This window comes from Neltuma alba, unplaced genomic scaffold, assembly GCF_004799145.2.
Source record: "Neltuma alba isolate B1F8T4 unplaced genomic scaffold, ASM479914v2 tig00010370_pilon, whole genome shotgun sequence".
NCBI lineage: Eukaryota > Viridiplantae > Streptophyta > Magnoliopsida > Fabales > Fabaceae > Neltuma > Neltuma alba.
The window spans coordinates 1-254,828 of record NW_021635275.1 but is presented as its reverse complement, the minus strand read 5'-3'; the positions used below and the strand labels follow the sequence as shown (position 1 = coordinate 254,828).

At 34.1% G+C, this 254,828-nt stretch overlaps 28 protein-coding genes, 1 long non-coding RNA gene and 1 pseudogene across 43 annotated transcripts; 11 read left to right on the top strand and 19 right to left on the bottom strand.

Moving 5' to 3' along the window:
- The first annotated feature begins 2,647 nt into the window (after positions 1 to 2,647).
- LOC114756031 (uncharacterized) lies at positions 2,648 to 5,863 on the top strand. Its single transcript, XM_028944939.1, has 3 exons — positions 2,648 to 2,938; positions 3,772 to 3,928; positions 5,587 to 5,863. The coding sequence occupies exons 1-3, from the start codon at positions 2,765 to 2,767 to the stop codon at positions 5,718 to 5,720; spliced, it is 465 nt and encodes a 154-aa protein (XP_028800772.1). The 5' UTR covers positions 2,648 to 2,764; the 3' UTR covers positions 5,721 to 5,863.
- A 3,029-nt stretch (positions 5,864 to 8,892) lies between these two features.
- Positions 8,893 to 14,297, top strand: LOC114756086 (CD2 antigen cytoplasmic tail-binding protein 2 homolog). 2 transcript variants are annotated; one of them, XR_003741403.1, is made up of 10 exons: positions 8,893 to 9,106; positions 9,644 to 9,863; positions 10,997 to 11,122; positions 11,194 to 11,346; positions 11,641 to 11,767; positions 11,943 to 11,984; positions 12,394 to 12,705; positions 12,816 to 12,858; positions 12,946 to 13,072; positions 13,283 to 13,362. XR_003741403.1 is itself a non-coding variant. In XM_028945007.1 (10 exons), the coding sequence occupies exons 1-10, from the start codon at positions 9,030 to 9,032 to the stop codon at positions 13,871 to 13,873; spliced, it is 1,245 nt and encodes a 414-aa protein (XP_028800840.1). In that variant the 5' UTR covers positions 8,895 to 9,029; the 3' UTR covers positions 13,874 to 14,297. The 2 variants fall into 2 exon arrangements, 1 of the variants encoding a protein (XP_028800840.1); XM_028945007.1 differs by lacking the exon at positions 12,946 to 13,072 and adding an exon at positions 13,807 to 14,297 and having other exon boundaries at positions 8,895 to 9,106; positions 13,283 to 13,360.
- Positions 14,298 to 16,668: 2,371 nt separating this feature from the next.
- LOC114756089 (serine/arginine-rich splicing factor SC35) lies at positions 16,669 to 22,548 on the bottom strand. 5 transcript variants are annotated; one of them, XR_003741406.1, is made up of 11 exons: positions 22,389 to 22,548; positions 22,192 to 22,270; positions 21,742 to 21,821; positions 21,587 to 21,653; positions 20,955 to 21,026; positions 20,016 to 20,222; positions 19,682 to 19,877; positions 19,213 to 19,382; positions 18,808 to 19,016; positions 18,506 to 18,688; positions 16,669 to 18,413 (listed from the first exon to the last, which is right to left on the bottom strand). XR_003741406.1 is itself a non-coding variant. In XM_028945009.1 (8 exons), exons 1-8 carry the CDS (start codon positions 22,462 to 22,464, stop codon positions 19,377 to 19,379), a joined length of 783 nt encoding a protein of 260 aa, XP_028800842.1. In that variant the 5' UTR covers positions 22,465 to 22,548; the 3' UTR covers positions 19,044 to 19,376. The 5 variants fall into 5 exon arrangements, 2 of the variants coding, with proteins under 2 accessions (XP_028800842.1, XP_028800841.1); XR_003741404.1 differs by having other exon boundaries at positions 19,682 to 19,898; positions 22,389 to 22,547; XR_003741405.1 differs by having other exon boundaries at positions 19,682 to 19,898; positions 20,016 to 20,204; positions 22,389 to 22,547.
- Positions 22,549 to 25,142: 2,594 nt separating this feature from the next.
- LOC114756085 (potassium transporter 7-like) lies at positions 25,143 to 34,181 on the top strand. Its single transcript, XM_028945006.1, has 10 exons — positions 25,143 to 25,739; positions 26,491 to 26,719; positions 26,840 to 27,106; positions 27,312 to 27,362; positions 28,340 to 28,600; positions 31,244 to 31,296; positions 31,429 to 31,543; positions 31,639 to 31,893; positions 32,262 to 32,784; positions 32,959 to 34,181. Exons 1-10 carry the CDS (start codon positions 25,464 to 25,466, stop codon positions 33,479 to 33,481), a joined length of 2,553 nt encoding a protein of 850 aa, XP_028800839.1. The 5' UTR covers positions 25,143 to 25,463; the 3' UTR covers positions 33,482 to 34,181.
- Positions 34,182 to 35,085: 904 nt separating this feature from the next.
- Positions 35,086 to 50,419, bottom strand: LOC114756082 (copper-transporting ATPase PAA1, chloroplastic). Its single transcript, XM_028945004.1, has 17 exons — positions 49,948 to 50,419; positions 49,787 to 49,840; positions 48,422 to 48,575; positions 45,241 to 45,315; positions 44,815 to 45,092; positions 44,246 to 44,479; positions 43,636 to 43,734; positions 43,243 to 43,392; positions 42,542 to 42,688; positions 41,262 to 41,312; positions 40,998 to 41,167; positions 39,085 to 39,217; positions 37,990 to 38,087; positions 37,501 to 37,741; positions 37,019 to 37,222; positions 36,355 to 36,435; positions 35,086 to 35,655 (listed from the first exon to the last, which is right to left on the bottom strand). The coding sequence occupies exons 1-17, from the start codon at positions 50,347 to 50,349 to the stop codon at positions 35,422 to 35,424; spliced, it is 2,805 nt and encodes a 934-aa protein (XP_028800837.1). The 5' UTR covers positions 50,350 to 50,419; the 3' UTR covers positions 35,086 to 35,421.
- Positions 50,420 to 52,793: 2,374 nt separating this feature from the next.
- LOC114756041 (alternative oxidase 3, mitochondrial) lies at positions 52,794 to 55,834 on the bottom strand. Its single transcript, XM_028944957.1, has 4 exons — positions 55,392 to 55,834; positions 55,127 to 55,259; positions 54,004 to 54,488; positions 52,794 to 52,976 (listed from the first exon to the last, which is right to left on the bottom strand). The coding sequence occupies exons 1-4, from the start codon at positions 55,701 to 55,703 to the stop codon at positions 52,917 to 52,919; spliced, it is 990 nt and encodes a 329-aa protein (XP_028800790.1). The 5' UTR covers positions 55,704 to 55,834; the 3' UTR covers positions 52,794 to 52,916.
- Positions 55,835 to 67,436: 11,602 nt separating this feature from the next.
- On the top strand, positions 67,437 to 78,191 carry LOC114756039 (calmodulin-binding transcription activator 2-like). 2 transcript variants are annotated; one of them, XM_028944953.1, is made up of 12 exons: positions 67,437 to 67,539; positions 68,706 to 68,825; positions 69,538 to 69,653; positions 69,838 to 69,926; positions 70,260 to 70,302; positions 71,319 to 71,496; positions 72,061 to 72,380; positions 73,576 to 74,103; positions 74,653 to 75,344; positions 75,719 to 76,301; positions 77,123 to 77,443; positions 77,756 to 78,191. In XM_028944953.1, exons 1-12 carry the CDS (start codon positions 67,500 to 67,502, stop codon positions 77,867 to 77,869), a joined length of 3,144 nt encoding a protein of 1,047 aa, XP_028800786.1. In that variant the 5' UTR covers positions 67,437 to 67,499; the 3' UTR covers positions 77,870 to 78,191. The 2 variants fall into 2 exon arrangements, with proteins under 2 accessions (XP_028800786.1, XP_028800787.1); XM_028944954.1 differs by lacking the exons at positions 67,437 to 67,539; positions 68,706 to 68,825; positions 69,538 to 69,653; positions 69,838 to 69,926; positions 70,260 to 70,302 and adding an exon at positions 70,629 to 70,633 and having other exon boundaries at positions 71,387 to 71,496.
- Positions 78,192 to 79,632: 1,441 nt separating this feature from the next.
- LOC114756040 (tobamovirus multiplication protein 1-like) lies at positions 79,633 to 85,965 on the bottom strand. Of its 2 annotated transcripts, XM_028944955.1 has the most exons (11): positions 85,651 to 85,964; positions 84,493 to 84,583; positions 83,843 to 83,895; positions 82,592 to 82,684; positions 82,420 to 82,491; positions 82,223 to 82,295; positions 81,822 to 81,867; positions 81,387 to 81,450; positions 81,165 to 81,218; positions 80,936 to 81,013; positions 79,633 to 79,807 (listed from the first exon to the last, which is right to left on the bottom strand). In XM_028944955.1, the coding sequence occupies exons 1-11, from the start codon at positions 85,801 to 85,803 to the stop codon at positions 79,706 to 79,708; spliced, it is 879 nt and encodes a 292-aa protein (XP_028800788.1). In that variant the 5' UTR covers positions 85,804 to 85,964; the 3' UTR covers positions 79,633 to 79,705. The 2 variants fall into 2 exon arrangements, with proteins under 2 accessions (XP_028800788.1, XP_028800789.1); XM_028944956.1 differs by lacking the exon at positions 82,420 to 82,491 and having other exon boundaries at positions 85,651 to 85,965.
- A 3,510-nt stretch (positions 85,966 to 89,475) lies between these two features.
- On the top strand, positions 89,476 to 96,646 carry LOC114756064 (probable protein phosphatase 2C 9). Its single transcript, XM_028944973.1, has 6 exons — positions 89,476 to 89,887; positions 90,038 to 90,123; positions 91,118 to 91,357; positions 91,747 to 92,023; positions 95,903 to 96,057; positions 96,136 to 96,646. Exons 2-6 carry the CDS (start codon positions 90,088 to 90,090, stop codon positions 96,274 to 96,276), a joined length of 849 nt encoding a protein of 282 aa, XP_028800806.1. The 5' UTR covers positions 89,476 to 89,887; positions 90,038 to 90,087; the 3' UTR covers positions 96,277 to 96,646.
- Positions 96,647 to 101,397: 4,751 nt separating this feature from the next.
- Positions 101,398 to 105,504, top strand: LOC114756028 (uncharacterized). Its single transcript, XM_028944936.1, has 2 exons — positions 101,398 to 102,333; positions 104,873 to 105,504. The coding sequence occupies exons 1-2, from the start codon at positions 101,520 to 101,522 to the stop codon at positions 105,223 to 105,225; spliced, it is 1,167 nt and encodes a 388-aa protein (XP_028800769.1). The 5' UTR covers positions 101,398 to 101,519; the 3' UTR covers positions 105,226 to 105,504.
- A 2,173-nt stretch (positions 105,505 to 107,677) lies between these two features.
- Positions 107,678 to 110,023, bottom strand: LOC114756030 (metacaspase-3-like). 2 transcript variants are annotated; one of them, XM_028944938.1, is made up of 5 exons: positions 109,536 to 110,023; positions 108,764 to 109,094; positions 108,547 to 108,664; positions 108,260 to 108,442; positions 107,678 to 108,038 (listed from the first exon to the last, which is right to left on the bottom strand). In XM_028944938.1, the coding sequence occupies exons 1-5, from the start codon at positions 109,996 to 109,998 to the stop codon at positions 107,979 to 107,981; spliced, it is 1,155 nt and encodes a 384-aa protein (XP_028800771.1). In that variant the 5' UTR covers positions 109,999 to 110,023; the 3' UTR covers positions 107,678 to 107,978. The 2 variants fall into 2 exon arrangements, with proteins under 2 accessions (XP_028800771.1, XP_028800770.1); XM_028944937.1 differs by having other exon boundaries at positions 107,678 to 108,442.
- A 2,146-nt stretch (positions 110,024 to 112,169) lies between these two features.
- On the bottom strand, positions 112,170 to 116,762 carry LOC114756036 (uncharacterized). 3 transcript variants are annotated; one of them, XM_028944950.1, is made up of 5 exons: positions 115,816 to 116,762; positions 115,067 to 115,205; positions 113,786 to 114,988; positions 112,544 to 112,979; positions 112,170 to 112,434 (listed from the first exon to the last, which is right to left on the bottom strand). In XM_028944950.1, exons 1-4 carry the CDS (start codon positions 116,667 to 116,669, stop codon positions 112,587 to 112,589), a joined length of 2,589 nt encoding a protein of 862 aa, XP_028800783.1. In that variant the 5' UTR covers positions 116,670 to 116,762; the 3' UTR covers positions 112,170 to 112,434; positions 112,544 to 112,586. The 3 variants fall into 3 exon arrangements, with proteins under 3 accessions (XP_028800783.1, XP_028800782.1, XP_028800784.1); XM_028944949.1 differs by having other exon boundaries at positions 112,170 to 112,979; XM_028944951.1 differs by lacking the exon at positions 112,170 to 112,434 and having other exon boundaries at positions 112,878 to 112,959.
- A 2,005-nt stretch (positions 116,763 to 118,767) lies between these two features.
- Positions 118,768 to 120,516, bottom strand: LOC114756037 (7-deoxyloganetin glucosyltransferase). The gene is made up of 2 exons (XM_028944952.1): positions 119,947 to 120,516; positions 118,768 to 119,819 (listed from the first exon to the last, which is right to left on the bottom strand). Exons 1-2 carry the CDS (start codon positions 120,470 to 120,472, stop codon positions 118,879 to 118,881), a joined length of 1,467 nt encoding a protein of 488 aa, XP_028800785.1. The 5' UTR covers positions 120,473 to 120,516; the 3' UTR covers positions 118,768 to 118,878.
- A 3,275-nt stretch (positions 120,517 to 123,791) lies between these two features.
- On the bottom strand, positions 123,792 to 130,595 carry LOC114756038 (7-deoxyloganetin glucosyltransferase-like; annotated as a pseudogene).
- A 2,343-nt stretch (positions 130,596 to 132,938) lies between these two features.
- On the bottom strand, positions 132,939 to 134,650 carry LOC114756070 (7-deoxyloganetin glucosyltransferase-like). Its single transcript, XM_028944982.1, has 2 exons — positions 134,101 to 134,650; positions 132,939 to 133,972 (listed from the first exon to the last, which is right to left on the bottom strand). Exons 1-2 carry the CDS (start codon positions 134,624 to 134,626, stop codon positions 133,032 to 133,034), a joined length of 1,467 nt encoding a protein of 488 aa, XP_028800815.1. The 5' UTR covers positions 134,627 to 134,650; the 3' UTR covers positions 132,939 to 133,031.
- A 3,214-nt stretch (positions 134,651 to 137,864) lies between these two features.
- On the bottom strand, positions 137,865 to 229,243 carry LOC114756065 (7-deoxyloganetin glucosyltransferase). The gene is made up of 3 exons (XM_028944974.1): positions 229,056 to 229,243; positions 139,069 to 139,481; positions 137,865 to 138,943 (listed from the first exon to the last, which is right to left on the bottom strand). The coding sequence occupies exons 1-3, from the start codon at positions 229,217 to 229,219 to the stop codon at positions 138,003 to 138,005; spliced, it is 1,518 nt and encodes a 505-aa protein (XP_028800807.1). The 5' UTR covers positions 229,220 to 229,243; the 3' UTR covers positions 137,865 to 138,002.
- Positions 138,871 to 230,670, top strand: LOC114756077 (7-deoxyloganetin glucosyltransferase-like). Its single transcript, XM_028944990.1, has 2 exons — positions 138,871 to 138,917; positions 229,589 to 230,670. The coding sequence occupies exon 2, from the start codon at positions 229,591 to 229,593 to the stop codon at positions 230,473 to 230,475; it is 885 nt and encodes a 294-aa protein (XP_028800823.1). The 5' UTR covers positions 138,871 to 138,917; positions 229,589 to 229,590; the 3' UTR covers positions 230,476 to 230,670.
- Positions 143,958 to 145,577, bottom strand: LOC114756072 (7-deoxyloganetin glucosyltransferase-like). Its single transcript, XM_028944984.1, has 2 exons — positions 145,043 to 145,577; positions 143,958 to 144,954 (listed from the first exon to the last, which is right to left on the bottom strand). Exons 1-2 carry the CDS (start codon positions 145,548 to 145,550, stop codon positions 144,014 to 144,016), a joined length of 1,449 nt encoding a protein of 482 aa, XP_028800817.1. The 5' UTR covers positions 145,551 to 145,577; the 3' UTR covers positions 143,958 to 144,013.
- Positions 151,332 to 152,946, bottom strand: LOC114756078 (7-deoxyloganetin glucosyltransferase-like). The gene is made up of 3 exons (XM_028944991.1): positions 152,390 to 152,946; positions 152,243 to 152,296; positions 151,332 to 151,600 (listed from the first exon to the last, which is right to left on the bottom strand). The coding sequence occupies exons 1-3, from the start codon at positions 152,916 to 152,918 to the stop codon at positions 151,338 to 151,340; spliced, it is 846 nt and encodes a 281-aa protein (XP_028800824.1). The 5' UTR covers positions 152,919 to 152,946; the 3' UTR covers positions 151,332 to 151,337.
- On the bottom strand, positions 157,202 to 158,921 carry LOC114756079 (uncharacterized). 2 transcript variants are annotated; one of them, XR_003741399.1, is made up of 3 exons: positions 158,837 to 158,921; positions 157,924 to 158,594; positions 157,202 to 157,595 (listed from the first exon to the last, which is right to left on the bottom strand). It is a non-coding gene; the product is annotated as an uncharacterized LOC114756079 (long non-coding RNA). The 2 variants fall into 2 exon arrangements; XR_003741400.1 differs by having other exon boundaries at positions 157,924 to 158,597; positions 158,837 to 158,906.
- Positions 166,065 to 169,165, top strand: LOC114756067 (7-deoxyloganetin glucosyltransferase-like). The gene is made up of 2 exons (XM_028944977.1): positions 166,065 to 166,617; positions 168,091 to 169,165. Exons 1-2 carry the CDS (start codon positions 166,098 to 166,100, stop codon positions 169,044 to 169,046), a joined length of 1,476 nt encoding a protein of 491 aa, XP_028800810.1. The 5' UTR covers positions 166,065 to 166,097; the 3' UTR covers positions 169,047 to 169,165.
- LOC114756075 (7-deoxyloganetin glucosyltransferase-like) lies at positions 170,165 to 175,640 on the bottom strand. 2 transcript variants are annotated; one of them, XM_028944986.1, is made up of 3 exons: positions 175,092 to 175,640; positions 174,070 to 174,913; positions 170,165 to 170,496 (listed from the first exon to the last, which is right to left on the bottom strand). In XM_028944986.1, the coding sequence occupies exons 1-3, from the start codon at positions 175,612 to 175,614 to the stop codon at positions 170,490 to 170,492; spliced, it is 1,374 nt and encodes a 457-aa protein (XP_028800819.1). In that variant the 5' UTR covers positions 175,615 to 175,640; the 3' UTR covers positions 170,165 to 170,489. The 2 variants fall into 2 exon arrangements, with proteins under 2 accessions (XP_028800819.1, XP_028800820.1); XM_028944987.1 differs by having other exon boundaries at positions 175,110 to 175,640.
- LOC114756074 (7-deoxyloganetin glucosyltransferase) lies at positions 170,191 to 172,093 on the bottom strand. Its single transcript, XM_028944985.1, has 2 exons — positions 171,560 to 172,093; positions 170,191 to 171,471 (listed from the first exon to the last, which is right to left on the bottom strand). The coding sequence occupies exons 1-2, from the start codon at positions 172,062 to 172,064 to the stop codon at positions 170,531 to 170,533; spliced, it is 1,446 nt and encodes a 481-aa protein (XP_028800818.1). The 5' UTR covers positions 172,065 to 172,093; the 3' UTR covers positions 170,191 to 170,530.
- LOC114756076 (7-deoxyloganetin glucosyltransferase-like) lies at positions 177,709 to 178,968 on the bottom strand. Its single transcript, XM_028944989.1, has one exon. The coding sequence runs from the start codon at positions 178,871 to 178,873 to the stop codon at positions 177,989 to 177,991; it is 885 nt and encodes a 294-aa protein (XP_028800822.1). The 5' UTR covers positions 178,874 to 178,968; the 3' UTR covers positions 177,709 to 177,988.
- LOC114756069 (7-deoxyloganetin glucosyltransferase-like) lies at positions 181,537 to 183,473 on the bottom strand. Its single transcript, XM_028944981.1, has 2 exons — positions 182,737 to 183,473; positions 181,537 to 182,614 (listed from the first exon to the last, which is right to left on the bottom strand). Exons 1-2 carry the CDS (start codon positions 183,260 to 183,262, stop codon positions 181,674 to 181,676), a joined length of 1,467 nt encoding a protein of 488 aa, XP_028800814.1. The 5' UTR covers positions 183,263 to 183,473; the 3' UTR covers positions 181,537 to 181,673.
- LOC114756071 (7-deoxyloganetin glucosyltransferase) lies at positions 191,628 to 193,568 on the bottom strand. The gene is made up of 2 exons (XM_028944983.1): positions 192,968 to 193,568; positions 191,628 to 192,839 (listed from the first exon to the last, which is right to left on the bottom strand). Exons 1-2 carry the CDS (start codon positions 193,488 to 193,490, stop codon positions 191,902 to 191,904), a joined length of 1,461 nt encoding a protein of 486 aa, XP_028800816.1. The 5' UTR covers positions 193,491 to 193,568; the 3' UTR covers positions 191,628 to 191,901.
- LOC114756068 (7-deoxyloganetin glucosyltransferase-like) lies at positions 218,241 to 240,624 on the top strand. 3 transcript variants are annotated; one of them, XM_028944980.1, is made up of 4 exons: positions 218,241 to 218,245; positions 235,243 to 235,249; positions 238,520 to 239,017; positions 239,567 to 240,624. In XM_028944980.1, the coding sequence occupies exons 3-4, from the start codon at positions 238,537 to 238,539 to the stop codon at positions 240,520 to 240,522; spliced, it is 1,437 nt and encodes a 478-aa protein (XP_028800813.1). In that variant the 5' UTR covers positions 218,241 to 218,245; positions 235,243 to 235,249; positions 238,520 to 238,536; the 3' UTR covers positions 240,523 to 240,624. The 3 variants fall into 3 exon arrangements, with proteins under 3 accessions (XP_028800813.1, XP_028800811.1, XP_028800812.1); XM_028944979.1 differs by lacking the exons at positions 218,241 to 218,245; positions 235,243 to 235,249 and adding exons at positions 225,449 to 225,456; positions 232,766 to 232,780 and having other exon boundaries at positions 238,491 to 239,017; XM_028944978.1 differs by lacking the exons at positions 218,241 to 218,245; positions 235,243 to 235,249 and adding an exon at positions 225,443 to 225,456 and having other exon boundaries at positions 238,483 to 239,017.
- Positions 225,513 to 227,226, top strand: LOC114756066 (7-deoxyloganetin glucosyltransferase-like). Its single transcript, XM_028944975.1, has 2 exons — positions 225,513 to 226,038; positions 226,141 to 227,226. The coding sequence occupies exons 1-2, from the start codon at positions 225,516 to 225,518 to the stop codon at positions 227,109 to 227,111; spliced, it is 1,494 nt and encodes a 497-aa protein (XP_028800808.1). The 5' UTR covers positions 225,513 to 225,515; the 3' UTR covers positions 227,112 to 227,226.
- A 6,142-nt stretch (positions 240,625 to 246,766) lies between the features above and the next one.
- On the top strand, positions 246,767 to 247,733 carry LOC114756053 (uncharacterized). The gene is made up of 2 exons (XM_028944966.1): positions 246,767 to 247,071; positions 247,160 to 247,733. The coding sequence occupies exons 1-2, from the start codon at positions 246,875 to 246,877 to the stop codon at positions 247,731 to 247,733; spliced, it is 771 nt and encodes a 256-aa protein (XP_028800799.1). The 5' UTR covers positions 246,767 to 246,874.
- Positions 247,734 to 250,923: 3,190 nt separating this feature from the next.
- On the bottom strand, positions 250,924 to 254,572 carry LOC114756042 (uncharacterized). Its single transcript, XM_028944958.1, has 7 exons — positions 254,420 to 254,572; positions 252,688 to 253,550; positions 252,447 to 252,599; positions 251,828 to 252,233; positions 251,389 to 251,692; positions 251,159 to 251,228; positions 250,924 to 251,049 (listed from the first exon to the last, which is right to left on the bottom strand). Exons 2-7 carry the CDS (start codon positions 253,537 to 253,539, stop codon positions 250,924 to 250,926), a joined length of 1,911 nt encoding a protein of 636 aa, XP_028800791.1. The 5' UTR covers positions 253,540 to 253,550; positions 254,420 to 254,572.
- Positions 254,573 to 254,828: the final 256 nt, after the last annotated feature.

Genomic DNA, 254,828 nt, shown 5'->3' with positions numbered 1-254,828 from the left:
TAAAAAATATAATTACTAAAAAATCACAATAATAAATAAATAATTGTTATTTATTATTTTAAAACTTTTCATTGCATGTTGCTATATTGTCACTAGGACTTTCTAATAATTATATTTTTTACTTGAGACTTAATTATAATTCTCTCCTATTTAATTAGGATGTTCTGTGGTTGATTTTATTTTTAAGTAATTGGTGTTATACAAAGATGTTAGAAACATGTCTTAGGCACCGTTTGGGTGACACCCCAAACCATGGTTTGGGACCCAAACCATGGTTTGGGTGATAAGTCATCCAAACACCCACCCTATTTGCATAAATCATGGTTTTGGAAAAAGAAATTTTTTTTTGCTTTTGGAGAAAAAAAGAAGAGTGTGAGAGCTTATAGGATATGTATCTTGTTATTTTTTTTATAAACATATTTAATCTTATATTTTATAAATATATATACATATTAATTATTTATTAATTATATTATCTTATGTATTATTAATTATGTTAATAAAAAATATATTATTAACAATTTTATTCCTTCAAATTAAAATATATCATAAAATCTATTTTTTTCTGTAATTATCATATTAACTTTTGTCGTTTTTTTAGTAATTTGTATATATAAAAAGTGCTTCTGATAACAACTATCCAAATACTCTCACTTCTCAAAATCATTTTTTCATAAAATCTATTTTTTTCAGAATCACTTTTTCAAACCACGGTTTGGTTTCATCCAAACACACCCTTATAATAAAGTGTAAAAGTAATTTTTTTAAAGAGTGCCAAACACTTTTTACTTTAAATAAACAATTAACATATAGGCATACAAATATATCAATACTAGTTTCAAACCTAGAGTTTTATCCATACGTGATGGATAGGGTTGCCACCAAAATAATTTGCTAGTTAACATTAGGACTTGTTGGGAATATCCCTTTTTTTAAGCTAAGCTTGTTGTGAATAATTTATAAGTAATTTTTAAATCGTGAATAAAGAAATATCTTGATTTACATAAAAATGCCTATTATTTCTTACATAAAAATATTTATAAACACTTAAAATAATCAGATGTAAATAAGTCTTTAAAAAAAACTCGGTTGAGTTTGCCGGAAAAGCAAGAATTCAAGGAACCAGATTAGTATAAGGTCAAAAAAAAAAAAAAACCACATTAATAATGAGCACCTTGTAATCATGCCGCCGCTAATGCTTGGAAGCGGATCAAGAACTGTCAGACAAAAGTATCCGCTCAGTTATAGACACGCACAGCACCAATTTATGATGCTCCCTCCCTCCCATGTACGGACACACCAAACTCCAACACCTAATCATATGGAGGTCGGAGTTATGGGACTGCCTTTTCCTTTTTAAAATATTAATTTGGATTTAAATTGAGAGGATTTTAATAAGATTTAAAAAAAATAATTACAAAAAAGACTTAATAACAACCAAAATTACAAATAGAAAATGACAATTTTTTAGACTTATTTTATAATTATTTATTGACACCTCATTATAATTCTCTCTTTAGAATTTAAATCTGTTGATCTAAGTAGACTTATTTTTTAATATATTTTTTTTATTTACAAGATTTGAATTGGCAGTAAAATTTAGTCATTTGTAGTTGATTCAATTGCGGATACAGTTGATAAAAGTTATTTTTATACCAATCAACACGTTATATTATAAATATTATCCAGATCTTTATGCTAAGAAATTACTTTTGTTTCTATTTAAGGACCAAATAAAATATTACCATATTTAGATAAATTAAGAAAACTAGTTATTTTAAAAAACATGATTTGATTTTTCCAAAATATTATTTTAAGTTTCAATAATTATTCTTGGATGAAAACGACTTGATATGTATAATGAATAAGGATACCTCAAAAAAATAAATTATAAATTTAAAAGCCTAACTATTAAAGACTTGAGATGGTATTACCTCCTGTACTAAATATAATAGTTAGTTGACTAATTTAAATTGATTTAAAAATAAATTAAGTTAATTATTTGTAATAAATAGATATTGTTTTTTCTAAAATATCATTACTAATCAAATTTATTAGTTAGGACTATTATTATTAGAAAGATTATCTTAAAAAATACTCTCTCCGTTTCTTATTATAAGAGACGAATAACCGAATTACGTTGATAAAAAAAACAGTTAAAATTAGTTAAGAACAATTAATGTGTAAAAAGTATAATTTTTTTTCCAAAAATGCCCTCATTAATAAGGAGAGAGAGCATGAGAGAGAATAATAGTAAATTCTTAAAAGAAAGAGAAGTGGAAAGGAGAGAGAGTGTGAGTTGGAGACAATAAATATGGGTAAAATAGGAAATCAACACAAAAAAGTAGAGACAACTTTTAAGTATCTCTTATATTTAGAAACATACTATAAGCATCAAATGTCTCTTATAATAAGGAACGGAGGGAGTAAATAAATATGAGAGACAAATTGAATCAGGATCTTATATTGAGAATTAAAATAAAATTCAAACAATGTCTTATATTAAACACAGGAAGTAATATATTTAAAAAAAATTACACATATTTATTATAAATAACTAATATTTTTTCCCTCAAAATTTAAAACTAAAGTCCGGCGATTAATCATAATCAACGCGATCTTAAACATGGAAGCAAAAGAAAGCCCGTGTGATAATGGTAATCAAGTTTCCGTCTTTCCCTATCATCCTTTGTTGATCGGGGCGGGGATCAAGCTTCGAGGGCTAGTGTCCACTGGCATTCAGTGCGGTGGGTAGAGTAGAAAAATGGATGAGAAAGGGAAGGGAAGCGAGAGGTGGAGCGGAGCGATCACAAATCTGACGGAGATGTCTTCCAATTTGGATTCACTCCAAAAGCTTCTCCTCAAGAAAGCCGTCTTTGTTGACGAAGACACTTTTACCAGAGCCTCTCTTACCGCTGAACAATCCCGGACCATTAAGGTTTTGCTTTCTCAATCTGATAGCAACTGTTGCTCGTATTGCTTCGATTGAGGAGGATCTGCTGGGTATAGTGGGTCGAGCATATTTCAAACTTAGCTTCTTAATGGTTTATGATGATCCTAACTAGTTTAATCATTGTTTGAAGTCCGCTATTGACTTTGCTGTACGGATTAAGAAAGATATGTTGCATATATTGGGCAGCGTCTTTCAAATTTTACTTCCTCTTTTGTCTATAATTCAGTGTGGATTCAATTATGCTTTCTTTTCTCTTCTACCTGTTCATCGCTCTATGAAAAATTTGGCAATCTTAATGTGTGTTTCCTTTTTTGCTTGTGCTTGTTAAATAGGAGCTTCAGTCCCACACATGCTAAGCGTTTTGTGTGAGTTTATTGTTTTGCTTTCATGCGGAGTGTCTGAATTTTGGTTACTAGTCACTACCCGCCCACCACTCTACCTTGAACGCCTATGCTACCCTTAGGCCATCGGTGGTTGTGTTAGTTATTAAATATGCTCGTAAACCATGGCATTGCCCTGGCCTCACTTTTAATGAAGGTCAGTATGCTAGAAGAGATTAAAATGGCACATCTCCTTCTGGGATCAGTGATTGGTTTTATAACAATGATTGGTTTCAAATTGTTAGATTTTGCTATCCCAAATTTTATTGACATAAGGTGCTTTGATTCAGTCTGTTCTTGGTAGTTACCTGCGCATGTGCAATCAGCACTGTATTTTCCTGATATTCTGCTGTGTGAAATCAGTGATTGATCTATTGCTGTAGAATAGGAAGCCTTCCCTTCCCTACCCTCACATAATTCAGTGTAAATCGTCGCTAGGTTCTTCAGCAAAGAGTGGAAACATTGGAGAGAGAACTTGATGCTGCCATCACTGCTGCTGCTCATGCTCGTTCTGAAAAGCGCCAGGCTGAAGCAGCACAGAAAGCAGCTGAATTACGTGCACAAGAGATTACAAAAGAGCTTGAGAACACGACAAGTATGTTGAATTCAAACCTACCATTTCCCCCATTAATAATTTCGAAAGTGATTGCTTTTGGTTAGGATATTAGTAATTCTTTGAAAATATAGAGGAATTGAGTGACTCTTACTTTAACTATACCTTTTGCCTTTCCCCGTCAATAAGCATTATACAGGAGCCCTTTCGTGCTTAATTATAATGCTGAAATTGATATTCAAGAAATTACTGTGTGGACAATTTTATTGTAAACTTTGTTGAACTACTTATTTTTGCTTTATGTAAATGCTATGAATGTTGTTGGTATGGGGGAAGTTTGGTTTGAAGCTTACTCTTCATGTTAATTTTTATATTCAGCTCGAATCTTAGAAGGACAAAGTTAGACCACATTTGAATCTAAATTGTTTTATGCTCAGATTGAGTGAAAATGCACAGTTGGCTAATTTGTTTGGTTTGTTCATCAAGCATGGATCTTGGAGATATTGGGAGAGTAGTTGTTTTCCCCTCTTTGGATTCATAGATGACCTGACGTTAAGTACGTATAGAATGGAATTTTCTTTTAATGGTTGGCTTTGGCATTGGCATTTGGCCTAGGTTCTAAGAATTTCATCTCATGATAGTCCCATGGAGAGCTGCAGCTATAAAAATGATTATCAGTACTAGAGAAATAAACCATTTCTAGTGTACATTGGCTACAATTGAAATTGTTGATGATACAAATGTTACATTGCAAAGTGTTATTTGCTCTTGTGTTGTGCTTCTCTTGAACTTGTTTTTTTTTTGGGGGGGGGGGGGGGAGAACTTGCCACCTAGTTTTGATTGTTTTTATTTGAAATTCGGTGGCAGTGCAGTGACGATTCGGATTGATTTGAACATTTTTCAAGGAAGAAATTGGAACCTTTTTTTATCCATGTATTTTGCTAGTTGTATGTTCTCCACCATAACTGGAGAACTCAGCATTGTGTACTATCTCCGTACTAGGGTTTGTCCTATATTTCTAATATCTCCATACTTTGAGGTCGCTGCATTATGTCATTTATCCGATAGGGTATCGTTTACGCAGATTTAGCAATGAGCCCCAAAACTAACTTATCATATTTGAATATTCAAGTTTATCATCAGATCTATTCGCTTTTTTCCTTCGGATATAATTATTTGATGTTCGATACTCCTGGATTAAATTTGACCAAACCAATTCATTGTGCCTTGGCATTTCCCGTCCTAGTTTTTTCCTTTGGATACAATGATTTGATATTTATACTCCCAGATCAGATTTGAGCATTGTTGGGCCAATTAGGGGGCATCTCTTCCAACTGATTTCTTCATCAAACCAATTAATTGGGCATTAGCATTTTCCCTCCTAGTTCTTGATAACCAATTCCCCAGACAGATAAAGTATAAACCAACTTCATTCGAGCATGTCAACTTCATATTCGAGTTGCAGGAATATGCCTGTTCCTCTTTTGAGCAAGCTTTCAAACCTGAGCTATTTCTGAACTTCCTGCTTCGAGTCATATCTTAAAATTTCCATGGCTATCAGTTTCAACAAGTCCAATGTGGGATGGGGAGAATTGGGTGATCCAGTTATGGTTGAATTGTTTTCCTGTCGCAGCAGAAATCTGAAACAGTTGTGGCTGAGACATGAGCGAGAAGCTAATATTTTTTGAGTTCAATTGCAGAGGTGTTTGAGCTGCACATGGAAGAGCTGCGTGCAAAGCAAGAAGAAATATCGAAGCGTGATAAGGACATCAAACTCCTGGAAGCCATTATTCAAACACTTGGGGGAAAAGAATCATGTTCTGGTTCTGTGTAATTTTCTTCTTATTTCAGGATTTGGTCTATAGATCATTTTTTCCTTACCATGTAAATTGTATCATATGCGTATATAAAGATCATTACCCAATATGGTACATGATGTTTTCCTAAATAATGATCATTACCCTCAGTGAACGATAATTCAAGCCCATGTATGCTTGATTAAAAATAACTGAAGGATAATAGACTTGAAAGAGATGCTACTATCTAGTCAACTGGTACCTAACAAGACTTTGAATGATTTCAGAATTTTACTTATCTTGGAAAAGTGATGCCCGCCAAGCAAGACTTTAGATGATTTCAGGAAATTGGAAGTTTGGAACCTACATTTGTAGACGATGAGCTGAGTGTAAACTATTTCCATTTAAATCACAATTACTAAAATAGCTCTAGATGTCAGGAGGTCTTCCTGCGATGCAATATTCAAGATTATTTTAGGAAATTTAATTCCATACCTATACATAAGAATCCTAGATATGAATTTTCTATTACACAGACAATGAAAAATATAATGCATATTATAATTTTTTTTATTAAAAAAATGATAAAAAAAGAAGTTTGAAATTACTAAATCTCAAATTAGGATTGGTAACAACACTTTATTTGGAGCTGATAATATTAAATTTGCAAATGAAAACAAATTTTTGTTGACATTTTTTGTTTGGCATTTAGTAATTTTCATCTTCTTTTTTTTTTCTTTTTTTTTATATGACATTATGTATTTTAACAAGAATACAAATATAAGTTCCTATCCATATTTTTGTATTTCTGTTATACATATTACTATATGTATCAAATAATTGGTTAATACTTTTGTAATTGGTAAGGTTTAAAAAAAAGCTCTGATTTAAAAAAAGAAGGGATAATTAATCTACAGCTCCTTATAGTTTCAACTAATTTTGAATCAGGTCCTTATAGTTTTTTTTTCTTTGTATCAGGTCCTTATACTTTCACCTATTTTTAATTAGGTCCTTGTATTTATTTTTCTTTTTATCAAGTCCTTATAACTTCACTTTATTTTTAAGTAAATCCCTGAATTTTTTATTCTTTATTTTATAAATTCTAATAGTACTATTATATAAACATAAAGTAGTATGTATTATTTAATATTAGTTTATAAACAATAATATTCTAAAGATATTGAATTATTATAATGATTTTAATTTTTTCAGCAAAAAGATTAATTGTTCTAAAAAAATTTCCTGAATTAATTAATTCTATTACTTTTTTATTACATAATTATTAATTTAATTTAATTATTAATATTTTATATTTCAGTATTAATCCATTTAATTAAGCTTATATTTAATTAATAAATAAAAATTAAAACTATATGAACCTGATTAAAAATTTAGTGAAATTATAAGGACTTAATTAAAAAATAAATAAATACAAAGACCTAATTAAAAAAAGGTAAAAGTATAAGGACCTAATAAAAAGAAGAAAAACTATAAGGACCTGATTCAAAATTTGTTGAAATTATAAGGACTTACGGATTAATTAACAAAAAAAAAAATGCACTTCTGAAAGATACTGTAGTTATCTCTCTTCCTTGGTTAGAGAGTGAGAGGCAGCCGTCATCACTAACTGGCTACCAGACTTCCCCTTTGCTTCAAGCAACAATGTAGCTTCTCTAAATGCATTTATTTAATTATCCAATTACTTAAAGGGATCAAAAATCCTTTATTTCCAAAATTAAGGTTTGATTACTAAAGCCTTTTATATACACTTAAATAAAAAAATTTATATACTCTGTATTAAAAAAAAAATTATATACTGCTTGACTAGTGGGTAATGCAACGTATCATAATTGTTATATTATACTCTTCCGGTCCTTAATATAGGATTCAATGTTGGTTTTGGTCTTAAATATAAGACCTGTTTCTCTTATTTATTAATTTTCTCTAAATTATCCCTATAGATACTCCCTCAACTATAATCAAGTAGAAGAGGGAGAGAGGATATTAAGAAAGATGATTATGGTGTTTTAGGAAAAATGTGTCACTTTTTTTATAATTAACTAACTTACCTAACTTCCTTAATCTAATCAAATTAGTTAAATGGGTCTTATGTTAAGGATAAGAGAAGTATATAAATATAAATGCTTAGAATTATCCATCAGGGCCATCATTTTTATCAAAAAAGGATTTTTTTTTTTTGTTCTTTTTGATTTTCTATAAAATATCTTCGCTACTTCATAGATTGTAGGATAAATGGCTAAATGCTTACATTGTTGTCAAGTGTAGGAAAGTAAAGGTAAGTTATTTTTATTTTTACTACGGGCCAAGAGTTCAATGAAGTTATTACAATGGCAATTTTTCCATGTAATTCTAACTTCAAATAAAGTTCAAAGCTATCATGTATTACCTCCGGTCTAAGATTTCATTTGAATTTTATTTTGATTCTAATTATAAAACTTAAATTCACTTTGTCTCTCATATTTATACATTTATTTTTCAAAATAGTCCTTTTAATGATAGTAGTTCTAGCTAATATACTTGATTAGTAAGGATTTTTTAGGAAAGATAACTCCTATTTATTACAAATAAATAACTTAATTTTTTTTAATTTATTTAAATTAGTCAACTAATTCTTATATTTAGGATTAGAGGTAGTATATTATAAAAAAGCATAAACAAATTATCTTGATAGTGCCATTCCCTTATCAATGTGGGCCAAAATTGTTCCTTGTTGTAGCTTTTGGGCTTAGAATCAATTATGGGGCGATTTAAAAAATCATTATGGGCCAGCCTTGCCATATTTTTGTTGGGCCATTGTCCTCTGTCAAGGATTGGAAATAACGTTAGCCTAAATAGAATTGGAAACAAACTTGATCCATACTCAAGTATACAATTTATAACCATTTAAAATATTCTTTACATTTAACAAGTCAATTCTTATAATTTTCATTCAGTTAAAATTTAGACTCAAAATTATTTTTAAAATTTAGAAAAATAATGCTTTAAATGACTATATTATATGATGGCCAAAAAAAGACTAAATTATAGGTTTAGGGATTGAGTTTTAGGTAAAGACTGAGTTATAATTAAATTTAAAGCTATAGTAATTAAATGATTAATCTTCCCTTCGTACTATCATTATTATGCCTTGTTAACTTGATAATAAAATCGAGGCGGTGCAAATAAAATCATAAATCAGTATTTTAAAATTCCGAGGAGAGGAGAAGAAGAAATGGGATGAAGAGCGTAGTTTCGAGCTAGCACGAAGAAATCCGGCCAGGGCGTGTCGGCCTCTTTTCCAAAGAAGTTCAAAGTGTTGGAGTAGCTTAATTGCTTATTCAGCATCAATGGAGGGATCATCATCGCGCAGTAACAATAAACGTCCCTTTTTGGAAGAAGACGATGGTCTTAACAAGCCGCCTGCGTAATTTTCTGTTGCTTTCTTGTTGACCTCTCTTATTCATGCCCGAGTTGATGCCTGTTGGGAAAATATTGCTTCTGGTTTGAATTAATTTTCTGCCTGAGGTTCTTAGAAATTGTTCCATACAAATCCTACATGTTTCTTCTTCTGGTTATGGGCGTTCGAGGTGGCGGTTTTGCCTTGAGCCTTCACTGGCCAAAAGGTGGACTTTGGGTGAAAAACCCGAAACTTTGTACTTAGTACGGATTTTTATGCAAACTTCTTGTGTGTGCGCATTGGGTCGGGAAGTTGTGGAATTGGGCTTTCTTTTATCTCAAATACGGTTGTTCATTTCCAAATTTAGCTGCAGAAGCTGTGCTAATTTTTCTCTACCCTCAGTAGTTTTGTGTCTCGGCATCAGGGCCTTTTTGTTTTCTTTTTTAATGAAAAGGGTGCTAGAATTCGTTATGAGCTGGGGAACTAAATTTAATGATGCTTATATTAAAATTTATGTTAATCTAACCTAAACTGCGTAGATTCTTTTCTGCATTCGTTATGCAGGCAAAAAAGGGTTCGGTTTCCGAAGGGTAAGAAGGTGAGACCAGGGGATGAAGCAGTGGTGGACATAGGACCGGTTGAGGAGGACACAGATGACATGATGAATCCCCGTCGTGCAGCTAAAGAGCGGGCTAAACGCAGGAGTCAAATGACTACTGAACTCTTTAGTGAAGACAGTAGAGGTATAGCAAGTGACATCTCGGCTGCTGAAGTGAAATATGAGGTTTGTTACAACTTTTTTCTTGGGGGCCAATAGATGATTTTATTTCAACTTGACTTCATAGATGGCAGCCAATTTCAATTAGGCTGGCTGCATTGACAAATTCTCTCTCAGTAAACATGAACATAACAAATAATTCATTAATCTTTGAATTGGTCACAACCTTTTCTTGTTGGTCCTTGGCTGAGTTGTATTCTTCTTTATATCTATGTTTCACTTGGTACGCTGACATCGGGTGAGGTTGCATATATAGCGAAACACTGGCTCTAACTAACATATTCACATAACCCTTCTGATAAAAGAAGGGGTTTGATCAGTGTTTCCCTTTCTAAGTATCTTCAGGGAAAATGTTTATCTGATTATAGCACTGAAGCCTTGATTCGCTAGAATATGCCTGAGCTGTTTGTTGCTTTACCTTGTTATATTTAGACTGGTGATAGTGTTAACTATGTTATCTTTACCTTGTTATATTTAGACTGGTGATAGTGTTAACTATGTTATCATTTTTTGTTTGATCCTGTAATTTCATGTTCTGCCTTTGGAGTTAATGCTGCAAGCATAGACTATATTTGTTTTTCAGTGTTTGGATTTTAAACTGTTGATGCTTAAAGCAAACTTTTAGACGTTTAAGCTTAAAGCACCAGTTGGCAATAAGTATTGTCATGGTCCTCAAACTTCAATCATATACATCTTGTGTCTGCGAATGAGTCACCAACTGACTATATAAGGGAAAGATTTTTGCAACTCTGAACTCTGAAGTTCCCATGGATGATGGATGTGCCTTCGTTTCTTTAGGTGTTGACAACTTGATCAAGTGGTTGTTGGTTAATGGAATTTTTAATGATTTATTTTATTTGGCGAGCTAGTATGTTTAGTCTACTTGGCTTGCAATTTCTTTTACTGTTTGCAATCCCTTGGATGGACACTTATTATTTATTCTCTTGATGGATTTTGAATGCTTGGATTTTAGTGACATAAGCTCCCAAAGACTCACAAAAGATATCGTTTTATTATATCTTTGAATGTGGAATGATTCTTTCCTTGGTTGACACTGATGTTCATTGTAAATGTTAGCAGTTACATCTGTTACAAGGTTATGGAAAGGATAGCCAATGATGACTGATATATTTTGGTAGGATAATGAAAATTTTGTTGATGATGGGATTCAAATAGAACCTTTCAACCTAAGTAAAGAGAGGGAAGAAGGTTACTTCGATGCAGCTGGAAATTTTGTTGAATATGTCAGAGATAATGAGATTAAGGTGAGGTTTCCCCTCTTCTTTTGGCACTTCTGCACTTGTAACTATATTTTGATTACTGAGGATAATTTCAGGATGCATGGCTTGATAATGTTGAAGTTGATCCCAAATATTCTGCATTAAACTCAACGGTGACAAATGATGAAGAAGAGATCCAAGACCTTTCCTCTAAGGATATTGCGGTCAAAAAAAGGCGCATTGCAGATGCACTTGAGCCAGGAGAAACAGTAAGCCTGCACCCTGCACTTAATCATACATAAGTCATGAGTGTTTCTTTTTTGGTTTGACAACTTTTCCCTGTTGACGCATTAATGTATAATGGAAAATAGTTATGGTCAACATTCTGGAGATTCTTGGGGATACCATTCGTGTAGTGTTTGTCAGCCCTTGTTCTCTTCAGTTCTGATAACTTTAGACCATTGTGTTTGGGTAGAAATGCAGTTCAGAGGTAGTGCGCACACTGATAAGTAGTCTGTTGGCGTCATTTATTGCATCGGGTTATCTTATTCTTCTTCTAACAGGTCTTACAAGCTTTGCGAAGGTTAAAAGGTAATAACGACAGAAAGGCAAAAATGTCACCTCAGACTAAGATTTTATTTGACCAGCTGACAGAAGATGCCATGAAACTGATGGAGAATGGTGAATACAGTTAAGTTCGCTTTGGGCATTTTTATATCCTCAGATGTCCAGAACAGTTTTTCATTTGTTGGTTTAAGATCCTTTATGTTATCCAGATTGCTTATTAGATTTTCTCATCAGCTTCTTTAGGGGGCATATATCGGTACACAATGTTTAATTTTGGTTACTATTTTTTCCCCTGCAGATGTCTATCATGAAAAGCAAGAGGTTTTCCAGCGTGAAGCAGGTTATTGTTATATCAACAATGGCTTCATTTTGTTTTTGTTGTATTACCTTTAGTCCTTAATATAAGAGCTAATTTGACATTCATTTTGGTCCTAAATATTAGACCTCAATCCGCTTTGCCTTCAATATTTATCTACTTTGCCTCAAGTAATTCTTATAGTATTTGCATATATTAAGTTATTATCAATGGCTAATTCAAACATACATGATTAAAAAGGGTATTTTAGGGAAAATAATATTTATTTGCTACAAATAACTAACTTAATTAATTTCATTAATCTCTCCAAATTAATAAAATGGGTCTCATATTAGGGATCGGAGGTAATATCAAATTATCTATTGTTTTGTTCATTTCATGGCTTACGTTCCACATCCCATTCTCTCTGCAATGCTCTTGCTCCCTCTTTCAGAAGGATATGAGAAGCTGGCCCTCGCACGAGGAGATGGCACATCGTCTCATTCGGGTGGGGGGAATTCTAATTTGAATGGGGAGAAAGACCTGTTCTCTGATGGCATGGACACTGGTTTGGTCTCGGCAACAGTCCCCAGTACTTCCAGTGGTGCTTCCGATCCAAATGTCTCTACTACTACGGAAGTCTCTGGCAGTGGTGCAGATGAGTATGATATATTTGCAGATGATGATGATACTGCGGAACCATCTGCTCAAGAAAACAATGCCCCTTTCCAAACATCATCACATGCCCAAAATTGTGATTCTGATGGTAACTTCTTTTAAATTGTTTCTAAAATAGTCATCTGAAATGGAAATCATTTATCACTGCTTTTTTGTACGCATAAGTTTTTGCTTGACATTCTACGTTTGCTTTCTCAGGTGGAACATTGCAAAACGATTATGCATATGACGAGTCTTCTGGGTATGGCACTTCTTAAGTTTTCCTCCCTCTAAATTTTTGGAAATGACTCAACAAGTGATAACGAAGCAATCATCTTTTATATGACAGGAAAGGAAGAAGTGTTCATATGAACCTTATTAGGATTCAGCAGATCTGGCCTTTGTTACAGTTACCTTAATTATTTTATCATCAGTTCTCGTGCACTGAGACCAAACATGATAATTTGTCTGCACTAGTAATCAGCCTTCCATAAACATGTTAGGAAATTTTAAGCATGTGATCGTCTTTTTAACATCCTTTTTGGGTTCAATGGGAGCTTGTTCATGACTTTGATGTAAATAGAAAACGATCACCCAAGTTGGTCTGTTTGAATGAACCGTTCAAGAGGAAATACATTATGTTGTGTTAAAAGCTTGATCTAACGACAATTTATTTGATGGGCCAGGTACTACTACAGCAGCAGTTTGGGCTACTATTATGACCCAAATACAGGACTTTATTGCTCTGCAGCATCTGGGCAATGGTATTGTGCATTCCTCCTATTGTGTGCCTGTGTGTGTTTCAGAGTCTCACCTTTCATCCTGATATTGATGTCTTTAATTTTGTTTTTTTAGAAGAAAATGACCTCTTTAATTTGTTGAGGGGCAAGACAGCTTTTAATTCGCGAAATTAACAATTTCTATTTTATCTGTGTTGATGCTATAGATATGATTCTTGCTGGAATATGTTGAGGTGATCTGTTGTTTACTTCAAAGAACCACTTGTTAGTGATTAATGAAAGTTATTCATAATTCTTATTATGAAGGGATTCTGCTGCTTTTTATCAATAAATTAAGCCTGTTACATACGTTTTATGGTATGTTTAAAACAACTGTCTCCAATCAAACGAGAGTTCCAGTGCTATCGTTATTACTAATTTTTTTAAATTATAATTAGCACAATGACAATTTTCTTTCTGTATGAATTTAGGTACTCGTTTAATGAGGAGACTGGCACATATGATGAAGTTAAAGAGACTGCATCAAACGCGAGTTGAGGGGTTTCTTTCCCTGTGGAATGTGTATAGACCCTTGGAAGTACTCGTGTGGTCATTGGACATCATAGGGTTATGTACAGACAAAGAAGCACTGACTTGATCTCGGCACATATGTGGGAGTATCTTCTTTTTCAGAAGCTAGAGTTGTAGTGCTTATATGTAGAACCTTCCTTGAAACTGTCTGTTTATGTTACATTGTTCCATGTTGTATTTCTTTTACGTGGAAATGTTCACTTGGGAGTTGAGAGTTAGGAGCAATGAGATGTCCCCCCCTTTTTGACACAAACCATTTGTAATTCTGCAGGTTCTTAGTCATTCGATTGACACCCATTCTTGTTCCGATTAGAATATTCTTGTACGATTCTAATGATGTATTTCGTTATGGTGATTTGATGAATTTAGAGTTTTACTTTTCAAAATGGAATTCATGTGTTTGCTGGCTAGGTGTAAATAGATATCTGGCAGTGTCACCGCACGCATTAAGTGGGTTGAGTGAAATTTTTTCCTGAAAGTGGAGCCAACGAAGCGGAGGATTGGAGATGGAACTGTGGAACTGGGCTCCACCCATTCCCAGTTTTTCGATGTAGCATTGTGTAAGTCGCAGGCTATACTTTGCCTTATTATTTGACATTAATTCTGGAGTTAGCTTTCAAGAGTAAGACTCGTTAAACTCAATTCAGTCCATGTTTTTGTGGAGTAAAACTTTGACAATAAACTGGTTTATGAAACACATTTCCTGAAGAAATGACTGTTTACTTCTTGTTGGACAAATGATTATCATGCCCCAGGAGGGGATATTGATATTGTGAGGGAAATAAAGTTCAGCAGTTTACTTAAAATCTGCAATGTTTGACTCTTAATTATGAATAAGGTCGTTTGAAGGAAAAATAATCATTTATGGGTTTATCATTAGTCAAATATGCCACTTCGATTGCTATTATAAATCACTTTCTAAAAGAAACGAGTGATTCTTACGACAAGCAATCAAGTGAAATATTTTGTTTTGTTCTTTAAGATAGCTCATTTAATATTTGATGCAATTTTTTTCTCGATTCTCAATATATAATTCATAGTTCCTTTTAGTAGTAATTCATAGTTTTATTGTGAATTTGATTATTTTTCATTTTCATCCAAATTTAATAACTCAACTGCTTTCCTTTGTTGTGGTTAAATGATTGGAGTTCTTTATGATACGGTGGGAGTTGTAGAAATTCTTGGAATGATTGAAACTTGATGTGTGAGTGCATATGGATATATATATATATATGTGTGTGTGTGTGTATATATATATTTTGCAGCAACAAGGATTTGATTTTGGTGCTTATCATGAAAATGAATAGCTACTGCCTAATCATCAATATCTCTATATCTTCTAAATGTATTCCCCTCAAGCCAATGTGGCATCCTTTCAGCTCTACTCTAGAAAATTCCACTTGGGTCAGAAAGTGTGGCTCAGCTACATGACTTGCACAAAGTGTGAAGCATTCTTAACAGGAACGAAATCTCATTTCGCCATCATTTGCCAAGATCATATACCTTGGATTGCCTCCCAGCAACATCTATGGTCTTGACTAGATGACATGTAGCTCCTAAACTGATGTGTTTTTATGCCATAATGTTGCAGCAACCGAAAAGATGGAACACATGCCTTTTTCTTTTTGGTTGGACTCTCTCGTAAGAGTGCAGCCATGAACCAAGTTTTTTATGGAGGACGTACGCTTAAAGACAAGTTTATACAGCAAGTTCATACAAGATTATGAATGTCATGAAAATTTCGTGTCTTGTACATTCTAGTGTTCTACCTTCTGATTTTGTATTATCATCGTACAGCGGTTTCATTTGGGATTATGGTTCATACAAGATTTTAAGTGACATATCTATTCTCAAAGGCATTTAAGCATTGTTATTCCAACTAATGACCAAGGAAAAAGCCTATTTGAAAAATGATCTTAGACAAAATCATTTATTACTCTTATGAAGAGCATTATGAGGAAAGTAATTTTTCAATAACAACGCTACATCCCTTGACCAACGTTGTGACATTATGGTAAAAAATATCCTTAGGTACTTGATCTTTTTTTAAGATCCCTAAAAAAGCCAATTTGATAACCGATTGAGTTGCCAAAACTTCTTTGAAAAGATCGCATATTGCAGACCGGATTGCTAGACCTCCCCCCCCCCCCTTTATTACAGTTGCAAGCTTTTAGGTTAAATGCTTACAACGGTTCTGAACTCTTGCCTGCTCGTTGCTTGATTTAACGATATGCAACTTGTCACCCCCAGAAAGGATCATGTATTTCTATTGTGAAAAATAAAGCCCACGTCTCAAACCAAAACCATTTGACTTGTCTGATAATAGTAAAAATCTCAATACTTCTATTTTTACTACAGAGAAAATCAAACACCTCTTCTGAAAAAGAATGAAATCTTTTCAACTAATCCCTTTCCGTTAGACCTAAAATAATATTCTATGCATTACAAATAAAAATAATTCATCAGTAGTACTTCCTATAATTTGACCCACGTTAACTTTTGATTACCTTTAAGCGTTAAATAACTGATTTACTGACCAAAATTACAAACTAAAATAATTTAATTATCAAGAAGAAAAAACACGTACCAAATTAAACATTGAAAGAAAGTACAAGCACAATATGATTTTCTCCCAAAAAAAAAAAACTCACCATGATACTTGGGGGGTACAGAAAAATATTTAGAGGTACAGAACTTAACTATAACATATCTTACATAACACTAATACTTAAATGAGCGTAGTTTGGAAAGGAATAATAATCTAACTAGTAATTGGTTTTAACTAATACGATCATATGAATTCACGTATCATCAAGTGACGATTACATTAGCAGTTGACGAAACCACCATCACGAATCACTCTCAGATAAATATCACATGCATAATTTACAATTTACTATTTGCCAATTTAGACTATAAGAGGAGAACAACGGGTGTTCCAAATCTGACGAAATCGCTTGTCTTGCAGAAAACAAGGATAAGCAAGATCAATGCTGATACTAGAGGCCACGTGGAACAGACAAGACTAGGGCCCTGTGAGGGTCGCGTTAGTGGGGTCTATACTTGCAACACTAATACAGCACCAATTCACCATGGGAGGCAGTAATTATCCTACTCCAGTAGGAATGCTCCGACCAAATAGCACGAAAATTCCCTAATAAGAGTCGGTTGTCAATTCAATCCTAGCAGTAACCTCAAGCTATTAGTATCCGCTCCTCTAATTTAAAAAACAAAAAGGAAAGCCCTTTCTCTCGAGACGAACAATACACAAACCAGATTACCACAGAAATTTCATACCTAGAAGGCCATAACTGGACCACATCAACAGCAAACTAATGGAAAACCAATTGAATTAACTCCTAGTTTCTTTCTCAGAGCAGCGAGGAAAAAAGATTCACTCGTGGATATCCAAGCCAAAATCTTAATCTTCTCCATATGCTAGAAAAGAACACCAGAATATTTGTGAAACTATGGGCCCAGCCATTTGCACTCATGCAGATCAGCTTCATTATATTTTTGAACATTGAAGTGCTCAAGGGGGCAGAGAATATGGATATGAAAAGGGACCTTGATATCCACGATTGACTGAAACGGAGAATAAAAGCTAAGGAGCTTATACAAGGCAAACTACATCACCGGCCATGACCAGTACCGGTTTCTCACATTAAGCAACGAAAAAGCTCTAGTTCAAGCAATTAGCGATTGACAAATTCTCATATCATTCAAATCTTAAGCATATTCACAAAACGACAAGAAAGCAGATAGGCTAAAAATACAATACCAATCCAGCTTAAAATACAATAGGATTCTTTCTAAAAATATAATTCCAGTGAGGCAAATACAATAGATGAGCATATAACATCATTTGCATTAATTTTTTCAACAAAAAAACAACATAGATGAGCATATACAATACAAAATCTGATGGACCAAATGATTCAGATAGAGACGAAGAAGATGAACAAAACATTATGCATCTATTTTTCTCATCTCAATATATCAAAGATCAAGCTAATCAGCAATCAAGAATTTAAAATGCATTGCTAGATGACACATAATTAAAAAAGATCAAATACCCAAGATAACCATTATGCCTTTTCAGTTGCACGACATTATCACCCCACAACGTAGTGATGGTGATCATGAGCAAGAACTAATGCCAAAAAGGGCCACTGGAAAAGACAGGTAGCACTGCTAGAAAAGATAAGCATGCTACCACAATGATGATCCAAGGAAAAAAAAGAAGGCATTGAAACAAAACTACAAAACCGATCACCAGTTCAATGATAAAAATATTCATTTCAGGAGGCTCTGCAATCAACAGAAACCAGCTAGCCAGCCATCATCAACCAACTGCTAATACCATTGCAAACCCCGACCCCAGCAAAAGGGCAGCAACAGCCAGCTACAGGCAGTTATTTGTTAATTCTTCAAATTACTCACGAACACACGCATATCACACAAAAGATGCATCAGCCACCATCTCTGCTACAACGAACGTATCTCACTACATTAAGTAGCAGAAGTTATAATTGTTATCTATGCTAAAGAAGCTGATATCAAGTGAATCACCCCAAAAAGTAACCACGGATTTATTACCATTGTCCCCCATCGCTGAACTTGGAAATCTCACACCACAGCATATTAGGTTTAATATTCGGTATCCACAACTTATTGTTTAGTGTCTGCATCTGAATTAATGAATGCCAGGCGCATCTCCTATGGGGCATCCGCTACATCTCATTACAGGTTCATCTCGTGTCCATCACAGCAACAAGAATCCTTTATTATATTTATTTTGTCAGTGAAGACCAAACATGATTACCAGATCAAAGATCAGAATTCTCAGTGATTATGATGGATTTCAGAAGAGTAATAAGGAGCTAAACCAAAAATCTTACCAATCAAATGATCATTTGGGATATAAATCAAGTCAACTAATTGCTTGTCAAATCAGCATATCGGTAAAACAATCATACTCCTAAAACCAGCATATTCTCTTGCAACGAGCGTCAAATTCACGACCAACCATCAATGACATAGACACAGCATCAACAGCAACAATGCCAACATGAGCCTACCAGGCCCCCACCACTTTACCCGAACATAACTATAAAACCCAACAAGTTCATTATAATTCAGGAGAGCTTTATCAACTAAGCTTTAATTAAATCATGATCACGCTTCCCTATAAGTGGGCAGTAAAAGTGAAGAAACAGATTGTTAAAGTCGAAACAAACTAAAATGACAAAACCCTTCAACAACAGTACAATATTAATCGATTAACTACAAGGTCCAATAGTTACCAGATAGACCACTAGAAGACACATTAGGTCCAAATATAGTAACATTTTAACACCAAGGAAGTCCGACAAGATCATGAACAACGATCAAATGATCCAACATCATCAAAGCAGCTACAACTGCAAGCTCATGGTGTCTCCACAATTTTTCATCCGAAAACCCGTGCTCATTCCTGTAAAAAATAAAAAATAAAAAAGGTATATAGTAGAACAACAAAATAAACTGGTTCAGAATGTTCTCCTACAATAAATATTACTCACAAAGATGAGGACAAAACTTCAGCAAAAGTATTCAAGCATTTGCTATCAACTTCTCTAATGCAGAATAACACACAAGCAGTCTTTTATAAAACAATTTAGCCCCACATTATTAAGACATTGATAAAATTGCTTCTAGAAATCATAATTCTATTGAAGAACTTGATAGCAAACGTCTAATAATTGCACATTTTCATTAAGACATTTTACATACATCTCCATTAGAATTTCGAGGCGATGGGCTTCTTGAATCCCTGGGATGACCCCGTGGTGAAACACTGCGACTGCGAGGTGTAGGTGATCGTCCATCACGACTCTCAGGGCTTTCACCCCTTGGGCTCCTCCTTGGAGAACTACTTCTTTGAGGGGAAACACTCCTTTGAGGTGAAGGACTCCTTCGAGGACTAAGACTGCGTCGTACAGGGGAGCGACTGTTTTAAAAGCAACAATCATGAAAATTTCATAAAGTAAACTTAAAATATGTACAGAACTTCAAATTTTAATATTAAAAACAACTGGAATTTAAAGTAGTATCAAGGTCTTAAAACCTATCCACAGATCGGCTTCGGCTTCGGCGATCATCATCATAGCGATCCCTTCCACGACTCTTGTAGTAATCAGGACTTGCACTACGGCTCCTACTTCTGCGACGATAATCTCTGTCTCTTCCACGATACCTATCCCTTTCATACCTATCATAACTCCTGCTGCGACTCCTCTTCCTATAATCCCTGTCCCTATAATCATCACGATACCTGCAAATGATTAAGCAACCACTACAATTGATGTCTAGAAATATCACAGGAATGATGCAAAGACTAGATTCTATCAGTTCTTACACTTTAGGAATGCGATAACACATCATATGTGGAAACCCAAGATCATTTCGAACTCATCCTCTACACGATAAGTTTGTGCTATTAATTACATCAGCAAAATTGGAGGTTGAGGGGGGGGGGAATTATCAACCTAGTGAAAATTTCAGAAGTCATGAGGTGCTAAACCAAAAATCTCACCAATCATATGATCATTTGGATATATATCAAGTCACCTCAGCTAATGCTAGACGAGGTTCTTCCAGTAAACACTAAAGTGTTCTCTAACTTGACCATCAAAATTCTTACACAAGGGGGATCAATCTACATGATGCATAGCACGATCAGACACTAACCATTATCACATTTGACATATTAATATCTTATCATGCTTCCTCTAGGATCATAAGAGCAGCCCCTCAATTGATATTCTGACTTTATCAAGCTTGCTTCCTCTATAGCTGGGTGCAAACAAGTACCCTCATGCCATATTTTACCCATAATCTTAGACCACGTTTTTCCAAATAGAGAGAAAAGCTTGTTCATGAAACATCAGCAACACCACATCCTTTTAATATGAGCAGTGAAACAGCAAATAAGGTCTAAACTGGGCCACTGAGCACACAATTAAAAGCATAGACCTCCAGAAAACAGAAAAAAAATATCCAGCACCTTCTCCTGGGGCTGCGGCTCCTTGACCTGTACCTAGACTTGGGGAACGTTTCACTAATCTTTCCCTTGTGACTGTAAATAAAATAAAACTGAATTTAGTATTGGTTAACCACAACAAATCAAATCTCAAGTTATGTAAGACATGGGTAAGCAATGCCATATATTATTTGGAATTCAATCTAGATATGCAGCTCAAAAACAACAAAGCTACTGGAATGAAACACAATCTTATTAATGGATTGTCAATGTAAAATGTCTGGCTACAATATACGATGGGCATAATTGGGTCATCGTGTACTACATATTGAATTTTAAAATTGGCAAAAGCAGGCGAAAATAAGTCATTCTGAGATTGTTACCACATGCAACATTAAAATAAACCGTTCATAATGTGTGAAAACCTTTCTTCTCAATTCATTGGCTTTCCAGATGAGTATATAATGTATAGCACTTTATTTATGTATTACCTGATTAGAAACAATACCCATACCAAATCCATGAAAAATTGAAAGCAGTTCCTTAACGATAACATTATACCATAAATGTTGGAACAAGGCGTAGCAAAATTGTGCATGGATCAACAAACAGCAACCATTACAGCACTATAAAGTACAACAAAGCTCAGAACTCACATCCTCTCTGCATTAGGCCCATATTTTGCAAACTGAACAGTTATCTCGCGGCCATCGACCACTCTTCCTGTACCACAAAAATGTTAAAATTTCGCATTTTGCATTAATTAAAAAACAAAACCACAAACAGAAATCTTAATCAGAAAGTTTTATACCGTCCAGCCTGTCCACAGCCTTTTGTGCCTCGTCAGCATACTTATAACGCACAAATGCAAAACCCCTTGATTCACCGGTCCTTCACCACAGAAAAATTCAAAAGAAAATCAAAATTCCTCAGAAGGGACATACGTATTATTTTCACCATTAGACAACATAAGAACTAGAGACATTATAACACAACTCTGTAATGGTAACGGAAGAAAATTAAATAAAACAGTTCAATAGATTCATTGACAGGCCATAAACAATTATTGCCGTCAAGCAGCAATTGAAAAATAAAAGCTAGACTAAAGCTATTTAGATATCACTTCCAAGAGTAGCCAAAAATGAGAACAAATACAAAGCTGTCTTTGACAACGAAACCATATTAAAGACAAGAATTTCAAATTTTAATATATGCATGTTTTCTAGATAATTAAGAGTCAATATTAAAAAAAAAAAAGTACCTCCGATCTCTGGGAATAAAGATGTCGACGACCTTGCCATACTTATCGAACAGGGGAAACAGGTCATCAGCGGTTGTACCTGATCATAGAATACAGGGAACGATTAAAAATCAAGATTCTCACAGCACCATGACCACAGCAAAAACCTATGAAACACACAAACAACGGGTTGGGGGAAAAAAAAAGATGGAGCTTACGGAATGTGATATTGAGAACTAGAAGCGAATAGGTGTCGGTAATGTCCGGAGGACCCGACCTTCCAAAGTGAGACATTGTTGAAGGTTAAAGTGCAGAGGACCGAGAAGCCGGACGAAGAAAATATGAGATTAGATTAGGGTTTGCGGTAGGGAACGCAGAACTTTCTTGAAGAATGAGGAGCTTCCCGGGACCAAATTATATATTTTCATCGCATTGAGTAATTGCTCGTGTACTTTGCATGGAATTACTGATTCTGCCACTGTTTTAATTAAGTAATTGTTGTTGACAAAAAACAATATAATATATAAAATAATTCTTATATTTAAAATTTATATAATAAAATAAATTTAATAATAATTAATTATTGCTATATAACTGAATTTTTAAAATAAAAGGATGTCAACGTTATATATATTTATGTGTTATAGCTTCTTTTAATGGCATGTCTGCAATTGTAAGAAATTATACATTATACAATTTATTTTAAAATTGCATAAAATTGAAGAAACTAAATTAACTACTAAAAATAAATGCATATACAGATAAATAATTACAAAATAGTAGTCGTTATTGATTTTATGGGTTAATATAATTTTTGGTCATTTGAATTTACTTTTATTCTGTTGTTAGTCTCTTAAGTTTAAAATCATAGGTTTTGATTTCTTAAGTTTTTTTCCATTTAAAAAATTGATCCTTATAATTCAATAAAAATATAGATTATTTTACCTGTTGAGGGACCTATAGATAGATCAATAAATAGATTTGAAATAAAAATAATAGAAGGATGAATGAAATAATTAACCCAAACCATAAATAGGAGGAATGTAATGGTTTACATACACATTCACACACATATGGCGTCCAGCTTTTACAATGCGTATTGAACGGATTCCATATTGCACATTAAAGATAAAATACTACCTCCGGTCTTTAATATAAGACTCTGTTTGATTTTTATTTTGGTCCTAAATATAATACCCCAATCCACTTTGTCTCTCATATTTATACTTTTTTTTTTCAAAGTAGCACTTCTAACAATCATAGTTCTAGTCAATACACTTGATTAGCAAGGATATTTTAGGAAAGACAACACCTATTTAGGACAAATAACTAACTCAACTTACTTCTTTAATCTCCTCAAATTAGTCAACTGACTCTTATGATTAGGACTGGAGGTAGTATTAATTTAAACTTTTTAACAAACCACACTATTTATAATGAGTCTAATGAATATGATGCACAGTGTGATGCGATAATGCGATTTAACTTTCAAATATTTGTTTTTTATTACAATGAGGAGAAGGAAAAAGCACTATTTTAAATAATGGTTCATCCAAGAATTTATTGATATCATATTTAAAAAAAATGCCAAATCTCTTTATGAATTAACCTTAGAATATTATTTCTTCAAAGAAAGTTAGCATTAGTTTGGGAGGAAACAATTAATCCTTTAATTCTTAAAATTTTGACTCTCTTGTAATTTTTACTGACTCAATCCCCATAGAAGAAAGGGGCCAAGAGAGAAAAGAAATAAGGTTTTCATCATCTGTTCACAATATGCATATGTGATATAAATCTGAAGAATAGATATAGGCTTACCAAAAGAATGGATTAGGCTTATCAAAGCAAACAAAAATATTATTACCTCCGGTCCTTAATATAAGACCCCGTTTGACTTTTTGTTTGGTCCTAATTATAAGACCACAATCCATTTTTTCTCTCATATTTATGTATTTTTTTCCAAGATAGTCCTTCTAATAATGATAGTTCTAGCTAATACACTTAATTAGCAAGGATATTTTAGGAATGTCAACACTTATTTATTACAAATAACTAATTTAACTTACTTCCTTAATCTCTTCAAATAAGTCAACTGGGTCTTATAATTAGAACCGGAGGTAGTATCATTATCTTCCCATGTTTTTCCTCCCCGTCTTTCCCATTTTCTATTTTGATGTGATTTATGTGATGATTCTATTTGCTGAAGAATTAACAGAGCCAATTATTTTAGACGCCTCAAAGGAGAGGGAGCTTATTTGAAAATGAAACTGACATAAATCTTCTGTACGATGAACCCCAATAGTTGGTCAAACCTCAAGGTTTTTCATTTTCATTTTTAATTTAAAAATGATCAAAATATAAAAAACATGATAAAATGAAATTCAAATGATATAATTTTAGTTTATATAACTTCAATTGAAAGGAACATGTTTGGCAAATTGAAAGGGGGAAATTACCCGTAAATTTAAAACAAAAAATTAAATAGAAACATTTTTCTCAAATTTCATGTCCTAAATGATTTAATATTTGCAAGGCAAAATTTGTCATTTACAGATTAAATTTATAAGTTAATATTTGATATTTGCAAGTTAAATTACTTTATTTATAAATTAAATTTATAGATATTAATTTTTGTTGGCATATTAATAATAAACAAAATTTAAATAATTTATTAAGCTGCAGGTAATAGGTGTTGGCAGAAAAAAAAAAGCTAGAAAATATTGCGGTGAATACGGATAAAAGAAAGATTATCGTGTCAACTCAAACTGTCCAAAAGAACACTGGACTGGTTTGTCCAGATTTTTTACCACTCGTGTCTTGTGTTTATCTGTAAGATGCCAAAATTTCTAAGACCTGGAGGTACAGGCTGAATCTGATCAATCTCTTTCTACTTTTGTCTCTCTCGCCATGGAATAAAGTCGGAGTGATATATATATAGATGAGGTGAATCGGTGATGTGATTCCCTGCCACCTTGTTCGTGTACTGTCCGATCAAAATTTGACCTTTTTAACTCGAAAAGAAGCTACGGCCTACGAGTTGGACACATACACCCCCATGTCCGCTCCATTTTTGTCCTGGAGGGCGTAAGCGTGACCGCCAACTTAAACTGAATGCAATTATACCTCATGAATCCGACAATGGCACACTGAATCGCACAGACTTAACTGGTTTTGTCTCCCAGTTTTGCTTCAAATGGCAAAATCTGATATTTTATAGTTTTTTCTGTTCACTTTGATGTATTTGTAGCTGTTGTCACGTTTAAACCTTGCGATTGAGCTTTCTCTTCCCGGGCATGACGGTGGAGGGAGGATTGGAGAGTGGTGTGAACATTGGCGGGTCTTCCATGGATTCCATTGAATCCCGGTGGGTTTTTCAGGAGGAGGATGAATTGGAGGGTGAGTGCGATGAAGATGAATATGAGGATGACGCTTATTCGCGGCATTATACCATGTTGGATTCCGAGGACGAGGAGGACGATGAGCCGAGACTGGTTAGGACTGGCGCACGAATCGATCCCTTCGATGCTGAAGCTCTTGAGGTCTCTGGTACTCAGAGGAGTGACAATGAGGTAGTTTCGACTTCATTTATTTAATGTTTTCTTATGAATTGCATTACTTCCTTCTTTTGTGTGCCTTAACCTTTTTTCTTACTCTATTTTCTATGAATGTGGAAGTTCGCTAGGCATTTTGGGTGATGGAAAGGAAGTTAAAATATGAATAGCTTGTTTCGCTTTTCCATTTAAACTTCTGCGTCTTCTTAAAGCCCATCGGTTACTAATGAGCTTACTTAGTTAACCAATGATGCGTCTTTCTACGTCAGCAACACTCTTCCACATATGTTACTTGAGCATAGTTCGGTTAAAATTTCTGTAGAACTGGATAATGGATCTTCAAGAGACAGAGTGACCGGTTAATCTTTGCAGAATTGACACCTTACTCATCTTAATCTTGGAACTGTGTCATGTGAGCAATGAACTCATCTTTACCTTTATGAATCAGTGCTTACCCCGTCTCCTTCCGGAATCTTCTGATTTTCCCTTGCATCTGAAAGTTATCTCTTATGTTCATTTCCAAATAAGTCTTAGGCGTCGGTAAAACCTTTTAGTGAGTTCCTGGATTCTATGAATTTAAGGCTGTAGCTCGCTGATGCAGACTATTTTCCTCTATGTTTACATAGCTTGTTCTCAGTTTTTACTGGCCACCGCTTGAATTTTTTTTTTTTTTTGCTTGATTGACAAAATATGTAGCTGTAAATTCGTGTGGAATGATATACAGAGTGTAGCTTTTTACTTGTTATCTTCATTTTTTTTCCTAGAGCAGAATGTGGGTGTGGGAAGGAGTATTTATTTGGCTATTAAGACCCTCGGTCTTATCTTTGGAGATGTGGGAACAAGCCCATTATATACCTTCAGTGTCATGTTTAGAAAGGCCCCTATTGATGGAAATGAAGACATTCTTGGAGCATTATCACTTGTCCTGTACACCTTAATCTTATTTCCTCTATTGAAGTATGTCCTCGTTGTTCTATGGGCTAATGATGGTGGTGAAGGTATTATAGATATTGTTATTCTTTAATATTAGTCTTCAGTGATCTGTTATTTCCTCCCTTTCTTTCTCTTTATGTTTGGTCCTAAATTTCAATGTCATAGTTGTTTCCAAACCACTGCAGGTGGCACTTTTGCCTTGTACTCCTTGATTTGTCGTCATGCTAAGGTTAGTCTTCTTCCGGATCAGTTGCCGTTAGATGCTCGCATGTCATCAGACGCTCCCATATCAAAATTTAGGCTAAAGGTGCCAACTCCTGAGCTTGAAAGGTCAATAAAAATCAAGGAAAGACTTGAAACTTCACTGACTCTGAAGAAGCTTTTACTAGCATTAGTACTGGCTGGTACATCTATGGTAATAACTAACGGAGTTGTTACGCCAGCAATATCAGGTTATTATATGCTGTTATATTATGTATTTTTGTAACTTTTCCCAAACTTCTATATTCATGTGTATGGACTTTCAGCCTGTGCTTATTCCGCACTTGAAGTGATACTTTACTGCTTGTGTTTATGGCCAAGTCTTCTTCTTAATGATCCCACCTTTTATTTACCTCTTTATCTTAGTTCTTAGTTTATTTGCATTTGTCACTGCAGTAATTTCTTCTGTTGGCGGTTTGAAGGTGAGGGTAGATGCAATCAAGCAAGGTAATGCCTTTACCTATCAATCAACTCTTCAATTGTATTAGTTATCAATCCCTTTATTTAATGATGTTATCTGTAGGGACATCCGGAGAATTCAGGCTTACATTTCTTTGAACTGAGTTCTTTTAACCCGTGCTTTGTCAGTAATAGAATCTGTGGGTTTGACTTATTCAATTTTGTGTCATTGTGCAGGTTATAGAAATGAGCCAAATGAATTTTTTACTTATCACTCTTTAACTTCATATGCTACTTGCATGTTTATGCCTGATTAAACTGGCGGATTGCAAAAATTGGCTAAATGTTATGTCTGATTAATTTTTCTGATTTCAACTTTATTGAATGAAAAAGGGGCAACAAACATTGCCACTCGAAGGTTTAAAAGTTAATGATAAAGTATATGAAAATGATGAGTATCTAAAACTTTAATATTGAATAAAATACCTAGGAATAATCCTATTCTAATAAAAACCTATTAAGATGTGAAAAATACAGTTACCCTTAAATAAGATAATAAAAAACCTAATGAATGACGTCTTATAATCAAAAAATAATATTAAAAAAAAATGTTAAATTGCACATTAAATTTTCTGAAACCCCCGAAGTTGGGAACAAATTGGAGCTAGCGTTGCCAATCTTCTTCGTTTTAAGCTTTTTGTTATGCTTTTTGATCGTTTGTCTTCCTCTTCTCACTTTGTAGCAAGGGTCTTGGCTTTTGGGCATTCTCTTGTCAGTCCTTTTATGAGATATTGGTTTCACTAATTATTAGAATACGGTTCTAACACTTCTCTATATTATAATTTCTATCTACCAATTTGATTTAGGTGAATAGAATGCATTCTGTTTTCTTAGATTTTTTTTTGGGTGGTGGTTTTTGGGGGGGGGGGGGGAATGCATGTGACTAAGTTGATTGATGCCCTTATTCAGACTTCATTTTTTCATTAAGGAGTTAATTTCTTAAATCTTCTCCCTTGATTATGCAGATAAAGTGGTGATGATTTCAGTTGCCTGCCTTGTCATTTTGTTCAGTGTACAGAAGTATGGAACAAGTAAAGTGGGACTTCTTGTAGGACCAGCTTTGTTAATATGGTTTTGTTCTCTTGCTGGCATTGGGATCTACAATCTTTTCAAATATGACAGCAGCGTCTTGAGGGCATTTAATCCTATCCATATATATCACTTCTTTGAGAGGAATTCAACTAAAGCATGGTATTCTCTAGGGGGCTGTCTTCTGTGTGCATCGGGTAAACACACAAATGCAGAATTGTAGATGCTAGAGATGCAGTAATATGTATTTTGTCTCGCCTTAAATGTCTGTAGATTGTTTCTACTAGCAGGCCTTTCCCCCTCTGTTTTAATGTCCTTATATTGCTAGCTTTTATTATGTGATCAATGTCCAAGTTTTCAACAATTCTAACCATCTGATGTGGAATCGTCATAATTTTGAGGCCTACTGAGCCTGAATCTTCTGTTATGTGGTGTAGGAAAGGAAAGGTTCAGGTTAAAGTGCTTGACAGGATCATGAGTTGGTCAACTTTGATTGTAGTAATGAATTTAAAACTGAAGGATGAATGGATTGATGGATTATACTTTTTTTTTTTTTTGGGGGTACAATGGATGGATTATACTTTGAAGAAGGGGGAATGTTAATAACTTGAGGGGGATAGGAAGGAAGGGGAAAGAGAAGAAAACAAGGGGATAAAGCACAATAATGCCATACAATCTACGTAGCTGACCCCACCTGGTGGGATAAGACTACTTCTTCTTCTTCTTGTATTATCATCCAAGTCTATCTCACATGTGCTGCATGGTGGCTATTTATAGAAGCCACTGCTAAGGTTTCATTCTCAGGAAGGAAACATATAAACAAAATAAAAGGTTTCCTTCTAGTAGGTTTCCTTTGAGTGAAGGAAACATCTCTCTTGCAGCCCATTTAATACATGTAATGGTTAAATAATCCACTTGCTAAATAAAATAAAAACAAGAAGTAATAAAGTATAAAACTTAGATTTCCTTCTATACGAGGTTTCTTCGAAATATATATCATTCTTATATTCCATCATTGGGTGTCTTGTATGGTCTTGTCAAGAAAGGGGTTTGCCTTGATTATTTAAGTAAGAAATTGAAAACAAGACCTACAACTACATGAATAAACACTAGAAGAGTTGAGTGTTCAAACTTTTAATCTTGACTAGAAGAAAGATGTATGGATTCTTACTTGAAGAATCAAAAGATGGAGTAATCTTTTTTCCCCCTTTTATGGTGGAAAATAGTTAAATTCATATGGTTGCAAAGACTGACGGTTTGGTTTAAAGTTGAAAACTAAATATAAGTTTCTGGACTTTTTGTTATGTGTATACTTGGAGTTTATTAATAAGGCTTATTATATGGAAAATCAGATTGCTGTGAAACGGATGGTTAAGTTCTTACTAGACATGATGCCTGTATAATTTGTAAAACCTTTTCATTATGATGCCAAAGCTTCGGGGGCTGTTTGAGCTACAGATATACATGGTTGAAGTTTGAAGCCGTATAATTTGAGGACTGATAGAAAACAAAATACTCTTCCGGTCCTAAATATAAGACCTATTTTGTAGTGTAAATTACACTAAAAAATAGGTCTTATATTTAGGACCGGAGTAGTATTATGTATTTATATAGGTTGATATGCATCCATGCATGCATGCACACATCCATCCATACGTACCATGGATGCATATGAACATAGATATGTGCATAGCATAGTCCATGTTAAAGGCATAGCTGATACTCAGCTTCTTCACCTGACCTTGCAATAAAGTTTTGTTTTTTATTCTTTCAAGTGACTAGGTTATTGCTAATGATGACACAATACCCTGACATGTTTGTCTATCAAAAGGAGAACTTGTCTTTGTCACTATTACCAACCACCTGAATTTGAATTAGGCATATGGTTGGTCATTGTTGATCAATTGATGGTTGGAATGAGTCACAACCCTAATGACATGCTGCTAGAATGAATCACAATTAGCTAGGTTGAAATGAGTCACAACCATAACAAGTCACTGTTAGAAGGAACCACAATACGCTGGGTTGGAATGAGTCACAACACTGACGAGATGCTACAGGATGAAAATGATGGTGGTCTGGGTTAGAATGAGTCACAATCCGAATGAATTATTGCTGGAAAGGATCATAGCAGTATAGGTTAGAATGGGATAATGTTAATGAGCCACTGCTGCAAGGAACCTTTGACACATGAAGCCACTTTAGTAAATTACCAAGACCCTTAAGACATAATCTAGGGTCTTGTATCGTCATTACAATATGAATTTTAGGCTTGAACTTTTCTGAAGTTTCCATTTCTCTCTCACACACAGATCATGGGGAAACTTTAATGAGTGAATAATCTGAGCCACCTCTTAGTCCTTCACTGTGAATTTATGCTGATGATTAGTGTGGTTGGCTATGTGAACGTCCATATATTCAGGGTATTGGTGGAAAAGACAGACCTATGGATGTGTCAATGCAACGGTATTTTATCAAATTGATAATGACATGTTTTGCTGTTTCCTATTTTATACTTGACTTTAGGATGAAAAGATTTATATGATAAGCTTGCCCATGGTTTTGGGGGGAAAAAAGTTTCTGGCCCATAGCCCCGGTTTTCCACAATCAAAATTGAAGCGTAATTAGTAGAATATAGAGATTGTTCTTCACAGAATAAGCATTTGTGGAACTTGTGAACAGTTTTTACTCACAGTTAACATTAATGTTTGTTCTTTTTCATTGACCTCGTGTCAATTCTTGATAGTATTATGTGGTGAATTTGCAGCTGAATAACTATTGGTGGCATTTACGTGAATTTTTCAACTATTGCTTAACATTCTTACTGGTTCGTGTTGTAGGTTCTGAGGCCATGTTTGCAGATCTTTGCTACTTCTCTGTACAATCAGTTCAGGTAATGGAATATGAAAAACTAGTGTCTTGTAATGTTTATTAGAATCTCAGGGTTCTTTCTGCTATATCATAATTCCTTATCCTTCTTGTTTGATAATTTTTCTCTAATGGAATTGATGTTGGTTGCCTGCAGCTTACCTTTTTCTTTCTTGTTCTGCCATGCCTACTATTGGGTTATTTGGGTCAAGCTGCTTACCTGATGGACAACCATGCTGATGCTGGTGATGTTTTTTTCTCTTCTATCCCAAGTAAGTATTGATAATTATTCCTATTCCTTCATTCTTTACAGATGGCTTTCTGGATGATTTACAGGAGATTTTGTTGTACAATTATCTGTCTTCAGGTGGTGTGTTCTGGCCAATGTTCCTCATCGCTAACATTGCTGCAATGATTGCAAGTCGGACCATGACGACTGCCACCTTTTCATGCATAAAACAATCTATTGCGCTTGGGTGTTTCCCTCGCCTTAAAATAATTCATACCTCTCGGAAATATATGGGTCAGATCTATATCCCTGTTATTAACTGGTTCCTTTTGGCTGTTTCACTGGTGCTTGTCTGCTCTATATCCAGGATCGAAGAGATTGGAAATGCATATGGTAATTGCTTTGAGCTTTATTTATCTATATATATATATATATTTTGCTTATAAATAATCTGTCATTGGTAATAATGTTACAGTAAAATTGAGGTCAAACACTCAAACATCATCATAGAATAGTTAGCATTAAAATGATTTGTTTATGTGTAAGCAGATTGAAATTCTCTCCAGTAATTTCTTCGGAATGCCCTCTGTCATGGTTGAGAACTAAGCACACAAAGCACTCCTTTATTTCTTTCTTCTCTGCTTTCCCTCCTCCCCAAAAAAGAAAAGAAAGGAAGAAAATTGTTTTTACTTCTCATTTATTTCCTTTTTCTTGGGACTTGGCTTGCTTGTTATATCCTGCCACCCTTTTACAATTTTCAGGCATTGCAGAGCTCGGAGTGATGATGATGACATCTGTTTTAGTTACCCTCATAATGCTTCTTATATGGCAGACGCACATAATCAAAGTGCTCCTTTTTATGACAGTCTTCTTGGGATTGGAGTTGACTTATTTTTCGTCGGTTCTGTTGAGCATTACAGATGGAAGTTGGATAATATTGGTTTTTGCCATAACAATGTTTCTTATCATGTATGTATGGACTTATGGTAGCAAGCTCAAATATGAAACTGAAGTCAAGCAAAAGTTATCAATGGATTTGATGCGGCAATTAGGCTGTAATCTGGGAACAGTTCGAGCACCTGGCATTGGTTTGATTTATAATGAGTTGGCCAAAGGAATTCCATCAATTTTCGGCCATTTTCTGACCTCGCTTCCAGCAATACATTCCTTGATTATATTTGTGTGTATGAAGAGTGTTCCAGTTCCAGTGGTGCCCCAAAATGAAAGATTCGTTTTCCGGAGAGTCTGCCGAAGAAGCTACCATATCTTTCGTTGTATTGCCAGGTAGGAAGCTTAATTTTGTATTACTTCAGTGTAAATGTGAAACCAAAAGGCACAGGACAAATGGTATATCCTATGAAAAGTTTGGATTTATTGTCTACATGAATCATTACTATTCATATTACTTCAAGAAATAACGCATGCGGTTCCTTCACTTGAACTTTAACTTGCGTACAGGTATGGTTACAAAGATGTGCCGAAAGAAAATCAACAAGTTTTTGAGCAGATTCTGATTGAGAGCCTAGAGAAGTTTGTCCGTCAAGAGGCTCTCGAGCGATCATTGGAAAGTGACAGGGATGATAGCGATTCAGAGGATGAGTACTCTAAGGTTCTCGTTGCTCCCAATGGGAGTGTTTACTCTCTTAGTGTTCCTCTCCTGGCTAGCTACAATAATGCAAGCAAGCCTGTTTCCATAACCAGCACATCAGAGGTGAGCCCAGCATCTTCTAGTCTTCCTGCTTTTGATGCAGAGCAGAGTCTTCAAAGGGAGCTATCCCTCCTGCGTGTGGCTAAAGAATCTGGAGTTGTTTATCTTCTTGGTCATGGAGATATAAGAGCAAGGAAGGATTCATGGTTTATCAAAAAGCTAGTTATAAACTATTTTTATGCCTTTTTGAGAAAGAATTGCAGGAGGGGGACTGCAAATTTAGCTGTGCCCCACACACGCCTGATTCAGGTTGGCATGACTTACATGGTGTGACACAGTTCTGGAACCAAATAAAGCAAATGCCAATTTCTTTGGTGGCAGAGAGTGAGGCTTGGAAAATGCAGTTCGGAATGCGAAGTTTGAAATGATTGCTTGATGATTTCCGGCTAATTGAATTCCCTTACAGCCAAATACCTATCTAGCTTTGGGTCTGAAAATTGTTTTGACGCTTGCCTGGAAATGTGGGGTTGAAATAGGCGGAGACAAACGAATCAGAGTACCAAAAAAATCTTTGGTTGTTCAGTAGGTATCCTGTGAGTGTGTCAATTTTTTCCCAATTTTTTTAGTATTTGAAATAAAAATTTAAATGTGTCGGGTTTCAAAGGCTTAAGAAAGGTTCAGACAGGCTTACAACTCAGAACATTTATAAAAATGTCGATAAATTAGTCACCAATGGGATCCTCACTTTAGCCATGAAATTCAAATCCATTTCCTTGTAGGAGATGAAACCATACTTTACCTGCTGGGCTAACCTCTGAAGATGTGAATGGCTGTAATTTTACAATGTAGGATGAGCATGACATCAGTAATGGTCAGAGTTTTGTACAGTGGCATTTTATACCGTCTTATTTCGTTATCCTGTTTTCCGTGACAAGTTTCTGTAAAACTAAAATAGTTTAGCGGTAGAATCCATGGTATGTTCTGCTTGTTGGAAAAAAGATGGGATGCTTGAAGAAAAGTTATTTTGCTGCTACTTTCTATCCTTAATAAAAGTGCGAAACAACTAATTTGATAATATTAAAAAAAATTAGTCAGGTTGGGTAAATGTAACAAGTGTGTTGGTTTTTTTAAACTATATTATTTAACTATATACATTGAAACTATTTTTAATGAGAATTCTCTATAATTAATAGAGGTATCTTGAAGAGTGCATTATAAATTTGAGAATTAGAGAATTAAAATATTATTTTTATGGTTAAATATAACCTCTAAGTAGCTCTTGTATTAAGTAGATTAGTGATAATATATAAGTAATAAGGAGTGGAAAAAATCTAATAGAAGTTTAGCAATGAGACTTTCCCCATCTATCATTTCAATAATAACTATTAAATAAAAGCTATATTAAAGTAATAATTATTATTAAATGAAAATTATATTAGTAGTTATTATTATTTTAATAATAAGAATAAAACATCTATAAGTAATATTAATAAATGAATTCTTGGCAATCAATTTTTTAAAATTACTTGTAAAAAGGTATGCAAACAGAAATTGCAACTAATCAACATCTCTTTTAATTAATACGTTTATTCACCACTAATACAAACAGGTACTAACAATTCCTGTTTTTGTTATTCAATATTCTCGATTGTTGTACGACGAAAATCTTATAATGTAATCACGTAAAGTTTTAGTTCTTAAAATCAGCTTAAGAAGATGGTTGAGATATAACACACATCATCATCAAGAATAAATTGCTCATCCTTTGTGACATCATAGTAATTTAGATCTCTTTCATTAAATAGGAGAAAATAAATCTACCTTCCCGACGTGGCCAACTTGCCAACATCGCACAAGACAATTTTGAACTGTGATGAGACAGGCAAGATACACATTAGAAAGGAAGTAGGCTTACAAACTACTATCAAATCCATCAATGAGAACTAAGATAAGAAACGCTGGAAAGAATGAATATCTCATCTTCGGACAAATACCCTTTAAACTCATTCCTATAAAATAAAATTCCGGGTTTGGGGTCCTTCAGTGTCATATCCATAACATCACCTTAACTTTGGACCCCACAAGTAAGCATGCTCTGGTATGCGTCTCATTTCTCAGCTGACAGCTTCAAATTTTTTAATTAGTGGATAGGAACAACTATCAGATCTGTTTGTTCAAAAACAGAAGAATGTCCATATCTTTGCTGATCTCTGCCCAAAAGCAGGATGGAGAACCTGCGTTCTGTTTTCTGTTATCCTGCACCATCTATCACTTTACTGTCCATATTTTAATTTCTCTTTTTGGGCAAGATCAGTATCGGCATGGGTTTCGACCATCGGGGATGCCGCATGGATTTGTTTTTGCTTCGTGGAAAATCTGTATCTTAGAAGCAATGAGTTTGTCATAACCCCAATGGAACTCAAGCCCATGAGAGCCCCTGCAATTGACGGAGTCAACATGGTCCCACTTACTGGAAGTAACAATCCAGCTGCAATTGGAATTCCAACCTGCATGAAAGCTCTCGATTACCCAAAAATAGTCGATGACAAAAGAAAAAATAAAGCGGCGGTTATGTTTAAATTCAACAACCCAGAATGCAGACAAAAGATAGACATTTAAGCCCTCAAAGTTACTTTTGGCCATATTAATCATAAACTTAACCAGTTCCACGTTGGTACGACAAAAGTAAGAAAGATATCGCAAGTGACCTAACTCCTAGCTCACTAGGAAATAAGAACCATGTTAACATGAGACTGATGATACTTTCAGGCTAGCAGTTAACATATAGAGCTGAATGATAATTTTTATGGATTATATAAAACTTTCAAAAAAGTAGTTGAAGCTTAGACACAATTTCCCCACTTGGGATGGACTGATACTGATGCGAGACCTGAGTGGTCATAGGGGAATTTGAACCCATACCCAGGGAGGTGGGGTGCAAGCCTTATCTAGGTCCTTACAATTAGTAGTGCCAACTTGCTTTGTCGGCAAAAGGGAAAAAATGGATTGGAAAAAAAAAAAAAGGTGCCAACTAGCATTGGCAAGTCATTTCTAAATTCTAAGTTTTAACAAGTTGCTTTGTATTAAAAAGCAAATCTGAAATTCAATTTGTATTTAAAAAAAAACAAAAAAACAACAGTTGAGCCAATAGTACTCTTTCTATATATTCTGCATTGATATGATCAAGTTTCAGTTGCAGAACTTACAATATTGTATAGGAAAGCCCACCCAAGATTTTGTTTCACAGTCTTCATCGTAAGCCTGCTAAGATCCAATGCATCAAGCAGCTGCATAGATATAAATCATTTAGGAACGTAATATATATATATCCATTATAGGAAGCAATATTTCAGAAGGAAAAAACACTTGTTGTGTGCCTTATGCATTGCTCTGGTTCCTGACAAAAAGAAATGCAAACCCAAGAGGCCATGTGATGATGTGATAAACATCTCTCTTTTAGCACAAGAGAAAACTGCAGATTTAGATTGAATGCTCTGAAATTTATTATATTTGATAAGCAAGGAGGTATAAATATAAGAAACCGTGTTAACAAGTCTCCCACTGCAATCCTAGAAATTGTGCAAAATAATAAAATTGAAATAAACATGCAAAACACCATGAAGAAAATACATTTAAGATCAAACTATACTAATAATCTGAACACGATTACATCGAGATATCCAGCGCAAACATTTTCCTGTTATATTTTACCAAATAGTACTGCTATACAGAAACTAAAATTGTATAATGAAAAGGTAAAAATCAAACAAATATAATATGAATAACCAGCAATAATAAATAAAATTAATTTAATTTCAATAAACCGAAGAAACCTGTAATCAAACAGAACACAAGGTAAATACAAATTACCTGTGAGAGCCTGTTGCCCATCAGCACAATAGAAGACACCTCACTAGCAGCTCCAACACCTCCACCTAATGCAATACCAATATGTGACGAAGCCAAGGCAGCTGCATCATTGATCCCATCGCCAACCATAGCAACAACTTTCTGATCTTTCTGGAGTTCATTTATAAACTTCTTTTTGTCATCTGGCTTCACTCCAGATAGCACCTACAATTGACAAAAATATGAGATATCCAGTTATTCAATTTAAAAAAAAAATCCTGAAAAATAACAACGGAAGAAATATTGTGGTACAACAGGAACTTAACTTGAGAGTCTATGACAACTAACCTAAACTACCCACTCAATAGTGAAGCACCCATGTAATCCTTTTTATGCTTTATCAATAGTTATCTAAAGATATTGAGCATGTCACCTAAATATCAACATTACAAATGCACATATTTATAGAAGGGATATGTAGAGGTTTGTCTAGAATTTTTTACCTTCTCTCCAGGAATTCCAACAATAGATGCAACGTACTCAGCTGTACTCCTTTTGTCTCCCGAGAGCATATAAACACCGATTCCTTGTTTAGACAAAGCTTCAACAACATGTCTTGCATCTTCCCTTATCTGGTCTTCAAAATATATAAGCCCAGCTACAGTGTCATTTACTCCCACATAAACAACAGACTGACTTCTATGGTCCTCAACTTCTTGATGAATATTTTTGTTAACTCCCTGCCTGTGCAAAGGATATTACCGATCAGTGGTTGAAAATTAAACAATAAAAAACACAGAAAAATTCTTTCTTTTTTGTTTTGTACTTCCATAGAGTAATACAATTGAAAGTTCCTAGAACCATTGAATGAATTTTACTGCAAATAAACGTTCTCCCTTTACTGCAACCAATTGGAAATAGCATCCCCGTTCCAATTAATTAATGTTAAAGAGATCATGTGTGAATCAGAGGAACAACCATAACTTGAATACCTGATGAGCCATTCCAAAGTCCCAACTGAAACCTTATTGTTATTAATAATTGCTACTGCACCAGACCCAGGTTCTTCCAAATATGTCCCATCTTCTACCTGCGAAATTTGCAAATAAGCTGACAGTTGTATTTTGATCAATTTAAAAAGACAGGCAGAACAATCCGAATATAAAATGACATCTAACAATAATCTTCTACTTTACAATATCTACCAATGTAGTACTCTACCAATAAATTCTGTTCTTTAAATCGATCTCTTTTGGAAAAAAGATACTCCCTGTAGAAGAGGACAAAAACACTGCATTCTAAGCTATTGCTCCTAACTGGCATGTCCTCCACCAAACAAGGGTAACTGAACAGGTAAGACAGATAATGACCTTCAGGGGATCAACAGTGAGAGCATACTCCCAAATTCCACCTCTTCAGGGGATATCAAATTCCTCCAAATTTCACTTGATTAAATTACTTCAGAAAATTTGAAAATCCAATCGCTCTTAGGTCCATTAAATGCCTTCTCCTCTTAAATCATCTGATCCAAGGTAAGTACAGGAGACTAGAAGATAGAAAGAAGTGTCAAGAGTCACTTCAACTCAAAAGTTTAAGCTATCAAGTGAAGGACCGTGCATAGTTTATTATAATATCAAATATTCTCTCTCACAAAAAGGCCCTTAGAACTTGAAGTGTGAACAAAGCATAGTCCTATCTTACACTCACTGAAACTTTCCTGGCTATACACTGAAACTGAGTTTTAGTTAAAGAAATGGGGTCATCAAGGATCAAATTCTTAACTACTTTGTTACAAAGGCTCTAATACCGTGTCAAGGATTTAAGCTGTTGAAATCATGTAGAAGCCAGGATACGATGATCTCTAGAGTCAATCCCCCCTCCCAGTCTAGAAGTAAAATAAGATAAAGATAACATAAAATAAACTTCAAAAAGAAAACAAATATGACCAGCTAATGTATCATCTATGCTAACTGGGAGACAAGTTTCAGATCAAAAGCTAATTGGAAATTTTAAGTGTGCAAAACCAACAAAAAAGAATAATCATATTTGCAGTGAACCTTAAAAAAATCAAACAATAAGATGAACACCTTTGCATTATGACAATTAACTGCCTGAGCAGCTTCTACAATTGCTTTACCAACTGGATGTACTGTATTTGATTCTACTCCAGCAGCTAATCTCAGAACTTCAACATCTGACCACTCATTGTCTGCAGCTTGCCTACATTAACCATGTGATATGCCATTACCTTTAATTGCATACCTATTCTACCAAAAAATCATATAATTTCAGAAACTTGATGACATCTGACATAACGTTTCAGAATAACAAGTTTTTCCAAGAAATCATTACAAAAGTAAAAACATGGAAAACAATTAGATTTGAAATGCTCTTAATGCCATATGCATATTTATGTATATACATACTGATGGAATTGCCTGCGGTTTGCATTATTTATGGAATAAAATGAGGTCATCCCTATCCGATGCAAGGATTAAGGAGTATCTCAGTGAAATTACAGCCACGCAATCACAGAAATTATTGAAAATAGCAAAACAGAGAACACACCACCGCACTCAAGCATTAGTTACAGCCCTCTCTATATTGTCGGCATTAGTTACAACCCCCATCTCTCATTGCCAGCTCATTCCCTTCCCTTGTCTTTTCTTTCTCTGGTATGTTTTAGTCACCCGTCACATACAAAAGAAACGAGAATTATGGAATTAAATTAAAACATCTTTAGTTTTTTTTTTTTTTTTTGAGTAAAAAAGTGATTGGAGATAAAGCAACCTAACATATATAATTTTTCTAGGGCTTTGGATTCACTTAAGCTATGTGAGCCTGTAATACTTGGGAAGGCTAAATCAGAACAGCTGAAAATGATCTTTGAAGCCTATTCAAGAAAAGTCAATTTGATGAAAATTTAACGTGAATGAACGCTACTTATGCAATATCATTTCAATGCATCAGTTGTCTTCACGGCAGGGTTAAGGTTAATATAAAACTGAGGGTTCAATCAATGTTCACGCAGAAATTCAGGGTTTGATAACCATCTGAACTTGTTCTGTAAAGTGGAAATAATCAAACATATAAAGGAAAGGAGAAATCCTTGCCACTCAAATCCCAATTGCATATAATGATAAGGCCTAAACTAAGGCTAGCAATAAAATATTTGAGAAACCCCCACCATCTAGGACTCCTATCTTAGGCGGAGAAATGCTTAAGATAATCTTATCCTGAGAGCTAAACAAACTGGCCAATAAATGGGAATTAAAACCAAAAAGATAAATAAGAAATTGCTAAATTAGAAAAGATAAATAACATTTAGATAATTTGATTTCCTACAGTTTATAGTCGCATCATGCGAAAACTCATTCGCCATATTCTTTTCAGGGATGCATATTTAAACGTTTTAAGGCAATTAGCAAGACGATGCTAACTTGGTTGTGCTATCATGAGTTGAATTTCCAATTTCTGTTGTACAAGGTCTAGTTACACATAGATGATGGTGTTCTCAAGAGGCGACATAAGAGAAATCAAAATAGAAATTGTAGTGCTAAGCATGAATTTATTAAAAATTGATTATAAAACTGCTAAAAATCTAACTGTACTTGCATGATATTTACTGAACAGCCAAGCTTTTATTTTTGTTTTTTTGTTTTTTCCTTTTTAATTACACTGATAAATAAGGCAAGCTATTTAAAATTAACTAACCTAACTTATTATGTCTGTTACTTACAGTTTTTGATAGCCGTATTGCACTACTGTTTTTTTTTAAGAAAAAAAATATGCCCCTAAAAAGGGATAATACATGGTAGGAGTTCCAACTTTTATTGTTGATCTGTTCAATATCAAGGGTAATCAACATGAGAGGGATGTCTCGTAATTTTTTATTAAAATATAGTTCCAAACTGACAGCAATATGGGATTAAAATCAAAGTGAAAGTCAATATCTTTATAATAGTACTCTTCCCATATGAAAATTTGTGCCCCACTCAACCTTGAGTTTATGTCTTGTCCACTTGTATCAACAATCTTTGTCACAACAGGTCTACCAATTGTCAAGGTCCCTGTTTTGTCAAATACAACAGCATCTACCATTGAAAACTTCTCCAGAATGTTTCCACCCCGTAAAAGTAATCCTCTCGTGGCTCCCAAAGAAGTTCCAACCTGTTAAACACACAGCAACGTAATACCGTAAGGCTTAGTCTACACACAATGATGACTATGGGGATGAGAGATGCAGCCTCTTTGAAGATGTTACCAGCACAGCTGTAGGTGTGGCCAACCCAAGTGCACACGGACAAGCAACAACCTGTGTCAAATCACTGTAAGTAATTTCCAATAATATATGCCCAGATTCTCTTTTGAGCAGGGGAAAAAATATAGAATTGAGGACAGATTCACACCCTCCAAGAAAGAAAAAACCATAGAAATAAAGAATAATTAAAGAACTAATTAAGGTCTGATTACGTTCTCATAAGGAACGACCCAGCCAGCAAAACAAGGAAACACATAAAGGCAGTAAAGCCTCAAAATCAGGAAACAAATAAAGACATCAAAGCCAGAGAACATTCTTATGCCCAATGTGATTTGACTCAAATAATCACAAGTTAAATGTGATTCCCGGCAATGAATCAGTTAGCCGGACAAAGAGTTTAAGCTCATATTAACAGATATAGAAGTAGGTCCCTAAGTAGTTGGTACCCAAGACTGGAATGAATTTTCAGTTTTGAAGATTTGTGGACTCAACCAGAGAAAGTGGAATAGCTCCGGTACTTTTTCTTACTCATAAATAGATCAGGAATTTATCCAATAAATAGAGATAAAAAAAGCTTAAGCAATAAGGCTCCAATCCCACGTACTTAAAATTGGATAAGGCAAGGAAGTAACAAACAGATAAAAATAATGAATGAGTAAAGCAACAACCCACTTAAATCAGAAACAGAGGAAATCCAGAAAAGCTGTCTTCACATCTGGCAAAGCATTTGATCCATTAACGATAAGGTTCTACTCCCCACTCTATTGCAATTATAAATTCTTTATCTTTGAATTCTCTCCGACAACATATGAAACCTTTCATTCAAAAAACAAATAAATGGTATCTCCATTTTGTACAGCCAAAAATGGAATCATGAATTAAGAGCTTTGGAGCTTCAATTAAATAATATACTAATGTTGAAGAGCCACCCAATCTTACAGGAGGGCTAAGCAATGAACTTAATGTTACTAACACACTTATATGCTCTCCCACAGAAAATCATGTTGGGCTTAAAGCAAGTACCAAGCAAAAGCCTGTTACCAGATTGTGCTAAAATCAAATTAATGTCAGAAATTTGGGGAATAAAGGTTAAAACAAGTCCAATTCCATGTCAAAAAGCACTCGATCTAATATATGAAAGCATCATATCAGGGACAAAAATGGGCTTTACATTTTTAAGTTGCTGACATAGTATGAAAGAAGACAGTTACGTACTAGCTTCCTTATGCCTCAAAGGAGATAATTGGAATGTAAGACTCATTTACAACTTCTGAAAATCATACCAGAACACTGCAAGCAAGTTGCAATGCCAGAGAAACTGCACTTCCTTGATAAAGAGCAGCAGGAAGAATGCGCGTGCCAAACAGACTCCAGAATGTAAATGTGGCTGCAGAAGCTGCCATTACTCCATAAGTGAAGTGTCCAGCCACCTGGATGCAAAATAATGTTACAAAAATTAAGCAAAAGGTAAATAACGACAACAAATGTTGGGAATACCTATACCCAGCAGCAATCAAGCAAACAATGCGCAAATATACACAAACAAAAAATACTTGGCAGTTTGTTAATCAGCCAATACATTCAATTCGCACAGATGCATGCATAAAAATCAAGGAGAGGCCGTGAACACAATCCTATTCCTATCTCATTCACATAATATATGGAAGGACATACAAATGACCTTGAGAAATTATGAAATTCTACTCCAACCAGACACAACAGTAAACACCACGGAATATACAGGAGAAACAAAATAGATAAAAGAAAAAACACACCACATTACAATGTCTAGTATTAACAAAGTTTGGCCATTTTAGACATCTTAGCCAGACTGTACCTTCTTTCAAGATCGAGCCAGCAGGGATCAATAATTAAAAATGTAAACCAGATTTTACAATATGAACACCATGAATTTGACCAGACTCCTCAATGCAGAAACATGATATGACGGGCATAAAAGTGATAAAAGATTCAATAAGAAAACCTTGTCAGCCAAATGCTGAACTGGAGCTTCCTGACTCTGTGCTTCTTCAACCAGACGAACAATGTCTCCCATGGCAGTCTCACTGCCTGGTCTCTGCACCTCAATTGTAAGAGTGCCATTTATATTTATACTCCCAGCAGCAACCTGATTCTGCACATACAAAATCCAACACAGTTACAATTGAATTAATTGTAGTGCTGCTACAGATACGGGAAAGAGAATAGGTTGGTTAAATGACCCACAATAACATTAAAGATTTTTCATAACTAGTACAAATGCACCACGCTGATTGCGCCATAGACCCACATATAGATAAACAAGTAAGACTGACAAGTAAAGTCAAAAGCCAAATAATTTATTATTCAGATAAATATGTTGAGAACATAAGAATACCCCAGGTAGTTTTGTTGCTGGCAGAGGCTCTCCAGTAAAACTCGACTCATCTACAGTGCTTCTACCAGTTCTAACAATTCCATCTGCTGGAATACGATCCTAGATAGTAAGAGTATATGGGTTAAAAATATATCAACGAAGCCTAACAAACACTTTATGAATGCCACTCATTACAATTCAAGCACAATGTGATCTAACCAAAATTAGCAATAGTTTTGTTGCACAAACAGCATCATACTTGCTTTTAGTTCTAACTTATATTAGCCTTGCTGCCTTCCCCAGTATTATACGGATATAAAATAGAGCTTCTACTGATGGTAGTAGCTTTTGAAAGCAAAGTAGATTAAAACAGATGAGAATGCAATTTAAAAAGACAAATTCTTTCTGCACCTTTCCCCACATTTTGTCCCCATTTTCCACTTCCCATTGTTTGAGGACATGGAGTACACCACTGTCATGTCTTTATATTTATTAGACAATTTTAATGCGTCATAATAAGCTACTAATGGTCAGCCATGATGGAAAAATAAACAATAGCGGCTCCTGCTATGAAAGGGTGAAGGAGCTGCAGGGTTTTATCCTGACAAATTAAAAATTCTATATTACTTACTCCAGGAAGCACAAGAATTCGGTCTCCAACAAAAAGACTGTCAGAAGGAACTTCAACACTTGATTCAAGCTCCTTAGTGTCATTGTTAACCAGAAGGCGAGCCTTTGATGGCAATATACTAAGAAGTCCAGTCATATCACTGGTTGCTTTAATTTTAGCTCTCTGTTCCAGATTCCTTCCTAACAAGACAAATGCGATTAGCATAATTGGTTCCTCAAAGAAAGCCTTCCAGCCCTGCATAAAAAAAAAAAAAAAATTGCTATTTACCACATCCATGTTCATGTCAACTATTAATGCAAGCCAAATTACATATTTTCAAGGGAACAAGTATACTTTCACTTTGTAATTTGTTAAAATTCAGACGTATAATACCACAGGCGACCAAATGGTAGGTAAGCAAATCACAAGGGGAAAACGAAAACTGATTTTGGGCCAGAACAAAGAGGGGTAAAAATTTAATTTACCCGTTTATTTTAGAAAGGAATTTGTGTTACTAAATGTTATTTGCCAAGCAAATGCATTTAAAATTACAGTTGGGTAATAAGAAAATTTATCACGATTTATCTTACCAATTTCGGAAGCAAGGTAGCAAATAGGCTGACAGCAAATGATGACAAAGCCCCAAGACCAACCAATGTGTTCATGTTTGGTGCCTTTTTACGAAGGCTTCTTATGCCATCAAGAATAAGTTGACGCCCAGGACCAACCAATGTAAACAAAGACAGGGATAAGTGAAACCCAGTGGAATGAAATGCATGGATCCAAGGTGCCTTCGCTCCAAGGAAATGAGAAAGATGGCCAACAAGGCAGACAGCACATAGAGCCCAGGAAACAGCTAACTCTCGCCCTTAAACACCATGAAGAGAGAACAAGAAAGGCATTGCATCATTAACATCATGATTACAATCAAATGATCATAGGAGAGATTAAAGAAATATTATCAGCAACATCTTCCATCATTTTATATAAGCTCAAAATGCTCATCAGGTGTTTACCACTTTCTTTCAACTGTCTGTGCTTTTCCTCCATCTTCCTTTCAAAAACTTGGAGGAAACTGTCTCTTGCTGAATCTGCACTTCAAGAAAGCAGAATTGTCAAGCAATCATGATGAATGTAAACCTTCAATTTTGTTAAATAACTTAGTCACTCTAAAAATGTTAACTTGGAAAGAACACTTGAACAGCCAAGGCAAGGCTCAGATAATTTACTCCAGTGTTCTAGCTTGGCAAGGCATGACGATTTGGATAGGCAATCAGGTAGATGGGGAACCCTCCCCCAAAAGCTAGCTATTAAAACGGGACTTAGGCATCCCATATTATTTAAGTCCCCGTCAGATTTACTTTGCACAATATGTGAACCTAAGATCTAGCAGAAATTTATAACCTGGTAAAAGTAGATAGCTTGAGACTCTCATGATACTTCAACCTAAAATTTATCACCTATGACTACTTACTCCTAACATAAATCAATAAATCAGGCTACAGCAAACATATAAAGTATAACTTAATGCGCTCATCCAGAGTAGACCTTCACGACTAAACTAATGTCAGGAAGTTATAATTCCCCAACTGATGATACAGAAAAAGTCATGACACATGAAGATTAGAAGATTCAATACGAGTGACTCATAACATGTTGCAAAAACTTTCGAATGTGCATGAATTAGTATGCATAATTTAGTTCAATAGAGTAAAATAACTCATGAAAATTAGAAAGCAAAACTTTCACAGCACATAATATAATATTTTAAGTTTACATTTGAAGGTCATAAATTGCAGAAGATAGTATAAATAGCACAGTCATAAGAAATAAATACCTTCCATCCACATAGATAAATCCATTCAAGAGAAATTATATAAACAACAGACAAATAAGCCCTTTTTTATTATTTATTTCATTTATGTATTTTTTTTCTATATTTGCTGTATTTTACCCAATTATTATCTCAAAAACCCTTAAATAGATATAAAACTATAATAAAATAGGGATTCATCACGCAGACAGATCGCAAAATTGAATATTCATTATACCAACAGTATACAGCATTAACCAGGCAGTGGGTAACCAATTGGAAATCCAACGTCTAGCAAGCACACAACCTACTTTAGATGAAAAGTTCATAAACTCTTGACAACTAAAGGAGTTCTAGTTTTGAATATCAGCAAATTCTTCAAACGCAAGGCCTCCCAAGCACAGACAAGACTCCCCAATACCAACCACATTAGCTACAGAGACTGACCTACTCAAGGAGAAATTATAACATCAATAATGATTTTTTAAACCTAACCCATACATCTACAATGGTGGAGATAGGATTTGAAAACTGCTTGGTCATATAAAAGGTATCATGGTGAAACTTAAAACCTCTTGAATTAAGGCCATACCATCGACTCCAGATAAGACCTCTTCTGCACTAAAATGGTGAAATAATTGCATCACTTTCTACTTTCTGACCTGCCACTAACCCACCAAGCTTTACATAAATCAAATGAATTCCAAAGCACATGGTAAGTGGGAACACCCAAACTTATTTGAAGTAATGAAAACTTAATGAACAGCTACGGGATTAAAAATGTCAACATTTATGCTTTACATAAATTTGGCAATTCAAGCATGCCACAGCCACAAAACTTTGAAATGTTATTTAGATAATCTTTCCTATACCGTTCAAAATTTGAATTTTGTAAGAAAATTCAACTTCTGGTCATTTCTCAAACACTAGTTTTAGGATTTTCAACTGAATAAAACACGTCAGTCTTGAGAGTATGCTGAACCTTTACCACAGACATTAACCAGGACTCAGGAAAAATCACAGTCATTAGACATTATGAAGGGTGAATAAAAACAAGCAAGTGGACAAGATTAGGGCGTGTATACCATAAACATGAAAAATAAAGTTGGAACGCCAAGTCAGAATGGCAGTTCACAATTTACAAATAACTATACTTATAAATAACAGCCCAGCAAAAGAAAGCAATTGAATTGAAGAATGAAATTCCACTAAAAATGGGTTTTCACTCTACTGCTTACATGAATATTTAAAACTCTAAGTAAAAGAAATTATCGTGTCAGTCTAAACACTTCCAGAAGTTAATGAAAGTAAAAATAACGAATTCTTCCAGGGGCATAAATGTTTACAAAGAACAATGTCAAGAATTTCATAAAAGTCAAAATCGAGCACTTGCATGTAACAAATAATTGAACAACTGGATCAAGAATTCTAGCGGTAATGAAAATCTGACTTGAACATAAAGCCATCTAAAAGTGCCTTCAGAATTCTCATTACTTTGAACATTAAGAGTCCACAGAAATGCCAATGACATTATTAAAATGAAATCAGCAGGAATGTGACTAGATAATTTGATACAAACCACCATAAACAAACATAACCAAGCAAACATGCAATTTTTAACTATGAAGGTACCAATTTAATAAGGGTAGGCTAAAAGCTGCACCACTTGTGCGCTAAGGGTGTTGGCAGTTTCCATTCATTAATTGTTGGTGATATTAGTAATTTTGTAAATGTTGATCAAGGTGGTACATTAAGCCACAGGTTAAAATAACAGTTTATTTTACATGCAAAGGTGTTCAATACCTTGAAAACAAAGATTATGTTGCGTTTGAAAATCTTGCTCTCTTTTTCATAATACATATGCAGATTACCAATAGGTCACCTGGATAACATTCATGCAATCTTTCAGGGGAGGGAGAGGATTCCATATTTTCTCCAAGGGAGGTTGTCCGGGAGCATCTTAGTATGTCTCAAAGGATTAACTCAAGAAGAAAACTTCATGGAAAGTAAGGCATGAAGACATAAATCTCTTATTAAACAAGAAAAGTGATTTTAGAAAAGAAATAAAACACAATAAAGACAAGGACAGGATATCCTCCTAAGCAGAAAAACTACAGGACAACAGGGAACCTGAGAGCCAAAGAAACTACCAAATTGCATCATTTTAGCATCTTTCATTAATATATTAAAACACAATAAATTGATAACATTATCACATGCTTTAAGATCTATAAGGCCTGACCAACACAATTCTTTTTCTTCTGCTTCACATTGTATTTTATAAAGGAATATCCTCGTAAAGATGTCTCCCTATGTTAATAAGACTAAAAAGTGTAACGAAACTAAATGACACATTGAAAATATTGGTGATCATGAAGCAATACCCCGAAGGCTAGACTTGAAACCACAGCTAGTCAAATGCTCTGCTAGCGCCTCTCCTAATTGCTTTTGCCAATTTGGCACAGTTTTTGCTTCAGATACAGGCCAAACTATTGCTGTCTCTGTTGTTAGATTTACAGTAGCAGATGACACTTGAGGCTGTCCTTAAAACAACAGATAAAGAGCATCAATTTAGATACAGAGATGAAAAGCATTAAATGCTTTTGAATTGAAAGAAAACATAGCATTTTAAGAGCAATACATGTTTTCTTTCTTTTATCTTTGTTTTCTATTCATGTTGTTAAGTAAAAGAGAGTATCAGGGATATATAACCTTGAAACCCTGTTTCACATTTCCACTTAATTCAACTTAGGTTTAGGGCTACTTAGGCTGCATTTGGCAGCACGGATGTGGAATGTGAGAGATATTCTACAGGGGAAATAATCATTGATCATTTAAATGTAACTGCTCAATGGTAAGGAGCCCTAAATTTTTAAATTCACAACAAGCCAGAGTTCTTTACCAGGATTATTTGTCTGTTCCTTTTCTACCCCTTAGGTCAAGTGCCATCACCCTTTCTCTCTTGTTGGTGATATTTCCAGAAGGATTTATGATTTTACCAAAAATGTAAATGGCCTCATCAGAGTCCAGGGGCTTAAGGGTCATAAAACTGAAGTTGTATTGTAGAAGAAACATATAAATATTTTAGAATGGTAAATCGCCATGATTTGGCAATTTCCAAAGTCATAACATGGTAAAACACCACGTTTTTATCATAGTATTGATGCCAGATGCAAGACAATCCAATGACCTGGAGCAGTAATTTAGGGAGCTTTGGGCTTGTATGAAGTTCAAAGACGGCAAAATCCCAGGCCACAAGGTACAAGACCAATGTCCTTCTTACATTCTTGGATGGACACTGGACCAACATCATGGTTTCCAGGCTTCAGTAACCCAAGTAATCATTCAAAACACAATCAATCAGTTCCTCCCCGATAAGTTACATCTGCCACTATTTGCCAATGGATTCTCTGCAGTTACTCCTCAGTGCCCCCGCAACACTTTTGGACTCCATCTCCGCCAACTCATTTCCAAGCCATATTCTTATATGCAAGCAATTAAACATATGTGTGAATTTTAATTATGAATTCTGAAGTTTTAGGACCTGAGAATCCAATCTTGCTTTAAAATATCTAAGCAATATTTTGCCGCCATTACATTGTTCAATATAATGCATCCTTATCAAGATCGCCAAGTCCAATCAGTTTGCTGACTAAACTTAAATAACACCCGTAAGATGTGAATACTCCCCACATCTTTCCTTCTAAGACTGCAAAGCAATCAGACAAATTAAAACAGGAGCAACTTACTCGACTCTCTAGAATTCTTTTCACATTAGCTGCACATCCCCCACAGACCATTCCCTATCAGAAACAGCAGGATATAAATTTAAATTTAAAGTAATGAAAACATAAAAAGAAGTAATATCCACCTCAGAGATCACGTAATGGAGTGCGAGAGAAGCTCATACCGCAACATCGAGAATGATAACATCAGGCGAAAGCGCCGAAAGTTCTTTACCACCATCACCAACTAATTTGGGATTGGCGTCTCCCGAATCACCACCGGCGCCACCATCTCCACCACCACCACTCCCCCCTCCAAGCCCGCCATTTCCAGGGCCAGAAGAAGCAAACGGAGCAGCAGAGCTCGAAACACACCGAAAACGATAGGGCAGTCGAGTGACAACCGCACACAAGCTCCTGAGCGAGGGGGAAGAAGAAGCAAAAGAGCTGGAGTTGCGAATAGCATAGTTATGAGAAAGGCATTTAAGCCTGTGATGGAGAAGAACAGTGGGAATGCATTGACTAGAAGGCGCTCTGCAGAAATGGTGATTCAGAGCTCTGAAGAGCGCCATATGCGTGGAATCCATTGCAGTTGCAGAAAGTCCTTCTGCGCCTAGACACCACTATTCTATCCGCCCCCCATCTTCTGGTTCTGGGGGGCGATGACTTGGCGGCTTTGGACTTTTTGGTTAAAAAGGATGACATTTGCAATAGACAAAAAGGATTTCCAGTCGGGACCGTAGAACTATGTTTGAAATTTGGATTTTGAAATTTAACAATAATAACGCACAAATAGTAGTAATACAAAAATATACTACCTCTTGTATTTAATATAAGAACTTATTTAATTTTTATTTTGATACTAAATATAAAATTCTTATTTATTTTGTTTTTCATATTTATACATTTTTTACCAAGATAGTTTTTTTAATAATAGTAGTTCTAGCTAATATATTTGATTAGCAAGCATATTTTAGGAAAGACAATTTATATTTATTACAAATAAATAACTTAACTTATTTTTTTAGTCTGTTCAAATTAGTCAACTAGCTCTTATATTCAGGACTGGAAGTAATAATATTCACATTGAAACCTTAAATAAGATTGACTCTAATAAAAAGTGTGTTTATTAAAAAAAAATAGTAATACAAAAAAATATTGATACAAAAACAATGCACTATATTTATTTGTTATCTTTCATTTAGCGAAACAAATTTGTAGCTTTAGATCTATAACCTCCATCTTAAAAATTGGACTAGACTTAAGAATGCTTAGTTAATTTTAATTTATAAACATTTATCTTTAAGTATAAAATTCATTAATTTTAATTTTAACAATTTTGTGAAATTTTTCAAAAAAAAAATTATTTTATTTAACGTCATTTTAACACTTGTGCATCTTTACAAATGAATTTCATACGGTTTAAGAATTAAATTGCTAGATTAAATTACACAGAAAAAATATTACTAGATTAAATAATGAGGATTCAATTCAAACAAAATAAACTATAGAGCCTGATTAAAAATAGAAGTGAATTATAATTACTGTAGCCACTCCACATTCTGAAATATTAGTTGCATTATGAAACTTGCCCCTAAGTATAAATTAAGATTGTTTCAAAGTCTAAGGGCATGATAAAAAAAAATTTTGGGAAAAATTTGAATTTCTAAACAAATTTATAAAATGAAACAACAAATTTATATGGTAAAAGGACTTATATTTAATGATTTTTTTTGGAGCAGTTTCCTATTTTATAATATAAGATGTTTTGGATAAAGAATTATTTGCTCATTACTTTCGAGGATCACAAAGGTATTTTCTGAAATTTATACTTGTGTTTCAAGATGTAACGCTCCCAACTATAAGTAATGCCTGGCCCAAAAAACCATATTTAATGAAATTTATTAATTTTTATAACTTACTTTTAAAATGTTTTATAAGACATAATGGAGGAGTGCATATTGTTGAAAATACCTAAAACACTCTAAGCTGCATGCATTTTTTTTTTTTTACCTAGAAGCTGCATACATGTATTAAGATCCTTATTTTTGTTGGCAAAAAAAAAATTAAGATCTTTATTTATTGGGTTAATATAATAAAAGGAAACTTAAGAAACTAAAACTTATGATATAAAACTTGTGAAATCAAAATTAAAATGAAAACAAATTTAAATGATCGAAATTTGCATTAACCCTTATTTATTTATGTGAAAATCAACTGCTTCTTTTTTAGTTGATTAGGAATGTTCTTCATAATTAACAACAAAACAAACACCAATTTTTTTAATCCTCTTCAAATTCTTTTTTTGGAGAATCTCAGGAAAAAAATTTAAAATTATTAAATTTCAAATAAGAAATTTTTATAAAAATATGTTGTTACTTGTAAACTCGTTATTATCAAAACTTAGTAAAATATTGTTACGACTTAAATTTTAATAATTTTAAACATTTTTTTGTGTGAAATTCTTCCTTCTGTTTTTTGAAGCCCAACATAGTATTTCTTTTCCAGTTTTTTGTTGTTGCCAACTTCCTTTTGTAATTATAATAACGATGTCCGAGCAATGTATCTACACTTATATATTGATTTGAAAAATAAATAAATAATTCATGTTAAAGCTTATTCTCATAGTCTTGAAAATTTAATTTGCTGAAATTTGGCGAAAAAGATTTGCTGAAAATCCTTATTACAAAATTCATTGCTTAGAGCATCTAAAATTTATTTAAGAATTTAGGTAAAAGTACAACATATTTTTAGCAAGTTTTTCAACTGTATGCATTCAACTGATATTCAACTATATGTAAAATGAAATATATTTGCACATAATTGAGTTGAACGTATGTTGCCCATAAATAAAAAAGAATTGGACTGGTTAAAAATTTGTAACACCCGTTCAAACACTAGAGTCCTAAAATATTTTTGGACAATAAATTTTATAATGTAGAATTTTTTTTCCAGCAATTTCCCCTAATTATCAGGGCATGCATGGTAAAACCGTAAAAGACATGTTTGAATGTTTGATTTTAAAAAAAAAAAGAGATTTAAGGTACATTTGTTATTGATAATCAATCATCAACAACCAACAACTCTACACATGATACATCATTTAATTAACGTGAAAAAAAAAATAAAAGGGGTAATTTGGGGAAAAAAATACTCAATGATAGCCAAGGGGAGCTGGTGCCTCTCTCAATTCCTTTCCTTGATATTGTATATCCTGCATCAAGTAAACGATGACATTAACACAAAAAAAAAAAAAAACGATAACATTAACACGAAAGGAAACCTAATCCTAACAAGAAATTTTATAATAGACTCTATTTTTTAACATATAAATTATAAAATTGATCACAGCAAGTCCCCAGTACCTTTCACTGAGAAAGAGTATATATTATAAAATCTATATATTTTATTCAGGAAAAAAGTTCAAATTTTTTAGGAAAGGACAAATAACACATGGGTCCCAAAAGATTAATTTAATAATGGTAGGTCTCAGAAAATATTGCTGAGGAAATTCTGGGTTGCAAATATATAGAAATTCAAACAATAGTAAATATAAAAACCTTAGTTGTAAATAAAAAATTTAAATAAAAATTACTCCTAAAACGAACTTCAATATTTGTAATTTGTACATCTTATTTGTCAAAAAAAATTCAAGATCTAGATAACACCCCAAAATACCAAACACCCAATTCAACACAACTTTTTAAATGCTTGTTTGGAACGTTGATTGAAAATTTCAAAAGCAGCTTTTTTTAATCATAATTTTCAATATAAAATGTAAGTATATGAAGGTAGTTTTGTCTTAGTTTACATAAAAATACTTATAAGATCACCCCTAACTCTTAATTGAAGAGCCAATTAAAGGTTAGATTTTATCTTAAATATAAGATCCTAATCGATTTTATTTTCCATCTTTTTCAAAAATATTCCTATTAATTGCAAGGTGTTCCTACCGAAGAAATAATTCTAATCATCCAATGTACATAATTGAAGAGGATAGTTTCCGAAATCAACACATATATGTAACAAATAATTAACTTAACTAATTTTCTTAATATCTTCAAATTAATTATCTATAGCTTCTATGTTAATGACTAGAGCCAGTATTTACCTCTAATAATAAGTGCTGATATTAAGTAGTTCCAAACAAAACATCACTGACTCTAGTTCCTCAAAACCAGATCTCTCATAAATGAGAGGAAGGAGAAGGGTAGTGAAGATATGGACAAAAGAAGACTTACAGAAGCAAAGTGATTGACATCACGATGGTGAGCTTCATCAGCACGGATAACAGTAACAACGTCTTTAAGAGTGGCATCCTTAGGAAGCCTCCAATAATCAATAGCAATAGCAGGAGCAGGAACATTCTCCACCTTCCCACTTTCAATGGCCATCAAATGCTCAGTATAAGAATTCACAGCTTCCTCCTCCAAGTACCCAACGAACCTGTGAGCCACTTTTGGGGATATCACGTAGAACAGGAAGAAGGCATTGAAGAACACTCCCTGTGCTGTAATCACCAGTAGCCTCTCGTGCCAGCTTGGCTTTACCAGCTCCGCCATTGTCATTAAGTGCATCCTCTCGTTCTCTGCTTCTTCTAGCAGAGCCTTGATCCACCCTCCGCTGTGCTGGAACTTCCTCAGTGACTTCAGGTGCAGCATCATCCCTCCCACCATCCCCGGCACCCCCGCGATCGTTTCTAGCATCATAGCGTGGCACCGTATCGCTCCTGAAAATTTCATTCTTCACTTCATCAGCATTATAGCAGTCCAGTAATTATTCCAATAAGTTGTCATAGATGAGATATTATGCTTTAAATCAGTATTGACGGGTTTTGAGCTTCTAATGTGTCTCCCTTTAATGCCTTTTACAATACCTATAACTTCCCATATATTTTTTTTAATTTTGTTGTTTGATTATTAAATTCTATGTAAAATCAGTAACATTTAGTGATAAAATGGTGCGGTTTGGATTTTTTTATAATTTTTTTAAAAAAATCTTTAAAATTACACGGTTTTAATTTTTTTATTTTGGTCCTAAATATAAAATCCCAATCCACTTTGACTCTCATATTATTTATTTTTTTTAAGATAATCCTTTAATAATGATAGTTCTAGATAAACAAACCTGAGTTAGTAAGGATATTTTAGGAAAAAAACAACACATATTCATTACAAATAACTAACTTAACTAAGTTTCTTAATCTCTCCAAATAATCAACTGGGTCTTATAATTAAGATCAGAGGTATTACTTCTCAAATGAGTTCTGATCAACTTGCCTCTCTAAACTGGGATATAAAAGACAACTACACACACACACATATATATATATATATGCATATACTGAGACAGGAAAAAGAGCACAAACCTTAAAATACAGATGTGAGAGAACATTAAGGAATTTCACGGTCTTGAAAGCAAGTTTGTCCCCGAAAGTGGTAGGCACATGATGCTTTGTTATATCGATCGACAAATCTGCATGGTAAGTGTCCCATGGCTGCCAAACAAACACATATAATTACTAATCATTCTTAGTTAATTACTCAATTAATCACTGTTTTATACTTAAAAACAACAAAGTTTACAGATGTAAATATCAATCAAATAATTGTCGTTAACTATATAGTACCGCGAAACAGTTCCAAGGCCACTCAGTCCCGTCCTCTCTTTTAATCTTCGGTCGAGAAATCCCCCAGTAGCTTGAAACGGCGCCGTTTCCGTTCTCCTGCTTCTTCTCCGATACCGTTTTCTCCTGCTGCTGCGGCTCCTTCTCAGCCGGAGACGGCGCCAAGGTCGACGACATCCTCGGCCAGTAGCCATAGAGGTGGCGGAGTTTCAGCTCCGGCGCCGCTGATGCTGTCACAAGATGGCGGGTAAAGTTCTGGGATCCGCCGGAGACCAGAACTCGCGCCACCACAGATTTCACCAGAAAGTGCTTCATGATGATGATGATGATGAATTGTTTGTTGACCTACTATATGATTGTGATGAGCCACTTAGAAATAATGGAGACCTTTATATAGAAAGTTGGGAATAATGATTCCTTTCCGTAGTCCATTTTTTATTTACCATTCGGTGGGATGGAGAAGAGCCTCCATTATTGAAGGAAGGAAGGAAGAGTTGCTCAATTACTTTTAACAAAAAAACGCGCGGCGAAGGTGACGAGATCATCTGGACTGTTCCGAGATGGGTGAGCCGTTTGATGGGTCTTAATTTGAATTATTCGACGGCTGGGATCAAATGAAATATAATACTACTACTATTATACCACCCTGAAGGCGCACGTGGTGGGTTGGCTTCGTTGTTTCGCAATAGCAGGATGAATCCAGAATGGATTCAATCGATTATTTTTCTCTTGCCCTCAATTTTTGATAAAAATAAAACGGAAAATATGAAAAGTTGACTTGACTATGAAATTATGTTTATATCCTGTGTGATTAAATGAAATATTCCTCTAATCCTAAATATAAAACCTATTTTATAGTATAATTCACTCTATAAAATGAGTCTTATATTTAGGATTGGAAGGAATAATTAATATAATATAGAACAAAGGGTTTATGATAAATCGAATATGATTTACAGCTGAGATATAGTTCCCACGAAAAATATTGATATATAGTTCTCTTAATAGAAAAATAGACACCATTTCATTTATTTTCCAGCGAGTCCATGGCGCATTTTTACATTTTTAGAAATTAGTGATGGCCAAAACACAATTTCCCAAAGTATTTTTTGATAACATCCTTGTAATTTTGCTATTTTCAAAAGAGAGTAATCGGCCCTCTAATCTCTTTTATCTTTCACATTTGTCTTCTTTAAGATTATTTTTATTAATTGCATACATTAATTACAAAAGTTTATAATATAAAATTTCAGAATTTCTTATCTAATCCTTATATTTATAATCAGATAGAGTATTTCATTAAAAATTTAAGAAATATTTTTTTTAATGAAATTATCATCATGATGAAGGAGCAAGCTTACTAGAAGTTTCCTGGTGCTGGGGAAACGCGCATAATGTGGTGATCAGGTCAATTCAATCAAAACAAAATTGCAATTGGTCAAAAGTGCTGCCATGGGGTATGCTCGCGGCCAAAAATGCTGCTCGTAACGTTTGAAAAGTCAAGACATTTGAATTGACTTTTGGGGCTGCGCTGACTCCCCATCAATGGGAAATTGGGAACAGGAATGGTAAAGATGCTGCGAACTTGCGATTGATGAGGTTGGGGCGCGTCGAATGGTTATTGGTTTAGGGTATGTTTGGGTTATATTTTTATTTGAATTGATTTTTGTAGAAAAGTCAATTTAGTAAGTTAAAATTTGTTTAGATAATCAATTAAAAAAATGTGAAATATTAAATATATATGTATATTATAGTAATATGTAGATAATTTTAAGAGAAATATTAAAATTAAAAGTTATAAATATAAAAGGGAAAACCATTTCACAAAGTATCTAAATCTATATTCTTTCTCAATTTTCAATTTAGTATTGCCTGTTTTTCCTTTAATGAAATAATTTAATTTTGCTTGTTAGTACTGTTAACTTGTATACAAAAGGCACATTGTTAATGTGTATTACTGAGAAAAAATCTGAAAATACTAAAAAATTGGGGGAAAGTTCTCTTATTGAAAATATAATTGGTGAGAAGAATCTAAATCAAAATATAAACATATGTGTGTATAAAATTGCATAGTGTGGATACTCAATGTGTCTAAAAATTTATTAGTTACTTCTTACCAATTAAATTATTAACAAAAAATTTTCTCAATTTTCCCTCAATTTTATAAATATTATCTGAATAATAATGAATATTGAATGATAGATTTATTTTAAAAAAACGACTTCATTAATCTTGAAACCAACTCAAGGGATAAGTAAAAGCAGTCTCTCACTCACTCATGAGGACTCCATTCTTATGGTGCAGAAAGCAAAAGAAACAAAATACATAGCATGTAAAAAATTAGTCACTTTACCAATAGAGGGTTGGGTCTATTGAATACTAGTTCTTTATAACGTGGTGAACTAAAATTCGAATTCTCGCTGGGAGAGGTACTCACATTTAGTGTCCGACAGTGTTTCGAATATGATTGTCTCTAATAGAAAAATACATATACTTCAGCCAAAAAAAAAAATTAGTCACTTTAGAGCATAAAGCCCATTTACTTACATCGCCCATACAAACAAGAATTTTAAGTTTAAAGTTAATTTTTGCAGTCCGTTTGGGGCTCGCTAATGTAAATAGCAAACATACCCTTAGTGCAAAACGTCATTGGGTTTGCCTCTGCACAATATTTGTGTAAGTCAACAAAAAAATTACTTAAATTAACATTTGAAAAAGTCATTTGTATCCATGCTAATACATTTGGATAGACTTTTATTAAAAATATTTGACAAAAAAATTATTTGAGTGATAAGATTCAAATTCGAAAAAAGTCAAAAATTATCTTAGCTTTAAATTGTCTTTTTTCTTTTCAAATGAAAACTGAAATCCACTGAAACAGAGAGGACAGCAAAAAGAGAGAGCTATTTTTTTTTTTAAATATACAAGAGAAAGCCAATTTCTTTGACAGATTCCGTGTTGAAAAAAAGGAAAATCGCAACAACAAAAAAACCATAACAATTGCAAAATCATAAGTTGGGCTCGTTACAAAACTTTCATAGGTTTTGATGATAATTGGATTGTAAATTACAACAAATTTTTGATAAAATACCTGATTTGCAATCTCGTAATTTTATGGTTTTTTTTTTTTTCAATTTTCCCTTAAAAAAACTCAATTTCTGAACTTATCACTCCGCCCTAATCACAACTTTTTTTTCTTAATTATAGGTATATTCCTGTTGGATGAAATCTTACTTGTGTTACTGTTAATTGTTAAATACTAAAAGTTGACACTTCTTCTAATAAAAATTCAAATTTTAGTTCATCGGGTGACAAATTATGTTATGTTAAAATTGGTGCAGATTTTTTGAACCAGGCCTCTCTTTTTCTCTTCCCCTCCGTTGCTGTCTGCCGCCTTTTTTTATTTTTATTTTCTTTCTTTCTCAACTCTCCTCCAAGCCTTGCTACGTTGCATCTTCCTCCCTCTTTCTCCTTAACCTGAACACATCATCCATGACTGCGTCCCAAGGACAAAATGAAAAAACCCAAAAAAAAAGAAGAAGAAAAAGGTATACACACATGCAAATCTTTATTTCTGTTATCTTGATATAATTGATTTTATTGTTAACTCTTATCAGTTTTTCTCAATCATAAATATCCTATACTCATGGTTTTTTAATTATGACTAATGTAAATATGGATTATACAACATATAAGTTGCCAAAAAAAAATATCAAGTGTAAAAAATTACTACTTTCAGTCCTTGTTAATAATGTGCTATAAAATAAAAACCTCTTAACATATACAGTCATAATAGAAACTTTTTAGAAAAGAATAAATAAATACGTGTCGCAAAGTGAATTAGTATTTTATATTTATGATCAAATTAAATCTCGAACTAACTCTTATATTTAGAACGGAGGTAGTATTATGTTTATCTTAATCTAGACCATCCAAGTCTTGAATGATTCAAATTCAGTTTAACATTTTATAATTTTAAATAACCCATAGTAATTCATATTATGACTACACATGTTAAAGAGTTTCTATTGTAATACATATGATTAACAAATGTATTTTAAGACGAACAACATTTATTTATTACAAATAACTAACTCTAACAAAAAAATTTAACTAATTTTCTTAATATTTACAAATTGATTATTTAGTTTTTATATTCAAGACTAGAAGTAGTAATATTTTTTTACATTTGGTAATTCTTTGGTAATCCATATTTACATTAGTCATAATTAACAAATCATGAGTATAGGATATTTATGATTGAGAAAAACTGATAAAGAGTTAACAATAAAATCAATTATATCAAGATCATAGAAATAAAGATATGTCTGCATGTTTACCTTTTCGTTTTTTTCATTTTTTTTTCCCGGGTTTTGTTATATTGTCCTGGGAGCATAGATGAGGTGCTTAAGGACAAGGTGGGAGGAGGAGGCAATATGGTAAGGCTTGGCGGAAGCGGAATAAAAAAGAAAGCAGAGAAGCCCAGCCCAGATTTTTTATGGCCCTGCCTGTTTCCAGAATTTTCAATCGGACCCAGCCCAGCCAGTTTAGAAATGCTGATGGGCCCGAGTTAGAACAAAATATTTTGGGACAATATTTTAAATTTGAAACCAACAAAAACATTATTCAGAGAAAAAAGTATAAATAATTTTATTAGACCTAGTGCGCGTTTGGGTAAAACAAAATTATAGTTTAGAAAATAAATTCTTAAAAAAATTATTTTGAGAATAGATTTTGTAAAAAAATATTTAGATAAAGTGAGAGTATTTAGAAAACTATTGTCATAATCACTTTTTTCATATACTAATTAGTAAAAGAGATATAATTAATATGATAATTACATAAAACATATATTTTTATTTTTATTTTTATTTAAAATAATATATTTGTTGCTAACATAATAAATAGTATATATAAAATATAATTAATTAATAATTAATATGTGTATAATTTATTGCCCAAAACCGGGGTTTTCAGGCCAAATTATGGTTTAATAAAAATATACAATGTTTGAATCTTTTTAGACCAACCTATAGTTTGCGATCTAAAAATACTTTCGGCTAGTTTCCGATAAACACACCTCATCCCCAAACCTTCTTCATCTGATTATATGCAATAGTCATAATTACTTAATGTAAATTGTAAATTGTAACTTCATCCCAAAACCACCTTTATAAGATTAGTTACGGACATTAATGTTGCAGGTTGCTCTAATTGCATTGACCACTGCAAATTGTCAATGGCCTAAATAAGAGAAGTTACTAATGATCCTTAATATAAAAACTGCTTAATTAATTTAAGTAAATTAATAAAATTAATTAATTTAGCTATTTGTAATAAATAGAAGTTGATTTTTACAAAGTATCTCTTTTAATCATAACTATCCTTAAATGAAAACTTCCTAATATGCATATAATTAGTAGAGATACTTTAAATAATAAATTACAAATTTGAAAAAATAAAATAGATTGAGATCTTATATTTAGAATCAAATTTAATTCTTAACTAACTTTTATATAAAAAACCGATAAATTTAGAAAATAAAGTAGATTGAGATCTTATATTCTTAATATTCCTAACCTGGGATCCCGTAACAATTCTCCCATTAAACTTTGTTCTCCATCTCTAAATTATCTTTGTTTATAAAATTCGATCCAACGGCAACGGTCCTAAATTTTTGTTACAGCAAGATTACACACCTTCTTTCCATTTAAGCAAATGACTTTTTTTAGACACAAAAAAGAAGAGGAAGACTTTTTTTAATTTAAGCCAATGCAGAGTTAACAAGAGGCTTAAATAATATTATCATGCCAGCTTGTGAAAGCAACGTAGAAATCTCCTTTAAGTCTTAATTTCTTTTCTTAATTTATCCATTACGTCAAAAAGTAGACATTTTTATTCCTACGTTCCCAAATCAAGGAAACTTCACACCCAAAGCTTCAGATTTTTTTCTTTCAAAGAGTTCATACCCGACACGATTATAAATGTGTGGTTGAATTGATATATATTATTTTTTAAAAAAGAAATCTAGACAATGAATTCTATATTATGAAGTGAGTCAAACCATTTGTGATTTATGAATAGTATGATTAACACTGATGATTACATATATATTTTGACGTATTGATTATTACCTTGATCATGAAAAATTTGAATAAACCATATATAATGAAATTATTATATTTTTAAATTATAATTATTATAGTAAGATATTACACAAATTTTTTTAAAAATCATAAGTAATAAACACGACATTTTATACATTTTAAACCAGAAATTATCTTTAAATACAAACAAATAAATATTCCCTCATGTCTTCATTCCTTGTAATACATAAGAATTACATACAAATTATTTGGGGAAAAAAAACGTAAACTAGCTAATTTTTTTTTGGTTCCCCACCCGGTTCACCAGAGCTTTGCCCTGACTACGTCCGGATCCGACCCGCGTCGCGCACCTAGGTATGGTGGGTGAGTCTCCCAACGGGGATTTTCTGCATCCATGAGGAATCAAACTTGAGACCTCACTTAAGTGGAACCGAGCCGCTTACCACTCGGACCAACCCCGTTGGTAACTAGCTAATTAGATAATTAAAAACCTCAGCTATTTCGACTCTGCTTGTTAAGCGTATTTTTCATAATTTTATTCCAATGTTCTTTTTTGGTTAATGATGACGATAAAAATAGTCTTTTTCGTGATAATACCCGTTCTTTGAAAATTGATAATTTAGATTCACTACCTTATATACAAGTCAATTCTCAGTCATGCTTTTTTTTTTTTTTGAATTACTTTATCGCAATTCCCTTACAAAAATCTGACTTGTGATATGGAGGGTAAAAAGGAGACTTGTTTCAATTAGGTTTGCTCCACATGCATAAGTTGAAAATCAAACTCTTAATCACTTACTTAAGGGACAAACTTGTTAGGATTATGGTTTTTGATGATAACAAAGTTAGATAAAAGTAGTTCAGTGTGTTGATCATCATCTGATCGATCAAGTATTTATCGATAAGCTATCAGATATATTGTCAGTGCAAACCAGTAATATGACTGATATTTTGATCGATAAGTTGTTCGATAATCCGTTGATCGATAAAATGATCGATTATCGCTAACGTAGAAGTTATACAAGTTTATAGTTAATTATCGATCACTTGATCGATAATGTAAGATAATCGAACAAGTAACAGATAAAGAGAACCAAATCTAAAGTGCATTTATGGATCACATGATCGATAAATCAGTTATCGATGAAGACTTCAATAAATGGTAATACACTATACTTGCTCTGTACATTGATTTTGTCACCATTTATCGATCACATTATCGATAATTCATTTATCGATAATATGATCGAACATTGTTCGCTAACTCTCTGAATGCAGGTACTCATCGTAGCTACTAATCGATAACCTTATCGATCACCAAGTTATCGATCACATGATCGATAATCAGTGTTTTATCTGCTCATACTTAGTTCTTCTATAACCAAATTATTGATAACATTATCAATAATTGAACCTTTCTGCATAGTACTTTTTCATATAACATGATCGATAAACAGCTTCAGAACAAAATTTTTATTTCACAGTTTATCGATAACCTGATCAATCACTCACTGATCGATCACCTATTCGATAAATCCAATTAATCCTTGCTCTTCACAGAATGCTTTTCACATGGTATTTATCGATAACATTATCGATCATGAGTTTATCGATAATGTGATCGATCAACATGAACTGAAGTTTCATTTTTGTAACACTTGAATTATCAATAATCTGATCGATCAACAAGTATTTGATAAACTGTTCGATCATGTTACTTTTCCAGTTCTATTTCAATTAGCTATGATGGTTCTCAAATTCAACTCTCTATTTTCTTCCAAACTATTTTTAGCATGCATGATCATCTTGACCATTTTGCTAAGTGATTTATAATCAAAGTGACTCTGATCTTTCTCTGGTTCACATATCAGTATAAGTGTCTCTGCTGCATTTTATCGATCACTTGATCGATAAATCAATGATCCATCACTTGATCGATAATCTTATTTAACTAATTCAAAAAGCTTTCACTCTGATTATCGATAACCTGATCGATCAACACTTCGATCAAGAATGTCTAGATTGTTATTCTGCATATTTAACAGACTTTTTGATTCCACTTGAAAACAATGAATAATCATTTTATCATCTGTTCAGTTCTGCCTTAAGGTTTACATTGCAAAGATAAACTTATTGAAGTTAAAAGTGTTGTTGCAGATTACGAAGAGAAATCACAACGGCTCTTCAACGGTTGATTACGTAGTTTGTAACCTACTGTGTCAGAAGCCCAGAAGCATTAATGGCGGAACCGTTGTAACTGGGAAAACACGCAAACGGAGTCACAACGGCTAGAAGTTCTTCAATCTAACGATTACTTAACGACCTCAACTATAAAAGGTGCGAAAAAGCATTAATGAATAGAATTGAATACCAGAGCTACCATCTGTGATCATTTACTGTTGCATTCAATACTCTGTTCTTTCAATTTACTGAGCGTCGGTGTTTATCATCTATACACTCTGTAAGAGAGATTACTCACTCATCATTAATTACATTAGTGTGATACTCAAGAGTGTGGACTCTTGAGTGGGTTTGTAACCTTACGGGAAGTAAAGGGGAGTGATTGAGTGAATCAATTACTGTACTGAGGCGCCAAGAGCCCAATCAATCTTGGAAGATAGTGAAATACTCAGAGGTGTTCTGAGGACTGAACGTAGGTCAAGTGGTTAAGACCGAACCCGTATAAATCTTGTGTTTGTCTCGCTACAGTGAAATCTTCCTAAACTTACACTCTCTGTTTTCAATAGTATTTATTTTTAATTCCGCAATTTTTTTAACTCACCCAATTCACCCTCCTTTTGGGTGAGATTGCTACTAACAAAACTCACTTTATACCGACCTGAATTTGTAGATTTCTTTTCATAATTGACGCATATATTATATTTTTCGTAAAAGTTTCGAATCTTCCACTTAAGAGAGCGTTAAAGGAATCGTTTGGTTTTTTACTGCGGGGGGGAAAAAGAAGTACCTGGTTCGGTTAGAGTAAAAAAGAAAGTGTATAGTATCATCTGAGTAATAAAGTTTTGGCCAATATGTGAATATTTAGTTTTTTTTTAAGTGGTAAGTGGATATTTAGTTTTATGTGGTTACCATCACCTCCAATCAAATAATAACTGGACATGTTCTTTATTCTCAAAAAATACTCTCTTCGTCTGTTTTTATAAACAATACAGATTTTAGATAAAAAAGTTAGTTAAAAATAATAAATAAATAAAAATTAGCTTTCTTTAAAATATCTTTAGTTATGAGGAGAGAGTACAAGAAAAAGAATAAAAAAAATACTCCTCCGATCCTAAATATAAGACTCATTTTGTAATGTGTTTTATATTTAGGATCAGAAGGAGTATTATAATAAACAGAATTGTGAAAAAGAGAGAATGTGTGATTGAGAGAGATGATGGTCAAAGAAATGAGATAATAAATATACTAAATATTAAAATAAGTAATTAATAGAGGTAAAATAAGAAATTTGTTATAGAAATTTAAACAAGTTGTAAATATTGTTTATATTTAAGGACAAGAGCAGAAATTGTTGTTTTAAAAAGGGATGGAGGGGGTATCAATCTACTCATTAATAACCCTCCATTTGTTAACTAAATTAATATTGCAAACTCACTCACGAAATGCTTAAAGCAACAACATATGCCAGTTGATAGGTTGCCTGGAAAATATCTTTACGTCAAAGGAAGCTGTAGCTCAATGGAATTGGTCTTCACGAGGGCTTTACATAAGTTTGACGTATTCTAGAAACCCATTTTTTTTTTCAATTTTTATTTTAAAATGTCGTCTTTTTGGTTTTCTAAATGTTGCTGAATCATTTATCACTTCACCTAATTATGTTGATGTACTACATGCTGAATATAAAAACTACTTGATTAACTTGAGTAGTTTAAAAAAATTATTTAAATTAGTTATTTATAATAAATATGTGTTATTTTTCCCTAAAAAATTTTTGCTAATTAAATATATTAGCTATAATTATCATTACTACAAGACTACATTTGGAAAATGTGTGAATATGAGAGATAAAGTAGATTGGGGTCTTATATTTAGAACTAAAATAAAAATTAAACTAGTTGTTATATTAAATATGCGAGTTAGTATAAGAGTTGCATACCAATTTATAGATATTAAGAAAATTAATTAAACTAATTGTTTCTAAAAGAATATGTATTGTTTTTCTTAAACTATTTTTTTTTGTCATTTGCACTAGAAACAAGCTTTTTGATAAAAACTTGGGTTAAGATATGTTCAATACTCTTAAATATTTTACGGAGTGTATCTCGTATCCTAAATTATTTCATGATTTATCCTGAAATATTTTTTTAAATACAACCACCATACAAGTATTTTATGGTACAATTTTCTTCTTAAAGAATTACCTTTTCAACAAAAATTATGCCGTTAAAGTATTTTTTTAAGGATTAATTTTAACCTTACTGTTATTTCCTAAAAAGTCCATTAAATAAATATGCATCAAGCATCCTAATTAAACTCATCTATCAACTTTTATATTTAAGATTAGGGAGAGCATATTTTATAACTGTTAAATTTTCATTGCTTTTTTTTAGCTTATTTACTTTGGTCATCCAAATGGATAATGGAAGAAGAATCCGTCAACTTCCTTGAGTTTGGCTTTTAAGAAAGAGGAAAAAGATGTTACGTTTTATCAAAAACAAAAAAAAAAAAAGCAAAAAAGGATACCCTTCATATAAATTCATGAACATCAACATTTCTTTGAGCAGTAATAATCTAATTAAAAATTTTATTCAATTTGGGATTTTCTAATTAATTAGAGTATACTGCATAATTATTTAAGCAATTATTTCCCTTTTAGTTACATTTACGACCTAATAATTATATTTAACTGCTTCTATTTTATTACTAGCCTCAATTTAATGCATGATAATTTTTTTTGTTATTCGTTATTTGCATATATTAGGATATATGGTGATATTTTTGACCAGGAATATATGATGATATGGACAGAATAGGATTTAAAGGTATAATATATTATTTAGAATTAGAATTGGAATGTTCAAAAAAGTTATGAAATCTAGATCTAGATTCGTTTAAAATCATAATATACAAATTCAAATAAGTTAATTTTTATAATTAATCACGAAGACATAAACAATTTTATTTATTTTGTTTGTTATTGGCGCAGGCAGAATAAAACAGCTAAGTGCCTTTGTCTCTTTCATTTATTTATCGTATTTTGCTGCGATACTTGGAATTGTCGAACTTGGGCAGGTTGGCTACCATTTGACTGCTTCCTTATCTTTGACCCAATTAATTAATTAATAAGAAAACTTGAGATTTTTATTTATTTTTTATTTCACATATTAAATTATTAATTATTATTCCTCCCTTTTTTTTCATTAAAAAATCTGGCTATTTTTTTTAGTTTTATTCTCAATTGGTACTCATTTTTTAAATTTTATTTTAAAGTGGGCTAAATAAAAGAAAAATCTCCTATAACAAAATTTATTATCCGAAGTATTTAGGTACCTGAGTTCTCAGGTGGTTGCAATTTTAATAAATTTCATATATGTTTGGATAATAAATTTGCAATTGGGATTTTTCAACAATTTTCTCCCTTTTTGCCTAAAAGTAATTTTAAGATTTAGAATTCATGTCAATAAAATAGTGTTTTTTACTGTAATTTTTATTTTTTGAATATTTTAAGAGATCTGATGGGTTGATGAGCTCAGGATCCGTAGACAGGGACGATTCACGGAACCGATAAACAACAAATGTCCAGAATTCACTGGTCTTGAACACTATTTTTTTTTCCCTTTTTCTAATAAAATAAAATTAAATGAAATTTGCCCTCGACGTGTATTTGTTCCATTTCCGAAGGTTTCAGGTTCCGATTTTTCACTTTCGCACGTCACTTGAGATTTGAGAAGCTGACTGGAAAAAGAGAGGAAAAGAAAAACGGAACGGAATCCATTATATTCATCTCCTTCTCCGCGTTGATCTGTGAATCAGTCTTTTGGCCATGGCGGAGCGTGATTCTTACGGGCTGGGTCCTCGATTAGGTCAGTTTATTTTATTTTATTTTGTTTCTTTAAAATCATTTTAATAATCTTTACCCAATTTTCCCTTGGATTCCCCATTTTTGTTTTTGGGATTTTTCATTGCGGGGCTTTCCTTTGTTTCAACTTTCGATCCTAGAATTATGTTTACTTGACGAATCGATAGAGGAGTGATTACAAACGGTGCTCATTCGCGGTTGGAGCTCTAGTGTGGTCCGTTCGAGGTTGGGAAAGCCATAGGCAGTTTTGCTTTCTGGTCAAACCCTATTAGTTCAATTTATATATTAGACTCTGGAGGTGGAGAAGCGTCCTTAAATTCATTTAGACAGCATTATGGATTAGTTCAAATGAAGAAAATAGATCAATGCGCTGAAGAAAGTTGAATGTCGTTTTTTTTTTTTTGGGGGGGGGGGGGAATTCTGGCTGATGCTAATTTGCATCAGATTCAAGCGTGCCTACGGAATGTATGGCCTATAAGGAGTCCATTTACTTTAAGCGAGCTTCCTGAATTAAGCAGCTGGTAACAAATTTTTTGAAAGCTCTGGGGCCAATGTATCTTGCCCTGTATTATTTACTGCTCTACCCATAACGTCATGGGGGAAAGTATTCCTTAAGCTTGGCAGACACTAGTGGTGATGGAAGAATAGATTGACCCATAAAGATCAAAACTCTTGAGAGGCATACTTTGTAATCTGGCGACAAAGTAATTCCTCAATGTCAGTTCCTTTACGACGAGAGAAACTGAATCAAGGGCAAAGACAAAGTATGCAAAATTCCTTTTGTAGTGATTCTTACTAGGCATTCTTCAATAACTTCATTGGCTTGTAGGAAAGATTGATCGGAATTACATTTGCGAAAATTATAACCAAGGCCTGGCCTGATGGCTGAAACTATGAACCTACGAAGCAAAGTTATTAACATGCAATGATAGTTTTCACGATGATACATTGAGGTCAAATAAGATGATTTGGCCTACCATATGTAGCTCTTTAGTTTTTTTTTTTTTTTTTAAATTTGAGCATGAATTTAATGAATAATTGGTTTTTATATTTCTGATTAAAATTTTCGTTCTCCCAGCTTTCCTCATTATGTTTTACTTGTTTCTGTTCAAATCTGAAAGCTCGCTGGTATTACCAATACATGGCTAAATCTAAGTTTTCACTATGCAGATATTCAGCAATTACAATTTGAAGCCCAGCATCGTTGGTTGCGGCCTGCTGAAATTTGTGAAATTCTTCGTAATTATCGGATGTTTCATATCACATCAGAACCTCCAAACATGCCACCAAGTATGGTTTCTGCATCTGTTACTGATTAATTGATTGTTACATATAAAGTAAGCAATTCGTGTTTAGATGAGTTAAATTGTTTGTGACTGGATATCAAATCTAACTGATTTTGAAGATTCTCAATGAATTAAAGGGTAGTGGTAGCCCTATAGGTGCCGTCATTAGAGCTTGGCCACCACTTTCTTGCCCTCCTTATATATGACCAAGCAAATGATAATTGTTTTTGATGCTATGTAGTATTTCAAAATTTGCTATTTATGTTAAATTGAAGGTTTCTCGGTTCCCACTCCTGTAAACTTGAGATATTTAATTTCAATGATTAGAAGCAATGCAGGGGGAAATTAACAAAAAATTAATTTGGATGCTAAAGTATGCAGCTTAGCAATATGTCAAGTTGAGTAGTTCATATGATGTTATTAGTGGTTTCTGGTTCTTCTTCTGGCTGAAATCCTTCTTCTTGTTTGTAGTCAACCTGCTTACGTCTTTTTTAATTTTGGATAAACAAGGGACTTTAAGAGAGAACAATGGAATGACAGTGGACAAGTGATCCTCCCCAGTTGTAGGGAAAAGAAATGGAATAAGAAATAGCCAAGACTCTTTAACTCAAATGAGCTTTATAATCTCTTTGTAGATTCACAAGGGACATCTTATAACTCACTATTTATCATGCCCTAAAAGAGTTTGCTGCTTGACATATAATTCACTATTGCAGGTGGTTCGCTTTTTCTTTTTGATAGGAAGGTATTGAGGTATTTTAGAAAGGATGGACATAATTGGAGAAAGAAAAAGGATGGAAAGACTGTGAAGGAAGCTCATGAAAAGTTGAAGGTAAGCTTTTGATTTACCTATAACCTGGTCTGTGGTTAATCTAGTCCAGACAAGAATTTATCTTCTAGGCAGCCCTAAGGTAACTCAAATTGTTCTTCAGTCATTATAATCTTGTTAGAGAATAAGTCCTCATAACCTAATACAATGTTATACTAAAGTTTAACTTCCTTCAAGCAAATATTAGGTGGGAAGTGTTGATGTATTACATTGCTACTATGCTCATGGAGAAGAAAATGAAAATTTCCAGAGGCGAAGCTATTGGCTGCTTGAACAGTGAGTATGAACTAATTTTTGGCCAATTTTTTTAGTTGTTTCTCTAATTTACAGTTCATGGCGGACGGCTTGTCTATTTTGACTTGGTAGTTTCTCTTAGACCCCGATTAGTAGGTGGTGCAATAGTGCAGTTGTAGAGTTGTGGTTTTATGTTGTCTTGGTTCACCATGTAGATAACTGTGAACATGCTATTGGAGTTTCAAATATGAGCAAATTTTGAAGTTTTCAGCATAAATTTAGGGACAGGTCATAGTAAATTGAATATGCATCCTGTGGATGCGATCTGAATATACTGATCAAAATATGGTTTTATAATCGATTTGTTTACTGCAGGGATATGATGCACATTGTTTTCGTACACTACTTGGAAGTTAAGGTATTTATTTCTTTTAATTTTCTTTATTTTTACTGTTGTTCTTGTTTATTATTGCCTGTGGTACAGTTTTTTTTTTAAAATCTATTATTTCAATATAAATTTCACCCTGGGATATGTTATTGTTAATAATGGGTTGCAGGAGTTTTTCTTGGACAGTTGAAAGACCCAAGCAACCAATGTTTTTCTAAGGTTTAAAAACTGTAACTTAAATGTTTAATGCTGATCCTTTGCCAAGTGATTCATGAGTATTGTAACTTTGTTCGGTCACGTTCATAGTCAAGTGGCTGAAGTTCCAACCAGTGTTGGAGATCATGTGAATATTGATGAAATCGTGGAACCTGTGTTCCTTTGGATTATGTCACTGTGCTTTTACTATTAGTAGTAGCGTGTTATGGAAGGATTTATTTACTTTGTTAGTACCTGTAGTTTCTCCTTAGTTTCAAATTGGCCTCTGCATTTTAAAAGTTTTTAATACGTTCTTATAATTTTCAAATTTTGTGATCGAGTTCTTGTGTGTTGTGTGAATCCACCATAGAGCCATTAACAGGTTGGTTTATTTAAATCTTTGCCTATTTGGCAGCATCTACTGCTTTTGACCTCAACGACACTGTCTAAAGCATCTAGTGATTTATTTGACATAACAGTCCAATCTAGCATCTACTGCTTTTGACCTCAACGACACTGTCTAAAGCATCTAGTGCTTTATTTGACATAACAGTCCAATCCATACTGTTTGTTTGGTTCATGGAGAGGGGAGTGGGAAGGATTTTATTGTTCTCTTGTATTTTTTGCCCAGCGGGAAGGGATTTTAATACTGTTTTCTTTAGCTGATAAAGCTGTGTAGCCCTTTTTAGTCCTTTTTCTATCACTATATTGTACGTTGGTCAAGAATCTCTAAGTGGAAATCAATCAGAAAGCGTGTAAAATTGGCTAAAGTGGAAATTAGGATTGTGTTCTTGACTGATTTGTACGTTTGATAAAGTGTTAGCAGATAAATTTGGGTTCCATTCTCTCAGGGTCATAAGACAAGTGTTGGAGGAAAACCAGATATTGATGAGGTTTCATCAGATTCCCAAAGAGGCAGCTCTGCATCATCTGGTTTTTCGAGAACTTATAATAACGTGCCGTCAAGAAGTACAGATTCCATGAGCCCAACTAGCACTTTGACATCCTTATGTGAAGATGCTGACTCTGGTAGCACTTCTTTTTTAACTTTACTTTTAAGGCTATCTTTTGCTTATTCTTTATGACCTGATTTATGATGCACCAACATAGATGCAAGACACGCTCAAATAAAAATTGAAAAGACAGAGGACCTTAGAGAAAGTGATTTGGAAATAGTAAAATTGTGTAAAATATTACCAATCAAAATTAGGCACATGTTATGTCAGAGCTTCATAAGACATGACAGAATACATAGCGTTTATATATGTCAATCGTATTGTTAAGTTATGGGGAAGCTCAATTCACTTGTAACCCCTGAATGGTTGGCTTTGAGTTTCTGTTAGAGGATATTTACCAAGCAAGTTCTGGGTTGCGCTCATTTCATGTTTAACCAAGTATGACAAATAATCCTTCAATGGACAAGATTGGTGCTGGTACAAATAGTTCATATCTCCCGCATCCCTTTTCAGGTTACCATGCAGTTTTATGTGTTTGCCTCCCTTAAATTGATTATTGATGACTCGTGTTATTTAATCACTCATGTGTGAGCCTATTTGAGATTTAACATCTGAAAACATTTGAGAATCTTTCCAGGTGATCGTGCACAGACATTGATTTCTGGAGCAGACTATCTTTTACAAGTTCAGCAAGATAGACCTGGAGGCAGTGATGCTAGTACTTCTTTCATTGATGGCCGAAAAACCAATGGAATGGCCTTGCGGGGCGATGGCTCTGAACAACTTACAAATGGATTATCTACTGATCCGTCCCTTGTGTCATTTACTTCCATCCCATCCAATTCAATAGGAAACATTCTTGAACAAGAAAATACTGTTCCGGGTGACCTTTTAGGCATAAAAAATGTCCTCATCGGGTCAGCTGGGAGTTCTCAGACCCTCCAATCAGATTGGCAGGTACTATCTGCTTGCTTATACCATATCTGCCAATAGCATCTTCTTGGAAGTCTTTATTGTTTAGGATTGAGAACTCATCCTGTAAAATTTGGTAGATCAGATATACTGGTAATGTGTGCATCTTAGCGCATAAAACAATAGTTAAAATTAGATAGGCCTTTCCTTTTTGTCAATAGGCTACTCTGGAGCCATGATATAGGCTTTGCCACGATTTCCAGGTTGATTTCTTTTGTCAGAAGTTTACTAGATTTGCTAGGGTTGATGTCACAATTACAACAGTCTGTTCAATTAAACTAAAAAATTTGGACAGTTCCGTGGTTGCTAGTTTACATATTGATATATGAGAATTTTTAAGAAAGCCTTTCATTTGCTTCTCTTGAATGGAAGTTTTCTTTTCCCAGAATGTATTTTAATTTTAGGCCTAATTCTTCTTTTGATGATCGATTCAACCTCTGATCAAAAAGATATACTTTGGTTATATTTTATCTCTTCAACAAGTTTAGTAAAGAGCATAAGGACCCGATTGTTCTGATGGACAGAGAAGAATCTATAATTAGCTTTTCAGGAAATTGCCAAACGAACAATTTCAACAAAATCTTTCAATTTCTTATTTTCGATTTGGGCCAAGGGTTGAAGATTTACCCCATGGGTGATAGATGAGAAGCATGCCTTCATTAAGTCAGAATTGAGCCATCTTATATGGTGGGAAGGTATCTAATTTTCACAATTACGTGGTTGGCATCTGGTTATTATGTAGTTTCATTCGTCCTTGAAGGTCAACATATAATTGTTGAATGGCATGGTGCTTGGGAGGGTTCTGGCTTGGATGGCACTGTTTGTTTTTGTTTTGTTTTTTCTTGGAAGAGTGTAGGGATATCTAGAGTAAGGTGACATAGAGTAAGAAGGGAATCATGAGAGTTGGTGCTTGGTATTTTAAAATGTCTGAAATTTATAACACAGCGTATGTTCTCTCTAGAATATAAAATTCTCCCAGGGATTTTGTTAAGGTTGCAGAGTTGTGATTTTTTTCATATAATGAGCTGATTTCCGGATCAGCTAGTAATTGCTTAGTTGTTAAGAATCTTGGTGAGTAGCAGCTATTTATTTGCTTGGTCGTCCATTATCTTTTAAGTGCAATATCTGCAAGCTTCATACTTTAGTGTTATTCATTTTGCTATTTGAACTGTTGATCCAGATCCCTTTTGAAAGTAATCCAGGGCAGATGTCGAAAGAGCTTACAACCCAATCGCTGGGTTTGGAGTTTGGCTCTGACTTTAGCAATGGTTTGCTGCAACATGAAACACATGACCATGTTGCTTCTGGCTCTCTAAATTTTAACTGTCAGCAAAAAGAGGAGCCTGTGCCGGAAAACTTTCCAGAACAGCATACTGATACTCAATCTCAAATTTTGCTGAAATACAATTTTGGGAATGAAGGTCCCACAGAAGAAAGTATTAATTATGCCTTGACTGTGACGCGGCGGTCCTTATTAGATGGGGAGGAAAGCCTAAAGAAAGTTGACAGCTTCTCTCGATGGATTACTAAAGAACTTGAAGAGGTGGATGATCTCCATATGCAGTCATCACCTGGCATTTCTTGGAGCGCTGATGAATGTGGGCATGTGATAGATGATTCCTCATTGAGCCCCTCCCTCTCTCAGGACCAGCTGTTTAGCATAAATGATTTTTCACCTAACTGGGCTTATGCTGAATCGGAAACAGAGGTACTGCTCAAATTTTTTATATATCCAGAAAAGATTAGTAATGAAAGGATATATAAATATATATATATATATATGAATTCCAGATTTTATTTCAAGCAAATAACTTTAGCTTTTTCCCCTCCTTTTTTTGGCCATCCTTGGCCCATTATATACTATTTCTCGTTTCCTGTCTTTTCTCCTCCTGTATTCTTGGCGTTGAAATTGAATTTGATACATTTATTTCATGGAGGATGAGATGCATTGAGTCTTTTGCTTCAGATATTAGCTGCTGTTGTCCTGGTCATATTCATTTAATGTATGTGCTAGTCTTCTTATTTTCTTCTCTTTTTATTTTTTTTGGTCGTTTAATATGTGCTCTTTTAAAGTATTACTGGATGATCTTTTACCTTTTTTCTTGCTCCTATTTCATCGCTTTTTGTATCTTATTTGTGGAAATTTTTCTGTATATTTCACTATAGATTCAACTTTTTCTCTTTGGATCTTTGGTGCAACATCATAAAAACGCTGCTGTAATTTGACAGACAACTTACACTATCTATGATCACGCAGGTTTTGATCATTGGAACATTTTTGAAGAGTCAAACAGAGGTAGCGAACTGTAACTGGTCGTGCATGTTTGGGGAAGTTGAGGTTCCTGCCGAGGTTCTTGCCAGTGGAATTTTGTGCTGTCAAGCTCCATCTCTCAAGGTTGGACGGGTTCCCTTCTATGTAACATGCTCCAATAGGTTGGCTTGCAGTGAAGTGCGGGAATTTGATTACACAGAGAGCTTGGCTGAAAATGTTGATGTTTCAGATTTCTACGACAGTTCAACTGAGATACGGTTTCATCTGAGACTAGAGAAGCTGCTTTCTTCAAAATCAGCGCTCCCTTCAAATTACAACTTTGACAATGATATGGTGAAAAGAAACTCTATATTTAAGCTCATTGCGTTAAAGGAGGAAGAGGCTTCCTCAGACAGGGAAGAGCTGATGTCAGAGAAGAATGCGTCCCAGCAAAAGGTGAAGGAGTTAATATTTTACGGGCAACTTAAAGAGAAGCTGTACTCTTGGCTGCTTCGCAAAGTAATTGAAGATGGTAAAGGGCCAAATGTTTTGGATGAAGAGGGGCAAGGTGTGCTTCATTTAGCAGCTGCTCTTCGGCATGACTGGGCAATAATGCCAATCGTTACGGCAGGATTGAATATCAATTTCCGGGACGTGAATGGATGGACAGCTCTGCACTGGGCTGCATCGTATGGCAGGTTGGTAGTATGGATTTTGTTGCAAATAGTTCGTTTCCTAACAGGAATCGAGCTAAGAACTCTGGTTTTTGCTTGCAAGTGAGACACATTTTTGCCCATCTAAGATTTTACTCTATTTTCATCAAATTGAAAATTTTCTAGTGCAGGCTTTACATTGTTCTCCTTTGAAAATAAACTCGCTTGCTGAAAGTCATCCGAAAAAGTGATTGCTTTCTTCAGTTTAAAGCTGACGATGTTGGACATATAGGACATTCTTCATTTAGCATTAATTGAAAATAATTTTTCTTCTTTATACTAGAATCTTTCTCGAAGATGTTGTGCTCAACATGAAGAAAATTGGCTCCGTATTTAATATTTTACCCTCAAATGTTCAGGGAACGGACAGTTGCTGTACTTGTCTCCCTGGGTGCAGATGCTGGAGCATTGACAGATCCATCCCCAACGTTTCCCTCTGGAAGAACAGCAGCAGATCTTGCTTCTAGCAATGGGCACAAAGGAATCTCTGGTTTCCTTGCAGAGTCTTCATTAACCAGCCACCTTTCAACCCTCACAATGAATGATCAGAAGGGAGATGTTGGGCAAAGAGCTTCAGAAGTAGAAGAAGTACAGACAATTTCAAAACGAACAGCAACACCGGGGTTTAACGGTGATATGCCAGATACCCTCTCCCTTAAGGATTCCCTTACTGCTGTTCGTAATGCTACGCAAGCGGCTGATCGTATATACCAAGTATTCAGAATGCAGTCATTTCAGAGGAAGCAGTTAACCCAGTTTGAAGATGATGAGTTTGGACTGTCAGATCAGCAGGCTCTTTCCCTTATAGCTTCTAAGGCATGCAAGGCTGGATTTGGAGATGATTTAGCCCATACTGCTGCTGTGCAGATACAAAAGAAGTTTCGTGGTTGGAAGAAAAGAAAGGAATTTCTAGTAATTCGTCAAAGAATTGTTAAAATTCAGGTCAGTTGTTCTATTCTTCCCCCCCCCCCCCCAACAAGTTTTATACGTCAGTCTAAATATGATTGAATTTCTCTCATTAAATTTTTCACAGTTGTTTGACTCACCATTTAAATTGATTCTTTTTCCTGTCTGGGAATTATGGTCACAAAGCTGATGCTATTGTTGAGTTAAATAATTTCGGTTGTGTAAAAATTGAGAACTAAGGGTGCGAAACAATTATGCATTTTAGGGGTAACTTCCGCACCTTTCTTTCCCCTTCTCACAACTTTGTATTTGGGGTCATGTGTGGTTATCATTATTGAGGATTCTCTCCACAGTGTAGAATGTTAATTGGGCTGAAGTATTTTCTGTACCTGCTGTCTAAAGTACTTACGGTTTGGTTGCTGCTGCAGTGGCACTCATTTTTGATGAGATGAAATTTCGTTTTAGAGAAGGATGGAGAAGTGAAAAAAGTAGGGAGGATGATGAGATATACTCCTATCCCTTTGTTTATTCTGATGCCCATAATCCCACCTCCCCCGCACCCCCCCGCCCAAAAAAAAAGAAGAAAAGAGGCTATCCAGTGCGCTTATAAGTTAGCTAGTTATATTTTCCATGCGTTTTATATAGTCCTGATCCACATTGTTCATGGTTTGTGAATAGTTCAGCTTATTATGGATATTTTTTGGGTCAGCTTATTATGGATTTATCTTATCTTTATTTATTGATTTTCAAAAATCAACTTAGGAAATGTTGTTTGGATTCCTGGGAGTTATTTTTTCTGTTGTTGGCCCTTGTACAATCGGTACATTCGTCTGATTCTTGAATTTCATGGTGTCAAGGCCCATGTAAGAGGCCACCAGGTAAGGAAGCAGAATAAATCAGTCCTCTGGTCTGTGGGAATTTTGGAGAAGGTAATATTGCGGTGGAGACGCAAGGGCAGTGGTCTACGTGGCTTTCGACCTGATGCCAATAAAATCCCCAACCAAGAAAATGATACTGTGAAAGAGGATGATTACGATGTTCTCAAGGAAGGAAGGAAACAAAGTGAAGAAAGGTTCCAAAAGGCACTTACGAGGGTGAAGTCTATGGTTCAGTATCCAGAGGCACGGGCTCAGTACCGGCGTTTGCTAAATGTTGTCGAGGACTTCCGGCGAACCAAGGTATTCTTTTTAACATTTAGCATTTATATGAAGCCTAAAATCATAATTTTTGGCAAAATTGTTTTTGCTAATTTGATATCTGAGAGGCATCCATGCAGGCATTCCTTTGTTTCATGGGATTGAATTGTAATCTTGGCTTCCTTTGGTGCTTCCGCTCATGACTTTTTTAAAATTTTCCAAGGGAGCTACTTTATCTGATATGCAAATAGATTGGGCAACTGGGTTACTAAATAGGCTTTATAGGGTCTTTTGCTTTGAGACTTTCGACTATTATTTTAACAAAAATCTCCTGCTATTATTAAATTCTGACAGGCATGCGATATGGACGTGATCAATTCAGAAGAGACGGTCGATGGTGTAGAGGACCTTATTGATATTAACATGCTCTTGGATGATGAAAATTTCATACCTATAGCATTTGATTGATTCTTTCTGGTCACTACTCTGATCCTCTCCACTGTATATAGGTGGCCAGAATTGCCTTTATTTGGCATTGAGGAAGTCCTAGCAGTTGCTGTATATATATTATATATACACAAACATATATATGATCAAAATTACGTTGTTCAAAGGCTGGCTATGATTAGACTATCACATATATGGTTCAGTTTTTAGAAGTCCAGGTATTGTCCACTATTGAGATGTACTATGATCTCATGGATCCTGGTTTCATATGATAGGACTATTTCTATTTAAAAACTGGTTAAGGGATAACAACATAATACAGTATATAATTGCATTTTGTTAAGAAATGGACTTTGTTTAAGCGTGTATTTTATTTTTAGAGCTAACAGCGGTACGTTGATGAGCTTTTCTTTTCTACTCTCTCTTTTTTTTTGGGTGGAGGATTCAGGCTTAGGTGCAATAAATTCCCTCGAGTATTATTGGGTTGTTTTCGAGTTGTCTCTCAATATTTGACGTTATGACTGGGGAATGTGACATGGCTTGTATTTTAACCATTTCCTTCATTTCTGGGGAATTCACACAATGGAAAAAAATATTGAAAGTGAATAACTGGTATTCTGTTTTTGCTTTCCGACACTTTCGCCCAGAATTGACTATGATCAAAATCTTCCTTCAATCAACTATATTTTTAAAAACGTGTAATATTTAATTTATTTTAAAATGAGTCGGGTATGACATTATGAAATTTGAATATATTTAATGAATTATATTTGAATAATATTTTAATTGGGATTCGAGTATATTGAATTAAATAGGGAGTATTGTTATTAAATCAGATTTTAATTGGAGGTTCAAATGAATAAATTAATAATTAATTTTATTTATTAATTTTAAATTTGAATAGTATCTTAATTGGAATTTGAATATATTGAATTAAATAGAAAGCATTATTATTAATTATTAAATAGTATGTCAATTGAAAGTTTAAATAGAGAAATAAATAATTAATTTTGAATTTATACATGTTTATCCCAAGTTTCATACCTCTAATTCAAATCCCATTTGAATGAATAAAAAAAAAAAATCATATTCTTATAAGAAATGATATTGAGCTACTTTAGATAATATAATTTATTAGAATTTAAAATCTAATCAAATATTTTAGTCCATACATCGCACGGAGAGAAATTTCTAATTGAACTTAGAATATGTACTACTTTTGATTTTAATTATAAGATCTCATTGTAATTTACAAATGAGATCTTATAATTAAAACTGGAGTTGGTATATACTAACTAGAACTTCAACCTCATGCATGTCCAGAGCGTTACGCAAAGAAAGATACATGATGTGCTGTTCTCTTTTGTGTTGATTTTAGTAGTTTTCATATATGCAGTCCTTAATATTATAAGAGGTATTTTAAAATTTTCCGTCCACAATGCGAGTAGTCTCCAATGATTGGGTAGTTTAATCTTCAATCCTATCAATGAGTCTTCAAAAAGCCTTGTTTCTGATCAAAACCCTAAACTCAATGAAACCAAATTTCAGGAACTAAAATTGGTATTAATTCCATTATTAGTACTACTACTACTATTAAGAATATACCAATGCTGGAAACACACAAGGACACAATGCTGAGGGAGTTTATATATGCTGGTTTCTGGTTTGGAACCCCCCCCCCCCAAAAAAAAAAAAACATCCGCAAGCACATATGATCTCCAGAATTTATGTGGGAGACTACTGAAAGAAAAGAGGTAGGACGTTAGTGAGTAGACAACAGGCGGCGGAAGAGAATAGATATTGTTTAATTAGAAAAAGAAAAAGGAAGAGTTGTGAGGTGAAGGCGTTGTTGGGAAGTCATGTGATAATGGGTTGGTAGTGGTAATGATCCGTTATCTGTCTGGACGGCACCTTTCTCAGGAGGAAGAGCACCAAAGCAGATGGAATAATCTCCACCAGCTGCATCCCAAATAATAATAAAAACTAATCATAATCACCTATTAGAAATATAGAAATAGAAATTGACTAACCCTATCCTCAGTCAACAGCCGCCACTCAATGTGAAAAAAAAACACTCACATCTCTACTAACAAAATACGACCTCCGGTCCTAATTATAAGAGCTAGTTGACTAATTTGAGGAGATTAAGAAAATAAGTTAAGTTAGTTATTTGTGATAAATAGGTGTCGTCTTTCCTAAAATATCCTTACTAATTAAGTTTATTAGCTAGAACTACCATTATTAGGGAGACTATCTTGGAAAAAATACATAAATATGAGAGATAAAGTGGATTGGGGTCTTACAATTAAGACCAAAATAAAAGTCAAACAAGATATTATATTAAGAACCGGAGGTAGTAATAATTTAAGCAATTTGCCAAGTTGTTCGATTTTTTTTTTAATTGAAACTGAGCTTTTCCATTTAATTTCAAAGTTCAGGTAGGTATTCTACACTAATTTCATACATTAATTTTATAATCACGCTTTTTTTCATAGGATAATCATGCTTTAGTTTATGGAGGTAAAATGTAGATTTTTAGATTTTTTTTCCCCTTACCATACTATGTTCTTAAACTATTCCATTGACTAAACCTAATCATATTTTAACATAACAATGAGGTTGCCTAACTGTTTTAGAAGAGAAACCTGCATGTACAGTCACTTGATGAATGAAGCAATAAACGCTATAAAAGCATGAGATCCCCTACATTCACAAAATATAATATATATATATATACTTCTCCGGTCCTTAATATAAGACCCATTTAACTAATTTGATTAGATTAAGGAAGTTAGGTAAGTTAGTTAATTATAAGAAAAGTGATACATTTTTCTTAAAACATCATTATCATTTTTCTTAATACCCCCTCTCCTTCTTCTACTTGATTATGGTTGAGAGGGTATCCATATGGGTAATTTAGAAAAAATTGATAAATATGAGAAATTGGTCTTAGACTTAAAACTAAAAGCAACTTAACAATTGAGTCTTATATTAAGGATCAGAGGAATATATATATATATATATATATATATGGTGCATTCAAAGTGCCATATAAAAAAAAGCAAAGATAATAATGCTGAAACTTACCATGTAATAAACTAGGTTAAGAATGGGATGTTCCAAGACATCAAGATCTGCGCCCTTATTGAATGCAGAGAATGCAAGCTACAATTTCGAAGAGTGATAAATATGGTATCGTAAGAAAAAACACAAACTTTACATGTTATTGTAAGAAAAAACACAAACTCTATATGTTATTGTAAGACAACACAAACTTTACATTAGATAAATTGATTCCGAACTGAACAAGACTCACCATAACACATCTTATCAGAAAACTAGTGCAGCATATACATGTCACCGAGCCAACCTGTCAAGGAAAAGAAAAGTTAGGCTCAAGAATACTGAAAATCTAGGGAAAAAGATGTTTCACTTCTTTGATTTGCAGCACAGCTTGAAATTGATTAATATCATGAGAAATATATACTTGTTTTTCGAGGATTGAAAAATATAATGTAACTTGCATATTGATAAGAACCTCGTAAAGCTTATTTACACGGCCTCTGGATTCAAAAGGGAAGCGCAGCAACAGGATAAACAACCTACATCAACAATAGGGTTCAATGACATAGAGCAAGAGAAGTTTGGTTATCTTGGATCCCCTCCATTAATGGAGGAGTACACCAACGAGTGAGAAAGAGATAGGTGGTAAGTTTCACTGGAAGGAAGATTAGATCCTCTAAAATGACTTAAAAAATGAGTTTACTTCTACGGAATGCACAGTGATAGAAGTGGATTCCATGTGTCTTTCTCTCTCTTCACTTCGACTATATTTCACTTTAGAGGATCTCGATTGGAGGGTGGGACTTACCCCTATCTCTTGTCTCTCCCCACTTCACCCTCTAAGTCTATGGTAGTGAAGAAGATCTAGACTTAAATTTTGCTAGGTAGGTAGTGTGGGGGCTCAGCTTACCTCCCTCCATATATCAAGAACCCCAGAGCAGCAAAGAACGAAATAACTGGAAAAAAAAACATTGGAACAAGATTCAGCACGTTGGACAACTATAAACTAACGCTTTTGGCTTTTTTTTTTTTTTTTTGTGTGTGGCCTTTTTCATACTATCATTGTTTCAGATCATGTTCCAACAACATGCATCCTACTAGAAAGGTTTTGATGTTAGAAAACGTAAGAATGACTTGAATATATAAATTCATTACACGATAGTTTCAGATCATTCTAGAACAAGATTTGCCATACAACAGAGTTATAGGTCAGAATATTCATGGAAATAGAACTTCATTAACATTTTTTTTGAATGAGAACTTCATTAACATTAAGGTTAATTAAAATGATATTTGACTGTGATAAGTAACCTGCAAGGAAGAGTTTAGCAGATTCTGCTCCAGCAGGAGATTTGCTCACGCTCATATAAATCCAGATGCAAATCTATCATATTTCAAGACAAAAGATTGAAAAGGACAAAAACAATAATAATTTAATGATAAAGATGCTCCTTCTTCTAAGCCTTAACATGACTAACAAAGAAAACCATATTTGTGTCCTTGCTTGCCTGTATGAAGTATATAACTCCATTGATGATATAGTAAGAAGGCCTAAGTTTATCTGCTCGTAAACTTCTTGCCTGAAACAAATTTGAAACTCACGAACCAAATAAAACTTACAGGAAATTAATCACAAACGATTTTCATTGTAATCCTCCTAGAAGATAGTAGTAGATGTACCTGGCTATATATCTCAGCCCAGAACAGCACAAGTAATGTAAAAGTGGAGAAGAACAGAAGACCAGGAAGATCCATCAGCACCTGCTCTAACGCCTATGACATGATTGATTGTATAGAATAGTCAAAACATGATCTCAACATAATTTACGCAGTGGCGCTTTAATTTAGGGGGGAAAAAAAGTCAAATTGCAAAAACTCTCCACGTATTGTTTTCATCAAAGAGTTTGATAAATAGGGGATACATGAAAATGTACGTAAGTTTTTTCTTCTATGTATTGTACGTAAGTTTTTTCTTCTGTGTATTGTTAGAAAAATGAGTGTGTGATGGGTTAAAAGGAATGCATTAAGATCAAGTAGGTTCAGGCATATACTAATTGTCCTATCAGTTGTACTTAATGTACAGCTAGAAATAGACATACAAGGTGTCTACCTAAAGAAGTTCGTAAATCTATTCAGACTTATTATATTGTACCAGGGCAGGTTTGAAGCAAACGTTAAGGTTTCAATCATTTCAGCTTTCAGGCCAAAGCTTTAGCCCGTTTTCTAAGGTGCTTGGCCCATCACTTTTCATGCACAGCCTGGGAATTTGTTTTCTCCCAGCCCTCATTCAATAGTCAATGTTTAGTGGAGGATGAAAATCCTGCATGTGCACTGGCCATTGCGTCGGTGTTAGATGCACTAACATGTGATTGTGTGTTTGACTCAGCATTGATGTGTCAAGAAAAGTCCAAGCAGCCTTCATGATCTTCACTTGGAATGGATCGTGATCTGTTTTGATATTTATGGTTGTGTTATCGGTGTTCTTGTGTACGTCTTTTCTTTGATCATATATGTAATAGGTGTTCTTATTTATTTTGATCCCAGCAAGTAGTTTTCTGGTTTTTGTTTATTTGTTTAGAAGTTTAAAATTCCAAACATAAATGTATAAATTCTAAAAGAATACTAAAAGAATAAAATAAAGTTGTACAAAGGACCCATAAAATATGTGGAAAAAATTGACAGAAACAAATTTGGCCTCATTTTATTGCTTATGAATAGTGCAGCTTCGTATAAATTCGATATTTTTATGTAAAAGCGAAGCAAATAATATCTATATTATTTAAGATATATGCAACTCGTAAATTTTAAGACTTCCATATTTTTTATGGCAAAACATATTAAAAAAATTCAGGAGTCTGGGAAAAATATTTTTTTTCCCCCTCATGTCAAACACCATTAGAATGCCAAGTATTTGAGAATAGGAATACATACCTTAGGTCTAATGCAAAATATACTTCTTTGCAAACCGAAAAGGACAGCTCTTGCTGCAAAATCAATATGACATTAGATAGCTCAATAAACATGAGTTATCTAGCTGTTATAAACTACTACTCCCTCGAGTTCTTAATGTAAGAGCTGATAGAGATATTTGTTATGGTCCTAAATACAAGATTTTAATTCATTTTGTTTTGCAAATTTGTAATTTTTTCCTCAACTCTCCTTATGAATTGCCCATATTAAGAGTTGTTTCATCAATAGTTAGTTTTCAATACAAATGAGTAAAAGAGGTACTATAGAGAAACCATCAAACACTTGACTAACTTTTTAAGTCTCTGCAAATCATTTATATAACTCCTATATTTAGGTTTGGAGGTAGTAGTAGTTTGATATATAAACTGTTAAGTCTATAACTTATTTTTCAAAAATTAGTGATTGTGACAAGTAGCCTTCGAAAACAGCAAACTCATCACACATAAGTCTTTCTAAAATTTTTGGAAAAGGACTAATATGTAATGGGTATTTTATCTTTAGGGACTAATTCATATACTCACTAGCTTTTGTGGACTAAAGTTGAACACATACAACAATCTCAGGACCAAATTATTAATTCACTCTCATTAAAGAGATTTCACAGCTCTTACTTGCACTGATAAGAAAAGTCATTAGGTGAAAAGCTTTCTGTGTAGTCCATCCATGCTCAGGTATCCTTAATTGAATCCGCACCAATTGTACCTAACATAAAAGAAATCTCTTTGTATTGGTCACATCAAACTTTATGTAAAATGTGTCTATTTTTGGATAAATGCCCACAAAAACAATTAAAAAAAAAGTGGCTATAAAAGGAAATTACATTTTCAAGTTGGAGGTTTGTTTCTGATAAAGAACTGTGTTGACCTATGTTTTTAAAGGGAAAAAATTAGCATTTGAAGGTTTAAATTTAATAAAAATTATGTTCAACGTTACTGAGAAATCGTTTTAGAGAGCTGATAAATGAGCTGAAGAAACAATTACAATGACAATTTTAAGAAAATATATCTAGTAATTTTCCTAACATTTGGTCATCATTTTCTCAAAATTACATAGCAAATTAACTCTTAAAATCTACTAATACTTATGTTTGATGATTTCACCCGTGAAAGAAAATTTGATTTCCAATAATTTTTCAGGTCATCAATTTGTTCAATTATTAAATTCTATGTAAATGCACAAGAAATAAACCTTAGCTTGGATTGTTTTGGCTTTTTAGTAATCTTAACTTTATTATTTTAAAGTTAAATTTTTGGAAAAATTGTAAAAAAAGACCTTAGAACTGTAAAGACGCAGATAGGGACCTTTAACAACTTCACTTTGGATTTTGACAACTCAAAACCCAAAGTGAAATTGTCCAGGATTCCTATCTGTGTTTTTACAATTTCAAGGTCTTTTTTTATGATTTCCCCTAAACTTTTCAACTAAAATAACATGACGTGCAAAAATATTTTTAATTAAAAATCGGATTAATTATACTATTTTCCAAATTCACTTCTATAATGGAAACTTGTGATCTTGACAAAACAGAAGTGTTTCTTCTTTTTTTTTCTTTTGACCTGGACAAAACAAAAGTGTCAAAACCTTATAAAAGAGGACATCTCAATGAAATAGCATTAAACTAACAAAGCATCAAATGGTGATGAGAAACGATGAGTGTGCATCCTAAGCTCTGAGTTTCTCAATGCTCGGCTCGAAAGAATAACTTTCCAGGAAAGATGGCAGAAGAAACCACAATTTTCCCGAGAACATAACGAAAGGAAATTACTTACCAGAGCTGCGACAGAGACCAAGGCATAAGAAGCACATAAGACGTAATAAACTGGACTCTGGCGCTGATCTGAACAATAATGAATCTCATTCCACCACTCGATTAATGCTCCTCCTTCTTCAGAAAAGGCAAAGCTCTTCGTCTTCAGCGTCATTCTCGTCTGAGCTTCGAAGAGAAACACCGATTCGGGGAGGAAGAAGAAGAAGGAGGTGGTTCAGAGGAAACATCTGCCCTCGCCGACTGGGAGGACACGTGGCGACGTATCATCGTGTACAAGTGGAAGGTGGTAAGTACACGTGTGGCCCCAAAAAGGGCAAAATCGTCCGCCGGCCATAATCGTCAATTGCGCAAGACAACATGATTAGCTTTGCGTGTAAAAAGGGGCGTGAGTAAGCATATGTAATTTTAATTGTGATTCTAAACAGGGCTATATGTGTAAAATCTCTGTTTTGAAATCTAAATTCTTTGACCATCGTTCTAGAAGATTCTTTTTTTAAAAAAATAGAGTAAATATTATTTTGAGTCTATAAAATTTAAAGCAAATGGTTTTGGTTGTTACAACTTTATTTCATTAACTAAAAATGCTGTTTTAGGAATAAAATTTTTTTAAGCTAATTAAAACGAGGTTAAGGGGTTTGATGTACTTAAAAAGCACTTAAAAAAATACTTTAACATACAAATCCAGACATAACTCTTCTCACATATTCATTTTGTACTTTGTAAAATTATTTCTAAAAAACTAATTCAATTACTTCCTAACTTTTAGAAACGGAAATTATTAGTTTCAAATTTTAGAAAAAAAATCAAAATAAAGTGAAATTTTAAAGCTAACAATAATATTAATTTTAAAAAACAACAATATGAATTTAAAAAAAAGTATATTATTGATAGCTAGATGTCTTGCTTCCAACTCTAAATATGCATAAATATTTCGTTGGGAGAAGTTGTCACTTGGATTATCATTTTCTACTCGATTCAGATTAGCTGAATTCATTAAAAAGAAATGATACGGATGAGTGTTGATGATTTATTTTGCTTAAATTGTTTAAAATTTCATGAGTTTTTGTATTGTAGTGAATATGATAAATAAGGTTTTTTCTAAATAATTGATGTTTATAACAATTAGTATGGGCTTTTATTTTTTAATTGTGTTTTGTTTTAATTCTTATAATTTATTTTTGTATTTTCCCATCATTTCTATTTGCTCTACCGTAATGCTCAGAAAAATTATAAATTCTCTCGATAAGTGTTAATTTAGACCAAATTTTTAATCAGACAGGTTTTATAATTTTGCCAGTTAGCATTTCCCCCCCTAATTATATGATGGGTTTAACAGCATCAAGTCAGCCTCAGTAAAATTAATGCTACCTTCGATTCTTGATATAGAATTTCGTTTCATTTTTATTTTGATCTTAAATATAATACCCTATTTTATTTTATCTCTTATATTTATTTAATTATTTTCAAGATAATCTTTCTAATAATAATAATTCTAACTAATACACTTGATTAGCAAGAATAATTTAGGAAATACAACACATATGTAGAGCAAATAACTAATTTAACTTATCTTTTCAATTTACTCAAATTAATCAACTAGCTTTTATATTTAGGATCCGAGGTAGTACTATTTAGTTTAGCCCATACCTTTCCAATCCTTAATGTAGGATCTAATTGTTAAGTTAATTTTGATTCTAAATATAAGACCATTTTCTCATATTCATCAATTTTCCTAAATTGTCCCTATGAATACTCCATCAACTATATTCAAGTAAGTAAGGAAAAAAGGATATTAAAACAGATGATTATGATGTTTTAGGAAAAACATGTCATATTTCTTATAATTAACTAACTTATCTAATTTTCTTAATCTAATCAAATTAGTTAAATAGGTCTTATATTAAGAACCATATGAGTAATTCTTTTATTCATTTTTCTCAATGAAAAACCCAACGTGTCAAACAGAACAAATAAAGGGATAAGAAATCACGAAAATATTTTTTTTAAAAAAAATTAGTGTTTCAAGCAGAGCAAATAAAAGGATAAGAAATCACAAAAATAAACTATAACGGCCAAACATAAGTATGATTGAAGTATGAGAATCTAAGTGCTATTTTTCCTAATTTGTATGTTGACTATTATGTTTCTTAATTTTTTTTATCTTTCTATTAATTTTTTATTGAATATTACCTCTCTTCATAAATATAAGAGCTAATTGACTAATTTAAATAGATTAAAAAATAAGTTAAGTTATTTATTTATTTATAATAAATAAGTATTATCTTTTTTAAAATATTCTTATTAATAAGTTTATTGGCTATAAATATCACTATTAGGAAGACTATCTTAAAAAAAATACCACTTAGACTCTCATACTTCAATTATATTTATGTTTAGCCATTATAGATATCTTTGTATTTATTAATAAATATGAGAGATAAGATATATTAAAATTTTATATTTAAAACTAAAATAAAAGTCGAACAAGAATAATAATTTTTAATAATGTTGATGATTGTGACAAATATTGTTTTTTCTTTTAGATTTTTTTGCCAACTTTTTTAGATTGGGATGCTTGGTAGGATGATAATGACCCCCACGCGGTTGTGTACTTTAATGGCAGTTGACTTGACTTTTCATAAGGATGACTTCTCCGGAATATTCAAATGCTTTGTTTTACTGCAAATAAACTTTTTACTCGTACCCCAACAACCTTTACACATGTTGTGCTGGAAAAATTACTAACGAGGTTGTTAAATTTTTGGAAAAAGTTAAATTACATTGTGCCAATTTCATATTTGTTCTCTGGTCTTTAATATAACTTTTATTTTTCTAACAAAAGAAAGATGAAAAAATAACAAAAAAAACTAAAAATTACTAAATCTCAAGTCAGGTTTAATAATAACACTTTTATTTAGTGTTAACAATATTAGATTAACAAAAAACAATTGTTAAAATTTTTTATTTAACATTTAGTAATTTTTAATTTTTTTGGTCATTTTTTCAAAAAAGATTCATTTTATATAAATTGTATTGTAAAGTAAATTTTATATTAAAAAAATGATAGTAATAGTTTTTTTTGAATACATTTCTCCATAGCTAGTCCAATAGAATCCTAAAAAGATTTCTAATATAAGATTTAATTTGTAAGTTTAGAGGTAGCATTTTTTTTTTTTATTAAACATCTGTATTATACTATACTACATATGATCCTAATTATAATAACTAATTTAAGGAGATTAAAGAAATAAGTTAATTTAGTTATTTGTAATAAATAAGTGTTGTCTTTCCTAAAATATTCTTGTTAATCAACTATATTAGCTAGTACTACCATTATTAGAAAGACTACCTTGGGAAAAAAATACATAAATATGAGAGACAAAGTGGATTGAGACCTTATATTTAAGAACAAAATAAAAGTCAAATAAGGTCTTATATTAAAGACCGGAGGTAGTATTAGAAACTTTTTTTGAGATTCTATTAGATTCTAAATACAGGCATTTTTTTAGTTAGGATTTAAATTTTAATTTGCTATACTTACTACACCCAATCCCATTTTGGTTAGGAGTGATGAGATATTTTTGATAGGCATGTTATTGGGTGGGCATCTCTTTCAAAGAGAAAATATTATATTTGAGACAAGTGGAGTTCATTTTAATTTTTACTGCATTTTGATCATCACCAATGTTTTGATCGATGCGCGTTTACCCTGAAAATTGATCCATCCTATGGCGTGAAGTTCGTGGGGCTAGAGAGAGAAATGATGGCAAGAGACAGAGTTTCCAATGCGAGAATGGCTATTATGGGGGAGATTTTTATTGAGTAGGGTCCTTCCTTCAGTCTTCGGAGGCGAAAGCCAATCAATGCATTCAATTATCTCGTCTCTACCTTGAAGACCAAGTATGAACAAGAACAACCAATCCTCTTCCTAGCAGTAATTCTCGAACCAACAGTGACTCCACTAAAACAAACTTATGCAACACACACGCGCAAACCCGCAACTGCGAAGTCAATAAGGGGATCCTCTCACATTCTCGCTTTCATTGCAAACTTTCAAACAATACTTAGACGGTGGTTTTTCCTATTTTGTCACTCTTCACGCTCTTTCTTCCCGAAATTCTTGTCTGAATTTTCGGTGTCTGTGGAAATTATCTCTTCCTGTCAGTCCAATCGGCTATCCAAATCCTGCGCAGATATTTTCCCTCATTCTATTGGGAAATTCCGGGACTTGTGTTCGCGTAAGTCAGAATTTATGGGCTTTCTTTGCTGATAGAATTACTAGTCTTTTATGATCAGAGTTTTTCTGCTTATTTTGTAGTTTTTTAAAATCATAAGAATTTTGTGGGTTTCGCTGACGTAAAAGTTTTTATTCAATTTTGTTGGAGCAGAGGAGTTAGATGTTGAATGAGACGGAGAAGGTGAGGTGGGACTGACTTGTATGGATAATCTTTGTTGCTTCAACTCTGTTTCTAAGGTGAGTTTATCCTGGTTCTTATTATCTTTGTTGTTGTTAATTTTTGGTGATAAAAAATATCATTTAAATCCACGGACTGGAAACTTAATTTTTGAAATAATCAATATCCATGCACATGAAAATACAAATAATGTTTTGGAAAATTGCCATGAGTTTTGGAAGGGAGTGTGTGGCGTATGATCTAGTTTGATCTGGAGTTATTTGGACAATCAGTTAAACTCCAAATGATGGCATTTGCGACAGAAGGCGACATGATTTGCAGGCTCAAATGATGAATTAACTCTTTCCCGTCCTATGGTTACTTTTTCTTTGGCTACCTGGAATTGTTAGAAATATACTAGGTCATTAGTAGCATTAACAGAGAGGCAAAGGATTTTTCTTTTCTTTTCTTTTTTTGGGGTGGGGGGGGGGGTGTGCCGGTGAGAAACTAGTAAAATGACTATTTTTTATTCATATAAATGGTACTTGATTCTTCATTGATTATTCTGGGCTCAGAACTGCCAATATTATAAGCAGTCAGCCTTGATCTAATTATTCTGCTTCAAATGGCCTATTCTTGTATGTGTAATGCTGAAACTGTCTAGTTCATGTACTTGTTGACCTCGAATTTTTAGCCACTGTGTATCACCGTGCCTTCTGGTTTTTGTTTCTTCTACTTGGTGACATTTATTTTACTATTGTTGGTACTGATAGATACAGTTTATCTGGTGTCTGTGACACTTTGTTAGAGTTTTGCTGGCATCAATTCAATGATCTTTCTTATGTAACATGGCGTTTTTGAGCAGTGAATGTGTTTCTCCATTCTGTTTCTGATTGTGGCATAATGGAATGTTCTTCTTGTGTGGAACTCCTTTTAGTTGAAGTCAAGTCATATGTTCCTTTTGGTTATCAAAGATTCTTTTGTTCCCCCCCCCCTTTCTAATATATCTTGTCCAAATATGTCATACTTTGCTGACATACCTTTTGTCAATTTATGAAATTTCTATGTCTTTAGGTTCTTGGAGGGCGTTCTTCATGTAGCTCTGGCAAGGGCAGAAGCCATCAGGGCCCAGTCAAGTATGGCTTTTGCCTTGTAAAAGGGAAAGCAAGCCACCCAATGGAGGACTATCATGTAGCAAAATTTGTCCAGTTCAGAGGACATGAGATTGGGCTTTTTGCTGTATACGATGGGCACTTGGGAGACAGTGTACCAGCCTATCTACAAGAAAATCTCTTTTCTAATATATTGAAAGATGTGAGTAATTGAATCAAATTGAAGATATTATGGATTATTCCAAAGGAAAAAGATTATGACACTTTCTGTTGTATGTTGCACATCACGCCTAATGGATAGCTTATGAAAGAAGTGCACACTTAATAAAGCTTTATTTAGCGGATATTTTTGTGAGGCATAACCTCTTGTGTCTGGATAATATAATCATGGAAATTTGAAGCTCCAAATTGTTTTAAGAAATTTTTATTTCCTTGCTTATACCTTTTGGCGTCCATCATAAGATAATAATCCTTCTTAACTCTAGATCTTAAAGCAATCTTTATGATCTCTTTCCTGTTCTGAAAACTGTGCAAGTTCTGAATTGTTTGGTTTGAGAAACTGCACTCTTAAAATTGTATTGATTATTCCAGGAGGACTTCTGGACTGATCCGAACAGGTCAATTGCGAAAGCCTATCAGGCAACAGATCAGGCAATTCTATCTCACAGCGCTGATCTGGGGCGAGGTGGATCAACTGCAGTGACTGCAATTCTTTTAAACAATCAGAAATTATGGATAGCCAATGTTGGAGATTCACGAGCAGTTATGTCAAGGGGTGGGTTGGCCATACAAATGAGTATTGATCATGAGCCTAACACTGAGCGGGACAGTATTGAGGACAGAGGTGGCTTTGTCTCAAACTTGCCAGGTTCTTTAATAAACTTTGTGATCTATCACATGCCACTTAAATGTTTGATGCAGGATTTATAGTTTCATATTTTCACTTAGACTTGCTAACTTTTGTATTTGGGAAGAGTATGAGAGATGTGTGTTTAGGGTTTAAACGTTTGCTGCTTAAATGTTTGGTATGCATATATTGGGGGACATGTGCCCTAAGAGACCTGAACTTAAGTTGAATCAGTGATGAATAGTGCTTGACTTTGTAACCATGTTGGTTTTTAAGTAGATAGGACTATACCTTACAACTTAACGATAGATTCTCATCTGGTTCCTGTGTGTAATTCCTTTTTGAATTACTTATGCTTTTTTGTGCTCATAGAGGCTAAGAGATATGAGATATCTAGTTGTGTGTTTAGTAATATGAGATACTTAAGTGGGATGATTCTCTGATTCCAATAACTGGCCTTTGTGAGAGTGTTTTTCTCATCCCACTTGGGTGCCCATTAACTGGAATAAAATTACTAGCCAGCGACTGTGGAAATGGCTCACTATAGATGGTTCTGAGCAATGACAAAGTTGAGTGTCACAGAGTGTAGCTATTGGGATGCTGGCTCTTCAAAGGTGGCTTGTTGGTAACAATTTAAGTGGTATTTGATGCCTAATCTCATATTGCGTTGCATGAGATGCTTCATGGGTACCTGGGGGGCTTAGTTCTTCTATCTCTATAGTAGGCTTTTGCGAGTGGATTTCCCATCCACCTTAGGTGCCCATCAAACTTACTTTTTGCCGGTGTGGGAAATTTGACGAAGAAAATTAAATTGGTACACCAACTCTTAACCTATGCTTGACTATGTTGCCCACAATTTTCAATCAGGTAAATCACAATCTTTTAGAGTTACAAGTTGAATACCTACTCAAAATCTATGGATTGTGTTGTGGGTGTTTTGAGCTGCTTTTTACGAAGGGGCTGCCTTGTTTTGTCCTAGACCTCCCCTGATGCCAAATATAGGAAGGAAGATGGTGATTCTTACTATGATAATATGTACTGTTGATAAACGCCATCAACCTGCAATGCAGAAAAATGTGGGTAACATTCAGGCCATGCATTTTCATATGCTTCTCAAAATTTTGAATGGCACTTAACGATGTGCTTGTCAAAACAATGGGAGCAACTTCTAAGAATATGAAGAAAACTCTTGGTAGTGATGATGAAGAGCACATTTTTAATGAAACTTGTGAAGATTTTCACAAGGTAAGAATGAAAATAAGGCCATTCTTGAGTTAGGTAAAGAAAAGGATTTACAATGGGGTTAAGCCCATATATTCGGTGACTGTTTTGGATATTTTGAAAGAGTTTGTATGCTTTGGGTTCCTGAATGAGCTTTAGATGGGATAATCCTATTTCATATGTGAGGATGATCCTATTAGAAACTCGATTACATGAGTTAATGGTTGCAGGAAAAATTTAAGATGAACTCATCCAACTACAATCAGGCAAGAGAGAACTGCAAATCTCTTATAGTGCAGCTATGCTTTTTTGAGGTCATTGTAAAAATGCTCAGTGGTACAATCTGCTTCATTATTTTGAGATGTCAAAATCAGAGCTTCCACCCAACAGAATTGGAAGATGATACAAAGATGGTGCTTCAGCAATTGATGACCTTAGTTCAGGGTACAACTGAATTACAACAAGACTGGTTGCACTTGGAATCATTGAAAGGTACTCCGTTGCTCTCATCCACAAAATACAGTGCATGTTCCTGGGCACTCATATATGCTCCAAGTGCTGGTCAATGTGATACGGGCATGTCATGGGAATCCACTTGGCGGTTAATTGTATGACTTGGCTGAAGGAGAAGTCAATGAGCCGTCAGATAACCATGAGAAGTTATATCTTGTGCCCGGATTAGATTTACATATGTCACTATGTTTAGGACTTGAACCTTGAAACAACCATGCGTCGTCCTTGAAAATTTGGAAGTTTTAAATGAGGAAATACCAAGGTGGAAGATGGAATTAATTTTTACTGGGTTTTTGCCATCAATAGAAATTTGTAGAGTTTTCTATCATACATTAGGATCTTTTAAACTTCCTCTAGGATGAAGAATTTGGCAGGGGATGACCGTCTCCTGCTTTCAGTTGCTCTCAGCTGCATGCCGCATTCCTTCTTCAGCGGTGCTTATGGCCTATAAAATACTGAATGAGCATGATGTTAATGGACCAGCCATCCTAGGTGATCGTAGTCCAGAACAGTTGGATGGTGTCCCTATTGTTTTGGCTGGGTACATCATTGGCTTATTCACAGCTGGGATTAATGATTCTGGAGAAACTTTTGGAAGCTCCTCTTGCGTTTTGAGTTTGCAATTTGGTGGCTATGATGAACAAGTCACTTGGGACGATAGTGATGATGCATTGATGTCCAACATACAGAGAGATTTCTGATCTTGCAAGTGGGTATGGGATTTGCTTGGTTGATGCTGCCGTTGCTGGCTTTTGTTATAGGCTAGAAGATGGCTGTTTCGGTCCTTTGGTGAAACAAGCACAATGTTTGATGTAAAAGGAGGCCCTGTTTCTGACTTCTAATTTTAAACTTGAGGAAAGGTGATACTTGTCTTCTGGATATTGATGAACCCATGCTCGTTGAGCCATGGTCCAGTAGGGTTTGTGACAGAAAGACAAATAGAAGAGATGGGCATCCTTCAGAGGAATGATGAGGTTTCCCTTGCTTAGCTATCTTGCCGCAGGGTACATGGGTAGGAAAGAGAGAATTCCATCGGGAGAGACATGCTGTGAGATGGTGAGTTAAGGTGTAGGCAGAAAAATCATTTGGCTTCGGAGATCCTTGAATCTCTCTAGTGCTAAAGAATATCTTTCCTTTCTTATTTTTGTTTGCCTTTTCTCATAAGCGCTACATCTGCATCTTTCCAAGTCTGTTGACTTTTGGATAGAATTGCTTTTCAGTGGGTTCCGTCACAATAACACATGCAATATTCTCAATATTCTTCCTAAGCTTTCAACAGAGTGCACATTAATAAGATGTGAAATATCAAAATTAGCATGTAGTTCAATTTTCCCTTGCGCAAAATCAGTTTAAACTTTAAAACTCACTTGAGATGAGATGATCAAAGAATGCTTAATGCAATTGACACTTCGTATCTTATGTTTGAACCTTGTTATCTAAGTGTAAAAGGATTGGTATTTCTGAAACACTGTATACTTAAGTGAGCCAAGTAGTTCATTATCTAACCACCTTATGAGCACTAAAATCTAAATGAGATATATAGTGTAACTGACAGTCTTTCTCTATGAAATCATGGTGCATGTTGGTAGCTAGTGATCAACACCAGATTCTTACTCAAACTCCTGGGGATCACAAGTTGTCACAAGTCCTTTTTGCCTTCTCCCCACATGACTTGAGTATTAAAAGTCTGTTGTTACTTGTAATAAAACTATTTTGTTTATGTAATCATTAATTTTTGAGATCATTTGTTTATGGAGAAAGTCTCTGAACTACTCAAGTGGTTATTCTTAAACATATCATGCAAGCTTGAAATGTTTTGACAAGTTAGGTGGCCGGAAGGATATCCTAACATAATTCCAGTGTGCTAATAGTTTGAGGATGCCAAACTATCTTTACCATAATTTTATCCCATTCTTACTCATTGAGAGTCAACGCTCTATAACATAGAATTTCTACAAGGAAGTGGCCATTATCGCTATAACGTAGAATTTCTACAAGGAAGCCATTATCTCTATAACGTAGAATTTCTACAAGGAAGCCATTATCTCTATAACGTAGAATTTCTACAAGGAAGTGGCCATTATCTCTATGCTCCTTTTCAAATGAGTACTTGATTGAGAGTTTTGAATTTTCTAATAATTTCTTGATATGTTGATGTTACTTTAGGAGATGTCGCAAGAGTGAATGGCCAGCTTGCAGTTTCTCGAGCATTTGGGGACAAAAACCTAAAATCACACTTGCGATCTGACCCCGACATACAGCATGTTGATATTTATTCAGATACCGAGCTTTTGATCCTCGCAAGTGATGGCCTATGGAAGGTCTTTGTTTGTTAATTTTCTCTCTATCATTATTTCTTATATAAATGTATTTTCCCACTTAGTTTTCATTCAATCTAGGTTATGGCAAATCAAGAGGCCGTTGATATTGCAAGAAAGACCAAGGATCCACAAAAGGCAGCGAAACAACTAGTCGCCCAGGCGCTGAAGCTAGAGAGCAAGGACGATATCTCCTGCATTGTTGTTCGTTTCAAGGGATGAAAAAGAGATAGAGAGAGGTTTAAATAATAATCTCTCAATTTCAGGGTATAGAAAATGAAAACTTCTCATTTCATGGATGCAATTCCATAATCTAGTTTGGAGATCTCATGGTAATCCTGTTACCAACTTAGAGCTTTCTGCAAGACAGGTTTTCCTCTCCCTATTCTCCCTTTGTAAAATTGACGTTAGGTGGTGTCATTTTATTATTTCTAGTTTTCTCCTCCTCTATATGTAGATTCATGCCATTATTTTTCCTCTGTAATTTGCACTATGATTTGGAGCAGTGTGAAGATAACCATAATAGCCTTTCATTTGATTTATAAACCACCATGTTTATGATATAATTCACATGGCCCTTGCATGCTGTAAACATATAACCTCTTACTAGAAAGTGGAGTATAGCAATTGTTTCTTATTTGCTCCATTACTTGTTGGAAGTTTTTTCCTATCCCTTATGAGAAATAAAAGAGGATTCAGAACAAATCAATATATGTAAATCATAACCATCTGGTAGTGCTATACATAAATCCTGAAGCAAGTTAGGTTTCATTATAGGAATCATGAAGAATGAGAATTCTAATGCCGTTCCCATTGAACCATTGTTTATTTTTGCTCTTTTTTATAAAAAAAATAAATAAATGGAAAGCCTATTCTATTTGGAAACATTACTAAAATATTGGGTATAAGTTCATCCCACCTATGAGGAGATCAATCACTATTCCTACCTTTACATTACAATCTGTGATTGAAAACGCTTTCGCTGTTCCTATGCCGCTCTCTCGCCCGCCATCGTCACCCCTCTCTTCCTTCGCGTATCCGTGCTTGCCGTTGACAGAGAGATACTCTTTCCTATCACAAGTACTCCCTCCGTTCCTTATTATAAGAGACATTTGATGCTTATAGCATGTTCCTAAATATAAGAGACACTTAAAAGTTGTCTCTACTTTTTTGTGTTGATTTCCTATTTTACCCATATTTATTGTCTCCTATTCACACTCTCTCTCCTTCCCACTTCTCTTTCTTTTAAGAATTTACTATTGTTCTCTCTCATGCTCTCTCTCCTTATTAATGAGGGTATTTTTGGAAAAAAATTATACTTTTACATATTAATTGTTCTTAATTAATTTTAACTGTTTTTTTGATCAACGTAATTCGGTTATTCGTCTCTTATAATAAGGAACGGAGGGAGTATAAGATTAATGATTAATTTACATATATTAAAAATATAGTTTAGTTAATTATTTCTATAGGAAACGTAAGTTGATTTCTAAAGGCATCTCTTTAATAATTTATATTAGAACTAAAATCATATTTAGAACTAAAGTCGGCCCTCAATCAAATTCTAATGAGCCTAAATTTTTTCTTGAAAAAAATTTCTAAAATTCACAGTATATTACATTATGTTATTTCATCCTACTTTGTCAAATAACTAATAGTATCGTCGTTCGGTTTACACATTTTCACAATCAATATCCACCAACTAATGTTGTCGGTGGAGAAAATTAAAAATGATAATTGATAATTAATTCTCCGAGCCCCTCTCCTTGGAGGGAGTTCTGTTTTTTTAACAATCCGCAAAAATGAGAATGGACAACATGTATCTGTTTAATTAAACCAAATTAATAAGGGATTGGATATTTTGTATAGGAATTGATTAATGAGCTGTATTAGTCATGATTTGGTAAATTGATGTTTGTTTTATGTTAATGTCAGATATGATGAAATCAAATGTTATGCTTAAAATTTCTGCTCTTTAAATTATGTAATTTTTACATATACACTATGAGTCAAATAAAACTTTAATATTTATGATATTCATAGTCAATACTTATTCGTGTGCCTATTACAAATTGAGAAATATAATTTTGCTATTTTTTAGAGTTGATAGGCAAAATTGTATTTCTAGTATGATAATATTATATCTAATTCTTAATATAAGACCTAGTTAACTAATTTGTAGGAATTAAAAAATTTAGTTAAGTTACTTATTGGTAATGAATATCACCTGATGTTCCAAAGATACCATTATATAAGTTTTTTTTTAAAAAAATATAATACTTGATTGACATATTCATCCTTCCTACGACTCAAAGTTTCGCTTGGTAGCAAATATCTTTTAGCTAAGTCATCATTTTTCTATTATTTTTTTCAGTTTTTCTTTTAGAGATAAATCATAACACTATTTGATACTAAATATAATGGACATCATTAATAATGCCTCAAATCAAAACATATAACATACATATAGATGCATGGATGTCTTCTAACAAGTTGTATTCCTTCATTCTATTATGTATGATTTGGTATCAGAGCACATGCTTCTTTAGTAGATTGTATTTTTTTTTTCATTTCTTGTTATCTGGTATCGAACACTCTTACTACGATTTAATTTGAAATTGAGGCTTACCATTTACAAAGAACAAATTCATTATTATATTTCTTATCAAATTTCTCCTTTTACGTCAACAAGTATGGATATATTATCAATGTCAAAACACTTGCAATATATTAACTATAACAATGATGTTATTTTGTTTGATTTGTGGAAATGAAAGTGTTTGGTCTTCAACAATCTGTTAGTTACATAGCTGCACAATCATCTAATTTCATGATTAACCAACCTGAAGTGACAAAAGTAAAAATAATGATATTAACCCTTATAATATAATGGTTGATGACAAGCTATCATTTATTAAAGGAAAAATTTCACTGTAGCACCGCAGAAGACAGTTAATATCAAAGAGCCCTCAAAACTTTCTGAAACCTCACTGCAGGACCAAGGGACCAATCTGATATTAATTTTTAGAGTGAGATTACAATAATACCCCTCCCTTTTTATTTTATTAAAAATAAATATTTACCGGAGTTACTGTTCCGGCCACCGGAGGTCGGAGGTCCGGCCACCGGCGCTCAGGTGGCCGTCGTCGGGGTCCGGTCACCGGTGGCCGGAACAGTAACTCCGACGGGACCTCCGGTGGTCGGAGTTTTTTTGTTTAAAACAAAGTGGCCAAGGGAGGGTTTGAACCCAGGACCCCTTGGCACACTAAAAGACTTGTAACCACCAAGCCAAGCAACCCATTCAATCATAAAATGCAAATAAAACTATATATAACAAAATAAACGCAACAGTCCAAATGTAAGTGAACAAGTGAAATTAGACGATTTACAAGTGGAATTCAGAAATTTGCAACAAAAATTAGGCAATTTACAAATAACATAATAGAAGTCATAGCCCAAAATGCAAGTATTTAAGTGCAAATGAGCAAGTAAAATTTGAAGATTTACAATAAAAGTTTATGGATTTACAACCCAAATTTGACAAACACAAGAGAATTCACAACCCAAAATGTAAGTGTTTGAGTGTAAGTGAACAAGTGAAATTAGACGATTTACAAGTGGAATTCAGCAATTTACAACAAAAATTAGGCAATTTACAAATAACATAATGGAACTCACAATCTCAAATACAAGTGTTTAAGTGTAAATGAGTAAATAAAATTTGAAGATTTAAAACAAAAGTTTATAGATTTGCAAGTGAAATTCGACAATTTCACTTGCTCATTTGCACTTAAACACTTGCATTTGGGGTTATGACTTCTATTATGTTATTTGTAAATTGCCTAATTTTTGTTGTAAATTGTTGAATTACACTTGTAAATCGTCTAATTTCATTTGTTCATTTACACTCAAACACTTATTTTGGGTTGTGAATTCTTTTATGTTTGCCAAATTTGGGTTGTAAATCCATAAAATTTTATTGTAAATCTTCAAATTTCACTTGCTCATTTGCACTTAAACACTTGCATTTTGGGTTATGACTTCTATTATGTTATTTGTAAATTGTCTGATTTTTGTTGTAAATTGCTGAATTACACTTGTAAATCGTCTAATTTCACTTATTCACTTACACTCAAACACTTACATTTTGGGTTGTGAATTCTCTTGTGTTTGCCAAATTTGGGTTGTAAATCCATAAACTTTTATTGTAAATCTTCAAATTTTACTTGCTCATTTGCATTTAAATACTTGCATTTTGGACTATGACTTCTATTATGTTATTTGTAAATTGCCTAATTTTTGTTGCAAATTTCTGAATTCCACTTGTAAATCGTCTAATTTCACTTGTTCACTTACATTTGGACTGTTGCGTTTATTTTGTTATACATAGTTTTATTTGCATTTTATGATTGAATAGGTTGCTTGGCTTGGTGGTTACAAGTCTTTTGGTGTGCCAAGGGGTCCCTTGGCCACTTTGTTTTAAACAAAAAAACTCCGGCCACCGGAGGTCCCGTCGGAGTTACTGTTCTGGCCTGAACAGTAACTCCGGTAAATATTTATTTTTTAATAAAATAAAAAGGGAGGGGTATTATTGTAATCTCACTCTAAAAATTAATATCAGATTGGTCCCTTGGTCCTGCAATGAGGTTTCAGAAAGTTTTGAGGGCTCTTTGAGATTATTTGTCTTCTGCGGTCCTACAGTGAAATTCCCCCCTTTATTATACATGGAAAAGAAACATGTAATTCGAGTTTGGTGTGATAAGCATATTATATTGAGCTTGATTTGACCAGTGAGCTTAAAAGTGTAACAGCAAGTTAAAAGGATGATGACTAGATTATTAATGTGGTGTCATTTTATCTTATCACAATGATAATTATAATTTATAAATACGGAATGTTTGTTATTAATTAAGATGATTTAAACCAAATTAATTTTAAACATTGCAGATTTAATTTAATTTTAGATTCTAAATAATGTTTTTTATTTCAACATATGAGAAATTTAAAATAAAAATGATTTTTATGAATGTTGCTTTTATTTAAAAAATAACTCTATTATTTAAAAATTAAAACTTAAGTTAAGATGTTATTTTTAATCTTTTATATAAAAGGGTGCCTTTTAGGGTCAACAAATAATACTGTAAAAACAAGTGGTCATACCTAATTGGTTCAAAATTCAAAGATTTTAACACCCATTTCAGGAAAAAAAAAAATTTCAACCATATAATTAAGGAGCAAAATTCGTCAATAAATTGATTGACCTCGCCTCCAGATTGCCCCCTGAAATTCATTTGAACGGTCCAACGTTAGACCTCACGGCTCCAGTGGCGTATATGTACCAATCACTCTAACAACATGACCATCCACACGTTCATTTGATTTCCAGTTGTTCTTATTCATTCATCTTTAAATATCCCAATAAAATCAAGGAAAAATTGAACAAATAAACCAACGATTTCTTCACGATGTGGCTGACGGACGGCTCTCCGGTGACCTTCGCTCCGGTGCTCCTCCGAAACGTCGCGATTGCCTTTCTGATCTACGCCGATAAATTTCTCGTTTATTTGGCCAAGAGGTACAGACCCTTTCACGCACTTCGCTACCTTTTATTCTCTTCCTTCTTCTTCCTCCTCCGCTTCATTCCTTCTTTCTTCTTCGGTTTCCTCGTCCCATACGTAAAATCCTTCGCTTCCGATAACTATACTCTCACCCTGCCGACAAAAGACAACCGCGTTGCCGTCTATGGCGGAGGTGTAGGAGGAGGTTCTGGTATTGCTCGAGCCCTCTCACAGCTGTTGTCGATTGTAACCGACATTCCAGTGAGTTCAAGAAAGTATGAGGTTGTTCGATCTTTAGCGGAGAGGATTATTGAGGAGAATCACCTGGAGGGGAACGACTTGCTGCACGAGGTGAATCGTTCAGTTCTTTCGTCGGCGTTCGAGAGGACTTTAAGTCGGCTGGAGGCTTTGGTGGTAGAGAGCGGAGAATGGGGATGGGGAACCGGGAATGGACCGGGGGAGTACCCTTGGAGCCGGGTTACGAGAGCCGTTCGGACGGTTTGGGCTGTTCACTCCAGCCTGAGAGGACACTGGGAGGCGAACCGGTGGGATTTGATTTCGGCGGAGAAGCTGGCGTCTGAGTTGTTATGGCTTGCTCAGAAGTTGGTCGCTTGTGGCTCTGGAGATGAAGCTGTAAGACAGTGGGCGGCGGCGTCTAATTTGTCTTGGCTGGTTCTTGCGGCGGAGCCGCGGTTGCAAGGTTCCCTCGTCAAAGTCGCAGGTATTCTACAGTGCTAGCTTTCTTGCGCGTCCGAAACTTATTTTTTTAAAATCTATAATTTTTTTTAAATTTAAAGTTAAAAAGTATAAGGAAAAATCCTAAAAAAGTGAGTAATGAATTTCAAAATGTCAAATCAGAAATTATTACAAAAATGAGTTGTCATTTGCTTTTTAAATGTAGTCATTTTCTTTATAAATATAGTAACGAATACTGATTTGAAATTTTAAAATTCAGGTATCACTTTTTTAGGATTTTTTCAAAGTATAATCTAAATTACTTTATGAAGGAAATCAATTACACTAAAACTATGGGATTAAGGCAAAATATTACGCATAAACAAAATATAGGTGCTCATAAATATCCATCAATTAATGTATTTATTTATATATGATTTTAACAGTTTATATTATTCTTAACTTATAAATAATATGATTTAATTTTTAAATTTCATGCAATTCACAGCACTTATCTTACTCTATTATATGGGGCATATTACGTTCATCGGATGAGATATCCTCATATATTCAGAATTATATTAGGTGGTTGAATGCTCATGCATAAATATTTTTTATTAGAGGCAATCTTAATAAAGACATGATTGGCCGATTGGGCATTAAATATAGACAATTCTTTTATAAAAATTTGAATTTTGAGTTGTCATGTTGCCATATATTTCTTCTTGTTAGGCCCTACAAATTCTGTTTATGGATGATTTAGTGACATCCACCTTAGTTGAGTAGAAAATGGCCAAAATTTTTATCCTGTGTGGACTACAGATTCAAACCTAAGTTGTAATTTAGTGACATTCATAAAGTGTGGCTGTGTTTGTGACTTTAGGATTTTTTTTTTGGAGGGGGATTGGGACTTTAAGATTACGATATACTTAGGGGGTGTTTAGCAAATATGAAAAGTGTTTTTTAAAAACATTTTCTTACAAATCGAGATAAATTATTTTACATATTTATTTTGTATACCGTAAAAATATTTTTAAAATCATGGTTTTGATTCTATCCCAACACCATATTAGTTATAAATTTTCACTTGCCTTTTCAAACTGAGGTTGTTCTTGAAACAGTATCGATAGTTTAGAGTGAATAATATGCAGATATTTTTCTTTTTCTTTTTTTATATTATATTTTTGGTTTTTAAATATAAAATATTAATACAAAAAAAATAGAAAAAACCGTAATACTCAAATTCTGCCCACCTCTAACTGTAATTGAAATCGAAAGCACAAAATAAATTATTTTACCACTTTGCCGCTTGAGGCTAGTTCAGACATTAAGAAGGAAACTGGGGGTAAAAGACATTAAGGAAGAAAAGTTGAATATGATCAGAAGTTGAGGATTCAAACCCTTCTAATGTGGTAAAATAAACTAATTTATCTTATAAAGAAAAAGAGATACACTAAAACTATAATTTAACTGTGAGAAAATATTAGGAATCAACAAAGTATGATCATAAATGTTACTCCTCCGGTCCTAATTATAAGACCCAATTGACTTATTTGAGGAGATTAAGGAAGTAAGTTAAGTTGGTTATTTATAATAAATAAGTGTTGTCATTCCTAAAATATCCTTGCTAATTAAGTATATTGGCTAAAATTATCATTATTAGAAGGATTATCTTGAAAAAAAATGCATAAATATAAGAGACAAAATGGATTGGGTCTTATAATTAGGACTAAATAAAAAGTCAAATTGGATCTTATAATAAGGACCGGAAGAGTATTATATGCATAGCTATATGCCTGTATCCCATAAGATATAATTTACGTGTCCTGAATTAAGAATGTGAACAAAATATTTGACGACAAACTCTAAACTCTCAATTTTATTTGATGAAGAGTAGGTTAGCGCTTAGGTATACTATTCCTAACAACTTCATAATGCCCAATAAACTCTTGAGAAGGGACATCCAAGTTGGGTTGCCATTGACAATCGATGTACCTTCTTTTGTCTATAATATTTGCCCATTCCCATTTGGCTTTTGTTACTCACATATACGGCTATGATAAAATTAGTTGTCAATTCTTTACTTGACTTTTCAAACTGATGTTCTTGAAACAGCATCAATAATTTAGAGCAAGTTATGTGGTTTTTTTCTTCAGTTTTTAGATTGCAGGGAGTACATTGTTATTGTTGCATGAATAGTATAGTACTACTTTTGTTCCTAGACACGAGTTATTTGGAGATTCAATTTGGTTTTAAATATAAGATTCTAATTCATTTTATCTTTCATATTTATCTATTTTTTTTTAAGTAGTCTCTATAGATTGCATATGTTAAAAATTTTATGAAAAGATGGTTCCAATATATATGATTAATAAGAGTATTTTAAAAAAAATAATACTTATTTATTATAAATAATTAATTTAATTAATATTTACAAATCAATTATTTAGCTTTTATATTAAAAACCGGAGCTAATATAAATTTGTTTGGGTTTTTATATTACGTACGGACATGCCTATATAGAAAATGGTATCTTAAAACACCATTCCCACTGAACCGAGCCATTTTCATTTTAAACCCTGTAGCATTATTATTCATGGAAGCCAAAAGCATGGGACAAGACGCAACTAAGGAAGGCATCAAGACGGAGCCACACAAAGTGACCAAGCTAAAGATGTTGCAGACATGGCTGCCATTTTTGTGCAGAGCCAGCAATGGCACGGACGCACCAGTCCTGAGCCTAAGCGAGAGGTCCGAGTTGGAGAAAGTGTTAGAAGAAACCATTGAAGAGCTTGAAGACGAGCAAGCTCAAGAGCAGGTTCTGTTCCTCTGGCTTCAACATTTCACACGTTCTTCTTCTTCTGATTGGCCCAACCTCCATGGCTGCTACGCTCGGTGGTGCTCTGCTTCTCGCCGGCAATTAATGCTTCTCCAATAGAAGAAGAAGAAGAAGACGGAGTTGGATGGGATTGATTATAATGGGTTTCGTGCAATGAATGATATGAAAGCTGTTGTTGTTAATTGGTAAGGCTGCTGATAGAGACGGTATAGATTTTTTTAATTCATAAGCAGCAGCCAGGTTCATATTTTGATCAAATATAATGCATCTCAAATGTTTGATGAGATGATTATTCATATGATATTGCTACTAGTTTTAAGTTAGATTGTACAGAATTTTTAACCTATGTGCAGAGGTTTTTTTTTTAATTAATTTTTTAAAAGTTATAATAAGTATCTGAAAATTTTCAATTTTTGTAGATGATAGCTATTTTGCTGATGAATTCTAGCATATCAATATCTTTGAGTGAAATACAGTTATTACTCCCAAAAAAACAAGGTCAAAAACTCTTTTTTTTTTTGGTAGATGTCACTCCAATATGTTGCATAAAAGTGACGTTCACCATTGAAAAGCTAGTTTCACATCGCATAGCGAGATACATCATACATGCCCAACAAGCTAGTCCATTAACAAGAGAAAGAAAAGAGAAGTATGAGGTTGGACTATTAGTTTTGGTACATGTTCGAATTTGCAGGATATTCTATTTTGATGGTATTTTATGCCTTTAATAATATCTACTGTTTGCTTTGTGAAGAAGAAGAACATTCTCATTCGTATTAGTTGGCAATTGCATTGTATCCAACCCATCATCATGAATGAATGATAAAATATCAATATTTGGCCCAAAAAAAATCAATAATAATACTCGATTCGGTCCTAAATATGCAAACAAATTTATAGATATTAAAAAATATTTAAGTTAATCATTTATAATAAATATGTATTAATTTTTATTTTAAAATACCCTTTTAATCATTATCCCATTGTTGAAGACCATGTTAGGAAAAAATTTAAAAATTTAAAAAATCAAATAAATTGAGATTTTATATTTAAAATTTTTTAAAAAAATCCCAATTAACTCATACAATTATGAGCCAACTGAGTAATAATAATTAATAACCCCCTTCGAAAGGAGGCTGAGTTTGTCAAAAACTATCACGAAAAAAAAAAATCGGCCTAAAACCTGAGATTGGGCTGATTTTGCGTTTTACTTGGTGACCCAAGCACAACCCAAGTAGATTCATTTTAAGCCCACTAACTTGTTATTGCAATGTTGCCCGATAAACTACTTGCTTTTTTTCTTTTCGTCAAAATTATTAACTACTTACTAATCCGTGTAATTCCAAGGAATCCATGAATCATTGTTTTCTAGAATTATTTATAATTTTGACCCCTATCTCTTAATTAATCAATTTCGAAAAGTTATTCTCTCACTCACAAGTACTGTTGATTGATCAAAAGTTTCTAGAATTATGAAATAAAAAATACTAAAATATAAGTTCAGAAGTCTCTCAATGCAATGAACCGTCTTAAGTGAGAGACACAAGAATATGTGAATCACGTTTCCTCTCTCCAATAAATAATCTCTATCTATTTTATTGGATTACGTGCTTTTTATTAGGATAAAAGCTATGGATAATATTCGTAACGCAATTTTTTCAAAGGTAAAAGTAAGAAACTAATTTGCACCACTTCTATAACGCCAGATATTCCTTGAATAGCTGTACGTTCTTTTATAGATCAGACAAAGTAATTAAAGTTAAATTAGACAGAATAATTGAGGTCTTATTCATATTATTATGGATGGGTTAAATAAAAAATCTAGGGATTAAAAAAAAATTCGAGTATGGCTTCATTGAGATTTTAAAGTTGTTAAGATACTTATTTCGGATGAGCCGAGCCAATAGGATGAACTAAAAAAGTTCTACATCATGAACTATGTCTCGCGCACATCAACATCAAAGAAAATGAATAAAATATGAAAGAAAATACAAAGAAATGAAATGAAAGAAGGGGCCGGATTCTATTTGTAATGTATCTGAGCATTTAACATTCTGATTTTATAGCATATCAAAAAACATTCTGATTTTATTTTTTAGTCAAATGTAGTAATTTGATTTTATTTGTAGTGTTCTTACTTCTTAGCATCCTGGTGTTATTTTTTTGATACATCCAGCATCTTGATGTTATTTTTTTAGTTACATTTAGCACCCTTATCTTATTTATAGTTTAGGATGCTAAATATATTATAAATAAGATTAGAATGCCAGAAGTATAAAAAAATAAAACATTATAATGCCTTTTCTTTTGGCCAAAATAACATTATAACGTTGAATGCACTATGAATAAGATCAACCTGCTATATGCACCTTAGATATAGCATCATGTGTTGGATGGTGCATCTATTTTAATACCTTTTCATGCTTTGCCAAACTTGGATGTTGACTGACGCACACAGCGCATTTCTTGTTGTATTATGCGTGAGTGACTTGTATATGCACGCATTTAATTAGGATTTTTTTGTTTTTTTTTTATAGGGAGCCAAAATTCCACCCAATATACTACCTTCTATTCTTATTATGAGGATCTATTTACAACTTTACATAGTTCAACATACTTTATTAAAAGTAAGTTAATTTTTTTAAAATTACCCCCGACCAGGTTCACTTAATGCTTCTGGACAATGGTCTTACATTAAGGACCATGGAAAATGTCCTTTGTAAGGATCAGTGTGAGTATTTTCTTACATTTGTATGATAAAAATATATCTATTGTTCAATACAAGAAATCTCTTTTTATCCTTGCAATGCGGCAAATAAGATGATCAGATTGTCCTTTACCCTTTTGCATACTCATAATGTGAATATAGTCCGAGAAACATCAAACTCTTCAGATGATGATATGACGAGATCCTGAAATGCTCCACAAAAGACAAACTTCATTAACTAGGAAGAACATCAATTCACATCAAACTCTTCAGTCTAATGCTATCCAATGTTGGGTTTCCCCCACATTAATTCACATTTGAATCCTAACAAAGTGATTCCAGAGAATCTCGAATAAAGCATTTGACCATGTTAATATTGATGTCAAAACAGGGAGTAATCATGGAAAGAGAAAGGAAAATGCCAACCTGCGCAAATTTGGGACGAAACATATGTTGGAAAAAAGATGGAAGACAACTATTTCTCATAATCTCTTCAATTTCCTTCCCCATCTGTTCCATCACACCCCTATATGTTATATCAGGATATTTTCTGATGACTTTTGTGAACAGATAGGTCATAACACCATTCATTCCCTTCCCACGGAAAGCCTGCACATAGTTTTGTTCTCAATATCAGAACCTTGCTGATGAACAAGTAACTTCAATTATACTGCATAACAATAGCAAGATGAAGTGATGTTTAACAATCTTACTGAAGTATCAACAGCCATCTGATGATCTTCACAAGCACTAATACAAATTGCCCGTCCCCCATTTGGGTGCTTTCTAGAAGGTTCTGTGGAAGAAGGCTTGTTACCTCTCCATATGCATCTAGAAAACCACAGACAAGAAACTAAATTACATTGGTTTTCCCAAAAAGTCTCATGTTACCACTAGTTATGTCTCATTAGTCTCCAAAGTGTTACTCACTTTTCAGGGTCATAGACATGTGATAGATCAAGGATTGTTCCACTGTGACAAGCATCAACAATGGCATGAAGTGTGACACCCTGTTTGAGGGGCCAAACAAGGATGGAGTTTATATCATCGTCGAGAATCGAGCCTTCTTGCTGGAAATCAACTGGACAAATGCTTTCATCCATCCCATCTATCTCATCTTCATCGGAATCTGTGTGTTGAATGCCATGTCCTGAGAAGTAAAACACCAATGAGTCTCCTGGCTGGCAGCCTTCCACAAGCCACTTCAATTGTTCCAGTATGTTTTTCTTTGTTGGGACTAAATCTGGACACTTTTGCTCTTCTGCATTGTTGTTTCATCTGAGTTAGATTAATCTGTATGTTTCAATGTAATTATAAATTGTTTTGGGATCTCAGTCAGTGCTACTCAGAGAGACAAACCCAGAAACAATATTATCTTTTCTTATCAGCTGAACTAACTTTTTGGGATAACATAAGATTGGAAAAAATGAAGATCAAGTTGCTCATTTGTTCCTTTTCCCCATCAAAAGACAACATTTGATTAGGTATATCTTTGTACGAAAGATAATGAGCAGAGACAGAGACAATCAAACATGAGAAGCAATCCATGAAAAAAAGATGACTTACAATTATTAGCGGCAAAGATGGTTCAGAAAATCTAATAATGCATGAAGACAAATTACAAAGACAACCTAAGATGAGCAGAACCAAGATCAACCATAAGAAAAAGGGGAATCTTAAGGTAAAGGGTTCTAGAAGAAACCTGTGAGCTCATGTATGCATTCAATAGGAAAGTCAAAAACCTTCACCAGAAGCTCCCTTAAGTTGGCAACATCATTAATGGTTCCTTTGAGTCTGTACCTTCTTTTCCTGTAAGTAACTCCACAGAGAACCGCGCGCTTATTGCTTCGTCTGAATGAGAAGGAAGAGCGAATCAAAGAAAATGAAGAAGGCCTTTGATTCATAACATATGAACTTTTCCTAGCATTCTGTGAGATATCATCCGATTTCATGACATTCTTAGCAGCAGAAAATTTCACCAACCCCATTTTATTGCCACTATCTTTGTCTGATTGCCCATTTCCTAAACTTAAATTGATTGTTTTGCACCGAGGACAACGGTATTTTGTTGTGGTTGAGGGCACATGAAACTCTCCCCTACACTCTCTGCAGATGATTTGTGCCTCCCCATTATTAGGCTTTCTGCACTTCTTGTATTTAAACATAGCTTCCTTACTGTTTGTTGCTTAGTCTTCTCTTTATGGCTTGACATGGAGGCTGGAAGAAGATGTTTATATATATAGGAGACTAACTTGGACATGATAAAATGAATAAATGAAATATATATATATATATATATATATTCACGCGTATGGCCGCGAGATAGATATGTTCCGTACCTTAGCGCATGCAATTCTTTTTGATGATTATTATCCCTTCTAGACGTAATTATAAAGTGTCAACGGTATGTCTGGTTTAAGAATATTTTTGATACACTGATATGCTTAATAACGATTAGCTTGAACTTCTTATCTTTTATAGAAAATCTCAAATAATGTAGATTTCATGATATCTTTTGGAATACAGAATTTCCGAAAATTAAAAATGTTTCATAATAAGCTCCACATATTTTTTTATAGCAAATTTACTGGTCTTTTTACCGATTGACTAGTTTTTTTTTTCCCTTGACGGAATTGACTACTTCAATCTAATTCTTCATTGATTTATATTTATAAGAAATTTGACAAAGTTTTGTGTTGGTTGTCGGTAACCTAACATAACCCTTCTCATTTATCATCCGGGTTTAGAATCTACAATGAAACATAGGTGGAGTTACCTATTCAATCTAACTTTGGTAACATTATTTTATAACAGCACTAACATACTTTATATTGATTTTTTTCACATGAAGGTGCAGGATCAAATTCTAAAAGATGCTAAAGTGTGAACTCTAATTTGACTTTAGTTTAAGAATAATAAATTTGGAAGCGCAAAATTAGCCGTTCGTTGCTGGCAAACACAAGAGAGGAAGCTACAGGCTACAGGCTACAACTAGAGTATTCATCAGCAAAAATATACCAAAGATCTGATACTGTTTCTTTATTCTTTCACAGAGCAATTTCAGGAATTAGATTCTCTCGTTAAAGCTTCAATATTTCTTGATGAGAAGGAAACACAACTTTTCTTCACCACTCCCTCAAGCCTTCTCTTCTGCTTACATTAGCTTGTTTGTAGATTCTCATTTCCACTTGTTGGCTTTTATAAGCGCCAAAGAGTATAAAGTGATACTCTTCCGGTCCTAATTATAAGACCCAATTGACTTATTTGAGGAGATTAAGGAAGTAAGTTAAGTTGGTTATTTATAATAAATAAGTGTTGTCATTCCTAAAATATCCTTGCTAATTAAGTATATTGGCTAAAACTATCATTATTAAAAGGATTATCTTGGAAAAAAATGCATAAATATAAGAGACAAAATGGATTGGGTCTTATAATTAGGACCAAATAAAAAGTCAAATTGGGTCTTATAATAAGGACCGGAGGAGTATAATGCAGCTATTTCACGCGTTATTACAGATAATATTATTCGGATTAAAAAAAATAATATTAACGAGAGAACAAAAGGGACTTTGTCATTTAATTTTTGACCAGCGTGTTTAACGTGGAGCTCTGCATAAAGAATAGCCAAGTCATGTGATCTTTCAGAATTTTTTTTTTTTTTCATGGATTAGAAAAGCATCATTGGCTAACAACCATAGACTTGGTTCAAATACAATTTGATGAAAAGACAAAGCATCTAGTATAATAACAATTAGTTAAATTGATGTACAAGTGGTTGCCACGTGGCTATGCTCCATCCTGATTAAGAGTGAGTCCGCTCTCCATATTAAGGAAAAATAGACATTTGAATATAAATATTTATGGCTATATAAATATCGATTGCGTTAGGTGATTCTTTTATTTGACATTGATATATAACAAAAAAGTTAATATAATGTTTAATTTTTCAAATTTGTTTTCATTTTGAAACTATAGATTTTGATCTTTCGGGAGAAAAAAAAAATCCAACTGTTTATTGAAATATAAAGACTAATGTTTTAAACAAAAATAAACTTGAGAAACCGAAATTAAAATGAGAACAAATTTAAGGAATTAAAAATTGTATTAACCCAAAAAAACCAGCAAATTTATTTTTGACGAATTTGATTCAACAAGTTCCATTTTAAATTCTTCAATGATCTAATTCACGTTCGGTTGCCTTGAAAAAACAAGGGATTCATGTTTCATTATAGAGCAGTTATGATTTAGGCCAGAATTATGTCCGGAATTTTACTGGAAGTCTTGAGAATTCACTGGTGAAAACAGAATACTAAATTGTAACTTGAGACCATCAAGATAACAAATCTTGCCCAAAGTCGTAGATTATTGCATGAAATTGAGAAGCATATCAGAATTACTTGTGAAAGTTATAGAATGACCATATTTATATGTTACAACAAATTCTAAATTAGACCCCTAAAAGCAATTCTTTGGAATCTTGAAGCTTTGATCATAAACCAAACTGAAGCTTTCTCATGCATCCGTTATTCATAATAGGTTAGGATTATGAACTCACAGACCAACAACATTTTTGTTTGGTTGAGAAGGTGAAGGTTTAGGATCTGGGGAAGAGAAAAGTAATATAAATAATAGCTAACATAAAGCAGTAAGCAGATCCTTATAAATAGGATCAGAGGGAGGAGCATATAGAGAGAGAGTCACAGTAATTACTTGCCTATAAAATATCTCTGTACATAGAATAAAAATATCCGAATCAAATATGGTCAGAGTTCAAGGGTGATCTACGGTCCAACACATCGATTTGACCAGATATTTTGGCCTTACAAGCCAGGCACATGAATCCAACAGAATCTGGCTGTATTTCAGAATCAACAGCATCATAACCAAACTCTATACCACACCATACGCACGATGTTGTAATCTGAGGTCTTCCTGTTTCTTGAGATTCAACCTGTACTGGGGAAGCACAAGCCCCTTCTTCCATCGGTGTGCTGTTTGCCAAAACCGTTGGCACCTGAGGCAGAGAAAGAGAAGGCTGACTATTTGCAAAATCACACTTTGAAGTTTCTGTTTCATCAAACCTCAATTCTTGGGACCCATTCACGTCATCATGTTCGTGGTCAACACTGCAATATTGGTTTTCCCCCTGTCAATGAGCCATAACAAAAATAATTTTACAAGGCAGGATCAGCACTACCAGCCACGATTGGATCATCATGGTTGGGTGCGGAAAGTAACTAATTGTTGCGTTGGATCAGACGTTGGTGCTAAGATGCAAGATTCCAGCATCCTAGTTCTAATTCCCTTGGCCAGAAATGAAGGCATAAAGGAGATAAGAGAAATTCACTCGTTTGTAGTACATAAGCATGCGGTCCTAACCTATCTGTTCAAAGAACTGTTTAATCCCCCGCCCCAGCCCGACAGCAACCGCCCAAAATAAAATTGAGTCTCTTTGTAAGGTATATGAGAAACAGTACCAGTCTCAAATAGAAGCAAGGTACTTGTTACTCGAGCAATATCAATCAAAGTAAAGCTAATATGTCCATATGCTGACTAACTAGATGACAATGACTGCCAGAGTTATTCAGCAGGTTAAAGTTGAATAATATATGGATACAAAAAGAAAAATTCATGGAAACATAAATGCTGAGACAGCAAAACTACTTGGTCCCAAAGATTGTGCTCGTCTTGGAACCACAAAAAAGGCTCGGTGGTAATGCACATTTACATCAACAATCGAATACAAGATATCTCTGAACACATTTTAGAGACACAGACTCCATATGCATGTCAGCCCAAATGTCAATCATTGGCATATGGACACGTGCAAAAGTCCATATGACAATCACCTCTAGGCAAGACCCTCGTAAAATAACTGTAGCAATATTCTCAAGGTTTTTCTACATGTAAGAAACCCAGAGACTGAAGGTACTCAGAGGATATGACTTATACCTTATCTGAGAGTCCAGTGAGATGGGATAAGCAATCCAAAGATTGTATCACGGACGTAGATGGGGTTGGAACCTCAGATGACACTGTATTCTCTTCAGAAGTTGCCAATGTTGTCTCTTGGGTTTTAGGCATAACAGATACGTCTTTTGTGCCATCTAAGTCAACTTTGAACTCATTCTTACTTCTACCATCTACATCGTGGTTAAGTTGCTCCACAGTAATAGTGCCACCAGAATTTCGATTGTTTTCAACTTCATGGGTTATACCATTGCCAGATAAAGGAAGTAGAGGGCTTTGTGAAACTCCTTCTAAATCAACACACGACTGATCCAAACCATCAAAAGTCAACACTACATCATCTTTTGTCTTTGAATTCTCAAGTGCATCAACATTTTGCTCATTTACAGTTGACAAACCAATGGGATCCTCACAGGTCTCCATCTTAGAATCTATAACTTCGTCATCACCATCAGTTTTCTCTACTTCTTCATTCATGACTGCAAGTTTACAACCTTGGTGATTCAAGTTGCGATCCACATTTTTGTCATTGATGCTATCTTCCATTTGGTGTTCGCTGAGAGGAGACTCAACAATTTTGTCATGATCTAAGTTACCAACAGCAATTTCTGTAGTAGTAATTCCATTCAGTTTATCAGGAGAGGAAGCATGATTACCAAGGGGTTCGATTGCAGAAGTCTCCATAATAGAGTTCTGAGCAATTTCAATTAGCGCATCCATCTTAGAGATCCTTGAAGGCAAATCCTCCTTGATTGGAGACTTATCTCTCCTTTGAACATTTACCTGACCTGGTGACTCTTCAACTTTCCTCACATAGTTCCTGACATGGATCCCCACATGTCCATTGTAGCGACGTCTTTCAAGAAACACCTTATGGCAGAACTGGCACTCAAATTTTCCATCTTTGATTATAACTCCATCTCCAACAGAAGAACCAAGCCGATATCGCCTGGTTGTCCTTTGGTGAAAAGACAAAAGGTGCTGCAAGTATGAATCCTTCTCATCAAATGTCATGCTACATTTGTGACATTCAAACAGGTCATGTATTTGCACGTCTGCAAGATTCTCAATTCCCACTAAGGCCACTTCTTTCAATCGTTCATTACATTCAGAAGAACTGAGTAGAGCTGAGTCATTTGCAATGATCATCCTTTTATCCTGCTCCTCATGGGTAACACCTGCAAACTGCAGCCTATCCCATAAACTTCCCACTCATATACTATATAAAATAACAGATAAAACCGCTGCTAGATATATACTTACACTTTTAGTAGTCACCCCATGGTCCATCAGCATATTTTCACCTCTACGGCTGATTGGTAACTGGGCATCATTGTGACCAAAAAGGGACTGAAGATATGAAGAAACTTCTTTGCAAGATACAAATTGTTCTCCGCTAGGACTGTAAAATATCAAATGAGCTTGCAAGGCCTCACAAGATTTAAAAGAAAAAGAAAACATTCAGGGGTTTTAGGAAACAAATTTCATAGCTAGGAAGTTGGGTGCCTAAACATCCCAGAGGATAACAACTTTATTGAATTAATAATTCAGAGACTAGATTTTACTTCATCTCTATTCCTGTGTCTGCTTGATTAATTAATTTTGCACGGCCAGAAAATGTACGCCGCAAATAAACAGTAACTCCCCCCTTCTTGACTTGTATATCAGGCAAGACAGTTTCATTACAAAAAACAGACACTTCAGACTACTGTATTGCACACTGAGATTTGAGACCATGAACAAAAAGAATGAGAACAAATATTAAAATGGAATCACAATCTGATTTCGTTGAGAGTTTGACCACAGGTTCATATTCTTTGGATGCACTCTGCATCTCTCATTCGTAGAATTCCTGACAGTAACTTAATCTTGACATTTCAGAATGAAAACCAAAATATCTACTAGGTATATCCGGTTCATATGTTATTTAATGGCATGCAAATTAAATAAACACAATTCCTTAAACCAGATGCCCGAAGATCTAGTAGAGTAGAATAGGCAAAGACGATCACCTGATGTATCTGCGGCAATAAATCCACGCGCGACCATCTTTTCTCTTCAAACCCAGTAGAAGCTTCCAACCAACCGGCAGTACATCACCGAAGTCTTCGGCTTCCACAATCTTCCTCTTCTTCCTCCTACTACCCCATTGTCCCCCTAAATCCCTCAAAAACCCCAATAGCTCTTCTTCACTCTGCAACCCCTCAGTCCTTCTCCTCAACTCCTCAGAAAATGGATCCTCCGTATTCGCCAAAGCAGAAAGATCAATCGCGACACCACCCTTATTCACAATATCCATCTCTCTATAGCACTCCTTCAAATGCACCTTCACTTTGGGCTTCCTCCCCCTCTTCCTTTTCCTCACGAGCCCCATATCCTCGCTCTCCACCATCCCGACCCTTAACTCAGGATTCGGCACAACTTCGTGGGTAACAGAAGGCGGGGCCAGCTCAACTTGATCGAATTTAGGGTCTTCCCTTATCATTTGCTTCAAATAATCTATAATCTTGCGTTTCTCTAGGTTTTCCGGGTCGTCATCGGGGACAGGCGGGAGCTTTGGGGTTGGAAGAAGACCAGCGACGCGTCGACGGTGGCCGGTGGGGGAGTCGGAAGGGGAAAGGGGTTTGCGTGGTCGGGAGTAGGTCTGGCGGCGAGACCCGGCGCTCTCATTGAAGAGTGAACGGTCGACATTGGGGAAAACGAGGTTGCTGGTAGAACGGAGGTCGAAGGCGGAGAGTGAGCAGAGAGAGAGCGCATGGAGCTCAGACTGGGAAAGGGTGGTGGTGTCTATTCGAGGAAGGGACTCCAATTTTAGGGCTTGTGGCGGCGGAGCTGACGATGTAGCGGTGGTGGCGACTGTGGCCATTATCACCCTCCGGCGTCTGCAGTTGCCGCAGGAAGACTAGATGAAATGACGGATTTGCTCTAATCTCAAGCACAAATTCGGGAACCAAGGAAGGCAAGAAAACAGTTACGGCCTCACCGGAATCTTGACTGTTTTACTCTTCCCTGGCTATTTCTACTCTCGTAAGCAAGGGCAATCACTATTTTATCCTATGGATGAATTTAGTTACCCAGCGTTTTAAAAACTATTTTATCTTTTTTAAGTTCAAAATAAAAAATAAACTTTATCTGTTTATTAAAAAATTAGTTAAAAATAATAAATATGTAAGGTATGTATTTTTTTAAATATACTCTTATTAATAAAAATAATAAGTAAAACATGTAATAAATGAATTAAAGAAAAAAATAATATGTTAGGGGTAAAGTTAAAAAAAAAAAACTCATTAAATACTTAGATAAAAGTAAATATTATCTTATAAAAAAATAAGTCTTTTCAACAAAGTTTATCTTATATTTTAAACTGGATGGAGTTTTTTTATTATTTATTTTTCTTTTCTCTCATTTATTAAAAACACATTTTTGTTGGCCTTTTTGAGAGAAGTTAAAAATCCCGAATGATTTTCAATAATAAGTAGTTTTTAAAATCAATTTAAAATAATTATTGTTGCACTTTATTAAATAAAATTCTTCTCAAATATTTATTTCATATAATCAAAATTACTTCTTCATAACTAACAGAGTCACAAGGCAGAATTCTACAAAAAAACAAAGTATGAAATTATTAAAATCTAAGCAAGAAAATTTTATAAAAATGTATTCTTATTTGTAAATTTAGTTTTGTTAAAAACTATTAAAATGTTATTAAGTTTGATTTGAAACTTAATAATTTCAAATTTCTTTTTTTTAATGGAAATTTCAAATTTCTTCTAGATACAAACGAATTCTAGGTATAATTAATCTCTGTATAATATTTTATGCACCGTTGTACTTCTATTTTTTTTTCAAGAAAATTTCATTCCAAAAATACCAACAGTACATTGAACATTAATACAAGTAGAAATCCGACCAAAACAATCCCAAAAAGGACTATATGAATCAGGGGGGAAAAATTAACCAATGCCCGTATGATCATTTCTTCGTTTAACAATATCAGCTTTGCATTTTGTTTCTTTATGAACAGAATCACCTACTAAACTCAGCCATTAAATTCTATTGCAGACAATGTGCTGTCACAAGCCATTCATTGACTCACTAACCTTCTTTACCCCAAAAAAAAAAATTGTTCAGATTAATTTTAATATATTCTTAGGTGCAGGTGAAAATGTTTTTAGTTGCACTTGAAATATGTAAAATTCCTTACATATTGAAACAGAGAAATTTCAAAATAAAAATTTCCTTATATTAGGAATTAGAGGAAGTGCAAATAACATGTTACGCTAACCTTCTTTACCCAAAAAAAAAAACTTGTTGAAATTAAAAAATCAAAGTAAAATCTTATATATAAAGTTAGAGGATAAAAATATGATTTTATTTAATCTTATCACTAAAATCGAGGGGTGACATTATTTTTTAACTAATTCACCCAGATATAAAATTAATTAAAATTCTAAAATTTATTCTATCTTTTCAAAAAGTATCCCATAATTAATTGCTCAGTAATATTTTATATCAAGGGTTCTTGTAAAAAACCTATATTCATTGCTTCATACTATATTTTATCACATGTTAGGCCGTTAGCCACTAACTTTCTTTACGTAGCCGGTCTCATAACAGGAACAAGGACCAATCCAAGAGCTGATAAGTGATAACGGGGGCTAAATTGGGAAGAAAAAAAAACAGGTGGGGAGCGATAATCTATTTAAACTTTTTTATTAGTAAATTCTCAATTTCTCCCAAAGGTTTAGCGAGGTGGAAAGCACCCCTAGAGAGAGAACAGAACAGGCTATAACTTCTCACATAATGAAGAGTTGTTATACTGATCTTCATTTAAATCTCCCGTTAGTATATTTATAGAGGGCTGATCGTTTTTCCATCCTATCATAAGTGTTGAAGTACTTGTACGCAATATTTTTTAATACCGTAAAGAAACAGTAAAAATCTAACCAAATATTATAAAAAAATGTAAAAAAAGTTCTAGCTTTTTGACAGAAAAACTTCATAACCAAATATGTTGTAAAAGAAGTTCGCCCTTGGCTAGTGTACTATAATGGAAATATATAGGGTTACTGTAGTTAATTTCCTTGTAGCAGCACATCCTTGATCACTTTCTCCAAGTTGACGAATGAAGAACCGCCAGGTTGTGTGTTCTCTTCTGCAGTTTTCTTCCACTCTAAACATTTTTGTCTCATCTTCTTCCCCTTCTCTCCTTCCATCAACTCGTTCACAAGCTTCTCCACTTCTTCTCTCTTCACGTTATTGTCAATCTCAATCCCTATTCCCCACTCTTTGCACGCATATCTACAGTTCGTTTGTTGATCTGCAAAGAAAGGCCAACACGCCATAGGAACTCCTGCACAAATACTCTCAGTCATAGAGTTCCACCCACAATGTGTCAAGAAGCCTCCAATGGATGAATGGTTCAACACTTTTTCTTGTTCACACCAGTTTGCTATGAAGCCTCTTTCTTTAGTCTCACTCAAAAACTCAGAAGATAGAATCACTGAGCCACCATTCACAAGGTCAGGTCTTATGATCCACAAGAAGGGTTTCTTGCTATTGGCTAAACCCCAAGCAAACTCATAGAGTTGTTCTGGGGACATAACTGTGATGCTTCCAAAATTCACGTAAATCACAGATCTAGGTTCTTTGTGTTGTAGCCAATCAATGCATTGAGTCTCTTCTTTCCAGAGACTAAAATTTAGAGACGCCAATCGGTTGTTATTATGCGGTGTTTGGTTCAAAAACGAAGGGAGTGGGCCTATTGAGTAAAGAGGAGGTTGGTAAATGGAGGAAAGAGCTTTCACTGCCTCACCTTCAAGCTCATCAAATGTGTTGAAACAAATGGCATGGGCTTTGTGAGCTTTTTCCGTCACTTCATTGAAAAAGTCCAAGATTAAGTCATTTGGGTCTGTTGTTCTCACAAAGGAAGGCAGATCCTTCAGCTTGATATTTCTCATGCCCGGAATCCAATCTATTTCTTTCTCCAGGTACCCATTTGTCAGATAGCTCTCATCTGCACATTCACATGAAAAAAAAAATTATCATATCCCTTGAATTATGAAGCATACAGAGCATTGAACTAAACGCTACGACATGAAGAATAGTTAATCTGATATAGCAGTGTAAGAGTACAATAATACCTTTAAGAGGTATAAGGCCTCTTTCAGCTAGCTTTGGAAAGTGAGCGAGGGCCAGGTATGAATAAGTACTAGCAGGCCAATAGAGAATGATGGGGAGTTGAAGAGCCTGAGCAGCTTCAACAGTGAAGACCATGGCGGCATCAGAAACCAAGCAAGTGACTGGGGGGATGAAGCCATTAGAGGCTGAGCGATGGAGTTTAGTAAGAAGGTTCTGGAAGGGAAGGAGGAAGTTCTTTCTCACAGAATCACAGAGAGAAGCTATGTCCTGAGTGGCGTTATCATTTGCAGGAGGAGGAAGACCATCTGGGATGGTTTCAAATTGAAAATCTGAGAGTCCATCCAGGATTTTGACACCTCTTGATCTAAGTAAGCGTTTTTGGTTGAACTCAGTGTTGACGAAGGTTATGAAAAAGCCTCGAAGATGAAGAAGCTTCGCTAGTTTCAACACTGAGATGATGTGGCCTTGAACCGGACCTGGAGTCAACACAGCATGTGGTTTTGATCCTCTTCCTGCAATAGAATCCATTGTTGTATTTCAAACTCTCTCTCTCTCTCAATGCTGAATCTGGAGCTCGGGTTATAGGGATTAGGCAACAAGTGGATGAGGTTTTATAGAGCATATATAATGATACACACACCACAAACATTTGTTTTTTTGGTGACACACACACCACAAACATTGTCGGCAATGTTGAGAAGTCCAACTTGTGCCGAGCGAGAAATTAGGTTATCCGCAAATTAAACGTCAAAGAAAAATCGTTTGTAGAAGCGATGGACTTGGCTGAGAAATTAACACTACTTTCAACCCTTTTAGTGTCATCCTGGATATAAAACTCCGAACCATTTTTTCTATCATATTTATTTATTTATTTTAAAATAGTCCTTATAGTAGTTGTATTTATATATACTAAAGATCCTATCAAATGATAGTTTTAACTAATATATATGATTAACTAGAGTATTTTAAAAAACATAATTATTACAAATAACTAACCTAACAACTTTATTTATTTACTCAAACTAGTCAATTAATTGTTATGTTAAGTATCAGAAGTAGTATAATAATATTGGTTATGGATTTTGGATCTTGAATATTCGGTGCAATTTCGTATCATGCTTTGTATTCTATGATAAGGGGATTTTTATTTTTTGAAAAGAGAAAACTTACAAGTGTTGTATGAGAGAGCGTGAAGAAAATGTAGAAAAAACTGTAACACACCTTCCGGATGTTGACAAATCAAATGCTAGATTCATTGCACCATGAAAATTACAATTAATATTCATTAATAATTATAAAATTCAAAATCAAGACAAGAAAGCTGAAATGTCGTTTTTCAATTGCTCATGCATTATTTGATTTCTTGTTTTGAAAATAATTTTTTATTAAAAAAATTTTTGTTAAGTTTTCTAGGTTGTTTTAACAAAATAATAACATGTTTTTAAAAATTAAAAAATCAAAATGATTTTTTAGATATTTTATTATTTTCGTTTTTGCATTTTTTATTTTAAAAAATTGAAGAAATTTTCTCCGCGTCTCAACCACTGCCCGCCATATATCACTAGAGCCGGTAATATGGGTTGAACCCGCGGGTCCAACCCGCCAACCCGCCAAAAATGGCGGGTTAGGGTTAGTCAAAAGCCAACCCACCACTACCTTAAAAAACATAACCCGCACCGCCATAACCCTAACCCACGGTGGGTTGGCCCGCCAACCCGCGGGCCAACCCGCGGGTTAACCCACCTATATTTTTTTTAAAAAAAAAAAGATAACAAAGGCAAAAGTAAAGCAAATTTTTACTTCAAACTTTATTGTTATTAGATAAAGAAGGTTATCCAGTATTACTCATTGGTTTCATTGAAAAAAAATGTGTGAACTTGTGTATTATCATGTTGGAAAATTGGACAATCATATACTATTTGTATTTTATTGTGTTGTAATTTTTATTTGGATGTTTGTAATATTTTATATCATTTTTAGTATTTTTATTTTGTATCATATATAACTGCTAACATTTAAAAAAATAAGAAAAATTAAAAAAAAAGGCAAGAAAAAAAATAAAAATTCTGGCGGGTTGGTGGGTTGGCCCGCCAACCCACCTTGGCGGGTTAGGGTTGGCAAAATGCCAACCGGCCAGAAAACGGGCCTTTTGAACCCGCACCGCATAACCCACAACCCGCTACGGGCCAACCCGCAACCCGCGGGTTGGCCCGTTTTACCAGCTCTATATATCACTATCGGCGACGTCACCACCCTCTTTTTGTTGTTGTTTCTGATATAATTTGTTTAAAAACAACTCCAATAATTGAAACATGAAACAAGAAAGAACAACGTCGTCACTTTAATCCAAAACAGATCTTTACTTGAACAAAACTATTTCAACTGCAGTTATGGAATATATAATCCAATAATTGTTATCTTGAAGAAATAAGTTTTTATCATCATTTATTACAAGCAAATTTCAACATTGATACGATTTATACTGGACAAATCTGAACGTCGGTGTCTAATTTTTTTGCTTTTAATTTATTGCATTGGGAGACAAATATTGTGATGCATATCATGACTAAAATCTTTCATATTTGAGCCTCTTATTCATTTACACCACCTCCTTTTCTGTACCAATATGGCTCTGTTTGCATGAGGGTTTGACCACTGGTTAAGTAGCTTTTGAAGGCATAAGCACGATTGGCTTCTCAATCGATGTTTGATTTAGCTTTATCCAATCTCACTTATGGTCAAAAGCTGCAATTTTGAAGCTTGATTAAAGTAAGATCCTCCTGCTTATAGCTTATGAAATCCTACTTTTAAGGTGATTTGGGAGTACTGATCATCGTCTTCATCATGCTGGGAGAAGGAGAGTTCGCTGACTGGACCTGCTTCTTGTGTTGGTGGCCGACGGGATTGCTTGGGCACTGTTCACGATGAGCAGAACACAAGGGAGGAGCTGGAGGTCAACTAGATATGGAGCTGAGGGAACATGGATCTAAGAACCAGTGAGCATAAGTTTGGAGAGATGAAGAAGTCGATGACTGCTGTACTAACGGTGTTTAGTCTTTGAGCCGGAAGAAGAGAGGAGTTCCGTCAATGTTTGGAGGGAGTGAAAGGCCGACGTTTGTTGGGTATTGAAGCTTTAATCAAAAGGGGCTTCATTCTACTCCATTTTTTTTCTTCCGGCTGTACAGCTAAATGAGAGAGAACATCATGCAGCCAATTCTTTTTTCATCCAAAGGTACTTGTCATTGGGTATTGAACGTTCTCTTCACTATACTGTAATTTTTAATTTAAATATATTTTATTTATTAAATTTAAATTTCACTTTTTCCTATTAAAATAATTTAACATTATTATATTATGTGACTTGATAATTCTTTTTTATTAAATAAAAGTCATACTTATTTTGGTAATTTTACAAACTAAACTTACTTATTCAACTATAATCCATACACAATTTCTATTTCAACCAATTTAAATTTTTCAAAAGTTAATTCAAACATAAATCACATTAACCAATATAACTTTTATCCAATAACTTTTTCAAAATACAAATTAAAAATAAGTTACTTTTTCTATTGCCAATCCAAATAACGTATTATGGTCTTGAGCAATTGCTAAAAGCAAAGGGCCTGGAAAAGATAATGAAATAATTGCTATTCAGTTGACAAAACAAAATAAATATCTTTAAAACAAGTTCAATCCATGCACCAACGTGAATTAAAAATTAATCTTTTTTACTTTTTCAAGTAGTACCTTAGAGCTTTTTTTATTCCCTAAAAAAAAAACCTATGACTTTTTACTTACGAAGAAACTCTCGCACCACTAGATTACAAGTTCATTGACTAATACTTTAGTTTTTGGTTTTGATCATCACGTTTTTAATCATTTTTTCCAAATTGACGTAGGAAGAACCACCAGTTCTTGTGTCCTCCTCAGCAATTTTCTTGCACTCTAAAGTCTTCTGTCTCATCTTCTTCCCTCGCTCTCCTTCCATCAACTCATTCACAAACTTCTTCACTTCTTCTCTCTTCACATTATTGTCAATCTCAAGCCCTATTCCCCACTCTTTGCATGCATACCTACAGTTCGTTTGTTGATCTGCAAAGAAAGGCCAGCACGCCATAGGAACTCCTGCACAAATACTCTCAGTCATAGAGTTCCACCCACAATGTGTCAAGAAGCTTCCAATGGATGAATGGTTCAACACTTTTTCTTGTTCACACCAGTTTGCTATGAAGCCTCTTTCTTTGGTTTCACTCAAAAACTCAGAAGATAGAATCACCGAGCCACCATTCACAAGGTCAAATCTTATGATCCATAAGAAGGGTTTCTTGCTATTGGCTAAACCCCAAGCAAACTCATAGAGTTGTTCTGGGGACATAACTGTGATGCTTCCAAAATTCACGTAAATCACAGATCTAGGTTCTTTGTGTTGTAGCCAATCAAAGCATTGAGTCTCTTCTTTCCAGAGACTAAAATTTAGAGACGCCAATCGGTTGTTATTATGTGGTGTTTAGTTCAAAAACGAAGGGAGAGGGAGCTTTCACTGCCTCACCTTCAAGCTCATCAAATGTGTTGAAACAAATGGCATGGGCTTTGTGAGCTTTTTCCATCGTTTCATTGATCAGAAAGTCCAAGATTAAGTCATTTGGGTCTATTGTTCTCACAAAGGAAGGCAGATCCTTTAGCTTGATATTTCTCACACCTGGAATCCAATCTATTTCTTTCTCTAGGTAACCATTTGTCAGATAGCTCTCATCTGCACATTCACATTATAAAAAAAAAATTTATCATATCCCTTGAATTATGAGGCATACAGAACGTTGAACTAAACACTATGACATTAAGAATAGTTACTCTGATATAGCAGAGTAAGAGTATAACAATACCTTTAAGAGGTATCAGGCCTCTTTCAGCTAGCTTTCGAAAGTGAATAAGGGCCAGGTATGAATAAGTACTACCAGGCCAGTAGAGAATGATGGGGAGTTGAAGAGCTTGAGCAGCATCAACAGTGAAGACCATGCCACCATCAGAAACAAGCAAGTGACTGGGGGTATGAAGCCATTAGGCTGAGCGATGGAGTTGTAATGAGCAGAGTCGACGGCCCAGTGCAAGGTCCCATAATGGCCCATGAAGAGGATGACGCGACCAGGCCCAGGAGAAGCCACCGAATAAGGAGCGAAGCTGAGGGACCTACTAGAATCAGTATAAGGGATCAGAGTTTGTTAGGAGGGGGCAGGATTAGAACTGATACGGAATCTTCTCTCCCTGTGGTCATTTTCTCTCTCTCTCTCTATGGTTCCTTTCTGTTCTCTCTGATTATTCTTCCCTGTTGCTTTGCCGATTACGTTGATAGTTGCTTGATATATATGTATTGGCTGAGGTTACATTGTAACAGCCTCATCAATAGAAATATACATTCAGTCTTTCGATTTTGTGATCATAACAGATTTGGTGCTCTCGTTGAGAGAAAACGATGGCTGACAATACCAGACTGAAGGAGCTGCAAGCCGAACAGAGGAAAACCAATGAGTTTATCAAGGATGCCAAGGAGCGTTTCAGTAGGATCGAGAGTATGTTTGAGAAAATGATGCTACGCATAGATACCATGAATCAAAAGATGGAGTCCTCAGGAATGCAGTCCAGAGAAGGATCGCTTTCATCTGAAATACCAGTCGTACAGCCGGTAGCTTACGTGAGTAAGCAGATTAAGAAGGATTTTCCTCGCTTTAATGGGACTGATGCCTTGAACTGGATATTTAGAGCTGAGCAATATTTCAAACTCTATGAAGTGCCGGATGCGCAAAAGCTGATCATCACTTTAGTTCATTTCGATGGAGAGGTGTTGCCGTGGTTTCAAATGCTGGAGAAAAATAACAGAATCCCTACATGGTTTGCTTTAACAGCTGCTGTGGAGCAACAATATGGTCCATCAGAGTTTGATTGTGCCCGATCTCAGCTCTTCAAGCTAACCCAACGAGGTGCCTTGGACGACTACCATGAGAAGTTTATTGCCCTATCTAATCGGACGGAGGGTATTCCGGAGGCCGCCTTACTAGATTGTTATTTAGGAGGACTGAAACCAGAGTTGAAGCGAGAAGTACTAGTGCACAAACCCAATACGGTCCTCAAAGCAATGTCTCTGGCTCGTCTCTTCACCGAGGCCACTGACTACGGACCATCGTCAAAGCCACGTAGCGGGAATTACGGAGGGAGTAGTTATACGAGTAAACAAGTGAGTAATAACCCACAGAATAACACGAGCTCGACCATCAATGCTAGTGGAGGTAGTAAGACTAACTTGCCGCCCCTGCTACCAACACCGAACAGACCTTCGATCAAGAGGATTACACCAGCCGAAATGCAGGTGAGGAGAGAAAAGGGTCTATGTTATACATGTGATAAAAAGTTTTCCCCGTCCCATAAGTGCGCAAACAAACAGTTGATGATGCTGCAAAGCGAGGATGAACCTCTAGAAGAGTTTGAGATAGAAGCTGATGAAGCTCCTGTGGAAAGCATGTTACATCATTTATCGCTGCACGCACTGAGAGGTACCCAAGGACTAGCTACAATCCGTTTTAACGGATCAATATAGAGTACCAAGGTACAGATATTGCTTGACGGGGGAAGCTTAGACAATTTTTTGCATCCGAGAATAGTCCAACACCTACAGTTGCCTGTAGAATATACGACGGAAGTTTGGGTAGTAGGGGGACTGGACAAGAAAATAAGACAGACCAATCAGATGGTGACAGGGGTCCCAGTTCAGATAGGTGAGAATGTCATACCTCACTATGCTAGTCTTGCCCGTAGTTGGGGTGGATATGATTATGGGGGCTGATTGGTTGGAGACGTTAGGACCCCATGTGGCAGACTATAGTTCGTCCACCATTAAATTCTTGACAAACGGTCAGTGGGTGATATTAAAAGGATTTCGTGGGAGTTTGATTTCACAGGCAAACGTTCATCACCTTACCCGTCTACAACAGACCGATGCTTGGGCTGAATGCTTCATGGTTGAACTCATGGACCCTCACACTGTTGACATACCCGCTGAATGCTCCAAAAGCCCCACGGGTTACCTCCATCTTGGGGGCATGAACACAGAATTGAACTTATTCCAAGGACCCAACCAGTGAAGGTTCGACCCTAGAGATATCCAGTAAGCCAGAAGGCGGAAATAGAGAAGATGGTAGATGAATTGTTCACCGAGGGGATGATTCAACCCAGTAACAGTCCTTTTTCCGCTCCCGTTATATTAGTCAAGAAGAAAGATGGGACATGGCGATTTTGCATTGACTATCGAGCTTTAAACGCAATCACCATTAAAGATGCTTTCCCAATGCCCACTGTTGATGAATTAATCGATGAATTACATGGGTCTATGTACTACTCGAAGTTGGATCTTAGATTTGGATATCATCAGATTTTGATGAGAAAGCAGGACAGGGAGAAAACGACGTTCAGGACTCACCAAGGATTATATGAATGGATGGTTATGCCCTTTGGGCTCACCAATGCGCCTACAACGTTTCAAGCACTCATGAATTCACTCTTCCGCCCTTATTTGCGGCGCTTTGTACTCATTTTTTTGATGACATCCTAGTTTATAGTGCCACTTGGGAGGCATACCTGGGTCATGTAGAAATTGTGCTAGACACATTGGCCAAACACCAAATGTTCGCTAAAATCACCAAATGCACATTTGGACGATGCTAGGTTGATTATTTGGGGCACACTATATCAGAAAAGGGAGTGGAAATGGATGAGGCCAAGATAATAATAGCAATCAAGAATTGGCCCGTTCCCAAGAATGTTACACAGCTTAAGGGGTTTCTGGGGCTAAGTGGATACTATCGACGATTTATCCAGAGGTATGCTCAAATTGCAAGACCCTTGACCAAGCTGCTAAGTAAAGATGGGTTTCGGTGGACAAATGAGGCTCAACTAGCTTTCGAGGCTCTGAAGGAGGCGATTACCCATGCTCCAGTCTTGACCCTACCTGATTTTACTAAACCATTCGTTTTGGAAACGGACACTTCAGGGGTGGGTGTTGGGGTCGTGCTCAGCCAAGAAGGACGCCCTATTGCGTTTTTCTCAAAAAAATTATCACCAAAGATGCAAGCGCAATCGGTGTATGTCAGGGAGCTATTCGCAATCACAGAAGCTGTTGCTAAGTTTCTTCAATACCTTTTTGGCCACTATTTCATGATTCGCACAGATCATGCTAGTCTTAAGCACTTGGGGGACCAAGTGATCCAGACCCCAGAACAAGAGGCGTTCCTGCCAAAACTACTCGGCTATTGATTCGACATTGAATATAAACCTGGATGCCATAACCAAGCTGCCGATGCTCTGTCACGGTGTATGGCCATTATATCATTACAGACCACCTTCATGGACACGTTGTATGAGAAGGTGCATGCCTCAGTCTGGATTTGTGACATGAAGGACAAGATTGTACAAGACCCATCTGTTGCAGGTGATTATCAATTGAAACAAACTGATTTGTACTAGAGGAACCGACTGGCGATCCCTCGTGATGACTCTGAATTAATTAACATCATTTTATATGAGTTCCATGTGTCGGTCTTGGGAGGTCATGCTGGGTATCTCCGCACGTTTCATCGAATTGCCTGTTTGTTTTACTAGCCCAAAATGAGACAAAGTGTGCGCCAATATGTGCAAAGTTGCACTGTCTGTCAACAGGCTAAGGTGTCGCAACTACATCCAGCGGGGTTATTAGACCCTCTACCCATACTGAAACGAATCTAGGAAGACATTTCCCTAGATTTCATTGTCGGGTTACCACAAGTGAAAGGGCATGCTGTCATTATGGTCGTGGTGGATCGCTTGTCAAAGTATGGTCATTTTATTCCATCATCAGCTACTTTCACTAATCACACGGTTACAGAGGCTTTTGTTCAAAACATTGTCAAGTTGCATGGGATCCCCAACACCATTGTCTCTGACCATGACAGAACTTTCACGAGTTCTTTTTGGCGTCACTTGATGAAGTTGCAAGGATCTACACTCTGTTTTTCTTCAGCCTACCATCCTCAATCAGACGGTCAAACAGAGTCCCTCAACAAGAGTCTTGAGCTATATCTTCAGTGTTTTGTTCATGAGTATCCGCGGCAGTGGCTGTTGTACTTGCCTTGGGCTGAATACTGGTATAACACATCATTCCAGACGTCGATTGGCATGGTCCCTTTTAAGGTTGTGTACGGGAGAGATGCACCACCGGTGTTACGACATACCACTCAGGAAGACACACCGACAGATGTTCATCAGCAGCTACTACAAAGAGATGAAATATTAGAAACACTAAAAAAGAACTTGCGGCGAGCACAAGCCAAAATGCGATACTATGCTGATAAGAAACGAACTGATATCGAGTTTCAGGTGGGGGACTTAGTTTGGGTCAAACTTCAGCCCTACCGACAGCACTCTGTGGAACTTCGAATATACCAGAAACTCGCTTTACGTTATTTTGGTCCTTTCCGTGTTTTAGAGCACATTGGCAAGGTTGCTTACAAACTAGAATTGCCTACACATGCTAAAATACACCCGGTTTTTCATATCTCTCTTCTAAAGAAATTTGTCGGTGACAATTCATTGCAACCATCGATTCCCCTTCCTTTAGTGTCCATGCCGGAAGGACCTGTTGTTCAGCTTGAAGCAATTCTGGATACCCGCACTGTTCGTTATGATGACAAGTGGGTGAAACAATACTTGGTTCAGTGGAATGGTCCCACCCCGAACTCGTAGGAGGATAGAGACCGCTTGCTAGAATTATATCCCGCCTTGGACCTTAAGGACAAGGTCCCAATTCATGGGGGGAGTGATGTAATGAGCAGAGTCGACGGCCCAGTGCAAGGTCCCATAATGGCCCATGAAGAGGATGACGCGACCAGGCCCAGGAGAAGCCACCGAATAAGGAGCGAAGCTGAGGGACCTACTAGAATCGGTATAAGGGATCAGAGTTTGTTAGGAGGGGGCAGGATTAGAACTGATACGGAATCTTCTCTCCCTGTGGTCATTTTCTCTCTCTCTCTCTGTGGTTCCTTTCTGTTCTCTCTGATTATTCTTCCCTGTTGCTTTGCCGATTACGTTGATAGTTGCTTGATATATATGTATTGGCTGAGGTTACATTGTAACAGACTCATCAATAGAAATATACATTCAGTCTTTCGATTTTGTGATCATAACAGGAGTTTAGTAAGAAGGTTCTGGAAGGGAAGGAGGAAGTTCTTTCTAACAGAGTCACAGAGAGAGGCTATGTCCTGAGTGGCGTTATCATTTGTAGGAGGAGGAAGACCTTTGGAATGGTTTCAAATTGAAAATCTAAGAGTCCATCAAGGATTTTGACACCTCTTGATCTAAGGAAGCGTCTATGGTTGAACTCGGTGTTGACGAAGGTTATGAAAAAGCCTCGAACATGAAGAAGCTTCGCTAGTTTCAACACTGAGATGATGTGGCCTTGAGCTGGAAATGGAGTCAACACAGCATGTGGTTTTGATCCTCCTACTGCAATAGAATCCATCGCTGTATTTCAAATATCACTCACTCTCTCTCTCTCAATGTTGAATCAGAAGCTCGGGTTTTAGGGATTAGGCAACAAGTGTATGAAGTTTTACAGAGCATAATGATAAACACATACACCACAAATATTGTCGACATTAATGTTGAAAAGTCCAACTTGCACAAAACATCAAAGAAAAATCATCTGTAGAAGTGGACTTGACTAAGAAATTAATGGGATCCTGTTTGTCATCATCCCTTTAAAGATATTATTGAGGATGTAAGACTTATCTTAAACAGAATTGGCATGTCACTTTTCAGCATGCGTGTCGGGATGAGAATTGGATGGCTAACTATTTAGCGAAATACTCACATAACCTTATTAACTCTTTTTGGATCTTTGATCACCTCCTCCTTTTCATCAAGAGGCGGAAGGTGACGAGGGAGCTGAGTTTTTGTTTTTTGATTCTTTTGTTTAGGTTTTTGCAGAGATTTTTCTTTGCATCCAGCTTGTAATTAAAAAAAAAAAAGGATCCAGTTTGCGTGCTCGGTGGTGTGCTCATCACTTAAACGCGGCATTTAACTTACTTCCCTCAATATTTGCTGAATCAGTTTCAATACTCATCACCTTGATGAGTATCCTAAACTCATTAGATTTGAACTATCTATATCTTATTGGAATTGTCCAGATTTAAAATCTTTAATTAACTATTTTTAAATAAAAAATCTATTTTTTGAAAAAATGATAGTTAAGGGATTATCTTTATTTTAGATTCTATACATATTAAAATAAATATTTTAAACAAATAAAAATAAAAAAAGAAATCAATTGAAATGTCATTTTTCAATTGCTCAAGATTTTCATGGGGAGAATGAGACCCCAAAAAAAAAAGAATTTGAAAATTACAGGTTTATTTGATTTCTTGTTTTGAAAATAATTTTTTATTAAAAATTTGTTTGGTCAGTTTTCTAGGTAGTTTAAAAATAATAATACTCCTCCGGTCCTTAATATAGGACCCAATTTTTGAGTTAGTTTTGGTCCTAAATGTAAGACTCATTTCTCATATTTATTAATTTTCTCTAAATTACCCCTATAGATACTCCCTCAACCATAATCAAGTAGAAGAGGGAGAGGATGCATTAAAAAAGATGATTATGGTGTTTTAGGAAAAATGTGTCACTTTTCTTATAATTAACTAATTTACCTAACTTCCTTAATCTAATCAAATTAGTTAAATGGGTCTTATATTAAGGACCAAAGGAGTAACATGTTTTTAAAAATTAAAAAATCAAAATCATTTTTAGATGTTTTCTTGTTTTTTTTTATGGGAATTTCAAATTTCTTTTAGTGGGATTCACTTAGATACAAACGAATTCTAGGTATAATTAATCTTTATATAATATTTTATGCACCTATTTGACTACTCCCATAAAATAAGGCCTTTTTTTTTCCCTTTTTGCCCGAGTAAAACAAAGCCTCTTATAAGAATATAAAATTAGTACTCCGTTGCACTTCTATTTTTTTTTTCAAAGAAAATTTCATTCCGAAAAATCAACAGTACATCAAACACTAATACAAGTAGGAATCTGACCAAAACAATCTCAAAAAGGACTACATGAATCAGGGGGGAAAAATCAACCAATACCCGTATGATCATTTCTTCGTTTCACAGTATCAGCTTTGCATTTTTTTTCTTTCTTTATGAAGAGAATCACCTACTAAACTCAGCCATTAAAATCTATTGCAGACAATGTGCTGTTACAAGCCATTCATTGACTCACTAACCTTCTTTACCCCAAAAAAAAACTTGTTGAAATTAAAAAATCAAAGTAAAATCTCATATGTAAAGTTAGAGGATAAAAATATGATTTTATTTAATCTTATCACTAAAATCGAGGGGTGACAAATTATTTTTTAACTAATTCACCCAGATATAAAATTAATTAAAATTCTAAAATTTATTCCATGTTTTCAAAAAGTATCCCATAATTAATTGCTCAATAATATTTTACAAGGGTACTTGTAAAAAAAAACTATATTTATTGCTTCATACTATATTTTATTACATGTTAGGCCGTTAGCCACGAACTTTCTTTACCTAACTGGTCTCATAACAGGAACAAAGACCAATCCAAGAGTTGATAACAGGGCCTAAACTTAAACCAAAAAAAAAAGGTGGGGGACCATAATCTATTTAAACTATTTTATTGGTAGCTTCTCAATTTCTCCCAAAGGTTTGGCGAGGGGGAAAGCATCCCTAGAGAGAAAACAAAAAAGGCTCTAACTTCTCGCATAATGAAGAGTTGTTATACTGATCTTCATTTAAATCTCCCGTTAGTATATTTATGGAGGGCTGATCGTTTTTCCATCCTATCACAAAGTGTTCAAGTACTTGTACGCAATATTTTTTAATATCGTAAAGAAACAGTAAAAATCTAACCAAATATCATTAAAAATGTAAAAAAATCTAGCTTTTTGACGGAAAAACTTCATAACCAAATATGTTGTAAAAGAAGTTCACCCTTGGCTAGTGTACTATAATGGAAATATATAGGGTTACTGTAGTTAATTTCCTTGTAGCAGCACATCCTTGATCACTTTCTCCAAGTTGACGAATGAAGAACCACCAAGTTGTGTGTTCTCTTCTGCAATTTTCTTCCACTCTAAACATTTTTGTCTCATCTTCTTCCCCTTCTCTCCTTCCATCAACTCGTTCACAAGGTTCTCCACTTCTTCTCTCTTCACGTTATTGTCAATCTCAACCCCTATTCCCCACTCTTTGCATGCATACCTACAGTTGGTTTGTTGATCTGCAAAGAAAGGCCAACACGCCATAGGAACTCCTGCACAAATACTCTCAGTCATAGAGTTCCACCCACAATGTGTCAAGAAGCCTCCAATGGATGAATGGTTCAACACTTTTTCTTGGTCACACCAGTTTGCTATGAAGCCTCTTTCTTTAGTCTCACTCAAAAACTCAGAAGATAGAATCACTGAGCCACCATTCACAAGGTCAGGTCTCATGATCCATAAGAAGGGTTTCTTGCTATTGGCTAAACCCCAAGCAAACTCATACAGTTGTTCTGGGGACATAACTGTGATGCTTCCAAAATTCACGTAAATCACAGATCTAGGTTCTTTGTGTTGTAGCCAATCAATGCATTGAGTCTCTTCTTTCCAGAGACTAAAATTTAGAGACGCCACTCGGTTGTTATTATGTGGTGTTTGGTTCAAAAACGAAGGGAGAGGGCCTATTGAGTAAAGAGGAGGTTGGTAAATGGAGGAAAGAGCTTTCACTGCCTCACCTTCAAGCTCATCAAATGTGTTGAAACAAATGGCATGGGCTTTGTGAGCTTTTTCCATCATTTCATTCAAAAAGTCCAAGATTAAGTCATTTGGGTCTGTTGTTCTCACAAAGGAAGGCAGATCCTTTAGCTTGATATTTCTCATGCCTGGAATCCAATCTATTTCTTTCTCCAGGTACCCATTTGTCAGATAGCTCTCATCTGCACATTCAAATAAAAAAAAAAACATATCATATCCCTTGAATTATGAAGCATACAGAACATTGAACTAAACGCTATGACATGAAGAATAGTTAATCTGATATAGCAGTGTAAGAGTATAATAATACCTTCAAGAGGTATAAGGCCTCTTTCAGCTAGCTTTCGAACGTGAGCGAAGGCCAGGTATGAATAAGTACTAGCAGGCCAATAGAGAATGATGGGGAGTTGAAGAGCTTGAGCAGCTTCAACAGTGAAGACCATGCAGCCATCAGAAACCAAGCAAGTGACCGGGGGGATGAAGCCATTAGAGGCTGAGCGATGGAGTCTAGTAAGAAGGTTCTGGAAGGGAAGGGAGAAGTTCTTTCTGATAGAGTCACAGAGAGAAGCTATGTCCTGAGTGGCATTATCATTTGCAGGAGGAGGAAGACCATCTGGGATGGTTTCAAATTGAAAATCTGGGAGTCCATCAAGGATTTTGACACCTCTTGATCTAAGTAAGCGTTTATGGTTGAACTCGGTGTTGACGAAGGTTATGAAAAAGCCTCGAAGATGAAGAAGCTTCGCTAGTTTCAACACTGAGATGATGTGGCCTTGAGCTGGAAATGGAGTCAACACAGCATGTGGTTTTGATCCTCCTACTGCAATAGAATCCATCGCTGTATTTCAAATATCACTCTCTCTCTCCCAATGTTGAATCTGAAGCTCGGGTTTTAGGGATTAGGCAACAAGAGTATGAAGTTTTATAGAGCATAATGATAAACACACACACACCCCACAAATATTGTCGACATTAATGTTGAAAAGTCCAACTTGCGCAAAACATCAAAGAAAAATCATCTGTAGAAGTGGACTTGACTGAGAAATTAATGGGATCCTGTTTGTCATCATCCCTTTAAAATATTATTGAGGATGCAAGACTTATCTAAAACAGGAATTGGCATGTCACTTTTCAACATGCGTGTCGGGATGAGAATTGGATGGCTAACTATTTAGCGAAATACTCACATAACCTTGTGAACTTTTTTGGGATCCTTGATCACCTCCTCCTTTTCATGAAGAGGCGGAAGGTGATGAGGGAGCTGAGTTTTTGCTTTTTTATTCTTTTATTTAGGTTTTTGTAGAGATTTTTCTTTGTATCCGGCTTGTATTTCAAAAAAAAAAAAAGGGATCCAGTTTGCGTGCTCGGTGGTGTGCTCATCACTTAAACGCAGCGTTTAACTTACTTCCCTCAACATTTGCTGAACCAGTTTCAATGCTCATCACCTTGATGAGCACTCTAAACTCATCAGATTTGAACTATCTATATCTTATTTGAATTGTCTTGATTTAAATCTTTAATTAATTATTTTTAAATAGAAAAATCTATTTTTTTGAAAAAATTATATTTAAGGGATTATCTTTATTTTAGATTCTATACATATTAAAATAGCTATTTTAAACAAATAAAAATAAAAAAAGAAATCAAATATAGATCATCCAAATGAGATACGGATGATGTAGATTTGATGAGTTTACAATGCTCATAAAAGTGATGAGCACCGAAACTGGTTCTGAAATTAATGCTACCTCTAGTACTTAATATAAGAGTTAATTATACATTTAGTTTGATCATAAATAGAAAACCTCAATTTATGTCATTTCTCATATTTATTTATTTTTCAAAGCAGTCTTTATAGTAGTTGTACTTACACATATTAAAGATTCCATCAAATGATAGTTCTATCTAATACACATGATTAACAAGTGCATTCTAAGAAAGATAACACATATTTATTACAAATAACTAATCTAGCAAACTTTCTTAATCTACTCAAATTAATCTACTGATTCTTATATTAAGGAATATCAAAAGTAGTATGATAATATTCATTATGGATTTTGGATCTGGAACATTTGGTGCAATTTCGTATTATTCTTTGTATTCCAAGAGAGGGGATTTTTATTTTTTTGAAAAGAGAAAGCCTACAAGTGTTGTATGAGAGAGAATGTGAAGAAAACGTAGAAACAACAGTAAAGCACACATACCGGATGTTGACAAAATACACTCCAGTCTCATCAAAACATCTTATAGATTATCCAAATTAATTTTGGACAGTACAGATTTTATTTAAATTCTTAAATAATTTTTATTTTAATAAATATGTAATTTAAAATGAAGATAATATTATAGTTAAAAATTTAAAAAAAATAGTTTTATTATTTAAAAAGTGGAGATTAAAAATTTTAAATCTTTAATGTCTGCAAACATTAGAGTTCGGGTAATTCAGTTTTTACGACAACTACGACCACTCGACGTTGGAGGCTGCGGTGAGCTCCCACCGAATCCTGAATTTGGATGCTATTTTTGGTCTTATCTGAAGAAATGGATGAGGTTGAAATGAATTCGGCTTTATTTACGTGTGGAAAGGGACGAAGCCCAAAATGTTTTCGATTGCTTTTTCTTTTTCTTTTTAACGATTACAGGACGAAGACCAAACTGCTAGATTCATTGCACACTGAAATTTACAATTCATTCTCATTAATAATTATAAAATTCAAAATCAAGACAAGAAAGCTGAAATGTCATTTTTCAATTGCTCAGGATTTTCATGGGGAGAATGAGACCAAAAAAAAAAAAAGAATTTGAAAATTACAGGTTTATTTGATTTCTTGTTGTGAAAATAATTTTTTATTAAAAAATTTGTTTGGTCAGTTTTCTAGGTAGTTTAAAAATAATAATAACATGTTTTTAAAAATTAAAAAATCAAAATCATTTTTAGATGTTTTTTTTTTGTTTTTTTAATGGAAATTTCAAATTTCTTTCAGTGGGATTCACTTAGATGCAAACGAATTCTAGGTCTAATTAATCTTTGTATGATATTTTATGCACCTATTTGACTACTCCGATAAAATAAGGCTTTTTTTTTTTTTGCCTTTGTGCCCGAGTAAAACAAAGCCTCTTATAAGAATATAAAATTAGTACTCCATTGTACTTCTTTTTTTTTTTCAAAGAAAATTTCATTCCAAAAATATCAACAGTACATCAAACACTAATACAAGTAGAAATCTGACCAAAACAATCTCAAATATGAATCAGGGGGGAAAAATCAACCAATACCCGTATGATCATTTCTTCGTTTAACAATATCAGCTTTGCATTTTTTTTTTCTTTATGAAGAGAATCACCTACTAAACTCAGCCATTAAAATCTATTGCAGACAATGAGCTGTTACAAGCCATTCATTGACTCACTAACCTTCTTTACCCCAAAAAAAAAAACTTGTTGAAATTAAAAAATCAAAGTAAAATCTTATATGTAAAGTTAGAGGATAAAAATACGATTTTATTTAATCTTATCACTAAAATCGAGGGGTGACAAATTATTTTTTAACTAATTCACCCAGATATAAAATTAATTAAAATTCTAAAATTTATTCCATCTTTTCAAAAAGTATCCCATAATTAATTGCTCAATAATATTTTATATCAAGGGTACTTGTAAAAAAAAACTATATTTATTGCTTCATACTATATTTTATTACATGTTAGGCCGTTAGCCACTAACTTTCTTTACCTAACTGGTCTCATAACAGGAACAAAGACCAATCCAAGAGTTGATAACAGGGCCTAAACTTAAACAAAAAAAAAAAAAAAAAAAGGTGGGCGGCCATAATCTATTTAAACTATTTTATTAGTAAATTCTCAATTTCTCCCAAAGGTTTGGCGAGGTGGAAAGCACCCCTAGAGAGAAAACAGAACATGCTCTAACTTCTCACATAATGAAGAGTTGTTATACTGATCTTCATTTAAATCTCCCGCTAGTATATTTATGGAGGGCTGATCGTTTTTCCATCCTATCACAAGTGTTCAAGTACTTGTACGCAATATTTTTTAATATCGTAAAGAAACAGTAAAAATCTAACCAAATATTATAAAAAAATGTAAAAAAAAATCTAGCTTTTTGACGGAAAAACTTCATAACCAAATATGTTGTAAAAGAAGTTCACCCTTGGCTAGTGTACTATAATGGAAATATATAGGGTTACTGTAGTTAATTTCCTTGTAGCAGCACGTCCTTGATCACTTTCTCCAAGTTGACGAATGAAGAACCGCCAGGTTTTGTGTTCTCTTCTGCAATTTTCTTCCACTCTAAACATTTTTGTCTCATCTCCTTCCCCTTCTCCCCTTCCACCAACTCATTCACAAGCTTTTCCACTTCTTCTCTCTTCACGTTATTGTCAATCTCAACCCCTATTCCCCACTCTTTGCACGCATATCTACAATTCGTTTGTTGATCTCCAAAGAAAGGCCAACAAGCCATAGGAACTCCTGCACAAATACTCTCAGTCATAGAGTTCCACCCACAATGTGTCAAGAAGCCTCCAATGGATGAATGGTTCAACACTTTTTCTTGTTCACACCAGTTTGCTATGAAGCCTCTTTCTTTGGTTTCACTCAAAAACTCAGAAGATAGAATCACTGAGCCACCATTCACAAGGTCAGGTCTTATGATCCATAAGAAGGGTTTCTTGCTATTGGCTAAACCCCAAGCAAACTCATACAGTTGTTCTGGGGACATAACTGTGATGCTTCCAAAATTCACGTAAATCACAGATCTAGGTTCTTTGTGTTGTAGCCAATCAATGCATTGAGTCTCTTCTTTCCAGAGACTAAAATTTAGAGACGCCACTCGGTTGTTATTATGTGGTGTTTGGTTCAAAATCGAAGGGAGAGGGCCTATTGAGTAAAGAGGAGGTTGGTAAATGGAGGAAAGAGCTTTCACTGCCTCACCTTCAAGCTCATCAAATGTGTTGAAACAAATGGCATGGGCTTTGTGAGCTTTTTCCGTCATTTCATTGAAAAAGTCCAAGATTAAGTCATTTGGGTCTGTTATTCTCAAAAAGGAAGGCAGATCCTTTAGCTTGATATTTCTCATGCCTGGAATCCAATCTATTTCTTTCTCCAGGTACCCATTTGTCAGATAGCTCTCATCTGCACATTCAAATGAAAAAAAATTATCATATCCCTTGAATTATGAAGCATACAGAACATTGAACTAAACGCTATGACATGAAGAATAGTTAATCTGATGTAGCAGTGTAAGAGTATAATAATACCCTTAAGAGGTATAAGGCCTCTTTCAGCTAGCTTTCGAAAGTGAGCGAAGGCCAGGTATGAATAAGTACTAGCAGGCCAATAGAGAATGATGGGGAGTTGAAGAGCTTGAGCAGCTTCAACAGTGAAGACCATGACGGCATCAGAAACCAAGCAAGTGACTGGGGGGATGAAGCCATTAGAGGCCGAGCGATGGAGTTTAGTAAGAAGGTTCTGGAAGGGAAGAAGGAAGTTCTTTCTTACAGCGTCACAGAGAGAAGCTATGTCCTGAGTGGCGTTATCATTTGCAGGAGGAGGAAGACCATCTGGGATGGTTTCAAATTGAAAATCTGAGAGTCCATCAAGGATTTTGACACCTCTTGATCTAAGTAAGCGTTTTTGGTTGAACTCAGTGTTGACGAAGGTTATGAAAAAGCCTCGAAGATGAAGAAGCTTCGCTAGGTTCAACACTGAGATGATGTGGCCTTGACCTGGACATGGAGTCAACACAGCATGTGGTTTTGATCCTCCTCTTGCAATAGAATCCATTGCTGTATTTCAAATCTCTCTCTCTCTCTCCGTCTCTCTCTCTCTGTGTCTCTCTCTCAGTGTTGAATCTGGAGCTTGGGTTATAGGGATAAGGCAACAAGTGGATGAAGTTTTATAGAGCACAATGATACACAGTTACACGCACCACAAACATTGTCGGCAATGTTGAAAGTCCAACTTGCGCCAAGTGAGAAATTAGGTTATCCGCAAATTAAACGTCAAAGAAAAATCGTTTGTAGAAGCGATGGACTTGGCTGAGAAATTACCACTACCTTCAACCTTTAATACAAGAGTTTGTTAAACATTTAGTTTCATCCTCATTTACTCTCATATTTATTCTTTTTTTTAAAAAAATAATCTTTATAGTAGTTGGATTTGTACATACTAAAAATTTTATAAAATGATAGTTCTAACTAATATATGTGATTAATAAGAGTATTTTAAAAAAAATAACACATATTTATTATAAATAACTAACCTAACAAATTTTTTTTTATTTACTCAAACTAGTGTTATGTTAAGGGTCAGAAGTAGCATAATAATATTGGTTATGGATTTTGGATCCTGAATATTCGGTGCAATTTCGTATTATCGTTTGTATTCCATGATGAATTGATGAGGGGATTTTTATTTTTTTGAAAAGAGAAAACTTACAAGTGTTGTATGAGAGAGAATGTGAAGAAAATGTAGAAAAAACTGTAGGACACATACCAGATGTTGACAAAATACACTCCAGTCTCATCAAAACATCTTATAGATTATCCAAATTAATTTTGGACAGTACAGATTTTATTTAAATTCTTAAATAATTTTTATTTTAATAAATATATAATTTAAAATGAAGATAATATTATAGTTAAAAATTTTAAAAAAATAGTTTTATTATTTAAAAAGTGGAGATTAAAAATTTTAAATCTTTAATGTCTACAAACATTAGAGTTTGGATAATTCATTTTTTATGAAAACTATGAGCACACGATGTTGAAGGTAATGCTGAATTTGGATGCTATTTTTTGTCTTATCTGAAGAAATGGATGAATTTGGAATGAATTTGGCTTTATAGAGCATAATGATAAACACACACACACCACAAATGTTGTCGACATTAATGTTGAAAAGTCCAACTTGCGCAAAACATCAAAAAAAAATCATTTGTAGAAGTGGACTTGACTGAGAAATTAATGGGATCCTGTTTGTCATCATCCCTTTAAAGATATTATTGAGGATGCAAGACTTATCTTAAACAGGAATTGGCATGTCACTTATCAGCATGCGTATCGGGATAAGAATTGGATGGCTAACTATTTAGCGAAATACTCCTTTTCATCAAGAGGCGGAAGTTGACGAGGGAGCTTAGTTTTTATTTTAATATTCTCTTGTTTAGGCTTTTGTAGAGACTTTTCTTTGCATTCAGCTTGTAATTCAGGGGGAAAAAAAGGATCTAGTCTGCGTGCTCGGTGGTGCGCTCATCACTTAAACGTGGCGTTTAACTTACTTCCCTCAACATTTGCTCAACCAGTTTTCAATGCTCATCATCTTAAATTAATTATTTGATTTGAATTGCCCAGAATTAAAATATTTAATTAATTATTTTTAAATAGAAAAATCTATTTTTTGAAAAAATGATAGTTAATGGGTTATCTTTATTTTAGATTCTATACATATTAAAATAACTATTTTAAACAAATGAAAATAAAAAAAGAAATCAAATATAGATCATTGAAATGAGATATGGATGATGTAGATTTGATGAGTTTACAGTGCTCATCAAAGTAAAACTGAAACTGGTTCCGAAATTAATGCTACCTCCAGTACTTAATATAAGAGTTAGTTATACATTTAGTTTGATCATAAATAGAAAACTTTAATTTATTTTGTCTCTCATTTATTCATTTTTTTCAAAGCAGTCCTTATAGTAGTTGTACTTACACATATTAAAGATTCATCAAATGATAGTTCTATCATAATGATAGTTCTATCTAATCTACTAGTTTTTATATTAAGGAATATCAAAAGTAGTATAATAATATTGACTATGGATTTTGGATCCGGAACATTTGGTGCAATTTCGTATTATTCTTTGTATTCCAAGAGGGGGGATTTTTATTTTTTGAAAAGAGAAAACTTACAAGTGTTGTGTGAGAGAGAATGTGAAGAAAATGTAGAAACAACTGCAAATTACACATGCCGGATGTTGACAAAATACACTCAGTCTCATCAAAACATCTTATAGATTACGTGTGGAAAGCGACGAAGACCAATGTTGAAGCCTTAAAGGTCGTGATGAGCTCTCACCGAATGCTGAATTTGGATGCTATTTTTGGTCTTATCTGAAGAAATGGATGAGTTTGGAATGAATTTGGCTTTGTTTACGCGTGGGAAGCGACGAAGACCAAAATTTTTCCGATTACATTTTTTTTTCCCATTACAGGACGAAGACAAAATGCTAGATTCATTGCACACTGACAATTCATATTCATTAATAATTATAAAATTCAAAATCAAGACAGCTCATTTTTCATTTTCACGGAGAATGAGACCAAAAAAAAAAATTGAAAATTGCAGGTTTATTTGATTTCTTGTTTTGAAAATAATTTTTTATTAAAAAAATTTGTTTGGTAAGTTTTCTAGGTCGTTTAATAATAATAATGATATGTTTTTAAAAATTAAAAAATCAAAATCATTTTTAGATGATGTTTTCTTGTTTTTGTTTTTACATTTTTTTATTTTAAGAAATTAGGAAAATTTTCTTCTCGTCTCAACCACCGCCGGCCATATATCGCTGTTGGCGACGCCACCACCCGATTTTTTTTGTTTCAGATATAATTTATTAAAAAAAAGCTCCAATAATTGAAGCATGAAACAAGAAAGAACAACGTCGTCATTTTAATTAAAAAAAAAAAAACCAACATCACAGTTACAATCAAATATAAATACCTAAACAGATCTTTACTTGAACAAAACTATTTCAACTACAGTTATGGAATATATAATCCCATAACTGTTATCTTGAATAAATAAGTTTTTATCATCATTTATTACAGGCAAAATTTCACCACTGATGCGATCTATATTGCATAAATCTAAACGTGGGTATCTAATTTTTTTGTCATTAATTTATTGCAGTAGGAGACCAATATTATCTGATGCATATCATGACTAAAATCTTTCATATTTGGGCCTCTTATTCATTTAAACCAGCTGCTTTTCTATGCCAATATCAGCTCTATTTGAGTGAGCGTTTGAGTACTGGTTAAGTAGCTTTTGAAAGCATAAGCACGATTGGCTTCTCAATAGGATGTTTGGTTTAGTGTTTGTCCAATCTCACTTTTGATCTAAAGTTGCAATTTTTAAGCCCGATTGAAGAAGCAGGATCCTCCTGCTTATAGCTTATGAAATTGTGCTTTTAAGGCGACTCTGGGAGCACTGATCATCGTCTTCATCATGTTGGGAAAGGAAGAGTTCGCTGACTGGAACTTCTTCTTGTGTTGGTGGCCGATGAGATTGGTTGGGTAGTGTTCACGACGCGTAGGGAACACAGATCTAAGAACTAGTGAGCACGAGTTTAGAGAGATGAAGAAGTCAATGACCGCTGTATTGACGATGTTTAGTCATCGAGCCAGAAGAAGAGAGGAGTTCCACTAATGTTTGGATGGAGTGAAAAGCGACATTTGTTGGGTATTGAAGCTTTAATCAAAGGGGGCATCATTCTACTCCATTTTTTTCTTCCATCCAACTGTGCAGCTAAATGAGAGGGAACATCATGTAGTCTATTCTTTTTTCATCCAAAGGAACTTGTCAGTGGATATTGAACGTTGTCTTCACTATACTATAATTTTTAATTTAAATATGTTTTATTTATTAAATTTAAAGTTAACTTTTTCCTATTAAAATAATTTAATATTATTATATTATGTAACGTGATAATTCTTTTTCATTTTTTATTATTGAATAAAAGCCATACCTATTTTGGTAATTTTACAAGCTAAACTTACTTATTTAATCACAATCCAAATGACTTCTACTTTAACCAATCTAGCTTTTTCAAAAACCAATCCAAACATAAATTACATTAACCAATTACCGATATAATTTTTACCCAATCTAACTTTTTCAGAAGCCAAATTAATTTTTTTTTTTATTGCTAATCCATACAGGCACATCATGGTCTTGAGCAATTGCTAAAGCAAAAACCTGAGAAAGACAATGAAATAATTGCTACTCAGTTGACAAAACGATATAAACATCTTAAAAACAAGTTCTAATCATTCACCAACATGAATTAAAAATTAATCTTTTTATTTTTTCAAGTAGTAACTTAGAGGTTTTTTTTCCCTTTAAAAAAAAAAAAGGAATCAAGACATTTTACTTATAAAGAAACTCTCATATCACTAGATTACGAGGACATTAACTAATACTTTAGTTTTTGGTTTTGATCATCACATCTTTAATCATTTTTGCCAAATTGATGTAAGAAGAACCACCAGCTCTTGTGTCCTCCTCAGCAATTTTCTTCCACTCTAAAGTCTTTTGTCTCATCTTCTTCCCTCTCTCTCCTTCGATCAACTCATTCACAAGCTTCTCCACTTCTTCTCTCTTCACATCATTATCAATCTCAACCCCAATTTCCCAATTTTGGCATGCATACTTACAGTTCGTTTGTTGATCTGCAAAGAAAGGCCAACATGCCATAGGAACTCCTGCACAAATACTTTCTGTCATGGAATTCCATCCACAATGAGTCAAGAATCCTCCAATTGAAGGGTGGTTCAAAACTTTTTCTTGTTCACACCAATTTGCTATAAGGCCTCTATCTTGAATCTCACTCAGAAACTCAGATGATAGAATCAGTGAACCACCATTCACAAGATCAGGCCTTATGATCCACAAGAAGGCTTTCTTGCTGTTGGCCAAGCCCCAGGCAAACTCATTTAGTTTTTCTGGAGGCATGACTGTGATGCTTCCGAAATTGACATAAACCACGGATCTAGGCTGCTTGAGTTCTAGCCAATCAAGACACAGTGTCTCTTCTTTCCAAAGACTAGACTTCAAAGATAGCAACTGGTTGTTCCGTTGAATTTGGCTTAGAAATGCAGGGAAAGGGCCTATGGTGTAAAGAGGAAAGGAGAAAATGGTGGAAAGAGCTCTCATTGCCTCCCCTTCAATCTCGTCAAATGTGTTGAAACAAATGGCGGAGGCTTTCTGAGCCTTCTCCATTGATATAATGCTAAATTGCAAATAGAAATCATTTATATCTGTAGTCCTCAAAAAGGTAGGGAGATCCTTCAACTTGATATTTCTCATTCCTGGAATCCAGTCTATTTCCTTCTCCAAGTACCCATTTGTCAGATAGCTCTCATCTACACATTAAAGTCACCAAATATAATCAGACATTGAAGCACGAAACACACAAAACGTTGAGCACAATATAGTGTAGGTGTATATTACCTTTGAGAGGTATAATCCCTCTGTCAAGTAGATTTTGATAGTGCAAAATACCCAACAATGAATAAGCACTAGCAGGCCAAAGTAGAATAATGCGCAGTCCAAGTGCTTCAGCAACATCAACGGTGAAGTACATGGCAACATCAGAAACCAAGCAAGTGATTGGGGGTATAAGGCCTTTAGAAGCAGAATCATTGAGTCTTCCAAGAAGGTTTTGAAAGGGAAGGATACAATTCTTTATTATAGAGACACCAAGAGAGGGTAAGTCCTGAGAGGCGTTTTCATCCTCAGCAGGAGGAAGACCATCTGGAATGGTTTCGAATCGAAAATCTGGGAGGCCATCAAGGCTTTTGAAACTTCCAGATTTGAGCAAGCGTTTATGGTTGAACTCAGTGTTGATAAAAGTTATGAAGAAGCCTTTAAGATGAAGCAGCTTCGCTAGTTTCAGCACTGAGTTGATATGACCTTGAACTGGAAATGGAATCAACACAGCATGTGGTTTTGACTCCATTATTGTTTCTGTGTTTTCGCGTGTGTGAAGAACCAGTAAGAACTATGAAGTTTTACAAAGCAAAATGATGTGTGTGTGTGTGTGTGTGAAATGGGAGCCATGTGCTGTGGTCCAATTAATTATTAATACTGACAATTTTGTTGTGAAATGCAAGTTGCACTGAATTAATGAATAGCACCTAAGAGATGAGCGGTTCACATATCGATTCAAACTTAGTGATGAGCATCGATGAGTAGCTGAGAATTCAATGTCGTATTTGATCATTTTTTGAGACCGTTGTGGGCTTGGCAGGGTAGATGAGGCGTTTGGAATGAGTTGGGATTTTGGTTTGATTTTTCAAAGCTAACGAGAATCACAAGGGGCGGCGTACGTGGACTTCCTGAGGAATCTGCCATATTCTTTTAACGAAGAAGAAAAAATTGCTAAAACAAATTTTTTTCCCTACAAAATACTACATCCAGTTCTAATTATAAGACCTCGTTTATAGTCTAAAAACAGGATCTTATAATTAAAACCGAAGGTAGTACATTGCATAAGTTGCGCGTGCCTAAAAACCCGTGTCTTTAGATATATTTGACTGATAAATTTTGTGACGGGAGATTTTTCAACAATTTTTCCTTCAATTTTTTTAACAATACATTGTCCAAATAAATTTTATTAAAAAAATAGTTTGAACTATATATAACTAGTTCTCAAACACATCATATCATAAAGCAAAAAAAAAAATGCTTGCATGTTCATTATTATTTTTAATTTGGACAATTTTTTTTTTGGTTACAAAAATTTAAGTGAGTTGAGTCCCGGGAACTCACCAGGGTCAGGGCATGCCTCCAGGCTCAGAGAGTACTTATAGAGATACTTACAGATCGCTCACCAACAAGGTCCTCATATCAGCAGTGGGATTCAAACTCATAACCTTGTGGTTATGAGCCGACTCCTTATCAAGTGAAATAATTTTTTGTTGGTTAATTTGGACAAGTTAATCCTTGAGGAGCGTAAACCCACGCACCTATCACACACAACAACCCTATTTTTGGGTAGAGTAAGCCCATACACCCATCACACACAACAACCCGATTTTGGTTAGGGTAAGCCCACACACCAATCATTTTTTGAGACCGTTGTGGGCTTGGCAGGGTAGATGAGGAGTTTGGAATGAGTTTGGATTTTGGTTTGATTTTTCAAAGCTAATGAGAATCACAGGGGCGGCGTACGTGGACTTCCCAAGGAATCTGCCATATTCTTTTGAAGAAGAAGAAGAAAATTGCTAAAACAAATTTTTTTTCCTTACAAAATACTACCTCTAGTTATAATTATAAAACCTCATTTACAATTTACAAACAGGATTTTATAATTAAGACTAGAGGTAATATGTTGCATGCATAGAAAAGTTGCACGTGCTTAAAAACCCCGGTCTTTAGATGTATTCGAGTGATAAATTTTGTAACGGGAGATTTTTCAACAATTTTTTCTTCAATTTTTTTAACAATACATTGTCCAAATAAATTTTATTAAAAAGATATTTTGAACTATATATAACTAGTTCTCAAACACATCATATCATAAAGCAAAAAAATATGCTTGCATGTTTATTAATATTATTTTATTTGGGCAAGTTTTTTTTTTTTGTTGCCCACCCAGTTCACCGGAGCTTTGCTCCGACTACATCTGGATCCGACCCGCGTCACGCACCTGGCTGTGGTGGATGAGTCTCCCAACAGGGATTTCTGCATATGCATGAGGCTCGAACTCAAGATCTCACTTAAATGGTACCAAGCCGCTTACCACTTGAACCAACTCCTGTTGGTATTTTATTTGGGCAAGTTAATGCTTGAGGAGAGTAAACCCACGCACCCATCACACACAACAACCCTATTTTTGGCTGGAGCTAGCCCATACACCCATCACACACAACAACCCCATTTTTGGCCCATACACCCATCACACACAACAACCCTACTTTGGTCAGAGTAAGCAAGCCCACACACCCATCACACACAGCAACCCTATTTTGGCTACTTGAAATATAGAACTTGCAACCTTTTTGTAATAAGATGAAGTGTGGGGTGCCATTTAGAATTCGTTTGGTACTAGAAAAAAAAATGAGAGAAGGGGAGGGGAGGAAAAATTTTGATAAGCTCTATTTAAAAAATTTAAAAAAAAAGGTTAAAAACTTTTAATTAATTTTTATTATTCTTTTATATTACTTCTTCTCTTTATTAAAATTTCAAAACTTCACTTCTCCAATTTTTTAAATAGAACTTATTACAATTTTTCTTCCCCTCCTCTTCCCTCTATTTTCCTCATACCAAATAGTACCTTAAGCTATAAATTCTTGATCTCAAAAGTTTTATCTTGCTCAACTAAGTCCATATAAGTTTTGGTCCTGTGAATGGCACAATTTGGTTAGCTTCCAAATAAACAAAACGGCTCTCACCGGCAGCTTGATCTTTCAAATTATATTAATGCTTCTTCTATAGGATGCCATATTGGGCAATATGCTCTCCATGACTTCATCTTATAAGAAGAGCTCATTTTTTGATTAATTAACGACCGTCATTGATGAATAGCTGAACATACAAACCTAACTTCTTCCTTTTTTTTTGTTTTTATGTATTTTCATTCTTTAAAGAGGGACATTTTGGTCATTTAACAACATTTTAAAGAAAATCTCTAATTAAGTCTCACATCCTAGTTAGAAATTTATTAAAAATATAGGCCTGAATTTGAATTTAGATGTTTCAATTGGATTTAATTGAGATTCTATCAGTTATATATGTGATTATAATACAATAGGAATGAAAGCTGACAAAATAAGTGAACAAGTGTGTGTGTGTGTGTGAAGAATATATTTAGATCAGAGATCGATGACGATTTTGTTGGATTACTCCGACTTGCACCGCTGAAGAAGTTCAGATTTTAGAATGCATTATTTGGCTTATGTGTTTGGGTACTCGAAACTTGTACCAATGATAGAAAATGTTTGATTATTAGTTTAAGTTTTGCAATATATATAAATATATATGTGTGATTCCTTAGCTTTTGCTGCCCACTGTGAGACAGGATTCTTATTTTGTTTGTCTTCACATTCTATTCTCTACATTACTTTTTAATTTCTGCCCCCATCTGCAATTGAAAAATAAGAAAATTAAAGTAGATAAATTATTAATGGATTCTCAAATTTACAATAATGTAGTAGTTGATTAGGAGGTAGTTCAGATGACAATAGTGAGATTAGGTGCGGGTAATAATGAAGGATTCAATTCTGATAATGGCAAGATAAAGAATCCCTCATAATATAACCAAAAGAAATTTATAAAGAAGCAAGAATTAATTATCGAAATTACCCCAAAATTTATTTTTGAAAGAATGATATGTAAATCTCTCGCGACGGAAATATTAATATTTTAATTTCTACCTCATTAAAAAATGTTATTGATACAATATACGCCTTCAGGTCATGTCTATAAAACACTTATAGAAGGAATTTTGTTGTCCTTTTTATAAGGTATTATATTAATTATTTATTAATTTTTTCTTTTTGCCTCATTTCATAGTAAAGTATGAGACTTTTTGAAAAATATATTCATAGGTGCAAATTAAAAGGTTATTTAACTTTTACACATGAGTTAATAAATTTTAAAATATATCAGAAATTTTCTTTCTTTTTTTCTTTTGCTGCTCAAGCATATCCTCTTAAAGGAATAATCCTATTCAAAATACTATTGAGTATTAAATGTGAACACTTCTTTAAATAGAAATTTGTACTTTGGCTCGCTGTATCGCAAGAAATTAGCCTCTTTCCAAACTAGCCCTGTAGTAACCCACACCGTCGAACTCAACTCTCGTTGTTTTTAAAATTTTTCTTATTCACACTAAACAACCCAAATATCATTCTCCCTTTAAGTTTTTTTGCCTACCAATGCCGTCTCTATTGCGTAAATATTTGTACGAGATTTTGGAACGAATTTAATGAGATGGACTGCTATTTAATAATAGTTTTGCTTAATATTTCTCCTAAATTTAAAATTACATACTGTTGGCAAAAAAATAAATTTAAAATTACATTCAAATATAGAGGAGAAAACGTAACAAGGTTTTACTTTTTATATTAATGTGAACAATTTCATCTCGATATTCAGATAATGCTTGCTAATTAAAAATATGCTGAAAATTGTATGTTACCACTTAATATCATCTCAAATGATTTTAAAGTGAAAAATACAATCCGGTGAGAGTATTAAAATTTATTATTGTCAAATCTTTTTTAAAAATTACGTATATGATACCACAAAATCTATTTTATCCAAATAGAATACAAATTTGTGTACTGTTTTAATGAAATTATATTTTGCAAACATAACTCGGAAATTAAAATAAAAACAAAAGTGAAGAAGAAAAAGAAACAGAAACACATCACATAAAATAAAACTAAAGTAAAGAACCCAAAAAATAGGTTAGTAAAAGTTCTAATAAAAAATAGATAAGAAGAAAATAAAAATTGAATAATTGAATAAAATAACAAAAACGATAAATGCGTGGACTTGATGCATTTAAAGTAAATTATTAACTAGCATAATGAATACACGTATGAGATTAATTAATTTATTATATTGGGGTGGTTCAATTCAACAGTTCAAGATCAAATGGGACATAATATCAAAATTTTATGTTATTATATATAAAAATAATAGAATAATATAACATATAAATTCAAAAATTGTGCGAAACTGAAAATACATTTGATCTTAATTATAAGATTCTATTTGTAAACTATAAATAAGATCTTATAATTAGGATCAGAGATAGTAAATTTTTATGTACAGAAAGTATCAATATTCTGGAATGTTTTACTATTCTGTGTGGTTTATTTTTCAACTGCGTGTAAAATGAATTTTGCCCATAACTAAAAATATACTCCTCCGGTCTTTAATATAGGATCCAATTGTTGAGTTAGTTTTGGTCTTAAATATAAGACTCATTTCTCATATTTATCAATTTCTCTAAATTACCTTATGGATCTCCCTCAATCATAATCAAGTAGAAAAGGAAAGAGAAGAGAGGTATAAGAAAGTTGATTATGGTATTTAGGAAAAATGTATCACATTTTTTATAATAAAACTAACTACCTCTTTCTTAATTAATCAAATTAGTTAAATGGGTCTTATATTAAGGATTGGAGGAGTATTAAGCAAATGATGACATGTATGAACAAATTTTCAACAACAAAAACTGTCAGCAGCCGTAATATTCCAACGATGTTTACCAAAAGAATGTTAAAACAATGTTCTTAATATAAAAGCTAATTAAATATTTAATTTAATCTGACTCAAATTCATTCTGTATTTTTATTTATCTAATTTTTTTCAAAAACAATCCTTATAGTAGTTAAACACTTGTTAAAGGTTTCATTAAATAGCAATTCCAATACAGCAATACACATGTTTAGTAAGATAGTATTTTAAGAAAGATAAAATTATTTATTCAACAACTTAAATTAAATTTTCTCAATATCTGTTTAGATTGTCTTTTTCACCTCCATGTTTAATTTACAGAACCTTATCATAGGAACGGCCATAAACCAGAAACATCAGAATCTACAAATACAAAACCAACAGTTCCAAGCCTTTTTCATCTACTAAAACAATCCAAATACATGATACAATCATCACAAATCAGTTGATCAAAGAATATACACGCAAATTATAAAGCTATATTTTTTATTTTGTTCAAACATCATAAAAAAGGAGAGTTCCAATAGAGCAGCAAAAAAAAAAAAAAAATCATTTAAGGTTTTCTTAGACTTAATTTTTCATTTTGATAAGCACATCTTTTATTACTTTTCCAATTGTTGTAGGAAGAACCACCAGGTCTCGTGTCCTCCTCGACAATTTTCCTCCATTGTAAAGTCTTCCGTCTCATCGTCTTCCCTTGCTCTCCTTCCATCAAGTTGTTCACAAGCTTCTCAACCTCTTCTCTCTTCACATTTGTATCAATTTCAACTCCAATTCCCCAGTCTTGGCATGCATATTTACAATTTGTTTGTTGATCTGCAAAGAAAGGCCAACATGCCATAGGAACTCCTGCACATATACTCTCTGTCACAGAGTTCCACCCACAATGTGTCAAGAACACTCCAACTGAAGGATGGTTCAAAACTTTCTCTTGTTCACACCAACTGCTATGAGACCGACCTATCTTTAATCTCAGTTAGAAAGTCAGATGATAATATCACAGAACCACCATTAACTAGGTCAGGGCCTTATGATCCATAGGAAGGGCTTTTTGCTATTGGCTAAACCCCAAGCAAACTCGTACAATTGTTCTGCAGACATAACTGGATACTTCCAAAATTCACATAAACGACAGATCTGGTTCCCTTGAGTTCTAGCCAATCAAGGCATTCGGTCTCCTCTTTCCAAAGACTAGATTTCAAAGATGACAATTGGTTGTTTTGTTGAATTTGGCTTAGTAGAAAGGCTGGAAAAAGGCCTATGTGTAAACAGGAATGGAATAAATGGAGGAAAGAGCTTTTATGCATCACATTTCAAGCTCATCAAATGTGTTGAAACAAATAGCAGAGGCTTTATGAGCTTTTTTCACCATTTCAATAAGAAAATGAAACATTAGATCATTTGGATCTGTCGTCCTCACAAAGGTAGGGAGATCTTTTAACTTAATATTTCTCATACCTGGAATCCAATTTATTTCTTCCTCCAAGTACCCATTTGTCAAAGAGCTCTCGTCTGCACAATAGAATCAACAAAGGATGAGCCCTTAAAGCATCAAACATAAAGAACATTAAGACATGAATTACATGAAGAAACATAGTATAATACCTTTGAGTGGTACAACCCCTCTATCGAGTAGATTTTGATAGTGCGCAAAACCCAACAATGAACAAGCACTAGCAGGCCAAAGAAGAACAATAGGGAGTCCAAGTGCTTCAGCAGCATCAACAGTGAAGAACATGACAACATCAGAAACCAAGCAAGTGACTGGAGGGATTAGGCCATTAGAGGCAGATTCACTAAGTCTCCCAAGAAGCCTTTGAAAGGGAAGGAGACAATTCTTTCTGGTGGAATCACAAAGAGAGGATACATCCTGGGAGGCATTATCATCAGTAGGAGGAGGAAGACCATCTGGGATGGTTTCAAATCGAAAATCTGAGAGGCCATCATCAAGGCTTTTAACACCTCTTGATCTAAGCAAACGCTTATGGTTGAACTCAGTGTTCACGAAGGTTATGAAAAAGCCTCGAACATGAAGGAGCTTTGCTAGCTTGAACAATGAATTGATATGGCCTTGAAGAGGCAATGGGGTCAACACAGCATGCGGTTTCGGTCCATCTCTGGCAACAGAACCCATGCTGTATTTCAAACCTCTCTCTCTTTCTCTGTTTCGTGTGTGAAGCTTTAGACTTTAGTTGGCGATTAAACAGGTAAACAAATGTGAATTTTCATAAAGCAAAATCATATTATTATGGGAAAATTTCACTGTAGGACCGCAGAAGACAATTAATCTCAAAGAGCCCTCAAAACTTTCTGAAACTTCACTGCAGGACCAAAGGGCTAATTTGATATTAATTCCACAAACGAAATGATGCCACTGCCCCTAGTAGAAACTTATTTCCTTGAGGGAACAAGTGCGGAGAGCGCATTTGCAAGGGAAACTAGCCATTTGCAGAATAAATACATATATTCACACGTGGAATCAGTCCATTCACATGTGGACTGGTTCAACTGAAGCTGTGTCCGTGAGTGAACAAGTGCGGGAGAGCGCATTTGCAAGGGGAACTAGCCAATTTGCAGAATAAATACATATATTCACACGTGGAATCAGTCCGTTCACATGTGGACTGGTTCACCTGATGCTAAGGGTAGTGGCGTCATTTCATTTGTGGAATTAATATCAGATTGGCCCCTTGGTCCTACAGTGAGGTTTCAGAAAGTTTTGGAGGCTTTTTGAGATTAATTGTCTTGTGCGGTCCTACAGTGAAATTTTCCCTATTATATATATAGATCAGAGATCGGACATGTGAGCTCTGTTGAAAATTTTGTCGTATACTCCAACTTGCACTGAAATATTATTTGGCCTATGGGTGTGAGCGCTCGAAACTTGTGCCAACGACAGAAACTGTTTCATTAGTACACGACAGCTTTTGTTGCTGTCTGTGCGATAGGCTTGCCGTCTGTGGGATAGGATTCTTATTTAATTTGTTTGTCTTCATATTCCATTGTCTACGTTACTTTTAATTTCTGCCTCCATCTGCAATTGAGAAAGAAGAAGGTTAAAGTAGATAAATTGTTCATGGATTCTCAAATTTACAATAATGTAGCAGTTAATTAGAAGGTAATTCAGATGATAATATTAATATAGTGAGATTAGGTGTGGGTAATACTGAAGGATTCTATTCTGATAATGGCGAGATAAAGAATCCCTCATAATATATAACTAAAAGAAATTTACAAAGAAGCAAGAATTAACGACTGAAATAGTGAAATTACCTCAAAATTTATTTTTGGAAGAATGATACTACCTCCATTCCTAATTATAATGACAAACGAAATCTTATAATTAGAATTGAAGGTAGTATATATAAATATCTCATAAAAGTTTAGTCTTGATACTCCTCCAGTCCTATTTGTAAGTTTCAAATTTAGATAGGAATATGGTCTATTTTATAAGTTTCAATTTAAAATTTGCCTAACATTTAATTTATTTTTTTCAATTTTACTTTTAATTATTTATTCTCTCTCTGTCACACTCTCACTCTCTCTATTACATTTCTCCATACTTTTTTTTCTTTTTTTATTTATTATAAAGGCATATTAGAAAATAAAAATATATTTCTAACATATTTATTACTTTTAACTAATTATTGTTACCCGTGAATTAGTTATTTGAAGCTCATAATAAGAATAAGAGGGAGTCCTTATAAGTGGGAGTTTATCTTTTATAAAATATTATTGATTAATTATTATAATTATTTAAAAATGGAAATCTGAAGAAAATAGCAAAAACGATAAATGTGTGGGTTTGGAGCATTTAAAGTAAATTGTTAAATATCATGAAAAAATGGATGAGTGAGTTTAATTAAGGTGATTATATTGGGTGGGCTCAAAAGATCGAGATTACGTGGGAACATAATATCAAAAATTTTTTGTCATTGTATATGAAAATAATAGAATACTATAATATAAAAATGAAAAAAATTGTCTGGTCAAAAAAAAAAAATGGTGCGCATTTCCCATCCCGTGTATGATTATTGTGGGTGGCGGAGCCATTAAGGCATTAACAACACATTTTTGTCGCTTTTCTATTAACGGAGATTAATGCAAAGAAAATAATGCGAACTCTTTTTGGAAAAAAATTAGTAAATAGAACATGATAAATTTTCGTACTTAAAAAAATGTATTTTGAAAATGTTTTATATCGGTATTTTGATTTAGGTTATTTTCATTAATAAATTTTTTTATGAATGTTTTTTCAATTTATGAGAAAGAATGATATATGTAAATCTCTCATGAGAGAAATGTTAATATTTTTTCATGTCTACTTCATTAAAAAAAAAAAAAGAGTTATTAATACAGTATACTAATTTAGTCTTATCCGATATCCTACATCTTATTTATAAGTTTTCAATTTAGAGGGGGATATGGTGCATTTTATAAGTTTCAATTTAAAATTTGTCTTAATATTTAATGTATTTTGTTAATTTTACCTTTAATTATTTATTCTCTTTCTGTCATGCTTTCACTTTCTCTATCACATTTTCCCATACATTATTTTCTTTTTCTTTTTCATTTATTATAAAGACATATTTAAAAATAAAAGTATATTTTTAACATATTTATTGTTTTAACTAATTTTAACTAATTATTTGTTACCCGTGAATTAGTTATTTGAGACTTACTCCCTCCGTTCCTTATTATAAGAGACAAATAACAAAATTACGTTGATAAAAAAAAACAGTTAAAATTAGTTGAGGACAATTAATGTGTAAAAAGTATAATGTTTTTTCCAACAATGCCCCCATTAATAAGGAGAGAAAGTATGAGAGAGAATAATTAAATTATTAAAAGAAAGAGAAGTGGGAGGGAGAGAATGTGTGAGTTGGAGACAAAATAAATAGGGGTAAAATAAAAAATCAATACAAAAAAATAGAGATAACTTTTAAGTGTCTCTTATATATAGGAACATGCTATAAACATCAAATGTCTCTTATAATAAGGAACGGATGGAGTATAATAAAGACCAGAGTACTTATAAAAAGGAGCTTATCTTTTATAAAATATTATCGATGAATTGTTATAATTATTAAAAAAATGAAAATCTGAAGAAAATAACAAAAACGATAAATGAGTGGGTTTGGAGCATTTAAAGTAAATTGTTCAATATCATAAAAAAATGCATGAGGGAGTTTAATTAAGTTGATTATATTGGGTGGGTTCAAAAGATCAAGATTACGTGGGGACATAATATCAAAATATTTTTGTCATTATAAAAATTAAAAAAATTGTCTGGTCAAAGAAAAATAAAAAATTGTGCGCATTTCCCATCCCATATATGATTATTTTTGGGGGGCGGAGCCATTAACAACACATTTTTGTTGCTTTCCTATTAACGGCGATTATTGCAAAGAAAATAATGCAAACTCTTTTTGGAAAAAATTAGGAAAAAAATCCAATTAAAAATTTTATTAGCCCATAGAATATGATAAATTTTTATACGTAAAAAAATGTATTTTGAAAATGTTGTGCATCGCTATTTTGATTTAGGTCATTTTTATTAATAACATTTTTGATGAATTTTGTTTCCAATTTATGATCAGAAGGTACTCCCCTCTGATCCTCAAGAAAAATATAATTTATAAACATAATTTAGGGTTTAATTAAAAAAAGTGAAGAACTGATAAAGTCAAAGAAAAACATTGTATTACATTCGATTCTTAATATAAAATTTTGATAATTATTTAAAAAGATTAAAAAAATTAGTTAAATTAGTTGTTTGAAACAAATGTGTGTTGACTTTTTTAGATTATACTTATTTAATCATGTAAATTAAACTTATACTTGGTTGGAAATACTTTACAATCAAGAAGGATATTTTTGAGAATACATTACAAATTTAAAAGATAAAATGAATTGAGATCTTATATTTACGACTGTCAACTATTTTTTATATTTAAGACTAGAGGTGATATAGGTCATTTGTTCCCCTGTTTTTAACACTGCAAAGACACTAGTGCGCCGCGTTGCTTCTTTTTTAAAAAAAAAAAACAAAATAAACAAAAACTAAGTCCGGCACCCCGGTACACAACATAAAAATCAATCAACTAACTTAAAAAAATTAAAAAATATATACTAAATTATTTTAAAATGTTTTAATTTATTATTTTTTAAAATAATTTATCGAACTTATAGATTAATATATAATTTATTAATATACATTATAGTTATAAAAAAACTAATATAACTTATGTTATAATTAAATAATTTAGTAATTTAGTAATTTTGTGTCCTGTTTACTTTAGTCTTATATTATATTAGCCGGGCTTTACATCTCAATCCAGATTAATCTTTCCCGCAGTTTACATGCTTTGAGATAACTATGGTTGTATTCCCCAAATTTTTTTTTTTAAAAAAACATTTTAATTGTGTCTGGCATCACAAAAAAAAAAATTCAATATTAAGTCAGCAAATGATGTATACATTTGATTGAAGATACAAAGAGATGAGCAGAAAACAAAAATAAATACTCCTCCAGTCTTAAATATAATATCAACCAGACTAAACTAGCTAAAAATATACAACGACATAAAACAGAACAAAAATAAATAGCCTAACTTGCCAATACCAAGCAAGGGACATGCATCCAACTTTCTTGAAAATCCTCTTGAGAAAGACATTATAATTTCTCAGTTCTTTTATATTGAAAATCTAAAAGAGTTATTATTCTCTTGTATCTTCTCTGCGATGATTTGACGAGTACAAGTTCTTGCATCTGGAATTAAACCACACAGATTTAACAAGCCCTTCTAACCTGCATTGCAAAACTCTCTCATCAGTCACTATAGAACCAACATAATAACATCTATTCCACAAAAACAAATGTCTGATACTTTGTTTATAGAAACTACTTACTAATTGAAATAACTCGAAAGCCTACGTGCTATAATTGAAGCAAAAGCACTAATCTTAGTAATGATCCTGGGGATGACATTTTAATTGATATTGCCCAAAAGAGACAGATCAGATATAAATTGATATAAATCAAATAAATCAAAGTTTCACAACCAAATCAAATAATGCAGAAGACAAAATTTTTGCTTCAAACGATTAAAAACTATAACAAAGATACATAAATATACCTGTGCTTAATCCCCATGAACTAGGTTCAGTCCCTCCGTTGTCCAAAGAGGGCATTGGTGGAGAGAAAAGACATTGTCCCAAAGGATGACTATCACCACAGTACTTTTATGGCCGACGTCGCCACTAGCTAAGAAGAAGAAGCCTCGGCAGATATAGTAAAAGGAATGAGCATTCCTCTGCAACCCGCTGGACTAACTTCTCAATTTTGAGTATCATGTTTATTCTTTTCGTGGATCATTAAAAAGCCTAATCTTAAACTATCTTGCACACATGAGATTCTCTAAAATTTTATCTTGCACACATGAGATTCTTTCCAAAGTACATAAGATCTCTTTAAAGAGATCCATGGCTTCACTGAGCTCATAATTTATTAGGTCAGATTTTAATCCACTTCAGACCAACTTTATGATATGGGAAGAATCTAATAAATTAAATTAGATATATAAATCAATGTGACATAGCTAACTTCCGTGAGATAAAATCCCTTTTCCAACAGAGCTTTCACAACCCCATTGATAAAGAAAAATTGTTTCATTAAGGTAGTCATCGTATCTGACTGACAGCCCATAGCAAGAAAGTTAAAGAAAGCAAAATCCATTTCACCCGCACGGAAGTAGTAGCTCATAAAGCTGTTCAGACCAACCAAGGCATGGCGTGAATCCCTCAGATCCTGCTGGCGTGAAAAGTGAAACAACAATAAGAGTGGGATAACATCTCATAGCAGCAATTGATCCTACAATCTCAGTAATTTGAACGGTAGAGGGTGGATGACGCATATGAAGCAAGCAATTAAACAAATAGACATAATCTTCAATGTTTCGAGGATTTATAAAATAAATAAAAAAGGAAGTTGGAGAAAACGACCGAAGACACAGAGAGGTGCAGAGCAAAGAAGATTTGACGGAGGCATACCTTGTACCGCCACGCGACAAGGTCATCGTCGAATCCGAGCTGCAAGCCAGGGACGAGAAGATCACATAAAACCCTAGCAATCCGAACTCAGCCGAATCACTTCTTCTACGCCCATATTTATTTAATTTGGGTCGGGCCTGCTGGCCTGGTGGACCATTGAAACGGCAAGTCATGTGGTAACATTAACATTTTGAAGCAGCACACTAATCTACATGCAAAAATCATTAAAAGTTAGTTAAATTGGTAAGGAATCAACTGATAACATATAAGATTATGAATTTAAATCTTGTTATTGATATGATGATCTTATTGATAGCGATCTATAAGTGCCTCTGTAATCACTTTCTGAGTTTAGAAGTCTATCCTAATTCTGATGAGCCTTTGAGACCCAACTCGTTTAAATTTTTATTGTACGAAAAAAAATCTACACACCTAAACTTTTATTGTACCAAAAAAAAAATCTACACACAAACGGTCCGTCGTTTTGATCTTCACAGAAATGCTTGGTTCCCTCGTTATGATTTCTCTGTTTAATTGTTGTATGGTGATAAATAAAACCTTGTGATTCTTCATTTGACCTATCTAATAAATTATAAAAATATTATTACAAGATTAATTAAACAAAAAATATATATGTAAGCAGTAGAAAATTAATATGCATATATTACTTCCATAGATTTTTATTAAAATATTTTATAATTTTTTTATCTTATGCTATCTAACTATAATAATATCATAGTATTTATCATGTATAAGCTAAAATTATTTTTATATATATTTATTATTTAATATTATACTATTGCTAAAATATATTAATTCTTAACCATTGGATATTAATCCAATGGTAAAAATAATAAATAGAGAGAAGTGGAAAGAAAACTAAATGGAAACATTCTTTTTCGTTAAAATTGGGAGAGGAATCTCTTCATTTATTAACTCGGATCAATATTAATACATTAATATTTAATCATTTAAATATCATTATTAATTTACGATTCCTACTGTGCAATTTATTCTCAACATATAAAGACTTACAAATCAATAATATATTCTCATATAGGCTCTTTAAGTTCTAAATATTGATTTAAAATTTTTCCTTTGATTTTCGAAAAATTATTTCTTGAAATTTTGCAAATTTTTTTCCATTTAAAAAAAATGAAGAGTGAATTTTTTTATGGAAAAGTCTTCCTTCAGAACTTATAAATTAAACTATAAAGGTATAAGAAAATCATTAATATTATAACTGCTGACACCAAGCCTTCAAAATATTTTGATGATAACAAAAACTAAATCTGTATGTGACTTGGACTTCTTGAGTTTATCTCAAACATGTTGGGCATAAAATGGCTCTGTCAAGTGTCAAGCCCGAAATTTTTTTTTTTTTTAAAAAAAAAGGTATTGATCTCACGGAAACTGAAAATAATGAAAACTCGCAGCAGAATCAAGCAAAGCACTCTCATGTGCTCTAGTGATAGCTCTTTTTATTGAATTATTGTTTGTGAAAATGAAAGAGGCAGAGAATAGGCATAGAAAAATGAAATGAGTAACAATGACTTTTTAGTCAGGTGGCATGAATACTTTCTTTACTAAAGAGAGGTTACAAGTTTGATATTGCCTATAACTTTAGTCAATTAGTGCATATTGCATACTCCTCTAAATTAAAAAAAGAAAAAGAAAAGAGTAGAAGAGATATAAGATAAAGGACAATATATTGGTTAAGTTTTTTGTGTTCATTGTATTAAATTCTCTAATCACACATGAGTACGTAGATTTTAAAGAAAAATAGGACACATGACCAAGACATGCAGGTTCCAACTTTCTTCAAAGTACTCTAAAAAAAAAATTTAAGTTTTCAGTTCTTTTATGTTGAAAATCTAAACTTTTTATGTCATTTCTTTTGTTTTCTCTGCACGAATTTGAGTACAAGTTCCTGCATCTGAAATTAAAATAAACAGATTTGATAGATACATGTAAATCAAAGATATATATCCAGATTTGATGACCAATATAAGAGTATGAGAACCTTGTTAAGGTTATGGGAAACAACCAAATCAAATAGTGCAAAAGACAAAATTTTTATTTTAGACGATCAAAAGCTAGAACAATGAGATACATAAATATACTTGTGCATAATCCTCTTGGAAGAGATTCAGTCACTATATTATTATATCCAAAGATTGCAAACCTGTTTGGGATTCTGTTTAGAAACACCTATATAAGTTTGTTTTATATAAGTCGAAATAAAACTTTTTTCACATGTTTATTTTTTATTTTGTAAATTACAATTAAAAAATTACTTATAAGTCATTTGGTGGAGAGACCATCACCCCAATAATCATAATCGCTTGTTTATGGCCCACAATATTGCCCACAATGACTAGGAAGAGGAATCCTCAACCGTTAATACAAACAAAAAGATAAAGAAATTCCTTTTCTCCCTTGATTTAAAATATTTCATCTCTATCTCCCCCCCCCCAACCACCAGAGCTTGATTTTCTAAATTTTAAATATATGAAAATTGCATTCTTCTTCATACATTTACACATTTGAGAGTTTATCTGTTTTTCATTTTAGCTACTATAAAACACTTGAATATTGTTTGAAAATAAACAGAATCCACGGCTTCTCAATGGTTTGTTCTCTTTCAACGAGTACGATTAAGGTTTCACAACTAACTTTATAGTTAAAATCTTTTTCCCATTGCATCTTCATGGAATTGTAAAACTTTCCCAACTTTATAATGAAAGGAAAGTCCTGTAGTCAAAATGATCGCATCTGACTGCTACAAGCCCATCTCGGGCATCTTCCCAGATGTAGAACATATGAGCAAAAGCCATTTCACCCACCCGGCAGCAATAAACAAAATAAAATCTTATCTTTGCAAATTGATCCAAAAATCTTAATTAATTTGTTCTGTAGATGGTGGAGGAGGAGGCAAACGATGATACAAAGTCTAAGAGGGAAGGCAAATGGGAAAGATGGAGCTAATTAAACAAAGGGAAATTAGGGAAGGCACAGTTTTAGCTCCACTTCTTCGCTGATCTGTTAAAAAATTTAGATCTCCAGAAAAATCCAAGTTACAAACCAGCTGAGACGAGAAGAATAACACAGAAAGCTCTGGAAATTTTCCGACTTGCCTGTTGGCAAAACTCTTGGCATGCAGATGTAAATATATATATTATCTCTGGTTCTAATTATAAAACCATAATATTTTATAATTAGGACCGGAGGTAGTATACAGGCTTTTCACGAAGCAACTCAACGAAAAGTCAGACTAGCAGAATTATTGGAAGGGTAGGTTCATTATTTTGTTCTGTTCACCCTTATGCCAATCTTATGATTAGGGTTGTTCATGAGACGGATCGGGACCACGACAAGTTTGTTTCGGTTCTGTCCCGATAAACAGTAACTAGACAACTTTGTTGTCCCGTGTCCTGTCCTGTCTCAGTGTCGTTCCAATCCCGGTTGGGATAGGACAGAACCGAGACGACCCAATTTAAATTTTTTTATTTTTATTTTATTTTTTTGAGTTGTTGGATACAATAAAATCTGATTTTTTTTTCTAATTATAGTTTTTTGAGTTTAGCCCTTATAAAAACATTTTTGTTTTCCTTTTTATTTCTTTGGGCACCCTTAAACAAAAGCCCAAAAATATCGTATATAATAGTCATTAAAAACTCTAAATAAAAATTTTGAACACAATAAAAACTTGTTGGAAATTCTAATAATCAATAGTCTCAAATCATCAACAAATATAAAAACTCTAAATAAATAGGTCTGTAGTTTCATACAATAGTATCAAATCTTCAAAAAAAAAAATTATATAAATATGAACAAAATAAAAAAATAAACGGGACTGGGCCGGGATGACCCTGTCTCGGTCCCTTTTTCTGTCCCGTCAAATTTTGTCCTGTTCTGAAAAATTTCTGGATGGGCCCACCCTGTCCCAATAAAACCGGGACCAGAACAGGCTGACAGGGACGGGCTGGTGTTGAACACCCCTACTTATGATGTTGATGGTATGTTATTGGTATTTTTTTCACTGTTTCAAAATTGACGGAATGTTAAATTGAAAATGCCAAAGCCTCTGTTTTTAAGGTTCAACTAATTGTATGTGTACTATGCATAGAATAAGTCTAATTGTTAATATGATCATTTCACATTATATGATATTTTCCATGAAATAACCTACAAATGGTTTGAAAGTACATCCGGTTTTTTTAAAAGTCGTTTGGGTTCCATGTCTAGTTCCGGGTTTCACTACAAAAGTAAGGCGACTTTAATCTAGCTTGAGCCAAGGATAAAAATGCCACAACTTCGGTTTGGTTGGATTTTTATTTTGATCTTAAATACAATACCTCAATTCATTATGTTTTTCATATTTATCTATTTTTAAGATAATTTTTGTAATAATGATAGTTTTAGTTAATACACTTGATTAGTCAGGATATTTTAAGAAAAACAACATCTATCTATTACAAGTAACTAACTTTAATTTTCTTAATCTACTCAAATTAGTCAACTAACTCTTTAAGAGTTACTTGTAATAGATAGATGTTGTTTTTCTTAAAATATCCTTACTAATCAAGTGTATTGGCTATAACTACTATTATTAGAAGGACTATTTTTTAAAAAATAAATAAATATAAGAGACAAAGTGGATTGAGATTTATATTTAAGATCAAAATAAAAGTTAAATAAGATCTTCTATTAAAGATTGAAGATAGTATTATGGACTGGAGGTAGTATTATTTAACTATAAGGCCTAACACAGTGAGTATCTAGTTGAATTCTCTAACTATTTAGTTAGAAATTTGATTTTTTTTTTTTTACTGTGTGTATGAAAAGGTTCCTTTAACTAGTACTAAAACCTCTTTGAAAAGTGTGGCGGATATCTTGAGCATAAAGTTGGCATGTGATGAGCGTAAAGCTGCCCACTAGTGAACGTCGTTTTATATGGGTGCCGTATAAGACTCTTAAAAGGGTTCGTCGTCCTCCTGTTCTTGTCGTTTTTCATCAGCTTCACGTCTACTTCGTTCATCAAAAGGTGAATAGGATATATGACTTGTCAAATCAAGTTAGTGTTATTTACACCACCCAAATTGATTGGAGGGGAGAGGGAAATTTTAGTAAATCTAATTTTTAAAAAAATGAGTAAATGGGTGAGGAAAATTAATTAACAGAAAAGACTCATCAACATTTTTGTTTTTGCCAACATGATTCATCAAAATAAATTAGTACTTGTTTGGGCTTATTAACTACTGTATGTAAAGTAAGGACATTCGTTAAAATTAGGGGGTGATAAAGAAGACTTCTATAATTTTCTAAAATATTTTAACTTTTTTTTTAAAAACATTTTTAACCTTTAACAGGTGAGATCGCTGAATGGTGATCAAGAAATGAGCTTTGTTGGTTATGAATATTTTCACAATCTTATAATTTTAATAAAAAAGAATTGTATGCTATCTGTTCAAATTAAGATAGGAAAAATTGTAATAAGGTCTAATCCAAGAGAATTAAATACAAAAAGATCATTTGAAATTATCAAATTATTTTGAAGTCCTAAAAAACCTTATTGCAAGAGATTTTATTTGTTTAATTATCAAAATACTTTTTTTTTAAAGTATGCATTGACAATTAAAAGAGCAATAGTTAATAGCTTAAAGTGTAACGACTAACAATTATCACAGCAAGTATTAATAACACATTTGCTCAGTGTATCATAAAAATATAATATATGAGTTGTCAATATCTGTCGCAATAGTTTTTAATCATTACCCTTTAAGTTGTTAATGACTGTATTTTGAGTTGTCAATGCATATACCTTAAAAAAAAGATAAAGGTAATTTTGTAATTAAATAAATAGAATCTTTTACAATGAGGTCTTTTGGGATTTTAAATTAATTTAATAATTTCAAGAGACCTTTGTGTATTTAATTCTTTTAAGTGGGATTTTATTGTAATTTTGCCAGTAAGATATGTAATTTCTCTTGTATAAGATTAAGTACTTAAATCGATAAAGGGGGCAAATGGAATTTGGGGCTACCAGTATGCTGAGATATTAAACAGGTTGATGCCTAAAGTTTGACCAATTAAGTTAATTAAAGATACATAGGATTAATAATACTTAACTAAGTTTTCTTTCCGTTGTATCAAAAAAATAATAATACTTAACTAAGTGCTTGTTTTGGTTAACTTATTTAAATACTTATGAACACGTTTTATGTAAGTTAAAATAAATTTTTTATATATATTTATATCATGTTCTATAAATTATGACTGAAAAACTATTTATAAATCATTATAAGCCAGTTTTAAGTTGACAAAGTCCGGAGGAAAAGAGACACAAGGAACGACGTTGCTTACAACGGCAGTGGGGAGGCCTTCCTTTTAAAGATTGGAAAAATTACAATCAAGTTCCATGAAAGAGAAATCATTACTAAAAATCTCAATAACAAGCTTATCGGTCTATAATGACAAGTTCTATAATGAGAATAACAACCTCTAAGACTTATTTTTCAATTGTTTTTCTTACTTAAAACTTTATTGTAATTCTCCCTTAAATATTTGCCCGGGTTTGTCCAGTTGTCCCCAAATGGCCAAACCTTCCTCCGTCTTCGGCTGGATCCCGGCCTCTTTACAATTTTCAATTCCATCTCTATTATTAGATTAAAAAAAAAATAAATGGTTGGAATCTAGTATTTCATAAAAATATTACTCCTCCGGTCCTTAATATAGAACCCAATTCTTGAGTTGGTTTTGGTCCTAAATATAAGGCCCATTTCTCATATTTATCAATTTTCTCTAAACTACCCCTATGGATACTCCCTTAACCTAATCAAGTAGAAGAGGGAGAGGGGTATTAAGAAAGATGATTATGGTGTTTTAGGAAAAATGTGTCACTTTTTTTATAATTAACTAACTTACCTAACTTTCTTAATCTAATCAAATTAGTTAAATGGGTCTTATATTAAGGACCGGAGGAGTACTTTTTTAAATTTTAGTTACTCTATAATTATTAAATGTTTAAATTAAATTTTAATATTTTAAATTATTTATTTATATTTAATGTTATAATCATAAATTGTTAAAAATATTAAATCTCAATGTTTGCTGTGGCATCATTTTCCAAAATCTCTCTTTTTCTTCTTTTTTTATTTAATTTTATTTCTTTAATGAAAATTGAAAAGCAAATTGAGTCTTTTGAAGACGTGGGATGGTGATTGGAATATCACTATATTAGCGCGCATGATGAGGAGCAATGGACGAAGCAAAAATGGCAGCGAAGAAGCCTCATGTGGTGTGTGTTCCTCTTCCATTGCAAGGCCACATGAACCCTATGCTAACCCTATCCAAGCTCCTCCACCTCCATGGCTTCCACGTCACCTTCGTCCTCACCCACTTCAACTTCTCCCTCTTGCTCAACTCCAGAGGTCCCGATTCCGTCAAGGGCGTTCCCCGCTTCCGGTTTGAGGCCATCTCCGACGGTTTGCCGCCGGAGAACAGACGGGGGATTCTGAACCTGGCAGAGTTTTGCGTGTCGATGCCTGTAGAAGGGTTGCGTTCGTTCAGAGAGCTGATAGCCAAGCTGCAGCAGGGTGATTCGCCGGACGTGCCTCCGGTGAGCTGCATAATCTCCGACGGGGTGATGGGGTTTACTTTGAAAGCGGCGGAGGAGTTCGGTATACCTGAGTTCATGTTGTTTACTCCGAGCGGTTGTGGCATGGTGGGGTACCTTAACTTTGATGAGCTTGAGAAGAGAGGGTTTTTCCCGTTGAAAGGTAAGTAAGAAACTCTATCTTCAAAGAATCGGGTGAATTTCTCCGATCATCTTGCAGCAGAGAGACAGGAGTGAATGGGACCCCATGGAGTCCCCCACTCCTCGTCTCTTGAAGCCTTGTGATAGTGAGCCACATCATCACCTCTTCGCATAGGATTACGTGCATTACAACTTCAGGGGACCACGTAAGACTAATGAACGGGTTCTTGTCATAATTTTTCTCTCATTTTTTTTCTTTAGCTATTGAATTCATTTTAACGATTCAAATTTTAATTTTTTATAAATTATTTAAAAAAGTTTTAAAAAATATTTAGTGCATTTTAAAAGTATTAAAATTAAAGTTTAATATAGTTTGTAATCTATCATTTATTTATTTTTATAATTTAAGATTTTAATAATAGTTTTGGAAATGTTTAAATCTCAACCATTGAAATATTAATTTAAGAGTTAGAAAAAGGAAGAATAGGAAAGAAGAGGAGAAGGAAAGAGGAGATGTTCTAAACCACTGCTAACCTTCCCACTCAAGAGAATCAAACGGATTAATTAATTTGAATTTTATATTTTCTTACTTTTTATTGAGATTGAGCTTAAAATGATATTTTTGGTTTTAAAAAACAATATTATATTTAATTTTCACTTTAGTAACTGTAGTTTACTGGACTAATTATATGTATTGTCTATTTAGATATTGTATTTATTTGCAAATTAATACCTTTTTATTTGAAAATTACATACCACTATAGGTGGGGTTCATTGCTGTACATAGCACCATGCTTACTCGTGACTGTGATGTGCTTGCCCAACAAATTACAAGGGTTGGGCATCCGACATGATGGCCCATTCACAAATTATCACGTGTATATCTGTGCGAGATCTGCGTCTGATTCACCATGGTGAAGCCAAGCAACCACAATAAAACAATAAAATAAGAGAGAATTGCAATAAAATCTCATAAAAAAAAATAACTATCAAAAAATCGTAATAACAAGTGGGGAGTTGTCATTTCCTAGCATAAAACTTGCTATCACAAGCTTTTCAATTGTCATTAAGACTTTATAATAATTATGTTCATTTCCCGAGACTTTATTATAATTCTCCCAAAACATATCAATATAAACTACTATCTCTGGTCTCTAATATAAGATTTTATTTCACTTTTATTTTAGTCTTAAAGATAAGACCCTAATATACTTTGTCTCTCATATTTATCTATTTTTTTTTAAAGTAGTCCATTTTTTTTCTAATATACATGATTCTTATTGAGTTTATATATATATTATTAGCTTTAATCATTAGTTTAAGTGGATGTTATGTTTATTAGGCCTTGTGTGAGTTGATTAGTAATGGATATGTCACCGTAATAGAGTTACACAAGTTAATTATTGTTCTTTAGGCATGCTGCTATCTACTTTGAAGTCCCCTTATATTCCTTGTAGAAACTTATTATATATTGGGCAATTCTAATTGCTGCCAGATGAAAAGAATCTACAAGATGGGTATCTGGACACAGAAATAGATTGGATTCCGGCAATGAGAGGAATCAGACTAAGAGAAATTCCCACATTCTTCAGAACCACCAATCCTTCTGATATAATGTTCAACTACAACAGAGACTCAGTGTTCAACGCCATTAAAGCCAGAGGCGTCATCCTTAACACCTTCCAAGCCCTTGAATCAGAAACCCTAGACGCCATCACTTCCACCTACCCTAATCTCTACCCCATTGGCCCCTTACCATTGCTTCTTCAGAACCACCGAATTTCATCACCGTCAGCCGCCGCCGACGCCATAGACTTGAATCTCTGGAACGCAGAAACCAAATGCTTACAATGGCTAGACACAAGAGAGAAAGAATCAGTTATTTACATCAACTTCGGAAGCTTGGTTATTTTGAACCCTAATCAACTTCTAGAGTTTGCATGGGGATTAGCTAACAGTAACTGCAGTTTCTTATGGGTGATTCGACCTAATCTGGTTGAAGGTGGTGAACAAGTATTATCAGAAGAACGATTCAAGAAGAAGACTAAAGGAAGATGCATGATTGTGGGGTGGTGTCCACAAGAGAAAGTACTGAGTCACCCGTCGGTGGGAGGGTTTCTGAGTCATTGTGGGTGGAACTCGACGTTGGAGAGTATTAGTGAAGGTGTGCCAATGGTGTGTTGGCCGTTTTTTGCAGAGCAACAAATGAACTGTTTCTATGCGTGTAAGAGGTGGGGGATAGGGATGGAGATTGAAGAAGGTTATGAGGTTATTAAGAGAGAGAAGATTGAAGGGATCGTGAGAGAAGTCATGGAGGGAGAGAGAGGTAAGAAGATGAGAGAGAAGGCTTTGGAGTGGAAATTCAAAGCTCAGGATGCGACATTACCAGGTGGTTCTTCTTATGCCAGTTTCATCACTTTGGTTGACAAATTGAAAGAAGGCGTTCATTAAGCCACTTTGACGTATCTCAATTCTCAAGCATGACGGAAAAAACAGGCTAATTTAGTTTGCTATTGGATTAGTATATATTTAATTTTTAATAATATTAGGCTAAATTTGGGGTAATATAATTTTTGCCTTCAATTTTGCTTCATTTTGTTTTGTCCCTCAAGTTTTAAACTATAGTTTTTATCATCACAGGAAAAAATAATATAAGTTTTTATTAAATTATATAGACCAATATTATAAATGAAAGAACACTCGATGTATTAAAATCAATACTTTAAAATTTGAGAGACTAAAATAATCAAAGTGAAGGTAAATTTAAAAAACAAAATATTGTATTAACCCGCTAAATTATATACAATCTCCCTATAACTTTGAATGTGTACAGATCTATAACCCCAGTAACCTTTCTAATCTCTTATATTAATGTGGATAACTCTCAATTAACATTTTGAATTATCCCTGTGAGGAAAGGTTTATGCATGTTTAACATAATTTTTTTCCCCTTCACTCCCTTGAAGGTTCTCTCCTCCCCCCCCCCTCTTCTTTGGGAGATATCATAGACATAAGGGAAGGCGTATCTCAACTGTATTCCAATATATGAATTTTATTGGCACATCAATCAAAAGGGCTTTTTTTAGCATCACTTTCCCTCACGTTTTAAATTGCTCTGTAAAGAGACAAGCTAATATACGATCGTCAAGCTTTCTTGTGAAGAGAGGTACATCGTGATAGCTGCCTGTGACCTAACATTTATACTTATGCACACACGTGTTTATAATCAGTGGCCAAGCGAGACCTTACTCTAGGAACTGCAATCTAATTTTAGACAAGGTGCTAGAATTTAATTTTTTAAAAATTAATTACATGCCTTATAATAATGATCTCATGTTCCAAAAATTGTTGAATATGAACTAAAAAATAAATAATTCAAAAAAGAGAAAGTTGGTGAAAAATCACTCATATTTCAATCTGCCAGCAATTTTTCTCCATCTTATCTTCTAGATGACCCTTAAATTATGCTGATTGAATGAAATCTCATGCTAGATAAATCGATGCCAAATCTTACATATTTCAATCATAGTGATCAATGCATGTTCAGTTATGCCCTTTCTTCTTTGGGCTTCATGAAATGGAAGAGGAGTTATTATTGATGCATAAAATTGCATATAATTCAAGAGGTTTACGCTTATGCAGAGGAGGGATAAGCAATTACCGAATTAAAATATTACAAGATATAACTATAAAGATGACTTACAAGCCACATCAAAGATACGATTGAAATCAAACCTAATACTATATATGAAGTCTGATAAAGCTGTCCACACTTATAGCTGTGTAGTTATTCTAAATAAAGCTCTCCATATTGTGCTGTAGCAGATAATAAAAAGTTCTACCCCTGAAGAGTTTAGAGACATATACGCAGGAAAACAAAATAACAATAAGATTTCAGGATCTCATAAAATTATTTTTTTCCCCCATGTAGAACCTCAAATTTTCCTTTTGACCAGGACATGGTTGACCAATTTCTCCAAGTTGGTGTAGGAAGAACCATGAGGTGATGTGGATTCCTTTGCAATTTTCTGCCACTGCAAGACCTTGTGTTTCATCTCCATCGCTTTGTTCCCTTCCATCAACTCATTGATGACCCTTTCCACCATTTCTCTCTTCACATTCTTATCAAGCTCAACCCCAACTCCCCATTGGATGCAAGCATACCTACAATTAGTCTGTTGGTCTCCAAGGAAAGGCCAACAAGCCATTGGAATTCCTGAACACATGCTCTCTGTCATGGAGTTCCAGCCACAATGAGTCAAAAACCCTCCTATCGAAGGGTGGTTTAACACTTTCTCTTGTTCACACCAGCTAGCTATGAGACATCTATCTTTGGTCTCACTTAGAAACTCAGGTGAAAGAATTAATGACCCACCATCGACTAAGTCAGGCCTTATGATCCACAAAAAAGGTTTCTTGCTATTGGCTAAACCCCAACCAAATTCGTATAGTTGTTCTAATGTTATGACCGTGATGCTTCCAAAATTCACATAGATTACAGATTTGGGTTTCCTGGATTCAAGCCAATCGATGCATCGGGTCTCTTCATCCCAGAGATTGGAACCAATGGATTCCAATTGCTGGTTTTGCTGAGTTTGAGCGAGAAGCAAAGGGACAGGGCCTATGGTAAAAAGAGGAGGAAAGATAGAGGAAAGAGTGTCCAGTGCCTCACTCTCCAACTCACTGAATGTATTGAAAATGATGGCATCAGCAGTTTGGGCAGTTGGTAGCATGTTGATAACAAAGTTCAGAATGATGTGATCATTTGGGTCTAGAGAACTTAAAAAGCTAGGAAGATCTCTCAATCTGATGTTTTTCATGCCTGGAAGCCAGTTTAATTCAGTATCCAGGTATCCATTTGTCAGATAACTCTCATCTGTATCAATGAATGGAATCACCCAACGTTATCAATGGTTCATGGCCTATGAAAATAAAGAGCAAGTGTGAGTGTGTCTAGGGGGTACCTTTCAAGGGAACAATGCCCTTATCAAGAAGAGTACGGCAATGCCACATGCCCAAAATGGAAATTGCACTAACGGGGCTATATATAGCAATAGGAAGTCCAAATTCTTGAGCAGCTTTCACTGTAAAGGTCATGGCAATATCAGAAATCAAGCAACTAACTGGTGGAACAAGGCAATTAGAGGCATGCTCATGAAGTCTCCCAAGAAGCTTGATAAAAGGAAGCAGGCAATTCTTTGCTGTAGATTCACAAAGAGAAGGCAAATGTTGGGAGGCATTAGCGTCACTTGGAGGAAGACCATCAGGGATGGTTTCAAAGTGAAAATCTGAGAGCCCATCAAGAGCTTGAGGACCCCTAGAATTGAGCAAGCGTCTGTGGTTGTACTCTGTGTTCACGTATGTTATGTAAAAGCCTTTCGAATGAAGCACTTTGGCTACTTTCATGAGGCTGTTTAGATGGCTTTGAGCTGGAAATGGAATGATAACAACATGGGGTTTTGAATCCATGTTTTAGTTGAATATTCTCTTTGTCTGCTGAAACGCTTCGTTATATGAAGCTAGTTGGAACAGGTAACCAATAACGAGGGTGTGGGTGAAAGTTATAGTTGGCATGATGAGGCTAACGTTTTGAATAACTCTCTCCACAAAAAGCTAATCTTCTAGTTCCCTCCAGAAATGCATCAATGAATAGACTAAATACTAAAATAACTTAAACAAAACTCTCTCCTCCATATGCTATAATAGGATCAGATGAAAATGACATCACATATTATACGTCACTGCTTATCTTGAAGACATGTCTATTTCGGCCAGCCTGTTTTAGTTATTTGTCTTATCATACAGCTCAAGATGATGTTACAGTTATGGTCTTCATCGTGTAGTTTTTTTGTCTTGTTCGTTGTTTAAATCCAAGTGGGGCGCATAATCTTTCTGAGGTGAAGATAAATGGAATACTTCTGAGAGAAAAATTATTGGTTAATCGTGCAACGTAACACTAGTAAATGTTATTTCTATCGATTATGTGCATATTTTCCTTGTATTCCTCCCTTTGTCTCTTTTTATAAGTAATCTTAGACTATATCACGTAAATTAAAAAGTTATTTAAAGACAATAAATAAATAAAAATTAAATTTTTTTTCCAAAATATCTTTATGAAAGAGAGGCAAAGTATTAGAAACAGAACAAAAAATTATTATAATAAAAAGAATTATAAAAGAAAGAGAATGTGAATAGAGAGAGATGATAGTTTGGGAAATAAGATAATAAATATATAGGGTATTAAAATAAATCATTAACGAGGGCAAAATAGAAAATTTGTTGCAAAAATCTAAGACAAAATTGCAAATGCTGCTTATATTTAGGGATAAGAGAAAGATGGTAGTTGTTGCTTATAAAAAAGGATGAAGGGAATATCTAACAAAGGGTCACTCCAAACTTTATACTCCATCTAGGCCGTAATATAAGAATTAGATGTGTATTACTAAATATAAGACCTTAATATACTTTTATTTCTTATATTTGTTATTTTTTTAAAATTAATTTATTTAACCCATAAATTGATATATAATATAATGTTATGCAAGAGTATACATATTATATTTGTTATGATTAACTAATTTATCTGACTTTCTCAATCTACTTAAACTAGTTAACTAACTCTTATATTAAGAACTGAAATACTATTACCTTCAATTTTTAATATAGGTGCTAGTTAGATATTTAATTTGGTCATAAACAGAAGACCCTGTCTACTTCATCTCTAATATTTAGCTTGTAATTTTTGTAAATTAGTTATTTAGCTTTTATATAATATTTTATATAGCACACCAAATAAGTCCTAGGAAGAATGAACATTAGTTGGAGCCAAGTAATTAAAAATCATCAATATCAATCTTAAATATCAAGAAAGACTTAAAGAGAATTTGATGACAATAATTAGCTTGCCCCTGCTTCATGGAGACCCTCTATTAATTTAAATCTTAAACAAAATTGCAGCATATGCAAGAAATGTTATAGAGGTGGCCCTTAATGGAAAAATGCATCATATGATACGACGCACCAAACATTCACTAGAGGCCTTTGCAACTCCTTGTTAATGTAACATCATCTGTATATAGTGGGACCTACAACTCCATATATAAGCATCTAGAGTAATCAGGTCAGTTCAAATCTAAACAATCATAAATTTAAACAAGAACTTTGATATGCAGAATTTTTAAATTTATCACATCAACTGTGTGGCCCAAGACGAAGAAAAGACTTGAACTGAGTGAATCATTTCGAGTTCCATCTAAATCACTAGTTGCTACATGCTCGACACAACAATCCAAGCACTGGATAGCTTGAACGGATTTAAATGCACGACAATTGCAAGTGATGAATTGAAAATTCCCTTATTTGATGTTAAAAATCTTAGACTTTTGTTTTTAGCAGAACATCCTTGATCAAATTGTCCAAGTTGATGTAGGAAGAACCACCTGGTTTAGTGTCATTCTCTGCTATTTCCTTCCACTCTGAAATCTTCCGTCTCATTTGCTTCCCCTTCTCTCCTTCCATCAACTCATTCACAAGCTTCTCCACCTCTTCTCTCTTCACATTATGATCAATCTCAATTCCTATTCCCCACTCTTTGCATGCATACCTACAATTTGTTGGTTGATCACCAGACCAAGGCCAACATGCCATAGGAATTCCGGCACAAATACTCTCTGTCATGGAGTTCCAGCCACAATGCGTTAAGAAGCCTCTAATGGATGGATGGTTCAACACTTTTTCTTGCTCACACCAACTTGCTATGAAGCCTCTATTCTTAGTCTCATTTAAAAACTCATGTGGCAGAATCATTGAGCCTCCTTCTACTAGGTTTGGCCTTATGATCCACAAAAAGTGTTTCTTGCTATTGGCTAAACCCCAAGCAAATTCATGTAATTGTTCTGGAGACATAATTACAAGGCTTCCAAAATTCACATAAATCACTGATTTAGGTTCCTTGGTTTCTAGCCAGTCAAGGCATTGAGTCTCTTCTTTCCAGAGACTGGAGCCAATGGATTCCAACGAGCGGTGGTTGTGTGGGATTTGATGAGCGAGAAGCAAAGCGAGAGGGCCAATGTAGTAAAGAGGAGGAAAGACAGAGGATAGGGTGCTGAGGGCATCACTATCCAACTCCTCAAATGTGTTGAATATTATTGCTTGAGCTTTTTGGGCTCTCTGTAACTCAGCCATAAGGAAGTTTAGCAGAAAATTATTTGAATCTGTAACCTTCGCAAAGCTTGGAATATCTTTCAGTCTCATGCTTTTCATTCCAGGAAGCCAATCTAATTCAGTATCCAAGTATCCATTTGTTAGATAACTCTCATCTGCACCAATACAATGACCATTATAAGTTGTTGAAGATCCATTACTTCAAAAGAACAGATCAAAGAAAGCCACACATACAGAGCGCGCGCGCGCACAGATACAATGACCATCATAGTATGTTGCAGATCAATTACTTCAGAAGAATGGACCAAGAAAGACACACAAGAAACATGGTACCTTTCAAGGGAATTACACCTTTATTGAGGAGGGTCCGAAAGTGAAAAACACCCAAAAAGGAAACAGTACTGGCTGGCCAATAAAGAGCAATAGGAAGATCGAATTCATGAGCAGCATTCATTGTGAACGTCATGACAGCATCAGAAATCAAGCAAGAAACGGGGGGCACAACACCGTCGGAAGCAAGCTTATTAAGCCTTGCGAGAAGCTTTTTGAAAGGGATGAGACTGTTATTTTGCATAGAATTGCACAGAAAACTAAATCTTTGGGAAACATTGGCATCAGAAGGAGGAAGACCATCTGGGATGGTTTCAAATTGAAAATCTGGGAGGCCATCGAGGGCTTGAGCTCCTCTTGCATTGAGCAAGCGCTTGTGATTGTACTCAGTGTTGACGTACGTTATGTGAAAGCCTTTAGAATGAAGCACTTTGGCTAGTTTCGAGAAGGAAGTTATATGGCCTTGTAATGGAAATGGGGTGATAACAACATGGGGTTTTGACTCTTCTCCTGCAATCGTTGCCATGGTTATATTCAAGGCTTTTGTTTGAAGCTAAAGCTGCGGATTATAAACGATATGTATAAGAAGCTTCAGAGAAGGGTTCATCGATCTTTGAATAATTCTGAAAAAGCTATTAGTCCACGAAGTTCGTTGGTATTTTCTCGTGTGGAAAAGTATGTGGAAGATAAGTGGTGAGAAGTTGTATTTTGACAGGGAGGGTTCATCATAGTAGCCGGGAGATGCCAACATGGATTTTAATATCATCAATCAAAATTTTCTCTTTTGATAGTAAAGCGGTCAAGTTCAACGTAGATACTTATTTTCTTTTTGTGTCTTGCGAGGAAATTTAAGAGTTCTGAAACAATTTGGCTTTGGTTTGTCGTTTGTGTTCAGAACTTTTGACCAACGGTTTGGTTCGTTGAATTTATCGTGGCTTGCCCACAGGAAAACGACAAGTAATTTTACAGAATACTATTTTTATTTGAAAACCCATAATAATATTGTTGTTTTAAAAATATTTCAAACTTAACTCTTCAAAAAGTTAGTTAAAATTGGCTAAAAATAATAAATATATAAAAATTGAAAGTCTTTTCTTCAAAACAGCCTTATTAATGGAAGAGAGAGTATAAGAAAGAGAATAAGAAAATTATTATAATAAAGAGAATTATAAAAGAGAGGGAATGTGTAAGGGAGAGAGATTATATTAAAATTTAATCTTCTGAACATTTATTATCTAGGAAATGATATTTTGGAAAAAAAAATAAATATAGTAACTATTAAAATAAGTCTTTAATAGGGGCAAAATAAGAAGTTTGCTACAAAAGACAGCTTGTAAATGTTGCTCATATTTAGAAACAATAGGAGCAATGGAACATAGTGGTTGTTGCTTATAATAAGGGGTGAAAAGAGTAACTTTTTTTTTTATTATTAGAGGCTTGTATGTAATATCTCCATATTTTCAATACTATTACCACTCTAATGTGTTAATGAATGTACTTCTCCGATCCTAAATATAAGACCCATTTTATAGTACAAATCAGGAGTATTAGATTGAAAAAAATTTCAATTTTACCCTTATTAAAAGTTTTTTCTCTCTCTCCATTTACAAATCATTTTTATATTTCTATTCTTTCTCTTTTTTCAATGAGAATTAAATAAGGGTAAAACTATAAAGTAAGCATTACATATATTATAAATGACTTACATTTATGACCAAAACTTTTTCTTACAAGTAACTTATATTTATGATCAAATAGGCCGCCTTTAGCCCAATGTTAGTCGAGTTGGCTTGGTCAGATGCCAAGTCATCTTGGGCCATGAATTAAAATGGCCCATCACCAGCAAGTGTTGGTCCAAATAAAAAAGACTTGGGGACCTTAAGTATTATGTTCTGAGTTCGATTCTTGAGACAGTATATATGGAGAAAAATATTGTTGGAAGAGATCCTCTCTATGGTACCAAACAGTATTTTGATATACTAGTCTCTCACCGTTCGGGTGGGAGATATTGAGGGGGCAAAAAAAAAAAAAATCCCACGCAGAAAAGTGATATATTGGTGAAACTTGACTCCTCCACATTGAGATATCTTGCTTGGTTTCTGTTTTGTACGATTGTTTCTTTTGTCTTTCAGTCTGTTGAGATTAGTTAGTTGCTAATGCCTACTGAGAAGCAAATCTCCCAAACAAATAAAAAGAAACTTTGACTGAATCCATGAACCTTTTAATTAGATGTGGGAGGACATAGCAACAATCGGCAGACATGCTTTAATGCGGCGGGGCAAAGGAAAAAAAAGGGGTGGAGGTGTTAATTTTGAAATTGTGATATTTATTTATGTTCATTTCATCTTCCCGTTTGATTATTATTTAAGGTTTTACAATACAAAGCATTCTTAATTTTTTTCAACCTTCTTTTTATTTATTTTATCTATGCTTCCTTCCTGCTTTAATTTGCCGGCAATTGTTCTCCGTCTTATCTTTTACATATTTCAATCATAGTGATCAATGCATGTTCAGTTATGCCCTTTCTTCTTTGGGCTTCATGACATGGAAGAGGAGTTATTATTGATGCATTAAATTGAATATAATTCAAGAGGTTTATGCTTATGCAGAGGAGGGATGCGCAATTACCGAATTAAAATATTACAAGATAACTATATAAATGACTTACAAGCCATATCAAAAAATATGATTGAAATCGAAGCTAATACTATATATGAAGTCTGATAAAGCTGTCCACACTTATAGCTGTGTAGGTATTCTAAATAAAGCTCTCCATAGTGTGCTGTAGGAGATGATAAAAGGTTCCAACCATGAAGAGTTTAGAGACATATATGCAGGAAAACAAAATAACAATAAGATCTCAGGATCTCATAAAATTATTTTTTTCCCCATGTAGAACATCAAATTTTCCCTTTAACCAGGACTTGGTTGACCAATTTCTCCAAGTTGATGTAGGAAGAACCATGAGGTGCTGTGGACTCCTTTGCAATTTTCTGCCACTGCAAGACCTTGTGTTTCATCTCCATCGCTTTGTTCCCTTCCATCAACTCATTGATGACCCTTTCCACCATTTCTCTCTTCACATTCTTATCAAGCTCAACCCCAACTCCCCATTGGATGCAAGCATACCTACAATTGGTCTGTTGGTCTCCAAAGAAAGGCCAACAAGCCATTGGAATTCCTGAACACATACTCTCTGTCATGGAGTTCCATCCACAATGAGTCAAAAACCCTCCTATCGAAGGGTGGTTTAACACTTTCTCTTGCTCACACCAGCTAGCTATGAGACCCCTATCTTTGGTCTCACTTAGAAACTCAGGTGAAAGAATTAATGACCCACCATCTACTAAGTCAGGCCTTATGATCCACAAAAAAGGTTTCTTGCTATTGGCTAAACCCCAACCAAATTCGCATAGTTGTTCTAATGTTATAATCGTGATGCTTCCAAAATTCACATAGATTACAGATTTGGGTTTCCTGGATTCAAGCCAATCGATGCATCGGATCTCTTCATCCCAGAGATTGGAACCAATGGATTCCAATTGCTGGTTTTGCTGAGTTTGAGCGAGAAGCAAAGGGACAGGGCCTATGGGAAAAAGAGGAGGGAAGATAGAGGAGAGAGTGTCTAGTGCCTCACTCTCCAACTCTCTAAATGTATTGAAAATGACGGCATCAGCAGTTTGGGCAGTTTGTAGCATGTTGATATTTAAGTTCAGAATGATGTGATCATTTGGGTCTAGAGAACTTAGAAAGCTAGGAAGATCTCTCAATCTGATGTTTTTCATGCCTGGAAGCCAGTTTAATTCAGTATCCAGGTATCCATTTGTCAGATAACTCTCATCTGTTTCAATGAATGGAATCACCCAACGTTATCAATGGTTCGTGGCCTATGAAAATAAAGAGCAAGTGTGAGTGGGTGTAGGGAGTACCTTTCAAGGGAACGATGCCCTTATCAAGAAGAGTACGGCAATGCCACAAGCCCAAAATGGAAATTGCGCTAACAGGGCTGTAAATAGCAATAGGGAGTCCAAATTGTTGAGCAGCTTTCACTGTAAAGGTCATGGCAATATCAGAAATCAAGGAACTAACTGGTGGAACAAGGCAATTAGAGGCACGCTTGTGAAGCCTCCCAAGAAGCTTTGTAAAAGGAAGCAGGCAATTCTTTGCTGTAGATTCACAAAGAGAAGGCATATGTTGGGAGGCATTAACATCACTTGGAGGAAGACCATCAGGGATGGTTTCAAAGTGAAAATCTGAGAGCCCATAAAGAGCTTGAGGACCTCTAGAATTGAGCAAGCGCCTGTGATTGTACTCAGTGTTGACGTACGTTATGTGAAAGCCTTTAGAATGAAGCACTTTGGCTAGTTTCAAGAAGGAATTTATATGGCCTTGTAATGGAAATGGGGTGATCACGACGTGGGGTTTCGACCCTCCTCCTTCAACGGACGCCATGCTTATATGTATATATATCCAAGGCTTTGTTTGAAGCTGAGGCTGAGGATTAGGGGATAACTATATATGAAGTTTCTGATAAGGGTTCAATGATCTTTATATCATTCACCAAAGAAGCCATGATGAGCCCACAATTCTGAGATTTTCAAAAGTTGGCAGGCTTTCTTCCACATGGGAAAGTGAGTGGTGAAAAGTCGCATTGATATTCATCAGCAACCACAGATTTCAATATCATCAATCGATTTTTACTCTTTTGATAGTGAAGCGGTCAAAATTAAACCAAGGTAGTCTCTTCTTTCTTTTTGTGTCTTAAGAGGAAATTAAAGAGTTTGGGAACAATTTGGCTTCGGAATATTTGAAAAATGATAGAAATATTCGTTTGGTTGGTTGAATTTATCGTGATCTGCCCTAGGGACAATTTTTTTTTTTCAATTTGAAAACATACAATAAGATTGTTGTTTTAAAAATATTATAAAATGAATTATTTTTTTAAAAAACTTGCCCGTATACATCTTTTTCAAATTCTAATAATATTATTGAAATATTACACAGAAGAGAGATGAAGCGTGGATAGAAAATTAGAAACAGAGTCCATCATATCCTATACATATTGGGCACCTTCAAGAAAGAAGGCATGGTGCACCATATTATACCTGATACTCACGTCAGTTGAGATACCAGCCCCGACAATACTAGTTGAAAACTTAAGTCGGCATTAAAGAAGTCGAGGCACGGCACAATTAATTACTCGTATTAAAAACAGTAGTCCTCTTATTTTTAATATAAGATCTATTTAACTATTTGATTAAATTAAGAAAGTTAGATAAGTTAATTAATTATAAGAAATATGATATGTTTTTTTTAAAACTCCATAATCATATTCCTTAATACCTTCTTTCCCTCTTTTACTTGATTACGGTTAAGGGAAATCTATAGAGACAATCTTAAAAAAAATTAATAAATATGAGAAATAAATTTTATATTTAGAATTAAAATTAATTTAATAAGAGACCGATGAAAAAGTATCATTTCCCTTTGCTAGAGAGGAGAACATGCACGAGTTCAAATTCGGGAAGCGCGAAACCTATTTGGCTTTGGTTTGTCGTTTGTGCTCAGCGCTTTTGACTAACGGTTTGGTTCGTTGAATTTATCGGGGCTTGCCCGCAGGAAAACGACCAGTAATTTTACAGGATACTAATTTTTATTTGAAAACTCATAATAATATTGTTGTTTTAAAAATATTTCAAACTTAACTCTTCTAAAAATATTAAAAAAGAACAAATGCATATGACAATTAAATTCTGAAATTAACAAGATAGATAGTAAATTGGAGAATAGACTGAACGGGAAAAAAATACAAAAACCTTTTCTTTTTAAAGTGGGGGAATGGACAGTCTTCTCCCTCAAAGGATTTCATTTCATTGAACTATGAAATTAACAAGGTTTTAACTTTTATTAGAAGATGTATCTATGTTTAATACATGACAGCGTCTACAATTTTTAATTCCAATTTGTTTTTTTTAACTCCAATAATAATACTCATGCGCAGCAAGAAAAAATCAATTTTCAATTTTTAATTTCAATTCGTTTTTTTAACTCACTGTAGCCTGAATTGTATACATGCCAATAACACGTTTGCTCGACTTCAGGAAGTTACGAATAACAAGTGTGCAGGCGAAACTTATAGTTGGGATGAAGGTAACGTTTTGACGGCTCAACACACAAAAAACTAATGTCATGAAACAAAGTTAGGTAGCAGACAAAATATATAAAAGCAAATATCAAGATATGAAGGATTGAGGGCAAAAAAAAAAAAAAAAAAAGGAGATTCACCTAGAGATGCCAATATTTTGTTCATGATTTCTATTTATCGGCCTTCAAAAATTATAATGTAATCCTATAGTTATAAGAAAATAAAATAAAATGGTACAATATGTAATTTGTACACATAGACACAATTATACCAAATTCTAATTCATTTCTTTTAATCAAAGCATGAAGACAAATTAGATCAATTCTATAATCTTTTTTCAACATATTACATAATTTTCTTAAGAATCCATACATATATGCTTTTGCCAATTAAAAGAATTGAAAGTTCCCTTGTATACATAAGATTTAAGGTTGAAAATCCTAGACTTTGGTTTTGACCAGCACATCTTTAATCAAATTGTCCAAGTTGACGTAGGAAGAACCACCTGGTTTAGTGTCCTTCTCTGCTATTTTCTTCCACTCTGAAATCTTCTGTCTCATATTCTTCCCTTTCTCTCCCTCCATCAACTCAATCACAAGCTTCTCAACCTCTTCTCTCTTCACATTATTATCAATTTCATCCCCTATTCCCCATTCTCTACAAGCATACCTACAATTTGTTTGTTGATCTGCAACCCAAGGCCAACAAGCCATTGGAACACTTGCACAAATACTTTCTGTCATGGAATTCCACCCACAATGCGTCAAGAAGCCTCCAATAGATGGGTGGTTTAACACTTTTTCCTGTTCACACCAGCTAGCTATGAACCCTCTGTCCTTAGTCTCACTCAGAAACTCAGGTGATATAATCATTGAGCCTCCTTCAACGAGATTTGGCCTTATAATCCACAAAAAATGTTTTTTGCTATTAGCTAAACCCCAAGCAAACTCGTACAATTGTTCTGGAGATATAATTACAACGCTTCCAAAATTCACATAAATAACAGATTCAGGTTCCTTTGTTTCTAGCCAATCAAGACACTGAGTCTCTGCTTTCCAGAGATTGGAGCCAATGGATTCCAATGAGTGGTGGTTGTGTGGGATTTGAGTGAGAAGCAAAGGGAGAGGGCCAATGGAGTAAAGAGGAGGAAAGATAGAGGATATTGCATTGAGGGCATCATTCTCAAAATCTTCGAATGTGTTGAAAATGATTGCCTGAGCTTTTTGGGCTCTATGTACTTCATTCATAAGAAAGTTTAGCACAAGATCATTTGAATCTGTTGTCCTCACAAAACTTGGAATATCTTTTAGCCTCATATGTTTCATTCCAAGAAGCCAATCTAGTTTGGTATCCAAGTATCCATTTGTCAGATAACTCTCATCTGCACGAATACAATTGCCACTATAAGTTCTACGTTGAAGATCTATGACTTCAAAAGAATGGACCATGAACCACACACACACACAACTATAATAGAAGCAGTGACATAAACAAGATCTATACCTTTTAACGGAATGACCCCATTATCAAGAAGAGTGCGAAAGTGAAAAACACCCAAAAAGGAAGCAGCACTGGCAGGCCAATAGAGAGCAATAGGAAGTCCAAATTCTTGGGCAGCTTTCATTGTGAATGTCATGATACCATCAGAAATCAAGGAAGTAACTTTGGGCAGGACACCATCGGAAGCAAGCTTATTAAGCTTTGCAAGTAGCTTTGTGAAAGGGACGAGACTTCTATTTGGCAAAGAATCACATAGAGAAGGAAATCGTTCAATATCATTCGCATCATCAGAAGGAGGAAGACCATCTGGGATGGTTTCAAATCGAAAATCTGGGAGCCCATCAAGAGCTTGAGCTCCTCTTGAGTTGAGCAAGCGCTTGTGGCTGCACTCAGTGTTGACATATGTTATGTGAAAGCCTTTAGAATGAAGAACTTTGGCTAGTTTCAAGAAGGAAATTATATGGCCCTGTAATGGAAATGGGGTGATCACAACATGGGGTTTTGACCCTTCTCCTTCAACAGACTCCATGCTTATATCGATATCCAAGGCTCTGTTTGAAGCTGAGGCTGAGGATTAGGCAATAACTAAATATGAAGTTTCTGATAAAGGTTCATTGATCTTTATATCATTCACAAAAGAAGTTGTGAGTCCAAAGTTTTTGGTTTTTCAAAAGTTGGCCGGTTTTCTTCCACATGGGAAAGTAAGTGGTGAAAAGTCATGTTGATATTCATCAGCGACGGCAAAGACGAGTCAGAATATTGAGCGAAGCCAACACAGATTTCAATATCATCAATCGATGTTTACTCTTTTGATGGTGAAGCGGTCAAAATTAAACCAAGTTGGTCTCTGTTTTCTTTTTGCGTCTCAAGAGGAAAGTAGAGAGTTTGGGAACAATTTGGCTTCGGGTTTATGCTCGGAATATTTGACAAATGAATAAAATATTCGTTTGGTTCGTTGAATTTATCGTGACTTGCGCAAGGAACAAAAAAGTTTTTTTTCCCCAATCTGAAAACATACAATAGGACTGGTATTTTGGAAATATTATAAAATGAATTCTTTTTTAAAACAACTTACCCCGATATTTTTTTTCGAACTATAATAATATTATCGAAATATTACCCAGAAGATAGATGAAGCATGGATAAAAACAGAGTCCACCATATCCTATATACGTCGGGCGCCTTCTACAAAGAAGGCATGGCGCACCATATTGTACCTTGTACTCGTGTCAGTTGAGATACAGGGCAGGACAATATTTGAAAACTTAAGTCGGTATGAAAAAAGTCAAGGCATAGCACAATATAATTCCTTGTATTAAAAATAGTGTCATTTCTTCCTTTAAAGAGGAAAACACATACAAATTTGAATATTGGAAAGTGTAATTTTTCGGAAAGCTATTCCTCAACCGCTTCTGACTCAAAATGGATTAATGTGACATGAGGATATCCTGATTCCACCTGAAAAATAAGATCATCTCATTCTTGTAATTATTGGAGCATCAAGATTGAAATTGATTACCATAATCCCAAGGCCGGACTTATTGCTCCAAGGCCCTTGGTAAGTTTCTCTTAAAAGAGGGATTAACAAGTGTGTATGAATATATGGAACTTACACGGGAAAAATGATCGATGCCAGATCTTCAATATATACAACCAATGATGATCCAAATTTAATTATACCAATATTGCTTCTATGATTTTTCAGAAAAGGAAGAGAAATATAGTCTCTAAAAGGAACACAAAATAATTATAAGAACGAAAATATCATTGGTGAATGAAACTGCATACAAATCAAGATACCAAAAATGTTACAATATAATGATATCCATTACTAACAAACCTTAAAAATAAGACTGAATTAAAAGCTAATACAATTCTATGAGATCCGACAAAGCCAGACCACGCTTTTAGCCAACTAGATTCCAAAACAAAGTTGCCCTGTTGTGTCGTAGGCGATGGGAAAGGATTCCAAGCATATGCAGTAAAACAAACAAACTAGTTAAGATTTGAGGATTTGCATTTTGATGGATCAAGACTTGGCTGATCAATTTCTCTAAGTTAACATAGGAGGAACCAGTAGGAACAATGCCTTTCTTTGCAATTTGTTGCCACTGCAAGACTTTGTTTCTCATATCCTTTCCCCTTCTCTTCTTCCATCAGGTCATTGAGGACCCTCTCCAACATTTCTCTCTTGACATTATTATCAATCTCAATTCCTATTCCCATTCTGCACAAGCATACCTACAGTTAGTTTGTGGTCTCCATAGAAAGGCCAACAAGCCATTGGAACACCTGCGCAAACACACTCTATCATGGAGTTTCATCCACAATGTGTTAAAAACCCTCCAACAACTTAAGGGCGGTTTAATACTTTCTCTTGTTACACCAGCTTGCTATGAGGCCTCTTTCCTTGGTCTCACTCAGAAACTCAGAAAATAGAATTACTGAGCCACCATTCATAATGTCGGGCTTTATGATCCGCAAGAAGAGTTTATTACTGTTGGCTAAACCACAAGCAAATTCATGAAGTTATTATGGAGACATAACCGTGACGCTTCCAAAGTTCACATCATAAACTACAGATTTAGGTTTGTTGGATTCTAGCCAATTGATGCATGCGGTTTCTTCTTTCCTTAGATTGAAACCAATGGATTCCAAGTGACCCATCACTCTGGCCAATTGAAGCAAATAGGTGGGGCCTAAGTTGTAAATAGGAGGGAAGATGGAGGATAAAGTGTTCAACCCATCACTCTCCAAACACACGACGCCGAACAGGAGCTGAAACGGAGAGGACGCAAGCGGCGCTGAAATAAAAACCACACACACACACGCGAGGCGCGGCAGAAGCTGAACACGGAACAAACAACAACGGAAGGAGCTGGCGGCAGAAGTAAAAAACAGAGCAACAAGACGCGACACACACGTTGGGCGACGAAGCAGGGAGCTGACGGCGTGAACAGTGTTCGAACTTTGATTACAGCAACTCTTATGGCAATCCGTGGCTAAGGTCCCATAATTCTCTAATTCAACAATAATGGCAGGAGCTCGGATCATCAAAGAAGAGTTTTAGTTGCTTTAATTTCCTGTCTAATAATTGTTTAACAATTCTTAGGTCTTAGGATAGTTATTCTGATTATTAGAAAATTTTGTATTGTTAAATCTGATTATCTGTGGAGATTTTTGTGGCCGGATTACTGTTTAGCATTTGACATTGGGTTGTTTATAGCTTTGATTTCAATTATGATGTTGTAGTTATGACATTTATAGTGATTTTGGAGTTAATATATTTTGATTTTCTAAGGTGGCTTAGAATTTTGGATCATATTGTCTCTTGCTAGCTTTAGTTCTGTTATTTTGGATTTAAGAGTTCTAATTAAGCATTGGTTTTTAGCATCCTTAATCCCATTTTACTATTCTGGTTGCAGTTAGTAAGTTGGGATTTTAGGAAAATATTTTGTGGCAACTCGAGGTGGCTCGGTTGTTGGATTAAAAGCTTAATTATAATTCTTAATTCATTGTCTTAAGTCCCACATCTTTTAGAGTGATGATTGCCTGCGTTGTTGAATTGGAGGATTGATTATTATTAGTGTTATTTGTGTGTCTCATTTTCATTTCTTTTATCTTCATTTATTTCAATCATTTTTTATATAAAAAAAAAAAAGTATTTTAATTTCAATTTAATTCAAGGCATTTAGTTAGCAATTCCTCAAAATCAAAATCCTTTTTTTATAGTTTAGGTTATTTGCATTTATTTACTAGGGTTTAATTTCATTTTCGGCTTCTCAAAGTGAAACGACCCAGGTTGTGCACTATATTGCATTAATTCGGTTAATTTTTGGAGTAACTCCAAAGCGACAATCAAAGGGCAAGTTCAACTTCAAGTGGCGCCGTTACCGGGGAGCCAAGAAATTAGTTCCCTAGTAATTAAGTGTTAAGTAGCCTTGATTGGGGTTCATTTGTTGAGCCTTTTTAGTTTTCATTTTTGTTAGTTTTTTTTACTAGTTTGCATTTGTTTTTTGTTGTTTGTTTTTCATTGCTTGGTTTAATAGCAATCATGATCTACTCTCACATTCTCAATTTTTTGCAGGAAATAGTATGTGGAATGAAGCACCTTCTAATTCAACATATTCTCAAGAGATTGAAGAGTTGTTACAACAGTTGGACTCCTTCCAAGCTCAGCTAGAGTCTCAAACACCTAATCACATCTATGCTCATGACACCTCTTGGATGAACCATCCTCTACATCAATCACCTAACCTATCACTCCCACCTCACCAACCATACTCTAATTATATATCTCCACCGTATACATACCACCAAGAACCACATCCTTTTCCATATGAATATTACCACCAACCCCCGTCCCAATCCAAGTACCATTCTCTTCCCCAATCTCATGAACATCAATTCAATGAACCTGACCCATTTCTTACTATTCCTAAGAAAGATCAGATACGATTTTTAAGAGAAGTTTATGACCGCTTAAATTCATACTATCATGGATTACTTGAAGAAGCACGGATATCTGGAATCTCAAAGGAATCAGACGAAGAGTTAGGAGAATGTAAGAGTGCATTGGAGAAGATCTTGAGTGATATAGCTCAAATTGAATCTGAGAATGGGAAGGATGAATCAAAGTGCCCAGATTTACTCATACAAGAAGCTGAGATGAAGCATGAGCATCTACAAACTCATAAGGAATTGTGCCCTACATCAGGTAATATTGATCCTCTTCTTGAGGAGATTGATTCTTATGCTATAACTACTATTCCTGTTGAAGCTATTGATGATGTGAGTGATATTGAGGTGGATGAAGAAATTGTCTGTGAATCCCCTCATGTTTTTGAACATGCTAATACTCATCTTGTTGCTCTTAGTGGTAGTGATTTGGATGAAGATGCTGTTTTGTGTGATGATTCACATGCCAACTATGTTTCTCTTCCTAGTGTTAAAAGTGTTGTTATTGATAAGTATGAGAACATTGAGATTGCTAAATCTTGTTTGAGTGCAATTATTGATGACAAATGTGAGAATGATCATTGCCTTGAGAACCAAATGCACGATAGTTCCTTTGAGTCAGTGGCTTTTAGTGTTGTTGAGAAAGACTTGAAATTTTGAATGACAAAATTATGCATGTAGATGAGTCTTTTCAACAAGTTTTGTTTTGTGATTTGTCTCCTGATTTAGTTAGCTGTGTCAATAGTAGTACTCTGCATGAATCTTCTTCTGCTTCCACCCTTTTACCTTCCACCTCTTGTGAATGTGATAGTGATGTGCTGTACTCCAATAACTGTCAGTTGGATTCTTCAGTTTCCACGTCACATGAACCTAAGTGTTTTGAAACTTTAAATGATTGTTTGACTCCTACTAATGGGAGTATCATTGACTTTCTTGGATGCTGTAGCTACTTGAAGAGCCTAGATCATAAAATGTCTTTACTTTATTTGAAATCACTCGAAGTTTATATTGTTGGATTTGGTACTGCTGCTAGCTTGTTTTCTGTGCAGGCACATAATTGGAAGGGATCTCCTCAACACCAAACTCCACCATATGCTCTTGGACCTCTTTCAATTGACCCTGAGCCACCACCAAGAAAGTGCAATCATCAAGAGCAATCCTTTTTGCTAAATTTCATGTTTCTCATTATTGATGAGATTTTCTTTTTTAGGAGTCTAAGGCGCTTTAAGCACAAGGTTGTCTCTTTCCTCGCTTATTTTCTCTTAACTTTGTATTGATTAACTGTGCTTAACTGAATTATTGAAGAAGAAGATAAGTGTGGGGGAGCTATTCTAGTAGAAAAGTAACCTTGTTTTTGTTTATTCCCCTATTGATTCTCTTTTTCTCTTGTCATTACCTTGTCCTTGGATTTTGCATTGAGGACAATGCAAAATTTAAGTGTGGGGGAGAGATTGTTGTTGAGTTGAGCTATTTTAAAAAAAAAAAAAATTTTGCCTTTGGATTTGCTCATGTTTCCTAAGTATTGCTGCTATAGTTGCTCTTTTCTTTGCCTTATTGGTTGATTTTTGAATTGCATCGCATGATTTGAGAGTGATTCTTGCTTGGAAGTTTTGTTGCTGGTTTCTATGTCCTCTTGCTTTCATTCGCCTCAGTGCTCTGCACTGCTGTATGGGCGAGTTGCTGTTCTCTCTGTTGCTGACTTGACTTTTGTAATCCTCGGGCATCTCTTTTTAAAATCTTTTTGCACAATGCTTGTGAATATTACACGGCTGAGTTTGATTGCATTTAATTTAAGTGATTTCTGTTCTTAGTTGATTAGCATAGTAGAATGCCTTTAGTGCAGTGTTATTAACCTTGTTTCATAGCTTGATACTTAAGGAGGAAACATCTTGGAGAAAGCCTTGATGGAAGGATTGTTGAGCCATATATTTTCTCATCTTGTATGATTTTCATCTAGTTTTGGTTAACCTCTAGAACTTGTTTAGATTCTTTTTTTCAAAGCTGCATTAATACCTAGATTTGTGAAGATGATAGGGGCATTTATTTCTAAACCTTTACCCAAACACAAACCACTTCATTTAACCTTTGTTCACCCCTTTGAGCCTTCACTTTCATTCCATTCATTTTTTTAAGCAAGTGTTTTGCATAAGTTACATTTAGTTTTTCATTTCGAAAAGTATATCATTAATATCTATATCTTTGCCTTCTTGGGTTTGGATGCCAAAGAAAAAAAAAAGCAAAAAAAAAAAACAGAGAGAGATAGAAAAAGGCAAGAAAGAGAAGAAAATGTTTAGAAAAAGCCAAAAAAGAAAGTTATTAAAAAAAAAAAAGAAAAAATAAGTTGCAACAAATGAATAAATTTGAAATAAGGCATTCCATGGTGGTTTGAAGAACAAGGATTTCTGTTTCAAAAGGTTAAAATCTACATATTGGTGTTGTTTCATGATTGTACTTTAACTCACTTTGAGTTGATACTTTATTACTCATGTATTTCACTTGTTAGTCCATTCATTCATTTGGCCTTGTTTTTCGACATTACAACCCTTCAAGTCCCCTTGATCATGAACCTGAGGTATGTTAGTGGTGGAGATATTAGAATTTCTGCAAGCTTTTGGTAGGTGCTAATCTAGGTGGATTGAGTGAAATTTTTCCCATTTAAGAGATGAGTGAAACACTTGTACCCTATGTGAGCTCTATTATGTTTCTCTTCTTTTATCCTGCTATGTTTCTTGTGTTAATTTCTTTGCACTGAAGTATTCTACAAATGTTGATTGATTAGGAATAAAAGTTGCTTGAGTTAATTGCACATTCATGCTTAGTTAGTTTTATGTTTGCTTGCATTGAGTGTCTCTATTAGATTCTTCTTTAATGATGTTTTGCCCAGGAGTGCAAAAGGCTAAGTGTGAGGGAGTTGACAAACTCAATTATTTTTATATATTTTGATATCTTTTATATGGGTTTTGTCAACTTAATTAGTCACTTTTGACCTTAATTGATTGATTAATTGATTTAATATGTTTTATTTTGAATTATTATTTTATAGGGGCAAAATTGTCATATTTTGGTTTAATTGTGACTAATTGATTTTTGAGGACAATTAATGCTACCTTATCTTTGAATTTTTGCTTGCAGGTTTTTAGAAGATTTTGAAAATAAAAAAAAACTTAAAAAAATTAAAAAAGAAAAGAAAAGAAAAGAAAAAAATAAATTAAAAAAAGAAAATAATAAAATAATAAAAGGGGGAGCAAAACGCAGAACCTGCAAGCAAAAATTCAAAAATAAGGTAGCATTAATTGTCCTCAAAAATCAATTAGTCACAATTAAACCAAAATATGACAATTTTGCCCCTATAAAATAATAATTCAAAATAAAACATATTAAATCAATTAATCAATCAATTAAAGTCAAAAGAGACTAATTAAATTGACAAAACCCATATAAAAGATATCAAAATATATAAAAATAATTGAGTTTGTCACCCATCACTCTAGCCAATTGAAGCAAATAGGTGGGGCCTAAGTTGTAAATAGGAGGGAAGATGGAGGATAAAGCCTAAGTTGTAAATAGGAGGGAAGATGGAGGATAAAGTGTTCAACCCATCACTCTCCAACTCACTGAATGAGCTGAAAATCATGGCTTGAGCAGCTTGCGCATTTTTAAGATTGTATCTCGTCATCTTTATCATAAACTCATTATCTGGATCTTATGTGCTAAAAAAGCTTGGAAGATCCCTTTGTCTAATATTCTTCATGCCTGAAAGCCCGTTTAGTTCAGTATATATCCAAGTGCCCACATCTCAAGTAACTACTCTCGCCTGCAAATGGGCAATCATTTTTAAATTAAAGGTTCATTATATAGAAAGAATGATAGATGTGGTTATTTGATTAATTTTGTTATATTAAAGAGAAAAATATAATTCATTTAAAGAATAATAAATATTTATTTATTAATTTTGTCTCTATAATTAATGTTTAAATATAGTTCCTTGTATTTTTCTCTTTCTCTTTCACTACCTCATTTAATATGAGAAAAGTTAAAAAAAATTCAATTATTTCTTTTAAATCATAAAGAGAGGGCCTAAATCCTAAACAAACTACATGCTCGCATGTGGGGATAAAGATCTGAAGATGCCATTTGTCACAGATATAATCCAAGCGGCATAAAAGAGATGACAAGACAAGCCCAATATAATTAATTATTTATATTCAATATTGCTTTGATCACAACTTGGGCCCTTGATCCTCCACCTCAACAGAACCCAATGCAGAATGAAAGTGGGTGGGCAATAATAAATTATATTTTTCAAAGGAAATTAAGAAGACAACAAAAGTTGTCAAGCAATTTATTAAAAAATTCGTCGGCTGAAAAAAAAATAATTACAAATCTTCATAGCACCTGATGCGTGGATCTCTAGCCGCTGGTTTTGCTGAGTTTGATTTCAGCAATGTCAAATGCTTTTGTACACCACTTTTATTTAAATATTCAAACCTGTGGTGCCGCCATGAAAGAGGGAGAAAGAAGAAAATTCCACGTTATATCCACTCTTCCCTTTGGCCCTACAAGACCCTTTTCATATGCAAAGTTCACTTCATTCATTCAACAACATAGTTTAGGGGCCAAAAATTAAAATTTTCCTACATAAGAAATTGAAAATAAATATAAGTAACCAAACACACTAAACAATACATAGGACTTCCATGACGAATTACATCAATTTCTTTTTATGAGCACTTGATTAATCAGTTTGTCCATGCTGATGCAAGAAGAACCACCACATCCAGTGGCCTCCTTTGAAATTTTCTGCCACTCTAAGACCTTCTGTCTCATCTCCTTCCCTTTATCTCCTTCTATCAATTCATTAACAAGCCTCTCCACAACTTCCCTCTTCACGTTATTATCAATCTCAACCCCAATCCCCCACTCTGTGCAAGCATACCGACAATTAGTTTGCTGGTCTCCATAAAAAGGCCAACAAGCCATTGAAACACCAGAACATATACTCTCTATTATAGAGTTCCATCCACAGTGTGTTAAAAACCCTCCAATTGAAGGATGGTTGAGAACTTTTTGTTGTTCACACCAGCTTGCTATGAAACTTCTTTCTTTGGTCTCACTTAGAAACTCAGGAGATAGAATCATTGAACCACCATCCACAAGATCAGGCCTTATGATCCACAAGAAGGGTTTCTTGCTGTTGGCTAAACCCCAAGCAAACTCATGCAGTTGTTCTGCAGACATGACCGTAACACTTCCAAAATTCACATAAACTACAGATTTAGGTTTCTGGGATTCTAGCCATTCGATGCAATGAGCGTCCTCTTTCCAAAGATTGGAGCCAATGGAGTCTAAGACATGGTTATGTTGAATTTGATTGAGAACCAAATGGACAGGACCTATAGTGTAAATTGGAGGGAAGATCGAGGAAAGAGTACTCAGTGCCTCACTCTCCAACTCACTAAATGTGTTGAAAATGATGGCATCAGCCGATTTTTCTTTTTGTAACTCATTGACAGAGAATTTTAGCATTAAGTAATCATCTGGATCTAGTGAACTGAAATAGCTAGGAAGATCCCTCAATCTCATATTTTTCATGCCTTCAAGCCAATCCAGTTTGGTGTCCAAGTATCCATTCGTTAGATAACTCTCATCTGCAACATAATAGAATCGCAAAATATTGTTGAAGATTGATCATTTCAAAGGATAAACCAAAGAAAAGACACAAACAAACAATCAAGAACAAAAAAAGAAGAATGAGTAACATGAATTAATGCGTTACCTTTCAAGGGAATGATACCCTCATCAAGAAGAGTGCGACCATGCCAAACACCCAAATAAGAGATAGCACTAATAGGACAATAAATAGCAATAGGAAGTCCAAATTCTTGAGCAGCTTTAACTGTAAATGCCATGACAGCATCAGAAACCAAGGAAGTAACAGGAGGCACAAGGCCATTAGAGGCAGACTCTTGAAGCTTGTTAAGAAGATTTGTAAAAGGGATGAGGCAATTCTTTGAAGTAGATTCAGCAAGAGAAGGCAGATGTTGGGTGGCATCAGAATCAGTATACGGAAGGCCATCAGGAATGGTTTCAAAACGAAAATCTGGGAGGCCATCCAGAGCTTGAGGACCCCTCGTGTTGAGCAAGCGTCTGTGGTTGTACTCGGTGTTAACATACGTTATGTGAAAGCCTCTTGAATGAAGCAGCTTGGCTAAATTCAAGAAGGTGTTCAAATGGCTTTGTATTGGAAAGGGAGTGACCACAACGTGTGGTTTTGATCCTCCTCTTTCCATAGAATCCATCTTTCCACTTCTGATTTCTCTTTCCTTCACTCTATTGCAACACTCTCTATGTGTGAAGCTTTATTTATAGAGCCAGCGAGGATCGAGACTGTTTTTTGGTGAAAAGTGCAGCAAGACAGCTTCCTAGAACGTTGTTCCCCGCCCCCCCTTTTGACCTGATCCTAGAACGTTGTTATTGCAATTTAAAAGTCTGCACGACATGTGATGCGTGTTTCCCAAGGTTCATGGCTTTATCTCCAAGTCTTATCTGGAGGCCACATGCATATTCACTGATATCTGTGGGTGGTATTGTTATTTAAAAGGGGAAGAATTGTAAGTGTATGCTTTTTCATTTAAAAAAAAAAAACAGGAAGAATCATTTGAGATCCCAAACTAGAAATATTATAAGAAAAATTGGAGATAAAACCCCCGTTAAAAATTTAATTAGTAAATGGTCCATAAGATAATGAATTGCACAATAGAAGAGTTGCATATAATGAAAAATGGTTTGCACACAACATTATTTGGATAAAAAAGACTAACTTGCACATATAGAAGATGATTTGCAAATAAGAAAAATTTAGTTGTACAAAAGAATGTTCAGCTACACATTACACATTATAAAGGAGAAGATGATTGCACATAAGAGAAGATGAATTGTACATTAGGGAAGTCAAGTTGCACATAATGGAAGTTGAGTTGTACAAAATTCTTGGAGACTATTTTCCAATTACTTTCTCAATAAGGGATTTATCCCCATTTTTTCTAATATTATAATAAGAAATTCTTAATTAATGACAAATGAGCTGTTACAACATGTTATTATTTTCTGTACTAAAACTTGTCAATAAAAATTGTTTAGATGTTAGAAAATTTTAGTAAATATATATATCATCTTTAGAAGGTTATAATAAACCTTGGGGGGGGGGGGGGGAATTGTAGGGACATGCTGATTACTGACGATGATGTTATAATTTTTGCAGCGTAGTCGCGAGGGAAGGTGTCAAAGTTGGAGAGCGGTGAATTTCTCAAAGGCCAAGTTGCAGGAGGCAAACTTAGAGTTGTCATTCTCAAATTACTCCCTTCCTTACTAATGAGTTTATTGATATGTTTTATTTCTTAAATTTATAATTATTTTTTAAATTATTTATATTGATGAATGATCCCATATATAAAGTGAAAATTTTCATTAATAAGGAGAATTTTCAATGTAAATAGGGTATTTGAGAAAATTTAGCATTCATTTTTATATATAATTAATTTTCTTAGAAATAAATTATGTATTTAGTCCTTTAATTTTATATAGAGTTTCATTTTAGACTCTTAATTTTAAAAAGTACACTTTCTACCCTTTAATCATAAAATGATTAATAAAAAAATGATATTGAGATGTTGAATCTTAATAAAACATTATCCAATTTTAACATGTTAAGTTAATTTTCAAAATAACCATGATTATTATAAAAAATCATCATCAAGCTTAATGGTTTTAGAATTAAAGGATAAAAATATACTTTTTAAAGTTAATGAATTAAATTAAAATTTTATCTAAAATTAAAAAGGCATTTAGCATTTTTCTCAATGGCCTGCTTGGAATGACTTATAAGTACCTTTTCAATCATAATTTATGAAATACAAGGTATATATGTAAGAAAAATATTTATCTCAATTTTATGTGAAAGTGTTGATATGAGTTATAAATTGCTCATCTAAAACAAGCACTTAGGGGATGTTTGGATAAATAAAAGAGCACTTTTAAAAAAAAAATTTTTAAATGCAAATCGAGAGAGAACTCTTCTTACATACTCCTTTCATCTTTTTTTTATAAGCAACAACTACCATCCCTTCTTGTCCCTAAATATAAGTAACATTTACAAATTGTCTTAAATTTTTGAAACTAATTTTTTATTTTTCCCGCATTAATTACTTATTTTAATATTCAATGTATTTCTAATCTCATTTTTCAAACCATTATCTCTTTTCATTACACATTCTCTTTTTTTCATAATTTTTTTATTATAATAATTTTTTATTCTCTTTTTTATACTCCCCAATAAATAAGGGTATTTTGAAAAAAATTATAATTTTTACCTATTTATTATCTTTAATTAATTTTTTGATCTATATAATAGAGTCTTATATTACATATAAAAAAAAACAAAGGGAGTAGTTATTTTCGAAAAATTATTTTTAAAATTATAATTTGGTTCAACCAAAACACTCCTAATCCTCTAGCTTTGTTTTTTTGGAAAAATTTCATTTAAGGACCATTGTAGTCAATTAATATCAGTCAACCCCCAAAACATTTCAAATACATTTACCTTATAAAACTAATAAGAGAATTCACAATTTAAAATACAAGTATTCAGGTTTCTTATGAATCGTTGAATTTGAGTTGTAAATATATGAATTTTTGTTGTAAATCACTAAATTTCACTTGTCCATTTACACTCATACATTTATATTTTGAGTTGTGAATTACTTTGTATTTTTTGTGAATCACCAAATTTGGATTATAAGTCCATGAACTTTTATTATAAATCTTCAAATTTTTACTTGCTTATTCACATTTAAACACTTGTACCTGAGGTTGTGAATTCTATTATGTTACTTGTAAATTACCAACTTTTTGTTGTAAATTGCTGAATTTCACTTGTAAATTATTAAATTTTACTTGTTCATTTATTTACACTTGGACACTTATATTTGTTTTGTTATTTATATATATATTTGCATTATATGAGTAAATGGTTTGGTTAACGTGGTGGTTATATCATTTTTAGTGTGCCAAAGAGTCATGGGTTCAAACCTTCTCTTAATCACTTTATTTTAAAAAAAATCCTCTAAGCATTGGAGCTACAGTGACTGCCACCTGAGTACCAGTGGCAGAACCTCCGACCTCTGATAGCCAAAACTCCAGCTACAATTAATATTTTTTTAAAAAAATAAAATGAGGAGTATTATTGTAAATTTACTCTTAATTTTAATTTTCTTTTGGTCTAAAGGGGGTTGATTGAAATTTTGAAATCTTTTGAGGGTTGATTTATATTAATTGGCTACAATAGCCCTTAAATGAAATTCTCTCTTGTTTTTTCCCTGGCCATCAAGCATCCGTTATAATGAAGACAAATAAAAAGGAAACGACAAGGGGACAAATTGAAATTAAAAGTAGTGGTTATCATTGCAACAAAAAAAAGTAGTGGTTATCCTGTGGACCATGAAGTTGACAGGTTCGTAGAATGAGCCCGCGTCCACATGGCTGGGTGGATTAGGCGTCGTAAGGCTGTTAATTTAATTATTACACTTAATTGATTTGGTATGACAGGTCACTCTTTTGACGAAACAAAATTTTAATATAATCAGTTTTAAAAAAATAATCATATTACTTATGCACAATAAAAAAAGAAAAAAAACAGATAAAGAAGGTAAAATATATAATAATCTAATTTAAGAAGCTAAAAAAATGTAATGATAGAGAGGGAAGTTCTTCCTAAATTGAAAATTTGAAAGTTAGTAAAATAACAAAAATGCCTTTGTCTTTTTTTTTTTTAATAAAAAAAAGCTCAGCCTTGGTCAAAGCTTTTTTTTTTTGACCATGTGAGAATATATTGCAAGAAAGTAGTGGAAGTGAGATTTGGGCCAACAAGAAAAAAAGATGACCCTTAGGTCATCAAAGACTTCTTAATGTTATAATGCAAACAAAAATATAAGTTGACTCTTTTATTGTGACTCCAACTCATGACAACAATTTATCTAGGGATGACAACTCTTAATGGAAAAATAACAAGTCTAAATTTGATATTAACAAAGAAATTTTTTCTGATACATAACAAGAAATAACATGTATATTAATTAAAAATGACAATAATTTATTTGAAAATGACACGTTTTTACTGAAAAATAACACGTCTAAATTTGATATTAATAATGTGCTTGTTCCTGATACATAACATGAAATAACATCTGCATTAATTAAAAATGACAACAATTTATGTGGGAATGACATGTCTTAATTGAGAAATAATAAGTCTAAATTTGATATTAACAATGTGTCTTTTTCCTGATACATAACATAAAATAGCATGTACATTAATTAAAAATGATGATAATTTATTTGAAAATAACACGTCTTTACTGAAAAATGACACGTCTAAACTTAAGATTAACAATGTGCCGTTTCCTAAAACATAACATGAAATAACATGTGTATTAATTAAAAATGACAACAATTTATGTGGGAATGATATGTCTTAATTGAGAAATAATAAGTCTAAATTTGATATATCATGTTATGTATTAGGAAAAATGACACTTTTTAATTGAGAAATAACATGCGCATTAAAAAATATGTCTTAAAAATAACATGTCTTTACTGGAAAATGACACGTCTTTAGTAGAAAATGACAATAATTTATTTGGGAATGCACATGCTATTTCATGTTATGTATCAGGAAAAGACACATTGTTAATATCAAATTTAGACTTGTCATTTCTCAATTAAGACATGTCATCCTCACATAAATTGTTGTCATTTTTAATTAATGCACAAGTTATTTCATGTTACGTTTCAGGAAAAGACACATTGTTAATCTCAAATTTAAACGTGTCATTTTCTCGTAAAGACATGTCATTTTCAAATAAATTATTATCATTTTTAATAATTGTACATGTTATTTCTTATTATGTATAAGGAAAAGTTACTTTGTTAATATTAAATTTAGACTTGTTATTTCTCAACAAAGACTAGTTATCCCCAGATAAATTGTTGTTACGCGTTAAAGTCACAGTAAAAGAGTTAACTTATATTTTTGTTTGTATTACAAGGTTAAGAAGTTTTTTATGGTCCAATAGTCATCTTTTTTTGTTGTTGACCAAGGGGTAGTGGAATTAAATCCCACCCTCACCACTTTCTTACAATATATTCTCACATGGTAAAAAAAAAACAAAGAAAGCTTTGACCAAAAAAGCTCCACTAGCAACCACCACACCGTGCCGGCACTGGCCAGCCATGGATGAGGGCTGAGCTTTAAAAAAAAAAAAAAGGGCATTTTTATCATTTTACTGAAGTTCAAATTTCTAATTCGGGAAGGACTTCCCTCTCTCTCATTACTTTTTCTTAGCTTCCCAAATTGGAATATTATATATTCCACTTTCTTTATTTGTCATTTTCCCTAATAAAAATGTTATTAAACTAAATTAAATGTAACTCAGACTTCCCATATTTTTTCTATTTTATGTTTTAGAAATTTTATCTTAACCAAGTTGATTGAATATTTTAATTATTTTTGTGGATGTTAATAGTTCTAATATTCTAATCTTATTTATATTACATTTAACCTCTTAAATTATAAATGAAATTAAAATACTGATAAAAATAACATTAAGATATTAAATGTTATTAGAAAATAATATTAAAGTGCTAAATATCATTTTATAAAAAAATTAATTTTATAAAATTAACCTGTGGGTGTGGACCTAGCAAGAAATAATTAAAAGATCACATATAATTAGGACCGGAAGTAGTACTTCCGATCTTAATTATAAGATCTCATTTATAATCTATAAATAAGTTTTTATAATTAAGACAACACACAGACACACACACACATATATATATATATAGACATACACACTCACATACTATACTCCTCCCATATGGTAATCCCATACATAAGTGTTCATAATTTTTTTTTAAATTAAACCCCGTGGATATTCTTCTAATAATAATTAAGTAGGAGAGAAATTAAAAAAAATTAAACAACATACTTAAGGTATTTTATAAAAAAAATCATACTAACTACTTTAACTAACATTATTAATCTAGTTAAAATAGTTAATTCTTATATTAAATACAAGTTAAATATGATACTCCTTCCGTCTCATTTTACAAGCAACAATTACTGTTATACTTTTGTTCTTAAATATAAATAACATTTGCAAGTTATTTTAAATTTTTGTATCAAATTTTCTAGTTTGCTCACACTAATTACTTATTTTAATATGCAGTATATTTATCATTTATGGTCATCACACATTCTCTCTCATTCATAACTCTCTTTATTATAATAATTTTCTTATTTTCTTTCTTATACCCTCTATTTTCTATACATAAAAATATTTTGGAGAAAGAACTTTTAATTTCTACACATTTATTGTTTCTCACCAATTTTAACCAACTTTTTGGCCTACATGATGAAGTTTAAGGTTGCTTATAAAGAGAAACAAAGAGACTAGAACTGGTAAGCTGGTCCAACTAGCCAACCCATGAAAAATGATATGTTAGGGTTGGTTAAAAATCAACCTGTCAACAAACAAAATTTTTTAGTCCATATTGTCTAACCCACAACCTGCTGCGGGTTAGCCCATATTTATTTTTTTTTTATTTTTAATTATTATAATTATATTATTATAGTTTATATCCCATCTAAAAAATAAAAAAATTAATATTATTTATTTGGTGTTTTTAATCAAGTATCTGAAGGAAAAATAAAAATTTTATTATATTTGTTTATATTGTATAAAAAATATTTAAAAAATAAAAAATTTAAAAGAAAAAATAAAATAAAATAATAGTCGAGGTAACCCATCAACCCATCACGATAAGCAAGGGTTGGTTAAAAGTCATCTTAAACCTCTTAATCCTAACCTAACGCGTAACGAACCCCGCACTACCACCTCCAAGGGGGAGTATATAAGCTACCGAGAGGGGAATAGGCACCGAAGAATCAGGAAAAGATACAGGCCCCACGCAAATTAACGAGGAGAGGAAGGAGTGGGTAGGTCTCTTCGTCTGCGGGTCTAGAATGAAAAAATCAGACGAAGAGCATTTGGCAGATGGAGGGAGGCAGAATGGTTCAGGTGAGAGGAGGAAATAACTGTTCATCCCTAACTTTGGGTTCCACCCACCTTCAAAACATTTTTTAAGAATCAATTAAATACTTTTTTTTTCATTAATTAGACAAATACATAAGAAAAAGAGAAAACTTAGTTTTTAGGTTCAGCTACATATAGCACCATGAAGTATTTTTTAAGCATACTCAACATCCTAAAATATTATGTAATGTATCTAATATTTTGAAGTATTTTTTTAAGTGTATTTAATACCATAAATTCCGGTAAAAAAAACCATAAATTATATTTTGATGCATTTAGTATTTTAAAATATTTTTTAGATGTATCCAACACTCAAAATTATTTTTTGCTGCATCCAGTATCATAACTTGCTAAGTATAAAATTACATAAAAAAATATACTTTCGGATGTTGTGTGGGCACTTGAAAAATATTTCAGGACGTTAAATACACTCTTAAATTACTTTGATGTAGTAGATGCACATAAAAAAAATAGTATTAAATACTGCTTAACATCAGCTAATATTTTACATCAGTCGTTTAGTGATGCATATTTTTATATTTCCAAAGCTATTATCATTTTGTGCGTGACAGTCATTTTTAAAATTTATCAATGATTATCATTTTATAAATCCAGGAATTATTTGGTTAATCTCTTAAAATAAAAAATAAATTATTAAAAAAGTAAAATTTTAAAAAACTTAATATTTAAAATTTGAATAATAATTTTTGAAAAAATAATTATCACTGTAAATTAATTAATCTTAAATTAATGAAATTTAATCCTTGCATATGATTGTTTAATGATTTGGGGGTGCATGGGTCCCAAAAATAGGGATGAATAGTTGTTTCCACCTCTCACCTGAACGTTTTTGCCCCTCTCGATTTGCCAAATACTCCTCTTCTTATTTTTGCATTCTAGCTCTCTTTTCATTTTGCTGAAAACGGCACTGTATGCAAGCAGCGAACAGGCAGCGGAGGATAAGCACAGCGGAGGATAAGCGCAGCGGAGGAAAGCTAGACCCCTTCGTCTGCTCCCTCATTCTACTTCTGGTTGACAGCAGCAGATAGGAAGAACAACCTTCCATTTTTAATTTTATGAATTTGATTTTGGCAAAATAACCAAAAAATATATATTTGGTAAATTTTTAAGAGACAAATAGGTTATTGTCACTACTTCTATATAATGACTTTGACAAATCTCGTAATACTCCTCCGGTCCTTATTATAAAACCCCATTTGACTTTTTATTTGGTCCTAATTATAAGACCCCAATCTATTTTGTCTATTATATTTATGTATTTTTTCCAAGATAATCCTTCTAATAATGATAGTTTTAGCCAATATACTTAATTAGCGAGAATATTTTAGGAATGACAACACTTATTTATTATAAATAACCAACTTAACTTACTTCTTAATCTCCTCAAATAAGTCAATTGGGTCTTATAATTAGGACCGGAGGAGTAATATTTAATAAGTCAAAATATGTGAAAATGACTCATTTATTATTTTAAAATTCAATAGGTGTCATTTTTCCTTTGATTTTGGTTGTGTGTAACTAGTTTTTTTTTTTTTTTTTTTTGAGTTAGACTGACTATGAACTTATTAGTAGAGTAGATATTGTTTTCATTAATTAATTATGTTTAACTTTAATTTTAGTTACTTAATCATGTTTTAATATGTCTTATATGTTCGGTTACCTTTAAATGTGAATTGTGCATCTGGGTTTATCTTGACGAAAGAAATCTTAATTAGATTTTAGGATTGATTAACATGAGATTAAAATTTTAATATAATTTACAATTAGGATGAAAATATATATCCAAGGGTCCTATAGAACTGTTCAGGAGTGAATTTGAATTTGATTTCTTTAGCCTTATTGAGTAATTGTGTTAGAAATAACATTATTTGTTTAAGAGGAGATCATAAGTGGATTGACGTGCATTTATAACTACAAGTATTTTAGATCAACAAAATTAGCATCGCGATTGATTAATTAGGCGAAAGGATCCCCAGACTTCCTTTGTTGAGTGGATTCTTCAGAACCTCAACCCACTGAATAATAGTTAAGTCTGGAAGATTAAGTTTGGTTTGCTACGCTGAAAACTCTGGGACGCTCGCAACAAACGAATTTTTCAAGAGCACTCTTTTCCCGCAGACTCTATAGTTCGCTCTGTAAATGTTCTCACTGAACACACTCTTAGAGCTAGAAATATTTTGGATTTATTTGTAAGCAGGTGACTTCGTTTGTCTCCACACTCCCTCTTCGGTCTCTGTAAAGTTATCTGCTTTTTGATTAATATATACATACCTTTCTATTAAAAAAAAAAAATTAGGCTAAAGGAAAACCCATGAAGCTCGTAAGGGACTCCCAATATTACTGCACATGCATGCATACAATTCAAGACGCCGCCACTCTTCAAATACACAACCAAGCATATTACAATATGTCGATATACGTAACTTGGTGAAACTGAAACTGACGATGATGTTACAATTATTGCTGCGTAGTCGTGGGGGACAAGTGAGTCAAAGTTGGAGAGCGGTAAATTTCTTGGCCAAGTTTCAGGGGGCGAATTTAGAATTGTCATTCTGAAAAATGAGTGAATTACAATAAGTTCTCAAAAAAAACAAAAACTAAAAAAGAAATGACTTATAAACAACTTTTCAATCTTCATTTATGAAGTACGATGTACATATGTAAAAAAAATTTTGTCTTAATGTATGTAAGAGTGATTTTAAATTGTTCATCCAAACAAACACTTAGGGGTTGTTTGGGTAAATAAAAAAAACACTTTTAAAAAAAAATACTTTCAAACAAATCGAGACAAAACTTTCCTTACATATTTATTTTGTATATTGTAAAATTATTTTTAAAATTATAATTTGGTTTTCACCTTAACATCTCATTAACCATCTAGCTTTTTTTTTTTCAAAAAAAAACTATCTAACTTCCATCGTGATGAAGACAAATAAGTTAGATGTTTAAGGGGGAAAAGAAACGACAAGGGCACAAATTCAAATACTACCTCAGGTCCTTAACATAAAACCCTATTTGACTTTTATTTTGGTCCTAAATATAAAAGTCCAATCCATTTTGTCTCTCATATTTATACATTTTTTTTCAAATTAGTCATTCTAACAATGATAGTTCTAGTTAATACACTTGATTAGTAAGAATATTCTAGAAAAGACAACACTTATTTAGGACAAATAACTAACTCAATTTACTTCTTTAATCTCTTCAAATTAGTCAACTGGTTCTTATAATTAAAACCGGAGGTAGTAATTGTTAAAAGTAGCGGTTATCCTATCGACCACGAAGTTGACAATGAGCCCGTGTCTATATGGCTGGGTGGATCCGGCGTCGCAGGTCTATTAATTTAATTAATAAATTTAATTACTCTAGTTAAAAAAAATCCCTAATCAAATAAGATTTCAGTATAATTCCGTTTAAAAAAAAGCACTCACATTTAATAATTGATAATACTTCAAATAGGACTGTTCAAATAAGAGGACATAGGAAAAATCATAAAAATCGACCACGGAAATAGAAAAATTGTACATAATGACCTGTTTATAAAAATTATTGTTAAAACCTATATTAATATTGTCATGAGTCCTTATTTATAATTTTTCTATTTGGACGGGCTTTTTTATGATTTTCCTGAAGACGTATGTGCATAGCAAAACTATCATTAAGCTCAATTAAATATAAATCAAACTTCCAATATTTTTTCTACTTTATGTTTTAGAAATTTTAGCTTAACCTAGTTGATTAAATATTTTAATTATTTTTGTTGATGTTATTTTTTGGGTGTTTCTAATACTTTAATTTTATTTATATTGTATTCAATCTTTTAAATTATAAATAAAATTAAATTAAAATATAATATTAGATGCTACTCCTAGAAAATAATATTAAAGTGTTAAGTATTATTTTATCCGGAAAAAATGAATTTTATAAAATTAACAAAGGAAAGGGGGCGGGTACCTAGGAAGAAACAATTAAAAGATTGCATGCCCCAATTTAAAGGAGGCACGTACCTACAGATGAATATTAATGACCTTTGATTACTAGTATTCCTTCGGTCCTAAATATAAGACCCATATATACACTATAAAATAAGTCTTATATTTAGCAGCGGAGGAGTACTACGACAATATGCAGACTACTATATATCTATCTCTCTCTCTATTTATATAATATACTCCTCCCATCTGTTAATTATATATATACAAGTGTCCATAATTATTTTTTCAAATTAATTCCTTTAATATTCTCTCAATCATAATTAGATAGGAGAGAGATTGAGAGAATTAAAGAGAATACTCAAGGTATTTTTAAAAAAAAACACATCATATTAATTAATTTAACTAACACTCTTAATCTAGTCAAATTAATTAATTAGGTATTACATTAAAAACCAATTAAATATAATACATTACTTCCGATCCTTATTCTTTGATACACTGGAAAATAAAGCAAGTTAAACTAGCTAACTATAGGAGCTGCCCAAGATTCTTGACGCCGATAACTTGGAGCCCTTAACCGGCTATAAGTGCTTTCTTGGTGAGGCTGTCGGCGTCAATATTATCCTCTCGATCAATGAGCTTCAGCTTGACATTCCAATGACGACGAATCGTACCTTTTACTTCTATGATCACGTCTGCATGGGTTTCAGGCACCTTCATGTTGATCACATTTATGGCATCCAATTAGTCACTCATGAGGATTAGGTTCCTGAAACCCAGGTCCCATGCCCTTCTTAGCCACAGGAGGCATGCCCATATTTCAGCTGTAAAAGCATATCCTTCGTCAAGCCTATGATAGAATCCATCCGCGACAGATCTATCAGTGTGTTTCAGGATGCCCCCGCAGTCAACTATACGAGTTCAGTAAGAGTAGGCCCCGTCAACTTGTATGACTTGACGGCCTTACTCTTTAGCCTGTTTTCCCTTGTGGTGTTCTCCAGGCGTTTCTCAAAGCTTGGGAAGTTTCTTTGAAGTTGCTTTCATATAACCCATAATTGCCAATGCTCTAGGTAGTAATGATTCTAGCTTGGGGGTGAGGGTGGAGTGAGCCATCTCATTCCTTCATCTCCATAGCAGTTAACACACGATGATAAACACAGCTTTCCAGTCATCTGTCACTGTGCCTAAAGTTCCAAAAGGGTCTATTCTCATGGCAGTCTCTCAGCATATGAAGCTTATTCTCTAGGTGCTTATTGCAAAGGCTACAGACTCCTGCTGCATGCAGACCTCTTTTCCATTTCATCTTATTGGTGCCCAGCAGCCAGGAAAAAGATTTGCACCTATATGGTGCTTTTAGTTTCCAAATTTGGTCCCATTGTCCAGACGAAGGATGTTCTTTAGTCGTCAGCGAGTGGTAGGCAGACTTAATAGTAAAGTCTCCACTCTTTGACCATTTCCATCAAACTTTGTTATTTCCATCTGGATCTTTCCATTCTTGTAACCCATTTTTGACGTGCTGCCAGTTATTCCTTATCCCATGCTAGGTGTTAGAGCCTTGCTTGGTTAGATTAATCACGGACAAGATATCTTCGCTGCAAACGTACTTGCTACGGAGAACCTTAACCTAAAGGGAGTCCCACTTCTGGATGAGTCCCCATCCTAGCTTCATCATAAAAGCCTAATTTTTCTATTTTGCATGGCGCATTCCAAGCCCTCCCTTCTTTTTCCTCTAGGCAGACCATCTCCCAAGAGATTGTGCGCATTCCTTTTTGGTTCTCTGTCGCCCCCACAAGAAATCTTTTTTTTTTTTAAGAGCATGGCATGTTTTTTCAGGTAGATTGGCCGTCTGCATAGTATGCACTGGTAGAGCATTGATTATCAAGTTTATGAGGGTACACCACCCCGCTAGTAAAAGCTTGTGAATTTTCCAACCGTTTAACCCAGATTTGACTCTATCAATAACTTTGCTGAAGGTTTCATAGGTGACACAATCGTGGCGGAGGTGCACACCAAGATACTTCTCAAGGTTGTTAGTTTTTGTGAACCCCATCGCTGCACTGATCTGTGATGAAATATTATGGTTGATGTTGCTAGAGAAAAAAATCTTGGTCTTTACCTGGTTAACTTTCTCTCTTGATGCTTGGCAAAACAAGTACAACCATTTCCTGATCACCTCCACCTGACTCAAACTAGCCTGTGCAAAAATTAACAGATCATCAATGAAAAATAATTAAGAGATAGGAGGGCTATACATATTGAGTCTAATATGTTTCCATATCCCAGATTCCATTTCTTCCTGGTTGGGGTAGGCAAGTTTCTTCATACATATTACAAAAAGGTAAGGTGAGATTACACTACTAGAAAAAAAAAACTTTTAACAGCGGTTAACATGAGTTTTTCAAGGTGGTTTTGGAGCCGATGTGAATTCTGTCGACGTTGTAAGGAGAACAAAACACAGCGGTTTAAAACTACCATGAAAAATAACTTTCCAGGCGGTTTTCTAGTCAAAACGCCTTGGAAAGTGAACATTCCATAGCGGTTTTACATACCAAACGGCTGTCGAAAGACTATTTTTAACTGTGGTTATTACTGTCATTAAAAACCCCAAATTTTTTTTAATATTGCGTCAATTTCCTTGACAACCTCACTACAATTTACAAACCCAAATCAACCAGCAAAGATAGAAGAATATGCAGAACCATCTCAATACGTTTATCCTAACACTAACATCCAATTCTTATTCCATCACCAAACAATGAACTAGTTAATAATCAAACAATGAATTAAAATGTGATGAATGACTTAACTATTTCATATTTTCAAGATTTTCTAGTAATGTTGTTGTTAAAGTATCCTTCATCAAGTTGATTTCCTCCATGTCGTATGGCACACTATCTTGGAATACCTATAAATTAAAAATAACATAGTTACTAGTCAACTTGATCAAAAAAATGTGAAAAGAGTTGAAGAATTGTATGCAATGTAACCTATATTTATTTTGTTTAATTTCTCAGTCACCCCTGTCTTCATATCCAACCCTCTTAAGATCAACTGAAATAAATCTAAATTTTTCATCTACTTGCACAGTGTTACTATTAACCCACTTGCATTTGAAAATGGAAACTTTAAACTTGGTATTAGCTAACCTCCCATATATCTTCTATTACTCCATAATAGGACATTAATGCTAACATTGGGTTTTTATCTTTTGAAATAGCAAAATGCATAGCTTCGACTACTGTCATCACCCCACTATTCTGCATAGTACTCTTATCATCTTGGGTTTTGTGTAAGATGAATAACTATTTATGTCATATCCGCCTCAACACACAACTTCAAAACGAAGCCCTGCAACTAGCCTCTATATTGTCTCAGAAGGATTGCCATCCTTTAACACTTTTTGCTCAAATTACTCTGTAAATGACTTGTTATGCTCATTAGCTAGTTGTATATCATTCTTTTTTGGATTCAAATTCTTCAGCATGTTCTTGTGAGCATCTAAATAAGACAAAACTTCATCTATGGTATTAAAAATATATAGATGTGCCTGTATTACAACTTTACGAGACATGGCTGGACCTCATTGTGACACCGCATGTTCCCTTGCTTCTCCCCTGATCATGTCGAGAATGAAGAAGTCCAACTGCCTTTACCCTATCAAGATATGCGTTACAAAACTCAACCACCTTCTAAGCTACATATCTCTCAACAATTGATGCCTCAGGCCAATGAGAATTCTTAGAGTACCTTTTTAGGATTTTCATATATCTTTCAAATGGGTACATCCACCTTAAACACATATGGTCACAAAGTCTTATCTCTCGCACAAGGTGAGCTATCAAGGGGACCATAATGTCAAAAAATGATGGAAGAAAGTGCATTTCCAATTGGAAGAAGATCACATAACCTTTATTTTCTAATTCATCTAACTCAGCAAGATCAATGACTTTACTGCAAATAGCATTAAAAAACATACAACGTCTCATAATAGTGCTTCTCACATTATTTTTCATAAGGCCTCGAATAGTAATTGGAAGTAATTATTGTATCAACACGTGACAATCATAAGACTTCATTCCTGTTATCTTCAAATCTTGTATTGAAACAAGTTTTTTCAAATTAGAAGAATAACCTTGTGGCACCTTAATGCTATTCAAAAAACCACAGAAACTTATTTTCTCTTCCTTTGATAATGTGTACGCAGATGAGGTGTAAATAAGCCCTCTTACCCCCTCTTTCTTGTGGGTGGAGGAGTTTTTTTATTCCAATTTCGACTAAGTTCTGTCTTGCATTGATTTCATCCTTAGTCTTTCCACTTATATGTAAGTGTACCAATAAGGCTCTCACACATATTTTTCTCCACATGTGTCACATCTTGACTATGCCTCACATCAAGACTTTGCCAATATGAAAGACTGAAAAAGATAGATTTTTTTCATATATTCCTTTCACCGACAGTCTTCTTCTTCTTTCCATCGAAGACCACATTAACTCCCTCTACCTGATGATAAATTTCTTCTCCAGTTAATAGTATTGGAGCCATTTGATATTTTTGTGAGTCATTAAATGCCTTCTTCAACCTACGGTAAGGGTGGTACTAACTAAGAACCCTTTTGTGACCAAAGTAGATCTTCTTCCTTTCATGTTTAAGTTGCATATAGTGAGTACCTTCTTCGTATATCAGACATACTTTATGCCTTTTAACACTATATCCTGACAAATTTCTATATGTCAGAAAGTCATTTATCTTGGTGAAGATCATGGCACGTAAATTGAAGGTCTCTTGTTTATATGCATTAAACACATCAACACTTTCCTCCTATAATTTCTTTAGATCCTCAATCAAAGGTACCAAATATATATCGATATCATTTCCCTGCTGTTTTGGCCCCGAGATCATCAAAGATAACATGATATATTTTCTTTTCATACAAAACCAAGGAGGCAAGTTGTAAACTATGAGGAGCACCGATCAAGCACTGTGTGTGCTACTAAGATTACCATATATATTAATTTCGTCTGTACAAAACTCTAGTTGAAGGTTTCTTGTCTCACTACTGAATTGAGGAAATTTTTGATCTATTGCTTTCTATTGAGAAGAAGCTGCAGGGTGACAAAGTTTTTCATCACATATTTTCTATTAGAATGCCATATCAAGTTCTTTGTTTCTGTGGCATTAACAAATAAATGTTTAAATTATGGTATTATTGGAAGATACCACAAAACGTTTAAAAGAGGACTTTTGGTCATCTCATTATAAATGCAAACTTGGCCACGGAGCAAATTTTTAGGCCACGGCACAATCGCTAACAACAAAACAAACAGTTCAATTAACTCCAAAAATTCTAGGTTTTAAGGCCCCAAACTCAATACTGGCCGCCGCCGTTATTCTTCAATTCTGGGTGGTTCTTGTGAGTAGTGCTAGGGCTTGCTTCTTAGAGGAGATTGAGCTAGAAGTTGGAATTTTGAAGAGATTTGGGCTTCTTTCCTTAGTTTTTTCTCTCCATCTTGCATTCTTTACTGTTATTCCATTTTGTGCTAATGTATAAATATATTCTCAATTCCACGAGTATGTGTGATTAAATATTTTAATTCCAAGATTATTTTGCACTCTTGTATGTATTAAGTACTTATTTCCCCTTTATATTTGTGATTAATGATATGATTGTGTTGATTTTATCTATGCTTAATGCTTCTTGTTGATTGGCCACCAATGACATTGTTGGGTTCACTTGATTAATACTTGAAAGGGCTAGGTTGAGTGTAGAACTTGACTTTAATTGCGTGATAATTTGAAATTTGTGAGTTAGATGGATGCCTTTGTTAATGAGATAGAGATATACTCATTAACATCACATAGTCAAATAAGGTTTGCAATTAAAATTGGGGCTTAATTAATTAATCAAGAGATTGAGGAATTAATTGAGCCAAACACCTATTTGGAGACTTGAGAGAACACTCACAGGTAATTTAGTGTCCTTGGCTGACATAATATATAATTAAGAAAAAAATATAATGAGGATTTAATTGAGGATTTTTGAAATATAAGAGGAATAAATAATTCTAGGTTCCTTTGAATCATTAGAATTGAAAGATCACTTTTTTCTTAACCATACCAAAGGCCTTTTGATCTGCAAGAAGGGTTTCTTTCTGTTGGCTTGCTGAACCCTAGGCAAACTCATGATGTTGTTCGGGGGACATAACCGTGACGCTTCCAAACTTGACACAAATTAAACTACAGATTTAGGTTCCTTGGATTCTAGCCAATTGATGCATGTGTTTTCTTCTGTCCATAGATTGGAACCAATGGAGTCCAAATGTTGGCTGGTTTGAATTTCAGGCAAAAGCAAATGAATAGGGCCTATGGTGTAAATAGGACGGAAGATGGAGGATAAGGCATTCAACTCATCGCTCTCCAACTCACTGAATGTGCTGAAAATCATGGCCTGAGCAGATTGGGCTTTTTTAAGATGGTATCTTGTCATGTTTATCATAAACTTATCATCTGGAGCTTGTGTGCTAAAAAAGCTTGGAAGATCCTTGAGTCTAATGTTCTTCATGCCTGAAAGCCCGTTTAGTCCAGTATCCAAGTGCCCACTTGTCAAGTAACTACTCTCGCCTGCAAATGGGCAATCTTGTTAAATTAGAGGTCCATTATGGCCAAAAATAATAAAGTGTGTGCCTGAGCGTGCATGTGTATGGGTTACCTGTCAAGGGACTAACGCCCTTATCATGAAGAGTAAAACCATACCAAAGGCCTAAATAAGAAACAGCATTGATGGGATTATGGATAGCAATAGGAATTTTGATTTCTTGAGCAACTTTCACTGTGACGGTAATGAACATATCAGATATCACACAAGTAACTGGAGGAACAAGACCTTTGGAGGCAGATTCATGAAGCTTTTCAAGAAGCTCTGTAAAAGAGAGGAAGCAGTTTTGTGCTGTAGATTCACAAAGGGAAGGTAAGTGTTGGGTAGAATTAGCATCAGAAGGAGGAAGGCCATCAGGAATGGTTTCAAACTGAAAATCTGTGAGCCCATCAAGGGCTTGAGGACCCCTTGAGCTACGCAAGCGTCGATGGTTGTACTCTGTGTTAACACATGTTATGTGAAAACCTCCAGAACGAAGCACTTTAGCTAATTTGATGAAACTGCCTAGATGGCTTTGGATCGGAAACGGGATCATCACAACGTGTGGTTTTAATCCTTCCATTGCCACAAAGTCCATATCATCTTTGTGTGTGTGTTTATGGTCTATCTACCCAATGGAAGGCTTTGTAAGAAGCTAGACTTGGGGGGTGTATGTGTGGCCAAAAGTTATATTTGTGACCATGGAAGCTATCAGTCTACACGTTACCTAACTTTCTTAATTTGATTTTTTTAAGCGATATATGAGGTACTTATTTTTTTTTTAACAATGACACTATCAATTTTCTAGCAGATGTTGAGCACATATGATCATCTTCTGCTTGCAAATATTAACCTAATTATTAGTTACTACTTCTTCTGTCTTAAATATAAGATTTATTTTATATTATAATTTATATTACAAAATAAACCCTATATTTATAATTAGAGGTAGTATTAAATTATTCACACAAAAAAAGAACAAAGAATTCATGGGAAAAAACAACGTAAAAGGACAAAGGAATTACTAATAAACTATCAAGGTCAACAAGAACCATCATATATTAATGAATTTGCTATCCTAGAATACCTAGATTATGAATTAATCTGTGTATCAAAAAAGTTTATAAATTAATCTTCCCAGTCTTTCTCTCTCTCTTATACTCATTATGTATGGTTTCGCTTATGAAGCTGCCCTAATCAATGTAGATCAAAGAGAAAGTATGAGAGATGTGGTTATTTAATAATGCCAAAAATGCTTTTATTATTATCACTTATGCTTAATATAAAATCATTTTAATAACAAAAAATTCAACTATAAAATAGATATCATATCAAGAATCGAAAATAATAGAGTAAAATACTTTGACTACATTTCTAGTTTATATCAATTATAGATACCTCCCCTCTATTTTAAAAACATACAATTTAATCTAATTAGTTAACAACATTATGAATATTCTAAAAAGATTATTTTGAACTGAAATTTACATTGAAATAAATTTTATTTACTATTTTACCCATCATTCTAATAAATTCCTAAAATATATTTTTACAGTTAAATGAATTTTATTTTGTTAAGCTAAACATAAGAGATTTGATTAAAAAATTAACTAATTTTTTCAATAAATATATATATACTTGACTAAATATGTTTATAAATTTTTATAACAAAAATATGTTTAAAATTTTTAAATTATCAATTTAAATAATTTTTATAAAATCTTTCAAACTTATATCATTTAAACTTTACAATAAACAAAAACTATGTATTTAAAATATGTTTTTACAATATAAAAGGAATCAAAGTAAATAATTTTCAATGAATGTGATAAAATATTAAAATCATAAATTTTTTTATTCGGATCAAAATTAATAAATTTTATAATATATTACAAATTTTAAAAATACATGTGTTAGAATTATTTTTGATTTTATAAAGAACATTTTTTGAAAATACAAATGTCTAAATAATTATTAAGTTAAAAAAGTGCATTTTGCTCAAAAAGTAATTTAAAATCAAATTTTACAGTCAACTAACGGCTTAGGTGGATGGGAATGGAATCTTAAATATAAGAAAGAGGTTTATATAACATATATTTTAATTTGAAAAGAGGGTTTATATATGTTTTTAAAATAGAGGGAAAGTTTTGTAATTGAAATAAAATAAAAGGGTGATCAGTATATTTTACTTAAGATAATATACAAATTAATTAGTGCACTTGACTCTATGGCAAAAAAAAAAAAAATTTAATGTACAAGAGACTTATAATAAAGACAGTGATATTATTTTATTTTTGTGTAATTAATTGAATACTGCATGCGTGTTGTTACGTAATTTCCCACTATGAACAGTCTATGATCGGTGATCTATGCGGCAATGCCCGACGCACTATATGAGGGCCGGCTCTGCACATTATTCGCTGTGTCAGTTCAATGGGTAGGCGTACAATTATGGTTGAAAATGGCACACCAAAAGTCCCCATCAATTAATGTACGCCTCCTAGTACCTTTGAAGAGTCTTTTTTTTTGTCCTGAAAAAAAAAACCTAGAAGAGTTTGGTCTCGGTCACATTATTAGAACAAATATACCCCCTCTTATAACGCACATTTAACCACTTTATTAAAATTAAGGAGAGATGGTTTAACATATTAATTTTTTTCTAAAAATAAAATAAATTTTTTATTTTACTCATATAAATAAAAAATTTTATATTTGTATTACGTTCTGCCTCATAGTTAGTCATCGCTTTAAAGATATTGGGAAAACCTATAATTAATACTCCGTCAGGTGACTTATAATAAGCACAAAATTTTGTGTGCAGAGAGTGCCTTACAAATTGACCTAGGAGGCCTAAGTTGGCAAACGCGCAAAAAAAAAAAAAAAAAAAGAGAGAGAGAGAGTAGAGGGCCTAGTTCCAAAACAAACTACATATTGCTCGAATGGCGGGTTAAAGATCTCAAGACCTCATATAATCCAAAAGGCACATCAATGACTTTTTAACTGGTATGCTACATACTGTGAAAAAATATACTAAAATATTTACAGTTTTGAAAGTATTTATATATGTGCTACACTTAAAATTGTTTTTCATGTGAATGATTTTCAAATTTTGATGAATAATTTCTTCAAAATCAGTCATCGATATACGTGAAGTTATTGAAAATCATTTTTTAGGTGAACAATTTTAAAACTTCATCACCTGACAAATAAATTCTCACCTTCTCTCCTAATAAATGAAAATAGAATAATTAGCATAATGATTTATCATTTGTTTGAATGAAAAATCACGACTAAATAATGATAGAAAAGTATTAATAATTACATAACAATATTAAAACTAATCGTAAAATGAGTACGAGATATATATTAATTAAAAATAAAAAGTAATAAATATTTTACTACAAAAATTAATTTTATAAGGAAAAAATTATCCACCTTACTAATAGTAACTTCTCGTATTACACCTTGCCCTCCTTCTTATACGTTGTGGTCGTTGTTGTTGTATGTTAACTTCTTGAGATTCAAGTGCCTCATTTGTTTGTGTAGTTGGCGTGTTCAAATCAAACTATGGCGATTTATTTAAATGTATAGATTGTTGAAGAGTGACAAATATTTCATTTGATAGTCCAACATGTTCAAAAGCGAAAGCATTGTATTCAACTGAAAATAGTGTAGGATTATTTAATAAAGTCATTAATGATTGAAATTGAGAAGGATTAAGTGACAGAAAAATTAGATGAATTGGAAAATGAGGGGTATGTTATTCTATGTCAACTAGAAATGCACTTTCCTCTAGCATTTTTTGATATCATGGTATATTTAATCATTCATTTAGTAAGAGAGGTAATGCTTTGTGACCCTATATATCTAAGATGGATGTATCCATTTGAGAGATATATGAAAGTCTTGAAAGGTTATTCTAAGAATCCTTATCGACCTGAGGCATCAATTGTTGAAAGATATGTTACTGAGGAGGCTATAGACTTTTGCAGAGGATACCTATCTGGGGTGGAGGCTCAAGGTCGACATGATGATGGGATAAGTAAGGGAACTCAAGGGCTCAAAGTAAAGAGTATTGGCCATGAAGAATTGTTCCAAGTGCACTTATACATTTTAAATAATATGAAGGAAGTTCAACCATACTTAGATTACCATAAGAAGAGTTTAAAAGACAAATATCTGAAGAAAAGCAATAGGCAGATAGCTAATGAACATAACAAGACATTTATTGTGTGGTTCAAGGAAAAGTTTTGGAGAGACAAATATTTCTGACACAATAAAATGGTTAGCTTGGGGGCCTTGATTTGATGTCAGCACTTGAAGCAGATATGATATAAATGGGTATTCCTTCTACACAAAAGCTTGAGATGAGAAAAGTACTATGCAGAATAATGGGGTAATAGTAGTAGCTAAAGCGAGGCATTTCTCTAGCGCCAAAGATAAAAACCCTAAATTGGCGTCCATGGCCTATTATGGTGTAATTGAAGAGATATGGGAGGTAAGTTACACCAACTTCAAGGTTTCTATCTTCAAGTGTAAGTGGGTCAACAATAATGGTGTTCAAATAGATCAAAAATTTAGATTTACCTTAATTGATCTTCATAGGATTGGTTATACAAATGAGCCATTTATTTTAGCTAATCAAGCAAAACAAGTATTTTATGTCACAAATCTCGCCAATACCAAATTGTCAATTGTACTTCAAGGTTAAAAACAAAAAGACGGTGATCCAACTTTAAACATTAATGAGACACTACCTTTCACTACAAATCCACCTTTAACGAATGAAGTAGAATTAGTAGATGATGACAAATATGCTATTCAAAACGATTACTGTGAAGGAATATGGGATAATGCACAATGTAAGACCCTAACGAAAAAGTTATGCACTATAATAGAATTTTGTGTTTACTTTTGTTAGTTTTTTCATTAATTTTATTACAGTTAACTCAACTCTTTTATTATGGTTTACTAACAAGACATGGAGGATGATAATAGAAATGTGGACAATTCTGGTGAAGATCAAGTGAACGATGAACCTATTAGAAAAAAGGATAGAGGCACCACAAGAATGCTAAAGCTAGCAGTACATCACGAGAAAATTCAAAGGAAGCATGTGGATTTTGATGATAACATGAATCCAGTTGGTCTAAAGGCAGATAGGTTCATAAGCTACATAGGCCTTCTGGGTCAAAACAAAGTAAGCATTATGTATTCTAATTAGAAAGAAGTACCAGATAAAACGAAGAATACGATTTGGCAAGATATGTTGGTATGTAACTTCATGAACTTCTTATACTCTTAAATAATAGTTCTTACTATTAAATATTCTAATTTCATTCATTACACATGAATTTTATAGCAAACCTATGATATCCCTCCCATGGAAGAGATGAAAAAGCGGTGGCTAGACTAGGTACACGAGTGATAGAAAGATTTTAAGACAATTCTCACTTGTACTTACATTCGAAGGGCTAAAAAGGATGAAAACCCGTGTGATATTTACTCATATCTTGACAAAGACACTTATAGAAAATTTGTGACGTCACGTCTAGATCCTGAATTTTAGGTAAATTTCTACTCATTGAATATATCCATGTAAACTAGTTTCATTTTATTGAACTAACTTCATTTATATTTGTTTTTTGTAGAAATTAAGTGCTCAAAATAAAGACAAACAATCTAAAAATTTATATCAACATTACATGTCTCGTGTGGGTTACAGAAAGGCACGACAAGAAATTATGGAAGCTGATTTGCAAAAAATGGAAGAAGCTGCAAAGTTAGACCCCAGCATTGTTGTTCAAGCCCTCTCTCCTCCTTCTCGACATAGAATGTGGAAGCATGCGAGGACAAAGAAAGACGAATATATCAATCAAACTGCTGCTGCCATTGCTGAAAAAATTGTAAGTACTTAAATTCAAACAATCTAAATTAAAATAGTATTCATATTCTATTCAAATTGTAATTACTTATCATTTATTACTTGTATGTTATAGGATGCACTTAAGGAGTACAGCAGTCAAGATTCTTTTATTTTAAGTGGAAAGATGGACATCCTGGTAGCTGCAACTGGGAAGTTAGATTATCCTGGTCGAGTGAGAGGGTTAGCAAAGACAGTTGGTTTAACTCAATTCTTTGGTTCCGGTTCACAAAGCTCTACAGGCAAAAGTGTCCTAAGTGCTAAGCTGATGGACAAAATTTGAGAACAAGTTCGCCAAAAGATTATGACAAGTGATGAGGTCCGTCAATTCTTCAAAAATGAGTTTATGCCCAACATTCAAGAGGAGATGCGATCTTTGGTCTCAAGTATGCAAATTGGGCAAGGACAATTTCAACAACAAGAATGTACACCTCAAGTATAAAATTTCATCACAATTTAATTAATTTGTTTTGAATTTTACCAACATTATTTTCATTTAATTTCATTCTTTCATTTCTACCATGTACTCAGAATTCTCTAGCCTATGGAAGAACAAAAAGGAGCTTCAATCCACAATTGTCGTCAGCTCCGTTTGACCTTAGTCCCACACCAAATGATGGAGAACCTTGTGTTCTCTATTTAGACGACCCAAATATGCATGTTGTTGCTAATGCCATTAAATACACATAAGGGTCTAAAATTCATCATCAAAAAATTCTAGCAGACTCAGTTAAGGTGATGGTTATGGCTATTCGAGAGGAGGAGGTAGATGTAGACGTGTTGTTCCCTAATGACAAAGTTGGCAAGCTTGGCCAAGCAAAAAGATATTTCATTTTATGGCCTAAAAAACTCATTGACATCATATCTCCCATGGTACAAAACACACTAGCATTTTCTGATTTTTCTTTCATATGCTACTTATGTTACTTATCTTTATTCTATCTTTCTATTAGAATGTTGAAGATGTTACTAAATTTTTTTGTTTGACACAATTGTATGACATTTACGAATCAATTAACAAAGTCAATATACAAATGCCTATTGGGATTGTAGGGGAGCAAAGGACAAATCATTTTGGATTTGACCAGAAGGATCTCAAGGACTTTTTATCCATAGATCAGCTAGACATTGTATGGATTCAACTGGCAATAATGTGATTCTATTTTATGATTTATATTTTCTAATTACTCATTTTCAACTTATATGTGTAAACTAATTTTTGTTTCATATCAAATTGATGATGATAGATACTTTCACAACTTGTGCATTTCTACAAGAAAAGGACATTTGTATGGATTCATGTGTGTCCAGCCGTTTTGCAACCTTTGAAGAATAGTATTGATAAGCGGATGAGATACATGGATAATACCATTTCAGGCACTGGCTTCCCTTGTTATTTTGCTCCAATCATTGAAAAGTAAGTAGCTTATATTGATATTTGTTTATATATTTAATTTCTAATGAATCTTTACTGGTTTCCTTTCTTTTTATTTTTCAGTGGACATTGGTCATTGTACATTCCTTGCCTCAGAGATAATGTCATGCACTGGTTTGATTCATTGGGCCGTCGCTCAAATGACGAAATGAAATGTGTCTTCACCACGTAAGTTTTGTCCTCATATATTTAGTTTTCGTACTTCATTAAGTTGTTCTACTATCTGGTCATTTTTGTTTCGTCATAGGTCTTTCAAGACATATTATATACGAGGTGGGAAGCGTGAGGGGAAAAATGGCAAGACTATTTGGCACAAACCAAAAGTAAGTGTTTTCATTTTCAATTCTTATGTCACCAACTACATATATACATATTCATCTTTACTACTACTCACTTCGATTTTATTGCAGTGACATCTACAACCAGGTAGCGCAGAGTGCGAATATTATATTATACGTTTCATATATGAAATTATAGAGTCCCAATATATTAAAGATTTTGAGATGGTAATTAAACAATTTCATTATTTGCTTTTTTCTATAGAACTGTTATTTTTCTTTTTAATTTAGAATCTTGAGGCTTAATCTTACTTCCCCATCTAGCTACTCTAGGTTGGGGAATATGTATGAATGAATAGATGAATATTATGGCTATATTCATCTGTTTTGAATTTACGAGTATGTAACTTCTTTCTATGTCTCCTTTGTCCACGTCCCCCCTAAACAGACCAAAAAAGGCCTCTAGAACAGACAAAAATGACCCTTTTTTTTTAGTAGTGTTGGAGTTGCTCCACCGACTGGAACACTTACAGGAGCTCCCGTGTCAATCACTTTCATTTCTCTCATTAGACCATTGGTGGCACTCATAGCTATAGCTCTAACTCGATTATTTCCTAATGATTGCTATACTTCACAAGTCATATTAATTTGCTGACTAACAGTATCTCGACCCTTAACTACCAAAGAGTTGTAAATAATTAGGCATCTTTCCTGGGCAAAAGCTACATCCAGTATCAGACCAATTATTTGAGCGATACGTCCAAGCGTAGGATCGGACTTATGACTTTTCACTTATAAGAAAGTTCTCATATGACCAAGTTACAAGGTCATTGGCTCATAGTTTTTGTATTAGTGATATACAAGTCATCTTAATTAATTACCCACATTCTTTGAGTCATTGTGCGCATGTCTTCCAAAAATATCCCCATCATATTCTTTATCATCATCATTTAGTTATTAGAAGAGCATTGATTTATAGAAATGATACTACAATTTTCATCTGGAGACATAGGTCCCATTCAATATGAAGCATTGAGAATAAAAAATAAAAATAAAAATTGGGATTGAGAAAATTCATTAAAAGAGTATTTCGTATAAAGAATTGCTTATTACTTCTGATTAGGCAATCTCAATCACAATCCTTATCTTCCATTCGCAAAACCTCATAATAAACGAAAATGTAGATAACGTTGTATTAATTTTATACATATATAAGTGCTAGGTTGGCTTTATCCGAATTTCTCGCATCCAAATAGTAGGGTTAGGTTTTGTGCCTATGTTTTCCCTTAACGTGGATGCATGCATGCATGTGATAAGCCTAAAATGTAGGGGTCAGTGCTTCTGCTGTTAGAATTTAGAACATCGTTACTGATTCGCACGGTACACGTATGGCGCCCGTAGACACATATCATGGGACATGTGACCAATTTGGGCCTGTTATTGCTATTTTCATAACTTAAGTTCGAAAACTAGTTGGACGATCTTGCACGTACTTTCAACTTTTCATTACTGTTTCGATTGGTTTGAGGCTCAAAATAATTGACGATGAGCTATTGTCAAAAAGGTATAATAATTGATAGATGATATTTACTGGCCATTTTTTAAATGCATACTAGCCAAACACCTATTTAAAACCCTAAATAGATTTTAAACACAAACCATGATGATTTGAACTGAAACTCATTGGTATATGTATATATAACTTCTTCCATGTACTTTTTTTTTAAAAAGAATAAAGTTCCCCAAGATAATGGGTTTTTTTATTAAAATAATTTTCTAGCTCATGTATAAATAAGAAAACCATGCAGACCCATATCACACAGCGTAAGCCAACACATAGAGACAGAGAGATAAGAGGTTCATAAACACAGAGAGAGAGAGAGAGAGAGAGAGAGAGAGAGAGAGAGAGAGAGATCAATGGCTGCTTCGATATCTGAAGCTAAACCCCATGCAGTGGTGGTTCCGTACCCAGCTCAAGGGCACTTAAACCCAATGACGAAGCTGGCCAATATTCTTCATTCCAGAGGCTTCCATATCACCTTCGTCAACTCTGAGTTCAACCACAAGCGCTTGCTCCGAAGCAGAGGAACCCACGCCCTCGACAACTTCCCGGACTTCCGCTACGAGACCATCCCCGACGGCCTTCCTCCCTCCGACGCCGATGCCACCCAACACATCCCTTCTCTCCGCCGCTCCATCTCTGTCACTTGCTTCGACCCCTTTCTCAAACTTCTGGCTCGCCTTCAGCGTTCTGCTTCCGCCGGCCACGTCCCTCCCGTGACCTGCATCATTGTTGATGGGATGATGACCTTTGCCGTGAAAGCCGCCAACCTTTTGGAGATTCCAAGTGTCTGGTTTTGGACTGCAAGTGCTTGTGGTCTTGTGGGGTATGCTCAGTATCGCTATCTTGTAGATCATGGTCTTGTTCCGCTCAAAGGTATCCTTCGTCGTTTTTTCCACTTTCTGACGCATGTTGAATATATATAACCTTTAAGCTTTGTCCAGTTCTTAATATAAATACAAGAGTTAGTTTAACATCCAGTTCGGTTATAAATATAAAACTTAAATTTATTTTCTCTCTCGTATTTATTTATTTTTTTAATGTAGTTTTTGCAGTACTTGCACGTGTTAAAGGTTTTATCAAATTATAATTTTAGCTAATATACATTATTAATAAGAATATTTTGAGAAAAATAACATCTACTTATTAAAAATAAGTAAGTTATCTAATTTTTTTAATTTACTCAAATTAATTAACCAACTCTTATATTACTAACCGGAGGAGGACGCAATACATGTATAACCTTGACCTGCCACGTGTATATAGATCTTCAATGTTTGAGACTTCATAACTTCGTCGCATTCTATTTGACACCACGAGCAGTGACACAGTCATTTTTAAGGAAAAGCATCTAAAAAGAAAGCATTGGAATCGTACTCCCAGGACAACACGAGAAAATTTGTAGAGATTTCACGTGTAATCCTGAAATTGTGACATCACACTATGTTATGTATATACTCCTCCAGTCCTTATTATAAGACCCAATTTGACTTTTTATTTGGTCCTAATTATAAGACCCCAATCCATTTTGTCTCTTATATTTATGCATTTTTTTCCAAGATAATCCTTCTAATAATGATAGTTTTAGCCAATATACTTAATTAGCAAGGATATTTTAGGAATGACAACACTTATTTATTATAAATAACCAACTTAACTTACTTCTTTAATCTTCTCAAATAAGTCAATTGGGTCTTATAATTAGGATCGGAGGAGTATGTTAATTAATGTTGACCATACGGCGAGATACTAAAAACATACTATTCATCATTGAACCTGTCAAGAAACTGTGTTGGTAACTTTATGCAGGTGATGATTATCTGACAAATGGATTCCTGGAAACCAAAGTGGATTGGATCCCAGGAATCAGCAACCTTAGACTAAGGGACATCCCAAGCTTCATGCGAACCACCGATCCAGATGACATCATGCTCAATTACTTCATCGGAGAGATCGAAGCAGCTCAGAGAGCATCCATGATCATCATTAACACCTTCGACGAATTCGAACAAAACTCTCTCCACTATCTCTCCTCCATCTTCTTTCCTCCCATCTTTACCACCGGCCCTCTCTCTCTCCTCCTGCATCAAACCCCTCACAGTGACAGGCTTTCCTCCATTATTGGGTCCAACCTCTGGAAAGAAGACAACACTCATCACTATCTCCAATGGCTTGATTCCCATGAGCCCAACTCCGTCTTGTACGTCAACTACGGCAGCATCACCACCATGACCTCCGACCAGTTCGACGAGTTTGCGTGGGGGCTCGCAGCCAGCAAGTGCCATTTCTTGTGGGTGGTCCGACCCGACCTCGTCGTTGACGGTGGCGGGTCAGTGATTTTATCCGCTGAGTTTAAGGCTGAAACTGAAGGAAGAGGGCTCATAGTAAGCTGGTGCTCGCAGTAGCAGGTTCTGAACCACGAGGCGGTAGGAGGGTTTCTGATGCATGCCGGTTGGAACTCGACGTTGGAGAGTGTGTGTGCCGGGAAGCCGTCGGTGTGCTGGCCGTTTTTCGCTGAGCAACAGACGAACTGTCGGTATGCGTGTGTGGAGTGGGGGATAGGGGTGGAGGTGGGGCCGGTGGTGACGAGGGAGGAGGTGAGGATGATGGTGGTAGAGGTGATGGAGGGGTCATGGGAGAAGGGGAAGAAAATGAAGGAGAAGGCTTTGGAGTGGAAGAGGAAGGCGGAGGAGGCCGCCAGACCCGGCGGTTCTTCTTATCAGAATCTGGAGAAGGTCACTGATAATATGCTCAAGATTTTGAAACCCACTTGTTAAGGGATTGTTTGTTTGTTCTTAAATTTATGGGCAATTCCAGAAAGGTTATATTAATAAGGGCACTTTACTGAGTGCAGTCGGTTCTTTGTTATTACTTATAATCAGTGTTCTACTTATTATCATATCACTTATACACATGCATAAAAGAGAGGTTCATGCTTCTGTAGCTGCTATCTCTCTCCATTTTCACTGTGTGGTTTTTTTTTTGAATATGCATGGGTTGGGCCTGGCCCATTTATGTGTCTAAAGGCCCATGATTTATATGGACGTGGCCATTAGACCTCGAGCAACTTGATTTACCTGTTACTGTTACGTACACTGGAGAAGGACACCTGCATTTTTTTCATTTTGCTCTCTCTATTTCACTGGAGATGATGCGTTTAAGAATGATTTTTTAAATAAAAAAAAAGGAGAAATTCCATTAAAGAATGAAATTCTACAGGGCTATGTTAACCCCAAAAAAAAAAAAATCTCACGCATCACCAACTATAATTACAAGTTAGAGACGCTAAAGGATGTTTAAAATGTAAACAGCCCATCTAACGCGGTTGGATTGTCCTCTAATAAAGTGATCGATCTCGGCTAAACCCAATCCTTTTTTGTCATATATGATTATATTCACTTTCAATATATGATAATATCTCCAATAGAATTACTTATAATAAAAAGATACCTATTTGTAACCCAAAAAAAAAAGAATATATGATATTTCTAAAAATACCTTGATTGGTTTTGAAATAGTAAGTAACGAAGATTTTTCCCACTTGGGCAAGGGAGCAAAACTCCAAAAAAGTACTTTTGTCATTAATTAATCTTATGAAAATGTGATTCGTTTTTAATTTTTGAGAAAATCATTATAAAAAAAAAGGTTTGAAAATTGAAAAAGTGTAAATAGGGGCCTATTACAATATTAGTACGAATTTTGATAATAATCGATAAACAAATGATAACAATTTTTGTGAACGAGTCTTTGTATATAATTTTTCAATTTTTAACATCTTTTTGTTATGATTTTCTCTTTAATTGTACCCTAATGATTAACGATATCGCAAAGAGGAGGTCCCAAAACATATTATTTATGTGGCTCATAGCATATTAAAAGGCATGAGAGTATAAAGATATAGTTGGAAAGAATTAGTTAACGTTTTTTCTTTTTTTGCCGTAGAAAAAAATTAGTTGACATTACTTCTTTTTTTTTTTTTAACCAAAGGAATTCGTTAACATTACTAGATGACCTACAATTTGAATCGAATAATTTTTTTTTATATTCACAAACATCTTAGAATATATAACAAGAAAATACAACTAAAGATTGAGAGGTACTCACACTTAAACTTCTCAATTATATACACACATTTTAAATCAAACATTACTTCTAAAAGATGTTGCATATATCCAGGGCACAATGTGATGAGTTCCACATTGACATGCTGGATGAGATGTTTATCAGACAACTGTGAGATTCCCCAAAAGGAATGAACTCACCGTGTTAGTTTTTCTAGCCTTTTTCATAAGATCCTTGTAGTTAAATTATATGACTTAAAAAAACAGTTAAAATTAATTAAAAATATTAAATATGTAACAATCAATTTTTTTAAATATATCCTTATTTAATAAAGAGACAAATGAAAGAGAGAAATAATAGTAGTAAGATAAAAGAGAATGTCGTATATGAGAAAAAGATGAGAAGAGAGAACAGAAAATTAATTATAAGCAAAATTAATAAATAGCATTTAATGTTCAAATATCCCTAAATAGAATCTTATATTAAAAAAAAAACCAAACCAATTTAAATTTTGAGATCTTGTAAAAATCACTGAAATATTTAACCACTTTTATACATATATCAAAAGTCAAGCTCATCATGCATGATCCAAAATTCATTACTAGTTTCTTTCACTAGAAAAGTAAGTTTTGGAGGTCCAAAATTAATTGAGTTCACGACGAAAATGTTCTAAAATTATATACTCCTCGGGTCCTTAATACCGGACTCAATTTTTGAATTGGTTTTGGTCCTAAATATAAGATCTGTTTCTCATATTTATCAATTTTCTCTAAATTACCCTTATAGATACTCCCTCAACCATAATCAAGTAGAAGAGAGAAAGAGAATATTAAGAAAGATGATCATAGTGTTTTGAGAAAAATGAGTCGCTTTTCTTATAATTAACTAACTTAACTAACTTCCTTAATATAATCAAATTAGTTAAATAGATCTTATATTAAAGAATAGAGGAGTACCCAAAAAAAAAAGATCTCGAGCATTGCCACTTGTCAGAAACGAGTTCGTCACTTGATCCAAAACGAGTTCATAATCTGTTCTGCACCTCTCATTCCGGTGCATCAGGATTTGATTCGCTTAGTTTCCTCACACACAGGGAAGCATTTATGTCGATGTTTGTCGTCATATTCAGATACAAGATAGTAACCATATTTTTCTCCAAAGGACAATCATTCCCAAGATATTTAAATTGTTGCTTATCCGCCGTAAATGCAGAACCACTAAATATAATTGATATATTTTATACTTCTTTTAAATTTGTGTCAAACTTGTTTCTTTCTATATATGGAGATATTTGTTTCGCAAGCTGAAGAAATAGAGAATACACAGATGGGTTCCAACCAAGAGAGCAAGAAGCCTCATGCTGTGTTGATTCCTTATCCAGCTCAAGGCCATATCAATCCAATGCTCAAACTAGCAGAACTCCTTCTCTTTCGAGGTTTCTTCATAACCTTCATCAACACTGAGTTCAACCATAAACGCTTGCTCAAGTCAAGGGGTCTCAAAGTTCTTGATGGGCTCCCAGATTTTCGATTTGAAACCATCCCAGATGGTCTTCCTCCTCCTGCTAATGATAATGTTACTCAAGACATACCCTCTCTCTGTGAGTCTACCACTAAGAACTGCCTACTCCCCTTCCAGAACCTTCTTGCTCGGCTCAATGATTCTGCCTCCCAAGAGCTTATTCCCCAAGTCACTTGCTTGGTTTCTGATTGTCTCATGACTTTCACTGTGGAAGCTGCTGAAGCATTTGGTCTCCCTGTTGTTCTACTTTGCCCTGCAAGTACTTACTCATTCTTGGCTGCTGTGCACTATAGGAATCTAGTCGAAAGAGGCCTTGTACCACTTAAAGGTATTATCCTACTATTAATTTCTTCATGACATATATGTTTTAATCTTCGATCTGCTTCATCCTTGAAGGTCTCAATATATGATTTAGTGATTTGACGTGCAGACGAGAGTTATCTGACAAATGGATACTTGGAGAAAGAAATAGATTGGATTCCGGGTATGAGAAATATCAAACTAAAGGAACTTCCCAGTTTTGTGAGGACAACGGATCCAAATGATTTGATGGTGAACTTTATCATTAAAGAGATGGAAAGAGCTCAGAGAGCATCAGCCATTTGTTTCAACACATTCAATGAGCTTGAAGGTGAGGCAGCGAAAGCCCTTTCCTCCATTTTCCCAAATCCTCTTTATACAGTAGGTCCTTTCCCTTTATTGATAAACGAAAGTCCACAACACAACCCATTGCCATCTCTAGATCTTAGTCTTTGGAAAGAAGACACTCAATGCCTTGATTGGCTAGAAACCAAGGAACCTAGGTCTGTGGTTTATGTGAATTTTGGAAGCATCACAATTATGTCCCCAGAACAACTGTATGAGTTTGCTTGGGGTTTAGCCAATAGCAAGAAACCCTTCTTGTGGATCATAAGACCTGACCTTGTGAATGGTGGCTCAGTGATTCTATCTTCTGAGTTTTTGAGTGAAACCAAAGAAAGAGGCTTCATAGCAAACTGGTGTGAACAAGAAAAAGTGTTGAACCACTCGTCCATTGGAGGCTTCTTGACACATTGTGGGTGGAACTCTATGACTGAGAGTATTTGTGCAGGAGTTCCTATGGCGTGTTGGCCTTTCTTTGGAGATCAACAAACCAATTGTAGGTATGCATGCAAAGAGTGGGGAATAGGGGTTGAGATTGACAATAATGTGAAGAGAGAAGAAGTGGAGAAGCTTGTGAATGAGTTGATGGAGGGAGAGAAGGGGAAGAAGATGAGACAAAAATGTTTAGAGTGGAAGAAAATTGCAGAAGAGAACACACAACCTGGCGGTTCTTCATTCATCAACTTGGAGAAAGTGATCAAGGATGTGCTACTACAACAAAAAAAATTAGATACCCATGTTCAGATTTATCCAATATAAATCGTATCAATGGTGAAATTTGCTTGTAATAAATGATGATAAAAACTTATTTCTTCAATATAACAATTATTGGATTATATATTCCATAACTGCAGTTGAAATGGTTTTGTTCAAGTAAAGATCTGTTTAGATATTTATATTTGACTGTAACTGTGGTGTTGATTTTCTTTTTTTTCGACTAAAGTGACGACGTTGTTCTTTCTTGTTTCATGCTTCAATTATTTGAGCTGCTTTTAAACAAATTATACCTAAAACAAAAAAATCAGGTGGCGGCGTCGCCGACGGTGATATACGGCCAGCGGTGGTTGAGACAAGGAGAAAATTTTTCTAATTTTTTTAAATTAAAAAATATAAAACAAAAACAAGAAAACATCGAAAAATTCTTTTTATTTTTAATTTTTTAAAACATATTATTTTTTTAAACAACCACAAAATCTTACCGAGCAAGTTCTTTTATTGATAAAATATATTTTCAGAACAAGAAATTAAACAAACCCGCAATTTTCAAATTCTTTTTTTTATTCTCCCTATTAAAATCCTAAGCAATTGGAAAATGACATTTCAGCTTTCTTGTCTTGATTTTGAATTTTATATTTATTAATGGATATCAATTGTAAGTTTCATGGTGCAATGAATCTGGCATTTGGGTCTTCGTCCCTTTCCACGCGTAAACAAAGCCAAATTCATTCCAAACCCATCCATTTCTTCACATAAGAACAAAAATAGTATCCAAACTCAGCATTCGGTCAGAGCTCATCACCACCTTCAACATCGTGCGCTCATAGTTATCATAAAAACTATATTATCCAAACTCTAATGTTTGTAGACATTAAAGATTTAAAATTTTTAATCTCCAATTTTTAAATAATAAAACCATTTTTAATTTTTTAATTATAATGTTATCTTTATTTTAAATTATATATTTATTAAAATAAAAATTATTTTAAAAAAATTAAATTAAATCTGTACTGTCCAAAATTAATTTGGATAATCTATAAGATGTTTAGATGAGTCTAAAGTTTATTTTGTCAACATCCGGTATGTGTGCTGTACAGTTTTTTCTACATTTTCTTCACATTCTCTCACATACAACACTCGTAAGTTTTCTCTTTTAAAAAAAATAAAAACCCCCTCATCATGGAATACAAAGAATAATACGAAATTGCACCAAATATTCAAGATCCAGAATCCATAGTCAATATTATCCCACTACTTCTAATACTTAATATAAAGTTAATTGACTAATTTGAGTACATTAAGAAAGTTTATTAGATTAGTTATTTGTAATAAATATATGTTATCTCTCCTCAAATATCTTTACTAATTATGTGTATTAGCTAAAACTGCCATTTGATAACACCATTAGTATACGCAAGTGTACTTTAAAAAAAAAAGATAAATATGAGGGACAAGATGAATTGAAGTTTTATGTTTAGAATCAAATTAAATGTCTAATTAGCTCTTATATTAAAGATAATAGGTAGAATTAATTTATCAGTCAAAGGCCATCGCTTCTACAAATGATTTTTCTTTGACGTTTCATTTGCGGGTAACCTAATTGACTAATCTCTAGCGCACTATTATCCATTTCGGCTCAAGTTGGACTTTTCCACCATTGTCGACAATGTTTGTGGTGTCTGCGCATCATTATGCTTTATAAAACCTCATACACCTGTTGCCTAATCCCTATAACCCGAGCTTCAGATTCAACATTGAGAGAGAGAGAGAGAGAGAGAGAGAGAGAGAGAGAGAGAGAGATTTGAAATACAGCAATGGGTTCTATTGCAGGAGGAGGATCAAAACCACATGCTGTGTTGACTCCATTTCCAGCTCAAGGCCACATCATCTCAGTGCTGAAACTAGCAAAGCTTCTTCATCTTCGAGGCTTTTTCATAACCTTCGTCAACACTGAGTTCAACCATAAACGCTTGCTTAGATCAAAAGGCATCAAAATCCTTGACGCACTCCCAGATTTTCAATTTGAAACCATCCCAGACGGTCTTCCTCCCCCTGCAGATGATAATGCCACTCAAGACATAGCCTCTCTTTGTGACTCTATCAGAAAGAACTTCTCCCTTCCCTTCCAGAACCTTCTTACTAGACTCCATCGCTCCGCCTCTAATGGCTTCATTCCCCCAGTCACTTGCTTGGTTTCTGATGGCTGCATGGTCTTCACTGTTGAAGCTACTCAAGCTCTTCAACTCCCCATCATTCTCTATTGGCCTGCTAGTACTTATTCATACCTGGCCCTTGCTCACTTTCGAAAGCTAGCTGAAAGAGGCCTTATACCTCTTAAAGGTATCATTATACTCTTACTGTGCTATATCAGAGTAACTATTCTTCATGTCATAGTGTTTGGTTCAATGTTCTGTATGTCTCATAATTCAAGGGATATGATGATTTTTTTTTATTTCAATGTGCAGATGAGAGTTATCTGACAAATGGGTACCTGGAGAAAGAAATAGATTGGATTCCAGGTATGAGAAATATCAAGCTAAAGGATCTGCCTTCCTTTGTGAGAACAACAGACCCAAATGATTTAATCTTGGACTTTCTCAATGAAATGATGGAAAAATCTCACAAAGCCCATGCCATTTGTTTCAACACATTTGATGAGCTTGAAGGTGAGGCAGTGAAAGCTCTTTCCTCCATTTACCAACCTCCTCTTTACTCAATAGGCCCTCTCCCTTCTTTTTTGAATCAAACTCCACATAATAACAACCAATTGGCGTCTCTAAATTTTAGTCTTTGGAAAGAAGAGACTCAATGCATTGATTGGCTACAACACAAAGAACCTAGATCTGTGATTTACGTGAATTTTGGAAGCATCACAGTTATGTCCCCAGAACAACTGTATGAGTTTGCTTGGGGTTTAGCCAATAGCAAGAAACCCTTCTTGTGGATTATAAGACCTGACCTTGTGAATGGTGGCTCAGTAATTTTATCTTCTGAGTTTTTGAGTGAGACTAAAGAAAGAGGCTTCGTAGCAAACTGGTGTGAACAAGAAAAAGTGTTGAACCATTCATCCATTGGAGGCTTCTTGACACATTGTGGGTGGAACTCCATGACTGAGAGTATTTGTGCAGGAGTTCCTATGGCGTGTTGGCCTTTCTTTGGAGATCAACAAACCAACTGTAGGTATGCATGCAAAGAGTGGGGAATAGGGGTTGAGATTGACAATAACGTGAAGAGAGAAGAAGTGGAGAAGCTTGTGAATGAGTTGATGGAAGGAGAGAAGGGGAAGAAGATGAGACAAAAATGTTTAGAGTGGAAGAAAATTGCAGAAGAGAACACACAACCTGGCGGTTTTTCATTCGTCAACTTGGAGAAAGTGATCAAGGATGTGCTACATCAAGGAAGTTAATTAGAAATTTAGAATAATCCTATTTCCACTTTGGTTATGAAGTTTTTCTGTCAGACATAATACACCTTAGTTGGTAGCAGATTTAGAATACACACACACACAAGCGTATGGCCATGTTTCTGTTTCATCTTTTGATTTAGATCAACAGACAAATTTTAATTCCCATCAACAACCTTGGTTGTTATTGGTCTTCAAGTGTCATTTCCCTATTAAATTGGTCAAGAGGGATGGCTGACGTATAGACAAAGCATCTATTTAAATAGGGAAACTGATAATGAAAGATAAAGGAATATAATAACATTATAGAGGAAGAATAAGTTTAAACAACTAAGAAAATGGATGGAAACTCGCTAAAGTGGTTTACACAAACACACGGACCATTTCTAAATTTGTAAAGCTTAATGGTGAAATATTGAACTTCAATTATATAAGATGTTTTTTAGTTTGTTGCAGTATGAAATATTATATTTTTCATATATACTCTATATAATTATAAAAGATATTTAAGAGTTATCGACTCTATAGAAAACTGTGCAATATGAAGAGTAGTACAAGAGAGAGTAGAAAATATGATGGTGCAATGTTCTCTGTAAAAATTGGATAACTAATTTATAAATACTAAAAAAAATTAGCTAAGTTAGTTATTATTAAAAAAATGTGTATTGGTTTAATTTCTTAAACTATCATATTTAATCATATGCATTAGAATTATTCTATGGTGTAAATCTCTTTAATTTATGTAATCGATAGGAGTACTTTGAAAAAAAATTACAAATTTGGGAGCAAAATAGATTGTGATATTATATTTAGAACTAAAACAAACATTAAATTTATCTAATTCTTATATTTAAGATTGAACATAATAAAAGTTAATGTAATTAATTAAGGGAAAATTTGAAAACTACTCAAGTTTTATAACAATTTTACTTTTGCTAGCTTTTAATTATTTACATTTTAAATACATTTGAATCAGTTGAAAATAACTCATATATATTTGAATGGGAGGAAGTAAATTCTAAAAGTTTATTGGTGAGGAGAACTTGATCAATTTTATACACAGAAAATATTGATATTTGTAAATTTTGTACACACAGAATACTGGTATGTTGATTTATATATAGTGGACGCGGCAATATAAGGCAGATATTGCGTTAACTATATAGAGATGAAAATTATCTAAAAAAATTGGTTTTGTTGATAATGAAGTTATTATATTTGATGAGTCCAGTTTCTCTTTACTGTGTGCTTCTCTACTACGTCTTTATTGCAATTACCAATCATTCAAATAAAACTTTAACAATGCAGATTAATTTAATCATACTTTTAAAAACTATTAAATCCAAACGATTAAATTTAACAAAGTCTTCCAATGTAGAAACAAAACTTCAAAGGAAAAATGTGCAGAACTGGAGAAGGAATACAGTGTTTAAGTTATATACGGGCTGGGCTTGGTCCATATGTCTAAAGCCCATGATTGAGTCTGAAATATAGCTCAGTATATACAAGCGTAAAATTTAGCACAATAATTTATAATTAATGTTGTGTGTTTAGTTTGACCAAAAAATGTTATAATTAAAAGTAAGGGAAAATTAATTTGCCAGTACTTGTAATTTTATCTGATTTTAAATAAGGTCCTTATACTTTTTTTCTTTTTTATTAAATCCTTATTATATTTTTTTGTTTTGATAGAAGTCCTTCCGTTATAACACTGTTAGTTTAAGTTTATATGGCACGTCTTCTTGCTTAGCTTCTCCACCACTCCTTCATACAATCTGCAACTGATCAATATTTTCTCTCTCTTTCTGTAATCATCGTCTTCTTCCCCCCTCTCCTTCCCAACGACACACCCCCAATCTCCTTCTTAGCTACTCTTCCATTCTCACTCTCTCTCCTTTCTTTCTCTCTCTACATCTTCACCGCCATGAGAAGCTCTTCCAAGAGAAACAATTTCTCCCTTTTCCACATGCGCTCTATGTATTCATGAACTTGGGTCAAGAGCTTACGAACATTTATTTATGAAAAATTTCTCACGTACCATTTTGAAACTGCACATGTCTAGAATTAAATATCACCGATGACAAGGTTAGAGTTGGCTACATGGGTATAATAAAAAATACATGAGGAGAAATCCAACGTCATGATTAAATTAAGGAAATGAAGATACTACTAGTAGAGAGAAAGGAAGGAAAGAAAGAATGGAAGATGAGAGAGAAAAAAGAATGGGGACGCTGTGGGTGTCATTGGGAAAGGCGGGCAAGAATTGAAAGACGTTGATTGTGAAGAGAGAGAGAGAGAGAGAGAGAGAGTAGAGATTGCTCGCAATTGGGCGGAGGAGTGAGAAGGAAGTTGAGTAGGAAGAGAGATCAGAGAAGCTGAGTAATTAAGAAGAGAAGACGCGCCAATAAGCCTAAACTAACAGTGTTATAACAGAAGGACTTCCATCAAAACAAAAAAATATAATAAGGATTCAATAAAAAAGAAAAAAACTACAAGGATCTGATTCAAAATCAGGTAAAACTATAAGGATTGGCAAACTAATTTTCCCTAAAAGTAATTATGATTGGACCAAAATATATCCAGCATCTTGATCTTATTTTTTAAGTACATTCAACATTCTAATTTTTTTTAATGTATAATTTTATCCATGATCTTATTTTTTTTTATGCATATAGGATCCCGATATTAGTTTTTTTATTGCATCTAATAACCTAATCCTTAGGATACTAGATGTACTAAAAACAATAGTGAGATGCTAGAAGCACTGGAAAAAAAAAGATTATAGATAAAATTGTATCGCTAAAAAAAATTAAAGTATGGAGCTGACCTAAGAGATAAAATCAAAATATTGGATGCATATTTACCCTTAATAATTTAAATTTTGCTGTTCGCCCCTCCAAGTTGTTTCTTTTTGGGGAAAATCATTATAAGATCCTAAGAAATAAATATAACTAGAAGAAATTTCAATAACGCAACAAGCTACCAGCATAAGCCTATTATTATTTTCTGCATTACAACTTATTAATTTCTATTGCTCACTCATCGTAAGATTTTTTTAGTTATTATATTCAATTTCTCCCATTTTTTTCCTGGCTCTATCCCCCTAGCTAAGTATATAAGAATTCAAGTGCTAGCCTTTATCTTTGAAGATAGTTACATTATGCTAGCGCACCAAAAGATTCCAAGAAAGCCGGCAGTAAGAAAAGTAATACTTACAGTGAATTAGTTAGGTTGAAATGTTTTGTCGTTTTAGCCTTAAGGTCAAGGCACGAGATTGTCTGCTGGCCAAAAAAAAGGCACGAGATTGTGAAATCATACAGGGCACGAGATTGTGAAATCATATGAGACGAAGCTTGAAACGTAGCGTCCTTGCGATAACAGCGTTGAAGGACTGTCGATTCGGCGTCGTCCGTTTGTCGTCTAGCGCAAGAACAAGACAATTCCTCTCATCCTATTTATAACTCATTTTTAATATGTTTCACACAAATTAAAAAAAAATTTAAAATTTATTAACTTTTATTTAAAATTTAATAACTTTTTAATTTTATCCTTATTTAATATATATTATGCCCCATATAAATAAAATCAGTATAATGATAAATGAACGCTAAAATTATACATTTACATAAAAAATTTCTTTTAATACCTATAAATAAGATAAAATTTTTTTTTTTATTCTATAGGAATAAATAGAACGAGAGGAGTGTGTCAATTTGGACTTCGTCTCTGCTCCAAAATAATTGGCCAAAACAAAATAGACCCGTTGACGACACTGATTTTTCTTTTTTTCTCGTTTGACGTGATTTGGACGCCTCTATTATTTTATTTGAGCCCTAATGTATAACGTGACCGTGACTGATCACTGCCACTTCATGTATTTGAAAGATACTTCCATTATTCTTAATTTATATTTTAATATATTATTAGTTCAAACTTTCTACAATAGAAAGTATAACGTGTTCAAGACGATAATATTTAAATATATTAAATTAATGTTATTATTAGTTCTTAGGATCAAAATCAAAACTTGTGTAAAAATATAAGAATAATTTGTTAAACTCATATCAAGTCATTATGAAACTGTAAGGACCAAAACTAACTACTCCCCTGGTAAGAGGGATATAACTGATCCATATCAAGATTTAGCGGGGGAAAAAAGAAATTTTTGTTGAAAATCAAAATTTTCCTTCCTATTCATCCAAACATCCATCCAAAATTAAAAATATATTTTTTCCCTCAAAATCATGACTTGGACTGAAACTCAACAATACAACCTTTTTCAAAGTGTTTAGTTTAGCATCCATTTTGCTTAAAAGATAATCATTAATGTTGCGTAATTTTGTGAATGACCTTGCTCATCAAGCTTATCACGAGGAGTAATGTTTAAGCGTTTTTTTGATTCTCAATAGGGTTAATATAATTTTTATTTTTTTAAGTTTATTCTTATTTTGGTTTTGATTCATTAAGTTTTAAATAATATGGTTTTGGTCATTCAAGTTTCATTTCATTTAAAATATTGGTACCTATAATGTAATAAAAACTTGAACTATTTTACCTTTTGAGGGACCAAAACCAAAATGAAGGCAAACTTGATAAACTAAATATTTTATTAACCCACCTCAATATATGAAAATGGAGACAATATAGTATTTTTCTATTATTAAAATTGAGCACTTTCATAATAGCGTTTGGGTCATTTCTTTTTATATAATAAAAAAAAACCACTTTCATGTCTACAAACAATCACGAACGATTAAGGATTCATTCGAGTGCATATGTTTATGTTCTAATCATATGTAGAAATAGTATTACTACTGCTTTAGGAGATATTCATGCTGTCGATTAATCTATTTATTCTTAATATAAGATTTTATTTGACTTTTATTTTAATCCTAAATATAAGATCCCAATTCATTTTATCTTTCGTATTTATTCATTTTTTCTTAAGATAGTCCTTTTAATAAAGTAATTCTAACTAATAAACTCGATTAGTAAGGATATTTTAGGAAAGATAATATATATTTATTACAAATAACTAACTTAACTTATTTCTTTAATCTACTCAAATTAATCAAGTAGTTTTTATATTTAGAATCGAAAGTAGTATATAAAAAAAGTATATTTGATTTTATTAATGAAGAATTTTGACAAAGAATATATATAATGAAGAACTTTGACAAATAATATATATAAAATAAGTCGAGATCATTTATATTATGAAAAATTGGAATCCGTTGGATTGTTCATGCATTTGCATCGATTTTATATGTTTTTTCAATGTTTAGGGCATTAAATTAAGTTAGCGTGAGTCTTGAGTACCAAAGTGAGTTTGAAAAGTGAGATACATTGTATATGACTCATAATTACTAAAGCTTGCTAGAGTTTATATAGGCACGCGTACGCTGTAATAAATAACTAGAATTTTCTCCCCATATGTTAAATATTTAATTTTGAATACTCATTCAATGCCGATGACCACTACTGTATGTGCCGGTTATTGTAATGCAAGTTAAACTATCGAAAATTTTATTGATTTAAAATTGTTATTTGTGATTTTTAATGATCAATTTATTTTTTCAAAAGAAGTGTTAGTTATAAAAATTGTTTTTATTTTAAATTCTATATCTATTAAAGTAAAAAAAATTGTTTAAGATATCGAAAGAATTCAAATTAAATTTGGATCATTCAAAATTAATCTGGATTACCTAGATTAGGATGAACAATCCATGATCGTCTTTGTAATTAGCTTGGAATGTTGTATTATATTCTTGGCGAAGATTCAATCCCCCAAATTCATTTCCCGATATCTATTTTTGAAAATCCAATTTCTCTTGCATAAAAATTGAACAATAAAATATAAGATGAAGTAATTTTCTTTTGATAAATTTTTAATTTGATTTCGTACAGCTATACCTTTTAAATTTTTTTATGAGAATTTTTTTAGCTAATTAATTCTTTATCTTGAGGACGCTACACCAAAAAAAATCTAATTATATTATAAAATATAATTTATAAACTCTTATTTCACCCAAAAAAATATATCATCAATATTGACTAAGAGGGGGGTAATTAGGTAAAAACCAAACCATAATTTTTAAATATAATTTTACAGAATACAAAATAAATATGTGAAAAAAATTTATTTCAACTTATATAAAAACACTTTTAAAAAGTGCTATTAAGAGTAACCAACACTTCTGAATGACTAAGCTTTCATTATATTCTTTTAAAACTACTCTATCAAGCAAGGCCAGAAAATCTTTACATATTTTGGCTTTGCATTTCACGTCTCACTTTCACTCATCTCTCATCAGTCATTATTTCATTTTTTTTTCCCAGCTTGCCTTCCTTATTTGTCCCTCTCCTTTCAATAAACCACCCTACTACTTTATTTTATTTTGTTTCCTTAAAAAAGTTAAAATTAAAATAAAGTAATACATATATAGAGTAAACGATCTCTCTATTTAATCTGCACAAATTAAACTGCACTATTTAATATACAAACTTCTCCTGATATCTGTGATATATACACTCCCCCTTTTTATAAAATCCAATTACCACTTTTAGTTAAAATTATTTATTTATTGTAAACGTTTGAAATTACCCTCAATAAAAACTATTTACACAAGTTAAGCGAATTAGTTGTAAAATTTTACAATTAGTTAAGGATACTAAGCGGGGGGAAAAAAAAAAGTAATGCATTAGATAAAATTAAATATGTAGGAGGAGGTTTGATAATAAAGACATACTAATATTCTTCCTAGCTTAAATGTAAGAGCTAGTTAGGGTCTTAAAGTAAATGTAAGTCCTACTTAATGATCTATTTTATATCTTATATTTATTGATTTTTTAAATCTAATTTATAAACTGATATACTACCTCCGGTCCTAATTATAAGACCCAGTTGACTAATTTGAAGAGATTAAAAAAAGAAGCTAAGTTAGTTATTTGTAATAAATAGGTGTTTTCTTTCCTAAAATATCCTTACTAATCAACTATATTGGCTAGAACTATAATTATTAGAAGGACTACCTTATACTTAGGATAAAAATAAAAGTCAAACAGGGTCTTATATTAAGAAGTGGAGGTAGTATAATGTAATGCTATATAGAAGTATATTTAAAGTAGATCATACCACATACTATATCTTTAGATAATTTAACTAACTTTCTCAATCAATCCAAATGAATTAAGTAGCGCTTATGTATTATGTTAAGCAATGAAATGGTGGCGACACATTATGGGCCCATTTGGTACGCGGATCAGAATTTCAAGGGATTGGGAGTAGGAGTTGGAGTGGGCCAGAATAAGCCTTTTATGTTTGCCATGGAATAATATTTTGAGACAAGACTTGTATACCCTTCTAATAAATAAAAATAGGAGTTTGTAAAATATTACAGGAATAATTTGGTCAAAATGATGTTCAATTCCATGAATAATTTTGAAAGTATTATTTAGATCCTCGTGCCAAACATGTTAAAACGAGCTACACCAATATGAATCCGAACCCCAACCACCCAGTGGCGCTTCATGTCAAATGGAGCCTATATTTGAACAATACTCTGCCCCTTAATATATAACTTAATTATAGAGTTAATTTTGGTTCTAAATATAAATATAAGACCTATTTTTTTTTTTATATTTTATCAATTTTTCTCAAATCACCTCTATTGATACTCCCTCAACCATAATCAAATATGAAAAGGAGGGAGGATGTAATGATGATAATTAATGTATTTTAAGAAAAACATGTCATATTCATCATAATTAATTAACTCACCAAATTTTCATAATCTAATCAAATTAATTAAATAGGATTTATATTAAGGATCGGGAGTACCCTATTTTATATTTCCTGATCAAAATATAATATCAGAATCCTCCATTCGTGTATAAATAAGCAGGCGCTCATCAAGAACTAGCCCACATCACACAGCTCTTACTCAGCAGTGCAGTGAGAGATAAGAGATTTACATACACTCTCTCTCTAAGTTAGACACAAACAGACAGTGAGAGAGAGAGAGAGAGATGGGTTCCATATGCGAAGTGAAGCCCCATGCCGTGATGATTCCATACCCAGCTCAAGGCCATGTGAACCCAATGATGAAGTTCGCCAAGCTTCTTTACTCCAGAGGCTTCCATATCACCTTCGTCAACTCTGAGTTCAACCACAAGCGCTTGCTCCGAAGCAGAGGTCCTCACGCCGTCGACGGCCTCCCGGACTTCCGCTACGAGACCATCCCCGACGGCCTTCCTCCCTCCGACGCCGACGCCACCCAACACATCCCTTCTCTCTGCCACTCCACCAGCACCACCTGCTTCGACCCTTTTGTCAGGCTTCTCCGTCGCCTTCAGAGCTCGGCCTCTGCCGGCCATGTCCCTCCCATCACCTGTGTCGTCTTCGATGGGGTCATGACCTTTTCCCTCAAAGCTGCTAATGCTTTGGGAATTCCTAGCGCGTTGTTTTGGACTGCCAGTGCTTGTGGCTTTGTTGGGTATGCCCAGTATCGCTATCTGGTTGATCAAGGCCTCGTTCCACTCAAAGGTACTTCTTCTTCTTCTTCAAAAACAGAAATATATGGTTTACACGCCACAGATCTCATCCATATTTGATGTTGTATTGGCTTATATTGTAGTTCTTTTTCGCATACGTTGGGGGTTTTAGGTTTCTATGTCCCAAAATAGATGTTGCTTTTCATACATATCAGTTTTCATCACATGGGATTTGTTTGGCCTTGGAATCGCAGGCCAGTCTTGTGGTTCTTAATTAACAACATGTGCGATGCTGAGATTTAAATGAACTTTTTATTTTGATTTTTGTTTTTAAAATATCATGTTAAATAAAATTAATTTTCAAATTGTAAATTAAAATTGATGAAAAGACATCTCTGCCCTATACTCTTGCTCGCAATAATAAAGAAGGTGGGTCTGTTCTTTCATGCAATCAGTGTCTCAGTCTTGTTAGAAGTTAGAAATTATATATAGCCTAATGCTATAAAAACTAAGTTCACTTACAAGTGAGAGGTTCGATATCTCAATTATAACTTCAAATTATTACTTGTATTTCTAATTAACGTGTGTGTTTTTGGGGCAGATGAGAGTTGTCTGACAAATGGATTCCTGGAGACGAAAGTGGATTGGATTCCAGGAATCGACAACCTCAGATTAAGGGACATCCCAAGTTTCATCAGAACCACCGACCCAAACGACATAATGCTCAACTACTTCATCGGAGAAGTCAAAGCAGCTCATGAAGCCACCATGATCATCATCAACACCTTCGACGAATTTGAACAAACCTCCCTGCAATATCTTTCTTCCATCTACTCTGCTCCCATTTTCACCGTCGGCCCTCTCCCTCTCCTCCTCCAACAAATTCCTCAAAACCACAAGCTCATGTCCTCCATAGGCTCCAACCTCTGGAAAGAAGACACCCATTGTCTCCAATGGCTTGATTCTCAAGAACCCAGCTCCGTCTTTTACGTTAACTACGGCAGTATCACCACCATGACCTCCGACCATCTGGCCGAGTTTGCTTGGGGTCTCGCCGCCAGCAAGTGCCAGTTCCTGTGGGTGGTCAGACCCGACCTCGTCGAAGGCGGTTCCGTGATTTTCTCCAAGGAGTTTAAGGAAGAGACGGAAGGAAGAGGGCTCATAGCGAGCTGGTGCTCACAGGAACAGGTGCTGAACCACCCGGCGGTCGGAGGGTTTTTGACGCATTGTGGGTGGAACTCGACGGTGGAGAGCGTGTGCGCTGGGAAGCCGATGGTGTGCTGGCCGTTTTTTGCCGAGCAACAGACGAACTGCCGGTATGCGTGTGTTGAGTGGGGTACGGGAATGGAGGTAGGGCCGGACGTGAAGAGGGAGGAGGTAAGGAGGATGGTGGTGGAGGTGATGGAGGGGTCGTCGGAGAAGGGGAAGGAGATGAAGGAGAAGGCTTTGGAGTGGAAGAAGAAGGCGGAGGCGGCGACTAGGCCCGGTGGTTCATCTTATCAGAATCTAGAAAAAGTCCTTGATATGATGCTGAAGAACTTCAACCCTGCTTTGTAAGGGAAACTTTTTTTTAAATATATTTTTAATTTTAATGCAATCTCAGAAAGGTCTCAATAATCTTCATGTGTTGTTGTTATGGTGTGGTTGAATATAATAATAAGTTATGTTTTTATCTATTTTTATTAATCATCAGTTTTGGTGATTGGTCAGGGAACATGTGGCATCCAAAAACTCCAAATTGTGGTCCTTCTATAAATAATTTGAATGACGCATAAATTCAAACAAATTCATAATCGGATTTAATTGATGTTCAATTTCTTTTCTTTTCTTTTTTTTGGATACAGTTGATGTTCAATTTCAATTTTTATGTTATTTTTGAAGTGATTTTTTTACAATAAAGAATAATTTTTAAAAGTGATCTATAAACTAAATCAACAAGTCAGCACCGTGAAAAATGCGTGGCACTAAAATAAGCCCCAATGATATTATGTTCAACAATCTTGTAATTGTAATAATTAATTCCAATAACACAAAACACTCTTACTTCAGGATAAAATTTTAAAAATTTACTTAATCCTAAGTATAGAGTAAAATTATGGCAATTAATTTTTTTTCTTAATTTTCTCACTCCTAGTTGCAATGAGTTTCGGCATGTTTTCAATTTTCAAACAATATTTTATTGTGTCATTAATTTCAGTAAAGAACACTTAGAAAATTACGTATTTTTCTGCAAATTTAGAAATTACGAGTACCACTTGAAAACTGTAAAATTAGTTGATTTTGCTACGGATCAGTATTTTTCCACAACAAATATCTTGTATTGCTGTACTATACAACATGCAATAAAATTTGTTGTATTACAATATCAGTGTTAACTAGATGTCTAAGCATTGCAGTGGTTGTCTACTACTGCTACTATTAAATTATTTTATGGTAAAATGCTTTCTTGATTCAATCCATTAATTTATCTTTTTCAACTTTTTATTTTTAATTTTAATTATTGCGCTCTTTTCTTTGGCATAAAAAAATTATATATGCTATTTCCGGTCCTTAATATAAAAACTTGTTTAATTTTTATTTTGGTTATAAATATAAGAACGCAGTTCACTTTGTCTCTCATGTTTATCTATTTTTTCTAAGATAATCCTTGCAATAATAATAGTTCCAGCCAATATACTTGATTAATAATAAGAATATTCTAAAAAAGACAACACATATTTATTACAAATAACTAATTTAACTAATTTTTTTTAATCTACTCAAATTAGTTAATGAGCTCTTATATTAAAGGTGGGATCTAGTAGATATATTTTCCTGCATTAATATTGCAAGCTGTACCATGTGCACTTGCCTTGCCAGAAGCTCGGTCTACTTAAACTATTGTATGTTTAAGTCATCAGTGACTTTAGAAGAAGAAACCAATAAATTAGGTGGTCACTGAAAGAAATTTAATCACGTGCCATGCTTTCTGTTGTCTCATCTCAAATATTATTATAAATTTAAAAATTATAATAAGCTTTTTCCCCTCCAAGCTTGCTACAAACTATTATTACCCTACAGATTTGGAAGTTGAAAATCAAACGTACGGATATGTTTAAATTATTTAGATTGCCCCTGAAAAACGGATCTAAGAAATTACTGAAGTCATGTGTGCGAAGTCAAGAACTGAGAAAAAATCAGATCTAATTTGAATACGTTGTGCCGTAACTTATAGTTTATTTACTAGTTTTGTATATTAGATTTGATAAATTAGGGAAAATGGCATTCCAAAACTTCATATTTTGATTCTCCTAATTAATCTGAATTATGTATAAATTTTTCAACAAATGCAAGGGACTTTTTTTTTTGTTTTTTGTTTTTTTAATCTCACACTCAACGAAAACAACTCAAGAACCAGCATACTTACTTATAGGATACGACCTTATATTTAAATAAGATCTAAGGAGACACTAAGAGTGAGGTCGTATCAACAATTAAAATATAAACAAGGTTAAAGTATACTTTTAATCCTTTAATTTTATGTAAGATTTTATTTTGATCTTTTAACTTTAAAAAGTAAATTTTTAATCCTCTAACTCTAAAAGTATTAAAAAAAATAATGATATTTAGTTCTTGAATACTGTAAAATATTACTAAAACCTAACATATTAAGTTTAATATTCAAAACTACTATAATTGTTGCAAAAAAATCATCATTTAAGACTAACAATTTTAAAGTTAAAAGACTAAAAATATACTTTTTAAAGTTAAGAGACCAAATTGAAATCTTACATAAAGTTAAATGACCAAATGTATATTTTAACATGCAAAAAAACACTTCAAATAACTAAAAAAACACTTCAAGTAACTTTATTAGCATAAATTTTTTTGCTAGCTATTATGAGAATAAATTTAAATATTATTTTCAATCCTTAATATAAGAGCTAGTTTGATATTCAATTTGGTTTTAAATATAAAATCTCAATTTATTTTGTCTATTATATTTATCTATTTTTTTAAAATAGTTTCAAAATAATCTCTTAGAACAGAAAGTAGTATTATAAAATGGATCCGAATCACAGGCATGTTAAATAGTTTTATTCATCGTCGTACATTTTATTACATGCAGATTAATTATATCTTGACTTAGATAAAATAAAGACTGGTTCAACCTTCTTGGAATTCGAAGCATCACCTCAACATAAGTGCCAATATGTTGGAGCTTTATATATGAATAGACCATCATGGTGGCGAAAAAATTAATTAGCATATCTTTGATTTATTTTTTAAGACTATATTTATATCAAGTTTTTTTATATTCATTGTGTCAAGCTGTATAATCAAGGGGAAATTTTACTGTAGGACCGCAGAAGACAAATAATTTCAAAGAGCCCCCAAAACTTTCTGAAACCTCACTGCAGGACCAAGGGACCAATCTGATATTAATTTTTAGAGTGAGATTACAATAATACCCCTCCTTTTTTATTTTATTAAAAAATAAATATTTACCGGAGTTACTGTTCCGGCCACCGGAGGTCGGAGGTCCGGCCACCGGCGCTCAGGTGGCCACCGGAGGTCGGAGGTCCGGCCACCGGCGCTCAGGTGGCCGCCGTCGGGGTCCGGTCACTGGTGGCCGGAACAGTAACTCCAGCAGGACCTCCGGTGGCCGGAGTTTTTTTGTTTAAAACAAAGTGGCCAAGGGAGGGTTTGAACCCAGGACCCCTTGGCACACCAAAAGACTTGTAACCACCAAGCCAAGCAACCCATTCAATCATAAAATGCAAATAAAACGATATATAACAAAATAAACGCAACAGTCCAAATGTAAGTGAACAAGTGAAATTAGACGATTTACAAGTGGAATTCAGAAATTTGCAACAAAAATTAGGCAATTTACAAATAATATAATAGAAGTCATAACCCCAAATGCAAGTGTTTAAGTGCAAATGAGCAATTGAAATTTGAAGATTTACAATAAAATTTTATGGATTTACAACCCAAATTTGGCAAACACAAGAGAATTCACAACCCAAAATGTAAGTGTTTGAGTGTAAGTGAACAAGTGAAATTAGACGATTTACAAGTGTCATTCAGCAATTTACAACAAAAATTAGACAATTTACAAATAACATAATAGAAGTCATAACCCCAAATGCAAGTGTTTAAGTGCAAATGAGCAAGTGAAATTTAAAGATTTACAATAAAATTTTATGGATTTACAACCCAAATTTGGCAAACACAAGAGAATTCACAACCCAAAATGTAAGTGTTTGAGTGTAAGTGAACAAGTGAAATTAGACGATTTACAAGTGTCATTCAGCAATTTACAACAAAAATTAGACAATTTACAAATAACATAATAGAAGTCATAACCCCAAATGCAAGTGTTTAAGTGCAAATGAGCAAGTGAAATTTAAAGATTTACAATAAAATTTTATGGATTTACAACCCAAATTTGGCTAACACAAGAGAATTCACAACCCAAAATATAAGTGTTTGAGTGTAAGTGAACAAGTGAAATTAGACGATTTACAAGTGTGATTCAGCAATTTACAACAAAATTAGGCAATTTACAAATAACATAATAGAAGTCATAACCCCAAATGCAAGTGTTTAAGTGCAAATAAGCAAGTGAAATTGTCGAATTTCACTTGCAAATCTATAAACTTTTGTTGTAAATCTTCAAATTTTATTTGTTCATTTACACTTAAACACTTGTATTTGGGATTGTGAGTTCCATTATGTTATTTGTAAATTGCCTAATTTTTGTTGTAAATTGCTGAATTCCACTTGTAAATCGTCTAATTTCACTTGTTCACTTACACTCAAACACTTACATTTTGGGTTGTGAATTCTCTTGTGTTTACCAAATTTGGGTTGTAAATCCATAAACTTTTATTGTAAATTTTACTTGCTCATTTGCATTTAAATACTTGCATTTTGGGTTATGACTTCTATTATGTTATTTGTAAATTTCCTAATTTTTGTTGCAAATTTCTGAATTCCACTTGTAAATCGTCTAATTTCACTTGTTCACTTACATTTGGACTGTTGCGTTTATTTTGTTATATATAGTTTTATTTGCATTTTATGATTGAATGGGTTGCTTGGCTTGGTGGTTACAAGTCTTTTGGTGTACCAAGGGGTCCTGGGTTCAAACCATCCCTTGGCCACTTTGTTTTAAACAAAAAAACTCCGGCCACCGGAGGTCCCGCCGGAGTTACTGTTCCGGCCACCGGTGACCGGACCTCGACGGCGGCCACCTGAGCGCCGGTGGCCGGACCTCCGACCTTCGGTGGCCGGAACAGTAACTCCGGTAAATATTTATTTTTTAATAAAATAAAAAGGGAGGGGTATTATTGTAATCTCACTCTAAAATTAATATCAGATTGGTCCCTTGGTCCTGCAGTGAGGTTTCAGAAAGTTTTGGGGGCTCTTTGATATTAATTGTCTTCTGCGGTCCTACAGTGAAATTTTCCCTATAATCAAACATGGTCATGCCTTTTATATTTAAAATATTATCATTTTATAAACCCCACATAAATAAAATAGGACATATAACTATGTACTCCTCCTGTTCTTAATATATAACCTAATTGTTAAGTTAATTTTGATACTAAATATAAGACCTATTTACTATACTTATCAATTTTTTTTAAATTACCCCTATGAATACTCCATTAACCATAATCAAGTGAGGGAGAAAGGATATTAGTAAAGATGATTATAATATTTTGAGAAAAATATTTCATATTCTTCATAATTAACTAACTTATCTAATTTTCTTAATCTAATCAAATTAGTAAAAAAAATCTTATATTAAGGAGTGGAGAAGTATAATTGGAGAACTTAATATAAAAGATATAAGGAACTTGCCTAAGTATTTTTTTTCTATTTTTTTAGAAAAAATTACATTATTATTCGATATTATGAATATGTATTTAATGATACTACCTTAATATAATGATAAAAGATAAAATTTTAATAAATAAATAAAATAATGATTAGTTGTTTCTTATAGGGAAAATGACAGATAAAGAAGGCTGAAATAATAAAATGCCAGAATGGGAAGCTAAGCAAATATATTACCAGATAGGGAAGTGTTGCCTGATTTGGGATTATGCAAATGTTGCACAATTACAAAACAGCCCCTCATATGCAAACCGAAAAAGTGACCGGTGGAAGTGTGGAAGTTGTGGCGGGAGCTGGAGGAAAAAGTTGGGAGGGACCACGAACGTGGGAGCATGAACGCGCGAAGCAACAACTGAACGACGGAAGCGAGGTTAGTATCCAGTGACTATATTGTTCGCCTGTGTCTTTTGTCCCTCTCCTTTATGCGCCGGTTGATTTTCCTCTTCCCGTTGGATGGCAATGTCGTCGATGTGGGGATGGTTTTGAGGTGGAGAGGGTGGCGAAGCATGGAGACGGCGTGGGTATATAGAAAGTGTGGGGGGAAGGACGGTGATCAGAGGGTGAATGCAGGGGGAAGGAAAAACACTGAGGGAGAGGGTTTGATGGCGTCACAAGTGGGTTAGAGTGATTAGTGTCAGATAAATGGACAATGTTGGAGGGAGATTCGAATAATGGAGTGGATTGATTCTGAGAAAACGAAGCATTAGTGTGGACAGGAAAGAAATGATTGTTTTGTTGCAAATTATAAGCATGAATGTGTCAAACCCTAAGTTGGTCGTGTAAGTTGATGATGATGGTATTAAGTCATATAATCATTCGACTTCTGTTATGTTATCAGTGCAGGTAATGAAGATAAATGAATTTCGCAGCTGGGTCATCTTGTGGGAAGGAGCTGTTCTGTTATTTTCATGTGGGGGGGAAATTTGTGACAAATGGTGAAGGTGAAGTGAGATATAATGGAGGTGGCGTGAGGTTAAGAAGCATTAAGGATGGGCTGACACTTGATGAATTGAGGCTAATGATATCTGAGTGGATTGGTGGCGATGGAAGAAATTATGACATTAAGTACACAGTGGCCTTTGATGAGAAGACATTGATTGACCTTCATGACAATGCTGAAATGTATAACCTCTTTCAATACAATGGGAACAGCGGTCATGTGTATGTCGCCGAAAAAAGACAAGTGGGTCCCCAACCAAGGGACAATGTAGAAATGTAAGTGGAGTTTGTCCTAACTATTTGTTGTCATTTATGAATTTCTTCTTGTCATTTGTGTTAACGAGTCTTGTCATTATGAATGCAGAACAGAGAGATTCATGGGCATGTCACAGCAAACTGAACTGGATGCGTCTCCCATTAGTTTGTGTTGTGATTATGGCTGGCTCAGTGAAGAAAATGCTCGTGAATGTGACAATGATGAAATAAGTGGGCCCCCTAATGTGGATAAATCTATCGGAGCTGAAGATACGGATGGTAGTGAGATGGTTCATGCGGAATGGAGGGGACTTTTAACAGGAGTGGGCCAACGTTTTCCTAGTGCAGATGTATTTCGGGTGTCTGTATACAAGTTTGCACTTGCAAACAAGTTTGTGGCCAAGTATATGAGGAATAGCAAGGAATTCATGTCGATAAGGTGTAAAGTTGAGGGTTGTCCATGGAAGCTATGTGCAAATCATGTGGGGAAGAGTTGTGATGTGCTACGAGTGACGACATTTATAAACCGGCATGTTCATTCTGCCCAAGATAGCTTGGACGTGATGCATAGTGGAAGAGCTAGTTTGAACTCATCAATAATAATTGATGAGATGAGGGATCATGCAGACAAGCGCACTTCTGAGATAAGGAAGAGGTTGAAACGAGAGTATGGATTGATCTAACATATAAACAGGCTTATAGAGCAAGAGAGAAGTCACTGGAAGACATATATGGCAGGCCCGAACAATCATACATGCTCATACCATGGCTATGCGAAAGGATAAAGGAAACAGATGAAAAATCAGTGGCTGAATGGACTGCTATTGGGAACCGGTTTGAGCGTGTTTTCATTGCTTACGGGGCATGCATTGAGGGTTTCCTGGGTGGCGCGAGGCATATTATGTATGTTGATGGAACTCACTTAAGCGGACCATACAAGGGGACAATGTTGTCAGCTTCAGCTTATGATGCAGATAACGAGCTGCTGCCATTTGCAATTGCAATTGTGAAGGGAGAAACACTAGATGACTGGACGTGGTTTTTCTATATGATAAAAAAAATCCTGGGTTCTGTGGAAGTAACGATTGTATCAGATCGACACAATGCTATCATCGGAGGAGTGGCATCAATCTTTGGGGGTCAAAGGCATGCCTTTTGTTATAGACACATCAAGGAGAATTTTAGTTCAGAAGTTATGAAAATGAATAAGGGGCAAACAAGGACAAATGGCCGATCAAAGGAGGATGCACTATATTTATTGGATAAAATTGCATACGCAAGGACGGATGAGAAATTTGAGGCAGCAATGGATGACATGAGATCCTTTTCTCCAAGGCTATTTGATTGGCTTATTCATCATGGGGATGTAGATAGGTGGGCTAAAAGTAGGTTCCTATAAAAGATGGGACAATATTACAACCAATATAGCAGAATCATTCAATGCATGGATGGTGAATGAGAGAAAGCATACTGTACCCCAATTGATCTATGAGCACCGAGATAAAGTTGCAAGAAAGCTGCATGCCTCCTATGTGGGTATGACCAAATGGAAGAATTGCGTTGGTCCAAATATAGAGAGTAAGGTGCTGGATATGGTGGCTGGGTCTGACCATATGTATGCTGAAAATTATGGTGGGGGAAGAGTGAAGGTGACAACATCACGTGGAGACCATCGGGTTGATCTTGGACTACACCAATGCAGTTGCAGATCTTGGCAAATGACGGGGATCCCTTGTTCCCATGCTTGTGCTGCCATCAAGATTGTGCACGGCAATGTTTATGATTATATTGATAATTGCTATAAAAAAATCTCACAAGAAAAGATCTATGCTCGCAGTATGATTCCTGTGGTAACAACAGACATGCCTCACCCAAATGACTACTATAGAATAGAAAATGTCAGTGAGCAAGTTTTCTTGCTACCTCCCATGACATCCCGACCACCAGGAAGGCCAAAAGTAAACAGGGATGAATCACAGTTCCAGAACAAACGGATATACCACTGTGGAAGATGCCACCAGCCTGGACACACAAGGAGGAATTGCAGAAATCCTAACCCATCATGAAGTTTCGAGTACAGTGGGGATGGGTCATTTTTTGGTGTACATAGTTGTATGCTCCGCCCTTGTCAACTTTTTTGGGACTGGGGTTGTAGTTAGGAGCTAGGTGGAGACATTTTTTTGTAAGTAAGCTGATAGTTATTTCAGTGATAACGGAGCATTAAGTGTGGCTAGTATCTTAATGTCCACTTGTTGAATACATGAAAGGAAGTTACTGTTATGGGGATGTTAGCTTTTGTTAATGGCGCATTACTTGTTGTCATTTTTAAATTTGTTCTGGTCATTGGCAGTGATGCTATCAGCATAAGCTGACAGCCGTGCTGAACTGATGTTGTAAAATCAGACCAGGTGATCCTTGTCATTATCGCTGTCATATTCGCTTCACTTCGTGTCATTTTTAAATTTGTTCTGGTCATTGGCAGTGATGCTATCAGCATAAGACTGACAGCCGTGCTGAACTGATGTTGTAAAATCAGACCAGGTGATCCTTGTCATTATCGCTGTCATATTCGCTTCACTTCGTGTCATTTTTAAATTTGTTCTGGTCATTGGCAGTGATGATATCAGCATAAGCTGACAGCCGTGCTGAACTGATGTTGTAAAATCAGACCAGGTGATCCTTGTCATTATCGCTGTCATATTCGCTTCACTTCGTGTCATTTTTAAATTTGTTCTGGTCATTTTCTGTGCTACCAACAGGATATATTGAAGTAAAATTTAGTGACCTGAACAAAAAATGAAAACCAATAGCACATGTCCAATGGGGTTGTTGTCATCATCTGTTTTTGTGTGGTTAAACCAGTTCATTCATGTCACTGGGGAAACAATAAATTGTCATGTTCAAACTTTCTTCAACTATCAACATTTATGGACACCAATCTCTTGTTAACAATAACAAACATACACAGTAAATTTTTGGTCAGCCTACAATGCACATTACATACAGCAATCTAACAGAGGACAAGTGAATTATGACCCTAACATCGAGACACCTAAGACCGACGCCTTTTCTTGGACTTTGTGCTCTTGGTTGGTTGTGGTCGTCGAATAAGGGCCAATGCCTCGTCACGTTTTTCATTCTGTTCATGATTGACCAACCACCATGTCAGGTCACGACGAAAGCCAGCAACTTCTTCCTCTGTGTAGGTAAGGGTCACACCAGGTTCCCATCTTCTCAGCCACATCATGCAGTGCACCCCACAATCCCTCTGTGGACGCAACAATATCAGCACAGTTAGTTAACACATCTGACATGTGCATTTACCCCACAGAAATCGAATTTGACAAAACTGACAGGTTATTCTGCTGGGGAACTGCTGCAAATATCATGGGAGACATTGGCTTTTTCCCAACCAATCCTGGCTTGACCAAGTCCAGTATAATATTGAGCCTCTTCCTCTGCAACAACATTCAGGACCAACATAGAAAGTTTAATGATTTTCCAAGTTCAAAAACTAGGGTAAAGATAATGAGTTTTTTCTTACACAATCATCCACAGCCATTTCCACTGGGTCTTTGATGACAACCTTCTTCTTCTGCTTTCTGTCCTTGGTTCCGAAATGGTTCCTCATGGAGTCTATTACGTGGAAATCCAATGTGCTAGGCTGAATGGCAACGCAAAACCAGTGTTGGCCAACAAGAGCAGGACCAATTATGAAATCACATTCAGCTAAGTTGTAGCCAACGAACTCAGGAAGAAAGAGCTTCTTATATTTTTGGGCTTTCCAGGTTGGATCATGTGCCATCATGTTCTGCATGACATGAAATTGTTAATCCATTAACAGAGAACAAGTCATTTCCAATTCAATTGCTGTCATTGGTATTTGCATTTGGAATTATGCAACCTCACCATGAAATCAACATCGAAAATGTGCCTCTTCCCTGGCCCCAACTCTGCCTTCATGTCCTCCATCACTGCCTTGCACACCAAATTAAGCACCTACAGAACACAAGTGAAAACGTCATTCTGGTACAATAATCTCACCAAACATTATCAAACATAATCGTGGGTGCAGGTCAGATGCACATTATACCCTGTGTTTATTTACTCTGTTCACTCCACCCAGGGAAAACAGCTGTTGTCGGTCTATATCTTCATCAAACATTTTGATGACAGTCCTGCAAACATTGTCAGATGTCAGTGACAGAAAGTATGGTGTTGGGGACATCAATACTTGTCATTCCCATGTATGTTATTGTCATTTTCAATCCTATTGCTGTCATTTTCAGGGCACACTGTGTCATTTAAAAACAAAACACTAGCTACGGATATACTTACATATTCCCCTCTTCCTCTCCCTTGGGTCTACGGGATATTAAAGTGAAAAAGATGTCCCTTTCCTCCTTTGGCCTCTTCGTCCTCGAAGCTGCCTTGAATTCTATCCACGGAGATTTAATTGTGGAACTCTTTGCCCTTGTTGACCTCCTAAGGTCAATCGATTTTTCAGGCCCTCCTTCCTCCCCACTGTCACTGCTCACCCATTCTCGATCCAACAGCAAAGGAACATTGGTAGGGGTCATTGTCAGTACATGTGTAGCTTCCTCACCCTCATCATCTGAATCCCGAACCTCCTTATCATCATCTTCGGCCTCCTCAACCACATAATCATGACTGACTTCCATGTCATCATGGTCATCTTCCTCCTCATCAACCACATGACCTCCTTCCCTGTCATCATGGTCATCTTCCTCCTCATCCTCATCGTCGTCGTCATCACCTCCATGACCATCACGGTCACCCTCTTCTTCCACCTCCTCAACCATGTAATCATCACTGACTTCCCTGTCATGAAGGTCATGTTGTTCCTCATCCTCATCCTTCTCATCATCTCCTTTGCTGGTTTCATCCTCATCAAGTTCCTCATCTGCACTTCCCGCTGCAACCTCTCTTGCAATCTCCTCCACCACTCGGTCAACATCATCAGCTTCTTCAGCATCGTTACCAGCTGCATCACCAACTGTTTCAACCCCTTCTTTAGCAGTGGCATTCTCATTCCCCATCCCCTTAACTTTGGCGTTCAATCCAATCTGCAATTTGAGTAGCTCATCATCAAGAGCCTTCATTAACGTCCTCTGGCTTTCTTCAAGCTTCTTCACAAAACGAGCCCTCAACTCCTTCAATGCCTGCATACACAGTAAATGAAGATATCAAAAAAATTGTTCACTGTTATCAAATGCCAGTATCTCACTGGTCATTTCTAAATAAAGTCTTGTCATCTCAAGTATCAACCTTGCTAATAGACTGACTTAAACTCAGGTCACGTATATTTTCTAAGTTCCCACATACCGGATCTAAAGACTGCAAAATTGACTGTCCTCATGTCCTGCTGAGTATACCTCGCTGCCACTGCTTCCATGCAATATTCCCATGCTGCTACCTCTCTCTTTCTCCACCCTCTCCTTTATCTTCTCCTCGGTCCAATATTCAATGGCGCTTGTTGAACCCCGGTCAACAGACAATCCCAGCGGGAAACGCTCAACAAAATACAGCTGCAAAACCAAATAAAGATAGGTCACACTTCTGCAACAATAACAAAAGACAAAAATATAGTGAACCATAAGAAAAATATTGACTTACCAGCAGCAAATAAAGACACCCTCCAACATTGCAGGTTCCTTTCTTCTTCTTCTTTGTCATCTTCACAAAGTCTCCCATTTCCTTCCACAGGTTCTTGATTATGTACGTTGACCAATCATATTTCCAAAACCCATTCATCGTGTGACGCATCACTTTCAACAAACGTATATGTACAGTTGTGCTTGACCCAGGACATAGAAAAGCTCCAACTGTATAAAGCATAAATAGGAACTCAAAATTGTCGCTTTCTTCCCCAGATAATATCCTCTTCAGTATCTGGGTAAATGGAACCTTCCAATAAGTGTCCTTCAACCTCTTGTATTCCGGGTCATCCTCACTAACATCAGATTTCACTTCCTCCCCACTGTCAGGTACACCTAGAAACTCATGCGCATCTTTTGCCTCAATTGCCTGCCCTTGCCCTCTAATGGTCAAAAAATGCGTTGGTGGGTCATAGCATCTCAACAATGACACAAGTAGATCACGTGGAAGTTGCTTCACATTCACATTAAGCAAGTTCCCAAATCCCATCCTCTGAACTTTCTGCCTCAACCGCCTGTTCTTCTTCACATATTCAGCCAATGATAGAAATCCGGGCAATGAGCACCGGGTGTACAAGGGAACATCATACTTCTTCTTCTCACCTTTCTGTGGCTTCGTTTTCCTTGCCCTCTCATTATACCTATCTTTCTCTTCTTCACTCAGGGCCCTCCATGCCTTCCCCACTTCAATTTTTTCTTCTCTTGCGTTTTTACACTTCTCACCTCGTTTAGCCATATACTCCCTTCTGAACAACACAAGCCCACTGTGGACTCCTTTGCTTGTGGACCCTTCCCCTTCTTCCAACACCATCTCGTATAGTTCTGCAAAGTCATCAAGGTACCATCATTAAATCATAATTTTAATACATTTACTACACATCTAGTTCTTTCCAGATTCGTTATGGTCATTTCCAATTAATTCATTGTCATTTACAATATGGCCATTACAGAGTGACAGTAAGGATGCTGGTATGAATATGGTCGTTTCCAGTTAATTTATTGTCATTACCAATATGCCCATTACAGACTAACAGTTAGGTCAGTACTATGAATATGGTCATTTCCAATTAATTCATTGTCATTTACAATATGGCCATTACAGAGTGACAGTAAGGATGCGGTATGAATATGGTCGTTTCCAGTTAACTTATTGTCATTACCAATATGCCCATTACAGACTAACAGTTAGGTCATTAATATGAATATGGTCATTCCCACTTAATTCATTGTCATTACCAACATGGCCATTACAGTCTGACAGTAAGGTCATTACTATGAATATGGTCATTTCAAGTTCCTTCATAGTCATTTACCAGTTTGGTATTGTCATTTCCAGTTTATTCATATAATCTTTCCACTCATTCAGACAGTAAGGTCATTACTATGAATATGGTCATTTTAGGTTCGATCATAGTCATTTACCAGTATGTTATTGTCATTTCCAGTTGTTCATATAATTTTTCCAGTCAATCAGACAATTTTCCTACTGATTTCAAAACCCATTTTTCCAGTTCTCAACTACGTTATTAAAAACAGAATAGCTTGCCATAGCGACTCAGCATAAACCCTTAATCGCCATTCCTGTCATTCACAAACTTCATCGCGTCATATCTAAATATTGCCCTATCATTGATTCCCAGACTCACCCAGAAACGTCGACCACAGCACGAAACTTAAATGCCTGAACTTACCTCACTGAAATGCTGTTGATGCTTGTTAACTGCAATGGTGAATCACCGTGCGCCAACCTTCGTCTTTCCACACAATCAGTCAGACGCGACCACGTTCGCCCTTCGAACAGCACGCCCTTCCACTTCCAACTCCTCTGCTCTCTTACGCACACACTATTTCGGGGTCCTCAACTGTCCAGCTTGCCGGCGTTTTTAGGGCAACAATGGGGATGGTGGAAGCGAGAAACCGGGAAGCACGACGGTCAGTGCAGGAGTGTTCGCGCGCGCCTTCTCTCTCTCGCTTTCAAACGCTGACTGACAGGGGCTGTTTTGTAATTGTGCAACATTTGCATAATCCCAAATCAGGCAACACTTCCCTATCTGGTAATACATTTGCTTAGCTTCCCATTCTGGCATTTTATTATTTCAC

Excerpts from the sequence above, each read along its gene's own strand:
- LOC114756031 (XM_028944939.1), top strand. The coding sequence starts at position 2,765 with ATGGATGAGAAAGGGAAGGGAAGCGAGAGGTGGAGCGGAGCGATCACA. Across the intron at positions 2,939-3,771 it reads AACAATCCCGGACCATTAAG|GTTCTTCAGCAAAGAGTGGA; the intron begins GTTTTGCTTTCT and ends AATCGTCGCTAG. Across the intron at positions 3,929-5,586 it reads AGAGCTTGAGAACACGACAA|AGGTGTTTGAGCTGCACATG; the intron begins GTATGTTGAATT and ends GTTCAATTGCAG.
- LOC114756086 (XM_028945007.1), top strand. The coding sequence starts at position 9,030 with ATGGAGGGATCATCATCGCGCAGTAACAATAAACGTCCCTTTTTGGAA. Across the intron at positions 11,985-12,393 it reads GGTTTTCCAGCGTGAAGCAG|AAGGATATGAGAAGCTGGCC; the intron begins GTTATTGTTATA and ends TCCCTCTTTCAG. Across the intron at positions 13,361-13,806 it reads TCTGCAGCATCTGGGCAATG|GTACTCGTTTAATGAGGAGA; the intron begins GTATTGTGCATT and ends GTATGAATTTAG.
- LOC114756089 (XM_028945008.1), bottom strand. The coding sequence starts at position 22,464 with ATGTCTCACTTTGGAAGGTCGGGTCCTCCGGACATTACCGACACCTAT. Across the intron at positions 22,271-22,388 it reads AGTTCTCAATATCACATTCC|GTACAACCGCTGATGACCTG; the intron begins GTAAGCTCCATC and ends TTCTATGATCAG. Across the intron at positions 21,654-21,741 it reads GGCTGTGGACAGGCTGGACG|GAAGAGTGGTCGATGGCCGC; the intron begins GTATAAAACTTT and ends TTTGTGGTACAG.
- LOC114756085 (XM_028945006.1), top strand. The coding sequence starts at position 25,464 with ATGACGGTGGAGGGAGGATTGGAGAGTGGTGTGAACATTGGCGGGTCT. Across the intron at positions 27,363-28,339 it reads GGTAGATGCAATCAAGCAAG|ATAAAGTGGTGATGATTTCA; the intron begins GTAATGCCTTTA and ends TTGATTATGCAG. Across the intron at positions 32,785-32,958 it reads ATCTTTCGTTGTATTGCCAG|GTATGGTTACAAAGATGTGC; the intron begins GTAGGAAGCTTA and ends ACTTGCGTACAG.
- LOC114756082 (XM_028945004.1), bottom strand. The coding sequence starts at position 50,349 with ATGGATTCCACGCATATGGCGCTCTTCAGAGCTCTGAATCACCATTTC. Across the intron at positions 39,218-40,997 it reads GGACAAGACATAAACTCAAG|GCAAGCTGCAGACAATGAGT; the intron begins GTTGAGTGGGGC and ends TGGTTAATGTAG. Across the intron at positions 37,742-37,989 it reads ACTTTGGAATGGCTCATCAG|GCAGGGAGTTAACAAAAATA; the intron begins GTATTCAAGTTA and ends TCCTTTGCACAG.
- LOC114756041 (XM_028944957.1), bottom strand. The coding sequence starts at position 55,703 with ATGAAGCACTTTCTGGTGAAATCTGTGGTGGCGCGAGTTCTGGTCTCC. Across the intron at positions 54,489-55,126 it reads ACATCTGTATTTTAAGGTTT|CGATACGGTGCCACGCTATG; the intron begins GTGCTCTTTTTC and ends AATTTTCAGGAG. Across the intron at positions 52,977-54,003 it reads ATGTCAATCACTTTGCTTCT|GATATACAATATCAAGGAAA; the intron begins GTAAGTCTTCTT and ends TACTTGATGCAG.
- LOC114756039 (XM_028944953.1), top strand. The coding sequence starts at position 67,500 with ATGGCGGAGCGTGATTCTTACGGGCTGGGTCCTCGATTAG. Across the intron at positions 70,303-71,318 it reads TACACTACTTGGAAGTTAAG|GGTCATAAGACAAGTGTTGG; the intron begins GTATTTATTTCT and ends CCATTCTCTCAG. Across the intron at positions 72,381-73,575 it reads CCCTCCAATCAGATTGGCAG|ATCCCTTTTGAAAGTAATCC; the intron begins GTACTATCTGCT and ends CTGTTGATCCAG.
- LOC114756040 (XM_028944955.1), bottom strand. The coding sequence starts at position 85,803 with ATGACGCTGAAGACGAAGAGCTTTGCCTTTTCTGAAGAAGGAGGAGCA. Across the intron at positions 82,492-82,591 it reads GGGCTGAGATATATAGCCAG|GCAAGAAGTTTACGAGCAGA; the intron begins GTACATCTACTA and ends AATTTGTTTCAG. Across the intron at positions 81,868-82,222 it reads TGCTAAACTCTTCCTTGCAG|TTATTTCGTTCTTTGCTGCT; the intron begins GTTACTTATCAC and ends TTTTTTTTCCAG.
- LOC114756064 (XM_028944973.1), top strand. The coding sequence starts at position 90,088 with ATGGATAATCTTTGTTGCTTCAACTCTGTTTCTAAG. Across the intron at positions 90,124-91,117 it reads GCTTCAACTCTGTTTCTAAG|GTTCTTGGAGGGCGTTCTTC; the intron begins GTGAGTTTATCC and ends CTATGTCTTTAG. Across the intron at positions 92,024-95,902 it reads CTTTGTCTCAAACTTGCCAG|GAGATGTCGCAAGAGTGAAT; the intron begins GTTCTTTAATAA and ends ATGTTACTTTAG.
- LOC114756028 (XM_028944936.1), top strand. The coding sequence starts at position 101,520 with ATGTGGCTGACGGACGGCTCTCCGGTGACCTTCGCTCCGGTGCTCCTC. Across the intron at positions 102,334-104,872 it reads TTCCCTCGTCAAAGTCGCAG|CATTATTATTCATGGAAGCC; the intron begins GTATTCTACAGT and ends TAAACCCTGTAG.
- LOC114756030 (XM_028944937.1), bottom strand. The coding sequence starts at position 109,998 with ATGTTTAAATACAAGAAGTGCAGAAAGCCTAATAATGGGGAGGCACAA. Across the intron at positions 109,095-109,535 it reads ATGCATACATGAGCTCACAG|AAGAGCAAAAGTGTCCAGAT; the intron begins GTTTCTTCTAGA and ends ACAACAATGCAG. Across the intron at positions 108,665-108,763 it reads CATGTCTATGACCCTGAAAA|ATGCATATGGAGAGGTAACA; the intron begins GTGAGTAACACT and ends GTGGTTTTCTAG.
- LOC114756036 (XM_028944949.1), bottom strand. The coding sequence starts at position 116,669 with ATGGCCACAGTCGCCACCACCGCTACATCGTCAGCTCCGCCGCCACAA. Across the intron at positions 115,206-115,815 it reads TATTGCCGCAGATACATCAG|TCCTAGCGGAGAACAATTTG; the intron begins GTGATCGTCTTT and ends GATATTTTACAG. Across the intron at positions 114,989-115,066 it reads ATGGGGTGACTACTAAAAGT|TTTGCAGGTGTTACCCATGA; the intron begins GTAAGTATATAT and ends GATAGGCTGCAG.
- LOC114756037 (XM_028944952.1), bottom strand. The coding sequence starts at position 120,472 with ATGGATTCTATTGCAGGAAGAGGATCAAAACCACATGCTGTGTTGACT. Across the intron at positions 119,820-119,946 it reads AGGCCTTATACCTCTTAAAG|ATGAGAGCTATCTGACAAAT; the intron begins GTATTATTGTAC and ends GTGAATGTGCAG.
- LOC114756070 (XM_028944982.1), bottom strand. The coding sequence starts at position 134,626 with ATGGATTCTATTGCAGTAGGAGGATCAAAACCACATGCTGTGTTGACT. Across the intron at positions 133,973-134,100 it reads AGGCCTTATACCTCTTGAAG|ATGAGAGCTATCTGACAAAT; the intron begins GTATTATTATAC and ends TTGAATGTGCAG.
- LOC114756072 (XM_028944984.1), bottom strand. The coding sequence starts at position 145,550 with ATGGAGTCAAAACCACATGCTGTGTTGATTCCATTTCCAGTTCAAGGT. Across the intron at positions 144,955-145,042 it reads AGGGATTATACCTCTCAAAG|ATGAGAGCTATCTGACAAAT; the intron begins GTAATATACACC and ends TTTAATGTGTAG.
- LOC114756078 (XM_028944991.1), bottom strand. The coding sequence starts at position 152,918 with ATGGGTTCTGTTGCCAGAGATGGACCGAAACCGCATGCTGTGTTGACC. Across the intron at positions 152,297-152,389 it reads AGGGGTTGTACCACTCAAAG|ACGAGAGCTCTTTGACAAAT; the intron begins GTATTATACTAT and ends TCTATTGTGCAG. Across the intron at positions 151,601-152,242 it reads AGAAATAAATTGGATTCCAG|ATCAACAAACAAATTGTAAA; the intron begins GTATGAGAAATA and ends CTTTCTTTGCAG.
- LOC114756067 (XM_028944977.1), top strand. The coding sequence starts at position 166,098 with ATGGACGAAGCAAAAATGGCAGCGAAGAAGCCTCATGTGGTGTGTGTT. Across the intron at positions 166,618-168,090 it reads AGGGTTTTTCCCGTTGAAAG|ATGAAAAGAATCTACAAGAT; the intron begins GTAAGTAAGAAA and ends AATTGCTGCCAG.
- LOC114756074 (XM_028944985.1), bottom strand. The coding sequence starts at position 172,064 with ATGGATTCAAAACCCCATGTTGTTATCATTCCATTTCCAGCTCAAAGC. Across the intron at positions 171,472-171,559 it reads GGGCATTGTTCCCTTGAAAG|ATGAGAGTTATCTGACAAAT; the intron begins GTACCCCCTAGA and ends TCATTGATACAG.
- LOC114756075 (XM_028944986.1), bottom strand. The coding sequence starts at position 175,614 with ATGGCAACGATTGCAGGAGAAGAGTCAAAACCCCATGTTGTTATCACC. Across the intron at positions 174,914-175,091 it reads AGGTGTAATTCCCTTGAAAG|ATGAGAGTTATCTAACAAAT; the intron begins GTACCATGTTTC and ends GTATTGGTGCAG.
- LOC114756076 (XM_028944989.1), bottom strand. The coding sequence starts at position 178,873 with ATGAAAAACATCAGATTGAGAGATCTTCCTAGCTTTCTAAGTTCTCTA.
- LOC114756069 (XM_028944981.1), bottom strand. The coding sequence starts at position 183,262 with ATGGAGTCTGTTGAAGGAGAAGGGTCAAAACCCCATGTTGTGATCACC. Across the intron at positions 182,615-182,736 it reads TGGGGTCATTCCGTTAAAAG|ATGAGAGTTATCTGACAAAT; the intron begins GTATAGATCTTG and ends GTATTCGTGCAG.
- LOC114756071 (XM_028944983.1), bottom strand. The coding sequence starts at position 193,490 with ATGGATTCTATGGAAAGAGGAGGATCAAAACCACACGTTGTGGTCACT. Across the intron at positions 192,840-192,967 it reads GGGTATCATTCCCTTGAAAG|ATGAGAGTTATCTAACGAAT; the intron begins GTAACGCATTAA and ends ATTATGTTGCAG.
- LOC114756066 (XM_028944975.1), top strand. The coding sequence starts at position 225,516 with ATGGGTTCCAACCAAGAGAGCAAGAAGCCTCATGCTGTGTTGATTCCT. Across the intron at positions 226,039-226,140 it reads AGGCCTTGTACCACTTAAAG|ACGAGAGTTATCTGACAAAT; the intron begins GTATTATCCTAC and ends TTTGACGTGCAG.
- LOC114756065 (XM_028944974.1), bottom strand. The coding sequence starts at position 229,219 with ATGGAGTCTAGTAAGAAGGTTCTGGAAGGGAAGGGAGAAGTTCTTTCT. Across the intron at positions 139,482-229,055 it reads TGCGTCAAGGATTTTGATGC|CTTTTTCATAACCTTCGTCA; the intron begins CTTTTGATCTAA and ends TCATCTTCGAGG. Across the intron at positions 138,944-139,068 it reads AGGCCTTATACCTCTTAAGG|ATGAGAGCTATCTGACAAAT; the intron begins GTATTATTATAC and ends TTGAATGTGCAG.
- LOC114756077 (XM_028944990.1), top strand. The coding sequence starts at position 229,591 with ATGAGAAATATCAAGCTAAAGGATCTGCCTTCCTTTGTGAGAACAACA.
- LOC114756068 (XM_028944978.1), top strand. The coding sequence starts at position 238,501 with ATGGGTTCCATATGCGAAGTGAAGCCCCATGCCGTGATGATTCCATAC. Across the intron at positions 239,018-239,566 it reads AGGCCTCGTTCCACTCAAAG|ATGAGAGTTGTCTGACAAAT; the intron begins GTACTTCTTCTT and ends TTTTTGGGGCAG.
- LOC114756053 (XM_028944966.1), top strand. The coding sequence starts at position 246,875 with ATGATATCTGAGTGGATTGGTGGCGATGGAAGAAATTATGACATTAAG. Across the intron at positions 247,072-247,159 it reads CCAAGGGACAATGTAGAAAT|AACAGAGAGATTCATGGGCA; the intron begins GTAAGTGGAGTT and ends TTATGAATGCAG.
- LOC114756042 (XM_028944958.1), bottom strand. The coding sequence starts at position 253,539 with ATGGTGTTGGAAGAAGGGGAAGGGTCCACAAGCAAAGGAGTCCACAGT. Across the intron at positions 252,600-252,687 it reads GGTGTCTTTATTTGCTGCTG|CTGTATTTTGTTGAGCGTTT; the intron begins GTAAGTCAATAT and ends TTGGTTTTGCAG. Across the intron at positions 251,229-251,388 it reads GGAGAGGAAGAGGGGAATAT|GACTGTCATCAAAATGTTTG; the intron begins GTAAGTATATCC and ends CAATGTTTGCAG.